Below are 288358 nucleotides of genomic sequence, written 5' to 3'. Positions count from 1 at the left end.
GCTAGCACGAGGCAAGCGCAGGTCCCAGATCCAGAGCCAGCTCCTGGCTCTGTCACTTAGCAACGACTTAGCAACTGTGGATGAGTTACTTTGCTTCTCCAGGCTCTTCCTCTGTAAACAGGGAGCCTGGTTCCTGACTTGGGGTCCCTGGGAGAACACTCAGGTGTGTGTGGTGGCAGCACAGTGCGTGTGGACACACGAGTATCCCCTTTCTTCCTCATTCCAGCCCCTCCTCAACCCACGTGTGTGGTGAGAAGCCTGTGTTGCCTCCCCCGACCATGGTCACAAACACGGGTGGGAGGGTGGCTGTCCCGGCCGAGGCCAGCGAGGAGGAGCTGGTCCTGGAGACCCCACCTTCCTGGGGCCAGGCGAAGGCTGCTCACAGAGCCCCGGACCCTTTGAGAGGAGCAGAAAAGGGTGCTGGCCCCACTGGACAGGTCTCCCCGCACCAGGCTCAGGGGACGGCCACTCACCTCACTTACTGGGGACATTGACACTGATCTCAGCTGCTCTGGACAAAGAGACTCCAGGCATGCATTCTTTCACTCAAAAAGTATTTATTAAGCACTTACATTTTGTGCCTGTCTCCCTGTACCGGGAGGTAGAGTCAGGCAATGCACAGAGAACGTGAGCGACGTCACGGAGGGGAAGGGCTGTGTCACAGCACCTGCTGTGGACTAGACACTGATCTCAGCACCTCACACTTCTCGCTCATCCCCACAGCTGCCCTAGTAGACATTATTAGCCCCATGTCAAGAGATGAGGACACCAAGGTCACACAGCTAGCAGGTGGTGGAGCTGAGATTCTAACATAGGTTTAGAGGTCCTTGCTCTTAGCCACTATGCTGTGCTGCCTCAGGGAACAAAGCGGGATGGGGCAAGGGGGAGGGGGATGAGTAGCAGGAGAGCTGCTATTGCCATCGAATGTCGGGGGCTGTCATGATGCACACATACCCCCCACCTGCGTCCAGGCAAGATGGGGTCAGGGCTGTTCTCTAGGCGGGGCCCACTCTGCCAAGCTGGGCCCCTGGTTCCAGCTCTGGGGATGGGTGGAGGGGCAGGCGGCATGGCGAGGAAATGTCCCCGTCCACAGCTGGTCTTGCCTGGTATTCCAGTGAGGTGTCAGACAGCCTGCTGGAGGACCTCATTGCTGCCCACCTGGTGCTGCCCAACCGCGTGACTGTGCCTGTGAAGAAGGGGCTGGATGTGACCAACCTGCGCTTCCCTCTGCCCTGCGTGAGTACCCAGCACTGGCCACAGAGCCCTGGGCCCAGTGCTGAAGGACAGGTGGGCTGGTGGGGCAGGTGTCCTGTCACTGTGAATGCATTCTCAGACGCTAATCCTTATTTCTGCCCTCTGAGAGCTTCCCTCTTTTATAAGGAGGAGACTGAGGCTTGGGGCAGTTGAATGCCTTGCCAAAGTCACAGAGCTTTATCACTAAATATGTCATGGGGTCACACCATGCTAGTATAAATCGAGACCTTCCACATTCGTTTTTTTTTTTTTTGGAGACAGAATCTTGCTCAGTCGCTCTGGCCAGAGTGCAGCGGCATCATCGTAGCTCACTGCAACTTCAAACTCCTGGGTTCAAGTGATCCTCCTGCTTCAGCCCGCCTAGCAGCTGGGCCTACAGCCATGCACCACTACGCTCAGCTAGTTTTTTATTTTTTGTACAGATGGGATCTTGCTCTTGCTCAGGCTGGTCTCAAACTCCTGAGCGCAAGTGATCCTCCTGCCTTGGCCTCCCAGAGTGCTAGGATTACAGGTGTGAGCCGCCACACCTGGTGAGACCGTCCTCATTCTTTTTAACAGCTGCAAAGTACTCCACTATGTGAATGTACTGAATTTTATTCAGCCAGGTCCCCACTGGTGGACAGTTATGTTGGGTCTTTTGCTGTTACAAATAATAGTATAATGAATCACCTTGCACACATGCCTTTTTATGAATCACCTTGTGCACGTGTCTTTTTATATTTTTGCTAGTATGCCCTTGGTATAGACTGCTAGAAGCTGGATTTCAGGGTCAAAGGGTAAATGCATGTATGTTTACTGGTACTTAAAAAAAAAATTCTAGGAAGGAGGTATACCTTAAACCCCATGAACTATGCTTTTCCTAATTACTGTGCTCTGTTCTTTTTTTTTTTTTTTTTTTTTTTTTTTTTGAGACAGAGTCTCGCTTTGTTGTCCAGGCTAGAGTGAGTGCCGTGGCGTCAGCCTAGCTCACAGCAACCTCAAACTCCTGGGCTCGAGCGATCCTTCTGCCTCAGCCTCCCGAGTAGCTGGGACTACAGGCATGCGCCACCATGCCCGGCTAATTTTTTATATATATATTTCAGTTGGCCAATTGATTTCTTTTCTATTTATAGTAGAGACGGGGTCTCGCTCTTGCTCAGGCTGGTTTTGAACTCCTGACCTTGAGCAATCCGCCCGCCTCGGCCTCCCAAGAGCTAGGATTACAGGCGTGAGCCACAGCGCCCGGCCTGTGCTCTGTTCTTTATAAAAAGAGTTTTTTTGTTTTCCATTTCTTTTTTAACAACCATCCATGTGAGTGTGAGGAAGGGGTCTGCCCTACAGCATAGCGCAGGGTGCAGTGGACTGAGACTGGACCCAGGCCAGCAGCAGGCAGTGCCCACAGGGCATGTAGCCCTGGGTATCAGGAAGACGTGACACCAGGACTCAGTCTACATGCAGTTTACACAGAGGGGGCTGGAGTGAAGGTGGAAACCTCAGGTGGCACGGTTGTTGGCACAGGAGGGGCAAATAGCTGCAGTTGAATAAGCCACTCATGCTGCAGTTTGGAGGCAGGGAGTGTAGGAAGGCCAGGGATGTGGGCAGAGAGCGAGCCCTGGGCCCTGCCATCACTTGCTGTATGGCCTTGGACAGGTCACTGCTATCTCTGGCTTCTGACTCCCTGTCCGGACCATGGAGGGGCAAGATGGGGGTGGCAGTCATTTCTGATGGTTTTTTCTCTGATATTCTGGGTGTTGGGGGCTGGCATGGCCCAGGAAGCAGCTGTGAGTCCTGGGCCTGGGCATTTTCCAGGGGGTGATCAGAGTCCACCTGCTGGAGGCAGAGGAGCTGGCCCAGAAGGACCACTTCCTGGGCCTCCGAGGCAAGTCGGACCCCTACGCCAAGGTGAGCATCGGCCTGCAGCATTTCCGGAGCAGGACCATCTACAGGAACCTGAATCCCACCTGGAATGAGGTGTTTGAGGTGAGGGTCTCCTGGCTGCTCTTGGCAGCCCTCAGTGCCCTCCAGGCTCCACTCTGGGTCATGCTGGGCACAGGCAAGGGAGGGTCTTTCCCTCACACACTATTAGGGCAACACCGGGCCCGGGGAGTGGGCCTTGGAGATGGGCAGGCAGGTCTGTGTAATTTCTGCTTCCCATATGGACCAGGCTTCCAGAGGTGGAGGGGCAGCCCACAGGCAAATGCCTACGTCATTTCCCCACCAGGATTGGCTTTGTTGGATGTTTTCAGATCAAACTAAACCTCAGAGGAGGTTCTGCCCCACCCCTCTCAGGCTTCCCTGCCAGAAGCAAGCACCAGGAGCCTGAAGTTGTTCCTTCCAGTTCAACCACAATCCCTGCTGCTTGAAGGGTGGGATCACAGCCTGTTTAGGTCTTGAAGGCCCCTCAGATTACACCTCCGAGGTGACCCCTCCCAACACATCGTGTGGATGCTTTGTTACATTTTGGGGGGAAGGCAGTGGGAGCAGGGGTGATAAAAGGCAGCTTAGCTTCCTGGTGTTCCAGACCCAGGGGGCCAGGGGAGTGACAGGCAAGTGCTCTGGAAGCCGCTAGCCCCGTGCAGAATGAACAGCAGCTTGTGTCCCCTGAGTATCCACTCTGCCACAGGCTTGCCTGTGTTGTCTCTAATGCTCTCTTCCACACTGCAGGGGAGGGGCATCACTCCCTTCTCATGGGAGGAGTTCTCAAGGTACTGAGAAGGCCAGGAACCTGCCAGGGCTCTGAGCTGGGAACTGGCTCCCCATGGGTCCTGCATAAGGTCAGTTCATCAGTTGTGGTGGCCTACAGGTCAAGACACCTATCTTTCCTTCTAGTTTATGGTGTACGAGGTCCCTGGGCAGGACCTGGAGGTGGACCTGTATGATGAGGATCCTGACAGGGATGACTTCCTGGGCAGGTGAGGAGGAGAGTGGAGCTGGGCTTGGGGGCAGCCTTCCCTCCCTGGAGGCTCCGGGCCAGGCCTTGGGGCACGGGTACCCCTGCTTCCATCATTCAGTGACCTGCAACTCTCTCTGGTCACTCTAACATGGGGACTGTGCCCAGCCACCTGCCTCACTTTTCCACATTCCTGTCACAAACCTTTCTAGATGTCTCTTATGATCAGCCCTGACCTAGGCCCTGGTGAGGTACAGAGAGGGCCTCAAGCTTTGTACACCTGTTTGCTTTCTGCTCTCCTTGTAATGTACCCAGGAGTCCCTGCCTGGAGTAGTGGGCCAGGCTGGTGCCCAGTCCCAAGGAACCCTGGCTGCTCTCTCAGGGGCAGAACCCTCAGGGCTATGGGAGGACTGAAATGGCCAGGTTGGGCTGGCTGGCAAAACCTCAAATTTCTATGTCTTGCAGTCCAGCAGTCCTACCCACAGGAATCTCCTGTAAAATAAACACTAGAACCTGAAATGTTCATTGCAGAAGTTATCTGTAGTACCAAACAATCCCCAGGAAATATAGATATCCAGCCTCAGAGGAAATTGGCTGAATGTTTGAATAAGTTTGCTATTGCTAAACTACAGAATAGTCTGCAGCTTTGAAAAACAAGTAGAATTCGTGCTGTATTAGTGAGGGAGAACAGTTGGGAGTAACCTGTCAATTTGTTTGATCTTTCCAGGAGAGACCCCTCGAGTATGTATTGTTGCATGTGCATGTGGGCATGGAAGCTACACAGCAGCCTTTTAACATTGCTTATTTCAGATTAGGAGGCAGAGAAGGGAGTTTTACCAAAATCTTCAGGAGGCTCCTGTATTGTTTAGCTTGTTTCCACGAGCATATAATTTTAAAAAGTAGAAATAAAACAAAATGAGTGAGGCACAATGTGACAGCCTAAGAAACAGCTCACCAGCAGATGTTGCTTATCATTTTTCATCTTAATGAAAACAGTTGCAGTTTTTGGAATGTTGCAGATGAGAAGTGTGGCTTTATGTAACTGAGTTCTGGTGTGTGTTGTGCTTAGCTGTGCTGACAGTTACATAGGTTTACATTTTCCCTCTGGCTACCAGGCCACCCCTTCTGGTTGGGCTTGGTTCCAGGCAGGTTAGGGGAACACTGTGATGTGGGTGTTACCTGTCTCTATCTCTCTCTCTCTATCTCTCTCTCTCTCTCTCTTTCTCTCTCTCTCTCTCTCACACACACACACACACACACACACACACACACACACACACACACACACACACACGCCAACTATACTTATCCTTTGCAGGGTACCTAGAGCAATTGTGGAAACCAAGGAGCATTTGGGGTTGTTAAAATGACTGTGAAAGGTGATGGCTCTCGCATTTGGAGGGCACAGGACCAGGAGGCTAAATTCCTGCAATGCAGGGACAATTTTGCACAATGAAGATTCATCCCACTCAAAATGCCAGTAGCACTGTCACTGAGAAATCCAGAGGTGATGTGTCTCGCAGCCTCTGCTCCCCAGGCAGCACACCCACTGGAAGCAGCCCTGATCATTAGCTAGTCCTTCCTTCACTTGAGCCAAAATCAGTCTCCCATTGGTTCCATGGGACGAATAAGATCCTCTGTCTTAATGGTCCCACTGATATTTCAACATAGATTCCAGGGTGTGCCTCCCCACCCTCTGCTGCCTGCCTCCTCTGAGCTGAGCTGACCCCTCTCCCTGTGTATTGCAGCCTGCAGATCTGCCTCGGGGATGTCATGACGAACAGAGTGGTGGATGAGGTAGAGTTGGTACCTGCAACCCCGGGGGAGTTTCAGTGTAGCCCCCCTTCCTGTGGACAGCAGGTTGCTTCAGCCCAGCTAGTCCAGTGAAATGGGCCCCCTCTGTGCCGTACGCATGCCCATCCGCCGGGCCAAGAGCTGGTTTGGCACAGATGGCTCCAGGGAACTCCCCAGGGCCTGGGTTGGAAGATGCTCCCCTGAGAAATGCCCATAGCCTAAGGACCCCCAGCAAGGGACAGTCACATCATAGGGGAGGGCAGGCTAGACCTGGGTTTTTCCATCCTAAATTGTAGCACTTCTGCCTTCCTATAACCACATCTGCCAGTCTCCCTGAGCCCAGAGTGTACCCTGTCTGGGCTGGTCCACCTTTTCCCTGAAGCCCTACTATGGCCCTACCAGGTCCCAGGACTGGGCTACCCAAAGAGGGTCAGTAGCATCTCCCCGGCCCTTACCTTGAGCTTTCTACCCCTGCTCTCACCCCACAGTGGTTTGTACTGAATGACACAACCAGCGGGCGGCTACACCTGCGGCTGGAGTGGCTTTCACTGCTCACTGACCAGGAAGCTCTGACCGAGGTGAGTGCAGGGTGTCAAGGACTCCCTAGCAGGAAGGTGGAGAGTCCCATGTGACACAGGCTTGTGTGCAGGTGGAGGCTGAGAGGGAGATGGAGCCCTTGTCCTTTGTCACCTCCTGGAAAGTATGTCACTCAGCCCATCTCCACAGAGCAGAGCTCCTAATCTCTCAGCAAATAGCTCTGAGCACCTCAGCCAACTTCAGGAATGAAGTTAGAGCTCTGCGTCAGTGCTTGTCATCCGAGTTCGTAGAGAAATCCACTCTTGTGTCTAACTTTAATCTGTCATGCTGCAGGAGTATTATTAGCTTCAACAAAAGCTAAATTATGAGAGATCTTACTGCTAGTCTGGAGTGTGAGGGCTGGGGCTGGCTTCCTTCTGCCATGAGTACGTGTCTCCAAAACCAATCTGTCTTTTCTGCTGCTGCATGCACCCAGTGAGGGTCTGTGTCTGTTTGCAGGACCATGGTGGCCTTTCCACTGCCATCCTTGTGGTCTTCTTGGAGAGTGCCTGCAACCTGCCGGTGAGTGGTGACACGTCCTGAGTTGCATACTCACCCGACCTTGTGCCCGTCACGTTCAAATGTCCATGTGTTCCTTCAACTCTATTTTTCTTGTGCTGCAGAGAAACCCTTTTGACTACCTGAATGGCGAATATCGAGCCAAAAAACTCTCCAGGTTTGCCAGGGTGAGTATGACCGAAAACTCCAGTGAGGGCAAATCATGGCTTCTCTTCCCCAGAGTAACTGCAGCTATGCACACACAGCCTGAGGATAACAAGAGGTGTTGATTGTGGAGTCGTTGTGCGAGGCACTGGGCGTGGCAACTGTCTCCCACATTTGTTATCCTCGAGTCCCACATTGACTGTGTGTCATTAATTTTTATTGCCATTTTACAAACAGGACCCAGAAATTAAATGCCTACCTGGGTCACACAGCTAAAGAGAGGAGCAAGAACTTGGCTCTACCCTGTTTCCATAGCCCCAGGGAACAAGAGCCTGTGCCCAGCCAGGCCCAGTGCTGGGCTGTGGTCTTTAACTTAGAACCCCTTCCTGGGGTCAGTCCTGTCCTAGTGCTTGCACAGTAACGACATCCCAGGATGCCTGGGAGCACCAGAGCAGCTTCTCTCAAAGGGAAGCCATTGGCTGACCCAGGTCCTACTGATACTCCGGGGAGTTTGGGGTGGGGCTGTCCCAAGCTGAAACTCATGTGCCACTTTGATTGTTGTGGATTTGCTCCCTCACAGAATAAGGTCAGCAGAGACCCTTCTTCCTATGTCAAGCTATCTATAGGCAAGAAGACACACACGAGTAAGGTAAAATAGCTTGTATGTAGTCCTGGGGAAAGGAAATGGGCCCCAACCCTTTTCAGAGAGAGAGGCAAAAGGAAAGGGAATTAACTTACACCAAATGCCTAGTAGGCCCTTTATTTTATTTAGTCCTCACGATAACCTCACAAAATATTTGTATAGTTCAAGAATCTGAGAATCAGAAATAAATGACTTACCCAAGGGCACATACTACAAAGCAGCAGAACTAGGGTTCAAACCCGTGTCCTTTCTACCACACCGTGAAGCTTCTCCGTCCAGCAGCAGAAATCCTGTTGGCCCCTCCTCCCCTGAGTATGCTCTAAGGCTAGAATAATTTTCAGTCCCATAAAACTTCCTGGCAAAGCACTCGTTGCTTTTGAATGTGGCTGGCCCTAGTGCCTCCTGCTGGCTGTAGTGCGTGTGGGTCTGACACCTGGGCAGATGCAGGACCCGTTCCCAATGGTACCTGGTGGCCAGAGTGAGAGCAGAAGGTGCCGGTATCTGGCTCTGCCCAACCTGACCCTTCAATGATCTCTCCCTCTTCTGTTCCCAGACCTGTCCTCACAGCAAGGACCCTGTATGGAGCCAGGTTTTCTCCTTCTTTGTACAGAATGTGGCAGCTGAGCAGCTCCATCTGAAGGTTTGCCAGAAATTGAGCTCTTGAAACAGAGTTAAGAGGTTTCTAAGCCAGGTGGGATAGGGAGCTTTAAGTATGTCCTAGGGCACAGGTTCTCCTGGCAATATTTAAAGTCAGCCCGCTGTGGGTGGGAGAGGACACTGAGGCTCCACAAGGCCCGTCTCCTTGAGGCTAGTGCTCAAGGTCATTGTGTAGGAGGCTGTGGGAGGACAAACCCTCAAGTCCCTTGGCTTTCCCTACAAAAGGTCTTTACAGTTGCTACATAGCACCCAGAGTGATCTGTGTTGGAATCTACCCAGGACATTAATAATGGTGTACTTAAAAAATTTATTCATTTAATCTTCACAAAGATCTACAGAAGAGAGTTATCTTTTTTATTTTACACGAGTGAAGAGAGGCTAAAACAATGACTTATCCAGGATCTCATGACTAACAAGTGCTGGAGCTCTTTTGGGTCCTGAGCCCTGCCTGGATGTCCCATCATGAAGGAGCACAGCTCATCAGTCCCTAAGGCCTCCATGGCCTGTGCATTTGACAGACTGGCCTCCTACCGATCACAATTGCCTCTACCCTGAGTCACTACCTTCCTCTGACTGAAGGCATTTCCCAGAATAGGACCAGATGCTAATGGAAGCACAGTATATACTTAAGTGAACCCAGTTAGTACTGGTAGTGAGTGGGGCTTGTTATCCTTGTTTTATGACTGTTCCACTACCCAGGTGCTTGATGACGACCAAGAGTGTGCTCTGGGAGTGCTGGAGTTCCCCCTGTGCCGGATCCTCCCCTACACTGACCTCACTCTTGAGCAGCGCTTTCAGCTGGACCACTCAGGCCTGGATAGCCTCATCTCCATGAGGCTGGTGCTTCGGGTAAATCTCTTCTGTTCCCCGGGGGCGGGGGAGTGGAGCTCTGGCTATGGAGCAGGGTGAGCTGCCCCAGCACTAAGCCACCTGCTCTGTCTCTGGAAGATGCCAGGAGATGATTCATGTTTTCCATCAATTTTGAAATATTGTCAGCCATTCTCTCTTCAAATATTCTTCCATTCTTTTTAAATTCCTGTTTCTAGAATTTCTATACTGAACCTTCTCATCTATCCTCCTTGTCTCTTGACCTTACTTTCATATTTCCCATCTCTTTATCTCATAGTGCTACATTCTAATTTCCTCAGAGCTATCTTCCAGCCCACTAATTCTTTGTCTGGCTATGCCTAGTTTGGTGTTTAACCTGTTCATGGTTTTTAATAATGGTGATTTTTCATTTCTAATTTTATCTTTTCCAAATCCATGTGGTCTTTTTTGATAGTATTTTATTATCTCATATTTACATTCTATCTTTAGTCACTTGAAAATAGTTATAATGTATATTAATTCTATTAATCTGAAGATCTTGGGGGTTAAATTTTGATTTTAGTTTTGTCTGTTGATACTTTTTTATGGTGACTCATTTCTGTGTTTATAACTTGGGTTGCAAACATATGTTCAGTGTTCCTTTGTGATCTGGATTGAGGTGGTTCTTTTCCAAAGAGGTCTGCTTTTGCTGCAGCCAGGCACCTTGGGCATTATAAGTCTGAGTCCATTCTTATGTTAATTTCTTAACTTTGGGTTTTCAGACCCCACAGGCCCTATACAAATATGAACTCAAAATTCATATTTGAGGACAGTCCTATAAGGTGCCATATTCTTAGGGAAGACTTTGTTCCCCCCCACCTAGAGTACAGGCTAAGACAAACACATCAATCTGCTGGTGGGTCTCTCAGTCTTACATTGACCCCAGAGCCTCTTTTCCCAACTCCTTGAATTCCAAGGCTGGTAAATGACCCTAGGAAAGCTTAACTTTTATTTTTCAGTTTTCTCTTTTTTAAAAGAATTATCCTTTCTTGTGAATTTGGCTATGCATTTAAAAGGATGTTTGTTTCATTTTATTTGGCATTTCTAACAAGGTTTTTCAGAATATTCAGACTACCATATTTATTGTTGGAAATGGAAGTCCCTAGGAAAGGTCTTGATAATTGACTGAGAGGGAAGGAGAAACACAATGGCTGAGGTTGTGTAAGTGGTGGGCCCAGCCCATAAACCACCTTGTCATCTACTTGCAGTTCCTGCGTGTGGAGGAACGAGAGCTGGGGAGCCCATACACAGGACCTGAAGCCCTAAAGAAAGGCCCTCTGTTCATCAAGAAGGTGGCCACCAACCAGGGTCCCAAAGCCCCACCCCAGGGAGAAGGTCCTGCAGATTTGCTATGTCCCTCAGAACCTGCTTCTGACACCAAGGAAGCATCCAAGAGTACCACAACCACCATCAGTGCTACCACTGCTGCCACCGAGCCCACACCCCAAGAGACAGGCCCAGAGCCCAAAGGCAAGGACAGTGCCAAAGGGCTCTGTGAGCCCATGGGGGAGAAGAAGAGTTCAGCCACCATCTTCCTGACTGTCCCAGGCCCCCACTCTCCAGGGCCCATCAAGTCACCCAGACCCATGAAATGCCCTGCCTCCCCATTCGTATGGCCGCCCAAGAGGCTGGCTCCCAGCATGTCCTCGCTCAACTCCCTGGCCTCTTCCTGCTTTGACCTGACAGATATCAGCCTCAACTTTGAGTATGCACTTCTCTGCTTAATATTTTCTAAAATCACCTGCATGAAAAATACTTCCCTGGATGGAAAAGTAGATATGGACTTTCATTTTTGTGCAAGTTCTAATTTTTCACAAAATTATCTTCATGAGAGGCAGCATGGTATGATAGAACAAAGGACGAGGGGGAGAGCGCCAAACAGTCTGGTTATGGCTCTAGTTATGTACTGGCTGTAAAATAGATGCTGGGCTTTGGTTAAGGTCTCTTCTAGCAGAAACATTTCATAAATTGTGAAGAGTTATACTGGGATGATATAGAAAGCTTAAAATACAGAATTATGTAATAAGTGGTGGTCATTTATGAGGGGGTTTACTGTGGGTTTAGCATGTTATCTAATTTAATTCAATCTTCACAATAACCCTACAAGTTAGAACTTAATATCATAAAAGTTGAACAAATTCACCCAAGGTCCCACAAGGAATCATGATATAAAGGCAGATCCCACTTCAGGGTTCACACTCATCTTACTGTGAAGTAGGATCATTATATGTGAATGCTGGATGGAACTGACTTCCAACTGAAAGGAACCTTACTGAGAATTATTTTATTTATCCACATGGCTCTATGTTCAAGTAGGACATGCTTCTCTGTCTTGGGGGTTGGGGAAGAGGGCCAACACTTGTAATGACAAGAGAGGTGACAAACTCTTTTTTTACAGAAGTGGGGATCTCAGGCAGCAGCGGCTGGGCGAGATTCAGCTCACGGTGCGCTATGTATGTCTGCGGCGCTGCCTCAGCGTGCTAATCAATGGCTGCAGGTAAATGGATTCTAGAGCCAGGACGGTCCTTTGGGAACATCAGCTGACCATAAATCAGAGTAGGGGTACTTGAAGCAATGACCAGGGCATGTAGCCCCACAGTAAATAAGTAGCATGTTGGGAAGAAATGAGATTTGAAGCCTGTACTCAGTGAGTGACAGAGTCTTCAAAGGGATACTTTGGTGGTCATTCTTCAGTGGTGACCAAGAGCCTTGCTCAGACACCACCACCACATAACCTGTCTGGCAGGCTGGTAGCCAGGACATTTTCTTAAGAGGAAATCTCCAACTTGCCTTAAATGGAGAGTACTTGCTCTACCCCAAACTTTATAAAAAAATGCATGTTTTCAAAACCATGCATCTGATATTTTGTCCTCTAAATTCTGCAGACTTTCACATTTTAGTCATCTAGACTACAAAGCATTTTTATCCTCAAGCCCATCTAAAGCTGAATGGCTAGTATAGCTTTCTCCCAATAAGTATTTTCAATATTTGAAAACCAGGGGCCTTTCTTCTTTCAATATCTCCGAAACCAAATCAGAAACCTAACACCATGTACCAGCAATGGAGCTGATCCCTATGTCCGCGTCTACCTGTTGCCAGAAAGGAGGTGGGCATGTCGTAAAAAGACTTCAGTGAAGCGCAAGACCCTGGAACCCCTGTTTGATGAGACGTAAGTGGACCATTGGCCTGCCTAGAGTGCCTCATTCATTCATGTATCTGTCAAGCACCTACCAGTATCTCTGACTTTGTGAAGCTTCTATTTTAAGTGGGAGAAAGGAGTGCCAGGGCAGTTTATCAAAGTGTCTACCCCCATTTACTGCCTGTAGAGGCTGGCTAAAGTGTTCCTAATTATGAAGTGTTCCTACTCTTTCTCTTTAAATGAAGTCTCTTTGGCAGTAAAAGGATTTGAATCTGTGTAGTCAAATATGTTTCTTTTTTGATCTGTTTTAATTCTAGCAGTTAAAAATAAACATTCCTTGAACCTCAGGACCTAAAATTTCCTCTAAAGCTCCAGACTTTTTAGCCTGTCTTCCCTCTTTCAACAAAACATAGATGACAGATGAAACAGCCTCTCCTCCATGTGGCTTTTCCACTCATTTCCTTGTGGACAAGGCTGGTAGACAGACTCTAATCACATTAATTACTTTTGATGGATCCTGTTGGCAAGTCTTATCCCAAATATTTTTATTCTTGATAATCCTCAAGGTACAGAAATCTGAATCTCTGCTTAAGGGTCCTAAGAGAAGACATTTCTAGCAGCATAGAGATTACTATACCTCATAGTTTTGGTTCCCTCTTATCCTAGTCAATAACTACTCATTTTGGGTCCTAAGAACTAGTGTTCCTTCAAGAACTACAGTTTGAGTTTAACAGTATCAAGAAAGGGTGTAGGAGGCTGGGCGAGGTGGCTCACACCTGTAATCCTAGCTCTCTGGGAGGCCAAGGTGGGAGAATCGCTCAAGGTCAGGAGTTTGAAACCACCCTGAGCAAGATTGAGACCCCGTTTCTGCTATAAATAGAAAAAAATTGATTGGCTAACTAAAAATATATATACAGAAATCAGCCGGGCATGGTGGCACATGCCTGTAGTCCCAGCTAGTTGGGAGGCTGGGGCAGGAGGATTGCTTCAGCCCAGGAATTTGAGGTTGCTGTGAGCTAGGCTGACACCATTGTGGCACTCCAGCCAGGGCAACAGAGTGAGACTCTGTCTCAAAAAGAAAAAAAAAAAAAAGAAAGAATGTGGGGAAGAGAGACTTTATTCATTCTACAATTGCTGAATACTTTGTTAGACACCATCCCATATTCTAGAACCACCCAAGTAAGAGATTTAACCCTCACAAAGGGCTCTGACACAATTATAAAAGGATGTCAAAACTGCTTATGTGGGAACACAGGAGGGAAAGGTTTAACATTTGAGACAAACCTGTTAGTAATTCTCCACATTTTAACAGCAAGATAAGCCTACATTATCTCGAAGACAGACTTGGGAACTCCCACCCTAAAAATAAAACTAGAAGGAAGGAATCCAGGGGCCTCTTGTGAGTATATTACAAAGATTTCTCTGCCTTACTCCATAGGAGGTGGCCACATTTTGCATGGAACTCCAGCAAACCTAACTGTTAATTGTCCTGGCCCTTAGGTGGTCAGAAAAAACTGAGAAAAGGAGTTGAAATGGTTCTCTGAGCAGGGTAAGGAAGGGGGGTTAAAAGAGTGGTAGCCAGGGTAAAATCAAGAAAGTAAGATGCAAACTCCAAGCCACAGTAGACTGAGGCACTCCTCAGAGAGCCAAACAGCCTCCTGACACTTCCAGGGTTTGTGAACAATACAGGACAGTTATTATCTGTAAAAATGATGTGTTGAGTGCTTATGAGCCAGCCCTGTTCTAGATACTCTTAGGAGTTTGTATCTTCCATTTTAGTAGGGAAATGAAACACTTTAGATTTTCAACAAAAATGATTGAAATATGTAAATCTCATTTCCTGACTTTTCTTAAAGATTTGAATTTTTTGTTCCCATGGAAGAAGTAAAGAAGAGGTCACTAGATGTTGCAGTGAAAAATAGTAGGCCACTTGGCTCACACAGAAGAAAGGAGTTAGGAAAAGTAAGTACAAGAGAGTCTCTTGGTATTCTGTCCTTCTTGGTATTTTGACTCGAGTTTACTATAGAACATGTCCTTACAGAAATTCTGATGGAATCATTCTAGAACTGCCTTTAGGGAAAAGTCAGCTTCATTGGAATTTTTTGTTTTGTTTTTCATACTCTTGAAATGGAAGAACATAGAAGTATAAATTAATATGGATGAATCCTATTTTAAAAAACCCAAGAACCTATCCAAATCTATAATTCCACAAGTATTTGAACATCCACTGTGGCACTAAGTATTGTTTTGATAAATACAGCATTGTGTGAAGCTTGGATCTCATTAGGTCAAGATTCAGTGATGGGGTTTTACCTAAAGTAGAAGTAGTGGAAATATAATCCCTAGGAATATGCCAAGGAGAGACCAAAAATATGGTATTTGTACAATGCTTGGTAGTTATAATTTAATAAGCACCTTATATGCATCTTTGTAAAGCCCCCTTCTGTGAAGTAGGTGGTATTATCCCCAATTTTACAGATGAGGCAAGTTTCTCTTTCTATAACATTCTTAAATAAACTTGAAAATAAAAATTAAATTACCTAATCCTAAAGTAAAACTACAAACAGCAAATCATGTTTTCCCAGGACACTGAGGTCAGGGTTTGCACTGTTCCTTTGGAGAGGCTCTATGGTGAAAGCCAAAGGAAAAAGAGCCCCTTGACCCAGGCATGGTGGCATGCCTGTAGTCCCTGCTACTTGAGGCTATAGTATGCCATGATCATGCCTGTAAACAACCACTACACTCTACCTTAGGCAACATAGGCTTCATCTCTAAAATTAAAATAAATAAAAGGTGCCCCTGCTCAAAGCTCTGAAAACTAAGGAAGTGCCTTATGATCAGTTTATGCCAATATGTTTCCTTAATGCAGTGTTTTGGAGGGAAACTAATTATTTGTGATTGTTTAGGTACTGATTGACTTATCAAAAGAAGATCTGATTATGGGCTTTTCACAATGGTAAGTGTGCGCTTTCATTTCATCACTGTTAAGCTGCTATTCAAGACATTATCTCAATTGTGCCCATATTCTCTCTCCAAAGTTTTCCTTTTTCATCACCATTTCATCTCCTTTGGTTATCAAGAAGGGAAACAGATTAACAGCTTTACTTTTAAGGCTTTACTGCCTGCAGATCTCACCTAAAAGACCTCTCTGTAAACTCTATATCCTTAACCCTCCCTGGCCAACTTAGAGATGGCTTTTGCTGGTCCTACAGAGGCCCAGACAGGCAGCTTGTCCTATTATCACCATAACACACTCTCATTACTAACATTAAGTCCAAACTCAAACTGTCTTATAGGTATGAGCTGACTCCAGATGGACGGCCCAGAAGCTGATGATGAGTAAACAGCATTATCACCTTTATGTTAAAATGTGTATATATGTATATTTTTAAATCAGAACAGTCATTGGATGAAAATATATACATACATTTTTGTGTGGAATTCAACTGCATGGCTGAATAGTATAAAGAAGAGATAGAGTTATTTAAAAGAACGAACTACTTTTTCTTGATTGGATTCAAATCTGGAAAGAAACGGTGTATTCGTGCCTTTAGTAAGTTATTAAAACCTCAGTGGTGTTTTTTTCACTTTTGGTAATTATATACCATCTGATTTATGACTTGCTACAAGTGTCCTGTCCCTGACAAAGGGGGTAGGAGAGGTCTGTTTCTGGAACAGGTACAAGTACCCCTGGGTAGTAACTAAGGGAGGTCGCTTCTTTTAGGGAAATAAAAAGTGACTCAACCCAAAACTGCCAAGAGCTAACACTGCCAAAGCCCTTCCGGCTGCCACCTGTGGGACTTGTATGCCTGGAGATTGTTCCTGTATTTGACTCGGAGTTATTAATAAAAGGTATTTTCCTAATGGCAACAATATCATAGTGATACACTTAAATACTTTGAGTTAAGGGCCAAAGTCTGGCATTACTTCCACAGGAAAATGCAAGCCAGGTGTATGTCTGAACTCTCATAGCAGAGCACTGGAGAATGCTGAAGAGTGTCACTGCCATGGAGGAAAAGGAGCTTTCTGTATTAGACATGTAAAGTGTATATTTAAACAAGTGCCTCTTTTGCATTTCAAACTTTATAGGACCAAATATACTACTTGTTACCTATGATGTTCTGGAACTGTTAAGGTCATTATCATTTTCTGTCTTACCTGCTCAAGCAACACTCCTTATTATCAGTTTCCTATCCTCACCACTGCCTTTACTGCTGCTTTTCTGAAGAATGGCAACATCCTAAAACAAAGTCTTAGTCATGTTACTCTTACTTACAAATTATCTGATTTCCTATTTTCTGTAAAATCAAAGCCCACTCCTTAATTTGCTTTTTAGACCTGACATAATCTGGTTTCCATTTTTCTGCTACTTTATTCATGTGCAGAATAGTCTAAATACTATGCCCTGCCTACTCACTTCTTAACCACTTTGGTACGGCACTCACCGGCCACGAAATCTTGCCCACAGCTGGCACTCAGAGTCTTCACGATAGTTTGTGCTGTGCATTGACGACGAATCCATTTTACTCTTGTGTGATGAGGAAAGCTTGTTTTACTTTACAGGCAGCTTTAGGAAAATAACTATAACAACTCCTACTAAGGACTTGTTAAAAGGTCACAGATTCGTAGTAACTTATTAGCTGAACATACGCACTGCAACTGCAGAGATAAAAGCTGTAAAAGCAAAAGCTTTTGGCTGTTGACTAAAGTTGATGCTCGGCTGTGTATGTTCATCTGTGACTATCGACTATAGTCGATGCTTGTACTGAAGTGGTTAAAGGCCAATTTCAAACCCATCTGCTCCATTAAGCCAATCCACAGTGAAATGGCCTTTCCCTACCACCTACAGCATTTACTGTCAACATTGTGCATTTTCCATTTTAATAGGTCCCAGCCTTATAACACTAAATTTTAAAAAATATTTATTAGGTGTCTACTAAGGTCACATACTAAACAACTACTTACATTGTGTTTGGTATTTAATGTTTCTGTTTACTTGAATTGTTTTTTACCCTTACCATCCAAGATTGTCCTAAGTACATGGAAAATACATAATAAAATTTTTGTTTGAGGTTTCTATTTTGAATGATAAATTTTCAAAATAAGGTAATTAATCCCTATTCTGTATCCCTCACAGTGACACTGTAATTACTTCCTAAATAGATAAATGACTTGAAAAGGGTAATACACCAGAAAGTATAAGGTAATATATCATATATTACACCCTCACAAGGTGGCAGACAAGTGAAAACCTACCCTTCCCTCCTTCCAAACACACAGTGAACAACATTTTTTAAAAAATATGGCCAATTAAAAACAACACAGGTCAAGTATTCCAGTGATGGTCCAAAGAGGAAAATACAGAGTATAGGAGATGAAGGTGAGTTAAAATGTTGAAGGAAAGGCCGGGCGCTGTGGCTCACGCCTGTAATCCTAGCTCTTGGGAGGCCGAGGCGGGCGGATTGCTCAAGGTCAGGAGTTCAAAACCAGCCTGAGCAAGAGCGAGACCCCGTCTCTACTATAAATAGAAAGAAATTAATTGGCCAACTGATATATATATAAAAAATTAGCCGGGCATGGTGGCGCATGCCTGTAGTCCCAGCTACTCGGGAGGCTGAGGCAGAAGGATCACTCAAGCCCAGGAGTTTGAGGTTGCTGTGAGCTAGGCTGACGCCACGGCACTCACTCTAGCCTGGGACAACAAAGTGAGACTCTGTCTCAAAAAAAAAAAAAAAAAAAAAAAAAAAATGTTGAAGGAAAATGAGAATTTTAGCATACACTAGATAAGAGGCAAGGCACCTAAAAAGTTTTATCTTGCCAGAAAACAGGCCAGGCATGGTGGCTCACGCTTGTAATCTCAGCACTTTTGGAGGATCACTTGAGGCTAGGAGTTTGAGATCAGCCTGGGCAACAGGGTGAGACTCCTAGGAACCCTGGAATCCCTCACTATCTACCTAACAACTTTCAATTAAATAAGTCAGTTGCAGAGAGAGCAGAGAAATAAGATGAAAATAGCAAAGCCTACAAGAAATGTGATCATGTGAAGAGGCCTAACATGTAATTATAGGCATCCCTGAGGGTGAAGAAGAAAATACAAAAAGGTTGGATAAACTATTTGAGACTGGCCAAAATAAACACCAAGGAGGCCCTCCTATGAGCTGTAAGGCAAAAGAAGCAGGTAACCTAAAAAGAAAAACCCATAAGACTAACTGCAGACTTCTCCACTGAGACCTTACAAGACAGAAGAGCCTGAGGCCCCATTCTCACTCTTCTCAAACAGAATAATGCCCATCCTAGAATCTGGTACCCTGCAAAACTAAATCTGATGACTGTATATGGTGATATCTTCCTATTTGCAATGCAGGAGTCCTTCAAGCTTCTTGTACCTGGATATCCAGATTTTTAGCAAGGCCATCTAATCTTTGACAAAGCGGACAAACTTGCACTAGGGAAAAGAATCCTTATTCAATAAATGGTGCTGGGAAAACTGGATAGCCACATGTAAAAGACTAAAACAGGATCCATACCTTTCATTTCTCACAAAAATCAACTCATAGTGGGTAACAGACTTAAACCTAAAGTATGAAACTATAAGAATTGTAGAAGAAAATGTTGGAAAAACTCTTACATCATTAGACATTGGCCTAGGCAAAGAACTAATGAAGAAGAACCCATTATGAAGAAGATCCCAAAGGCAATCACAGCAACAACAAATGTAAATGGGACCATATCAAATTAAAAAGCTTCTGCAAAGCCAGAGAAACTATCACGAGAGCAAACAGACAACCTACAGAATGGGAGAAAATATTCGCATGCTACACATCTGAAAAAGGGCTGGATAACTAGAATCTATATAGAATTCAAGAAAATCAGCAAGAAAAAAATCAAACAACCGTATCAAAAAGTGGGCAAAGGACATGAACAGAAACTTTTCAAAGGAAGACAGAAGAATGGCCAACAAACATATGAAAAAATGCTCAATATCTCTAATCATCAGGGAAATGCAAATCAAAACCACAATGAAATATCACTTATCCCCAGTGAGAATGGCCTTTATCAAAAAATCCCCAAACAATAAATGTTGGCGTGGATGTTGAAATTGGACCACTCATACACTGCTGGTGGGACTGCAAACTAGTACAGCCTCTATGGAAAGTAATATGGAGATACCTCAAAGAGTTACAGTAGAATTGCCATTTGATCCAGCAAACTCATTACTGGCATCTACCCAAAGGAAAAAAAGACACTCTATTAAAGACATCTGCACAAGGATGTTTATAGTAGCACAATTCACAATTGCAAAGATGTGGAAATGACCCAAGTGCACATCAGTACATGAGTGGATTAATAAAATGTGGTATATGTGTACCATGGAGTTCTACTCAGCCACAAAAAGCAATGGTGATCTAGCACCTCTTATATTATCCTGGATGGAGCTGGAGCCCATTCTACTAAGTATCCCAAGAATGGAAAAACAAGCACAACATGTACTCACCATCAAATTGGTATTAACTGATCAACATTTATACTAGTAACATTCACTGGGTGTTGGGCAGGGAGGAGGGGATGGGTATATTCACACCTAATGGGTATGCTGTGCACTGTCTGGGGGATGGACATGCTTGAAGCTCTGACTCGGGTGGGGCAAAGGCAATATATATAACCTGAATATTTGTACACCCGTAATATGCTTAAATAAAAAATAAAAGAAAAATCAACACCCCCTCCCCAAATAGAGGGGTAAAGCATAAAATAACACAATAAATAGAAAATACAAAAGAGGATGGTTAAAAGACATCTAAATGTATTTGTAATCACAACAAACACTACAAAAATCTAGAATATCAAGTCACAAAAGTAAAAAGCACAGCTACATGTGCTGTTTACACAGGTTCACTTCAACATAGAAATGCTAAAAATAAAAAGATGAAAAAGATACACCCACAAATACTTTAGGTTTCTGTTTCTATTAATGATAGCAGACATATGAAGAGAAGGTTGCTTCCTATCACCATTTCTACTCAAACTGTATTGTGGCCCAGGTGGTAAAGCAAAAAACAGGTATATCTAACCAAAACAATTGTTATGTGCAAATGATATGATCATAAGCACAAAATCCAAAATAATCTAAATTGCTAGAATTAACCAGAAAGTTTTTAGCTGAATAAAAAAATGTAAAAAAAATTCAATTGTAGTTCTGTTCTTTCAACAGTTAGAAAATGAAATTTGAAAAAGATGTTATAAATGCATGAAACATCAAATACTATCAACCCATTCAAAAACCGCATACAAAAATTATAAAACTTTAAAAATAAATGTTAGGGTAAATCTAAAACAAATGGAAAGCTATGCCATGTTCAAGGTTGGAAGACCCAACAGATGCCAGTTTTCCCCAAATTGATCTATGTGTTTAATGAAAGCCCACAAAAATCTTCATAGGTTGTGTGTATAACTTGATTCAATATACATGGAAATACAAAGAATGAGAAGCCTTCAGCTGGATAACAAGGTTTATTTTAAAGCTATAACAACTAAGGCAGGGTGGTACTAGTGCAGGGAGAGACAACTCAGCCAAAAAAACCAGAAAAGAGTCTATTAGACCCATTCCCATATATTAAATAGAATATTTAATTTATAGCACTGTGAATGAAGGGAAGGGATAGATTTTCAATAAATGGTGCTGGGACAATTGGCTATCCATGTGAGAAAATATGAAATGGTCCTTTACTCATACCATATTAAAAAATAATCCACTCCAGGTGTATTAGACTAAACATAAATGACAAAACTTATATAGCTTTAAGATAATATAGAGAATAACTTTGCAACTTGTGACTAAGGCAAGATTTCACAAAGAACTATAAAGGAAAAGAGCATACATCTCTACATGAAAATTGGGTTCTCTGTTCAAAATAATAAACTCTAGCCAGATGTAGTAGTATGTACTTGCAGTCCAAGCTACTTGAGAGTCTAAGGTGGGAGGATCACTTGAACCCCCAGGAGTTTGAGGTCAACCTGGGCAATATATAGCAAGACCCCATCTCAAAAAACAAAATGCCACAAACTATAGGAAAATGCAAAGATAGGCCACAGAATGGAAGTAGATACTGGAAACACATATAACTGTCAAATGACTCATGTCTAGAATATATGAGTAATTTTTACAAATGATTAAGAAAAAGATAATAGAAAAATGGACAAAAGACATAAGCACTTCAAAAAGGAAAAACAAATGTCCAATAAAGGAAAAGATGTTTAACTTTATTAGTAATCAGGGAAATAAATATTAAAACCAAAGTAATAGCTCTCTACACTGCACTGGCAAAAAGGATGTGTAAAAGTGGGAACTTTCATATATTGCTGTGGGAGTGAGTATAAATTGGTAAAACCACTTTGGAAAATAGTTTGGCATTAGCCAGGTGTGGTGGATCACACCTGTAATCCTAGCACTCTGGGAGGCTGAGGCGGGAAGATCCTTTGAGCTCAGAGTTTGAGACCAGCATGAGCAAGAGGAAGACCCTGTCTCTACTAAAACTAAAAAGAAATTATCTGGACAACTAAAAAAATATATATAAAAAATTAGCCGGGCATAGTGGCACATGCCTGTAGTCCCAGCTACTTGGGAGGCTGAGGCAGTAGGATTGCTTGAGCCAAGGAGTTTGAGGTTGCTGTGAGCTAGGCTGATGCCATGGCACTCCAGCCCTGGCAACAGAGCGAGACTCTGTCTCAAAAAAAAAAAAAAAAAAAGAGAAAGAAAATAGTTTGGCATTTTTTCCTAAAGTTGAAGATACACATTCTCTATCAAAGTCACCACACTGTACAACTCCAGAGGCTTCACTCACATTGTTATCTACAGAAATGTTTTTTGCCTCAAGTTGTATAGTACACAGCCTGTGTGGCTATACACAGAAGTATTTCCCCTATGAATCAACAATTTTAGTTCTGGATATATACTCAAGAAAAATTGCACACACTGTATGAGGATGCATGCTGTTTCATAGCAGCGCTGTTCACAATAAAAATGAAAACCCAAACAACCCCTAGTAGAACAGACAAATGAATTACGAAATATTCATAGATGGAATACTATTAATATATAGCAATGAAAATAAATGATCTGGAACTAACATACAACAACATGGATGTATAGTACAAACATAATATTGAACAAAAAAATATTGTAAAAAATATATACAATATGATTTCATTTTTATAAAAACAGGCAAAACTAGGCCAGATGCAGTGGCTCACACCTGTAATCCCAGCACTTTGGGATTACAGGTGGGAGCATCACTTGAGGCCAGGAATTTGAGACCAGTTTGGGCAACATAGTGAGACCACATCTCTAAAAAAAATAAAAATAAAACTAACCAGGTGTGGTGGTGCGTGCCTGTAGTGTCAGCTACTCAGGAGGCTGAGGCAGGAGGATCGCTTGAAGCCCAGGAGTTTGAGGCTGCAATGAGCCATGTATGATCACACCACTGCACTCCAGCCTGAGTGACACAGTGAGACCATGTCTCTAAAAAAAGAAAGATTTAAACAACACAATAGCATAATGTATTTATAAGAGAAATTAGACTTTTTAAAGAGCATTATGGAAAATGTATAAAAATTCATTACATCTAAAGTCAAAGAAAGTCTCAATAAATTTCAAAGACTCAGTACCAAAGAGACAAGGTTGTTTGACTACAACACAATAAAATTAGGGGAAAAAATAATATTAATAAAATGACAATCCAAGCCCTAAATATTTTCAGACTTAAAAAATCACACTTCTAAACTTCCCCTTTTAGCCCGGATGGAGTAACAGAAACCAAACTTACCCTACTGCCGATAACAACCAAAGCCAAAATCAAAACAAAAAACACAATACATGAAACAAGAAGTTTCAAGACATTGGATTATCAAGTGTATGTTCATAGAAAGATCTGACATTAATGTTCATAAGTTTTATATATAGTCAAAAATTGGAAATAGGCCAGGCGCGGTGGCTCACACCTGTAATCCCAGCACTCTGGGAGGCTGAGGCGGGTCGACTGCTCGAGGTCAGGAGTTCAAAACCAGCCTGAGCAAGGGCGAGACCCCCATCTCTCCTATAAATAGAAATTAATTGGCCAATTAATATATATAGAAAAAATTAGCTGGGCATGATAGCACATGCCTGTAGTCCCAGTTATTCGGGAGTCTGAGGATTGCTTGAGCCCAGGAGTTTAAGGTTGCTGTGAGCTAGGCTGACGCCATGGCACTCACTCTTGCCTGGCCAACAAAGCAAGGCTCTGTCTCAAAAAAAAAAAAAAAAAAATTGGAAATAACCCAAATTTCCATCAACAGGTAAATGGATAAATTAGGGGTACATTTATAAAATAGAATACTACACAGTAATAAAAAGGAATGAACTCAATACATGCGACATGCAAAAATTTCAAAATAATTATGCTGAAAGATGCAAGACAAAAAAGAGAACATATTACATGATTCTATTTACATAAAATTCTGTAAAATCCCAACTAAACTATAATGAGAGAAAGCAGGTCAACTGTTGCCCAGGGATGGGAGAAGATGGGGAAGGACCAGAGGCAAAGAAAAAACTTTTGGAGTGATGGGTATATATGTCTATTATTTAGATTATGGTGATGGTTTTATAGGTGTTTATGTATATCAGAACTTACCAAATTACATGCCATAAATATGTAGTTTATTATGTCAAGAATATATTAATAAATTTTTTTAAATCAGCCTAATATTTTAAATTATTTAAATATTGCTAAATAAAATAAATAAATAAATATTGCTAAATAATAATTGCAGTACTTTTCTTATATTTTAAATAATTTAAATTGGATAAAAGTAGATAAGGTAGGGAGGACATAAAGCTATTCATATTAGTGGCACTATCCTCAGTGGCCCTTGAGGCACTTCCAAAAAACCAGTAAGGCCTCTAGAGAAGAGTTTGAAAACTTCTATGTTAAGATAAGAGTCAACACAGGCTCTTAAACTAGCTGACAAATTTAGATTAAAATAATTTTTTAATTACATTTCTTCCTTTTAAATTTTGTTAGACTTCCAAACTGTGTCACAGCAATTTCTTGGAATAATTTAATCAATTCAGAGTATTTACATTATAGAATATCCAAGTACTTTTTCTACCCAATCCTGAAGTCATGGTTCTTCCACAAATTGTACGATAGTGTTTAAAAACACAATCACAGGCCAGTGGAGGCAGATGGAACGTAGTTTCTGCTAAAAAATAATCTGTTAAAATCTTTTTTATAGTATGAGGGAAAAAAGGCCTCTATCTTGCTCTTAAAACCAATTTAAAGCACTTTTTAAAATGCAGAAAGGAGGAAAAACAAAACAAACAATACTGATTAGTAAAGAAGTTAGCACAAATTGAATATAAGAAAAGGAAAGAGGCAGCCAAAGGTGAATTTTAATACACTAAGAGTTTACTCCATAAATTCCTTATTGTAAAATTTCAAGAAGCAAGCCATAAATCTGTCTTTGGTTATTCCAACAGCTAAGGAAAAGAGGGAAAATTGTCAGGTTTGTCGTTCACAATGCACATAAGAGTTATTCAGAACACTACTCCCAGGTAGAACCCTCCCGAGAGAGATGTGTTATGGGTGTCATGAAAATACAAGTTGGAAAATGCACATTGATTAGCAGACTTATCTATGTCCTGTATGGGCACTCTTGAACCTGTTCTCTTGTCAGGAGGGGGAGTCGTGGGAGTGCACATCAAAGAGCTCTATGTGCATCACCTATACTGGGGTGGTTTGGAGAGTAATGACTTATTTGATGTTATGGGGGAACTCAATCTCAAAGAAATGGTTGTGAGGGACTGTATCAAATCCATGTTGTTATTATAAAAATATAAACCCCAAATGGTTCTTCAATAACTAATATTTCTCACAAATATTGTGCCTGGTACATAATAGTCATGTAACTTTTTTCAATGAATAAACAAGTGCTCTGGAAAAAAAAATTGGTTGACAAAACAAAGAATTTTAAGTCTAGAAGGAACCTACTATCTTATGTCTGATCCCTACTAAGCCTAAGATCACAACATCAAAGATCTGGATGCTTGTCTATTGCCATTTACTCTCTATTCCACCAAACTGCTTCCTGGAAATGCTTTACAATATTCTATATGCCAACTAACAAGAATGACTGAGAAGTCTTCAAGGTGGCTTTTACTCATGGATATGAGGAAGAACACTGGTCCCTTAAGAAAAATCTGATTGAATATTGAGAATAGAGAACAAGTAGAAGGCAGCAAGTAAAGATTCTTATGTAAAATGCAGCAAGGATGAACCCATCGCCCAAGGAAGGTTCAGCCTAGGAAGAGAATATGACTCATTATTTGTAATTAGTACAAATAAGTCACTGACGACACTTTAGTTTGAAAATTCTTTACAAAATTTTATTTAAGATTTCATGTCCTTATAAAAAAGTGCATTACATCAAGATTGCAAAAAAGACACTTTTTTTATGAGGGACTATTCATCTACTCATCTATTTTACCCCATGATTCATCTCCTACCCTAACATAAATGATAAAACATTTTTCTTTCTTCCTTTTCTTCCTCCTGCTTCAAAAGGGCAATTGCCATGAGGGATATCTAAATAGAATGTGCCAATTAATCCTTGCTAGGAGAGCAGTAGCTTCCTAGTGCCTGGACTTAGCCATTGGCATGCCTTTTGCCCTGAACCAAAGGTCACTAAACCCTAAACTTACTTGCAATCTCTCTCCCTGAGTTCCTCTTTTACTCACAAATTTTACTTTAAAACAACCTTAAATTTTAAGCACTCAAGAATTGCTTAAGAAATGATTAAGGGACCTAAAATTAATTTACTACTTTAACTTAGCAACTATTTTCTCTATAGGAATCTCAAAGTTAGTAAAAATTATATAGATGGAGAATGACCCAATACTAAGAAGAGGATGAATTCTGAGAGCAAATACATTTCATTGCCCTTGTCTCAAAATAAGATCCTACAAAATACAAAATGTTAAGAATACAATTTACACAGTAAAAATGATTTGTATGTTTTCAGTATGAAAGTACTTTTAATTTCTTTACTGCAGGTACAATAGCATCCAAGTCATCAATTTCTGTAACAGAAAAACAAGAATAAAAAAAGAGTAACTTTTTCTAGTGATAAGCTCAGTTGAAATGAGAACCTCAATGCAAAGGCAAACCTCAAACATAAAGGCAACAATACTGGTGCTCTTATGCACATGAAGTGTTTGTCCAATAGTGGTGACAGATTATCACTGATTCGGATACAGATGATTCATAGGACATCTCTTTATAAAAGCTACCACATGCCTACAAGGAGCTTCTGACTCTGGTATTACCTCATTAGCAGTGTACTCTTATTAATAGATCCAACTGGCTACATTTATATGTCAGTGCTCTTTACATCTGTACAACTACATGTGTGTGCCCACATGGTGAAATTCCAGGTAGACACGTCTCTTCTCTGGGTATCCATCTGAGGACTTAGTAATTACTTCTTATAGAACATAGTCTTGTCTCTTGGGAAGATTTCCCATTAGTGGGATCACACTTAAGGTCTACCTTTTAGGATGAGAGGTATCTGCCTCATAAAAGGTGAGAGGCTCCTCAGGGTACAAACATTAAGTGCAATGTAGTATACAGCTTAGCCTGGTCCAGCTTACCAGATAAACCACGTAAAGTTATTCTCTGACAGGTTCTTTCTGAATTTGATTTTATTTTCTAAGACTATCTTATTCCAACCAGCCTTAGTCAGAATTCACTCTCTAAAGCTCTTGGCCACTGATGAAGGGCTGGGGTCTGAAGTAGAGCAGACCCCAGCCCTACTTAAGGTGAGCCCCAATGGCAGGTGTTCTAGATGCCCACTACTTTTTTCTAGATTATTCTGCCAGGGCATTATTCATAAACTCATTTCCTTTACATAAAACATGCTTCCTTAGATTCTAACTCTCTCCATTCTTTATCTGGATTTTGTTTGCTCTCCCTTTTAGCCAAAACACATGACCCATGCTGTCCCACTATTCATTTAGTTCTTTAAGCTCTTGATTTCAGTCAGAATACTTATCTAGAACCACTTACAAAGCATCAAGACATAGGAAAGGAAATGATATAAGCAAACCTACAATGGAGAATTTGATTCATCCCTTACATTGTTGTAAGGTATGAAATTATTCCCTGACCTCCCATTCTGAAATCCTGTTTTCTCACTAAATGAGGAACCTACCTTATAAACAAACCCCACAAAGAAGGACCTTGGCTGATGTAGGAATTTTCTCAGCCAATCATACCACTTATATAGGAATTTTTTTTTTTAATCACAATTATCACTGAAGGCTGTCTACATATCTGGTATTCAGTATATCAGTCTATGTTTAGATGCTTAATGACATCTAGTAATAAAAAAAAAGTCATGTTTGTCAAACATTTAACTTTCCTCATGTTAAATATAATATTTAACCTCAGAATTTCAACTTTGACCAAAATACAGAATTCATCTGCAGGGAAATGGCTTTCTAAAGCAAATTATCTTATATCAACCATGCTGAGTGTCCTAATATCTGAGAAGTTTCTATAGAAGCATTCTGAAATAAGTTTACCAGCACACATATGAAGATGTTTATTAATGTACCAAATATTTATTAATGACAAGAACGTCACTGTTTAATAGCCAACCCAAAGCAAGCAGAATCATTCTACAAAATCAGGCTCTTTAGGATACCAGGCAACATAATTATATAATGTCATGCCTCATCTCAAGTTTAACTACCAAATTATATCTGCACTTGCTACTATCTTTTCAAACATTACAAGCATGCCTAAAGCATGCTCACTGTCTTCCTTGCTTCTTTAGTCCACATAAAAGTAGCCACAAAACTTCCTTTAGGTTCACTACACTATATGTTCTAATCAGGTATTTCTTTCATTTATTCATCCTTTTACTAAGTTTTAATGTACTCATTCCCTTATCTTCCTACCAAGCCTCATCTCCTCTTCTAAATCAAGGAGTCATTCTTTTTTAAAAAAAATTTTTCAGGGGAGTGGGGCAGGTATATACATATATAATGAGTGAGATGTGCACCATCTGGGGGATGGTCATGCTGGAGACTCAGACTTGTGAGGGGAAGGGGGAAAGGGCATTTATTGAGACCTTAAAATCTGTACCCACATAATATGCCGAAATAAAAAAAACTAAAACATAAAAATTTTTTTCAAAGGAGCTATACATAAAAAAAGAATTCTTTTACTGAATCTTATTAAGAAGAAATCTTATTACTGAATCACTTTAAACTTTAAAAATTATTCTTAATAGTAAGGTAACTTAATTTTATAGCCATGTATAATATTACATTTAAAATAGATAGGGTCTTTATTTTGTCTATGATTCCTAAGCAAATTACATTTTTTAAATTTTTTTCCTTTTAGGAGATACTTCTACTAATGAGGCCCTCAGTATGACCAGCAGTATAAGTGTAATACTTCATTTCTTCCTTTCTATAGATATTTACTACTTTATATTACTTATCACCTGAGAAGAAATTTTAAAAACATGGTAGGTAAGTGATAGCTTAAAAAAACAGTGGGGGGGAAAAAAGGAAGGAAAGAAAGAAAAAACCTTCTAAGAGCATAAATTTCTCATTAGGGAATGACAGAGCCAGGGTTAAACTGGGTATGGCCAGAGTAACACCATTTCTCATGATAAGATCCTCAAAGAGAGTCCCTATCTCCTTTAAGGGTCTGTGCTTCTTTTCTGTGGATTAATCCCAACAAACTCTAACTGCAAGTTAGGAATGTGTTTCCAGAACTGTTAGTAGTTAGTATCTATCAAACGCTCTGGGTAAAAAATACTAATCCAGTGAATAAGGAACACCCTTCTCTCAAACCCACTGACATTTTAAAACTCAAAATTTAACCACCACCAACAGAGATCTTACCTAAGATTTCAAGTAGATCATTAGTAAATGTCTGAAATGCTGGGAAAAATTCTTCATGTTCTTCCAATTTGTTGATAATGCTGTTTAAAAAATACACAGTTTACACCTAATTTCCAATTTAGGGTTCTTGCATCTTACTGTAAACAGGTGGTTATGAATATAACATTTTTAAAATGAAAAGAAACTATCTTGCTAATTTAAATATAAATTCAATGGTCATTTACTTCAGTCCTTCCTTTTTTGAGCTCTTTGTTCAATATTGCTTTTCTAAAAAAGGTATCTCATAAATTAGTGTAAAATTTGTTAAACTTATGTAACATTCCTAACATGGCAAGCTTCTCATTTAGCTCAAGCCTTCTTAGAGACACCATGTTTTCACAGCATTCCAAAAATAATTAGCTTTTATACTCAATATCCTATTAAACAGTAAGAACAAGTTTCAGTCAATAAAACTGTGGGAAGGGGAAAACAGAGCAATAGTGAGATATATGTTCCTTTTAAAAGCATCAAATATCAGAAGACTCAAGTGTCAGATTACGCAAGGGTTCTTTTTGGAAAACTTGCAGAACATAAGGAATATGTGGTTTTATATATGTGTTTCCCTTTCTGCACACTGTAGCATAAAACTGGGAGACAGGATGGGGGAAAGTTGCTTTAGGTATAGCTACAATGTCTCAATACTTATTAAAAACCTCAGATTTTATGTTAGAGATGCCTAGTCTTTTTAAAAATACTTAACATTTATCTCCTAAGCAAATAATTAATAAATATACTATTAGTGAATATTCAGTGGTCCATGGTAGTATCCTAAAAATAGGATTTCTTGATACAATTTGAACACCCAGGAAATTGCTAACAAGGTTTGAATTTCTCCATATATAATTTTCCCTGAGAAGAAGCTTATGCTGAAGTATTCATGACCCTCTATGTTTATCTTGAAAATACTCAGCATTTTTCATTCCTAAGGGTGTGAGATTTTAGGTTATCAAGTTATTTAAAAGATGCTAATCGAAATAGGAAAGGTAAATAATTTATGAAGTTTTGAAAGCCTTTAATTTCACTCCTCCAAGTATTCTGGATGATACTTTTTTTTTTTTTAAAGAGATAGGGTCTCACTATGTTGCCCAGGCTGGACTTGAACTGGGGCACAAGTGATCCTCCTGCCTCAGCTCCCAAATAGCTGGGATTACAGGCACACACCACTGGACCCAGCAGTTTCTAGATGATATTTTGTAAACTGTCCAAACAAATACCTTTGGAGGTCTTCAGGTCCTAATACCTGCTTAACCTGCTCATTCACATTCTCATTAATCAGCCTACACAATTTTCCAACTGTGCTTACCAGCACACACAATGAGGATGAACTATCTGCAAAAGAGAAATAAAAAGAAAGGATATTTTAACAGAGAATTTCCAGAATCATTATATCCATGAAATATTTTAGGCTTCAGTGATCCTCACTTGTTTTTACTTAAAAATTTTTTTTACCTACTTTTTGTTAATTTATTAGGAATCATTCTTAAATGGACGCCAAAAAATTAGTGTCATCACCTAATTCTAAGAGTTCTTGGAGGTTTCTCACAGCATTGTTCATTTCTCCAAGCCTTGTATAAACTTCATTCATTCGGGGATAGACTCCATTTAAAGAAGGCACATCAAATAATTTCTGGAAGTGAGAGACAATAGCTTGCAATGTTTGAAAGTTTGGCATATTGTTGTCCTGTTCAAAAGAGAAGGTAAAAAAGAAAAATAGTTGACATTTTAAAATAATCCCAAATCTTTAGTAAAAAAAACTTCAAAAAGAGAAATAGAACTCTAGTAGAACAAATATTAATATCTATTTCAAATTACCAATTTTTTGTCTGTAAAGATTCCAAAGGGAAAAAAATTATCAATTTTTAAGATAAGAATACATTAAAATATAAACATTTATATAAGTACTAAATATTACCTTTTCCTTATTTTCAACTTCTTCCAACATGGTATCTACTATAAATAACAAATCTTCAACTTTGATACCTTCATTTTCGTTCTGCTTCTTTAAATTATGCCAAGGCACCAGTTCTGTAGATAGTATTTTCAAGGACTTATACAAATCCTTTATAACAAAAGGTATTATTGATTAAGTAAAATTTCTATAGTAACAGTAAATAAAACATAATTATCCAGATAGGTTAAAAAATATATCTATATAACTATCATCAGTATTAAAAAAATACTATTACTAATTTAGAACAAGCCTGTTAAAATTAGGTATCTCCAGATAAATGGAAGCCCTACAAAAAAATTACATATTGTTTATTCTGAGTATATGCTAAGTAATTTTTATTATTTTTCTAGATTATTTAATTACTTTGAATCATTTACATATAAAGTTTGTCCTTATTTTTTTTTCTTGAGACAGAGTCTTACTCTGTTGCCCGGGCTAGAGTGCCTGGCATCAGCCTAGCTCACAGCAACCTCAAACTCTTGGGCTCGAGCAATCCTCCTGCCTCAACCTCCCAAGTAGCTGGGACTACACATATGTGCCACCATGCCCGGCTAATTTGTTTTATATATTTTTAGGTGCCCAGCTAATTTCTATTTTTTTTTAAATAGAGACAGGGTCTCGCTCTTGTTCAGGCTGGTCTTGAACTCCTGAGCTCAAAGGATCCTCCCACCTCGACCTCTCAGAGTGCTAGGATTACAGGTGTGAGCTACCATGTCCAGCCTGTCCTTATATTTTGTTTTGAATTTTTTATAACAGCTTTATTGAGATGTAATTCACATACCATAAAATTTACCCTCATTAAATATACAATTCAGTAGTTTTATATTTTCACATAGATTTGCAAACATCACCACTATCTAATTTCAGAATATATCCATCACCCCAAAAAGAAATCCCACTCACGGTTCTTCCCCCTTCTACCCTCCCTGCAGCTCCTGGGGTAACTACTAGCCTACTTTCTGTTTATATGGAGTTGCCTACTGTGGACATTTCACATAAATACAATTATATAATAACTGACATTTTGTGACTGGCTTCTTTTACTTAGCATAATGTTTGAGATTCATCCATGTTGTAATATGTATCTCCAGGCAGGTTTTTTTGTTTGTTTGTGTTTTAAAGAGACTACGTCTGCTATGTTGCCCAGGTTGACCTCAAACTCCTGGGCTCAAGTGATCCTCCCACCTCAGCCTCTTGAGTAGCTGGAACTATAGGTACCTGCTACCTGACTCCAGGCAGGTTTTTAATGTGAAAGGATCCCTAAATTAATTCTACTTTATCTTCTTAACACCCTACTTAGTTTTTTTGGCCTAGACATGTTGCTCCATTTTAAGCTGTGCATGAGGGGCAAGGCTAATAAAAATTTAGAGCTCTAGGCCGGGCGCGGTGGCTCACGCCTGTAATCCTAGCTCTCTGGGAGGCCGAGGCGGGCGGATTGCTCGAGGTCAGGAGTTCAAAACCAGCCTGAGCAAGAGCGAGACCCCGTCTCTACTATAAATAGAAAGAAACTAATTGGCCAACTAATATATATAGAAAAAATTAGCCGGGCATGGTGGCACATGCCTGTAGTCCCAGCTACTTGGGAGGCTGAGACAGAAGGATCGCTTGAGCCCAGGAGATTGAGGTTGCTGTGAGCTAGGCTGACGCCATGGCACTCACTCTAGCCTGAGCAACAAAGCGAGACTCTGTCTCAAAAAAAAAAAAAAAAAAAATTTAGAGCTCTAAAACTGATCAATCAAATATTTACTAAGCATCTACTACAGGTTAAACATCTCTAATCTGAAAATCTGAAATGCTCCAAAATCTGAAACTCTGAACATTGATATGACACTCAAAAGAAATGCCCATTGGAGCATTTTGGATTTTCCAGTTAGGGATGCTTAACCAGTATATATTCTGCAAATATCTCCAAATCTGAAATAATCCAAAATTGAAACACTTCTGGTCCCAAGCATTTTGGGTAAAGGATATTCAACCTGTACATGCATGGCACAGTGCTTGCCCTTTAGAACAGTGCCATCCAAAAGAAATATAATGTGAGCCTTGGCAATTTTTAGTTGTCTAGTAGCCAAAATATGGAATGTAAAAACAAACAGGTGATATTATCTTTAATATATTTTATTTAACCCAATATATATCCAAAATATTATCATTTTAATATATAATCAATATTTTAATTTTTTCCGTAGTAAGTCTTCTAAAGCAGCAGCCCCCAACCTTTCTGGCACCAGGGGCCAGTTTCATGGAAGACAATTTTTCCACAGACTGGGGATTGGTGGGTGGCGTGCAGAGCTCGGGTCCATTTCCTAACAAGCTACAGACTGGTTATAGGCTGTGGCCTGGGGATTGGGGACTGCAAGTTGTAAAGCCAATATTTTACACTTACAGCACAACTCAATTGGGACAAGCCACATTTCAAGTGATTAATAGCCACATGTAGCTATTGGCTACTATATTGGACAGCACAGCTCTAGAATACTGAAAGAAGTATAAGAATTCCCTCCTTTTTCTAACTATTTATGTTAGTCCTCCACTTATTTAACACTCCCCAATTAAGGCCCACAACTCACATATTGCTATCTTTAACCTTTCATTTGGTAGGAAGGCAGTTACCTCTTTTAGCAATGCATGACAAATGAATGTTTTACAATCAGGGCCACTAGAATTTGAACAAAAGTCAGCAAATAGCAGCATAATGACACTTTTATTAACCAATGCTCCATCAACAAGGCACATTTATAAAGAAGTGGTCTATGGTTAAAGGCACACCCAGTCTTTTAAGTTTTTGCTTGAGAATAAAAGAGTATTTATTACAAAGCTAAGAAGAAAAGATGATCTGGTCTCCTCAGCAGTGTGATATAGTCCATCCCATAAACTGTGCAAAATATAAGAGGTTCTCCTAAGTTCTTCATACCCAGTTGTGGGGATGTAGAAGTACTACCATGGGCCTGCCCACCTTGTATGTCTGGCCTCTGGAGCACTGAGAAATGGGAAAGCAACAGTGCACAACAGTGTACTGGGTGGGTTGGGAAAAGATACAGCATCTATAGCTCACCTTTCTTGGAAAGGCAGGAAGGAAAAGAGAGAAGGAAGGAGGCAGCTAATTGGCTCCATGCCTTTCCCAACCTCCCTTTTTTTTCAATTTTTTTTATTATAGTAAAATACACATACTTAAAATTTACTCTCTTAACCATTTTTCAGTGTAGTTCAATGTTATTAAATATGTTCAAAATGTTGTACAACCATTACCACCATCTATATCTGCATAACTCTTTCCATCTTATAAAACTGAAGCTCTGTACCCATTAAATAACCCCTTCTCTCCTCCCACCAGCAACCACCATACTTTGCCTCTATGATTTAGACTACTCTAAGTAACTCATATAAGTGGAATCGTATGGTATTTGTCTTTTCATAACTGATTTATTTTTTAGCATCATGTCTCCTCATAATGTGCATCCATGCTGTATGGGGTCAGAATTTCCTTCTTTTCATGGCTGAATAGTATTCCATTATATGTTTATACTACATTTTGCTTATCCATTAATCCCTCAAACTTACCCTTTTAAGCCAAATCTAACCTGAGGGGGGGAAAATGATCTGGGAAGATGGTTGTCTCAAACTTAGAGGCTGCTACCTTATAAAAAACTTTAATATGAGGCCTCAAAGAATCTCATGTAGTTTCTTAATTTGGACCCTAAAACTATAGTATAAATATCTGAAGCACCACCCCAAATACATGAGTTACTTCAGTGGCAGAAGTAACTAATTTGAAATAAATTATTCTTGGGTGTCCTCAGAAAATTCTAATTGTTCTAGAAAGCTAATTCCTTGCCTCCTTCTACTTGGAAAACTAAATACAGCAGCAAGAACTCAGTACCACTGCAAAGCCCTTCTTGGGGGCTATAATCAGAGTGATCTTTCCTTCTCCAGACGCTAGAACACAAGTTATCTGCATCATTCTCTTGGAACTTATCATGTGATCTATTTTTATGGCATTCAATCTTCTAATGATATCATGAATGATCCTTTAAATTTTATTACATATTTTAAAATATATTTTGTCTCTCCGATTAGTCTGGATCCTGTATTTACCTTTTCTGATACTTCATAATGTTTTGAACATAGTAAATCAATAAATATCCATTAACTTGATTCTTCCCTTTGCCTTCCTCCTCTTCTAGTCTTTTCCATTCTGTTGGGAAAGCTAGAGCTTTTTCTAGTCCATCTCTTCTAAGGAGGAGGAAAGTGGAGTTAGCACTATTCCCTCCCACTGGGAGAACCCCCTGACAGGCCATGATTGGGGAAATGCCATGATTTATTTCACCCTTTTCTGAGATATAGACTGGAGGAACTCAGGCCTATAGAGTAGGTATATTAATCCAGCACTGTCAGTCAAAATGTTTATGTATTATACAGCTCTGTATCTGCAAATCTGCATATAGATTTGCTGTCTGAGCCCTACTTAAAAAGAGAAGTAGAAATTAAGCTGAATACAAAAATTTTTCATCAGTTACAGGTATGTTTTCATTAAAAGTTTTTAAAAATTTAACATTACCACCCCCCCCATTTTGTCTTAGAATATATTATCCTGCTTCATTCTTTTTAACAAATATTAATTGGGCATTCATTATCTATCAAGAGGATCCTTGGGGACATATCAGAGAAAAATAAGACAAAACTCTGTCTTCATTGAGCTTACACATTTTTTCATTTTTTTTTTTTTTGAGACAGAGTCTCCTGCTCTGTTGCCTGGGCTGGAGTGCCGTGGCATCAGCCTAGCTCACAGCAACCTCAAACTCCTGGGCTCAAGCAATCCTTCTGCCTCAGCCTCCTGAGTAGCTGGGACTACAGGCATGCGCCACCATGCCCAGCTAATTTTTTATTTATGTTTTTAGTTATCCAGCTAATTTCTTTCTATTTTTTTAGTAGAGATGGGGGTCTCACTCTTGCTCAGGCTGGTCTCGAACTCAAATTATCTGCCCGCCTTGGTCTCTCAGAGTGCTAGGATTATAGGCGTGAGCCACAACACTCAGCCAGAGCTTACACATTTTTAACAAAGATCTTCTGCATCATTTCCATTTCATGTAATAAGGCTTCTGTTGACAAATACTATTATTGAATCACCTTCATTAACAAAGGTAGTGCTGTGTATGACATCAGTCACTGGAAAATCTAAAGTTTAAAGGGCACAGAAATTAAATACTATACTGTCTTTGGCAATTTACCTTTCAGTAAACTAGTCAAAAACAAAAACAAAAAAACCCCTGAAAAAACCAGGAACTATGCAATAAGGAATACACAATAACTCTACAGAGGGAACAAATTTTAATCTTCCATGGACAGATAGGATAGGTAAGAATAGGGATGGCTGCTAGCTGACTATTTACCAGCTCCAGAGAATAGACAGACATGGAGATAAGCTCAGTTCCAAGAGAAGGAAAATGATTTTAAATATGAATAGATAGAAAATATACCCAATTATAATGAAATAAAGGATAAGACATGTGAAGAGGAATAAGGGCCATGAAAATCTGTACCATGAAAACACCAACAGGAAGGAGATGAATATAGAACAGGGAAGGGCCTAGATGTACAAAGTGCATCCACTGTAGATTTTCAATGAAGGAATGGGCCTAAAAAATTTCTTGCTTGGTAGAACTTCAGAGGAGATCAAGTTTACAGTAATGACAACATCAAATAGTACTTAAAATAGGTAAGTAGGAAGATTCTAGTTTTAGATAAGCTAATAAGCTTTTTCAGGTTTACAGTTAACAAAAACAAAAAAATTAAGCCAAATCCTACTAATAAAACCAACAGAGTCCAATAGATGTCCAAAGCATATAAATAACAGTCAACCCCTTACCTTTAGGGATGTCAGTTGATCTGCCCACATTTCTATTATAGGAACAAGATGCTCAAATCCACAATCTTGAACAAAATCTTTATTAAAATTTTGGGCTCCTCCTTTGCTCTGTTTATAAATTATTACTGGAGCTCTTGGATTGTGAATAATTGAATTGATGCTACACAGCACCTTTAATAAAAAGACATGTATTTAATCAAAATGTTTATCGTACTCCTACCAAGTGATATATGTTAAGGGAATGCTTTATATATCAGGCTAACATCATTTTCAGAGTTAATAATTTTACATATTAAGATCTTCTTAATACCTAAAATTAACACTTAATTTTTTGCTAATAAGCTCAGTTCTGAGAGAAGGATTTCAAATCTGAAGAGATAGAAAATATACCCATTTCATTAACGTGGTTAAACATGTAAGTTCTACTAAAAACTTTTGCAGAAAAACTAAAATGAATTAGACTTGAAAATAGTTTTGAATGACCTATTATAATGCACATGGAGAAGAATAATCACCTAGACAGCCTTAGCTACAGTCTCCACATTTCCCTATTTCTGCCTCCTCATTTGTAAGCTAAATATGATGTTAAAAGAGGCTTTTCCTGTTGTTCATAGCTTTAGTTGAAGTTCAAAGTGAGGACAATGATAAAGTCCCACACATTTTAAAGAGAAGTCCTAGACACATCATGCAGGTCTCAGTAAGAGATGATGAAACTCCTTTTACATAGTAACCAGCCTAGAAAGTGTTAGAGATTCTGAGACAGGACTCATCAGGAAGAGTGTCATTTAAAGCAACGTATAGAACTAGTGAGTAGAAAATGCTGTTTTTTTTCTTTTCTCCCCATAGAAAGCTACAACAAACAGGTCGTCTGAGAATTTGACTTCTAATGTTTATTTATAAACAGCTTTTTGTTGCTGTTTTAGTTTAGGAGAGTGTATTTTAATGTCTCACCTCTATTATATTTAAACTCATCCATGAATACCATTCTAATGGAAAAAATAATTAATTCTCCTCCACTAAATTATTAATGAGATCCTCCTTTTTTCCCTGCCTCACACCAAAGGTAAGGAAGGTGGCAGGGGAACTCCTGAAAGAGATCAGGGAGCTAAATACTACCTGAGTTTCAGAAGATCATAGGCCGATCTCCAAGAGTAGTGAATCAAGTGGGATTAAATGTACATCTAGCAGTTTGCGTCTTTGTAGCATATTATTTGCAAAAAATGGCCACAATTATTTCTTCCTTATATATCCGTGCCTTTTTGGTATTGATACTGAGGTTCTCCCATCAAGAAGTGCAGTCTATTTTCAAACCCTTGGATCTGAGCTGGTCTTGGGCCTTGCTTTGGCACACAGAATGCTCTGGAAGGAACATCATCCCAGTTCACAGCCTAGGTCTCAAGAGGCCTTGATCATGTTTGCTTTGTTTGCACTCTGCTGCTACCACATGGCTGAGTCCAGGCAGGACTGGTAGATAATGATAGACATGTGGCCAGTCATCCCCATCACCGTGAGCCAATATCCATGGAACTAACAGAAGCAATGCCACGTAACTGACTTGTATCTCATAGTTGATACATGTGGGAGCCCAGCCAATATCAAAAGAACTGCCCAGTTGTCCAAGCACAATATTAAAGGGTTATTATTTTAAGTCACTAAGTTTTATGATAGGTTACACAGCAAAAATGAGCTGATATTTATAAGCATAAAGATGGAATAGAGCAATGAGAGGGGGCAGCAACAAGAGAAGCCTGCCTTTTTACATTGTGTAGTATGGTAAAAATATACCATGTGGCCAAGTGGAAACTTTTTGCTTTCATGAAAAATAACTGCATACGACTGGAGGACCTCAGGGAAATATCACTTTAGGACAGAAGGAAAGGATTCATAAAAGGTCAGCTGAAAAATACACTACCCACAAAATGAAGGGTACATTGCCAAGGTCCCTAGCTGGTGGGAAAGGAATAACTAAACACATTTATACAAGTATGCCATGAAAGAGAAACAGAGGCAGTATTCATCAGCTACAAAAAGGGCAACAGTGCTAAAACATACCAGCACCAGTCAAAAAAGATTCTACCCTCTCTGTATCCTTACCATCTACCTGTCACTGCCAATTCTGGAGAAGCCAAATGCAGCAGAGGACTAGGAGAGAAAGTTGAGCAAAGAGAATAAACCAATCATACCTCTTTGCCATACTGCTTGTCTGCAGAAGTACAGGTCAGACATGAGATGGAGTAGACATAAGGTAAAAGCTTTGAAGTAGATGACTGACATTTTGATTAAGATTTGAAAGGACTTTTCTTCCAACTTTTCATAATGAAAATTTTCAAACACAAAAATTAAAGGTGTTTGTGTGTACACATGTGTGTGTATCTGTCTATGTATCTGTATTACTGTATTGGGGTCCTCCAGAGAAACAGAACAGGATATATATACACACATATAACCCATTTTATATATATGAAGAGATTTATGGTAAGAAATTAGCTCATGCAATTATGGAGGTTGACAAGTCCAAGATCTGTAATCAGTAATCGAAGACCCAGGAAAGCTGATGTGTAGTTACAATCTGAATGTGGGCAGGCCAAAACCCTAGAAATGTTTCAGTTTGAGTCTGAAGGCAGGAAAAAACTGATGTCCGAGATGAAAGGCAGTCAGGCAAGAGGAGTTCCCTCTTACTCAGCTTTTTGTTCTATTCAGGCCTTCATCTGATTTAGATGAGGCAGCCTACTCACATTAGGGAGAACAATCTGCTTTACTCAGGCTACCAATTCAAATGTTAATCTTATCTGAGAATATCCTCCCAGACATACTCACAATAATGTTTAACCAAATGTCTGGGCAACCTGTGGCCCACTCAAGTTGACACAAAATTAATCATCACAAACACCATATAATCAAAATCACTACCTAGATTCAACAATTGTTAACATTTTGCCATATTTGTTCACTCTATGTTTTTATCTGAACCATTTGAAGAAAATGCAGACATCATAACTCTTCACCTTCAAATAATAAGCATGCATCTCTTAAAAGAAGGCATATTTTATAAAATCATAACACCATTATCATACCTAAGAAAATTAACAATAATCCCTTAATATCATTGATGCCTAGACTGAATGTTAAATATCTTAATATATATAATATTTGACCATAACCCTCCCCCCAAGAGTGATGAGTTCTACCTTTTATATTATCCAAGGAGAGGAAAGGGAGACTCCAAACAGCATGTTTAAAAAGAGAATAAAATAATTTCCTATTTACCACCATCAAGTCCAGCCTATTTAATAAATAGTACTACAAGTATAAAGATAAGATAGCATTTTCATCTTAAATTTTTGTCCCTGGTCATAATTCAAATTACAACAAATAGGTCTCCTAATAATGACTTCAGATGTTCATTTAGAAGCTTTTTTGTTTAGTTCAAGATAAGTGCATTTCATTGTTTCACTTCTATATTTAAACGCATCATTTTAATGGAAAAATTCCCTTCCACTGAATTATTACTGATAGCAGAGCCATATTCTTCTTACAACTTAACTACTGTCTGACGATTTGCAGCATAAGATATATTAATGATGAGGAAACCATAAAATGACTTAAACAATTCCTGGAGAGATGAGAATTGAAAAAAGTAATGTATTTCCTACATTATTCAGAGAGTTTACAGATACTGATAAACTCTTCATATTAGGGTTTTTGTTATTTGTTTTTTTACCACTCAGACTGTGTCCTCTCCTCTTACTCCCCACAAAAAGAGAGAACAATCATCAATGGCAAATGGCAATAGCAGAGAAGCAAAACCAAAAGCGGGCTTCATGCTCAGGAGACAATGCTGCACCACCTCCTCGTGGTTTCCAGTGCTCTACACATTCAGAGAAACTTCTCTAGTAACAAACTATAGAAATGATCCCTGAAAGTATAGTCTTTCTTGATATTAATTTAAAAAAACATTTTTAAGGGTTATCATTAGAACAGAAAGAATTAAGATGATGAACTTCCTAACCACCTGAGGATTAAAAAAAGGACAAAGAAGCTTTGACCAACCTAGCAAATGTCAGGAAAAGTAAATACAACCAAAGAAAAAAGAACAAGAAACTATGTAAATGGAAAGCAGAAAGATGTCAGGTATAAAAGCAGAAATATCAGTTTGTCTCAATGTTCATGAAAGATTTAATTTCCCTTTTAGAGGTCAAAGCCTCTCAAATTGAGTCTAAGAAATAAAATGACCTGAAAGAAATCCAGCTATGTACTGGAACAAGAGAGATCTAAAACAAAACAGTTTTCAGAAAGGTGCCTGAATCCCATTCACACAGCAATAAAAATTACAAAACACCTAGGAAATAATCCTAACAAGAAATATGCAAGAGCTAAGTTTAAAAATATAGAAACTTTATTGAGGGCTATAAAATACGACCCAAATAAAATTAGAAACATATTTCTGAACGGGATGATTCAAAACTATAAAGGTGTCATTCTCCAAATATTAATCCATAAAGCCAATCCAATTTCAGTTCATCTCAATAAGACATATTAATTTGAAAATTTTTTCATCCAAAAGAATAAATGTGCTAAAAATATAGCCAAGAAAAATTTTAAAAAGAACAATGACAGAGAGTTGCCCCAAAGGGTATCAAAACCTACTATAAAACCATAGAAATTAATATAGAAATAGAGAAATGGAAAGATTAGAGAATCTACAAACAAATCTATGCATATAAAGCAATATAATCTATGATAAAAGCATAATTTCAGTAGAGAAAAAAGTGTTCTATTCAGTTTCTGAAAACCCAAATGAAAATCCATGTACAAGCATAAATAAATGAAGCAAGGATGGAGGGGGATTGTGATTTAATGAAGAGCACATATCCATATCTGACAGGAGAATGGTATAATTCTGCTCTGATAATGACCATGTATGAATTTATTGCCAGAACTTCTGGCTTTTTAAGAGAAGCTAGAAATAAGAACTTAAAATAAAATCCCCTTAATATAAGAATAATTGATAAATAATTTAAAATTTAAAAATCCCATGTGGGCCCAATAAACTATGAGTGAAAACCTGGTTCCATCACTAAATCACCAGGCTTAACTGCTCATCTAGATAATAAATGTTCTATAAAACCAGTAAGGTTTCCTGGGGACAGGCAAAGGAGAAAAAAAAAAAAAAAAAAAAAACCAGTAAGGTTAGATTCCCTATATCTTACCACACAGAAAATTAAATTTCCAACGAACTAAATATCTGAACAAAAACAAAACCCTATAAGGACCCTAAGAAAACAGATTTATATAATAATAATGGCAATAAAAACAATAAAAAGGGAAATGGCTTAAAGGGAGAGAGTAGGGAAAAGGATTATAAAATATTTTAAAAATCATAGCAGCTTTTTACTATCCTGCTTTCGAACTAGGCCAGAATCTCTTTTAAAAGGTAAGACAAATTCTAAGTTGAGCTACCTACAATGTTTTTAGTCAAACAGGTATGTTAATGGCAAGACAAGACAAAGTGAGTATACACAAATACAGGATACAAGTATTCCTTACCAAGTGATAACTTATTATACAGCAACTGAAACCAAGATTCATTATAAACACCAATCTTTTTAAGATTCAATACCTGAAAGTATCTCTGGTCAATTAGGGCCTGTTGCTGGCTATATTTGCTGGGCTCATCTCTTTTCTCTGTGTCCTCGGCTCTTTTATCACTAATAAGGTCCTGTAATCTAAAGGAGGGAAAAAAAAAAAAAAATCAAGATAATACAAAATGCCTTCCTAGACACTGGATTAAGATGACAAACTAAGCCAATGATCCAGCTACCCTTCCGACAGCCTTAAGTCATTTTACTTATATATGTGTACACATGTGTGTACATATACACACACATATGTATATATAAAGTTACAAAAATTTTAAGTTATATTGTCACTGGAAAACAAGAAGGTCTTCTCAACAGACTACATATTAGAAAGAATCTCTAAAAGCAAAAGGCATCAGACTGAATAAGAAAAGTTCTAAATATCCACAACACCCACAAAAGACAGCATAGGAAAGAACTACAGCAAAGGATGGAAGCAACTTCCATTCCAAGGTTCTACAAACTTAGAGGCTATAGGTAAATGGAACAAGAAACACGGGCAGGCAATTGGTTTGGGTATTGTAGCAGGAACAGCTATACAGTTTAGTCTATCTCTTTATACTTCCACTTGTGCCAAAAAATAGGCAACAGTGATGCACGGACTAGTCAAAAGGGCATGAAGACCCATGATATCACTGTCCCACGCAGCTGCTATAACTCTGGGAAAAGTATAATTTTTGCCCAGAAACCTACGTATGAGTTTATCAACAAAGCAGCAAACCCTTGCCGCTCTCCAGATGTCTCCAAAGACAGGCTATAGTAGATATTTCTTCTCCTACCTTACCATGCCTTTGAAAAATAGTATCATAGTCGCCACTTATCTGTGATTTCACTTTTTGTGGTTTTAGCTACCTCAGGTCAACTGTGGTCCAAGAATATTAAATGGAAAACTCCAGAAATAAGTGATTCATAAGTTTTAAATTGCATGCTATTCTGAGGACTGTGATAAAATCTCACACTGTCCTGGCTCCATCTCACCCAGAACATGATTCATTTCTTTGTATCCATGCTGTAAACATTATCAGCCCCTGAGTCACTTAGTAGCAATCTCAGTCATCAGATTGACTATTGGGGTATAGCAATGCTTGTATTCAAGTAACCCTTATTTTACTTAATAATGGCCCTAAATCATAACAGTAGTGACGCTGGCAATTTGGATATGTCAAAGAGAAGCCACAAAGTGCTTCCTTTAAGTGAAAAGGTAAAAGTTCTTGACTTAAGAAAAAAATTGAATGTTGAGGTTGCTAAGGTCTACAGCAAGAATGAATCTTTTGTTCATGAAATTGTGAGAAGGAAAAATAAATTCATGCTAGTTTTGCTGTCACATCTCGAACTGCAAAAGTTACAGCCACACTGTGATGTGTGCTTAGAAGGAAAAGGCATTATATTCGTGGGTAGAAGACACAAACGGATACATGTTTCGATTGATGGTAACTGGGTTCAGTACTATCCAAGGTTTCAGGCATCCATGAGGGATCTTGGAACATACCCCTCACAGATACTACTACAGTCTCTTAAACCCACTTCAAATTAGCCCTCTTCAATTTGAGTATGCCACCATTTTCCTGCTAGGATCTCAATCCATTAAACTGACTCTACAACTCATTAATGATGAGCTCTGACCTGCTAGTTGTAAAATAAAATAGTAAAATTCTATCATATCATTTGCCTGTTGGAAAATAATCAATGATTTCCCACTGCTTTGTAAACTAAATCTAATCCCCCTGGGCTAGCATTTAAAACTCTTCAGCTGTGGGCAGAGTCAGAAAACTGGCTCTGGTTTAATCCTTGCCACTCGTTCTGTGATTCAAAACTTGTCCGATAACTATTCCAAGTCTCAGCTTTTTATTAGTAAAGTGTGGGATCACCAGGTCATTTTGAGCATCATATGAGATTTTGTACGTGCAAATTGTTCTGCATACAGTATAATAAACAAGTCTTTGTCTAAAAAGCATAAGTTAAATAATCAAGAAAGATTAAAGAATCGTTCTGTTTCAAAAAAAAAAAAAAAACTCTTCATGCTGGCCCAACATCTTCCTGACCTCCCTTCTTATGTGATCTTACTACTCCCCTACACTTACCTCTTCTAGTCACATGTATTATCCTTGATCACCACTCAATTGCTACTCTCTGCTCTATGGTAGGTATATGCCCAAGCCAAATTAAAAAACAGAATTAGGCCGGGCGCTGTGGCTCACGCCTGTAATCCTAGCTCTTGGGAGGCCGAGGCGGGCGGATTGCTCAAGGTCAGGAGTTCAAAACCAGCCTGAGCAAGAGCGAGACCCCGTCTCTACTATAAATAGAAAGAAATTAATTGGCCAACTGATATATATATATAAAAATTAGCCGGGCATGGTGGCGCATGCCTGTAGTCCCAGCTACTCGGGAGGCTGAGGCAGAAGGATCACTCAAGCCCAGGAGATTGAGGTTGCTGTGAGCTAGGCTGACGCCACGGCACTCACTCTAGCCTGGACAACAAAGTGAGACTCTGTCTCAAAAAAAAAAAACAAAAAAAAAAAACCAGAATTAGCTCTAGGTAAGTTGTCAACCTCCTTCCTCTAGTAGATACAAAGACCTTACAATTCACTTTCCACCTATTTACCATAGTCACATACTTCATAGTTGTACATAAAGGCAGTACCATGAGCAGATTATTATATCTAGAACACAAAAGGACACAGAGAAGCTAATGTGACCTCTAGAGGGAATATAAGTAAACTGATATATCTGAATTAAAATGTTAACTTTTTACTCAGGTGGTAATATTCAACTTATCAATCATTTGCAAATCTGATTAATAAATTTTACACTATGGATCCACAACATTTTAGCTTTAAATATATAACTGCATGTACTAATTACAGGCACTCTGGGAAATGAAATGTGATTTCAATAGCAACAAAGAAATTAAAGTACCTAGGAATATACTTAACCAAGGACATAAAAGACCTCTACAGGGAGAACTATGAAACAGAGGAAGGAAATAGCAGAGGATGTAAACAGATGGAAATCCATACCATGCTCGTGGATCAGCAGACTCAATATCATCAAAATGTCTATACTACCCAAACTGATCTACAGATTCAATGCAATACCTATTAAAATCCCATCAGCATTCTTCACAGATATAGAAAAAAAAATTTTACGCTTCGTATGGAACCAAAGAAGACCCCGAATATCAAGAGCAATTCTAGGCAACAAAAACAAAATGGGAGGCATTAATATGCCAGATATCAAACTATACTACAAAGCTGTAGTAATTAAATCAATATGGTATTGGCACAAAAATAGGAATATTGACCAGTGGAACAGATCTGAGAATCCTGATATAAAACCATCCTCATATAGCCATCTAATCTTTGACAAAGCAGACAAAAACATACGCTGGGGAAAAGAATCCCTCTTCAATAAATGGTGCTGGGAAAACTGGATAGCCACCTGTAGAAGGCTAAAACAGGACCCACACCTTTCACCTCTCACAAAAACCAACTCACGCTGGATAACAGACTTAAACCTAAGGTATGAAACTATTAGAACTCTAGAGGAAAAAGCTGGAAACACTCTCCTAGACATCGGCCTGGGCAAAGAGTTTATGAAGAAGTCCCCAAAGGCAATCACAGCAGCAACAAAAATAAATAAATGGGACATGATCAAACTACAAAGCTTCTGCACAGCCAAAGAAATAGTCATGAAAGTAAACAGACAACCTACAGAATGGGAGAAAATTTTTGCATCCTATGCATCCGATAAGGGACTGATAACTAGAATATACTTAGAACTCACGAAAATCAGGAAGAAAAAATCAAATAACCCCATTAAAAAGTGGGCAAAGGACTTGAACAGAAACTTTTCTAAAGAAGACAGAAGAATGGCCAACAAACATATGAAAAAATACTCAACATCTCTAATCACCAGGGAAATGCAAATCAAAACCACAATGAGATATCACTTAACCCCAGTGAGAATGGCCTTTATCAAAAAATCTCCAAACAATAAATGCTGGCGTGGTTGCGGAGAGAGAGGAACACTCCTACACTGCTGGTGGGACTGCAAACTAGTTCAACCTCTGTGGAAAGCAATATGGAGATACCTTAAAGCGATACAAGTGAATCTACCATTTGATCCAGCAATCCCATTGCTGGGCATCTACCCAAATGATCCAATGACACTCTACAAAAAAGACACCTGCACTCGAATGTTTATAGCAGCACAATTCATAATTGCAAGGCTGTGGAAACAGCTCGAGTGCCCATCAATCCAAGAATGAATTAATAAAATGTGGTATATGTATACCATGGAGTACTATTCAGCTCTAAGAAACAATGGTGATATAGCACATCTTATATTTTCCTGGTTAGAACTGGAACCCATACTACTAAGTGAAGTATCCCAAGAATGGAGAAACAAGCACCAGATATATTCTCCAGCAAACTGGTATTAACTGAGTAGCACCTAAGTGGACACATAGGTACTACAGTAATAGGGTATTGGGCAGGTGGGAGGGAGGAGGGGGCGGGTATATACATACATAATGAGTGAGATGTGCACCATCTGGGGGATGGTCATGATGGAGACTCAGACTTTTGGGGGGAGGGGGGAAATGGGCATTTATTGAAACCTTAAAATCTGTACCCCCATAATATGCCGAAAAAAAAAAAAATGTGATTCTATCAACCCAATGAACTATACCCTGATTTAATGATGACAATAACTAAAACTTATTGGGAACCCGATAACTAATATTTACCGAGAGCCTTTCTTTATGCAGGAATTCTTCTAAGCACTTTACATGTATTAACTTATTTAATCCCATTGTATTCTAGGTTTATAGAGGATTAGTAAAAGGTGGTAACTCATGGGAAACTGACCTTTAGTTCACTTAGTCTCGCAATAAATATCTGCCATAACATACTAGATTTTCCTGGGTCTCACAAGAATGTAACCATTTTGTTTTATTACCCACCATCCCCTCACTTTTTTTCCCTTTCTGTATGCCCTATTCACCTTAACACATTAACTACTGTGAGAGTTGTATTTAACTCACTCTAGTTTTAACCCCAGTGGTTAAAACTGGGTTTTAACCACTCTAGTTTAACAATAAGAACATCAACCCTTACTTGTTGATGTTCTTATTGTTACAATTAATATTGACAATTCTAAAAACGTGGATTAAATGAAGAGTCAATAAATTTTGTTTTTATATTTGTTTACCTTTAAATTACACTGCACATTTTTATTCTATTTTCATAATAAACCACTGTAGCCCCAAGGAAAAGTTTCTGACTTTTTTTGCGGGGCAATGTGTTAAATACTGAAATTTGCAAATTCCTCTTCAGAGAAACAGCCACAGATTTGTTTGTGGTTTGTGTTTTTCCTGGGTATGTCCTCAATTTTGGCTTAATAATCCGCCATTGTTTGAGATCTTTTTCAGTCACTTATTTTGGGTTGTCATTAGCCAAACTGATGCAAAACACATAAGTGTATCAATGTAAGACTCTCAAAGTTGTATCCTTATTTGAATCCTTTTCTCTACATTCCTAGGATTTTTAAGATGGTCAGTGATGAAAAGAAGGGTTCACTTCAACCTAGCCCCAGTGTCAAACTGTGAAGGCAACTGTTTCTCTAGGTAAAGAATCCAGCTCCTTGACAAAATCTTATGTGCTGTCTTTCAGGGCCAGCCACAGGTAATTAACAAAGGCTTCGCCTGGCAGGCCTGGGGCAGTGGGGGGAGTTGCCCTCCTCACACCAGACTCACTCCCCTCCCTCCCAGGCCAGCCATGAGCATTTCTGCATTCCTAGGCCAGGCATCTCCATTGGGGCCTCTTTACTGTGAAGCCTTGACTGAGGCATTTGTCAGGTGCCTCTGCCAAGATCTCCTTTTTGGTAGAGGGGCCTTAACTACAATACTTTTCTGCACTCTGACTCAATACTTTTCCACTCCTAGCCTTCCCTCCTCCCCATAAAACAGTAGGAATCTTTTGTGCAGGGCTCCTAGGCAGTGAGGATGGTTCCCCTATCTGGGTGCATATCAGACAGTTCCTCACCTGGAGCCATTCTATAGAGAAAAATGGAACATTGAGGAGTCAGCCCTTTTCTTTTTGGCCTCTTGGTTATGCTATCACAGTAAATGAAGAATAGTTTGATTGTTAATTTCAATTTGGCTCATTGGCCTAACTGACCACTTTCGCATCTGTCAGCTCAACACAGAGTAGCAATATTCTGATTTTGTTTTCCCCCAGAAAAAGATAAAGACTATTGAAAATTTAAATGGAATTAGAATAGTACCTTTGGTTATCTTATACTGGCAGACCCATTTGATCACTTCTTAATGTAATTTTATAATAAACCTGTTTGTGATACTAACTCAAGAAGAGTACATGTTCTCCTGTGTTAAATTATTAGCCCCATTTGATACTGAAGGTTTTGTTAGTTTAAGGGTAACTAAAAATCTTTAAAAACAATAAACAAAACTGATTTTCTTTGGTTCTAAGAGGAATAGAGGCTTCTCCCCTCTTCCTTTTCCTTATAGCACTTCTTTTGCAAAACTTGAAACTATAAATCCTTTCTTCTATCTTTTTAAGACATACATACATCCTTTCAAGAGCTAAATAAGCCTCGTGCAAGTTTTGCATCCCAGCAAGTCTTTTTTGAGGGCCTTGGAACTATTACTCAAAGCTCAGCACTTGTCCTCATGGCTACATCAGAAGAACGAGAACAAGTGGCTTGAGGAGAAGGAAAGAGACGTTTATTACTTTGCCAGCAAAGGAGGACAATCAATGGAGACTCCTGTCTAAAATACCATCATCTTTATAATAAACAGAAATACAGAGCTTTTAAAGGATAGTTTCTCAGCTTCAGGCAATTACTGTTCAACTACAGTTGATGATTCTGATTGTCCCATCTCTGCTGAAGAAAATCTCTGTTGGTTGGGCTAGAGTGCCATGGCATCAGCCCAGCTCACAGCAACCTCAAATTCCTGGGCTCAGGCAATCCTCCTGCCTCAACCTTCCAAGTAGCTGGGACTAGAGGCATTCACCACCATGCCCAGCTAATTTTTTTCTATTTTTTAGTAGATTCTCTTGCAATTCCTCTATTATTTCCAAAGATAATTTTCTATTTAAAATCTTTGTCCCTTATTATATCTGGTAACTAAACTACCTTTTTCTCACTTAAGATGAATATACAGCAAAATCCAACATAGTGGAAACTGCTTTTAAATTGTGGAACCAGAAATACCCCTTTTCAATGTCATTTCCCCCATCAGCCTCGTAATTCCAAGCCAAGGTCACTATGAGGTAGCATGAGATAAGCTGGCAAGTAATAAAAATAAATAATAAAATACAAAACCCTAATAAAAGCAGTAACTTTGGTAAAGTATATTACTTGATGTTTTTCTTAAGGGCCTTTTCCAGTTTCTTCACCTGTTGTTTATAAAGTCTTAATTCATGTTGTGTGGGCCTGTAGAAATAAAATCATGTTGAATGCATTCAATTTATCGAATACAAGTATTTAGTAATAAACAAAAGAGAATACATGTTTTCTTGTCGCAAATATGCTTATTAAAATTCTTAAAACATTTCATGACTGCTAATGAGGTGTTTACTAGCCATTTAATATTCTTCTACTGTGTAGTTCCTTATTCGAAACCTTTTACTTACCTTTTGTCAGTCTATTACTTATTTTTATACCGAAGTATTTCAAATATACAAACTAAAATATAGAACACTACAACAAATCTCGATGTATCCAACCACCAAGCTTTATCAAAGTTGAATATTAACAGATTTGTTTCAAGTCTATTTTAACTAAAACATTCTATTAATACTTATACTTTAAAAACTCCATGTGTCCCTTGTTAATGTCATTCCTCTCCTTTCTATACCATAGGGAACCATTACCCTGAATTCATTGTTCATTATTCCCATGTATGTTTTAAAATTTTTACTACATATTTATATAACCGTACATTTACATATGTATTGTACATTTCAAAATCACCAACAGTAAATTTCAAATGTCTTCACCACAGAAAACAAGTATGTGAGGTGATAGATATGTTAATTAGCCTGATTTAATTATTTCATATTGTAGTCTAAATCATAACTGTGCCCTATAAATAACTATTATGTGTCAATTTGCAATTAAGAATTTAAAATTTAAAAAACAGGCCGGGCATGATGGCTCACACCTGTAATCCTAGCACTCTGGGAGGCCAAGGTGGGCAGATCGCTCAAGGTCAGGAGTTCGAAACCAGCCTGAGCAAGAGTGAGATCCCATCTCTATTAAAAATTAGAAAGAAATTAATTGGCCAATTAATATATATATATATATAAAATTAGTCAGGCACGATGGTACATGCCTGTAGTCCCAGTTATTCACGAGGCTGAGACAGAAGGATCGCCTGAGCCCAGGAGTTTGAGGTTGCTGTGAGCTAGGCTGATGCCACGGCCCTCTAACTGGGGCAACAGAGTGAGACTCTATCTCAAAAAAAAAAAAAAAAAAGTTATGCTGAGTGAAAGGAGTCAAAAAAAGAGTAAATATCATTCAGCTCCATTTATATAAAGTGTAGAAAACACACACTATATATAATGACAGAAAGCAGATCAGTGGTTGCCAGAAGCAAAGGCAAGAGGGACGGGACAGGAGGAAGAAATTACAAAATGGGGTAAGTAAGAGAAAACTTTCAGGGTGATTATCTTGACTGTGACTATTAGGGTGATTTTCTCCACTGTAATTGTTTCACAGGTATATACACATGTCAAAACTTATCAAATTGTGCACTTTAAATATGTACAGTGTATTGTACAATTATAATTCAATAAAGCTATTTTTTAAAACAACTGAATCTACTCAAAGTTGTTACCCAGTTTTATCTTCTTCAATGGTGGACTCCTATTTTCTCATTTCCCTTGCCAACTCATGTGCTTGTGTTCTTTCCATGACTTATCATGAGAGACAACTAACATGAGTACAAGAGTGTGAGGTACCCAGGATTAGTTTTAGAGTAAAAGGGCTAGAATGGTTCATTTAATATTCTAAATTCCAGTATGTTTTCCTTTTCAAAGAATAAAGAAAAATTACTTAAGTTTCTCTCACCTGGTTTCCAAATCTTTTTGGAGCTTCAGTTTTTCACTTAAAAGTGCATCAATCTTAGCATTTGATTCCTTCAGTTGATTCTGTAATGACTGTAACACATTTCACAGAAAAATAATTAACTTTCCTGGGAGATTATTTTACTTCATTAAAAAACATTTATTAGTGATGCAGCCCCCATACCATTAGAAGGCCTTTATAAGTTGGTGAGGCATCCAGATTTCTGTAGTCTTTTTCTTCTTCTGACTGACTTTCATCTTCTTTATATTGCCTATGAACATATACATGCAGTATATGTCTTATGAAAAAGCTATCTTCAAAGAAAAAAACCTAACAAAAATTAAACCAATCTAATGAGGGTTTAATAATCTAAACATGAATTAAAATTAATCCAAATTTCCTACTTGTTCTCATAGAGAATGGTATTAGACCACTACTACCTAATATTATTAGTACATATAGTGTCTAAAGACATAGACCAAAAGTTACAACTCATATTCAGTTTGGACTATGTAAGATATTTTTTAAAACACTGAATTGTGAACATTAAACGTCTGATTTCATTTATAAATCCAACCTTCTGACTTCTCTTGAAAAGTCAGTTGATCTAGACACACTGGGCTCACATTCCTGCACAGCATCAACTGGCTAGAGCTCTGTAGTAACTGCCCTCTTTAAGACAGATGGGCACAACTCTCCAATTGCCTGTAGTCCCCCACCAACCTGCTTCATCATTTCCACTGTTTTCCTCACTCTGCAAGAGTAAGAGTTTACAACCTGTCAAGTCATGAAATTCTCCATTTTCCTTCTTATTCTTACATACTGTCATGGTTAATTTTATGTGTCAAATTGGCTAGGATACAGTACCCAGCTATTTGGTCAAACACCAAGTCTAGATGTTGCTATAAAGTATTTTTAAGTATGATTAACATTTAAATCAATAGGCTAAGTAAAGCAGATTACTTGTCATAATGTGGGTGGGCCTTATGCAATCAGCTGAAGGCCTCAACAGCAAACACTAAGATCCCCTGAGGAATTCTGCCTCTAGACTGCCTTCAGCTTTAAGACTGAAAACATCAACTCTTCCTTGGGTCTCCATACTGCCAGCCTGCTCCCAAATTTTGAATTTTCCAGTCCCATAATTATGAGTTAATTCCTTAAATCTCTATATACATAGATGTCCTTTTGGTTTTGTTTCTCTTGAGAAAGCTTATTATTAACAATACAGATAACTACAATCCCACCAACCTGTTTTTCTGTATTTAAGGAAGCAGTACCTTCCTTCTTTCTGAGGCAACTGATGTCTCCTTGTTCGTTTACAGCCTACTCTTGCCTAGCACTTTAAATGACTGCTCTCCATAGGTTACCCACCTTACTGATGAACATACCAACAAATCCCTTGAACTCCAGGCAGATTGGCTTAACTAATTACTGTCATTAAAAAAAAAAGTCTTAAACACTTTTTTGTTTTGAGAGACAGGGTCTCGCTACATTGCCCAAGCTGGCCTTGAACTCCTGGGCTCAAGCGATCCTCCCACTACAACCTCCCAAGTAGGTGGGATTATAGAAATGTGCCACTGCACCCAGCAAGTCTCACACTTTTATATCTACATACGTTCTGCTCATAGTATCCAAGTAGTCTAAGATGGCTTTATTATTGTTTTCTTTTGTGCCTTTCCAAATTTTGCCTTTTAGGCTCAAGCGCAATTTACATCTGCTTTATAAAGACTTCCCTGGTCACTCCATCCAAAACTGACTTGCTCCTGCTAAATTCCTATAGTACTTACGGCCTTACTAATTTTTAGTAATTACTCAATTATAACACTATGGTGTTGTTGTTTTTTTAATTTTATTTTTATTGACACTGTTTTTTAGTGTTTAAGTCTCATATTATTTTTCTTAATTATTGTGTTTATATTTTATCAACCTTATTAGACTAACTCCTGAAAGGTTAAGGACCATGTCCAAAATGTCCTATCTCCATAGAACCTATCTAGCACCATGTCTACCATCTACAACAGTTTTATTTGGAAGTCTGAAGGTCCCTGAAGTTACTTGATATAAAGCTGCTATATGAATAGATGAAGGAGCTGTTTTTATTATTAAAAAGCATTTTCTTTTCTTCCTTTCCTTCCTCCTTCCTTTTCCCTTCCACTCCCCACCATTTTTTTTTTTTTTTTTGAGTCCCCAAAGTACTAGAAGGAATAAGCAACCAGCACAACTCTGCCACTAGTCTTTCCAAATTTATGGAGTCATTGTCCTTGGGGTAAGAATACTAGCACACATGCTTCCTGAAAGCAGGGAATTTATCTGTTTTGTTTATTACAGAATCCTAACTACCTGAAACAGAACATGGCACAAAATAGGGGCCCAAATAAAATATTTATTGAAAGAACTATTCCATCTACAACTAATAAGAAAGTAGCTATGCTTTAGTGACCTCATATTAAAGCATTTTAGATTATATGTGCTTCATATATTAATCAACATAAAAATTATCAATGAGATTACAATATTTTTTAATACTCTATCCTTATTTCTTTATTCCGAGGTGAGAAGTGTGTTTTAATCCATATATATCCTTGAGTTTTCACTGACATTTTATCTTCATTTCATAAATCTGCATGCTAATTTGGGTGCACTTTGGTAGGCAACAGATCTAATTCTGTGCACTTTGTGGATATATTAGCTATTAATATTCAGTGGCTAGACATCAGAACAAATTATAATCCTTCAACAAAAAAAAAAGGAAATACCCTTTCTGCTGTGACCAATACTTTGGTGATTATTAAATATACATATTTTAATATAAATAAGACATTTTAACGTAAGTAGTAAAATACAGTCAAGATCTTTATAAAAAAGACCTTTCTAGTGACATACTAGGTAGATTTTCATAACTCAGTTTCAAAAGGCTATAAAAACTTTTAATATAATTATTAAATAATAACTTTTTTTTTTCTCTTGTTCTTGTTCTGTTGAGTCTTGTTCTGTTGCCAGGGCTAGAGTGCCGTGGCGTCAGCCTGGATCACAACAACTTCAAACTCCTGGGCTCAAGCAATCCTCCTGCCTCAGCCTCTTGAGTAGCTGGGACTACAGGTATGTTCTACCAGCCCAGCTAATTTTTTTCTATTTCTACTAGAAACAGGGTCTCGTTCTTGCTCAGGGCTCAAGCTAGTCTTGAATTCCTAAGCTCAAGAGATCCTCCTGCCTCAGCCTCCTGGAGTGCTACGATTTCAGGCAGGAGCCACTGTACCTGGCATATAATAACTTTAAAAATTATAATATAGGATTCTTTATACCTTTGTGTATGGATTTTTTTAATTTTACATTCATAGTAATCAATCAAGCAAAGCAACCTAGAAAACAGAATATATTGAATTATTTTCAAAATGAGGTATTAGAGCATATATTAGTATCTCTACATAATTTCAAATTACAGTGATAAAAATAAGTACAGAATAAGTAAAGAATAAGTACAGAATAAGTAAATAATAAGTACAGAATAAGTAAAGAATAAGTACAGTTATTTGGCAGGCTTAAAAAAATTTAAGTGATTCTTACCAGAAGCAATTATTATACACTAAGTCATATATTTTATATATTAATTTCAAAGTATAGATTTTTAACTAACCATAAACATTGTATCTCAACATATTAAATGTATATTGTCCTGTCCTAACAGTTCTACCTCTAGCAATATCTCCCATAGAAATATCTGCCAAAGAATGCAACTCAATAAGATAAGACTGTTATTTATAAGAGTGAAAAACCAGAAACAATTTAACTGTCCTTAAACAGGGGAAAGTTAATTAAATAACAGTACATCAATACTTTGGGAAAATAATGGAGCATTAGAAGAAACAATGTAAATTTATGTCCTAATAAAGACTGATGAAGGAAAAAATTAACGTTGCATACCCAAATGTCTATCATGCTACTTTTGTAAAACAAAGTTGTATATGAATTTGTATGTGTACTGAAAAAGAACTCTACAGGTTCTTAACTGGGGAATAATATTGTAACCTAGGGAGCATGTGAAGGGCAGTGTTGGTTGTCTCATTGACTGGTCAGGGAGGGGGCAGAATGCTATAAGTTCAATGAATATGACAATACTACAGGGTGAAAAACTGTCCCACTCAAAATGCCAACAGCACCACTGTTGAGAAACAGGACACACACCAAACTGTTAAGAGAGGTTATCTCTGTGATGAAGGAAACAGAGGGCAAGCAGGTAACATTTTACTTTATATACTTTTACGCTGTTTGAATTTTTATAAGCATGTATTACTTTTAAAATTTAAAAAACCAAGAGAAAAATAAAATATACCATACTTTTTTTTACATGTTATTCTTTTTAAAGAAACAATTTATACTGTTACCCTCCTATCTTGGGAAACTATTAAGTATGAAATGTTTGATTTCCTTACGTACTAAGTTTGATAGTTGATATCTCTGACATTTCCATTTGGACACTTCTTGTTTTATATTTATTTATTTATTTATTTTTGAGACAGAGTCTCATTCCGTTGCTGGAGCTAGAGTGCCATGGCTTCAGCCTAGCTCACAGCAACCTCAGACTCCTGGGCTCAAGCAATCCTCCTGCCTCAGCCTCCTGAGTAGCTGGGACTACAAGCATGCGCCACCATGCCTGGCTAATTTTTTTTACATGTTTATATATATGTTTCTATATATTTCTATTTTTAGTAGAGACGGGGTCTCCCTCTTGCTCAGGTTGGTTTCAAACTCCTGACCTTGAGCGATCCTCCCACCTGGGTCTCCCAGAGTGCTAGGATTTCAGGTGTGATCCACCATGCCCAGCCTATTTTTATTGAGAAGGTACATCCTCAGTCTTGCAAACACATGTTTTGGCTTGTGATTATCTTTCAAAAAATTTTTAGAGCAATTTTTGCAAAACCAGGGATAAGTAAAAAATTTGTGTTATTTTTATTTTATTTATTTATTTTTTTTCTTGAGACAGAGTCTTGCTTTGTTGCCCAGGCTAGAGTGAGTGCCATGGCATCAGCCTAGCTCACAGCAACCTCAAACTTCTGGGCTCAAGCAATCCTTCTGCCTCAGCCTCCCAAGTAGCTGGGACTACAGGCATGTTCCACCATGCCCAGCTAATTTTTTCTATATATATTAGTTGGCCAATTAATTTGTTTCTATTTATGGCAGAGACGGGGTCTCGCTCTTGCTCAGGGTGGTTTCGAACTCCTGACCTCGAGCAATCTGCCTGCCTCGGCCTCCTAGAGTGCTAGGATTACAGGGGTGAGCCACCGCACCCGGCCTTGTGTTATTTTTAAATATGGGTTCCACCATGGAACCAATGCAGTGCAGATAGCTCAAAATATCAACCAAGTGTTTGGGAAGGATGTGGCTAATGAATGCATGGCATATCAATGGTCTGAGAAGTTCCTTCTGGTGATTTTAATCTTGAAAAATAAGCCATGTGGGCAACCTGAGTGAATCCATCTCAACCTACACATGAATTAGCAGCAAAGTTTGACGTTACTATTCCAACAATATTGGACCATTTGAAATAAATTGGCAAGGTCAAGAAGCTGGATAGATGGGTTCTGCATGAACTAAACAAGCATAAGAAGAGAAATCGTCTCGAAGCTTGCCTTTCTTTGCTGTCATGACATAAAGGTAAGTCATTTCTACATTGAATTGTTATGTGTGATGAAAAATGGATTCTTTTTGACAATCACAAGCATTCAGCACAATGGTTGGATAAAGATGAAGTGCCAAAACATAGTGTAAAACCGAATATTCCACAAAAAAAACTAATGGTGTCTGTTTGGTGGTCCGGTGCTGGTATTATCCACTACAGCTTCATGAACCCTGGTCAATCAATTACAGCAGATGTCTACTGCAACCAATTGGATGAAATGATGAGGATACTTGCGATTAAGCAGCCAAGACTGGTCAATAGAGACAGGTAAATCCTTTTGCAAGACAACGCTTGACCACATGTTGCACAAACGCCACTTAAACTACAGAAGCTGGCCTTGGAAACTCTCTGTCATCTACCATATTCACCAGACCATGCACCAAATGACTACCACTTCTTCCAGGTTTTGGCCCACTTTTTGCAAGGAAAAATATTCAATTCTCAACAAGCTGCGCGGAAAACGCCTTCTACAATTTCATTGCCACTTGCTCTCCAGGATTCTTTGCTGCTGACATAAACAAACTACCATTAAGATGGCAAAACTGTGTCGATATGATAGTTTAGGCTTATACTTTAATTCTACTGCTTCTTGTTTGAGATATAATAACCTACACTTTTGATTTGAAATCAGATATTTCATATTTAATGACCTAATATTACCAACTCATCCCCTTTCTCAGACCTACTTCAGCCAATTGTGCTTTTATAATATCGTAACTTTCTGGATTACTCTTTCCTTTTCTTCAGCCTTTCCCCATCCCAACATACACTGACTTTCACATTATCCTGCAAATATGCTTTAATTTTCTTTGTATCCTACACAAACCCTCTCACCACCTATTTCTGCTACCATTTTATTTCTAGTCTTTTCCTGCATGGCAAACTTCATTCATTCTGATTATTACCAACTACCTTCAATAAACTTTTAGGGAGGACTTACTATATGTCAAATGCTGGGAATTCTGACCAAATAAGATAGCAGGAAGGTAAACTTATAAAACAATAAGGAGGCCGGGCGCTGTGGCTCACGCCTGTAATCCTAGCTCTTGGGAGGCCGAGGCGGGCGGATTGCTCAAGGTCAGGAGTTCAAAACCAGCCTGAGCGAGACCCCGTCTCTACTATAAATAGAAAGAAATTAATTGGCCAACTGATATATATATATAAAAAAAATTAGCCGGGCATGGTGGCGCATGCCTGTAGTCCCAGCTACCCGGGAGGCTGAGGCAGAAGGATCACTCGAGCCCAGGAGTTTGAGGTTGCTGTGAGCTAGGCTGACGCCACGGCACTCACTCTAGCCCGGGCAACAAAGCGAGACTCTGTCTCAAAAAAAAAAAAAAAAAAAAAAAAAACAAAAAAAACAATAAGGAAGCACATAAGACTTCCAACCACCCTCTCCTTGAAATAGTCGTTCCTTGGTTATCACAATACCCCAAAACAACTCTTTTGCCTATTCTTTCTCTGTATGAAATTTGGAAGTTCTTGTGGAGTTTGGTCCTTCTAACAGGCCTGGTATCTCTACACGGCTGACAAAAGGCACCTAAGTGTAGGTATAAAAATGAACTCATCATGTTCTTTCCCCATTCCTTCAAACTGAGCCTAAAAATTAGCTATCTTTGACTCCTCCCATCCTTTCAACATTTACAGCCACCAATCAGTTTGGACAATTCCTATTCATCTCTACAGCATCTCTCCCTTTCTTTTGATCCTAGGTCAGGCCTTCATTAGTCCTTACCTAGACTATCATAACCAATTACTAAGTTGTCTTTCTGTCTCTGGGTTTAATTTCCTTGCTCAGAAATCCTGGGGGTGTTTTTCCTGCTACATGGCAAGTAGAACCCAAACTCTGCAGCCAGAAATTTAAGTCTCTCAAAGTTCCAGCACACCTTCCACATTATCTCTCCTAAGACTCTTCCCATCATCTCATGTACCTTATTATGTTCCAGACCTTCCAGACTACTTGCCATTCCCAAATACATTCACTTTTCCTGATACCATATTCCTCTGAGACATCCTTTCTCTTACCTCTGCCTATTAAAATTCTACAGTTCCTAACAATCTAGCTGAAAAGTTACCTCCTTCATTAAGACCCCCAATCTTTCACTTATTTCTCCTTACGTAACACCAAGTATCCTATCTGCTCCACCATTAGAGTACATACCACTATCTATCTTATATTTTATTTACCTGAGTATGTGTCTATCTACCTGACTAGATTACTTACTACTATCAGGTCATTGAATGCAGGACCACAGCTTTACTCGTGTGTGCATGCTCTCAGCCCAGTAACTGTGTAACTTTTGACAAGTTGTAGTAGCTACAACTCATGTATTTCTAATAGGGTTAATTCACAATTTTTATTTCAGCATCTCAAACTGAAATTCTGCTTTATTAAAAATCAAATAGAATGGATAAACTTTGGTCCACTGCAAAAATTCATACCTGAATTACCTTGACTTCATCTGAAACACAGCAAGTTCTCTTAATATTTACCTTACACTCTCTCACTCACTCATATTGGTTGTTGTTTTCTTCATTCACCCGTTTCTCTCACTACACTCTTCTCATTGTAACTGTCTTTCACTGCTTCTCTCCTCTGTTCTTCCTTGCCTCTATTTTTCTTTCCTTGCTTCCCTCTTCTATTTATTCACACCTATCTCTATATTTTTTATGTTATTATGAATTAATGTGTTTGTCTTCACCTTTCCTTCAAAAGGATGAAAATCATATACATGTACATGTGCATTATGTTATCTCTTAAATAATTATCAAAACAATTTATAGTTTTAACTTTTTACTTCATATCTTACCTCATTTATTTTTATAGTAAAATAGAAATAATTAGTAAAGATTCCTAATCCTACTAGAGTAAACACATAAAACTTTAAAATGCAATTAGTTTATACTGCTAAGTGAACAAAAAACAAGGTGTGACCTTTTATACATGAAGGGGAATATGAAGATAATAACCATACTGTCTGTATTGCTAAACATAACATTAAACATTTAAAATCAGTTACTTATGGGGGAGGTAAACACAACTTCTCTGAATATAAAGAATTATAGTTTTGACTTTGAAATTATGTAATTATGAATTCAATTCCATACTAAAAAATAAATTTAAAAAAGCAACCCCTAAAAATTGAAATTGAAACAAATAAATCTAACCATTTCTTAATTTGGTGACATAAACACAGAGAAAATAATTATTTCAAGGTATTTCAGAAAACCACATTTTGACTGCATCCGTAATGGAATATATGAACATCAAAGAGAATGGCAAAGAAATTTAAATTTCATTCAGTACACTTATTGTTAGAAATTCTGGTATTATTCTTTTGAAATTATTTTTATGTATTATAGGATAAGCCAAATAAGTAAATATGATATTTTTCTTTGGAATAATAATTTTTTAGTGTTACATTTTAAAAGTTACAAAAGTAATAAAGAGTTTAAGTAAAAATATTATGTTAACTTAAGATAAAAAAAAATCAATAATTTGTTTTTCCCCAGAAATATATAGTTCCTAGTTCTTTCCAGTGAAAAGTCCTAAAATCAATAAAAACAAAATAAAAAAAAAAAAAACTACAACACTCATACAGTGGTCTCTAAATACCATTATTCACTACAAGGAATCAGAGCTCTTTTGAGAAATGTTATAATTAATTTTGAATTATGAGTTAATTTTAAATGTTTAGTATTATTTTTAGCAAATGTCTGATTCTGTTCTTCAAAAGAGCTCTAACACAAAGAGAACGTACAGGATAAACAGGGGGGAAAAAGCAGAAGAAGAGAGAGTTTATAAGGGTATAACCACCCCAAGATAAAATAAGTTAAAAAAAGATGAATCTAACTATATATCAATTTATGTAATAAATATTACTGTCTATCCAAGATGGTATGAGGAACTCTTTTGCAGAGATAAGCAAACACTCTGTTTTGAGTGACAATACGCTCTTCATCCTCCTTTTTTAATCTATAGATATGCTTTTGCAAAGAAGCAATACATTCTTGTTGCTCCATTCGTTTTTTCTTGTAATGCTGGCATTTTGCCTGTAAGAAATTTTTTAAAACATAATTATGATAAGTACATCTAGGACATGCTGTCCTAATGATACTATACATAAAGGCATTTTTATAGTTTCTATTGAGCTGTTTCATTCAAGAACTTCAGTATTGTGGTTGTTTTTAAATGGGTGTAAGCTCCAAGAACTTTAGTATGTCACAACCCTTAAAATATAATAAGTAAAATAGCTGTAAATTGGGTAAACCATAGTTTGTAATTCCATGAATTCAAAATTTCTTAATAAGGAACTCAATAATATCCATAATATTGATGTATTTTATGTTTAGGTTTAGATGAAAATAATAATCAAGAAGGAACCAATATTAAGGATGTTAAAATGAACTAGGAGGCTGGGTGCAGTACCTCATGCCTGTAATCCTTGCACTCTGAGAGCTGAGGCAGGCGGATTGTTTGAGCTCAGGAGTTCAAGACCAGCCTGAGCAAAAGCAAGAACCCATCTCCACTAAAAAAATAGAGATAAATTAATTGGCTAACTAAAAATATATAGAAAAAACTAGCCATGTGTGGTGGCACATGCCTGTAGTCCCAGCTACTTGGGAGGCTGAGGCAGAAGGATCGTTTCAGCCCAGGAGTTTGAGGTTGCTGTGAACTAGGCTGACACCACTGCAATCTAGCCCGGGCAACAGGGTGAAACTCTGTCTCAAAAAAAAAAAAAAAAAATGAACTAGGAATTAAAATTAAGGTTCTTAAGTGATCGATGATAATTCAGGATCACAAATGGTATAGTCAATTTAGGCATTCATGCAATGAGGGAGACTCAGAGTAAGTCCATAACCGGGAAGTTATCATCAAGAAATAATCAGGCAGCAGGGGGTAGGGAGAAGAGGGGAGAGACAAAAACCTACCTAACAGGTACAATAAACACTATTTGGGTGATGGGCACACTTATAGCTGTGACTCCAGCATTACAAAAGCAATCCATGTAACCAAAAACATTTGTACCCCTTAATATTTTGAAATTTAAAGTATATAGTCTCATTCATTCTACCCAATTTAAATGCATTCCAAAATGAATTAAAAAAAAAAAAAAAGAAAAAGCAATAACCAGGGAGAGTGATGTCACCAAAACAACAGAGTAGAAGCAATCTGGCTTCGCTTCCTTCCATAGAAAACTAAAAACAAAAATCCAGTGCCAAAATTATTGCCAACAATATCCCAGAACACAAATCTGAGGATTACAAATCCCTGGGGCCACAGAAAAGTGAAAAAACTCTGAGCAGAGTTTTTAAGAAATCAAACTTCTGTATCTGCAATGCCCTTCCCCTAACCAGCAAGGCACTGCATAGGGAGAATTTTCCCTGCGGTTCATGGTTTCTATACTGGAAAAAGTGAGATCAAGGTGGACAGCAGGCTACCAAACGATCCTGGGTTCCCTTGCAGGAAAACTGTTCCTGCCTCAGCATACAGCACACAGCAATGCAAGTGCCCATAGGCAGAAAAACCCCTGAGGGCAGCCAGAGACAAAGGGTAGAAGTGGAAATAGCAACCCCAGCCTGCAAAACTTTGCTCTTTATCTCAGCCAAAGATGTTAAATCAGAGGCACTGTTCAACAGCACCACACTGAAAAAAGCATGCTCCACAGGCCCCCTGGGCAAGAACCCCTAGCCAGCCTTTCCACGCAGTCAGGGTATCTCTTTTGAGACTTCCCCTTAGGGGACAGGCAGCTCTCTGAACATTTGTGAGAGCTGAGGCAAACCTGGGGCTTAAGCTGACACCTAGTGTAAAAAAGGAGGCAGTGACCTAGCATAAAGCATATTCGACAGGTAAATTGCAAAGAACCTTCAAGCAAACATATCCAAGAAAAAACAAAACAAACCAGACAGTGAAGATGGAAATAAATAAATCCTTCAATACAAAAACATAGGCGCACAAGAAACAATAGCAACCAGGGAACCAAAACCTTCCCAAATATACAAAGCAAGGAGCCAGTGACGGATCCTAACAAGATGGTGACATGTGAGAGCTCAGATCAAGAATTCAAAATAGCAGGATCATAAAAATTTTTGTTTATTTGTTTGTTTGTAGAGACAGGATCTTACCATGTTGTCCAGACCACTTGCAAACTCCTGGCCTCAAGTGATCCTCCCCCCTTGGCCTTCCAAAGTGCTGGGATTACGGGTGTGAGACACTGTGCACTACCCAAATTAGCAGATTTAAGGAAACTCAAACTGTAGGTTCTCTGCAATTTAAATAAGCTGACAATATAGGTACTTGATTTTAGGATATTATTAATTATATAGTTATGATTTTTACCCAGAACCTAGAAAAAGAGAAGCAAAAACAAACAAACAAAAACACAAAGTAGCAAAAAGAAGAAAATAAGGGTAAAGACAGAAAACAGTGGAATTTAAAACAGGAAAAGAATACAGGGAAACCTACTGCCAAGGGAATTCAAGATGGCAGATGAGAACAACTGCCAGCCAGAGTGTCTCTGCAAAAGAGACAGATTTTAGAAGAAAATGAAAAAAAATAAACAAACATAGATCAGACAGACAAGAGTATAAGGAAAGGTGCCTGAAACTACAGGAGACTCCACAGGAAGAAGTTGCAGAGAAGAACTGGAAGAAGAGAGGCTTGGAGACCAGCGACAACGGTAGGTGGAGCAGTTAACTTTCCCTCACTTGCATCTCAGACTGCTTGTGGGCTCCTGAGTGGTTGGAGAGATCTGCCAACACCAGTCCAGAGATGCCGCCACCAGTGAGCAGTGAGCCTCTCCCAGCTCCCTCCAGGAACCTCCCTATGCACAGACCAGAGCCGATCAACAGGCGCCATATTACTTCATTCTCCCTTTCCCCTTTCGTACCTGTGGGTACCCAGACAGACAATTTAGCCATCACAGGGAGGCATCTCCAAGGAATGGGACCTTTCCTTTTGGGGTCCTACAGCAGACTGAGAAGCATTCAGACTGTGAGCTCCCCACCCACCAGCCCTTCCAGGTGCTGCTAGCCTGGTGACTCCAGGAGAATGGGGCAAATCCCGAGGCAGAGAGACATCGATCTAGCTTGGGCACCCTGTGGGTGACTTGAGACCAGCACTCTTCTCCCTAGAAGGGTCAGGGATTGATCTTCAGGGCCCAGGCCTGCTGACCAGATCCCATACACCCAGGTCTCGATTGCATTACCCCAGGGCACAGAAGGGATATTTGTGAACAAGCCTACTGAGATGTGTGTGCATTCAGGGGCAGATCAGTGTGCTTGAGGGGCAACTCTCCTCCCACGGGAAGGCCATGTGCCCAGCCCAGGCTGTGATCCTGTGTAGGGAACCTCCCCAGGCCTGCATCATAACCAGGGGAGATCCACTGGTTTGAGGTCCTACCTGCTGGCAGAGGCTCAGGAGAAACTGTGGAATAGGTGATGATGGAAAAGAGCAAGGCCTGCTCCAGACTGCAGGTCTCAGCCACATTCGACACACAGACTTTTCGGCTGAATGAGGCTTTTTCAGCCCCTCCTTGGCAGCTCTGCCCAGAAGCACAGAACATATCTTTGCCCCTGCTGACACCATCTGTGTAACTTGAGAGCAGGCTCACCAAACCAAGCTCTGCCCAGATTCACTCTAGGACCTGCCTATACTGAGGATAGAGAATAAGGACACACCTGAAAGTACCAGGGCCCTACCCACCACCTGAGGCACGAGAATGCATCTCCAGAGGAACAAGAGCTGGTTACAGGATCCAGAAACAACACTGCAACCTGCTCCTCCCAGCAAGCCCACCTACTGACAGGGAGGTCATTCTGCACACTCTTTTACTGCATGTAATGACTCATCATAAAGGGTGTGGTCAAATCTCACCCACAAATACCATCTACTGGATCAGAGACTAAACAAGGCAAGTCATTATCCAAATGAAAATCAAAAGGCAAGAAGCAACAACTGATCCAGATGAGAAGAAATCAGCAAAAGAACTCTGGAAGTATGAAGAACTAAATGGAAAACACACACCTAAAGAGGAACACCAGCTCTCTAGCAACAGACATTAATCAAATTCAGAACACTAAAATGATAGAAGAATTTCTAACATGTATTGTAAGAAAACTCAATGATATGCAAGAAAAAATGGATAACTAACACAAAGAAACCACAAAAAAAATCCAGAATTTGAAAGAAAAATTCACTAATTGAAATATTAAAGAAAAATCAAACCAAACTCCTGGAAATGAAGAATTTATTCGGGGAATGACAAAACACAGTAGAAAGCCTCAAGAACAGGGTAGATCTACAAACAGAAGAAAGAATCTCAGGGATTGAAGATAACACCTTCCGATTAAATAAGTCAGTCACAGAGACAGAGCAGAGAAATAAGAGAAAAGAGCAGTCCGGGTGTGGTGGCTCACGCCTGTAATCCTAGCACTCTGGGAAGCCGAAGCTGGCGGATTGCTCAAGGTCAGGAGTTCAAAACCAGCCTGAGCAAGAGCGAGACCCCGTCTCTACTATAAATAGAAATTAATTGGCTAACTAATATATATAGAAAAAATTAGCCGGGCATGGTGGCACATGCCTGTAGTCCCAGCTACTTGGGAGGCTGAGGCAGAAGGACTGCTTGAGCCCAGGAGTTTGAGGTTGCTGCGAGCTAGGCTGATGCCATGGCACTCACTCTAGCCTGGGCAACAAAGCGAGACTCTGTCTCAAAAAAAAAAAAAAAAAAAAAAAAAAAGAGAGAGAGAAAAGAGCAAAGCCTGTAAGAAATGTGGGATTATGTGAAGAAGCCTAACGTGACAGTTATGAGCAACCCTGAGGGTGAAGAAGAAAATATGAAGAGTTGGATAAGCTATTTGAAGATACATTAGAAGAAAATTTCCCAGACCTTGCTAAAAATCTAGATATCCAAGTATAACAAGCTCAAAGGACCCCTGGGACATTCATTGCAAACAAGAAGACACCACGACTTGCAGTCATTGGACTGACCAAAATATCCACTAAAGAGGCCCTTCTATGAGCTGAAGGCAAGAGAAACAAGTAACATACAACAGAAAGCCCACCTGAACAATGCCAGGCTTCTCAACTGAAACCTTACAAGCAAGAAGAGACTGGGGCCCCATTCTCACTCTTCTCAAACAGAATAATGCCCACCCTAGAATCTGGTACCCTATAAAACTAAGTTTTGCATACGAAGGAGAAATAAAGACATTCTCAGATAAGCAAAGACTGATGGAATTCACCAAGACAAGAGCAGCCCTTCAAGAAGTACTCAAAACAGTGTTAGACACGGATTAGTACAATAAACATTCATGAATGTAAAATCACTCAAAAGCTAAAGATCAAAGGCCAGATACGACAATGGCTCAAGAGAGAAAACAAAGCAACAAAGTTCAACCCAACAGGATGAACAGAAATTTGCCCCAACTATCAGTTCTCTCAATAAATGTGAATGGCTTCAATTGCCCACTAAAGAGACATAGGCTGGCCAAATGGATAAACGCACAGAAGCCAATTATCTGCTGTCTTCAGGAAACACATTTAACCTGCAAAGATTCAATCAGACTCAAGGTGAAGGGGCGGAAATCAATATTTCAAGCAAATAGAAGCCAAAAGAAGGCTGGTGTGGCAGTTTTGATGTCACATAACTTAGTCTTTAAATCAACAAAAGTAATGAAAGACAAACAGGGTCACTATATAATGGTAAAGGGTACAGTTCAACAAGACATAACAATTTTAAATATGTATGCACCCAAAATAGGTGCATCCAGATTCATAAAGAAAATTCTACTTGATCTAAACAAAATGATAAACAGCAACACCATAATAGCTGGAGACTTCAACATCCCTTTGATAGCACAGGACAGATCCGCCAAACAGAAAATTAACAAAGAAATAATGCACCTAAACAGAACTCTAGAACAAATGGACCTGACCGACATTTACGGAGCATTCTACCCAAAAACCACTGAATATTCTTCTCATCCATTCATGGGACATTCTCTAAAATTGGCCATATTCTAGGTCACAAAGTAAGTCTCAAACAATTTAAAATAATAGAAATTATACCATGCATCTTCTCAGATCACAGTGGAATAAAATTAGAAATCAACCCCAACAGAAACTCTCATCTCTACACAAAGTTGTGGAAAATAAAATATCTTCTGCTAAACCATTATTTCATAAATGAGGAAATCAAGAGGGAAATCAAAAGATTCTTTGAAATAAATATCTGCTGGCTTTGGGTTTACAAAAAATAAAAAAAAATAAAATAAAAAAAAAATAAAAAAAAGAAATAAATGGCAAAGGAGACACAAGTTATCAAAGTCTGTGGGACACAGCCAAAGCAGTCCTGAGAGGAAAGTTTATTTCCATAAATATCTATATCCAAAACACAGAAAGACCACAAATAGAAAACCTAATGAATTGACTCAAAGAGCTGGAAAAAGATGAACAGACCAATCCCAAACTCAGCAGAAGAAGTGCAAGTAATAAGATCAAATCAGAACTTAATGAAATTGACAATAAAACTACAGAAGGCCGGGCGCTGTGGCTCACGCCTGTAATCCTAGCTCTTGGGAGGCCGAGGCGGGCGGATTGCTCAAGGTCAGGAGTTCAAAACCAGCCTGAGCAAGAGCGAGACCCCGTCTCTACTATAAATAGAAAGAAATTAATTGGCCAACTGATATATATATATATAAAATTAGCCGGGCATGGTGGCGCATGCCTGTAGTCCCAGCTACTCGGGAGGCTGAGGCAGGAGGATCGCTTGAGCCCAGGAGTTTGAGGTTGCTGTGAGCTAGGCTGACGCCACGGCACTCACTCTAGCCTGGACAACAAAGTGAGACTCTGTCTCAAAAAAAAAAAAAAAAAAACTACAGAAGATTAATAAAACAAAAAGTTGGTTCTCTGAAAAAATAAAACTGACACGGCTTTGGCTAGACTAACGAAAAGCAGAAAGGAGAAGTCCTTAATAAGCTCTATCAGGAATGAAAAAAGAGAAATTACAACTGATGCCACAGAGATACAAGATATCATCTATGAATACTGCAAAAACCTTTATGCACACAAAATGGAAAATCTGAAGGAAATGGACAAATTTTTAGAAACACACAGCCTCCCTAGGCTCAACCAGGAAGAAACAGAATTCATGAACAAACCAATATCAAGTACTGAAATTGAAACAGCAACAAAAAAAACCTTACTAAAGAGAAAATTCTCAGACCAGATGGTTTCACATCCAAATTTTACCAGACCTACAAAGAAGAACTGGTGCCTATCCTGCAGAAATATTCCACAACATCGAGAAGGATGGAATCCTGGCCCAACACATTTTACAAAGCCAACATAACGATGATACTAAAACCAGGAAAAGATGCAACAAAAAAAGAAAACTACAGACCAATATCCCTTATGAATACAGATGCAAAAATTCTCAAAATCCTAGGAAACTGAATTCAGGTGCTTATCAAAAAAACAATCCATCACAACCAAGTGGGCTTCATCCCAGAGATGCAGGAATGGTTCAACATATGCAAATCTATAAATGTAATTCACCACATAAATAGAAGCAAAAACAAAGGCTATACGATCCTCTCAATAGATGCAGAAAAATCATTTAACAAAATTCAACACCCTTTTATGATAAGAACACTTAATAAAATAGGCATAGATGGGGCTTACCTAAAAATGATACAAGTCACATATGACAAACCCACAGCCAACATCATCCTGAGTGGGGAAATTGAAAGCATTCCCACTTAGAACTGCAACCAGACAAGGTTGTCCACTATCTTCACTTCTATTCAACATAGTGCTAGAAGTCCTTGCTACAGCAATTAGATAAGAGAGAGGAATTAAGGGTGTCCAAATGGGGAAAGAGATCAAACTCTCTTTGCTGATGATATGATATTATATCTAGAAAACCCTAAGGATTCAACCAAGAGACTCCTTGAATTGATAAATGAATTCAGTAAAGTCTCAGGATACAAAATCAATATACAAAAATCAAAGGCATTGGTGTACACCAATAACAGTAAAACCGAGAACCAAATCAAAGACTCAATACCCTTCACAATAGCAACAAAGAAAATAAAGTACCTAGGAATATATTTAACTAAGGAAGTAAAAGACCTCTACAGGGATAACTATGAAACATTGAGGAAGGAAATAGCAGAGGATGTAAACATGTGGAAAACCATACCATGCTCGTGGGTTGGCAGAATCAACATTGTTAAATTGTCTATATTACTCAAGGTGATCTACAGATTCAATGCAATCCCTATTAAAATACCAACACCATTTTTTGAAGATATAGAAAAAATAATTTTATGCTTTGTATGGAACCAGAGAATACTCTGTATAACAAAAGCCATCCTAGGCAAAAAAATAAAATAAAATGGGAGGCATCAATTTACCAGATTTCAAACTATACTACATTGCTATAGTAATTAAAACAGTATATTACTGGCACAAGAACATGGAAATAGAGCTTTGGAACAGAATTAAGAACCCAAATATAAAACCAGCCCTCATATAGCCACCCAATCTTTGACAAAGCAGACAAAAACGTACACGGGGGAAAGAATCCTTATTCAATAAATGGGAAAACTAGATAGTCACATGTAGAAGACTGAAAAAGGATCCACACCTTTCATCTCTCACAAAAATCAACTCACACTGGGTAATAGACTTAAATCTAAGCTGTGAAACTATTAGAATTCTAGAGGAAAACACTAGAAATACTCTTCTAGACATTGGCCTAGACAAAGAATTTAAGAAGACCCCAAAGGTAATCACAGCAACAACAAAAATAAATAAACGGGACCTGAACAAATTAAAAAGCTTCAGCACAGCCAAAGAAACTGTCACTAGAGCAAACAGCCAATCTACAGAATGGGTTGCGCCTGTAATCCTAGCACTCTGGGAGGCTGAGGCGGGCGGATTGCTCGAGGTCAGGAGTTCAAAACCAGCCTGAGCAAGAGCGAGACCCCGTCTCTACTATAAATAGAAATTAATTGGCCAACTAATATATATAGAAAAAATTAGCTGGGCATGGTGGCACATGCCTGTAGTCCCAGCTACTTGGGAGGCTGAGGTAGGAGGATCGCTTGAGCCCAGGAGTTTGAGGTTGCTGTGAGCTAGGCTGACCGGCCACGGCACTCACTCTAGCCTGGGCAACAAAGTGAGACTGTCTTAAAAAAAAAAAAAAAAAAAAGACAGAATAATGGCCAACAAACATATGAAAAAATGCTCTACATCTCTAATCATCAGGGAAATGCAAATCAAAACTGCAATGAGATATCACCTATTTCCAGTGAGAATGGCCTTTATCAAAAAGTCCCAAAATAATAAATTTTGGCGTGGATATGGAGAGACAGGAACATTCCTATACTGCTGGTGGGACTGCAAACTAGTGCAACCTCTGTGGAAAGCAATATGGAGATACCTTAAAGAGATACAAGTAGATCTACCATTTGATCCAGCAATCCCAGCAAAAACCATACAGGACAGGAGAGAGTAGGATGACACATTCAAAGTGCTGAAACAAAAAAACAACCCAAACTTGCCAATTGAAAATACTGTACCCAGCAAAGCTATCCTTCAAACATGAAGGGGAAATAAAGTCTTTCAGACAAACAAAAGCTGAAGGAATTTATCACCACTAGACTTGTCTTACAATAAATGCTAAAGGGAGTTCTTCAATCTGAAATAAAGGACACTTCATGCAAAACAAAATTAAAAAACCACAACACATTTGAATGTATAAAACCCAGTGCTAAAATTAAGTGCACAAACCCAGAATAATTGAATACCATAACTGTATTGTGCAATCCACTCATAACTCTAGTATAAAGCCCAAAAGACAGATCTATCACAAATTATAACAGCTACAGCAATCTGCTAAGAGACAGGCAATATAAAAAGATGTAAATTGAGATGAGTTAAAATGTGTGTGGGGGGTGGAGTTAAATTACAGCATTTTTTAAGCTTTTCCTTTATTTCTATTCTTTTCTTTGTGATCAAAAATAAGCTTTTGTCTGTTTAAAATAACTTGTCATATCTACAAGATGTTTTTTGTAAGCCTCATGGTATCCACAAAACAAAAACTTATAACTGATACACTAAAAAACAAAAAACAATGAATTAAAACACTTAACCAAAAAGGAAGAAAATCACTTAACAACAAAGGAAAACAGTAAGAAAGGAAGAAAAGCAAGAAAGGAGTTACAAATCAACCAAAAACAATTATCAAAATGGCAGTAGTAAGTCCTTACCTAACAATACTAACATTATATGTAAACGATCTAAATTCTCTACTTAAAAGACAGAGTGGCTGAACGGAAAAAGAAAAAAATAAACAATACCCAACTATATGCTGCTTACAAGAAACTTATTTCACCTATAAAGTCACATAGAGACTGAAAAGTAAAGAGGTAGAAAAAGATATTCCATGCAAATGGAAACCAAAAAGGAGCAGGAGTAGCTTTAACAGATAAAATGGACTACAAGTCAAAGACTATAAAAGGAAACAAAGAAAGTCACTATATAATGATGAAGGGGTCAATTTTGCAAGATTATATAATAACTATAAATATAATCACTCAACACTGAAACATTTACAAATATATCAAACATTAATAGATATAAAGGGAGACACAGACTGCAATAAATTAATAGCAGTGGACTTCAGAATTCTACTCTCAGCAATGGACATATCATCCCAAAAGAAAATCAGCAAAGAAACATTCAGAGTTAAACTACACAATTGACCTAATGGACCTAACATTTATAGAACATTTCACCCAACTGCTGCAGAATACACATTCTTCTTATCAGCACATGAAACATTCTCCAGCAGAGACCATATCTTAGCCACAAAACAAGTCTCAAATTCAAAAGAGTCAAAATCATATCAAGTATCTTTTCTCACCACAATGGAATAAAACTAGAAATCAGTAACATGAAAAATCTTGTAAACCACATAAACACATGGAAATTAAACATGCTCCTGAATGATCAATAGGTCAATAAAGAAGCTGAGAAAGAAATTTTAAAATTTCTTGAAACAAATGAAAATGGAAATGCAACATACCAAAATCTATGGGATACAGAAAAAGCATACTAAGGGAGAATTTATAGCAAAAAACACCTACATCAAAAAAGTAGTACCAACACTTCAAATAAATGACCTACCTCAAACAATTAGAAAAGAACAAATCAAACCCAAAATCAGTGGAAGGAAACAAACTAAAAAGAGCAAAATAAAATTGAGACAAAAAAATATTTTTAAAGTAATGAATAAAGAAAAGATAAACATTTTTTTGAAATTTTTGAAAAGATAAAAAATTGACAGAAAAGATAAAAATTTTTGAAAAGATAAAAGGTAAGATTTTGAAAAGATAAAAAATTGACAGCTCTTTAGCTAGACTGAAAATAGAGAAGACCCAAATAAAATAAACCAGAAATGAAAAAGGAAACAGCTGATACTACAAAAATACAACGAACCAGTAGAGACTATTATAAACAACTCTACACAAATAAGTTGGAAAATCTAGAAGAAATGGATGAATTCCTGTACAAATACAAATACCAAGACAGAGCCATAAAGAAATGGAAAACCTGAACAGACCAATAGTGAGAAATGAGACTGAAGCAGTAATAAAGTCTCCCATCAGAGAAAAAACCAGGACCTGATGGGTTTGCCTTTGAATTCTACCAAACATTTAAAGAGGAACTAATACCAATTCTACTCAAACTATTTCAAAAAATTGAAGGTCAGAGAATATTTCCTAGATATAGACCAGCTGATGTCATATAACACCAAACCATCATAATCTCTTAAATTGGATTAAGATGATCCCAGGGTACTGGGATCAAATCAACCTTATCAATGAACCCTCAAGCATCTGTTCTTTGAAGTGCCTAATACCCTAGTAAATTTGTAAGTTTCTAATAATTTAATTTTGTTATTATATACCAACCTCTCTGAAAAGAAAAACTGTTATCTTCCCCTGAAAAAGAACACTGGTCTACTCTGCTCTTAACACCCTCTCTAAGCCAAAAACCCACTACAGCACCTTTATAGTTCCTGATGGCTGCTTTCTCATATCAATAAGTCAATGAGCTGAAGGGCTTCAGATTTCCACATGCCCTATTATCTAAGAGCAAAGGTCAAACCACTGTATATAGAATCATTTTCAAAATTCCCTTCCTTTTAGACAGGTTTTATAAATGTACTATTGATGAAGAAAGCAACCTAACAAAGCCAAGCTAAAATTATAGCATTCTAATCACAGAGGATTTTGTTGACTGAGTAAAACACAGATTTGGCCATCAAATGATGATAGTGTCTTCTCTGAAACTATGATACCAGCAGCTCCAACTGTGCCTGCTTCAAGTTGGCAGCATAAATGAGGGCAGAGCACCAAATGTTCCTGTCCTCAGACTAGAGCTCTATAGTATCTCTAGTTGATCCTCTCTGACTCCCTGGAATTTGTACTAACTAATCTAATCCTTCCAACACTGCCAGCATATACTGAGGGGACTTCCAGATCCTACCTAATGAATACTGGTCTTTTTTAGGCAGCCTGAACTCGTATGGGCAATAAGTACATATAGAGTTGTGTCAGCAAAACTCACTAAAATAAAGACTTAATATTTATAATAAAATGTAAATATCAGAAATATCTCATACCACTAAACACTGGTTATCAGCACAAAAGATTTCCTTTAGTCACAATAAACATCTAAGTTTTAATATAAGGGTTTTTTTCAATGAGGTAAGAAGGAAATAGAATATTCTGGAAACCAAGAGAAGAAAGTTTCAAGAAGTCAGTAGCAGTAGGTCAAGTAAGGTAAGAACTACTAAATTAAGCAACATGGAAGTCACCTGGGACTATAATGAGCTATTTTAGTACTAACCATCATCTAAGAAAATACATAACTCAGTACCTGTAAAGCTTTCTGCTCCTTTTGAAGATCCTTTATTCTATTCTGTTGTTGGCAAACTCTATTTAGGGATTCATCCTCCAATTCACCAATTTTGGATTTCACACTCTCCATAATTTGTTCCAAGTCATTAGCTCGTTGTTCCTGATCTGCTGCTCGGCTTTTTTCTAGCTGAAGTTCATTTCTAATTTAATAGACACACAAATTCTTCCCTTGGTATTAAAAATAAATCAAATGGCCAAACATACCCATCTAACAACGTACTTTCTAAAATTTCTTTGCATTCTTAAATTTTCTATTTTATCTTTTTTCTTTTTTTTTTTTTTTTTAATTTTTTGAGACAGAGTCTCACTCTGTTGCCCAGGCTAGAGTGCCATGGCGTTAGCCTAGCTCACAGCAACCTCAAACTCCTGGGCTCAAGCAATCCTATTGCCTCAGCCTCCTGAGTAGCTGGGACTACAGGCATGCACCACCATGCCTGGCTAATTTTTTCTATATATTTTCAGTTGGCCAATTAATTTCTTCCTATTTATAGTAGAGATGGGGTCTTGCTCTTAATCAGGCTGGTCTCGAACTCCTGAGCTCAAGCAATTCTCCCACCTCGGCCTCCCAGAGTGCTAGGATTACAGGCGTGAGCTACCACATTCAGCCAAATTTTCTATTTTATAAAGGTTGTGTATCCATTATCTGAAATGCTTGAGACCAGAAGTGCCTCGGATTTCAAATTTTAGAGTATTTGCATCATGCTTACCAGTTAAGCATTCCAAATCTAAAAATTGAAAATGTGAAACACTCCAGTGACTATTTCCTTTGAGCATCATGTTGGAGCTCAAAAAAATTTGAATTTTGGAACATTCTAGATTTGGGATGCTCAACCTATAACAGAAACTAATAGAAGAAATATAGGGTACCATTAAACATCTAGGCTACACTATTACCAAAAGATTTACATATTAAAATTTTATTTACCTATGAAAATATTTTTAAACTTTTCTATTTAATCAAAATGAAAACTTAAAATTTGAGATTCTTTTCAAGGCAGTTATTTTTAGAATGCATACAAACAATTCAAAAGAAACTTTTCCCATTTTCTTACTTAAGCTGCTGATTACTTTCTACAAGCTCCTGTATCATCGTCTGTTGACGTGACGTTTCTTCCACCAACATTTTCAAATTCTGTCTCATCGTTTGTGATGACTGTTTGTCAAAAATGATTAGATCTACAGTTTAAAAAAATTTAATACAGATAGTAAAAATAAAGGTAAAATAATTTGAAGATAAAAAATTTTAAAAGGAAAAAGAAGCTTTTTACCTTAAGGAGCAAGAAAAAGATCTAATTACCTTTAAGATCTGTCCTTTTGACTAAGGACAAAGGTTTTAAGCCATGCGTCGTCAACATCATATTTATGCTTTCCCATTCTGCTTCCTCTTGCTACAATTACAAGAAGTGAAAAAAAGATCAACTTTAAGACATAAAGTGAAGAAATACCATCTTATATATCATTTCCTGTGTTTTCAGAATAGAACCTTTTTTCCAAAAGGTTTTTTAAATTTTTATATATATATAATTAAGACAAATTTGATTTTTCTAGCAAAATGAGTAATAGACCATAAGTATGTAAATAAACATATGTTGCATTATATAGAGTACTTATGTGGGCCTTAATGGACAAATTATAACAAAACACACCACCACCACCTTATAATTTTAGTGAACCAAATAGATCACAGGTTTTAGATCTAATTAAACTAGACCAGGCCCTGCCAAGAAAAATCAGCTGCAAACTAAGTTATATTAATCAAACAGTAAATAAAAAGTGAGTCACTCAGAAACAATGTCACTTTCATAATTACTAGAGTAACAAAAAAATCAAAACATACCTGACTAGTTGGAGCCAATATTTTAGATAATTCTTTGTATAATGGACAAAGTCTAAATATAAAAAGGAGCCTGTCCATTTGGATAACTGCTCTAGTAGGATCAGCCTGAAGGACACTCTCAAGTCTTATATCCTTAATTCTAAATATGTATTTACATCCTAAACCTGCAAATAGAACCCTAACTCTCTAGATTTAGTGAATAAAAACATAATGGGAATAAGAAACAGGAAAAAAGAACAGAAAATAAAAATTAGAATAGAGATTATTTTTAAAATAACATTTAGATCCATGACATTAACAATTTTAAATCCATTTTTAATGTAAGCGCAATGATCAGTTTTAAAATCACTGTGTGAAGTGCTTTGGATATTTTTTAACTGTTTAAATCATATTTGTGAAAAGGTTACCTGAGTGAATTTTCAATGTTTAAATGCTTAAAAAATATAATTTGTGTAATAAGTTTATTAGTAGTATAGTATATAATAGTTTAAAGATCAATAATTTAAACAATAGACAAAGTACAAATGAAAGTATTACTCTCCATGTCCAAATGTCACTCAAACATTAAAGAATTTATCAACACAAAAAACAACCTTGATGATTCTTTTTTTTTTTTGGAGACAGAGTCTTGCTCTGCTACCTGGCAGAGGCATCATCATAGCTCACTGCAACCTCAAATTCCTGGGCTCAAGTGATCCCCCTGCCTCAGCTTCCCAAGAAGCTGGGACTACCGGTGTGTACCACCACACCCAGCTAACTTTTCTATTTTTGGTAGAGACAGGGTCTCACTCTTGCTCACCTGATGATTCTCTGATAGCACTATGACTCACAGCCAAATAAATCTTTGACTCTGACTTTTTCCTCCTTTTATTTTTTTCTGTACTTCTCCTCCCTCTCATAACTTTCCCCTCATTTACCTTGGGGTGGGGAACCTGTGGCCTTGAAGCCACACGTGGCCCTCCAGACCCCTAAGTGTGGCCCTTCAACTGGATCCAAACTTTACAGAGAAATCCCTTTATTAAAAAGGTTTGCTCTGTAAAATTTAGATTCAGTCAAAATTACATAGAAGAATTCACTAAAGTGGATATCTACTGCGATTCATAAAAATAAAGTGGTCTGGGCCGGGCGCGGTGGCTCACACTTGTAATCCTAGCACTCTGGGAGGCCGAGGCGGGCGGATTGCTCGAGGTCAGGAGTTCAAAACCAGCCTGAGCGAGACCCCGTCTCTACTATAAAAATAGAAAGAAATTAATTGGCCAACTAATATATATATATATATATATATGAAATTAGCCGGGCATGGTGGCTCGTGCCTGTAGTCCCAGCAACTCGGGAGGCTGAGGCAGTAGGATTGCTTGAGCCCAGGAGTTTGAGGTTGCTGTGAGCTAGGCTGACGCCACGGCACTCACTCTAGCCTGGGCAAGAAAGCAAGACTCTGTCTCAAAAAAATAAATAAATAAAAAAAAAAAATAAAGTGGTCTGTATATAATAGGGTCACATATTCTGAATGATCAAATTATACATATTATTCTCTGATACCTCTTATATTTTAAGAGAAAGAATAAAGTAACTATTTACAGATTCTGAAAATAGTTGGGAAGGGCATTTTCCAAATTATGTGCTGCATACCACTAGTCTAATGAAATGTTCATCAATCTAGCTTATTAAATAAGTAGGAAATGTTGTATACTAAATTCTCCTTTTGGAGACTGATAACATTGTGAAGTCTCAGAGTGATGAAACCATTTAATACTCTTTAACCCAGCCACTGCCCAAAATTATCTCACCAAAGAATCCTTCCAAAATTAGATTTTTCCACTTGTAGATGTAGCATTCTTTGGCTCATACTTTGAGAAACATCAGCTTAAAATATTTCAAGTTTACCTGTTTTTCAGTTATGAGTCTGTTTGATGACTGACCGGACGTCTGGGCTTTAGGGGCTGCTGGAAACATAGTTTCTTTTGTAGAATCAAAAGTAGTAGAGATTGGCAATAAAAAAAAATTTGAGTCACCTAAATAAAAAAAGTACAATAGGAGTTAAAGGAAATTACATTTAAAAGAACCCACTACTCTTGCAGGGCACTTTAGGCCATTCCTGTGTCACAACTTTATGACATACTAGACAGCTGATTATAAGAATCATTTGAATAAACCCTATAATATTCTCCTCTGCAAATAAAATATTCTGGGGTTTTGTACACACACACCCCCACACACACTGAGAGAAAGAATTATTTTTCTTAACTATATGAGTTATGTAACACTAATAAACTGTTACCTTTTGAAAACTGCTTCCCAAAAATCTAAAACAACTGCCTGCCTGACAGTTACAGGCAAATCCAATAATTCACTGGACTCCAAGGATGAATGGAGTGCTACTTTCTTGGGTGGTCTTTATGTCTAGGTAGATAAGAAGCTAGCAACAAAGAACGCTGTTTGGCACCAAAAAAAAGTTTATATTTGATCTACTCTATCATCATTTGCTCTTTTTGTCTAAGATACTGCCATTATATAAGAAAAAAATTTCCTTGGTTTCTTTGATGTATAAATATAATTCTTCCTTTCTAGAAGCAAAATCACACACATTCATTAGGGTTGTGGAATTTTAGAGATTGAGGAGACCTTGGAAACGGTGTAATCCAAAATCTCTAGCTGTTCACAGCTGGCAGGAAAGGGAGTAGGGAGAGTTATACCTATCCATCAGGTACTATAACCATCTAAGGAGCACAGAGGAAAAATGACCTTCCCAGGATTGAGGAGAAATAGGACTCCTGGATGCCAATTCAGTGTTCCATCTAAAGTACCCTTCTGCCCTCATGTATCTGCTTCAGATAGTGAAATCCATCGGAATAATTTACTTGTCACCAATAATTCATTTCTAGCTAAATCTAATAATGTTACAAATTCTCAAATTCTGCCATTTCTACTGTCTGACCTCCCCTTCAAACACTGGTCTCTTTCAACAACTCTATCACCTGCTGCATTAAACTCACCAGTCTTTATTTTATATAAAGTTCCTTTTTGAAAATATCAGCCAACTTCAGCTGCTACCAACTTTTAGCTGGTTTTTTTTTTTAACTTTATATTAGAGAAATTTTCAAAAATACACAAAAGTAGAGAAACAGTTTAATGAACCATGTATTCATCAACCCAGCTTCAATGGTTACCAATATTCTTTCATTCTTATTTTTCCCTTGCCCACATATATTTTAGCATACATCTCTAACACATACAGACTTTTTAAAAATGACCTCAATATCATTATCATAACCAACAAAATGAACAGTAATGCCTTAATATCACTTAATTTCTAGTCCATGTTCAATTTTCTTCCACATGTCTTAAAAAATGTCCTCTTATGATTTTTTTTCAAATCAAGGTCCCTATATAGTACTTGGTTGATAGCATGTTAAGTCTCTTCTAATCTATAACTGTCCCACTCCTTTTTTTTTCTTTTACATGCTATTTATTGAAGAAACAGGCCTTCTGTCTTGTAGAATTACCCATATTTTGGATTTGGTTTATTATATCCTTATTATTTAACATATTTTTCAATCCCCTATATTTCTTATAAACTGGTTATACCTAAAGGCTTAAAAAGTGAGGTTCAGTATTCTCTGGCAAGAATACTTCAAAGGTGATGCTGTGTTCTGCCTACTAAATCACTATCGAGAATCAGTCAGAGATTTAAAGTGGCAAGAATATACCGTGATAGTCAAACATAAGGGTGGCAGATATCAATGTAGAATCCTTCAATAAATGTGGAGCCATAGAGCTCTCACAATCTCCCTAACTGCTACACTGTATGATATGGACAAACTCACTGACATCTTTGAGCCTTATTTCTTCATTTGTAAATGAGAGAAAATAGTAATACTTATACCTAATAGGTTGAATTCAGGCAGATAAAATGTAGAAAGTATTTAGAACAAGTGCCTGGTACATAGGAACTTGTAGATAAATGGCAGTTATTACATATAAGTACTATGAACAAAAAGGATCTTACCTAGTCCTTTATTTTATATCTTAGACATTTTCTCCAAATTATTTAGCTATTTGATACAAGTTTTTTTGACATAAATATGTCTCAGATAAGACTAAATTAAACAAGATTAAAACAATCTACTTTTTTTGGTAGAACTGTGGTTATTAGAGGCTGGGAAGGATAGGGGAAAGGAGGATAGGAGAGGTTGGTTAACAGACACAAAATTATAGCTAGATAGGAGGAATAGTTCTAATGCTCTATAGCACTATAGGTGAATATAGTTAACAATATTTTACGGTTCATTTTTTAAAAACTAGAAGAGAGTATTTTGAAGAAATAATGTTTGAGATAATGGATCCACTATAATAATTACCCTGATTTGATCATTACATTTTATACATGGATCGAGATATCACTTTGTATCCTATAAATATGTACAATTATTATGTGTCAACTAAAAATAAAAGGAAAAAACTTTTTGGTAATGGTAGACCAGTCCAAACTCAGCCTCTAAAGACAATAAAGAAAGCTTAATAAAGTACATTTTTTAAAAAATCCTTCTGACAAGCATTAGGAAATGAACAAGATAAGGAGGAATTACCAAGCCAAAAGAGAAAAACATGAGAAGATGAGAACCCACTTTCTCTGAAGGCATTTGCCAGTGCCAAAGAAAGAGCTCTGAAAATGAGCACTAAAGATCAAAGCCACTCTATCTGCAACCTGGAAGGGTTACACCCTCAGGACAAGGGTGAACCAAGGAGTCAACTACCTCTCCCATGGATCTGAAATCAAGCTTCCCCTCTTCTGTATTGTTTTAGTACCTAAAGAAAGTCCCAGATTAATGGTGCCTCCAAGCACCTGGCAAAAACAAATGAAATCCTCTCTGAAGAAAAGTATCATATTATACCCTCAAAAATGTTTCAATTACAACATCCAGCAAACTGTCAAAGATAACTAAGGCATACAGGAAATAAGATACAAGGAGAACATAAAGAACAGTAAAAGAAAAACCCTACAAAGAAAGACTTCTGATATTATAATTATTAGACACAGACTATAAAACATAATAACCTAGCACAGTCATAGCATTGTAAAAAAAAAAATAAAAAAAAGTAAAAAAAAAAAAAAAAAAACATAATAACCTATGCTTATAATGTTCAAAGACATAAAAACCCAAGCTTGAGATTTTGGGCAGAGAACCATAACTGAAAAAGTGACAAAATAGATTTGAAAAAAAATAAAAAATCTAGGAACAACAACAACAAAAAATCACAATAACTAAAATTGAAATCTCAAAGCACAGGCTTAACAGATCAGAAAAGCAGAAGAGAAAAATTTATGAACTAGAAAGCAAGTTAAAAGAGACTATCTAGCCAGGTGCAGTGGCTCACGCCTATAATCCTAGGACTCAGGAAGGCCAAGGTGGGCAGATAGTTTGAGCTCAGTAGTTCGAGACCAGCCTCAGCAAGAGCAAGACCCCGTCTCTACAAAAATAAAAAAAATAATAAAAAACAGGAAGAAACTACCTGGATAACTAAAAATATATAGAAAAAATTACTGGGCATGGTGGCACATGACTATAGTCCAGCTAACTGGGAGGCTGAGGCAGGAGAATCACTTGAGCCCAGGAATTTGAGGTTGCTGTGAGCTACGCTGACACCACGGCACTCTAGCAGGGGCAACAGAGTGAGACTCTGCCTCAAAAAAAAAAAAAAAAAAAAAAAAAAAGACTATCTACCTTTTTAGTTCTTTATGCTGCATTCAGGAAAATATAGAAGAAATACTCCTCCAAACAGAGAATACATTGATGAAATATAACACATCCATAATTGGTACCCAGGAACAGAGAAAAGAATGAAGCAGAAGCAATATTTGAAGACTTAATGGCTGAGAAAATTTAAGAATCATTACAAGATATAAATCTACACATTCTAGAAGGCAAACATACTTGAAACATGATAAATTAAAAAAAATGTATCTAGATGCATTGTATTAAAATACAGAAAAAGACACGGAGAAAATCTTAAAAATAATCAGAGGAAAAAAGATCATCTTCAAAGGAGTTACAGTTAGAACATCAGCTAACTTCTTAGCACTAATGATGGAAAACTTACAGTGGACTAATATCTTCAATATGCTAAAAGAAAATAATTGCCTATCTAAAATTCTAAATCCAGTGACAACATCCATTAATAATAAAGGCAAAAGTAAGATATTTTAAAACATACAACACAAATCTCAGAGTTCTTCACCAAATCTGTTCTATAAAAAATTCTAAAGAAGATGCTTCATGTAGAAGGAACAATTATCTGATAGAAAGGAGATATAAAAAAAAATAAAGAGCAAAGAAATGGGTAAGTGTACATGCAGACAAACTACATAAAATGATGATGAGATTTGGCTGGGTACAGTGGTTCATGCCTACAATCCCAGCGCTTTGGGAGGCTAAAGCGGGTGGACTGCTAGAGCCTAGGAGTTTGAGACTAGCATGGGTAACATGGGGAGATCCAGTCTCTACAAAAAATAAATAAGTAAATTGGCCAGGCATGGTGGTACATGCCTGTAGTCCTAGCTACTTTGCAAGGCTGAAATAGGAGGATCATTTGAGCCCAGGAGTCCCAAGTTACAGTGAGATAACACTGCACCACTGCCCTCTAGCCTGTGTGACAAAAAGAGACCCATCTCTAAAAATATATATGTGGATATATTTAAAATAATAATGATGAGATCTTCTGACTTTAAAACATATAATTAAAATGCATAATAAGAAAAATATAGGGGGGAGGGAAGGCATGAGCAATATATGTAACTTTAACATTTATACCCCTATAATATGCTGAAATAAAAAGAAAGAAAAATATATTAGCTGGAAGTAGGATAAATAGTGTAATAATGTTCTAAGTTTATCTACAATCCAGGAGGAGGGTGGCAGAGGTACCTGCTAACATCAGGCTTTTGTATTAATAAGTTAGGGATGCTTGAGAACTTCTAGAATAACCACTAAAAAATATTAATACAGCAGAGTTATATAATTTTCTAACTAGTAAAAGGGAAAAACCATAATGATGTATAAAAATGAACATAAAAGCAGAGAAAAATAAACGGAGCAAAGTTGAGACAAAGAGAAAGCACATAGTACTAGGTAATATGGTAGATTTAAATCTGTATCGGTAATTATATTCAATGTAATGGTTCCAGTTAAAAGAGAAAGACTGAAAGATTGTCGAGCTGGATTTTTTTTTTTTTTTTTTTGAGACAGAATCTTGCTCTGTTGCCCGGGCTAGAGCGTTGTGATGTCAGCCTAGCTAACAGCAACCTCAAACTCCTTGGCTTAAGCAATCCTGCCTCAGCCTCTCGAGTAGCTGGGACTACAGGCAGACGCCACCATGCCCGGCTAATTTTTTCTATATATATTTTTAGTTGTCCAGATAATTACTTCCTATTTTTAGTAGAGATGGGGTCTTGCTCTTGCTCAAGCTGGTCTCGAACTCCTGATCTCGAGGCCTCCCTGATGCTAGGATTATAGGCGTGAGCCACCAAGCCCGGCCTCGGTGGGTTTTTTTTTTTTTAACCAAGCTATATGCTGTTTAAAAAAGACACCTAAATTATTAAAAAGCCATATAAAATATAAACATATAAAACAGTTAAAAGAATAAAGAAAGGATTTATTTAAAGCATCCTGGGAAGATGGCATGGTCATGGCAGTTTTTTAATCTCTGAATCTCACATAAAAACAGAACTAACTAGATAACAAACCCCAAACCCAAAAACAATAGAGTTGGCCTTCCATAGCCACAGGGGATTGGTTTCAGGATTCCTGCAAATACCAAAATCTGTGGATGCTCAAGTCCCTTATATAAAATGGTATATAGTACAGTCAACCCTCCTCATCTGTGGGTTTCAATTTGCAGTTAATTGAATCTGTGGGTGTGAAACTGGCAGAGACAAGGACAATATTTACATCAAAAGTTAGTGACTAGTTATACCCACAAACACTGCTATAAAAGGTAAGGATAAACCACCAACAGCCACAAGAACTGCATACCAACATCTGTGTAGGAAGAAAAAAATGCTGGAGGTATATCTCACAGTTCTGAGGATAAGAGAACTCCCAGGTTCATTGGTATTCACTAATAATCATTACTGCACTAATATGAAACAGCAGGTGAAATTGTAAGGAGTTTGCCCTCTCTTGCCACAAAAAGGATTGAGGATGCTGGAACTCTGTGAACACTCACATGCTACAGTTCCATGACAAGGCCCATGATGAGAAGAAATTTCTGGGAATGGAATCAAAATTGAGCAAGACAGGGACAAGAGAGAAGGGAGGACCTAAGCAAGAAAGATAATAGAAGCAAGAACTCTCAGAAACAAACTGCAGTATTTTCAAACACTACACAAAATAACAGGAGAGGGAAGTCTGAGACGTTAGAAAAGCTTTCTTGACTTTCTTGACCTTTAAACCATTATAAAAATTCAGAAAAAAAAACTAATTTCACATAAAAATGAGCAAAGAAAAGCACTAATCCCATCAAAAGTTAATATTTAAAAAAAAAGAATATCCCTACAGACAAGAAAAACATACCAGAAAGATATACCTATAAAACAGATCAAAACTATAAACCACTATTTTATTTTACTTTTTTTAAACAAGGAGGGAAGGAAGAAGGAAGGAAAGGAAGTTCTTTTTTTTCAGCATCTCACTCTGTTGCCCGGGCTACAGTGCCATGGCATCATCCTACCTCACAACAACCTCAAACTCCTGGACTCAAGCGATCCTCCTGCCTCAGCCTCCTAAGTAGCTGGGACTACAGGCGCTCTCCACCATGCCCAGCTAATTTTTTCTTTCTGTTTTTAGTTGCCCAGCTAATTTTTTCTATTTTTAGCAGAGACAGGGTCTCATTCTTGCTCAGGCTAGTCTCTAACTCCTGATCTCAAGTAATTCTCCTGCCTCAGCCTCCCAGAGTGCTAGGATTACAGGTATGAGCCAATGGACCTGTCCTAAACCACTATTTTAAAACAAGCTAAAATACATGGAAAAGTCTATAAGACATGTAAGACACCATAAGTAATAATAAGTAGTAATAAGTAAATAAGTAGTAATAAGAAAAACTTGGAAATGAACTGATATAACCCAGAAATTAGTAATTTTTTAAAAATTATTATTTTAGAAATGAAGATTAAAGAAGGAAAATGAACACTACAGATAATGCTTAAGAGAAATAGAGGTTAAAAGCAAAATAACTTTAAAAATTAAAAAGAAATGAAGAAAGGGCAAGAAAGAAAATGATAAATATCAAAGATAGGCAGAGAAGCTCAAATATACAGATAATAGTAGTAACTGAAAAAGAAAACTAAAGCAATAGAACCATTAATAAAACTATTCAAGAAAACTCTCCTGATTTTAAAATTCATATCACACTGCAAAGAACTTAGAATACCCAAAACAACATTGAAAAAAAAAATTTAGAGAACTAACGTTATACGATTTCAAGATTTACAAAGCTACGGAAATCAAGACAATATGGCATTGGTGTCGAGATAGACAAATCGATTAATGAAACCGAATAGAGTCCAGAAATAGATCCATATTTATATGGACAAATGATTTTCACCTTCCTAAGAAATCAAATAATTAGCTTCAGGTAAACAAAATGCCTACAGGCACCTCAGTTGCCTTCAAAGCTGTGAAGGCAATTCAGGAGCAAACAGATAGTCTTTGCAATAAATGATGCTAGAACAACTGGATATCAATATGCCGACAACAACAAAAGAAAGACTTTCAGCCATACTTCACACCATATACAAAAAAACTAAGTTAAAATGAGCAATATACATAAATCTAAAACCTAAAATGTCTAGGAAAACACAGGAGAAAACTTTTATGATCTTCAGTTAGGCAAAGATTTCTTAGATATGACACCAAAAGTATGATCCACAAAAGAATAAAGTGGGCTTCATAAAAATAACTTCTGCTTTTTGAGTAATACTGTTAAGAAAATGAAAAAAACCATAGCTAGGAGAAAATTATTGGGGATCATAAAGGGCACATATTCAGAATATATAAAAAACTTGCAAAACATAAGAAAGCAAACAACACAACTTAAAAATGGGCAAAAAAATTGAATAGACATTTCACCAAAGAAGACATACAGATGGCAAATAAGCACATAAAAAGATGCTAAATATCACTAGTCAGGAGAGAAATGCAAATTAAAACCTACAATGTGACACCACTATGTACCTATTTGATGGGCAAGACTGGCTATACCAAGTGCTTTCAAGGATATGAAGGAACTGGAACTCTCAAACACTACTAATGGAAATTTAAAATAGTACAATCACTTGACAAAACTGGCTGTTGCTTGAAAGGTTAAACAAACACCTACATAAGACCCAGTCATTCCACTCTTAGGAATTTACCTAAGAAATAAAAACATTATGTCCACACAGACTTGTACACAGATGTTCAAAGCTTTATTTATAATAGCCAGAAACTGAAAAAAATTCAAATGTCAGTAGGTGAAGGGATATACAAACTATGGTATACACATAGAATGTAATACCTCTCAGCAAAAAGGTATAAACTATTGATACATCCAACATGGATGAATCTCAATGGTTATAGAAAGCACATCAGTGGTTGTTGGGGGAATGGGAGGCTGGAGAGGGAACAAGGAAATTTTGAGGGATGTTGGATATATTGACAATCTTGTGGTGATGGTTTCACAGATGTATATGTCAAAACTTATCAAATTTTACACTTTAGGTATATGCAGATATATCAAATATTAGGTTATTAAGTATGGAACATCCGATTTTCTTAAGTACTAAGTTTGACAGTTGATATCTGACATTTCACTTTGACACTTGTTTTTTTGTTTGTTTTTATTGTGAAGGTACATCCTCATTCTTTCACACACACATTTTGGCTTGTGATTATGTTTCAATTTTTTTAGGGCAATTTTTGCGAAAACATGGATAAGTCAAAAATGCGTTTTGATTTTGAATATGAGTTCTCTCGCAGAACCAATGTAGCGCAGACTGTTCGAAATATCAACGAAGTGTTTGGGAAAGATGTGGCTAATGAACACATGGTATGTACGTAGCTGGTTGGTTCTGATTATAATCTTGAAAATGAGCCATGTGGGTGGCCTGAGACCAAGGTAGACAATGATGAGCTGAAAGCTATTATAGTGGAAGTGAATCCATCTCAACCTACACATGAATTAGCAGTAAGGTTTGACATTACCATTCCAACAATATTGGACCATTTGAAACAAATGGGCAAGGTAAAGCATGCAGATGGATACTGCATGAATTAAATGAGCACAAGAAGAGAAATCATCTCAAAACTTGCCTTTGTTGTCATGACATAAAGACGAACATTTCTACACTGAATTGTTAAATGTGATGAAAAATGGATTCTTTCTGACAATTGCAAGCGTGATGACTGGATAAAGATGAAGTGCTGAAACACAGTCTGAAACCAAATATTCACCAAAAAAATCTAATGCTGTTTGGTGGTCCAGTGCTGGTACTATCCACTATGGTGTTATGAACCCTGGTCAAGCGATGACAGATGTCTACTGCAACCAGTTGGATGAAATGATGAGGATACCTGCAATTAAGCAGCTGATATTGGTCAACAGAGACAGGCCAGTCCCCTTGCAAGACCACATGTTACAAAAAACAATGCTGCTCACTCTACAGAAGCTGGACTTGGAAACTCTCTGTCATCCACTGTATTCACCAGACCTTGCACCAAATGACTACCACTTCTTCCAGGCTTTGGACCACTTCTTGCAAGGAAAAATATTCAGTTCTTAAGAAGGTATAGAAAAATGCCTTTCATGATTTCCTTGCCACTGGCTCTCTAGGCTTCTTTGCTGCTGGCATAGGTGAGCTAATGTTAAGAAGGCAAAACTGTGTCAATAGTTTAGGCACATACTTTCATTAATTGTAGTGTTTCTTATTTGAGATATAAAAAACTAAACTTTTAATTCAAAATTGAATATTTTATATTTAATGACCTAATATATCTCAAAAATGCTGTTTAAAAACTAAAGTTTTCCTGAAATTAAAAAAAAAAAAAGACATGAAATTACATACGGAAAGAACATATCAAGTGCCTGAGAATACTGGCCCAGAACAATCAACATCAAGACACATTCTAATAAAATCATTGGACTTTAATGAAAAAGAAAATATTCTTTGGTCATCTAGGAAAAAAAAACCCCACATGATTTGTAAGTGGAAGAAGAATTAGATTATCATCTGACTTTGATACCAATGCTTTATGCCAGAAGAAAAAGGAGTAATGTATTAATATTTAAGAAACTCCAGGAGAAGAAGTGTGAGTCAAAGAGTGTCTATCAGCAAAACTGACTTTCAAGAATAAAAAGCACAAACTTTTATCAACATGCAAGAACTAAGAACATATTCCTTCCTTAGGAATCAAATAAAGAATTAGCTTCAGGTAACCAAAATGCCTAGAGGGACCTTAACAAAAACACTGCTGGTCAAAATTAAATATACCTGTAGAACTAAGAATGAATGAAAGCTATGAGGGAGAAAAAAGAACATGAAACGGCTATATGTTCTGACAATGTAGTTAGCATACAATCCTTTAAAAAGGTTAGGAGACCGGACTCAGTGGCTCATGCCTACAATTCTAACACTTTGGAAGGCTGAGGAGGGAAGATGACTTAAGGCCAGGAGTTTGAGACTAGCCTGAAGAACATAGCAAGACTCTATCTATACAAAAATAAATAAATAAATAAATGAATTAGCCAGACATGGTGGTGTACACCTGTAGTCCCTGCTGCTCAGGAGGTTGAGGCAGGAGGATTGCTTGAGCCCAGGAGTTTGAGGTTGCAGTGAGCTATTATAATGCCACCACATTCCAGACCAGGTAACAGAGGGAGACACTGCCTAAAAAAAAAAAAAATCCAAAAATACGAAACCTTTTGAACATTGACATAATGCCACAAATACAAAATTCCACATCTGATCTCATGACAGGTCACAGTCAAAACTTTGTTTTATGCACAAAATTATTAAAAACATTGTATAAAATTATCTTCAGGCTATGTGTATATGAAACAGATAAATTGTGTGTTTAGACTTGGGTCCCATCCCAAGATAATTATAATTATGCATATGCATAAGCAGTGATTAGAGCTATCTGTGTTATTTTAAGTAGTTACTTAACCTCTCTGAGCTTTAGTTTCCTTACTGAGTTCAAAATACCTATAGGATTATCAGGAAGTCAAAAGGGAATATATATGATGCACCTAGTATAGTATTCAATAAATCATCTTCATGGCCTTCCAACATCTAGAGTCATCTGATGCATTAGACATACCTCAGGCATAGCATATTACTCGTGCACTTTACACGTGGTCATTCAAGTTGATTTCAATGAAATGATCACTCAATGAGTCTCCTGTCCCACATTCGATCTTCATCTAGGTTTCAAAAAGATAAACAAATCAAAATCTTGAAATGTTCTACCTGAGTAAGAATAGTCTTGTGTTAGTCCCTGAGCAGGCACCTGTGGTACTGGTTATCGCTGAAAGAAAGCAGAAGCAACTAAAGTAATTGCTAATGGCCTCCATGGCTCACCATCAAATATATCCTCCCTTCTCTTCTTTCCCCTTATCTTTCCTCTCCCGTTTTGTTGAAACGTTTAGCTGGGTATCCAAATCTAACAACATCTCTCATCAATTCTAGCTTCAAAGATAGGATATTCTCATTTGCTAGGGCACTAAGATGAAGCAGTTTCAAATTACCACTGATCACAAAAGCAATCGCAGGAAGAAAAAACTACTACTCATTTGCACCTGTGATCAAGCCCTCCTTTTCAGAGGTCCTTTCTGTGAAATGTGCCAACAGTCTACAACAGCATTTTCCTGGACTACAGGCTGTGACAGGACACAGGAACTTTGAAAATCACAGGAAAGACCAAATGCTTCCTAGGGCTAACACAGAAGCTATATAGCTTTAATTAGTATCACAACGCAGGCACTTAACAGTAAAACTGTGGGAGTAGGGGTTGGTGGGTAGGAGTTGGTTTGTACACGGCATAGAAAGCCAAGCAGAGAAAAGCAAAATCACAATTGTATCTTCTGGCACTCTGCAGATTTCCCAAGAGTCTTTTTTTTTTTTTTTTGAGACAGAGTCTCACTTTGTTGCCCAGGCTAGAGTGAGTGCCGTGGCGTCAGCCTGGCTCACAGCAACCTCAAACTCCTGGGCTCAGCGATCCTACTTGCCTCAGCCTCCCAAGTAGCTGGGACTACAGGCACGCACCACCATGCCCAGCTAATTTTTTTGTATATATATTTTTTAGTTGGTCAATTAATTTATTTCTATTTTTGGTAGAGACGGGGTCTCGCTCAGGCTGGTTTCGAACTCCTGACCTTGAGCAATCCGCCCGCCTCAGCCTCCCAAAGTGCTAGGATTACAGGCGTGAGCCACCGCGCCCGGCCATCCCAAAAGTCTTTTAATCAAATTGCCCTTTATAGGTCTGAAGCCCCCATAATATGCACCCCGTAATTAAACTTCAAGTATTTTTAATTACTATTGGGGGACAAGCTGGAAATAAACTATGCCCAGTAACTATTCTTTCTCAAGTGAGTCACACCAAAAGCTAAGCTTTCTCAAAAAGCATATATTTCAAAGTACTGTAATAAATGAACATGTACTGCTTTCCAAGTCTCTATTCGTTATTAAAGCAAAAGCTCTATTCTAAAAATATGCAACTTGTTATTTAATGTTCCTAAGAAAGAACTGAATCTACCACAAATAAGAAAAGCTTTATACTTACTGCCTCCTTTAGCCCTCACAAGAACTACCAGCTTTATTAAACAAAGAAACTGAGGCCCTGAGCAGTTAAATGAGAAGCCAACTAGCACAAAGGCTGGGGAGCCCAACCAGGTCTGTCCGACCCCCAGACGCTTACACAGGATTTTTAATTAGCGCGAACCTGCCCCTGTGAACGCTGACAAAAATCAGTCTGACCCTTCCCAGCGCCCAGGTGAGGCCAAGTCCGGGAGGTGCCCCAGGAAGGGGCTCTAGCCAATGACCCAGCGAGCCCCGAGCGCCACTCACCTTCCTCAGACGCCGCCGCCCACTAGCAGCCTGCCCAGCCTGGCACAGCTCTGCTCCGGCCCCGCCTCCGCGACCGTTACAGCAGCTGCGGGAGGTTGGCCAATCGAGCCCGAGCGCGTCGAGGGCCGACCCCTGCTCTGCCTCCAAATGTCCCGAGCGATTCTCTCCGGCTGCACGGGGAGGCTGGGAGCGCCGCCCCCCCCCGCGCCCTCTGGTTGGCTCCCCTTCTGGGGGCGGGGCTTCGCACGAACGCCGGCGTGAGTGCGCTTGCTGGTCATAGGCGCGCTCTGCCCTCCTAGATGCTGTGTCGCTTGCTGGGAGTCTCATTTACCTTGAAAACATCAGAAATACATATTTGTGGCCGTACGTGAAAATAACCATCGACTGCCCTCAATACAGCCCCCTCCTCCAGCATGACTGAGATCTTGCTGGGGGACCAGTCAGCATGTTCTGGAAGTTCCAGACCTGGCTGAGGGCTACGGAGGCTGGCATTTTAGAAGACCCCAAAAATGTGTGTTGATGACATTTCACCCTTCCATTCAGCATTTTCACAACTACTGTCAGGCCCAACATCGGACTCCAGAAATGCAAAAGATGGCTGACTGAAGATGCTCAAAGTCTAGTTAGATAGGTATACGCTCTGAACTTGATTCAGTGTGATAGGTGTGATCAGAGGAGGATGCACACGGCGCAGAAGGAAAAGCAGGATTACTCAGGCTTGTCATTCAAGGCCTGTGGGGCGCAACCCTGCACATTTGAGTCACTTGGGGAGCTCTGAAAGCTTTTGATGGGTACAAGTTTGTAAAGCTCCCCAGGTGATTCCAATGTGTAGCCAAGATGGAAGGCCGCAAAGCACTCTAGGTTCCCTGTCTAGATAACTTAAGAATGATTCTAAACTATAAATAATTTCAGCAATACAGGGAGGAAATGTATTTAGAGAATATTCTTTGTGCAAATTCAATAAGGTAATGACTCCAAAGCACTTCAGTATACTGCCTAGTTAACAAATGCTCAGTAAACCTTCTATTTTAAAATTTCTGTTCTAATTAAACCTGTGCCCCTTGGGTAGAGTTCATATCTGCCTCTCCCCCAATACCACAGGCATAACACCCAAAGCATTAACAAATATAATGGAACTTACCAAAGGCTTCCTGAGGAATCTGAGGAGCGTGTTGCATCATTAGAGAGGCAGAGAGAGAAAGGCTTTAGGAGATGTGCTAAGGTGCTGGGACTTTAACTAGGAGGGGATGGGAAACCATTAGCAGATTTTCAAAAGGAGTATAAAATGCAAATACTTTTGCTTTGGCATCTTCAAGCTTAATTTTCTTGCACCCTGATACAAAGGTTAGAAAAATAGTTCCACAGTCTACAAATATGATCACTGCTCTTTTTTTTCTACAAAAGGAAATCAACTCAATCTTCTATTTCTCAGCTTAATACATTTGAAATCTAAAACTAGGATATCTTCCCACCATTTTCAAAAAACTTACAAGGGGTTAAGTGATCCAAATATTCCTGAAGGAAAATCCACCTTTCACACATTTGACAGGAAGGCCTGGAGTCTGAGCTACTATCCCCATTGCATCTCATAGCCACATGGTGTCGCTGTTGACAACCTGTCTTTTCCAATTGGTCAAACGATGCAGGTCTGGTGGAAGCAGGTCCCACAATGGCCAACAGGGATCTCCCAAGGAGGGCATGAGCCAAGGTGTCTCTCAGGAAAAGATCCAATAGCATAGCTCTTGGCCCTCGATATATTCAGATCCATACTCAGCCTTCTTCCATGCAGCTGGGCGACTGTGAGTTTCCTTTCTGTGCCTGCCCCATGCAAACATGTCCCCAACTCCACCCCCATCTCCTTCCCTTCCCATACCTAGGTATTCACACTAACAATGGTTGGCAAATATTCATTTCCAACTCTCAAAACACAGCCTCAGTGCTTGCCTTTTTCTGGACAATAGGGTGACTTTCCCACTCTTCTGAGTGTGGCTGGAGGCCAAGTATTTTTGGGTCAATTATTTTGGTTTATTATGGATTATTTTGGTTGCAAATAATATAAAACCTGAGTCAAACCGTCTTCTTAAACAATAAGTTGATTATCTCACATAAGAGAAAGCCCATAGGCAGGGTAGACTTTGAGATTGGGTAATTCAGTGGTTCAACAAGTTACCAAGAACCTGGTTGCTATTACTCTCTGCTTTGCTGTAAACACAGTAGACTTCAAATTCATACTAAAGTGATTTTCCAGATGCCTACCAGGAGAAAAAGGGACCACATCCTTTCTCCTCTCCTAAAACTTTCTGAGTTTTGTTTGTTTTTGTTTTGTTTTTGTAGAGACAGAGTCTCCCTATGTTGCCCAGGCTGGTCTCAGGCAATCCTCCTGCCTCCATCTCCTAAAGTGCTGAGATTATAGGAATGAGCCACCACACCTGGCCCCTTCTGGTTTTTTGAGCCAATTAGGTCACACAGGTACACACTCTGCCTCCAAATTAGTAACCGCCTGGGAAAAGGACAGACAACTTAAGCCTGGGTTCCAGAAGGGAAAAGGTGTTACCACAATTGGAACTGGCAGTAAGGTCCATGTTCCTTGAGTCACATGAGTTGCAAGGTGGAGGCATGGCTACTTGAATAAAACTGGAATCCTGTAAGAGGGAAGAGGAAAATGGATGCTAGATGGATGATCACCAGTACCCTTCACAAACTGCAAAGTACAAGAAGATTGATTATTTTCTATTTCTTAATAATAAAGTCTCCCACCCATCAGCTCCTGGATTTTCTGTGTGGTGAGTGGAGAGGAGGCGGCTCTATCATACTGCCCTCCAAAGGAATTCCCTGCTATGGACTACAAAAGCCTTTCTAGCACCTCTTTGCTAGAAAAGGAAAAGACTGCATATAAATTTAGTCTTTAGCTTAGAACTCTGCTACATTAGTCTCAAAAGTTTTCTATGGGCTTCATCCATCACCAGAATTCTAATAGTTCTAAACATTCAATTTTTATTTATTCATTTATAAAAATGTATTATGCACCTATTGTAGACCAGGGATTGAACTAGATGCTGAGTTTACAGTCATGAACAAACCAGACATAGTTCCTGCCTTTGTGGAGCTTATACACTAGTCAGGAAAATAATATGAAACAAACACAAATAAGTATATAATTATGCTAAGTGTTATGAAAGAAGAGAAGGGGGTAGGAGGGATGGAGGAGGCCTCTCTGAGGAAGTAACATTTAAGCTGAGAACCAAAGCATGTCTTCATTTCAATTTTCTGCTTTCCTCTGTGCTTTGACCTTCCATGATAAATTACAGTCTTCATTAGCAGTTAAAACAGATCTTTTAATTTCTCAAGTTCTAAACTGACTCTCAAATTTTCTCCTGGGTATCAGATTTCTCCCTGAAACAAAGAGTATACCAAACATAAATGGTATTTCATGATGAATTATTGAAGATTCTTCAACTCACAAGTCTTTTGGATTTAGAATCCTTTGTTACACTAACACATTTGTTTTTGCCTCCTCCACAAGAATTTGAACTCCTGGGGGCATGAACCACGTCTTACTAAACTTTATTTAGCACCTAGCAGAGTCCCTTAGCAAACAGTAGGTGTTCAACCCAGTGTTGACTTCTATTATTAAATATGAGTCAGATTTATACAGGGATCATTCACCTTCAGTAGCCATTTTCCTATATAAAGGACAATACACAAACGGCTCAGGCAAATATATTAAGGACAAATGCTCAAGAATCTATACAGAATAACAATAATTATATTAATTGAGCACTTAGAATGTGTCAGGCTCTGTGCTAAGCACTTTCATTTTCTAACTTGTTGAATTCTCACAACAACCTTAATGTAAATACTATTATCTCTATTTTACAAATGAGCAAATAGAAGCCCCAGCAAAAACAATTAAAAAATGACTTGCCAAGGTCACATACTAGTATGTGGCAGATCCAGGATCTGAACCCAGGCATTCAGGCTCCAAAGCCTATGTCATTAACCACTTGACAATACCACTTCTTGTGATGGGCATCTGCTCTACCATCAGATTGGTGCATGGATTTATTACAATTTGCAATCATTTCAACCGTCTATTAGTTATCTATTGATGTATAACAAATTATCCCAAGACATAATAGCTTAAAATAAATATTTATTATCTCAAAATTTCTGTGGGTGAGGAATACAGAGGGGATTAGCAGGATGTCTGGACAAGATCTTTCACAGAATTGCAGTCAACCTGTTGGCCCAGGCTACAGTCATGTCAAGGTTCAACTGGGGCTAAAGGATTCACATCCAAACGCACTCCAGTCTCAATTCATTCCTCTTCAAGTGGGCCTCTCCCTGGGCTCTCTTAGTGTCCTTACAACATGGCAGCTTCCCACAGAGTACACAGCCCAAGAGAGTATGCAAACACCTAAGAAAAAAACTGCAGTCTTTTTCATAACCTAATCTCAGAATTTATATATCATTACTTCTGTTGTATACTATTGGTCACACAAACCAACCCTGGTAAAACGTGGGAGAAGACAACACAAGGATGTGAATACCAGGAAATGGGGGTCATTGGGCCTATTTTGGAGAATGGCTACCACAGTCTGCTCATTTTTTGTGACTGCTTCCTCCACTAGAATGTAAACTTCACGAGTGGGGAGAAAGGATCAGTGCTGTTCACTGTTGTATTTCCTGCCATAGCACCTGTCATATAATAGATGGTCAATAAATGTTCAGTAAATATTAATATAATGATTAAAATGATATGAATTTCAAAGAATGAGCTCCCTATAATCCTCTCCTACTTTCAAATTCCTAGTTGCCATTCATGGTCCCATTTAAATATTTTTTTTTCAGAGACAGGGTCTTGCCTCATTGCCCAGGCTGGACTCAAGTGATTCTCTGGCCTCAGCCTCCTGAGTAGCTGAGACTACAGATGCAGACCAGCATGCCTGGCTATTTAATTAATTTTTAAAAACAAGAACACTTACTCATGTGTATAAAGTTATAGAATGTGGATTTTATACACACACCAAACTCATGGGAATGCTGATCTTTAGGGAAGAGAAGACAGTAATAGTACTGAGGTTTTCTTCTAGAGACAGGGTCTTACTCTGTCACCCAGGCTGCAGTGTAGTGCTCGATCATAGCTCACTGCAGCCTTGAACTCCTGGGCTCAAAGGCCCCCGCCCCCCCCCAAGTGGTGAGACTACAGGCATGCGCCACCACACCCAGCTAGTTTTTTTTTATGTTTTGTAGAGACAATGTCTTGCTATGTTGCCCAGGCTGGTCTTGAACTCCTGGCCTCAAGCAGTCGTCCCAAAGTGCTGGAATTACAGGTATGAGCTACCATGACAGGCATTCTATGAAAATTTTTTACTGAACCAATATTTAATAATGGTCAATTCTGGGAGGCAGGAATGTGTATATTATTCTCTGTATTTTTCTATAGTTTTAAAATTTCTCAAAATAAACAAGACAAAACAATTTTAAAGTCTTGACCAATTGTGACATGTGCCTATACTGCCTTCCTTTGGCTCTTTGCTCTAATTAGGGCTGTATCTATATATTCCACTTTCCAGATAATTCAGACCGAAACCGATTTTCTCCTGAAATTGTCCAAGATTTTCTGGTTTGAAGTTGTATGTAATCTCCTTGGTTTGGTGTTTCATTTTTCTGTGTTTGTGTAGCTAGAGCCACAACCTCCTTGTATTGAGGCCTAAGCAGCAGCAGCCTGGCCAACAGCAGGAGACTATGGTTACTGGCACTGGTTCTGGCACACTACCATCTGAGGTTAGCCCAGCAGCCAGAATCTTGGGCCTGGGCTTGTTTCTAAAGTTTTGTTATTATTTGTTCTATAACTACTATTCCACCCTGGTCTGTTTCTAAAGTATTGATGTCTCTTCCTTGAACACATAACCAATGGGTCATCCTGGACCAACACTGGAAAAGGACATAGAAAATTTTAAATCTGTAGGTATCAAATGTATGTAACTTTTTCCTTTTATTTTGGTTTCCATTCATACTGTTTAAAAAGCGAGTTCAGAAAAATCAGTCAATCAATTAAGAATTCCCTTTTCAAAAGGAGACCCACTGAAAATATGGACTATTGTGAATGAAAGGGTTTTTAGCTGCTCTCTTAAAATAAATCATTGGTGTCTATGGGCGAGTTGGTGAGAGGCAATGTATGAGGTTAGAACAGCATCTCGGTACTTTCTGGGAAACAAGGAAACAACTTGAGAGAAAGAACAAAGTCAAAAGCAGGATCAGCCTGAGCAAGTACATTGTGTAACCAAGTTCAATATCTTTTTTTTTTTTTTTTTTGAGACAGAGTCTTGCTTTGTTGCCCAGGCTAGAGTGAGTGCCGTGGCATCAGCCTAGCTCACAGCAACCTCAAACTCCTGGGCTCTAGCAATCCTGCTGCCTCAGCCTCCCGAGTAGCTGGGACTACAGGCATGCACCACCATGCCCGGCTAATTTTTTCTATTTATATTAGTTGGCCAATTAATTTCTTTCTATTTATAGTAGAGACGGGGTCTCACTCTTGCTCAGGGTGGTTTTGAACTCCTGACATCGAGCAATCCGCCCGCCTCAGCCTCCCAGAGTGCTAGGATTACAGGCGTGAGCAACCACGCCCGGCCCCAAGTTCAATATCTTTACTGTATTTTGTTCAGACTTTCTTTCCATAATGGTCCTGTCAGGTAACAAGTAACTATTCCTACCTCGGGTGTCCTGGGCCTGTGGAATGGGTAGGTATAAAAAGCAGCCCAAATTGGTATTGTTCTTCAATTCCATACATCCCAGAAACTATACCGAGAGGAAACAGTGGCACAGAACAAGCCAGCTGAGGAATCACGCACTGCCTTGCCTATTCTGGGTACAGACTTAGGTGTTCTTCATGAATAGGCCAAACCCCATTGTACTCTGGGACTTCTGAGTAGAGGGGTTCTCTAGTCCTCTAAGAGTAGGCCCAGATTCTTCTTCAAGCACAATTAATATTTTTCCAATGTTAATGAACTTTTCAAATCCCACAGACCAGGCTCCATATCTTGGCCCTACAACTTCTGAAGGGCTTTGGGTCTCTTTATAAAATGGAGTAAATATAACTGGGTGGCTGTGAGAACTAGTGGAAATGGCATATAAGACACATAGCAAGCACTTAGCAAATCATAGCTTACTGGTCTTGTAAAAGATGTTAAGTTTTATAAGAAAATATGATCCTTCTTTAAACAATATCTTGAGCTGCTCCCCAGATTTCCTGGTCCTAGTCCAACAACTGAGGATTGTTTCTCAGAATAACTAAGGACTAGGGAAAAGTAATCAGCTAGCCTTGTCCCTTCTCTGGGAATTTCCACTCTGGGGCCTTTTACCTGTCCCCCTTGATTCATTCTTTCAACAGTCATTTATTGCAAACTCTCTGTTCAAGACACTGCTGCAAAAGAAAATACAGAGATGAAAGTCTTTGTTTTCAGGGAGTTTTCAATACAGGGTAGCAAACAAGAAGTCAGCGCTTACTAAATAGAATCCCTGTAACATAATTTGTTTAAGAATCAGTCTTTATTACTTTGCAGACAAGTTAACCTAATGAATAGGTTGTTCCCTATTGTCTCTTAACTCCACCTTTCCCACATACTTGCTAGAGCACCTAGAAATGTCACCTACTCTACCAACCACAAAGGCAAACCAATCCTTATATTAACACCAAGCTGCAGGAAGAAATTACACAATGGGCCTCAGGTGTCCCTGTATCCCAATCTGAGTCTGTTTAAGCTGCAATAATAACAAAATACCTTAGACTGGGTAATTTAAAACAACAGAAATGGGCCGGTGGTGGCTCACGCTTGTAATCCTAGCACTCTGGGAGGCCGAGGTGGGCGGATTGCTCAAGGTCAGGAGTTCAAAACCAGCCTGAGCAAGACCCCCCCCCCCCCCCCCCCCGTCTCTACTATAAAAAAAAATAGAAAGAAATTAATTGGCCAACTAATATATATATATATTAGCCGGGCATGGTGGCTCATGCCTGCAGTCCCAGCTACTCGGGAGGCTGAGGCAGGAGGATCGCTTGAGCCCAGGAGTTTGAGGTTGCTGTGAGCTAGGCTGACGCCGAGGCACTCACTCTAGCCTAGGCAAGAAAGCGAGACTCTGTCTCAAAAAAAACCAAAAAAAAAACAACAAAAAAAAAACAGAAATGTACTGCTCACAGTTTTGGAGGCTGGGAAGTCCAAGATCAACAAGCCAGCAGATTCAGAGTCTGGTGAGAGCTTAGTCTCTGCTTCAGAGATGGTGCCTTCTTGGTGTATCCTCACATTGGCAGAAGGGTGAAACATGGCAAGCCTGTTTTATAAGAGCACTAATCCCATTCATGAGGACAAAACTCTCATGACCTAATCACCCCCTAAAGGCCCACCACTTAATACTGTTGCATTGGGGGTTAGGTTTCAACATATGAATTTGGGGGCCACACCAGGACTCAAACCATAGCAGCCCCCAAATCTGCTGGCCTTCAAAATCTCTTCAACATCCCTTCACATGTGTCTATTTTATTGCTAGGCCTACGCTAAACAGGGACCACTAACTGCCTTCCTCAGATGGCCCACTCAACAAATTTTCTCACTCTCTGCAGGTGGAAATCAATGCCACCTAAAACACTACCCAGGCCTGCTCTTCATTCATTCCTTCAACAAATTATTTATCAGAGCTACTGTGGGCCTACACTGTGCAGATGTGGGAAATAGAAGATTCAGAGCCAAGGCCCCTGCATTGGTAGATCTCAGTCTATAATTGCTACATATTGAGCAAAAACTACAGAAATAACCGCCCTGAAAGAAGCTAGGAAGAATTCCAGGTGCTGCAAGTCTTAACAGCCAGGATAGTTTTCCTTAAAAAATTTTATTTGAAGAACAATCACAACAATAAAATGGAAGTTAACTAAGGGAAGATGTGAGGAGGAGTGTCTAGGCAGAAGGAAGCGTATTTGCAGAGGCCTTGGGTGAGGAGCTTGCAGCTCTTAAGGATCTAAATGAAGCCAAGCAGACAGAGGCTGCTAGATCATACATGGGGCTTCATGCCCACCTAAAGGACTTTGGGTGTTTAACGGAGTAATGAGACTCCAAAAAAGATATTTTAAGGAGCGAATGCCAGGTTCAGGTTTCCCTTCCCCATGGTTCCAGGTACAGGGGCTGTTTTCGCCCACCAGGCTATCCCCAGCGTCCAGCCGGCACTCGGCTGGCTCTTACCAGCATTTGCCGGCGGGATGTTGGGTGCAGTGCGGGACTTGGGGATGTTCCGGTGGGGGCTGAGGAGGGCCCGTGCGGAGACCGCGAAGCCCTCGGCTGAGGCAGCGGGCGGGGGTTGGGCCTGTGGTGCGGAGAGCGGGTGGCCGCCTGCGCCAGGCGCCCCGGGGGACCCGCAGCGCGATAAACAGTCGGCGCGTCTGGTACTCGCGCCTGCAGCGCTTTCGGCTTCCGCACCGCTTGCGCCTGTTTCTTGGTGAAGGGAGCAAGGCCACGCGGTCTACGAAGCCGAGTCGGAACCAACCGGTTGCTAGGTGCGGCCGCCCCCAGAGCCTCCCGCGGCACCAGGTGAGACAGCAGCCTCCTGGGCGCCGGCCCCGGCCCCCCGCTCGGCACCCGGAAGCCCCTGCGCACGGCCCCCGGCGGCCCCGCGTCCTCGGCCCGCAGCTGCTCGGACGGCGGCCATCTCCCGGCGGCGGCGGGCAGCGTCTACGCAGTCGGTGAGATCCCGCCGGTGAGGCGCGGGGCCTTCGCGGGGTGAGTTCCGGACAGTCCCTGTCGGCCCCGCCGGTTATCCGAGGCCTAGGGGCGGTATTCCGCGCCCCGCCAACTGCGAGCAGGGGCGGAGGTGCCGCGAGGCAGGGGCGAGGGCGTCGCTGCCCGGCCAGGCCCTGCGACCGCCTGCACCGGCCTCTAGTCTGTTCACAAACTGTAATCTGTCGGAAACTTGGAACAGAATGGCACAAGGGAGAAAGCAAATCAGCCCTACCCCTGCTCTCCAAGACAAGCCAGGTTAACATTAAGATGTATTTCCTTCCAGTTCATTTTTCCCTGTAAGCGTGAGCAGAATTTGTTTTTGCAGAACCTGGATCATGAAATGCTGCAATTTGGCCTCTTTCTCTTAATAATACACCACGTGCATTTTATCCATGGCTTTAAATGTTTTTCTACGTCCTTTTTATTGGCTGCACTACACTATGCATTCCTGTGTGCCAGGTTGACTACCACATCCATCCCCAGCACCTGGCTTGGGCTTTGACTGGATTGTGATTTACTTAATGGAGTCACTCCCTGATGGTGAGCATACAGGTGGTTTACAGTTTTTAATTATTAAAAAGATAATTAGTTGAGCACATTTCCATCTGGTTTTTTTAATATGATTATTTGTTTAAAATGAATCTTTCATAAGGCTTATGGTATAGATTGTGAAATGGCCCTCTGAATAGTTATTTTTGTCCCTCCTGTAAGTAGTAGCATTTGGGAATACCTGGCTGAAGAAGCTTCCGACTGACTCTGCTGGAGGCCCAGTGTTTCACAAGAGGTCTGACATACAGACCTCTTGTGGTCTACACCTGCTGAACAAGTGACCTGCTTTATTGGCTGGTCTTACCTGGAGCTTTTGCAGAAAAGGGAACTTTGAGCAGCTTAGTTAATACTATTACTAATTTTTCAACTGACTTAGGTTGGATAAATCACTGCAGTCCCCATTGTGCTCTGAAATATGGGTGCAAGATTGCTAGGGAAGGGATTTTAAAAGATTATGCTGGTGGGTAAGTCATGAGATACTCAAAAAGCCTTCTTTCAAGACATGCTTTGAAGACATTGCTTTCAGTGCTTGACATCATCTACATCAGTGAAAATAAATGGAATTTGTTTTTCATTTACACTTAAAAATCTCCATGCAAAAATCGGGGGAAATTGTGGTTTTGTTTTGTTTTTTGTATTTGCCGTTTTCCAATTTGGTCACATAATCTTGAAAATTAAATATAAGCATCAGTTTAAAAACAACAAAAGATTAATTCCTTTCTCCCAAGTTTTAAACTAAAGACTTCATTTCTGCCTGTTTGGCAGGGCTAAGACCTTACCTGTGTGGGCCCATTCTGTCCTGTGCTGCTTCCCATTACAAGGACACTCCTCCCATTGTTGTGTTATAATCATCTTTTGGGCTCTCCAGACTCCCCTACTCTGAGCTTAGTGTCCAGTTCAATGCCTGACACCAATAACTATTGCTGTACTGGATGAATTTAGGAAATGACATGTGTTTATTAAATTGAATACATAACTTAGAGATCTATGTGACAGATATATCTCATTCAAATGAGTCAAGTAGAAGTTGGACACAGGGACATTTGTGATCATCTCTTGGTTACAGATGTAACTGATTTCCAAGAAACCCTACAGGCAGAGTACCTAGTTCTTTTTTTTTCTTTCTTTTTTCTTTTTTTTTTTTTGAGACAAGAGTCTCACTCTGTTGCCCAGGCTAGAGTGCCATGGCATCAGTCTAGCTCACAGCAACCTCAAACTCCTGGGCTCAAGCAATCCTTCTGCCTCCGCCTCCCGAGTAGCTGGGGTTACAGGCATGCGCCACCATGCCTGGCTAATTTTTTCTATCTATTTTTAGATGGCCAATTATTTTCTTTCTATTATTAGTAGAGACGGGGTCTTACTCTTGCTCAGGCTGGTTTTGAACTTCTGACCTTGCGCAATCTGCCCGCCTCGGCCTCCCATCTTTTTTCTTTTTTAAAACAACTTTATTGAGATATAACTCACCATATTGTTCATGCATTTACAGTGTACAATTCATTTTTTATAAACTACCTTATTTTTTCAGTTGTAAAATATATACAACATAAATTTGCCATATTAACCATTTTTAAGTGTACAGTTTAGTGGCAGTAATTCACAGTGTTGTGCAACCATCATCACTATGGATTTACAAAACTTTTTCGGCACCTTAAACCAGAAACGCCATAACCATCAATCAATAACTCTCTGCTATGGTTTGGATGCTTGTCCCCACCAAATCTCATGTTGAAATTTGTTCATGGGAGTGGCTTCCTCATGAATACCTTAGTGTCTTCCCTTGGAGGAGAGTGATGAGTGGGTTCTCACTCTTTTAGTTCGCAGGAGAGCTGGTTGCTGAAAAGAACGTTGTACCTCCCCCTTCTCTCACCATGTGATCTGTACATAGCTGGCTTCCCTTCACCTTCTGCCATGAGTGGAAGGAGCCTGAGACCCTCAACAGATACAGATGCCCAATCTTGAACTTCCCTAGACATCAGATAGTGAGCCAAATAAAGCTTTTTTCTTTATAAATTACCCAGCTTCAGATATTCCTTTATAGCAATACAAAACCAACTAACATTCTTTTGTCCCCTTGCCCCAGTCTTTGGTAACCTCTTATCTATTTTCTGTCTCTATGAATTTGGCTATTCTAGATATTTTATAGAAATGGAATCATATGATATCTGTTCTTTTTTGTCTGGCTTATTTCACTTAGCATAATGTTCTCAGAGTTTATCCATGTTATAACATATATCAGAATCTCATTCCTCTTTTTTGCTGAATAATATTCCACATTTTATTTATCCATTCTTATGTTGATGGATACTTGGGTTGTCTTCCCCTTTGGGCTATTGGAATAATGCTACAATGCTACAAGTGTCTGCTTAAGTCCCTGCTTTCAGTACATTTGAATACAGTATATATCTAGGGGTGGAATTGCCAGGTCTTAAAGTAATTCTACATTTAGGTTTTTGAGGAGCTGCTATATTTTCCATGGCAGCTACACCACTTTATATTCCCACAAGCAATGTGTAAGGGTTCCAGTTTCTCCACATCCTCCTTACGAACATTCATTATTTTCCATTTATTTGAGTATAGCCATTTAAGTAGGTGTGAAGTATCTCATTGTGGTTTCGATTTGTGTTTTTCTCGTGATTAATGTTGTTTAGCATCTTTTGGTGTGCTTATTGACCATTTGTAGACCATTTGTTCTTGGAGCAATGTCCATTCAAGTTTTTTGACCATTTTTAATTAGGTTGTTTGTGGTTCATGTTGTTGAGTTGTAGGAGTTCTTTATATATTCTGAATATGAAACCTTTATCATGTATATGATTTACAAATATTTTCTCATTCTAGAGGTTGTCTTTTCACTTTCTTGATAATGTCTTTTAATGCACAAAAGGTTTAAATTTTCATAAAACCCAAACTTCATAAAGTTCTTTTGTTGCTCTTCTTTTGGTGTCATATCTGAGAATCCATTGCTGAATCTGAGGTCATCAAGATTTACTCCTATATTTTCTTCTAAGAGTTTTGTGGTTTTAGCTCTTATATTTAGATCATTGTTCCATATTGAAATAACTTTTGTGTTAATATGTGGTGTGTGGTAAGGGTCCAACTTCATTCTCTTGCATATGGAAATCCAGTTTTCCCCATATTATCTGTTGAAGAGACTGTTCTTTCACCATTGAATAGAGTTGGCACCCTTGTCAAAAAACAATTTGCCATAGATGTATGGGTTTATTTCTGAACTCTTAGTTCTATCCCATTAGTCTATTTCTATCCTTTTACCAGTACCATATTGTTTTGATTACTGTAGCTTTGGTAGGTTTTGAAATTAGGAAGGACACATTGTTTTTATGTTCACTGAGCACTAATTGAAATGAATAAATTGTTTAAGGACAGAGGCATATTCTTTAAATTGTTGACAGCCCATAGTATAGTGTCTCTTGATAGTGGGCTCAAATAAATGCTTGTTGAATGGAAAATCTGAAGTCTGGACATTTATCATAAGAAAACTTTTGTTGTGAAGGTACATTTTCCCTTGAGAAAATACATAGAGCTTAACTGCTGCAAATCATACAAAACCACAGAGAATTTTGAAAACATGTGCAGATACTCTTTGACTTACAATGAGGTTTTGTCCCAATAAACCTGTCACAAATTGAAAATAATGTAAGCCAAAAATGTATTTAATACACATAACCTAATACATCATAGTTTAGCCTTGCCTACCTTAAACATGCTCAGAACACTTATCCCACAGTTGGGATAAATTATCTAACACAAAGCCTGTATTATAATAAAGTGTTTAATAGCTCATGTAATTTATTGAATCCTGTACTGAAAGTGAAAAACAATGGCTGTGGGGTACTTGAAATATGGTTGCTAGTGAACATGTATCTCTTTTGCAACACCTTAAAGTCGGAAATTTTAAGTTGAACCATTGTAAGTCAAACCACTGTAAGTTGGGGACGGTCTGTGTTTGACTTTGGAGTGCTTTCAGGACACTTAGTGGACATTTAACTGTTTGTTGGATGAATAGATGATGTTTGCTCAGGCTGCTATTACTTTATATAGACCATTCAGAGAAGTTCACCGGTTATGGAGGAAGTAAGTTAGCTTTATTTTGAGGATATTCTTAAAATGAAAAATCAGTAAATGGGCCAAAATATTGTAAAGTCTGTTCAAATAAATGTTGATTTCTGTGCTTTAGTGTCTGTTTAGATTGTAGAGTAAGTATTCTTATTCATATTCACTTTGTTTCCAACCTCTAGCTTAAATCTCAGTTTTATTTTGTTTCCCTAAAAAACTCACCAGTGGGCATATTTTTATGTGCATTAGGTGAACTAACTAGTGATTTTTAACTTTTTTCCCTGATATGAATAGCCAAAAAACCCCCACAAACAAAAAAGCAGATGCCAGTCTGTTGATCAGTTGCATTTATGGCTATTAAGAGTGTTTTCTGCATGTGCTCCCCTACTTCTGAGACAGGAAATCAATTTCAATTAAATTTTTTTCCTTTTAATGAGATGGAGTCTTGCTACATTGCCCAGACTGGTCTTGAATGCCAGTGCTCAAGTAGTCCTCCCTCCTCAGGCTCCTCAGTAGCTGGGTCTGCAGACTTGTGCCCCTGCACCTGGCTTCAATTTCCATTAAATTCTAAAGTGCTGAGACTGGAATGGAATATGTAAAGTAACAGAGGTCACAAGATTAATGAAATTTCTAGGATAAGAGACTAGCACAAAAGCAGGAGGCTGAGTTAATTTTGAGCAAAATCTTAAATATTAGATGGGATTTATTGATGGGGATCTTTGTGGTGGGATCATGTGGAAATTTTTCTTTACTCTATGTCATTATTGGGGCCCTCCCAGCCTTCTTAGAAAGTTGGACAGGGCCGGGCGCGGTGGCTCACGCCTGTAATCCTAGCACTCTGGGAGGCTGAGGCAGGCGGATTGCTTGAGGTCAGGAGTTCGAAACCAGCCTGAGCAAGAGCAAGACCCCATCTCTACTATAAATAGAAAGAAATTAATTGGCCAACTAATATATATAGAAAAAATTAGCCGGGCATGGTGGCGCATGCCTGTAGTCCCAGCTACTCGGGAGGCTGAGGCAGGAGGATCGCTTGAGCCCAGGAGTTTGAGGTTGCTGTGAGCTAGGCTAACGCCATGGCACTCACTCTAGCCTGGGCAACAGAGTGAGACTCTGTCTCAAAAAAAAAAACAACAATTTTTCATTCTCTAATAATTGATAGTATACACAATATTTAGGGGAGAATTACAAACAATGGCAAGACTAAGTGCTGAAGCAATGATCTGACAAATTTGAAGCAATCCGATTCTACTTATAAAACTGTATATATAAAAAAAAATTTTTTTTTTGAGACAGAGTCTCACTTTGTTGCCCAGGTTAAAGTGAGTGCCATGGCATCAGCCTAGCTCACAGCAACCTCAAACTCCTCTGCGCTCAAGCGATCCTCCTGCCTCAGCCTCCCTCCCGAGTAGCTGGGACTACAGGCATGCGCCACCATGCCCAGCTAATTTTTTCTATATATATTAGTTGACCAATTAATTTCTTTTTTTATTTATAGTAGAGACGGGGTCTCGCTCTTGCTCAGGCTGGTTTCTAACTCCTGACCTTGAGCAGTCTGCCCATCTCGGCCTCCCAGAGTGCTAGGATTACAGGCGTGAGTCACCACAGGGGCATATATATCAAAATTGATGCTGCTGCTTAAAAGAGAAATTCAAAACTCAATATAAAATTGTTAATCTCTTTGTTTTTATATAGACCTGCTTAAATAATACAAAATTATTAGTGCTGCTTTAATACAGAATTAGTATTTCAATTTTTCTTGTCTGTGCTATTATTTTAAGCAAAAAACCAAAAAAAATTTTATATTAATAATAATTATAAAATCTTTTCATAATTATTTGTGGAAACATTAGTAGTATATTTAGCTTATACAGGCTGCAATGCTTCAAATTTTGTATCATTTTCAAAGGCAGAGATTAACTAGAAAAGATGTTTTCTACACAAGGATTAAAATGAGCACTATCTTATGACAGCCATAACCAAAATATGAGAAAATCATACAATTTTCAGCACTGATAAAAGAAAAACCTAAAACAATGAGATCACCTAGTCTATCTGGCTTCTGTTCCTCATTGTGGAAAAATCAAGGTGAAAGACACCCTTCCAAATGCCATTCCCCACTGCCACTCCTGGGTTCTTACTGTCTTTTTTTTTTTTGAGACAGAGTCTCACTTTGTTGCCCAGGCTAGAGTGAGTGCCGTGGCGTCAGCCTAGCTCACAGCAACCTCAAACTCCTGGGCTCAAGCAATCCTGCTGCTTCAGCCTCCCGAGTAGCTGGGACTACAGGCATGCGCCACCATGCCTGGCTAATTTTTTCTATATATATTAGTTGGCCAATTAATTTCTTTCTATTTATAGTAGAGACGGGGTCTCGCTCTTGCTCAGGCTGGTTTTGAACTCCTGACCTCGAGCAATCCACCCGCCTCGGCCTCCCAGAGTGCTAGGATTACAGACGTGAGCCACCGCGCCGGTCGAAAAATTGCTATTTTTAGGTAGTCTATAAATGGTTGTTGAATTTATGAATGATTGTTGATCGTTTAGAGAAAAAATTTCTTAGCATGACCTTGATTTCTAACCTCCCTTCCAATTTGTTGTGTTGCCTTTTATACTTCTATATGAAAAAGTATTATAATTAAGGTGAAACCATGCCATAACTTAGTATGATTTAGTAATATTTGAAATTTATTATAATAGAAAACAGGGCAATTCTTTCAGATTTGAATGCTGCATTACTGAACTTTCTAGAGTCTCTGAAAGTTGCAGAGCAAAATTTGAATGATATCCCTAAATCCACTCTAACTTACAAAGGATGCCTTATCAAAGTTTATATTATGCTGTTTGGCTTATTATATTGCTATATTTTCTTTTTGTTTTCATGGTTGCAAGGTACCCAACAGTTTTGTAGATTTTTTTTAGAACATGAATTCTTTATTTATTTATTTATTTATTTTTTTTTTTTGAGACAGAGTCTCACTTTGTTGTCCAGGCTAGAGTGAGTGCCGTGGCGTCAGCCTAGCTCACAGCAACCTCAAACTCCTGGGCTCAAGCGATCCTACTGCCTCGGCCTCCCGAGTAGCTGGGACTACAGGCATGCGCCACCATGCCCGGCTAATTTTTTATATACATATCAGTTGGCCAATTAATTTCTTTCTATTTATAGTAGAGACGGGGTCTCGCTCTTGCTCAGGCTGGTTTTGAACTCCTGACCTTGAACAATCCGCCCGCCTCGGCCTCCCAGAGAGCTAGGATTACAGGCGTGAGCCACCGCGCCCGGCCTCTTTATTTATTTTTTTATTTGAGCATATTATGGGGGTATAAGTGTTAGGGTTACTTATATTGCCCATGCCCCCCTCCCTTCTCGAGTCTCAAGAGCTTCAAGCATGTCCATTCCCCAAACGTTGCACATCTTACTCATTGTGGTTGTACATACCCCTTCCTTCCTCCCCCCTAGAAGATTTTTAAGATTAGAAAAATTCACAAAATGTGTACAGTGCTAATAAAAAAAGGATTTATTGTAGATACAAACCTTTTCCTCGTTTTCATTCTAGAATTCTTAGCTTTTCTTGCCCATTGGATTGCTCTTATGGGTGCAGATCTCTTCTTTACCATATTTTTAACAATCTGTGGCTTCTGGCTGTTTCCAGCAATAGAGGGTTGGCAGTCTCCTCTTTTTAACAAGGAGAGAGCACCCTTAAGCATCTATAGCGATAAGGTACTTATTAAGGAGAGGGCTAACCCGAAGTAGATCTTGGGACCAAAAAGTAGTTGCATTTATGATAGTTTGGCAGGCGCTCAATTGTTAATCCCCAGTCATCAAATGTGGAGGGTTTCCTCTACATGTGAGTGTGTGTGTGATTTTAGTAAAACTTAATTAGCACTACAGCCCAGTTACTGTTTAGTTCATTGCAGAGTACCAGGCTCTGATTCTGGCTTGGACCCTGCTAGTGACCTAAGCAAATCAGCATATCCTTGGCTGCTTTCTGCAAACTCACGGTTCTTTGAAGTTATCTAAAACAAACACAAGATTTAAAATTATATTCTACCAGCTGTGTGTGATGGCTCACACCTGTAATCCTAGCCCTCTGGGAGGCAGAGGAGGGTGGATTGCTCGATGTCAGGAGTTCGAAACCAGTCTGAGGGAGACCCTGTCTCTGCTAAAAATAGAAAGAAACTAATTGACCAACTAAATATATATACACAAAAAATTAGCCGGGCATGGTGGCGCATGCCTGTAGTCTCAACTACTCAGGAGGCTGAGGCAGGAGGATCACTTGAGCCCAGGAGATTGAGGTTGCTGTGAGCTAGGCTGACTCCACGGCACTCACTGTAGCCCAGGCAACAAAGTGAGACTTCTGTCTCAAAAAAAAAAAAAAAAAAAAAAATTATATTCTACCCTAATGTAGCCTTATAAAATTTAATATAAAGATTGCACTTCAAATTAGTTACTACCCTGTAACATTTGATGTTCCCAGAAGATGCCATGATGTTTATCTTGGAGTTTTATGTATTCCCTGACCCACTGCCTCATACCCTTGGGGCTGGTTATGCTTCCATTTGAGAAGCTCGGGACCCAGAGGATCTATTTGGTCTCTTGCAGCTATCATATGCTATAATATTTTAAATAAACTAGAGTTTATTCTTTAGTTTTAAGAAGTTATACTTTTAAGAAATTTTAAGGCTGGGCATGGTGGCTCACACCTGTAATCCTAGCACTCTGGGAGGCTGAGGTGGGCGGTTTGCTCAAGGTCAGGGGTTCGAAACCAGCCTCAGCAAGAGGGAGACCCCAACTCTACTAAAAATAGAAAGAAATTAATTGGTCAACTAAAAATATATAGAAAAAATTAGCCAGGCATGGTGGCGCACGCCTGTAGTCCCAGGTACTTGGGAGGCGGAGGCAGAAGGATCACTTGAGCCCAGGAGTTTGAGGTTGCTTTGAGCTAGGCTGATGCCAAGGCACTCTAGCTCAGGCAACAGAGTGAGACTCTGTCTCAAAAAAAAAAAAGAAAGACAATTTAAATCTATAACAGGGAAAAATATGATTGACTGATTTGCATGATTTAACTTCTTTCGCTAAAAATTAAAGATTGCAATTCTATTGTATGTAAAAGCTGTTTCATCAGAAACTACATGCAATTTAAGAAATGCATTGCAAAGTTAGAAAAATCCCTTGTAGATGTCATCTTTGTTGCTTTCAATCTTTCTTTGCTGCAATTCTGCTTTCTTCTTTCCTGGCTGCTAATTGGATTAAAGACTCTTTTGCCAACCATGGCATCTGGAGATGACAGTCCTATCTTTGAAGATGATGAAAGGTAAATGTCTTGCATTGCAATAAAACTAGTCTTCGAAATATTCAAGATTATTGTGATTATTTAGAAGAATTATTTATCCAAGCTACTGTGTTAAGAACACATTTTGTAAAATTGCAGAATGCATGGTTCTACCTTTTTATGATTTAGAGTAAGTATAGTAAATACCTGGCATGGAATGGAAGTGGCCACCAGTAACATGCCATTCTTTTCTATAGAACCTTGATGCAAGGTCTCCTCTCAGCACAGAGGTCTTGGCAACCACTTCAAAATGATATAAAATCCATTTACCATCTCTAGTTTGCAGCATACAAAGGTGATAAGAGTGAACAAAGAGGAAGATGTAGTTAAGACAACAGGCTTTATAGCCAGAGTCCTAGCTTTAAATCCTACCTCTGCCACTTAATGTCATTGTCACCTTAGGCAAACCCTTAGCCTTTCTGAGCCTCATCTGTAAAATAAGGATACTAATAGTACTCATCTCCTGGTGATTCTGAGTTAATATATTTAAAGCTCTTATAACAGTGACTGGCACACAGTAAGTACTTAATAGCTATTAGCTGTGATCATTATTACTGTAATAAATGTTAACTTTTCTCAAAGCTAAAAAGATATATCAATATCAAAATATTATATATATTATATACAGTATATGTCTTTCACATAGGATATATACTTTATAAAAATATTAATATCAAAAATATATGTTTAAATCATGCCAGAGATTTTTTTTTTTTTTGAGACAGAGTCTCACTCTATTGCCCTGGCTATAGTGCCGTGGCATCAGCCTAGCTCACAGCAACCTCAAACTCCTAGGCTCAAGCAATCCTCCTGCCTCAGCCTCCTGAGCAGCTGGGACTACAGGCATGTGCCACCCTGCCTGGCTAATTTTTTTTATTCTTGGTAGAGAAGGGGTCTCGCTTTTGCTCAGGCTGGTCTGGAACTCCTGAGCTCAAACAGTCCACCCCCCTCGGCCTCCCAGAGTGCTAGGATTACAGGTGTGAGCCACTGCACCCAGTCCCATGCCAGAGATTTGTGACAAACCAGAATCGTTAATTTTTTAAATAAGATTTCCAGTAGTAATGCCAAGAATTACTGTTTTTCATAATATTTTTAAATTATTTTTCTTCCTGTTATTGGGCATTTCTTCCACAACTGCTTTTTTCTCAGTCTTAATATAATAAATTAGAACCCATTTTTATTAAAACAAATGCCTAGTCATTAGTTTAAGTTTGGAAGATCTGAAGAATTCTTATTTTGGAGTGATTAGACCTGAAAAAGAAAAAATTAAATCCTTCACTTTTAAAACACTGTAATTTTAATACTATAGGAGAAGAGTAGAGACTTTTTACTGACCTTTCCATGTACTGTACTGCAGCCTAGCCAAGAATACTATCCAGGACAAACTAAAGGATTCTTAATCCTATTAATATCAAGGTTACTTTTTTTAGAATTAATCGGACTATATACCCATATATAGTAGTTGTATCTTAAAAGAAGAGTGAATAAGAGGGAGAAAATGTTACATGTACTGTGAGTAGGATTTCTTAGGTAATATCACTTTAATATTTTGAAATTTTAGAAGTTTCAATCTGATATTTTCATCCTGGAAGGATTAATTGGTTATTTTATTACTATTTTTTCTCCATTTTAATTGCTTTATTTTATTCCTTTAGCCCTCCTTACAGCCTGGAAAAAATGACAGATCTCGTAGCCGTTTGGGATGTTGCTTTAAGTGACGGTGTCCACAAGATTGAATTTGAACATGGAACCACATCAGGCAAACGAGTAGTATATGTGGATGGGAAGGTAGGAAAAAAAATATGTTACTTATAAAATATGGTATACAGAGAAACTTGATTTTGTTAATGTAGCTTCTTCATATGTAAATCCAAGGCTTTTTTTCTTATAGTGGTTATCTTTATGTTTTTGTACAAAGCAATAATACTAATAATACTTATAGAATTCATAGACTATCACATCTGCTATTTAAACTTAAAATGCCTTTATTTTATAAAACCTTGTCATCATGAACAAATAAAATTGCATCTAAATAGCACTACCTTTGTTCACTTTAATTACATTATTTCTAAAATTAAAAGTTAATTTTCTTCCATTTGTGTGTTTTTAAACTTTTATATTTTGTAACTTAGGAAGAGATAAGAAAAGAATGGATGTTCAAGTTAGTGGGCAAAGAAACCTTCTGCGTTGGAGCTGCAAAGACAAAAGCAACCATAAATATAGATGCTGTCAGTGGTTTTGCTTATGAATATACTCTGGAAATTAATGGGAAAAGTCTCAAGAAGTATATGGAGAACAGATCAAAAACCACCAATACTTGGGTATTACACTTGAATGGTGAGGACTTTAGAGTTGTTTTGGGTAAGTTAGTGCTGTTTTTGCAGAATTTATTGTTTTGTGTTTTTTTTTTATGATAGCTGTTTACTTAGTTCCTCTAACTATCCAGACTTTTATGGAACTTTGAAAAGGAGAAGGAGTGTAAGTGTAGGTGTATTTCTAATGTGCTCAGTGGGATTGAAGTATTCATTTAACCCGCCATTTTATATATGATATCTTAGAACAGGTTTTATAGTGATGTATTTGAAGATTATAAACTTAGGTTAAAAAAAGGGTAACATTGATATAGATATTTGTTATTATTTGGCATTTCCCTTTATAAGTATATTTTAAAGACAGGTAGAAATTTAGGCTTCATCAGAGAGTACATTTTCTGTAGGTAGTAATAGGTATAGGACTGCATCAGATGAAGATGGTCAAAGTACAGATAAAATAGATTTTTTTTAAAGTAACTTTTTCTCTCTTCTGGTTACTTCTAGTATTTCCTGCATCTCATATCACTAAGCTAAGACTGTTTAGGTCATCTCATTAATTCATTGATTCATTTCTTTAGATAATATTTATAGGATAAATATTATATAACATTTAATAAATATTGATTTTAGTATTTAATATTAAATCATTATAATATAGAAAACAAAGTATATTAAAACCTTAATATTTTAAATATTAATATTTAATATTACACAATAATAAATGAACAAAATGTTGGTTAACATACCAAGCATTAAGCATTCATAGATGAAGAGACCTTGTCCATGCCTTTAAAGAGTCCACAGTCTAGTTGGATGCTAGCAAATACCTTTTTTTAAGAATGAAAAATATTTATCAAGTAATAAATGCACATAGGTTAAAAAAAAGAAACCAAAAACTCCTGAGTAGCTTATTTATTGAAGAAATTGAATTGATTTGTCTTGAAGAGTTTCCTATGGTCTAGATTTTGCTGATTGCATGCCTCTGATGTTCCTCTGTCTTCTATATTTCCTGTAAATTGATAGTTGAGTCTGAAGAATCAGTCAAATTTAGGTTTAATTTTTTTTGGCAAGACCACCTTATAGTTTACTGTATCAGGAAACACATGATGCTTATTTGTTACACTTTTTTTTTTTTTTTTTTTTTTGAGACAGAGTCTCACTTTGTTGCCCAGGCTAGAGTGAATGCCGTGGCGTCAGCCTAGCTCACAGCAACCTCAATCTCCTGGGCTCAAGCAATCCTTCTGCCTCAGCCTCCCAAGTAGCTGGGACTACACGCATGTGCCACCATGCCTGGCTAATTTTTTCTATAGATATTAGTTGGCTAATTAATTTCTTTCTATTTATAGTAGAGACAGGGTCTCGTTCTTGCTCAGGCTGGTTTTGAACTCCTGACCTTGAGCAATCCACCCACCTCGGCCTCCCAGATTACAGGTGTGAGCCACCGCGCCCGGCCTGTTATACTTTTTTTGATGTTGGCAACCATTATTCCTCAGTGCCTAGATCTATTAATTCATTAGTGGTTGACAAGTAGTGATATTCTGATTCTATCATTCCTTGTTTGTTAGCTAAAATGCTTCTATAAATAGAAACTTCTGTTGTCAGACTACAGTTGCTGCAAAAAAAAAAAAGAATAATAAGAAGAAAAGAAACTTCTGGCTGGACATGGACACAACGGTTCACACCTGTAATCCTAGCACTCTTGGAGGCTAGGGTGGGAGAATCGCTTCACGTCAGGAGTCGGACACCAGCTTGAGCAAGAGCAAGACCCCATCTCTTCAAAAAAATATTAATAGAAAAATTAGGTTGGCGTGGTGGTGTGTGTCTGGAGTCCCAGCTACTAGAAAGGCTGAGGCAGGAGGATCACTGAAGTCCAGGAATTTGAGGTTGAGTGATCTCTGATGACACAGCTGCATTCTAGCCAGGGTGACAGAGCAAGACTCTGTCTCAAAAAAAAAAAAGAAAGAAAGAAACTTCCTGTCATCTACTATTTGGTTACACAGTGGTACATTTTGTATAGGAAATGCAGAATAACTGCTAATTTTTCATTTCATTCACCAGCTTTCAAAATATTGAATTGTTTCCTTTTCTTCCTCTAAAGGTAATCATTTAGTGTTTTTTTAAATTATTATTAACGCATGGATTTAAAGAATTTGATGTGTTTCAATACAATGCATTTATTCTTATTGGTGCTCAAATTGTCTCATTTTTGATTAGTGAGGGGCTTTTTAGATTGGCTCCTGAGTCCTTTTGACACACCCTCCATAGACTTTGGTGGCTTCCCTGCTATTTGGTATAACAGGATGTTCCAGGCTCATTTGGAACATTTTCTGCTCAGACCTGGAATCATAATTTCTCTAAGAAGCCCTGGTTTCTCTTAGAGATAAATGGTATTTCAAGAGCATCATCTGGACATGCACTTAGAATGCTCATTTATTATTTCGAAGATTTCAATGGACAGGGTGAAAAAATTATACACACAAATGCATAGATAGATAGGTAAAGGGAGAAAGAGAATTTTTTTTAGATAAAATATCTTATGCATTTATACTGATAATTGTAATTCAAGTTGAGGAATGTAAGGTTTTTACTTAACCTTATGTAACAGCCATCTATATTATGTGACAAGTTTCAAATAACATTATATAGCTTTGTGAATTTTATATTGAGAATTCAGAACCAAATCAGAAAAAGCTTTTAATAACAAAACATCATGATTTACTGAGGCCATATTATATGCCAGATACTATACTAGGCACTTTGCATAAATTATTCCTAACCCTTATAACAGCATGTAAGAAAAGACTGTCATCTTCATTTACCTCTGAGGAAATGAAGGCTCAGAATGGTGGTAACTTGCCAGAGGGTACTGCTAGTAAATAGTGAAGCTTGCATCTAACATGTTTTTTCACCACCCAAAAAATGTGAGGCATATGAGGGGACTAAAGCTAGAGTTGATTAGCTTTCTTAGGTCTGATAGTCACCACACCACTGAACGCTATGGGAGGAAAATAAAGACAGCTGGAGGAAAGATAATATGATGAACTTCATGTTGGGAGGAAGTTCTCTTTCTGTTCTGAAAACTTTCACTTCTTTGAAAGTGTGTATAGAACATACCTGCTCAGAACTCACCTGTGGGGTTCTTGGCTACTAGTCATGTGGGCTGAGGGAATCTGTAGGCAGGGAGAGGAGATGCTCCAGGATGAACATGCTGCAGGACCTCCCAAGAGTCATTGAATCTACTTCTGAATCGTAATAGATTTGACATTTTATCAGATAGATATGTTCTTTAATTAACAATTTCTAATCTATTGCTGTTAGAGGCAATGCTGAATTACTAGCTTCATTCACATGCCTGTCAAAATACAGTGTACATATTGTTTTAGTACAAATTCCTAGAAGTGGGAAAGTAGTATTTCTGATTCAAAGAATAATTGCATTTGTCATTGTAATAGATTTCTGCCCGGCTGGTCTCCATGGTACTTTTACCATTTTGTATTCCCACTAGCTATTTCCCCCCAAGTTCACCAGCAAAGCATATTGCCAGACTTTTGGATATTTTGACATTCTGCTAGATGAAGATGGCATTTCAGGGTTGCTTTTATCTGCCTTTTTCAAAATTGAGTGAGATTGAGCACCTTAAATTTGAGGTCCTTTGGTATTTCTTTTCTGATGATGCCAGTTCACATCGATTGCCCCCATTTTCTTTTGAGTTTTTGGTCTTTTTCTCTTTGATTTCTGGGAGTCTTTTTATTAATAAGATTAGTCTTTTGTGCTATGAGTTTCAAATATTTGTTTCCCAGTTTGTCACTTATTGTATGACTTTGCCTAAGTGTGTACGTGGTTTTTTTCAATCATGCAGAAGTTTTTTTTTTTTTTTTTACTATTACTTAGTCAAATGTAATCCATTTTTCTTTTATGGCTTCTGGATTAGCAGTGTTCTTCAGAGGCGGGCCAATAAGCTATTATAGAATATGCACATGTGCAGTAAGTGTACTAAATAAAATGCCCATTTTCACCACCATGGTGGTTTATCTTAGCACTGTGTGCTCTGTTCACATGTTGAGACAAGCTGGGTTTCCCTGCAGCTGAGACTGTAGATGCTTCCCACTCAGGCTGCCACTGGAGTGACCGACCCCCACCCATATCTCCTGGGCCTCTCTGCCTTTCTCTTCTTTCCCTCTAGCCCATCTAAAGGCTTTTCTCCACTCTCTAAGTGAGGCTCCCATCTCAAAGCGTAGGGAGAAATGAATCCACTTTAGAGCATGCTTCTGGAGCAATGGCCTGCCAGAGTCAGACCCCTGACTGGCACCTCAGACCTGACCCCAGGACTCAGCATGCACACACAAGTCGTATTTCTTTCTCTTCTTTACAATACCCAAAGCTCATCTTCTGGCTTCTTGATGAGTGCAGGCTTCTCTCCTGCTATTCCCCAGGACACTGACATTCATAAGGGGCTCTGGGGACTCACCCACCCTGAGGTGAGCTATGGCAAGTAAACTGATGCATAAATGTGTTGTGGCAGCGCTTAGTATCATATTGTTCGATATTGTTCCGTCCACCAGTTATACTTATTTTTTTCCATATGATCAAATAATTTTTCTCAAATGTGAAACCATTATAAAAAGGAATAGATGTTATCATGCTACCCACTAAGAAACTGAAGGCTAAATTTCTAAATCTGACATACTGTATAGCCTGTATAAACCCTATGGCAGCTTTTTTGGTGGATTGTGCCATCATCCAGTTGGATCAGTGTGGGAGGCAGAGTGAATCATCTGGTCACTTATATTAAAGGACATTTTTGTGTGGGAAGGTCCCTCCTCACATTCATTTATATGCATCCTGCTTTAAAGATTGTCCTTCAGTATTTATTTTGCTTAACAGGACTTTATCAATTTGTATTGGGACCATAAAACATCTTATAAGATTGTTTTGTTTCATTGTGGTTTGTGAACAAAAATAAATACAGTTGCATCAAATTTTAGGAGAGTTTCAAAGCCAAGCAAGAAAAAGTATTGAGTTTTGGCATATTGATGGAGTTTCGGAAACCCAGAAACTTTTCTTAAAATAATAGACATGTAAAGTACTTTTAAGTGATAGAATTATAACTTTTAAATTTTTGTTACTTTTACAGAAAAAGACACTATGGATGTATGGTGCAATGGTAAAAAAATGGAGACAGCAGTAAGTTGACCTTTTGATTACTCTCAGTGCCATGGGTATAAGTTACCATTGAAATGCTGCATTTCCTAATTACAGAGATTTTATAATTAACCAAGGTCTGCTTCATAAAAACAAAAAATAGATTAAGTACTCCTGACTCCAAATTCCGAAAACCTTTCCCAGACAGTGCGTAGAGCAGTGAGAGTTTGGAGACAGCATATGTTCTGAGCCGGCACCAACCTCACACTCTACCTTTCCTCTCCTGGACCACGCTCTATCCTAGAAAGAGTCCCCACATTGAAAAATTCTTCCCCAGCTGGGCACCTGTAGTCCTGGTTGCTCAGGCAACTGAGGACAGAGGATTCCTTGAGTTCAGGAGTTCAAGACTAGCCTGGGCAACATAGCAAGTTCTCTTCTCTTGAGGAAAGGAAAAAAATTCTTCCCCCAAAGGATGTCATCCTCATGTGTTTATCCATGCTGAGTGGTGCTTTATATACTGCTGCTTCCTCAACTTGCATGCACAGAAATCACCTTGGATATTCTAACATTTCCCTAAGTGCTGCCAATGCTGCTGGTCCACAGATCACACTTTGAGTAGGAATGCTTTATTCTGTACATGCAAAGCAGACAACACTTTCTTTTTTTTTTTTTTCTTTTCTGAGACAGAGTCTTGCTCTGTCATCCTAGGTAGAGTGCAGTGTTGTTACCATAGCTCACCGCAACCTCAAACTCCTGTGCTCAAGTCATCTTCCTGCCTCAGCCTCCCACTACAGGCACATGCCACCATGCCCAGTTAAAGTTTTCTATTTTTAGTACAGACAGGGTCTTGCACTTGCCGAGGCTGGTCTGGTCTCAAACTCCTGAGCTCAAGTGATCCTCCTGCCTTGGCCTCCCAGAGTGCTAGGATTACAGGTGTTAGACACTGGGCTCGGCCTAGATAACATTTTTCTAAAAGCAAGATTTAAAAAAAAAAATAGTACATGGCCAGGCACAGTGGCTCAGGCCTGTAATCCTTGCACTCTGGGAGGCCGAGGCAGGAAGGTCAAGACCAGCCTGAGCAAGAGCGAGACCCTGTCTCTACTAAATATAGAAAAAATTAGCATGGCTAGGTGGCATGCGCCTGTATTCGCAGCTGCTTGGGAGGCTGTGGCAGCCTAGACCAGCAGTGCCAAGGCAGGAAAAAAGAGGTTACCCGACTAACTGTGGGCAGGAACATTGAAATCCTCATCTAGACTCCAGTACGTTCGGCTTGTTATCAGGTGCTTGTGTTGCTGTGGATGGGATGACTATAGGAAGGAATTTCAAGCTGGAATTCAGTAGTAGTCAGCACAGGGGAGCGTGAGTCTAGGAGCTGAAATCACTAGGTGCACATTCTCATGTGTCTTGGGACCTGCTGGCCAAACAGGAAGTACTCGACCTGGTATCCATCTTTCATGCTGGCTCAGATGCGAACACCAGGGCTAGAGATAATGAGAAGCTGTCTTCTCTCATCACATTTGAGCTTGGTGCATGTTGTAGTTGCTGCCATTGTGTCATTTTTTTAATTATTATTGGTGTAGGACAATAAGGAGAGTTGTTTGGAGAAAAGGAGGTCTGGGATGAATTTATTCACTGACCTCCTAGAACCTTCTTGGTGTTATAACTATTTCTGAGGAGGTGGCAAAGCCAGAACTCAAAGGTTACAAGATTAATGCTTTGCTGTTTCTTAGTCCTGGGAAATTTAACCTGGGTTCACTCAAAATTGATCCTCAGTGCTTGAGCTATTCTCTGGGTTAAATGTACTGATACAGACTTCATTTTTGCAGAGAGGCTTAGAGAGATCTCTTCAGTATTTTATGGCTTCCTTTGGAAAAGCTTCAATTATCATTAATATGGGTCAGGTACCTACTATGTGCCTGACACCACACCTGCTGGTCTTTCCTATTCTTTCCTACCCTGGAATTCTCTAGATGGAGAGTTAGCACTTTTGAATTACATTTCCTCCTGCCCTCAAGGGTGTGCATGTAAAGAGAATGTCATTTTATAGTATTAAGAATGCGGATGTAAATAAGTAAATGAGGTGAAAATAGATGTTGGTACTTTGAGACAGGAGTCTGCCAACCTCCTCATTTGCTGGCAAATTAATAAACTTACTTTCCTTCTCCTCAAAAAAAAAAAAAGGTAATGGACATCCACAGTGTCTTTTTTTTAGTAATTGACAGGAAACCACAAGTGTTTGGAAAATACCTCTTTATAACCCAAGTGCCTCCTTGTTGTAACTACAGCCCAGGGCAATTTGGGCAGCTCTGTCTCTGGGCAGCCTTCCCCAATACTGTACACACCTGCAACAAACTGGTCTTGCTGCCTGTGAGTTACAGCTGATTTTCTCCTTTTTCTTTTACTCTCAGAGCATCGTGACCAAAATTATGTATTTGTCCAATTGCCAAGAAGCTGCTTAGAGGGATTGTATTACCTAACCCTTGTCCTGATCTCCAAAGTCTTTTTTCAAGGCTCAGTATAAAAAGGGTGAAAAGAACACACCATATTCAGGGACATGCTTGTGGTAGTATTCAGCACACCTCCGATAGAGACACTCCTCAGAGCTAGGAAAGAGCTGCTCTCCCTGATGCATCCTGTACTTTCTTTGGTTAGATGTTAACTATGGGACTGTGGTCTGTCTGCCTGCTTTGGCTGCCAAGTTTTAAGTGTGATTGTGGTTTCTTTGCTTTCTAGCATAATTCATTTTTATCCTCTAAGCCTCTTCCTTCCTTCCCTCTACTATTTGGCTCTTAACTTTTTATTCTAGATCAGTGCTGTTCAGTAGAAATAGAATATGAGCCCAAGCAGCACAATTCACAATTGCTATGATGTGGAAGCAACCCAAGTGCCCATCAACACCCGAGTGGATTAATAAAATGCGGTATTTATATACCATGGAGTTCTACTCAGCCACAAAAAACAATGGTGATCTAGCACCTCTTGTATTATCCTGGATAGAGCTGGAACCCATTCTACTAAGTGAAGTATCCCAAGAATGGAAAAACAAGCACCACATGTACTCACCATCAAATTGGTATTAACTGATCAACATTTATGTGCACACACAGTAGTAACATTCATCAGGTGTCTGGCAGGTGGAAAGGGGAGGAAGGGATGGGTATATCCACACCTAATAGGTGTGGTGCGCATCGTTTGGGGGATGGACACACTTGAAGCTCTGACTCGGTTGGGGCAAAGGCAATATATGTAACCTAAACATTTGTACCCCTGTAATATGCTGAAATAAAAAATAAATATAATAACAAATATATAATATGAGCCTCATATGTAACTTCTCTGGTAACCACATTTAAAAATTTTTAAGGTGAAGTAAATTTTAATAGTATATTTAATTTAAATCAGTATATCACAAATAATATCATTTAACATGTAATCAATATAAAAAGTTATTTTAGTGAGTTATTTTACATTTTTTGTTTCATACTAAGTCTTCCAAATCCAGTATATATTTTACACTTAAACAGCATATGTCATTTCAGATGAGTTACATTAAGCACTCAATAGCCACATGTGGCCAGTGGCTACCATTCTGGACAGAGCAGGTCTAGATTTAATGGTGTTCGGTTTTAGGATATCTGTGTATTTTATTGTAAACCACCTTATATCCTGAGGAATCATATTTTCAGAGTGGTTAAGAACACTCTATTCCTTACTGAATGGGGCCTTCAGCAAATTCTCTGTTCCTCAATTTCCTCATCTATAAAATGAGGATAATAATAGTACTTCTATCAGGTTACTGTGTGAAGATGCAATTAAATAATGCACATAAACTGTTCTTGGTATATTGTAAATAACTAATAAAGGTTTGTCATGTTTATTTTTATTTTTGAAAACATAGTGTATGTTATGTTACACCACATAGCCATGAGGTGTATGTTTTTTCCCCTGAAACTTGAGATCCTTAAGGATTGTAGGGGTTATAAAAAAGAAACTTTCAGTTCATAACAGAGATGTAAAAACAGCTAAATATAAGTCTTAGACTTTTTTGCAAAGCTTAACATTTAATTAATATGTTATTTCATTATACTTCCAGTTCTTATAGATGGTCTTAATGCTATAGACAAAGAGAAATGTTTCTAGAACACTAATTTCTTCTTTTGTTGGTCCAGGGTGAATTTGTAGATGACGGGACTGAAACTCACTTCAGTATCGGGAGCCATGAGTGTTATATAAAGGCTGTCAGTAGTGGGAAGAGGAAAGAAGGGATTATTCATACTCTCATTGTGGATGACAGAGAAATCCCGGAGATTCTTCAATGACTTCATGTTAATGAATTTTAATCTTGGGAAGTAAAGATCGTAACTTTTTAATTACTGTGGTAATTAAATGTGTTCGGTATGTACTTATCAGTACATTTAGTCTACAATGTTTTTGTTTTTTAGTTACTTAAAACTGTAACATTCCAAGGGTCAGGAAAAAAAACAAATTATGTACAACTGTAAAATTACAGTTTATTTTGTAAATAATGTAAAATGTTTTAAAACCAAATGGAAAATGAGATATGGACCAAAATCACTAACATTTTCCAACAGTAAATTTTACTATAATAAACACTGTAAAATGAAATTGGTGCTTCTTGATTTGTGTTTCTAAAAATGAATAAGTCTTCATATATCTTTAACCTATGCAGATATGTTGTCTCTGTTTAGCTTAAAGCAGTTGGCACATAATGATGGCACATAATTCGTTTAACTGAAGAAAAATAGAAACATTTTCTATTTGGAAACATATAAAGGAAATGTCAAATAGTGTCACAAGAATTTTTCTTAAAATGTGTTTCTGAATATGTAGTTGTTTTGTTTAACACAGGGAGGACAAAAAACAAGAGGAAAAGAAGCAAACTTGTTTACACCAGATTGTATCAGGTGCATCCTTAGTGCTTAAATAGTCACAGTTGAATACCCATGTCTGAAAGTAGCACCAGTGTCAGTGCTTTTGTGACGGAATCAGGCCCATCCAGGCATGCTCACAAAGACCAGCCAAGTCAGTACATTAAGTCCTTGAGTATTGTTTGTACTCTTCTTCTTTGAAAGTCTTTCAAGGTAGGATATAGTTTAATAGTATAGCCTTGAATATGGGCTGTTTATATTCATTATCACATGCTGATCCTCCGTGTGAGGGGTAATTCTCCATTTTCTAGACTTGCTCTCCGCAATATGGTCACCATTAGTCACATGGCTATTTAATTAAAACTAAATACAATTAAAAATTCTGTTCCTCAGTCACGCTAGCCACATTTCAAGGGCTCAGCAGTCATAAGTGGCTAGTGGCTAGTGGCTACCATATTGGACAGTGCAGATCTAGAACGTGCCCTGGTCTAGACAGACTGCCTCAGGTTTAGTGAGTGGCTCAGTAGTGGCATAGACAGGATTTAAATCCAGATTTTTCTGAAACTAAGACCCATGCCCTTTACTACTATCTCACTACTATTAAACATATTTTCAAGAGATTTAGGGTAAAACAGAGGCAGAACCAGGTTCTAACACCAGGAAAGAGAAACTAAGGAGCAGGAAAGCAGTGAGGGAAGATGGCTCGGACAGGCCTGGCCCAGACAGACAACATGCTTGGTGGCAGAGCATAATAAAAAGCCTTTGACTACTTGCTTCTTTTAACATCTTTTTACTTTGAAGTCTTCACAACTGGCAGCTCAGCATAGTACCTTTACAAAAACATGTATAAATTTTTTTTTACCAAAACCACCCCCTTGCTTTTCCCACTCCACCACCCAGTTTTGTTTCCCTGCCACTGAAAGCCCAGGAAATGAACTAAGGGACTCTCTGAGGCTTATTAAACTCACATTTGTTTGGGAGTTGTGGCCTGCTTTCATGTTTCTTGAATAAGGGGTTTCTTATAATAATCATATTTTATCTAGTACAAAAAATATTTTGTACCATGTCCAAAAGTGAAGCAATTATTTTTACACATTATGTTTAGAACTATTAAAAGTAAAAACCTGTGACTTTCAGTGGGTATCATGTACCTCAGCAACATTTGGGGGGTACATTTTGATTTAGTCTTTATTTTCTAAATCTTGGGAATATAGATTTAGACTATAGCCTTTGACTTGGTGAATCCATGTTTTGATTTTTTAAAATTCAAAGCAGGCCGGGCGTGGTGACTCACACCTGTAAACCTAGCACTCTGGGAGGCCGAGGCGGGCGGATCGTTCTGGATCAGGAGTTCGAAACCAGCCTGAGCAAGACCCTTTCTCTACCAAAAATAGAAAGAAATTAATCGACCAACTAAAAATATATATACAAAAAATTAGCTGGGCATGGTGGCGCATGCCTGTAGTCCCAGCTATTCAGGAGGCTGAGGCAGTAGGATTGCTTGAGCCCAGGAGTTTGAGGTTGCTGTGAGCTAGGCTGACGCCACGGTACTCACTCTAGCCTGGGCAACAAAGTGAGACTCTATCTCAAAAAAATTAAAAAAATAAAATAAAATAAAATTCAAAGCAGCATGATAATGTGAAAAGAGTACAACCCAGGCCTGAAGTTTGATACAGCAAGTTAAGTTCTTCAGCTTCAGTTTCCCAATCCTAAAAACTGAGGCTGTTGCTTTTGTTGTATTAGTTGTCAATCACTAAAGCATTATCAATGCAATTTATGCACTTCGGTATGAGCGTCAGCTATAGTCAATAGCCACGGATGAACGTGCACAGCTGAGCATCGGCAGCCGTGATATGGAGGCGCACAGCCGAGCATCGACTTTAGTGTTAATAACAAAACTTCTACAACAGTACTCCGAATCAAGGCAATACAACCCTTGTACTGCATCAGAAATCTCATGCGTTTTAGAGAAAGACATTTTCCAGCACCTTACAATAGTGATTTAAAAAAAGGGAAAATCCACTAAGAAGATGTATGTGCTCAAAAAATAATAAAAGGCGTAGTACTAGATACTATCGTAAACAATGTAATGTTGGCCTATGTGTATCCCCATGCTTCGAAATTTATAATACCAAAGAATAAAATTTATCGTAATATTCAAAAACTTGCCTTATTTATGATATGAATGAAATAAAACTAATTTTGAATTGACTTTTCTAATTTTTCATTTATCAAAATAAAATTGTGAACATTTAAAAATAACATAATAAAAACATACGTATATGTTACCTATTCTGATTTACATTACAAGTAAAGCTGCCTGTAAAGTAAAACAAGCTTTCAATTCTTTCAAGCTTTCCTTACCACACAAGAGCAAAACGGATTCGTCATCAATGCACAGCACAAACTATCGTGCGGACTATGACTGCCAGCTGTGGGCAAGGTTTCTGACAGTTCGACTACACTGTGCCTTGAGTAAAACCTTTTTGATTTGAATCTATTTGGGATTCTTTAAGCTTCCTGTTTCTGGATAGCTATACTTCTCACAAGTTGGGAGTTTTCAGCTATTATTTCATTAAATAGCTTTTCTATGCCTTTGCTCAATTCTTCTCCTCCTGAAACTCCCAAAATTTGAATATCTGTTCATCTTATGCTGTCCCCATATGTCTCACAGGCTTTATCTATTTTTCTTTCTAATATCTGACTGGGTTAATTCAAAACACTTGTCTTCTAGTTCAGAAGTTCTTTTTTCTGCTTGATTTAGCCTTATTGTTGAAGCTCTTGATTGTATTTTTTATTTCATTCACTTAATTCTTCAGTTCTAAGATTTCTCCTTGGTTCCTTTTTTATGATGTCTATTGTCTTGTTGAATTTGTAATTCAGATCATGAATTGTATTACTGATAGCTTTGTATTGTTTATCTGTGTTTTCTTGTATTTCACTGAGTTTCCTTAAGATCATTATTTTGAATTCCTTCTCAGGCATTGCATAATTTCCTTTCTGGGTATCTGTTATAAGATAATTATTATGTTTCTTTTGAAGTATCATGTTTTCTTGCCTTTTTTGTTTCTAGTCTCCTTGATATATACATATCTGGAAAAACAGTCACTTCTTCCAATTTTATGGATTGGCTTTCATAGGGACTTTTTCTTGTTGGTGAGTCTGTAATGTTGATTGGGTATGGTACTGGGGCTTTGTTTGTGGGTAGGCACAGTAGTGTAGTCTCCATATGATTTCTTCAGCTGTTACTAACATCAGTAGTCTGTGAGTTCCTCAGCAGCCTAGGCGGCAGTTGCTAGTGGCGGCTGTGTTGGGGTTTTGCTAGTGACACTTTCACCAGATGAACCAGTTCTTGGGCACCAGTAGTGGCAGTGGTGATCTGGGAAGGCCAGTACTTGGGCCCTTGGGTGGCATAAGTGGGTGCTGGTGGTGGTCGGCCCAGGAACATTGGTCCTTGGGCCTCCAGGCAGCATGCTCAGGCACCAGCAGTGGCAGGGTTGGGTGGGTCCTGGGGCTCCTGGACAGCACATATAGCACTAGTGGTGGAAGTAGCGGCAGCAGGTGAACAGTTGAGCTCCTGGGTAGTGCACATAGGCACCAGTAGTGTTGCCAATGAGCTGGGTGGGTCAGTCCATAGGCTTCTGGTTGGCATGTGTAGGTGCTGTGGATGGCAGATGCAAGTGGGATAGGCTTGTCCTCAGGCCCACAGATAGTGCATATGGGCCCTGGTGGCAGCATTGGACCTCAGGCACCCAGATGGCATGTGTAAGAGAAATAGTCCTCAAGCCCTTTCAAGGCATGTTCAGGTATGTGGCAGCCCTGATGCTGGAGAAGGCAGGGTTGCTATTAGTGACAGTGGTCCCAGGCAGTTGACTCTAGAGTGCATGCTCCAACTCCCTTTGTGCTGGGGCCAGTCTCTCCTCCAGGGTGTACAACACTTCATAGGCTAGAGGGCTGAGGAACTGGCTGCCTCACTGGGTCCAGCTGGCACTGCAATGCGGGGCCCTGAGGGTGGATGTGAGAGCATGTTACTGGAGCTCTAGGAATGTGAAGATGTAGGAGCTTTGGGGCTACAGGGCAGGATGTAGTCTGGTAGAGGGAACTGGGCTCTCAAAATGATGCCATGCTACAGCTGCAAGGGTCTTGTGGGGTGAGATCCACTATGAATTCCCTTGCTGGAACAATGCAGTCATGTGAATTCCAGGCAGTTCTCTCTACTAGGCTCAGGGCCTGTTACAGCTGAGGAGCTCTCCTATGGCTAGGATTATAGGCATCTGTAGTGGGAATGTGGGCCACTGGGGATTTATTTCTTACCTCTTCCCAGCGATGGGGAGTTCCTATTGGCTCTGAGCCAATCCCAACTGGGTTGGGTGCTTCTTTGCTTTATTCTCCTTTTGTGCCTCAGAGGTTCCCTGTCACTTCCATGTTGAATTCTAGTATTCTCTCTTAAGATCCTCTATTTGATATATGGTAATGAACTCACTCTTTTGGTCCTTCTTTGTGGAAGAGATGAGTACCAGGTGCCTCTGGTTGCCATCTTTATGACATCTTCCCTGAAACAACCTAATAGAGATCTTAAAAGAAACTTACAGGCCAATCTTAGTGATTAAAAAAAAAGATGGAATCAAACCAATTTCTCATGGAAAGAACAAATTTAAATGACAAAAAAATAAAATATAATAAAATTTAAAATTTTAATAAAAAATTAAAATGATGCAAAAATCCCAAATAAATATTGGTAAATCAAATCCAGAAATATATTTGAAAAAATATATCCCAATCAATTTGGTTTCATTCCAAGAATGCAAATTTGATTAATATTTGAACATCAATATAACTCATCAAATGACAAAAACCTTAAGATTATCTCACTAAAATGCAGAAAAAACATGACAAATTTCAGCATTCATCATTTTCTTAAAAAGTCCCTTAACAAATTGGAAATCTAAGTGAGCTATCTTAATCTAATAAAAAATAAATACAAATAAATCTATAGCAAAAACCATACTTAATATTGAAAACTTTCCCTCTGAAATCAGCGAAAGGCTGAATTCAACTTTTTATTCAACCCTTTACTAGAATTTGTAACCATTGAAGAAGGGCAAGAGGAAAAAATAAAATGTGGAAAAGAATAAAAGAAGAAATAAAGCTATAGTTATTTGTAGATGGTATATGCAAAATCAAAATAATTTATATAAATAAAATGTTAGGATTAATATTAAAAGTTTAGTAAATCTGAAAAATATACACACCAAATGTATTTTTATGGATCTTTGTTCTGGAAGTTTATTAAAACACAAGTTGTTGGCCAGGCATACTGACCCATGCCTGTAATACCAACACTTTGGGAGGCTAAGGCAGGAGGATCACATGAGCCTAAAAGTTTTTTTTTTTTGTTTTTTTTTTGAGACAGAGTCTCGCTTTGTTTTCCAGGCTAGAGTGAGTGCCGTGGCGTCAGCCTAGCTCACAGCAACCTCAAACTCCTGGGCTCAAGCGATCCTCCTGCCTCAGCCTCCCGAGTAGCTGGGACTACAGGCATGCGCCACCATGCCCGGCTAATTTTTTTATATATATATATCAGTTGGCCAATTAATTTCTTTCTATTTATAGTAGAGACGGGGTCTCGCTCTTGCTCAGGCTGGTTTTGAACTCCTGACCTTGAGCAATCCACCCGCCTCGGCCTCCCAAGAGCTAGGATTACAGGCGTGAGCCACAGCGCCCGGCCGAGCCTAAAAGTTTGAGGTTGCAGTGAACTATGATGATGCCACTGCACTCTAGCCCAGGAGACAAAGCAAGACTGTCTCAAAAAAAAAAAAAAAAAAATTGTTGGGCTCTACCTGGTCTCTGATTCAGTAAGTCTGGCGTGGGGCTCAAGAATTTGCATTTCTAATCAGCTCCCAGGTGATGCTGATGCTCCCCCAGCAGGGGACTGTACTTTAAGAACTTTTGCTATAGATTAAGAACAATGAAATTTACAATAAAGTCACTTACCCAGGAATCTAACAAAACATGTATAAGATGTACACTTAGACAATTATAAATCATTGTGGATATGATTTAAAGAGAATCTAAATAAACAGATACTCCATTTTCATAGGTTGGAAGAGTTAATATTCTGAAGATGTCAATTTGCCTCAACAATCTACAATTTAATGCAACCCATTCAAAATTTCCATAGGCTTCTGTTAGGATGTGGGGACTCATGAGGAGCTCACAGTGTGGGTTGAGAAAGATTTCTCACACAAAGATTAGGATATAAAGAAGTAAAATTTTATTTACTTTCCTGAGAAGGAGGGAGGGAGAGAAGGAAGGAGGGAAGGAGGGAAGGAAGGAGGGGAAGGAGGGAAGGAAGGAGGGAAGGAGGGAAGGAAGGGAGGGAGGGAGGGAGGGAGGGAGAAAAGGAATGGTCAGGGCACACAGAGGAAAGAAGTAAGGGCCAGGCAGTAAAGCCAAGTGGCTTGTTGCTTTTAAAGGGTAAAAATGGTTTTGGGTTTTTTTTTTTTTCCTTGTTACAGCCTGATAACAGAAGCAGCTGTGGAGCTATGTTTGCTTTTTTCCATTTTTTCTTCTCTGCAGCTGACTTTATCAGAATCCTTGGAATCTGTTTCTGGCAGGAACTGAGGCAGAGAAAGCTGGACTGGGGAGATCGTACTCATACTGTCTGCTTAGGGCTCTTCAAGGCTATAAAACAAACTCAGAGATAATGAGTTAGGCCATAGGTGTTTAATCAAACAAAACAAAGGGGGCAGTTGTGCTGTGAGTTTTTCTCTTCAAAGCAACAATCATGTGCTGAGTTTATTTCTCTTACTTTCTGTTTAATAGTTTTTGGGTTTTTTTTGAGACAGAGTCTCACTTTGTTACCCAGGCTAGAGTGAGTGCCGTGGCGTCAGCCTAGCTCACAGCAACCTCAAACTCCTGGGCTCAAGTGATCCTCCTGCCTCTGCCTCCCAAGTAGCTGGGACTACAGGCATGTGCCACCATGCCCGGCTAATTTTTTGTATATATATTTTTAGTTGGTCAATTAATTTCTTTCTATTTTTTAGTAGAGACGGGGTCTCGCTCAGGGTGGTTTCGAACTCCTGACCTTGAGCAATCCGCCCGCCTCAGCCTCCCGGAGTGCTAGGATTACAGGCGTGAGCCACCACGCCCAGCTTGTTTAATAGTTTATTTTCCTCTGTTAGGTTATTAGGAAGGCCACCTTTCAGATTTTATTGTGGAACTTAACAAGCAGATTCCAAAATGTATATTGTGGCACTGATGTGAGTAAAGAGCATGGATACTTAAGACAGACTCTCGGGTTTGAATACTGGCTCCATCACCTACTTTGTGACTGTGGACTTAACCCTTTTGTGCCTCTGTTTTTTCATCTCTATCACAGATGACTTATAAGGATTAAATATATATATATATTAATACATAAATATACAGTTTAAATGAGTGCATAGCACACAAATGCTATATATGAGTTTGATAAATAAACAAAATGAAATTAAATAAAAATAGAGGAAATCTACTAGACATGCAGAAGCAGACCCATGCATATATGATATTTAGTTTATAACAAAGGTGGGTCTGTAGATTATTTTTCCAATAAAAGATATTGGGACAGGGGTGGGAGAGAAGAAAAGAAAAAAGAAAAACGGAAATAGAAAAAGAACAAAAAAGGGAAAAGAAAAAAAAACCCAAAAAAGATATTGGGACATATGGAACAAAAACCAAATTTGACTCCAACTTTCCACTACATATAAAAAGCAATTCTAGGTATAGATTTAACCACTTCGGTACGGCGCTTACTGGACGCAAAACCTTGCCCATAGCCGGCACTCATAGTCCGCATGATAGTTTGTGCTGTGCATTGATGACAAATCTGTTTTGCTCGTGTGATGAGGAAAGCTTGAAAGCACTGAAAGCTTGTTTTACTTTACAGGCAGCTTTACTTGTAATGTAAATCAGAACAGGTAACATATATATATATATATATACATGTTTTTATTACGTTCTTTTTAAATGTTCACAATTTTATTTTGATAAATGAAAAATTAGAAAAGTCATATCATGGTTGTCAGCTTAAGTCGACGCTTGGCTGTGCACATTCATCTGTACCTGTCGACTACAGTAGACGCTCATACGGAAGTGGTTAAATGATATAGGCCAGACAATAAAGTGTTTAGAGGATAATCCAAGAGAGTACCTTCAAAACTTTGGGGTAGGAAAAAGATCTTTTTCTTTTCTTTCTTTTTTTTTCCTAAAAAGATCTCCTAAACATTTGCACAAAGGGTAACCATAAAGGAAAAGAATGATAAACTTTGACTACATTAAAATTAAGATCTTGTGTTATTAGAAGAAACCATTGAGAGAAGGAAAGTCACAGAGTCGGAAAAGACTTTCAACACATATGATAAACAGAAGGTTGTATCCAAAATATATCTATAGAACTTCACGAAACAAAAACAAAAATCAAAATAGAAAAGCAACCGAAAAGCCCCTAAAAGCCAAAATGACAGGTAACCCAAAAAAGAAATGTGCAAAGGATTAAACCAGGCACTGCAAAGGAGAAAATCCAAATAGCCAATAACAAATAGGAAAAAAGCACCTTAATCTTATTACTAATTAGGCAAATGCAAATGAATTCACTCTATACACCAGAATGGCTAAAAAAAAATTTTTTTTTGAGACACAGACTCGCTTGTTGCCCAGGCTATAGTGAGTGCTGTGGCGTCAGCCTAGCTCACTGCAACCTCAAACTCCTGGGCTCAAGTAATCCTTCTGCCTCAGCCTCCCGAGTAGCTGGGACTACAGGCATGCGCCACTATGCCCAGGTAATTTTATATATATATATATATTAGTTGGCCAATTAATTTCTTTCTATTTATAGTAGAGACGGGGTCTTGCTCTTGCTCAGACTGGTTTTGAACTCCTGACCTCCAGCAATCCGCCTGCCTCGACCTCCCAGAGTGCTAGGATTATAGGCGTGAGCCACCACGCCCGGCCAGCTAAAATGTTTTAAATGTTGGTTAATTGGGTATTGGTGAGAATGTGGAGCAACATGAATTCTGATATATTACTGGAGAGGGAATAAATTGGTACAACCACTTATTTTAGCATTACCTAGTCAATATAAAGACATGCATAATCCTATAACTTATCGATTCTAAGTATATACATCCAAAGAAATATGTTCAAAAGCGAACCAGAGATAAATTATAATTACCATAATAGCATCATTATTTGTAACAGCCTCAAACTGGAAACAATCTGTATGCACCCTAACAGTAGAAAGGACAAATTATGGTATATGCATAAAATAGAATACTACTACACAATAATAACAAATGAACTACAACTACCTGATACTACACGGTGACATGTATTAATAGGAAACATAATGTTGAGTGAAAGAAGCCTGACCCCAAAAGCAGACAGTATATCTCTAAAAGAAAGAAAGAAATGATAGCCATAAAAGAAGAGAAAGTGATTACCTTGGCAGATAGGGAGGAAATTCTGATTAGGAGGGAAACTTACAAGGCATCTGAGGTGCTAGCAATGTTCTTTCTTGATGTTTGTGGTGGTTACATTGGGTGTTTGCTTTATAATATGTTAATGTTACTCATATATTGTTAGTGATTTATTCACTTTTCTCAATGTACTATTTCTCACAATAAAACAGGTAGAAAATATACTCCATAAATATATATAACTATTATGTACCTATAATTAAACATTTTTTAAAAATTTAAAAAGGTAGAAGAGAGGAAGATAGGAAAGGTCTCAAAGGCTAATGGCTAAAATTTCTGAGTTGTTGAACCTGGAGGAAGAGGCAGGCAGGTGGAAAGAAACAATTGTCAACTCTATCAATGCCCATGAATCCTGCTTATTCTCACCTCCAGGCTTTATATTATATATGCTGTACCTTTCTGCCTAGTCAGCTCTTTCCATCACACTGCTCCTAGCTATCTGTCCTTGAAGACTCCACTCAGAAACCTTCCTCTCCAAGAAACCCAGCTCCTGCTTGCTCGCTCTTTTCTAAGAGCTGTCCATCCCAAATAATTAGGGTCACATAGCACGGTGCCTCTCTGCTCTCTACCCCATGGACCAATCTTTCACCCTCTGCAGACAAGTGCCCCTTACATTACAGACTGCCTACCTGGCTGAGGTCTGGTGCTGAGAGAGCTGTAGGATGGACAAGGCAGAAGTGAGAATGCACTGGAAGAGACAAGGATTGAGCTCTGGATGTGGGTTCCCTTCTCCGAGTTCCTCCCCTCAGTGGCCTTGGAGATGGGTAAGCAGAAAAGCAAGTGAGTTTGTTTGAGTTGGGACTCAATACATGTTCCTCTCCCTAGTTTTAACCCGGGCTCTCCCCATCCCAAAGGAGTGAGGCAGGTATTATTCATCCCATTTTATAAACTTGGAAACTCAGACCCTAAGAAATAAATACTAATAACTCACAAAAGGGTCACAAAGGCAGAGTTGGATTATAAATATTGTGCTCTGTAGTCCAGGGTCTGCCTATATACAAATGAGCACTTGAGAATTATTTCTTCAACAAAGTCATTCTCTGTCTCCCCATACCCAGGTAGACACAGGACATGCCATCCTCAAATAGGGAAATTTAGTTTCCAAAATCTTGTTTTGGGGGAATGTGGGAGAAGACCAAAAGACAGAAAGCAAAGTGTTTGGGGGTTAGATTCCCTTGTTGGGCAGAGCATTCAAGGCAGCCGGGCACGGTAGCTCACACCTGTAATCCTAGCACTCTGGGAGGCCGAGGTGGGCAGATTGCTGGAGGTCAGGAGTTCAAAACCAGCCTGAACAAGAGTGAGACCCTGTCTCTATTTAAAAAAAAAATAGAAAGAAATTGGCCAACTAAAAGTATATAGAAAAAATTAACCAGGCATGGTGGCATATGCCTGTAGTCCCAGCTACTCGAGAGACTGAGGCAGAAGGACTGCTTGAGCCCAGGAGTTTGAGGTTGCTGTGGCTAGGCTGACACCACGACACTCTAGCCCGGGCAACAGAGTGAGACTCTGTCTCCAAAAAAAAGAGTCAAGGCACGGGTAATCAGTCCTCATGCAAGAAGCTGTTTCTGCAGCACTAAGTCCAAATTCAACATGGAGGGTGGCTATCCTTCTGCCTTCTACCTCCTCCTCTCTAGCTTAGCCAGATGTTGGGTGTACCTGCTAGGAATGCTCAGCAGCTACTGAACCACACTGTCCTGGCTATCTTGGGGTGGGGGTAGGGGCCCCTAGCAGGGGTAGGGGAGAAGGGGTCAAGAACCATCCTAGGTTCAGGCCCAGCACTGTTTGGAGACACATATGAAGGTTCATTTCCCTTTCTTGCTCTTGAAGACATCCACATTCACTGATTTGGCATATTTATTTATCAAGGCCGTCCTTTGTGCTGAAGAGATCCTTCTGCAAAGAGTGGTGCCCACTTCTTCCTGGCTATGTTCACCATTCTCTAAACCAATGATCTGCAGCCTGCTTTATGTAATGGTGGACTGCTACTAGATAAAGATCCCTGAAAACATGTCCTTCCAGAGTTCTCTTCCTGGAATTCTCACTGAGTTTACACCAGTCCTGGGAATGGGGAGTTCAGAGGCCAACCCTTATCCCCAATTGTTACTTCCAAGAAACTGGACTGCTCTGAGCATCTGCCCCATGGAAGAAAGCTCCAAAGTGGCTGCTGTCTGGCTTTGGCTTGGATGCCAAGTAACTAAAGAGGTATTCTCCCACACTTCAGGGTACTCCCAAAGGCATGGAAAACCTGATGAGGGCACCCTCACACTTCAGGATCCCATCTAAGCCCAAGAGGCCCCCCACACTGTGAACGATAAGTGCTAAGAAGCAAGGAGAGAAGTCAGGAAAGAGGTTATAAGTCTCAGGCTACTCCTGCAGTTGGTCTGTCTACTGACTTGGCCATTTCTTAAAGTCCCAATGCCAAGTTCCAAAGGCCCGTGATACCCATAAAGACAAGGCCCACACATTCTAAGAACAGCTGAAACCAGCTCACCCATTTATTTGACTGAGAACATTTTAAGAAGGACAACAGAATTAAACAATCTTTAATAAAATTCCTATAGAAAACCCACTCACAGGGCAAATACAGTTCTCTTTCCCATATCATCAAGGATTGAGAGCTCCCAAAATTCTTTGGAGAATAAGCAGTAGTTTTGCTGGATGTTGCCAGTACTCAGAAAGAGCATCCATTTACACATTCAAACCAGTAGTTCCTATTGCACATATTAACATTATTTGCCACCTAGCACCCTAAATATATGGTACCTAAACAAATAAATTAAAGATTTCCATGTGGCATGAAATCATTTCAATTTGAACTAATAGCCTTGAGAAATCACATTATTACAAGTTTTAATAAATACAGTAAGGACAGCTGGCATTTTATTAAAATACTGAATTTTAGGTCTGGAGTTTATTCCATAAATAGATTCTTTTTCATTTACTTGCTTTCTTGGATACATCTGCTCAAGTATTATTCTCTATGAAGTGAATTCTTTCATAGATACCATATAAAAACTGCATTAATATGTGCCTCATTATAGAAGCAGCTGGAAGAACTGGATCACACAGTTAACTAACTGAAAAGTAACTTAGGAAAAAGCTCTGCTTTTTGTAAAACTTTAAAACACAGGCTGAACAATACCAAAGAAATATCTTTTTATATAGAACTCCCACTAGAAATTTTATAAATATATATGCAGCATATTTATATATATTATATTTGCCTCACAAGATTTTCAGCAAGTGTGGTTGGAATGATGCTATCATGGAGATAAATATTAACAAAAGAATTAATGAGTTTCTGCAGGTTTATAAGATTTCTTTTGAAAAATAATCATAAGTTCAAATTATATTATAATTTCTAGTTTATACAATTTAAAAGGGAAGAAAGAGACTTTTCTTTTAGGTCACATTTGGAAAGAAAGAACAGCCACCAGTCCCCAGGTGTGGATAAGTTATTGGCTGAGTGATAACACTTGATCACAACACTGAAAAGAAGTATTTACACCTTTCTGGAAAGTACCAAACACTAAAAAACAAACAAACCAAAAAACAATCCCTAGTAGCATTCCATAGCGTGCAAAGTCAGCAGGAAATGATTATCCATAATGTTGACAGTTTTCATGATGAGTCTTGGAAGCATTCAAAAAGCAGAGGGTAGTCATCAGGGATTTTTCAGATTAGATTCTGTGGGAGGCCTTGTTCTTAATTTAACTCTGAGTTCCAGAATTTCATTCCCTTTATAACATCTCCGGCAGGGTCATGTTCAATTTAGTGCAAGTACAAAATGAAAACGAAATGAAATCAACAAACACATTAGGAGTAAAGTTAAGATCTGTAGTCTTTCCGAACTGTGTGGGCCATCCAGTTCACTTTAGTAGTCCAGCTTTCCCTGAGAGCCTCATCAAATTTTTGCTTAAATTGTTTGAGTGCTTCTTCTTCACTCTTCCCTAAGGCAAGAGAGTCCTAAAACAGAAGAGGAAAAAATGTGGTTTTATATATCTTCAGAAGAGATGTGTAAACATCAAAGTCTGCAGGAGGCTGGCCTGGCTGTGCCTCCCCAGCTACCACCAGGCACAGCATGCTCATGTTCTTATTTAAATGTCATTTGCATCAGGGAGAAGAACATCAAGGTAGTACAACCTTTGCCAAAGGGTTTTTGAAGATGAAAAGAATTTATAATTACTGCAAGACCCTCACTCAGCTGCTTGCTACCACCACCCATGTCCAGTAAGATGACTCAGACCCACTAACACCCTGGCAAATGAAAGGCAGGTTGCTGAAAATCAAGGTGCCAAAGAGCTGCTAATTCACGGTCTTCCAGTGTGTGGGTAAGAAGTCCACTGGCCCATACCAGTCTTCTTTATGTGCCCCTTCTACTGATGAGAAATCTGAGTTACAGGCTCCTCTTTCAAAATTGCTTCTTCACATAAACTTTCCAGGTTCTTTTCCTTCTGGCTAAGAACCATGTCAGAGGAAATGATTTTGTTCCACTCCCTGCAGACATTTGAATGAAATATGCAGCTATAACTGAGCTCCATGCCCACAAAGTCCAATATGGAAAAGAGGTTTGTACCTTAAGATACTGTATATCCTTGACCGATGTGAGCTCCGGAAGCCCTGCAGTCAACATCAGTGCAAAGAGAGTGATGAAGAGATTCCCATGCCGTCGTAAAATCAGATATGCATCCTCACAACACTGGCGGAACCTTTGGTTGATGAAGCAAACCACATGAGCACAGTGTTAGAGAGGAGAAAGCACATTTCATAAAGGAAAATAAGAAGATGTATCTAGACTTTCTATCAGTGCTAGAAAATTTCTACCAAACTAAAGGTTCATTTCTGATTTTTACTTTTGGGAAAATTGTCCCAGGACTAAAGTTTACCTAAAATAATCAGGCTCTCTAAAATGGCATACATCTTTTTCAAAAACAAAACTAAATAGAAATTCTATGACAAAAGGCATACACTTAATCTGGGCTTTTTAATTGAATGAGACACAAGAACTGATGATTAAACCAGTGATAATTACAATCCATGAGGATTTCTGAATGTACTTCTGGGGTCTATATCTGTGCAGTCTGACTCCAGAGACTAACTAATGTCCCCCCGAATCAGTGTCACTGCGTTTGCATTGCTCCTCCTGGTTATCTTGCCTTCCCTCTTTCTCCTCTTAAAGAGGAACATCCAATCCTGCACCCTTATTTTGCCAAAGAGAAAACTGAACCCAGGGCAGTATATTCTGCAGAAACCTAGGCAGAACTGGAAAAAATAATAGCAATCATTTGTTAAGCATATATTAGTAGCATGTGTTGGTTACACTTTTTGGTTCTCCATTTTAAGATGAAACAAAGGCAAGAAGACAAATAATGTGTTTGGGAACATGTAAGTAGTGAGTGATAGTCTGCCCTGAACTCCAGTTCCCTCACTGTACTTCATACAGAATGACAGCAAAATGTCTGTGTTCTCAGCACATTACTATGAAATGTCTGAATATTTTCCAAGAACTTTCTGAAACAGGTAAAAGGTAGTATACTGCTGGAATAAAATACTATAACATTTCAAATTTCTAGCATTCTCTATTTTTCCTTCCTGAGCATTTCTCAACCAGCTCTGAACAAGGATCTGACAGCTAAATTCCCCCCAAATGTTTCCTGCTATAAGACTGAATATCCCCCAGATCCAAAAACACTTCAGCTAGGAAATGCTGGTCAAGCTGGTACGATGAGAAAGTGTCAGACATACTTAGCCTTGACATAAGGGCAATACTTACCGGCCAAACTTTTCTGTGTTTCCTGTTTTTCCTTGCTGAATGACGTGAATGAAATCATATGTAAGAATAAAAGGCACTCGCTCCCTTTTAATGCCAAATTTAGATTTGAAATTTCCAAGAATATGTCCAAAGTCAATGTGGAAGAGCTGGAACACAAATGAGATTTAATTTTCCTCATGTTTCTCGTGAGGTCCAAATCGAAGATCTCCAAAGTCCTAAATCCTCATGTATTATAGGCGTTCTCAAATTATGGACCGTGGGCCACATGTGGGTGGTTTTGCCCGTTTGTTTTTTTACTTCAAAATAAGATATGTGCAGTGTGCATAGGAATTTGTTCATGGTTTTTTTTAAACTATAGTCTGGCCCTCCAACAGTCTGAGGGACAGTGAACTGGCCCCCTGTTTAAAAAGTTTGAGGATCCCTGCATTACACCCACCCTCGTCTGAGCCATTTTCCTGTTCGGAGCCCACTGAGCCACTTATGAAAAGAGTATTTCCAACATTGTTAGTTTTTTTTATACTTGATAATAACCCTGATATACCCAGTGGGAAAGGAGAATCTTCAAAAAGAAAGATACATCCAAATAATAAACATGTCTGATTTTTAAAAAGTCAAATAGTTCTATAAAACTTAACCAAAAAAGAGTACATCCTTGCCCTACTAGCTCCCTTACCTTCAGTGCTACTGCTTAAAGATAACTTCTCCTTACTCTTTAATGTGTTTTTCCTGGTGTCTGCGTCCATTTTTCTAAATATTTTTTTTTTTTGAGACAGAGTCTCACTTTGTTGTCCAGGCTAGAGTGAGTGCCATGGCGTCAGCCTAGCTCACAGCAACCTCAAACTCCTGGACTCAAGCGATCCTCCTGCCTCAGCCTCCCAAGTAGCTGGGACTACAGGCATGTACCACCATGCACGGCTAATTTTTTACATATATATATCAGTTGGCCAATTAATTTCTTTCTATTTATAGTAGAGACAGGGTCTCGCTCTTGCTCAGGCTGGTTTTGAACTCCTGACCTTGAGCAATCCGCCCGCCTCGGCCTCCCAAGAGCTAGGATTACAGGCGTGAGCCACCGCGCCCGGCCTAAATATTTTTATATTATGTTTATACTTCATTTTACTTCCTAATTTTAGATTACTATTCGTATTATAAAAGGTTAAAGATTTGATACTCTTGTGCTAAAATAATGCTATCTAATGTGGCACATTATAATTTCTAGGTCAGTCAAAATTCAGTGTTTATACTGTTCAGATTATACATTTCAAAGCTAAGCAATGTGGTAGTAGTATACTGTGACTACATTTCCTTTTTTATTCATCTTTTTTTCCTTGAGAAAACTGCTTTTACTTATTTATTTAGCTTGGCATTCTATCATTAATTCTTCCTTAAAAATCTACAAATCATTTTCAAAACTGTTTTCCAGACAGTCAGACTATCTATTGGTTTCTATCTTAGCTGGTTGTTCTCTAGTCTTGCCACAGAGCCATCATGCTGGGCTTTCCGTATACTCCTCTCCCATCTCCAGCCCATGTCCTGAGTCCCACATCACATTCTCTTGTGTCGAGACCAGGGTTCTCATCACCAGCACCACTGATATTTTAGGCTGTATAATTTTTTATTATGAAGTTCCATCCCATATAGAGTAGGGTGTTTAGCAGCATCCTGGCCTCTACCCACTAGATAACCCTACCCCCTAGTTATGACAACTAAATATGTCCTCACACATTGACAAATAGGACCTTAGGGGGAAAAAATCACCCCAGTTGAGAACTACTAGTTTACTCTTGTTCTGGTAGATACCCTTATTCTGCAGCCTTCTGAGGAAAGATATAGAGGAGGTACAGCTTTTGAGACCTAGCATATTTGACAATGTCTTTATTCTATTCTAGCCTTCACACTTGATTGATAGCTTGGTTATAAAATTCTAGGTTAGAAGTCATTTTCCCTCAAAACTATGAAGGCTAACTTTCACTGTCTCATTGTTTCCAATGTAGCTGAGAAGCCAAGTCATTTGGATTCCTAAACACTTGTATGGGACCTGCTGTGTCTCTGGCAAGGCTTTAAGACCTTCTCTTAATGCCTGATGCACTGAAATTTCATGGTGAAGAATCTTAGTACAGGTGTTGTTCTTCGTCCATTATAAGGGAACTTTTGTGCACTCTGACTAGATATTCATGAAACTGGTTCTGGGAAATGTTTTTATATTATTTGCTTAGTAAGTTCCTTGTCTTCCTCTTCTCCTTCTTTCTGGAGTTCCTATTATGCTGATGGCATAGTTTCCTGGGATGAGTCTCTATCATTTCTGGATTTTTTTCTATGTAACATATTTTTTTGGAGATATTAAGGCATGGTGGTTTTTAAAAAAAGAATATGAGCCAAATTGCCAGGGTTTAAATCCTGGTATGTTCACTCTTTGTTGCCTGAATTTCCTTATCTATAAAATGGAGGTAATACTACCACTTACTCTGTGAAGTTGTCATGAGGATCAAGGACATTAATGTATATAAAGCACTTACAACTCTGCCTGCCACAGATGTTTTACACAATTTCTATTTTAACTTTTTGTTTGCTTCTAATTTCTAAGACCTTTTACTATTTTCTGGTTTTAAAAAAAATGGAATCTTATTATTGCTTCATAGAAATTAATACAATGCCTTCTTTTTTTTCTTTCTTTCTTTTTTTTTTTTTTTTTTTTTTGAGACAGAGTCTCACTTTGTTGCCCAGGCTAGAGTGAGTGCCGTGGCGTCAGCCTAGCTCACAGCAACCTCAAACTCCTGGGCTCAAGCAATCCTTCTGCCTCAGCCTCCCGAGTAGCTGGGACTACAGGCATGTGCCACCATGCCCGGCTGATTTTTTCTATATATATTAGTTGGCCAATTAATTTATTTCTATTTATAGTAGAGACGGGGTCTCGCTCTTGCTCAGGCTGGTTTTGAACTCCTGACCTCCAGCAATCCGCCCCCCTCGGCCTCCCATAGTGCTAGGATTACAGGCGTGAGCCACCACGCCCGGCCCTTTTTTTTCATTTTAATTTTTAAAAACATCTACCTGTTTACTGCAGTCACTTGTTCTCCCAGAGTCCTTCCCCCCACCATCCCATTTTGCTTGTTTGGGCTCTCTCTGTCTTTCATGGTAAAGGCTTCCCTCAAATGTCTACTAACCCAGTAGAGAGCAGAATGGTGGTTAGCAAAGTCCCACCTAGAGCCAGAGTTCACACCATAGCCAAAGATTTTCAATCTGGTATGCTTCTAGTGGCAGGGAATACCTAGGGTGGCTAAGCTGAAAAATTATAGAAGATATCTCATCCGTCTTTGTTTAACATAAAAAATTTACAAATAACATAAGTCATGAAAAATGAGAAAATTTTCACTTGAAAACTAAATCCTTCTTCATAAATAAACTGGCCTAACTTCCCTAGCTACCCTAAAATGCTATTATTAACACAACTTTTCTTCCTACTTCCAAATATTAGGTTTGATGGTCTAAAAGGGAAAATGGCTTAAGTGGAGTTCACCTCAACATTTTCTTAGCATTGGTTGTTAATACATCCAGGACATCATCTACTCCTTTTGTTAGCAGCACATGTATCCCAAATACAATTTTTTTATTTTATTATTTTTTGGGACAGGGTCTCACGCTGTCATTCAGGCTAGAGTGCAGTGACACCATCATAACTCACTGTAACCTCAAACTCCTGGGCTCAAGCAATCCCCCTGCCTCAACCTCCTAAGCAGCTGGGACTATAGGCGTATGCCAGTATGCCTGGCTAATTTTTCCATTTTAGTAGAGACAGGGTCTTTTTTTTTTCCTTGGTTTTTTTTTTTATTGTTGTTGTTGAGACAGTCTCCCTCAATTGCCCTGGACAGAGTACAGTGATGTCATTGTAGTTCACTACAACTTCCAATTCCTGGGCTGTAAGTGATCTTTTTGCCTTAGCCTCCTGGGTTGCTGGGACTATAGGTGTGTGCCATAATGCCCAGTTGGGTTTTGTTGTTTTATGTAATTATTTTTTTCTTTTTAGTAAAGACAGGGTCTCACTCTTGCTCAGGCTGGCATCCAACTCCTAAGCTCAAGCAATCCTCCCACCTCTGCCTCCCAGAGTGCTAGGATTATAGGCACGAGCCACTGTGCCTGGCCAGAGACAGGGTCTTGTTCTTGCACAGGCTGGTCTTGAACTTCTAACCTCAAGCAATCCTCCCACCTCAGCCTTCCAAAGTGCTAGGATTTTATAGGCATGAGCCATCATACCTGGCCCCAAATACAATTTCTTATATTGAAAGAATAGGCCAGTTTTGAATAACTACAATAATTTTTTCAAAAATTTTTCAACATTTAAATAAATGCTTACCATCTAACTTTAATCAAATAAACAAATGAATGCGTATAGCAGATGGTATATGAAATAAGGGTTGGTGAGAAATTGAAGGAAAGACAAAGACATGACTCCAAGAACCACTAAAGAATCTGCCTGAGTTTCACAGGAAATTATGCTGTACCTAGGTAACAGCATCACTGAGGCCCTTGGCAGACCCTGTGGAGCAGCTCACCTGGCCAGTTTTTTTGACCATGATGTTATCACTATGTCTGTCACCAATTCCAAGGACATAAGAAGCTACACAGTAGCCAGCACAGGACAGGGTAAACTCTTCAATGGCTCGGTCCAGGTCATCCCTGAAAAAGATTAAAAAAATAGAAGCAACAAAGGTTTTTAGCCTCCAAATGTGTGGGATAAAACCAAAACCACAACTCTGTTTCCTTTTTAACTGTGAGGACAACTACAACACAGAGCTACAAAAACCATATGAGAGAACATGGTAGATCAGCCAAGAGAAGTGAGAGTGGTCATCGCAGGAGTAGGTCAGAGAAGAATCAGGCTAGCTTCAAAGACATTAGACAACTGGGCCTCAGCCATTCAAATTCCTATGTCCTGGGAGTGAGGTTTCAATGGGGACAGGCATCAACTCATGTGCATAGTAGTAGAAAAGACCATGGTTTTACTGGATCATTCTGGGAACATTTCTGTTAGTTTTGACCTAAAACTAGAATTTCATGTTTAAGCATTAAGTATTGAGGTTCCAACCATTTAAGTCACTGACTTCAATTAGAAGTGAGTAATACAGACTCATTGGAGACTGAGATTGGCCTTAACCACTTCAGTACAGCGCTCACTGGCCACGAAACCTTGTCCACAGCCGGCACTCATAGTCCACACGATAGTTTGTGCTATGCATTGACAACGAATCTGTTTTGCTCTTGTGTGGTGAGGAAAGCTTGAAAGCACTGAAAGCTTGTTTTACTTTACAGGCAGCTTTACTTGTAATGTAAATCAAAATAGGTAACACATACATATATGTTTTTATTACATTCTTTTTAAATGTTCACAATTTTATTTTGATAAATGAAAAATTAGAAAAGTCAATTCAAAATTATAGACTAAAGTCGATGCTCGGCCGTGCACCTTCATATCATGGTTGTTGGCTACAGTTGATGCTCGGCCATGCACGTTCATCTGTGGCTATCGACTATAGTCAACCCTTGTACAGAATTGGTTAAGAAAAATTTTGGAAACTAACACTCACATAGAAATCCTTGGATCTTACCAATGATAAAATTTGAGTCTGACTTTGAAGTCATTAGCCAAAAATACTTGCAGAGCATTTCCCTCTCACTGTGAAATTCTATTATTTCCTACATATTAGTACTTTTCCAACTCCATAACCCTAAATAACACAATTTCAAGTATTATTTTTTTTAGTTTGGAGAGATCACAATCTATAAACTCATTTACTTCTATCATAAAATGACTCTATACTTAAGTCCATAATGCACATAATTACAGATGTTGACACACTTAAAAACAATATGTAACCTTCAAAATACTTAAATTCTTAGATTGCAATTTTACTATAGAACTCTAAAATTTGATTCAGGTAAAGTAGAATTCAATGTTAACCATCTGTAAGGAGGGCCTACATATCATTTTGTTATAACCTGAAATGAAACAATAACAAACAACACTAGTATTTCCTCTAAGACATTGATGATTTCTATTGGGAGAATGGTTACAATATTTGTTTGGCTTTTTGTACAGAAGAAAAATGATAATTAAAAAGAATAAACTAACCCAGAATTATATTCTTTAAGCCAATTCAGAAGAGCATCTTTGTTGAAGGCTGCTGCAGCAGCCACATTGCTACTGTTCAGCTGAATGTCAGCAATTGTTTCAGAGGTGCTCACAACTTCAATGAGGCCAGAGCGATCTCCTGTTGCTAAACAGCCATAAGGCAACATCCTGAAAGGAAAAAATGGGCATGAAAAACCATATTACAATGTCCAAAGGCAGAAGATTAAAAAAAAAGGTCTTATTTTCCTGAAAATGAAACATCTGGTAAGATTTTACCTTTGATTTTTAAAAAAAGTTTGATTATTGATATACTTGCCATTCCTATATTTTTATCATATAGAAAAATGCAAGTTCTACCTTCTGTTAGGGAGTAAGTATCTCAGCTAACAGATGGAGTAATTTACCAGAATTCCAATGTGCCAGCTAAATATATAATTTGTTAACTATTAATAGTTATTCTGGTGAAACACTGTATTTGCTTGTGTAGATGGACAGAAGCTCATCACATACAAGTCCTTCATTTTTACTCTAAATTTGGGGAAGGGAACATCCCTTTATGGAATTCCTAGTAAGTGTCATGTGCCAGGCTACACAATTTATATATTATCTTGATCAAGGGCAACTCTGTTCTTCCAGTTGTTTAAGCCCACAACCTTATCTTTGGCTCTTTTCTTTTTCTTATGTTCAACATTGAATTCAACATTGAATACCTTCAAAATGTTTCCAGAGTCTAAGCACTTCTCTACCCCATGATTCCTCTGCTAACACCCTAGTCTAAGTCACCATCAACCCTTACCTCAGTTATTCAAGTTTCCTAACCAATCATCCTGCTTTCATATCATAGTGTGTTCAAAATACAACAGCAACATGACCCATTTAAAATGTACTCATATCACTTCCCACATCAAAATTTCTGCAGTTGCTTCCCACTTTAGAGTAAATGACAATATGCTTGCCATAGCTTACAAGGCCTTCTTCAATCTGGTCCCCCTTCATCTCGCCTACTACCATTGCCTACTTTGTTCCTACTACACTGGCCTCCTTTATTGTTCCTCAAATGTATCAGGCATATACTGTCTCACTCCTTTACATGTGTTGTTTTCTCTGCCTGGAACATTCTTTCCCAAGACATCTACATGGCTTACTCTCTCACTTCTTCGAAGTCTTTGCTGAAATGTTACCATCTCAGTGAGAACTTCCTGGATCATCCTATTTACAGATACAACACTATCTCTGACACAATACTGACTATCCCTTCCCTGCTTTATTTTCCTATATAGACCTCAACACTATCCCATGTCCTATACATGTGATTTATTTGTCTGTCTCCACCATTAGGATGTATGTTCCATCAGGCAGGGATAGTTTGCTCACCACTGTATTCTCAGTGCCTGAGAATGTACCTGGTACAAAGTAGGAGCTCAATAAATATTTTTGAATCGATAAACAAATTGAATAACAAAATCTCTATAAGGGGCTGGGCGCAGTGGCTCATGCCTGTAATCCTAGCATTCTGGGAGGCCAAGGTGGGAGGATCACTTGAAGTCAGGAGTTTGAGACCAGCCTGAGCAAGAGTGAGACCCCATCTCTATTAAAAATAAAAAACATTAGCTGGGCATGTGGCATGTGCCTGTAATCCCAGCTACTTGGGAGGTTGAGGCAGGAGTATCACTGGAGCCCAGGACTTTGAGGTTGCTGTCAGCTAGGCTGATGCGATGGCATTCTAGCCTAGGTGACCGAGTGAGACTTTGTCTCAAAAAAAAGAAAAAAAAATCTCCATAAGTTCCCAATTTTACAAATAAGTAATATAAGTAACTTGTCCAAAGTCACACAGTTAATTAAACAAAATATCCCAAACTTAAAACTGGGTCTTGTGTGGCTCTAAATTTATCTTTTTAACCTAACATAGTCTCTAGCATATGCTGCTTCTTGTATAAATGAAAATAGATAGGGAAGCTGATGTAAATAAAGGACTGCTGCATGTTTTACAGTTCACAGTGATTTGAGTAAAAAGTTAAACCAGAGCACCAACATGACATCAACAGGTCTACACGCTGACTTCTCATTTCCTGTGTTGAAATCTTATCTTCTCAGTTGGATTATAAACTCCTTGGAGACATCAACTTTAACTGAATATGTAGAAAAGGCTAGTAGTCAGAAAAGGTTGAGAAATTATATTCTCACTAGCTAAACATAAGAGTGGCTAATAATACAGTCTGGAAAATAGATTATCAATTAAAATAATTTTTGCAAAATTTATAGGTGGCATTTTGCTTTGATTTGTACTTGTTGGATCCCTAATGAAGAAAAATTTTCTGAGATCTCTTGTGGCCACTTTTACAAAAAATTTCTTTTGTCACTTAGCTCTTCATATCCTTTGCCTATTCATTAGGGTTTTAAATATTTCCCTTAGTGATTTATGTAAACTCTTTACATATTATCTTTTTCTTGTTTTGGTTGAAAATATTTTCTAAAAATCATGAGAACAACTCCAAAATGAAATGAGATGCCTTGGAAGGTTCAAATATAGGTCAGATAACTATAGAAAATGCAATCGATGGAATTCACAGATTCAATAAATATTTGAGTATAGCTAAACATGGTGTTAGATGCTGGTGATTCAGAAATGAGGGGGGGAAAAGCAGTTCCTGCTCTAACTGAGCTTAGAAAGCACAAATGCACAATGTGCACATGTTCTCTGTATGAGGGAGAAGTGCCAGGAGAACATAGCAGGAAATAAATCATCACATAAAAGGAAGGACAGCAGGACTAGAAGAGAATGCCAGGCAAGAACAAGGTGAGGAGAAGATACAGTAAGTGTTGGAAAGACCATGCAGGTCCCTGTAGACTATGTAAGGACTCTGTCATCCTCCTAAAAGTGCTGAGAAAGCCTCTGAAGGACTTTATGAAAGACAAAGAGAAAAAGAGAGAGAAAGAATGTCTGTGTGTGAGCGTGTGTTACAGGAAAGAAGGAGAATACGAGTGTGTTAGTGTGTGTAACAATCAGATAAAGAGGAGAGTTCTCTTAAATAGTTTCTAAAATTCCTTCCAAAGAAAAATTCAATTATTTTATGCCTCCTGAAGCACTTTTCCAGTTCTAGCAAAGTAAGGTTGGGAGCAGAATTGTCCAACTATAATCTGGCAGAGTGATATACCAATAGATTGCTTTACACCTGCATTATTTATTTTTCCTTTTAAAAATGTACCTCTCAATAAGAAAGACAGCTACAGAGCATTAATGTTTTCACTGACACCCCTTATTCTTATCATGACACAACACATGTAAAGCAAACACTGCCAGGTTAAAGTGCATTTTCTCACTTTCCTGCATCTCCTCCCACCCCACTTGCAGCCAAACTGGGCACAGGTCCAACAATTTCCTCTTCAAAAGCAGGCAATGATGAAAGCATTCAGTGCCTAGAGGATGGAACGTTCACAATGGGAAGGAAAAAACATCCTTGTCAGAGAGACAGTTTGACAGAAGTCAAGCTGGGGACAAATTCTTGGAACCCTGATCAACTTATCTAGGCCCCCTTTGCACTCAACTCTATGCTTCTTATAAAGGACAAGACGACAATTTCAGAATGTTTACCTTTCTTTCTCAAACCCAAGTAGCAACTTGTCACCTTTTTTATTAAAACAAGAATTAGAAAATGAAATAAATTCTACAACGGTGGTAATGGTAGCCCCATATTCTTACTCTAAATGGGTATGTGCCAAATTATCTCTGGTTTCCATTCTGACACACTGACCCAAGTCTGAGTAGTGTCTTAACCCATTGCCTCCAAAGAAGAAAAGTATAAATCCTTTGCCTAATACTTATATTACTTCCAAATCCTTCCTTTGCTCCTCCAAGACTGCTGATACAGTATCATTAAATAACTTTTACATAGGTATCTTAAAAGGAAGTAAACTCCATTAGTGTGACTCAGATGTGAAGTCTTAATGAAGATAACTGTCAAAAAACTATTTTATGTGTATTCATGGGGGGCTGAGAGGAAGACAAGTAGAGGACTGGCCAATTTACCAAGGGCCAGGCAGATTTACATGTAGACAACCTACCAGATATGCCTATTAGTTGTTGACCAAAGGTCAGGCCTAACATACTGATGGCCTACAAATGAGCTAATTTGGCATGAAAGACATAAATGAGTATTTTGAAACATCAGAGAAAAAAAGAAAATGAGCAATATGTATTATCATTCATCCAAACATGGATGACACTGTTAAAAGTATTAAAACAGTAATGTACAGAAGGTACCTAAAAATTTGGGATTGATCTTTAAAAAGTGTGAGCTACATGACCCACTTTAACCTAAACAGATGGCTGTAAGAAAAACAAAGAAAATAGGAACATTGCAGGACATGTATTTATAGAAACAGTAAAAAAGTTTTGGTGAGAAAAAGGTATTGGTCTGAAAATGAACTCAAATTAAAGTCCTGCATTTTTAAAAAAAACATGAGGTCAGAGTACAAAAAGTCAGCACAGATCCCTCTGGATAGACAAGTTCCCTTTTCTTGTCAGACACACAATGTTTCCAAGCAGACAGATATCATGTTTATTTCTAGCACTCCCATATGTGGCTGCCTCCCATTGTCTGAGGTCACAGTGAACTTCATTTGATGCTAAATGTGCTTTACATTTAGATAAAATAAATAAGAACTAAAAGAACAGGCTTTGATGGGGTTTTTAATTAGGCTAATAAAACTAAGAAAGCTAGGACAAAGTCTTTAGCTCAGCCTTTCATAAGTAAACAAGGCTCATCATATGGCCTTGAATCTGCTATTAGCAAAGGAGACCACTGTGTAGCTTATGTGCCAACTTTGGAAAGAATAAATGAGTTATTAAGCTGAAGCTTGACGTTTCCCTCCTTTTTTGCAGAATCAATCAAGTAAAAACATTCTCTTAGGGGTTTACTTTACATAGGAGTCAATATACTTTTGTTGGAATGGGCCAGATAGTGAACATTTTAGGAACTGCAGACTAAGGTCACTACTCAACGCTGTAGTTGCAGCACAAATACAGCCATAGACAATATGTAAACAAATGGCTGTGTGCCAATAAAATTTTATTTACAAAAACAGGTGGCCCAGACCCAACTGGGTTTATGGTTCTCATGCAGAGGCTTTCTTACAACGATCCATATTCCTCTTATCTATTCAGTATTCCTTATGCATGGTTAAACAAAAAACTTGTGACCTATTAAAAGCTATTTTTACACAGCTCTATCAGAAATTACTCCTAATTTAAAGGAAAGAAAATCTGTCATGTATGGTAGCTACAGTGTCCTTTCTAGATGAATTATGATCTCTTTCCCTTATTCCATTTCTATCTACAGTCTCATTAAAGAAAAAACACATACAGCAAATTGCTCTTTCTACCTTTACAGCACTGGAAAAGTATATGATCTAAAAACAGATAACTTTTCTTTTTAAAAAAATGAAAAATTATGTATTTTGGGTACCATTATACTATGATAGACAAAGAGTTACTAGACAAGTGTTACCACAATTTTTTTTTCTCACTTACAGTGGTAAAATAATATAAAGACATTAACTTTAGAGTCTTACAGTCCTGGATTTATTGCTATTATAGCTCTGCCATTCAAAATTTTTGTAATCTTTGTTTAAAATCTCTGGCACTTTAATTTTCTCATGTGTTAAAAAGGAATAATATAACCTCATAGAGCTGTAAAGCTTGTATGACATTACATATGTGAAAAACCTAGGACAATGCCTGGTTCAATCAATAAATAGCAACTATTTAAAGTTTATTTTAAAACAAAATATATTTAAATAATGAACAAACATAATTAAAACTTGAACAATTTGTCAGAAAATACTTATAATCTTGCAGGAATAAAGCAAATCACAATTATAACCATTTTCAGCAACCTTACAGGCTAAGTAGCTATAAATAATAAATCACAGAAAATAACAAAGTCAAAAGGTTTAATAGTTATGGTTAAAAAAGAAAGAAAATGAGACCTGTGGGTTTTAGAAATACAGACACTACTCAGTGTAGTGGTTCAGAAAATTACTGACTTGGCTGACATTTAATGTCCACCAAAAAAAAAGAGTAATGGTCTTGGGTTCATAAGGCAGGCAGGCTCTGGCTGAGTATCCTACAAAAATGTGAGACTCTGGGAGGCCTGGAACTTGAAAATATCTATTCACCAGTCAGATAATGTGGCATAAAAGTTTCCCACCCACCCTGGGAACTGGGTAGGTGAGGAAAAAGAAATTTCACGTTAGTGCAAAAATTCCAGCCTTCCCACAATCTCTTGTGGGATCCAAATATAAACTATCTATGAGGTGTGAGGGCCTAAAGGCAAAGAGTTAACATAAAAATGGGTCGATTGTGTGTACAGACCTTTGGCAAAGGCACAAACAAAATACAAACTTATTTTTTAAAGATATTTTCACAATCCGGGGAGTAAAGCACCTTTACAGGAAATCCAATATCCATTAATATTCGTTAATAATGAAGTCAAAACCAAATATTATTAACTATATAAGGAAATAAATGAGATTAAGTAGATAAGTGAAAAAGTGACATCCCAAGAACTAAAATAGAACAAAATGAAAGAGATTTTAAAATGATGAAAGAGGCCAAGCACAGTGGCTCACACCTGTAATCCTAGCACTCTGGGAGGCCGAGGCGGGCCGATTGTTCGAGGTCAGGAGTTCGAAACCAGCCTGAGCAGGAGCAAGACCCTGTCTCTGCTATAAATAGAAAGAAATTAATTGGCTAACTTATATATACAGACAAATATTAGCCGGGCATGGTGGCGCATGCCTGTAGTTCCAGCTACTCGGGAGGCTGAGGCAGTAGGATTGTTAGAGGCCAGGAGTTTGAGGTTGCTGTGAGCTAGGCTGACGCCACGGCACTCACTGTAGCCTGGGCAACAAAGCGAGACTCTGTCTCAAAAAAAATAAATAAATAAAAAATAAAATAAAACAATGAAAGAGATGAAAGGGAATAGAAAGTGTAAGAGGAAAAAAATACGATACACTGAATGTATAGGAGATTAGACACTGCTGAAGAGATAATTAGCAAACTGAAAAACAGAATAGGAAACTACTCGGAATGTCACATAAACATATAAAAAGGTAGAAAATATGAAAGATAAGTTAAGAGATACACAGTCAAGAACGGTAACGTCTAACAACATACATTCACTGGAGTTGCAGAAAAAGAGAATGAGAGTGAGAGAATTACAATATTGAAGACAATGTCCAAATTCTGTAGAAACTGAAATATGTGACTTCTTTGATTGACAAGGCACAATGAGAACGAAGGAAAAAAATAAATAAAAAGAAATCCATGCACAGATTGTAGTAAAACTGCAGACACCAAAGGCGAACAGAAAACTTTTGATGCAATAAGGTGGAAAAAAGGCAGATTACTCATAAAGAATCAATAATTAGATTAACAGTAGACTTAAAAAGAAGGCCAGAAGACAATGGAATAATATCTTCAAGGTTTCTGAGGAAAGCAGTCTATTTACATTTTCAAATTCAATAACCATGTTATATTAGCAAAAATGGGGGGTAAGGTCCTCTCAGTAACTAGTCTTCCATAAAAGCAATAAGAACACTGGCAAAAATTGTGACAATGAACTACTTTAGAACTCTATAAATACAACAAAGGCTTGTAGCAATCCAGGAAGTATTTACTAAAAAAAGCTAAATATGTTGTATTTTACCATGGCCTCGTTCAATCCCCACTTCCCAGTTATGTGTCTGCCTTAACAACCAACAGCCTATAATCACGTGAACAAAAGCAGCTTGACAGCTAGTAGAGAAAAAAAAATGGGTTGGAGCTCTTCCAAAACCCTATTTCCACAAAATTGTCATTCTTTGACCTCTCTGGTGGTTCCCAGGAAGATCTCACTCACAATACTGTGTTTATTTTACCTGACTAAAGACCTCACCTAATGTGAACTGCCTTTTTCATGGGGCTATTTCTCAAAAATAATAAGAGGCATTTGTTTAACATTGCAGGTATCTTAGGGGGAAAATAACAGTTGGGGCAAATAATAAGCTAACTGAAAAGTTTAAAAAGAAAAGGGGAATTGAGATATTCATACAGAGCATTGAAAAGCTCTAATATTGGTAGGAATCTAGAAGGCCACATGCGAAGATGCTATTGGGTAAATCTCCACGTCTGTGCACATGCACAGGAAAGAATGTAGAAGGTCCCAGTTCTCTCAATGCTGAATAACTGTGAGGCTTTATGCAAGCAGGAAGTTAGGACTAAGGCATAGTTCTAAATGACCTGGCTGAATGTTGAAGGTGTGACCCAACAAGTAGATAGAGTCCTTCAGCAAAGACAGGAAAATTATGGATTACAAGCATTTAAGAAAATCTCTGTTCAATCATTAGCTGACCAATAAATTAACCAAGTAGAGACATCACGAACCACATAGGAGAAAGAATAAAAATTTTACATAATTAGCTCAGAAAAGTCACTAAAATAAACAGCAACAACAACAAATTCTGAAGGGCTCAGAGATCTGATTTTCAGAGTTGCCAAATTACTTAAAGTGAACAGTTTCTGACAAAAAAATGTGAGACATACAGAGAAACAAGAAAGTATGGCTCATACACAGGAAAAATGTACTCAATAGAAACTGTCCTTGAGGAAACTCAAATTTTGAACTTGTCAAAGATTTTAAATAATTTTCAATAATTAAAATAAAAAATTCACTAGAGAGGCACAACAGCAGATTTGAGCAGCCATAAGAAAGAATTGGCAAGCTTGAAGATAGGTCAATTATACAGTTAGAAAAACAAAAGAAGGAATAATGAAAAACATGAACAGATCCTCAGGGACCTGTAAAATACCACCAAACTTACCAAAAAATGCATAATGGCAGTCAGAGAAGGAGACAAGAGAAAGAGGCAGACCGGGTGCCGTGGCTCACGCCTGTAATCCTAGCTCTCTGGGAGGCCGAGGCGGGCAGATTGGTCGAGGTCAGTTCTAAATTAGCCTGAGCAAGAGCAAGACCCTATCTCTACTATAAATAGAAAGAAATTAATTGGCCAACTAATATATATAGATAATATTAGCCGGGCATGGTGGCACATGCCTGTAGTCCCAGCTACTTGGGAGGCTGAGGCAGTAGGATTGCTTGAGTCCAGGAGTTTGAGGTTGCTGTGAGCGAGGCTGACGCCATGGCACTCTCTCTAGCCCGGGCAACAAAGTGAGACTCTGTCTCAAAAAAAAAAAAAAAAAAGGAGAAAGAGGCAGAAAAACATTTGAAAAAGTGATGGCTAAAAACTTTGCAAATGTGATGAAAAACAACTTACATATTCAGGAAGTTCAATGGATTCAAAGTAGTATAAACTTCAACAGAAGTAGGCATATTATAATCAAACTGTCAAGAGTTAAAAATAAATAGACTCTTGAAAGGAACAAGAGAGATATAACTCATCACTTATAAGAATCCTAAATAAGATTAACAGCTGATTTCTCATTAGAAGCCATAGAAGCCACAAGGCAGTGGGATCACACATTGGAAATGCTGAATGAAAGACTATCATCCAAGAATTCAATAACCAGCAAAACTCTTATTAAAAAACAAAGGAGAAATTAAGACATTTCCAGATAAATTTAAACAGAGAAAGAACAAAAGCTGGAGGACTCTTCCTGATTTCAAAGATTACAAAGTCATAGTAATCAAGACTATGTATAGGAACAGACATGTAAATTAAAGGAACAGAATTTAGAGTTCAGAAAAAAATTGTTACATTTACAATCAACTGATTTTTGACTAGGATGCCAAGACAATTCAATGAAGAAAGAATAATCTTTCAACAAACCGCACTGAAACAACTATATATTCTAATGGAAAAAAATGAAGTTGGAGTCCTATCACACACACTAGTAAAAAAAATACTAAAAATATATCGATGACTTAAATGTAAGGGTTAAAATGTAAACTTTTAGAAGAAAACAGGTGTAAATCTTCATGCCACTTAATTATGCAATGGTTTCTCAGACCTAACACCAAAAGCACAAGCAGGTGGGTGTAGTGGCTCATGCCTCTAATTGTAGCACTTTAGGAAGCTGAGGCAGGAGGATCACTTGGGCCGAGGAGTTTGAAACCAGCCTGGGCAATATCCCTGCTTCTATGCAGAGTGGTGGAGCATGTCTATAGTCCTAGTTACTGGAGAGTTTGAGACAGGAGGATCCCCTGAGCCCAGAGTTTCAGGCTGCAGTGAGCTATGGTTGTGCCACTGCACTCCAGCTTGAGTAACAGAGCAAGATCCTGTCTAAAACAAACAAAACAAAAAAACCCAAAACACACACACACACAAACAAATAGCTTGGATATGAGAAGGATCTGGCTGCGACATCTATCACCCCGCTGACTGCTAGGGTTGATTTGGCTTAGCTGGCTGGCTAGGCAGATGTCCCCCTCCTCACTCACTGCTCCATGTGTGCTCCTCCTAAAGCTGTGCACCTGGTTGAAGAGGATGACCTTCCCAGATAAAAGAGGACCATTCTCTGGTCGAGGGTATACTAGTAGCTGCACTCCCCTGCTAGAACCTCCAAACAAGCACTCAAAGGCACAAGCAAACAAAGGAAAAGTAGATAAACTGACATAATCAGAAGTATATCGAGAAAGTTAAGAGAAACTGACAGAATGGAAATGTTTCCAAATAATTTATCTAAGAAGGGTCCAGTATCCAAAACAAAGAGAACACTTATAACTCAACAATAAAAAGACAACCCAGGGCCTGGAATAGTGGCTTATGTCTATAATGCTAGCACTCTAGGAGGCCAAGGCGGGAGGCTTGCTTTAAGCTCAAGAGTTTGACACCAGCCTGAGCAACAGTAAGAGCAAAACCTCGTCTCATTAAAAGAAAAAAAAAAAGACAACCCAATTCACAAATGAACAAAGAATCTAAATAGACCTTTCTCCAAAGAAGATAGACAAATGACCAACAAGCACATGAAAAGCTACTCAATATCATTAGACATTGAGGAAATGCAAATTCAACTCACAATGACATATAACCTCAGATCTACTAGGCTGGGTATAATGAAACATATAGACAATGCATAGTATTGGCAAGAATGTAGAGAAACTGGAAACTTTGTACAATGCTAGTTGGAATGGAAAATGAAGCAGCCACTTTGGAAACAGTTTTGGTTGTTCCTCAAAAAGTTAAACACAGAATTACCATATGACCCAACAATTCCAATCCTAGTTATATAACAAAAGAATTAAAAACATGAGTCTATTTAAAATTTGTCAACAAATCATAGCAGCATTTTAATAATGGCAACATAGTGAAACAACAAAATATTCATTCATTAACTGACATATGGATAAAATTTGGTACATCTTTACAAAAGAATATTATTTGGCAATAAAAAATGAAATACTGACAATTGTTATAATATGAATAAACTTTGAAAACATTATGCTTAGTGAAAGAAGCCAGTCACAAAGGACTATATACTATATGTTTCTATTATTATGAAATGACCAAAAAAGTTACATCTATAGAGATAGAAAGTTAATTGGTGGTTGCCTAGAGTTGGAGGGGTTGGACAGTGACAGCTAAGGAGTGCAGAGTTTTTTAGTTGTTCATAAAAATATTCTAAAATTGATTATGGTGATGGGTATACAACTCTATGAATATGCATACAGCCACTGAATTGCATACTTTAAAGGCAAATTTTATGGCCTGATGATTATATTGTATCCAATAAAAATAAAGAAAAATGAACCTCTATACCCAGCTAAAATCTTACTCTGGATTTGGAAATAAAACAAATTCATTTCCAAACAAAACCTGGAGTAAGAGACTACACTGCAAAAAAATAATGGTGAATAAATAAATTTTTTAAATTGTAGATAAAAAATTATAGTAAAAATATAAAGTAATAAATAACTAATATGGGGAATTATTAAATATCAGTTAAAATATTATATAGGTGGTAGAATTTAAATATCCTAAAGTACCAGCAGTTCAAGAAGATGGCTAAGTTACAGATTAACTTTAGATTTTGTTAAGTATGCAATTTAAACTTTTAAGAATATTCACAAAAATAAATAATATAGTATAAAAAGATTCCATACAAAGGGAAAAAATAATTTTTAAAACCACTATCAATTCAACAGAAGGAAATAAATGAGAAAAAGAAGTACAAGAACAAGGATGTAGACCTGGCAAGGTGGCCCATGCTTGTAATCATAGTACTCTGGGAGGTTTAGGAAGGAGGATTGCTTGAGTCCAGGAGTTCAAGACCAGCCTGAGCAAAAGCAAGACTCTATCTCTCTAAAAAAAAAAAAAAAAAAGAAAAAGAAAAAGAAAAAAAAGAAAATAGAAAAATTAGCCAGATGTGGTGGTCCTAACTACTTGGGAGGCTGAGGTAGAATTGCTTGAGCCCAGGAATTTGAGGTTATAGTGAGCTAAGATGACATCACTGTACCCTAGCCCAGACAGCAGAGGGAGACATTGTCTCAAAAACAAAAGAATAAGGGTGTAAATACAAAATAGAAAATTAGGTAGTAGAAATAAAGTCCTAATATACAGTAATCACCATAAAACAAACTTAATTAAAATTTCCTAATAAAATACTTTCAGACTAAATTCATCCTCACCAAAAAAACCTCCAACTATATGCTGTTTATAGGAGACACACATAATATAATGAAAATAAAAGATACAATAGCAAATACTAATCCAAAGAAAGCTGGTATACCAACGTAAATTTCAGACAAAACAGACTCTAAAAGAAAATCTCCTAGGAATTAAGAAGGCTGTTTCTTAATGATAAAGGGGGGAATAGAAGCTAAAAGAAACTGAAATTTGTATGCATTTATACATACATAAACATTTTGTTTATACAAAATAAACAAAAATTGAGAAAATAGCAAGCAGACATTGACAAATGTCAATAATAATGCGAGACCTTAAACATACCTCTGAAGTGACAAATAGGTAAAAATTTAATAAGAATATAGATTTGAACATAATAACATATCTGATATAATAGAAAAACTTATAATCTTACAGACAATAATTACAGCATCTAAACTTTTTCTTTCTTTTTTTTTTCTTTAAGACAGAGTCTCAGTCTGTCACCCCGGCTAGAGTGAGTAGCATCATGATAGCTCACTGCAACTTCGAACCCCTAGGCTTAAATGATCCTCCTGCCTCAGCCTCTCAAGGTGCTGGGACTACAAGTACATGCCACTTTTTCTATTTTTTGTAGAGATCGGATCTCACTCTTGCTCAGGCTGGTCTCAAACTTCTGAGCCCAAGCCATCCTCCTGCCTTGGCCTCCAAGAGTGCTGGATTATAGGTGTGAACCACTGCACCCAGCCTAGAACTTTTTCAATTACATATGTGATATTTAGAAAATTGGATATATATTTTTATTTTTTTAAATTTTGTTTGAAGGTATATATTTTTAAACCATAAATAAATTCTTAAGAAATGTAAGATTTTGATGTTATACAGAACCTGACAACAACACAGTAAAAGTAGAAATCATAGACAGCAAAAAAAGTATGCATTTGGAAGTTAAAGTAATATTAAATAGCTAAGCAGTCAATGAAATAAAAGTGGAAGTCATGAAATATTTAAATTTGAACTATATACAGTTTGATAAATTATAAAAGTACATAAGTATATTCATTTTGAAATTTAAAGAGTTCATCCAAAAATGAGAACAGAACATAAAAGTAAAACGAAGAACACCAAAAAGTAATAATTGATAAAACAGAAAAAAGAATCAACAAAATTAGAAGCCCATTCCTTTAAAATATTAATCATGAAGCAAAGTTCTAATAATCTAGGACAAAAAAAGTACATGTAAAACAATTTTACAGATGAAAAAGGAGAAAATTAAATATAGCACAGATTTTAAAATTACAAGAGGATGTCATAAAAATGTATGGTAATACATTTGAAAACACTGATGAAGTGGACTATTTTGGGCCTCAAAAGTGATTCAAGAGAATAAAAAATCTGAAGAGGCCAATAACCATTAAGGAAAATCAGTAGTCCAAAAACCTAGACCCCAAAAATATCTCCACAGGGACTAGATAGTTTTAAAGTGTGTAAAATTTAAAAGAATACATAATCTCTATCTTACACAAACTTTTCCAGAAACAGAAAAGGAGAAGAAAGCACATGAACTTTCAAAATTTGTAAAATAAAATATAAGAGATTATCTCTGAGATAATTAGATAGGGAAGGATTTTTTTAAAACAATATAACAAAAAACACAAACCGTAGAAGAAGCTAGGCAATTTATAACAGAGTGAAAATGCCAAACTTATAAGGACTGAAAAGTAGTCTTCACTGCTAATATAGCAATCTCACTGCTAACAAAATAAATGAAAGTTTAAATCCTATATCATATTACATCCATTAGATTCACAAATAATTAACAAGTCTGATTGGCAAAGAGGTACAGAAAATGAAACTTTCAGATATTTCTGAGAAGAAACAACACTGGTACAACCATTTTGGAAGGTAGTTTGGCAATGATGGTAAAGTTGAAAGTGTACCAGCTGTATGACCCAGCAATTCCATTTCTGCCCATATACACTAAAGAATGAATGCTTCTATATGTCAATACAGATAATTTGGAAGGGTGTAACAAGTAGGTATTATTTATTTGTTTTTCTTTTCATTGTACTGGGAAAAAAAGAAGAATACAAATAGCTACTAATCGGAGAATGGATAAATTTTTTTATTTATTCACTGGATTAGTATATAGCAGTGAAAACAATAAATTAGAAATTCACATATTTATCTTGGTAAATCTCATAAAAATGTTGAGAGAAAAAATTAACTACAAAAAGTTGTATGTGGTTTGATAGCACTTAAAACTCAAAATGTACAATGGATATATAATATATAAAGTACAAAATAAAAATACTCCAGCTTTAGTACAGTAGTTATTTCTGAGCTGTGAGAAAGAAGAATGGGATAAAAAATTCATTAACTGTACCTGCATGTTTAATGCCTTTTTAAAAAAGTAAATAAGTAACTTTGTTTTTTAATAAAGTTAACATGTTTCCTTAATTGCTCAATATATATTTATTAAAATCAAGTGTAAAAACATGAAAATCGTTAAAAATTATTCTATACTTTGAAATAGTCCATGATTTAAAAAAAATTTTATATATATACATATTTATATATGTTATATATAAAAATTAAGAATTAGGTAAAAGATGAAGTTAATCATCATTTATTAGCATAGGAAAAAATTTAAAAATTGTATGGACCTGTACTACAGAATGAAATATCCTTAATTGTTTTCCCCTTGATTAAAAAAGGAGTACATGCCGCTTGTAGAAACTAGAGAAACAGATACATAAAGTGTGTGTGGTTGTGGGGGGGGACGGGTCACATATAATTAATTATAATACTCAGAAATAATATCTATAAAAACTCTATAAGGCCAGGCGCGGTGGCTCACGCCTGTAATCCTAGCACTCTGGGAGGCCGAGGCGGGTGGATCGCTCGAGGTCAGGAGTTCATAACCAGCCTGAGCAAGAGCGAGATCTCGTCTCTACTATAAATAGAAAGAAATTAATTGGCCAACTAATATAAATAGAAAAAATTAGGTGGGCATGGTGGCACATGCCTGTAGTCCCAGCTACTCGGGAGGCTGAGGCAGGAGGATCGCTTGAGCCCAGGAGTTTGAGGTTGCTGTGAGCTAGGCTGACGCCACGGCACTCACTCTAGCCTGGGCAACAAAGTGAGACTCTGTCTCCAAAAAAAAAAAAAAACCTCTATAAAATTACTTTTTGCATCTCACTTTTATTTAACATTTGAAGATAAGCACTTTCTCCAAATCAGAGCAATTTTTTATGAATGATATTTTAAAATAACTGAAACATTTGGTCATATGGAAAGGCTAGTAATTTTTTGAAGTTATTATTCTGCTGTTGAGCAAATGTTCAAAAGGGTGGTCGATCTTTTTAATTGTAATTAAAAGAAGGAAAAATATCTTTGTGTATAAATCTGTCTACATTTTCAATTTTAAAGTAAATTCTAAAAATATTGGATAAAAAGTGTAAATAAACTTCATACAGAAATGCTTATTGATAAATGGTATGATATAATTTATAATGGTATGTGAAAATACCTATGTTTTTGTTGCTTCGGCAGTGCTCTAGACTGGATTATCACTTAAGAAAATCTTTGTTTGGATATAAATGGTATCTTATGGGCTTGTAAGTTGTACACTTAATTAGAATTAACAAAATTCACATAATAGTTTATTTTATGTATTTTATGAAATGCCTTTCCATACTTTTTCCCTGAATGTTTCTATGAGCTCTTTAAATATTTACCCCTGTTCTGTTCATTGTAAATATAATTCCCAGTCTGAAGCTTGACTTTGTTTCCTTTTTCTTTCACCACACTCTAAATCTCTTCTGCTATCTACCCCTACTGATGGTGGCAAGCTAAAAACCTGAGAGCCCACCTAAATAAACACTTTCCTCTCTTTTCCCTTTGTGAGCAGAGGAATGAATATCCCTATGCTAAGTATAAAGAGGCACATGGCTTTCTCCGGCCTCCTCAATCCATGACCCACACAGTAATACATCCTCCTCTAAGAGCACCTTCTAAACCACAGGATGGAATGTGTTTCGTGCTGTCTGTCCAGGCCTATGAAAATTCAGACCTATTCCCTCTTTTGAAAATTTCAGTCATGTGTATAGTTTTAAACCTAATGAGGTTTAAATAAGATAAAATATTTGAAAGTACATCTAAAGTGCTATATAAATGTCATTATGAAGAACAATTAATAATAGCAGGAAGGAAGGGATAAAAAAATTCTAGAAATTTTGCTGTGGGAGGAATACAACCCAGACAGACAAACAAACAAATAAATAAATTCACTAGAAAACTCACCGAAGATCCAGACCAGCTTCTTTCCATAGTAAATCCATCAAGCGCAACATTTGGAGTGTCAACATGTCCTGTCGTAAATCTAAAGGAAAAAAAATTACTTCATTATAAGTAATAAAAATTACTTCATTAACTCAAGGTAAACTAGCCAGAATTAACTAAAACCATTAACAAATACTATGTTACCTCTTTTCCAAAATATTAATGTTTACCATATTTACTACATCAAATATTAGGCTCATAGGTTAGCATGTCCCTAGAACATTATTTCAGAAATTAAGTTAAAAAAATGTTTAAAATTGTTTAGCAGGTATAAGCTACTGTGCTAATTTGTATGGATGCTATAATACTGTTTGTATTACATATTGCATGTGTACTACATTACACTTAATTTTTCCTGCTTGTTTGCTTTTTAGAACAGAGAAGGTTCTTACTTATCACATAAGTAACTACATCCTGGTTCCACAAAACTGTAATGGTTGGATTTATTTATTATCATGTCCAAGGGTATTTTCAAGGAACACAGTATGTGAAAGTAGTGACATCTATCTCATAATGAGATTTCTATGATAAAGTGGGATTAAATGTCTAGCAAAACACTATCAGTTCTTTATAAAGAAGACATAAGCACATAATATGTTAAGCACATTTACTTATGTGATCTCACTTGTTTCCTTTTATTAAATAATCCTGATATACAGATACTATAATAATATTCATGGATATGAAAAACGTGAAAGCTCATTATTTTCTGTGCCTTGCTTATAGTCATACAACTAACAAGTCATAACTTGGTTGGTGTGATTACTTCAGAGGCACTTCCTACATAAAATTTGGGTCAGTCATATATTTTTATCAAAATGCAAAACTATGGCACCAAAAATCAATATTGCTATCACTGAAACAGGATGTATGAATACGTTATTGAAAATATTCTCTTGTATTTCACAAGCTTTTTATCAAAGGAGCAGACTGATGTATTTTGTAGGGGTAAAAAAGGAAGGTTTATTAAAACAGTGTACATAAATGAAATGTAAATGTCATTTTCTAAGAGGGAAAAGGGGGATTTAGGACATGTTGAATTTAATCTTATGACCACTGACAGTTACTTCTTGGCTTCCATCTGTTACACATTTACACATCACCTTTTTTTTTAACCCAGGCATTACAAGGACATACACATCATCTTTTAGATAAAGCAAAACAAATGAAAATTTTTAAGGAATCTGGTGCTATAAAAAAACTCAGTGCTTACCATCACCATTTTTAAAAATCACTCCAACTGAATCCTCACCAAATACCTTGTTGTTGTATACCAGCCACAAAGGCTTCATTTTAGAATCCATGTATTTGCACTTTTCCACACTGAAATCAAACAAGGGGAAAATTAGCCCACTTCGATATAACAATATGCAAAACTATGATTTTACCCTGATATGGGTAAAATCAGGCTTGGGAAAACCCTTCACCTATTCTTTTCAGGTCTGCAGAAGTCAGAGCTAGAATATTTCCTCTTGGTAGAAATGCAAAAATGAGGACAGCCTTAGTTGGCAAGTACTAATGCCAAATAGGCTGGATTCAAATACAAGGTCTGCCCTTTTCACACCTCCAACTTAACATTCCTCTTCTTATTTCCTTAACTTTATTTTATTACACTTAGTAAAAAACTGGAACCTATCATGGATTAAATTTAAGAATATTATGAGATCATTCTTGATTTCTTAAAGAGGGATCAATTTTGAATACTTATGCTATACTGAATATACATTGCATTTTTCCATTATTACTTTTGAAGGAAATAAGTAAGAAATATATTTCCAAATTCCTTCAAGATCTCATTTGAAAGAGGAAAGTCAATTAATAAATACTTTGTTTTCCAACATTTTGCTTATATAGGATTTTTGACTCTTAGAAACCAGTAATATAGAAAATAAATTTAATTACATATAATTGAAAGGAAATTAACGTGCAATAACTTTCACTAACCCTACAAGTAAATTTAGCTCACAGGATATATTAAAATAAGCATACTTTCTGGGGGCTTTTAAGATTTTCCTTCCTTATTATATTCCACATCCTGGGGTTGAGAACCGGCCTTACTGCTTCTCTAAGGTATTGATGCAGAATTCCTTTCTGTATTGCTATTATCACAGGAGGCTCACTGAGCAAAGGACAGATGGTCACTTACTAGAGTTCTGAGAGGATGACACATGGGTTCAGAGGTGACTGCAGGTCAGAAAGGGCTTCCCGGTAAGCACTCTGTTTTAAACAGGTATGCATGGCCTCCTTCCCTTTGGCTCTGTTTAGCTTCACTGCGTTCAGTTTGATTAAACTATTTAAAGTTTTTAACTTATTGAGTGCTTCAACCTGAAAAATAAGTTTCCCCACCCCCAAAATTAATTTAGGATTAAAAATAACATAATGTAATATCATATGATCACATTAATCAATAATACCTGCCATAACACATACATATTAAACAAACACACACATAACAACCAGCTGAAGTAAAAACATTGTTTGGCTTATGATAAGCACTTTACCTACAACAGAATAAACATCCTATTTTTAATTTTGTTACTTAAGGCACTGTTTTCAAACTTTCTTTAAACCTTTTCTTAAAATCATGTAAGTTCGAGAAAAGTAAACAGACATAGATTATAGGTATTTAAGAAGATAAGCATAAAACTTAAACTACTTAACAATTCTGCAGTTTACTGAGTAAAGGAATTTGAAACACCACTAATCTGAACCACGTAGGCCTCCGTCACAGTATAAGAGGAAAATCCATGTGGAAGTAACCCTGAGGTTTCTGATATTCAACCTTAGTATCTACTTGTCATCATTCTTATAAGACATATCAGTATAGTCCATTAATAGGACAGCTACAATGGATTACTGTGTAATAAAGTGTGAATATAGACACATAATTTGTAGTCCAAATCTAAATTACTCATTTTTGTAATGAGGTAACTAGCTATCAAAACGTATGCAAATAAAAAAATACACAAGTATTAATATTACAAGGTGGATTGACATTGGCCAATTAAATCAAAACCATTGTTGTCAACTTTACTAATAACTGAGTCTTTTAATGTCATACTATGTAAAATTCATAAGAATCAGCCTCAGCCAACCATAAATCAGAAGGAGCATTTTATTTAATGAATATTTCATTAAAACTGGAAACAAATGTTAAAAACAGAATTAAATACACATATTGTATATAAGAAACATAATGTATACTGTAGTTTGAAATTCCATGAACAGATTTATTTTAAATCATATTTCCACTTTTGAACTCTGCTCCTATGCAAGGAAACTACTAAGACTATGTAGAGAGGTGAATTCAAGCATGCAGTCTCTACAGATAGGCTGAGACCTTATTCATAGGAAATTAGGAAGGTTCTATGAAGCTTGGTGATAAAATTGAGATGGGTAAAACTTGCCAAGTTAGCCATCTGTCAAAACCACAGACACTCCACTGCTCAGCAATTTCAGGAGCTGCACAAACACTGGTGACAAGGGAAACAGATGAAAAGTGGGCTATGCAAATAGGAACTTTTTGGAAATACTACAAATCTGAATTTCTTCCATGTCTGTATAGTTGGAAATTTTCATGTTCCATCTCTAATAGTGTTGATATCCATTTCCTGGAAAGGAGTCCTGAATACCTCATGGCCATAAGTAAAATACTTTAAGTGTTTCTACACCTTGTCAAAAAAAAAAAAAAAAAGTAAGAATAATTTGTTCCCATTTTGTACATCCTTTTGTTGTTATAAAAGTCAAGCTGAGCCTCCAAGAAAATATGCAGTGAGGGATACAGAGGTCTTATGATGGGTCAAATAAGTAGGGACTCAAGTAAGGTCTTATAGGCTTTGGTAGAAAATTTGGATTTTATTCTCAGTGCAGTGAAAAATTATTCTGGGAATTTTAGAGAGGAAATAATGTAATGCAATCTATATTTTTTAAAGGTCACTTTATCTGCTGTGTAGAGAATGTGGAGGGAGATGCAAGAATGGAAACCACAGGCACAATTTAGGAGGTTAATGACAAAGTCCAGGTGAGAGACAATAATGGTTTATACTAGGACGGTAGCCACGAACACAAGGGATATGGGCAGGTGTGAGACATAAAGTGATTGATCCCAAGTTGTTGTGAAGAATAAATGGCTCATAATAAGTGATGAATAAATGTTAGCTATTACTACCATCATTAATGAGCTTTCCACAGGGAAAGGATCAGAGACAGTTGTTTTAACATCATGAAAAATCCTAAATATGAAAAACATCTGGCTGGGGACGGTCGGTGGCTCACGCCTATAATCCTAGCATTCTGGAAGGCCGAGGTAGGAGGATGGCTTGAGCTCAGGAGTTCCAGACCAGCCTCAGCAAGAGTGAGACCCAGTCTCTACTAAAAATAGAAACAATTAGCCAACTGTGGTGGCACATGCCTTATAGTCTCAGCTACTTGGGAGGCTGAGGCAGGAGGATCACTTGAGCTCAGGAGTCTGACATTGCTGTGAGCTAGGCTGACACCACAGCACTCTAGCCTGGATGACAGAGATTCTGTCTCAAAAAAACAAAAACAAAAAACATCTAATGGATGCCCATGAGAGTTCCTCTGGCAATGCAAATGGGAACTACTCTAGGGATCTGATATAAAAGTAGAGTGGGACACCAGAGGGGTATAGGAGTGAATGGAAAATCAAGGGTGCGGAAACAATCCCATTCAACAATTACTTAGCTATATAAAAATCAGGCTTATCTCCAAAACAAAATACAGAAATAAATTGGATACGGAGATTGTGGCTATCAGCAATAACTCCCAATTCTGAAATGCTTTGTTTAATAAGACAGATTCATAGGACTCTTAAATGATTTACAATTTATTTTAGCTCTAAAAATACATTTATACTGAGAAAATGACATTGTTACCTATTTTACAAATTGGAGCTCTGTGTAAGTTTTGATAACAATGAAAGAGAAAGAGAGAAATAGATAAAAAGAGAGAGATTCTGCTAAAAAAGGTTTGAAAACTCTTAGCATAATACAAAGAACTTTAGCTTTATAGCTGGAAAGACTTAGGTTTGAAACTTAATCCTGTCTAACAGGTATGTCTTCAGGCAAGTTACTTAATCTCTTAATCTCTTGGATCCTCAGTTTCTCCTGTCAAATGCAGACAGTAATGGTAATTACTTTGGCACATCATTAGAAGAGTAAAATAAGGTACCATACTTAAAACATTCAGTATGGTTCCTAACATATGGTCAGCACTTAATAATTTTCCTATATTATCAGTAGTAACTCAGGATTGCAGGGGAATATCAAAATTTCAGGCATGCATATATATTATACTATGAACCCAGTTTGTGGGTTCTGAATTCCAGAAACTGTAACATCTATGAACTTAGGTCTCAAATATCTCAAAATAGTATTTCTGATTCATATATGTGGCAGAGTATAAAAATCATAAATACTATACTAACTGGAAAGAGTAATTCAGGAACACGAAAAAATTGGGCCTAAGAATTTCATGGCCCTTTCCGAGGCTGTCCCAGGAGCAGGAGCTGTCCTATCCCTCCGCTTACCCTTTGCATTGCAACCAATAAAGGCAGCTTCTACCATAATAAAAAAAAAAAAATTCATGACCATTGTCACCATCATACTCATAATTAAACAGTCTAAACAGGATATTCTTTCTTTTGAGACAAAGTCTCGCTCTGTTGCCTGTGCTAGAGTGCCGTGGCATCAGCCTAGCTCACAGCAACCTCAAACTCCTAGGCTCAAGCAATCCTTCTGCCTCATCCTCCCGAGTAGCTGGGACTACAGGCATGTGCCAGCATGTCCAGCTAAATTTTTTCTATATATTTTTAGTTGGCCAATTAATTTATTTCTATTTATAGTAGAGATGGGGTTTCGCTTCTGCTCAGGCTGGTTTCGAACTCCTGACCTCGAGCAGTCCGCCCTCCTCAGCCTCCCAGAGTGCTAGGATTACAGGCGTGAGCCACCACGCATGGCCTGATGTTCATTCCTTAACTTAAATTTTAATAAAAGAATGTATTCATCAGGTTCAATTACTGAAACTTATATAATACAACGTGGTAGGAGAAATAGCATTTGATAAAACACCATGTACAAAATTGAACACAAAGATTAAAACAAGCTGATACCTGCTTAGAAAGCACTTTCATGTGCCCCACGCTTCCCCGGCAATATGCTTCAAGGATGACACCAAATTGTATTGAGATGGCAGGAATGTGTACTTCTGACCTGCAGAAAGTTAACAGTATCCAAATGGTTTGTTTAATAAACACTTCAGATCACCAAATAAAAATACTGACTTATTCTAAAAAGAAATAAATTTATGATGCCAATGAAAGAAAAGAATAGGTCATCTCATGCATAATTATGAGATGGTCAACTTTCTAATTTATTAAATTTCAGAGTTCAAAAAGTTATAAGATTTTATAATTAGTTCATTCTGCGCATCTTACTTGATTTGTTTTTTGGAGAGGAAAAGTAGTCTTACCAATTTAGAGACAATTAGATTAAAACAGAGATCTATGAAATTTGATTGGCATTATACAATTGACTAATGCCTCAGCTTCTATTCAAATATTTTCTCACTTAAAGAATGTTTTACATATTTGAAAAAGTAAGTCATATTTATTTTGTCGTTCCCTGACAGGTTTAATAATAAGACTGAAATGAGCATTAGTTAATACTCTGAAGTCTAGATTGAAAAAAACAAAAAAGGTCTGAGTACAGAGTCAGAAATGAGAAATTTACAATTTCCTTAGGAAAAAAAAGATTGACTTTAGTTGTCTTTCCTGATTTTACTCCTATACTATCTTGGTGAAATAAGTTTTGTGCATTTTTGAAAATTACCTAGTTAATAAAGAACTAAATACAATGGCTATCATTATACTAAAACTTTAACTTCACTCAATAACACCAGTGATGATGATACCATACATAACTTCTGAAAGGAATAAATAAGTCTGTATTTAGTCTGACTGACAAGTAGCAACACATTATTAGTTTTAGCTAAAAATCAAGCAAGCAGTCATGCAGGGACACTTATCTGATCTGCTCTGCCAAACCATGAAAATCAAGAGTTTGGGTATGAAGAAATAAGAGAAGGCACCAAAATAGTGTAAAATTTATAATGGTTCAGAAACAATTAAGGCAGCTGGTAAATGTCTCTTATTTATGCTGATTTATAGTTACTAAAGCACATGGTGGGCTCAAATTGAAATGTAAAATACTTACCTAAGATGCCAAAATAGAAACTGTCCTATCCTCCGATTAGCAAGTGCTCTTTCTAATAGGAATCTAGAGAGGGCACAATCAAGAAAAGGCTCATATTTTAAAACTTGCACCAGTTGTAAAAGATATTGAGATAGTTCTTCATCACTGAAAGAAACAAAAGACAGAGTAACTTAATAACCTGTGCCAGAAAAAGATACCCTCCTATCAAACTATCATATACTAACTTATTGAAACAGGATGCTTCTATTGGGCCACACTTGTTACATGCTTTGGGCCGGGCTTGTTACATGCTTGCATTCAGTGTACCACTATTACAATGTCACAACAAAAGCTTAAGATTTCATATGGGGGAGGGGGCAGTGAAGAGGATCAAAGAACAGATACATGGGACATTTTAATCAAATGAATTAGATTGTTACAATTAATGACTGTATTTACACTCAGTCCAGAGTTGCCAAAATAATTAGGTATATTTTTTTTTTTTTTTTTTTTTTTTTTGAGACAGAGTCTCACTTTGTTGCCCAGGCTAGAGTGAGTGCCATGGCGTCAGCCTAGCTCACAGCAACCTCAAACTCCTGGGCTCGAGTGATCCTTCTGCCTCAGCCTCCCGAGTAGCTGGGACTACAGGCATGTGCCACTATGCCCGGCTAATTTTTTATATATATATATCAGTTGGCCAATTAATTTCTTTCTGTTTATAGTAGAGACGGGGTCTCGCTCTTGCTCAGGCTGGTTTTGTACTCCTGACCTTGAGCAATCCGCCCGCCTCGGCCTCCCAAGAGCTAGGATTACAGGCGTGAGCCACCGCGCCCGGCCATAATTAGGTATATTAATACTAATTTCTGATCATGCTGAAAAACTTAAGTACTTAGTCAAGCAATCATTTTGAAAATAAAAATTTCAGCAGTACTTAAGCAATATTATTTTCCTTTGCTATCATTAGGGGTAAATAAGTCCTTCTTCCAGATAATCAGTGCACTCTTATTTTCTTAACTTCAAATAGTTTCAAGTATAAGGAAATGAATACATGTGTAACTGGGGATTAATTCACTGAATTAATATAGAAGACAATATTGTAATTAACTGGGCTGAATTAATTAAGGTTAGTGGTTCTCTACTGTGTGTCTATCTCCAAACCATTCACCTGTAAACACACCTCTATCAGAGGCAATTCCAAAAGTATAGAGTATGAATTCCAACTGCTCCACTTACTGACTATAGAGTATTGGACAACAAATTGTGAAGGAATTAGTCTAAGGCAGAGCTAAGACTGAAACCTACAGCACTATATACCAAAAACAAAAACTCATATAACCAGAAAATGTGGCATAGGAAAACCCATCAGAATTAGCTACAAGGAAAATGGAGATTACAGCAATCTATATAGAGTGATCAATGCATTTAAGAAAGACATTTTGCCGGGCGTGGTGACTCATGCCTATAATCCTAGCACTCTGGGAGGCCAAGGCAGGTGGATTGTTTGAGCTCAGGAGTTCGAGACTAGCCTGAGCAAGAGTGAGCCCCCATTTCTACTAAAAAAAAACAGAAAGAAATTAGCTGGACAACTAAAAATATATACAAAAAATTAGCCGGGCATAGTGGCGCATGTCTGTAGTCCCAGCTACTTGGGAGGCTAAAGCAGAAGGGTCGCTTGAGCCCAGGAGTTTGAGGTTTCTGTGAGCTAGGCTGATGCCACGGCACTCTAGTCTGGGCAACAGAGTAAGACTCTGTCTCCAAAAACACACACACACACACACACACACACACACACTTGGCTCAGGCCATGGGGAACCAGGTGGCCCCTCTCCATGAAGTCCCCAATACAAACTTAGGGAAATGGTGGAGCAACTGGAAACTTCATTTTTCAGAAATACCTAACCACAATCTTAATTAGGTTCACTATAAAATGAATGCCCATTAAAAACCATAAATCATATAAAAAAAACAAAGTATAGAAATAGAAGGAGGCTTCCTCTTCTCTCACACTTGGAATTGAACTCTGCAGAAATAATCACTATTGAAGAGTTTGTGTAATTTCTTTTAGATAGCACACAGTTTAAAAATAAACAATTTTAAAAAGAAGGAAAAAGGATCATAGTATCCATACTATTCCAAGAACTTTTATTTTTCAAATAACTGGACAGTACATAAGCCTCATTTTTTGAGGCTAAAAAGAAAATGGAAAAATCTCGTGTGAGACTGTCATTTCTTCAGTGAATCCTACAAGTTCTCTCAAATGTACTGCCCAAAGAGGACTGTATAAACATGTTCACTGCAGCATTAAATATAATAGGAAAATTTAGAAAAAACTTAAGTGTTCCTTAATAGGGGAATGAATTAAATAAGATATACCCTATGACAGACTATTCTACAGAGAGGAATAAACTACATTGATACATAATGTGAGTGACCGCAAAAACCTAATGTTGAATTTTTAAAAAGCAAGATATACACCAATATATATAAGACATGTATGTAAGTTTAAAATATATAATATTATTCTACATCCACATTTTTATAGATATAAATATATGCTAATATAATAAAACAAAAAACATGGTATAGAATGTTATATACCAAATTCATGATAACAGTTGCCTCTGGGATGGTAATCAAGACTGGGTAAGGAAACTATGAGGCCTTCAACTTTAACTGTAATGTATTTAGCTTTAAAACATTTTTTCAAAAGCCCGTTATAAAATATTAGCATTTCTTAATTCTAGGTGGTGGATAGACCATGTATGAAGAAAAAAGGTAATACAGCAGGCTTAGCTGCTACCCTTTGAAAAGCCTGCTTACAGGTAGGTCTGTGGCTCATATCTGGGAATTTAAGATTTCAGACAGGTTCCCACCACCTCCTAATTGGTAACAGTGGCTCATTGCACCTAAACTGTTTGTGCAAACAATACATGGTTCATGCTGCATGTCTACTTTCCTTCTGTGAGTCTAGAAATTTGGTATTAATAATACATGCTAGGCAAGGGATGCTTATGTGACTAGGCACTAATAAACACCTGGCCACCAAGTCTCTAAAGAGCTTCCCTGGAAGATACATATTATCATATCTCACTGCTGGTGGAATTGTTTTCAGTGTAACTCCACTGGGAAAGAACCCTTAGAAGTTTATGCTTAGTCTCCTCCAGAATTCACCCCATAAACCTTTTTCCTTTTCCAATTTTGCTACACTAAATTATATCTGTATGACTATATTCTGAGTCCTATGAGTCCTCCCAGTGAATCATCAAACCTGAGGGTGATCTCAGGGACCTCCATAACCAGCATGCTTTTGTTTTTTTATAGTATAGAGTAAATGTTGGGGCTAGGGGGTGGAGAGTGGGAAGAGGGAACATGAGCAAATGCTTTGAACACTGAATAATTCTTAGCCTTTTCCTTTCTTATGAGACATTCAAAGAGACACCCACTTCCCTACCCACCCTCAAGTTATTCCTTGCCCCAAAGAAAGCCACCTGTAGGAGATACCTCATCTGTTGCAGGCAGCCCACAGCATATTCCCGCACGTACTGGTCTGGATAGTTGAAATCCAGAAGTTCTAGGGCTTCCCGGGGTGGCAGTTTAGGCCAAATCTGAAGCAGCGCCTGAAGCTGTTTAAAAATTGAAACTGGTTCAGAAATACTGAGGAACAAAAGTTATCTATTTTCCCTTCACACAAAGGAGCATAGAAATGGATCAAAAGAAAGGAGAAGCATACTTTCAATTACTGATGCATCAAAAATCCATTCCTATGATTATAAACTAATAATGATTCTCTTTATTGTTGAAATATTACATAGAAAAGTTTAAAAAGCTACTTAGTACTTATCCAAAAATAGAGTGATATACTGAATATATGCATTCTAGAATCATTAGCCATTAAATAATTTTTTAAAGGTGAAAGAAGAAAAACATTAAATGTTCAAGAAACACTTGAAGGTAAAATTTAAGGTACAAATATAAACTGCAAGGCTCAAGCTAATGACAGGCAAGGTACATTTAAGAAATTCATTAATAACAAAATTAACATAAAGGAGCTGACTTTTAGCTCTTAATTTGTTAAGAGTACCTTTTACTTAACAGAACTTCTTACTGATCATAATATGTTTATACTCCTCAAATCATAATAAACATAAGTAACCCATAAGAAATACACAGTTCCTAGTTCTTCATTTTCTATGAACAAGATAAATGTTTCCAGCCTCCTATTTACAGGTGCCACTGAGAAATGACCTGGACACAGCAACAAAGAATCCTTCAGGGAAGAGCTAGAACTGAAAATAAAGAGAGGGTTGGGATAGAAATGGCTATATCTTTGGAAACCTGTAATTCCAGAGAACCCAAAAGTCTAGAGAGGTCTCCTATCTGCCTCCCAGACAAGCAATGTGAGACTGAGACCCACTGAGCACACTCTGACAGTCCCTTTGTCCTTATGGTTTTTTTTTTTTTTTTTTTTTTGAGACAGAGTCTCGCTTTGTTGTCCAGGCTAGAGTGAGTGCCGTGGCGTCAGCCTAGCTCACAGCAACCTCAAACTCCTGGGCTCCAGTGATCCTTCTGCCTCAGCCTCCCGAGTAGCTGGGACTACAGGCATGTGCCACCATGCCCGGCTAATTTTTTATATATATATCAGTTGGCCAATTAATTTCTTTCTATTTATAGTAGAGACGGGGTCTCGCTCTTGCTCAGGCTGGTTTTGAACTCCTGACCTTGAGCAATCCGCCCGCCTCGGCCTCCCAAGAGCTAGGATTACAGGCGTGAGCCACAGCGCCCGGCCGTCCTTATGGTTTTTAATGGGTTTTATTTTTTATTTTTTTTTTTTTTTTGAGACAGGGTCTTGCTCTGTCACCTGTGCTACAGTGGAGTGGTGTCATCATAGATCACTGCAACCTCAAACACCTGGGCTCAAGCAATCCTCCTGCCTCAGACTTTGGAGTAGTTGGGACTACAGGCATGCTTTACCACACTCCACAAATTTTTCTATTTTTTGTAGAGACAGGGGTTTGCTATGCTTAGGCTGCTCCTGGCCTCAAGTGATCCTCTGGCCTCGGCCTCCCAAAGTGCTAGGATTAAAGGTGTGAGCCACTGTGCTCAGCCCTTTATGGTTTTGATATGTTTATAGCATAGATTCTTATAGTGGATGGTAATTAGGGAGAAAATTGGTATGAGTGACAGGGAAAAAACTGTTTGACTTGTGGCCCTCCCAAAGCTCAACCCTATCTAATAAAATATTACTTAGTATTTAATTTCTCTTATTAGGTTTTCTTGGGTATCATATAAGTACCACTGGCATTGATTTCATGGAAAATACATAAAATGTATGCCAGATCAGTGCTACAAAACTACGGAGAATAATAGATGGCAGTGATTAGAGGACTTTCTTTCAACTCACTGCTCCACCTCAAAGACATATTGTAAGAAGTGGTCTGTGGGTACTTATTGGCTGTCTTGTGGATGTTGCTTATTTTTGATCCTCAGAGCTTTTAGGTTTTAAGAATTAAATAAAAATAGTTTATAGTTTTTATTAACTTCTACAAGTTATTCAACCCATCAGTAATTATGGTAAGTTCCCCCCACCCAAAATTCAACAATATCTAAATAAATATCTAGCCACTAAGTTAAAAGGCAAAAGGTAAAGTTAAGTTCACTTCCTGGCTAAGATGCAAGGAGTAAAAAAAAAAAGAAAAAAGAAAAAGTTAAGTTCACTAAAGATAATTTTTGGTGAGAAATGGTGGCTTATGTCTATAGTCCCAGCTACTTCAGAGTCAGAGGCAGGAGGACTGCTTGAGCCAAGGACTTCGAAGCTGCAGTGAGCTATGACTGTACCACTCTACTCTAGCCTGGGCAACAGAGCAAGATACCTGTCTCTTTAAAACAAACAAACAAAAAATATAATTTTAAAGATATTAACTTATTTTTTTCAATTATTTTACACTTGTGGGGAAAATAACACTTTTGAATGATTTTTTAAAAATTTGATTATATTACTATTATCAGCATGTATTTACATAAGTTGCTAACTTACATATGTGAATTGTAAGTTACATTAATAATTATTCAGCAAATACAGTAAACTCGCGGTAATTTTTAAATTATAACTTGAAACTTAAATTTTTATTTGGCTATCCTTAACCCTGCATTGAATAAAAAACGTTCTATATGTATTTTTTCATGTATAAAGCACAGATAAACAGACAGTACATGAACAGACATACGTTATATCTGTGGTATCAAAATCTCATGGGGATAGGGATATTAAGGGGAGGAGGTCTATAAAGACTCCTAAGGGGTATAATAATGAAAACACTGGTTTAAAGATATAAAGCACCTACCTTACCCCCACTTTTTCTCACTGATGGGACCCCCTCCTTGCTTTGCCCAAGGCCCTAATGGACAGCAGTCTTCATTATAGACAGAGGAGTTGGGGAGGGACCATTTGCTGAGGTTCTGAAACAGCAGTAATAAAAAACTCCTAGCATCCCCAGTTAACACTTGGAATACACTGCCCCACACACAATACTGAAAAGGACAGATAACATTCTGTAATACTAGAGCAGTCAGCTATGTTACGGGTTAAAAACAACCCCATCATTGGAAAGTAATTACTTTTGGTAAGATCATTTATAATTGTTAAAAATTAAATTATACAAGCATAAAATTAAATAATTACCAAATTCATCACATTAGTATGGGGAAAGCTATGGAAGCATATAGGGAAGGGAATGCAGATTTGGCCATATAAATAGAGAAAGCAGTGCTAATTACCTGCTTGTTGCAATGGTTATTGAAGCCCCTTCTGCATTATGACAACAGTATGTTTTCCTGTGAATTAATGGGAGGCTATCCTACAGCTTGTCTGCCTAATGCAGAAACAAAGCACAAACCTTGCACCACGCATCCAGCTTTCCAATTCTCAAGGTATTAGAGTTATCAAGAAAACAGTTTATATTCTTTTATACCAGTTCAACATAACTGGCAATGTGATAGTATTGAAGGGAGAAACCAAAACTCATTATTTTTATTCCATTAATTTTTTTTCTATCTACTAAAAATGGGCACTAGATTGTAAAATCCATGCTTTCCTAGACTTGCTTCCACACAGTAAAATGTAATTTAATAGCTGAGGACTAAATTACACAATTACATTTTTCCTCTAGCAAAATGGGGAGGATCTTAAACTAGATCTGAAAATAATACTTTAAATTCCCTCTTGGAAATGAGACAAGCAGGCTAAATTCCTGAATGTAGAAATTTCTGTCTCTAGGGTTCAAATAAAGAAATATTAAGCATAAACTGGTTCATTTCATTTTCTGACTATTGACATAAAAACCTCTGCATAAAACATCTTTTAAGAGTACAGAAAAAACTTTTTCTGTTGTGATTCCAATAAATAATATATTATACATTTATTACTTATGTACCTAGCACTGGACACTATCCATGAGAAATAGGCAAATGTGCTAAGTAAAAAAATGCTTAGTTCTTATTTTCCACCATTACTGGAGGTTCACAAAAAAACTAACCTTGGATTTAGATAATAAATAGGTGGTTAGAAGACAACAACTATTCCAGAATAATTAAACCTACCTGAACAACATAAAATAGTTCCTTTCCAAAGTAAGTTAATATTCATTTGATATAATGTGGAAACAGTTTAATCAAGGCACATACAATAATGTAATTACACTACATGAATCCAAAGATCTTTAGACACTAGAAGTAAATGCAAAAGAAATGCTTTCTACACTTAACTTGAGAAGTAAAATAAAACCAAAGATTGTTAAAATGCATATCATTAAAATAAACACACCTTTCTTCACTAAATTTATAAAGTCATTCTAGATTTACTAAGACCAAAAAACTAGAGACATCAATTGAATTCAAATAAGTAAGGTGATCAAATCTGGTTATTATGATAGGCCAACTTTATTAGTTTTTATTAAAAAACCACTTCAAGGCCAGGCACGGTGGCTCACGTCTATAATCCTAGCACTCTGGGAGGCTGAGGCGGGTGGATCGCTCAAGGTCAGGAGTTTGAAACCAGCCTGAGTGAGACCCTTCCTCTACTAAAAATAGAAAGAAGATAATTGACCAACTAAAAATATATATACAAAAAATTAGCCGGGCGTGGTGGCGCATAGCTGTAGTCCCAGCTGCTCGGGAGGCTGAGGTAGTAGGATTGCTTGAGCCCAGGAGATTGAGGTTGCTGTGAGCTAGGCTGATGCCACAGCACTCTAGCCTGGGCAACAAAGGAAGACTCTGTCTCAAAAAAAAAAAAAAACAAAAAAAAAAAACACTTCAAAGGTCTTCCTATTAAGCACTGGTGGCCATTTGAATTCAGTAAATGCCAGTGCTTTTTGATAGGGTATTGAAATTTAAACCAAGGAGCTAAAATTTAGTGGTATTTTTGAAGAAAAATGTTTTTCCTTCCTCTATTGTGCCAAAAAGCATGCACTCATCAATACTGCCCAACTGAAATGAATGTTAAAAGTGATTGGAATGGTATATGATCTAAAATGTTAACTTCTACAACAGACGTAATTCTCAAACAAAAGATAATTACTTCAGAATAATCACTGCAAAGGATCTTATGATTAAAAACTTTAGAGTAAACTGATGAAGCTAGTAAAAGGTACCCAGGACCTATTGAGTAGTCCCTTTAATAGATGATTGTCCCAAGACCAAGGTTTCAATTGTCTTTAGTGAAAGGTATGGCAACCCTTTCCAGAATCTGGGATTTTTAAATCTTAAAAGTTTCTGGTTTATTAGTCAGAGTATGTAAGAGTTTAATACCTCAAAATTTCAGGACAGGCACAGTGGCTCATCCCCATAATCCCAGCACTTTGGGTGGCCAAGCCAGAAAGATTGCTTGAGGCCAGGAGTTTGAATCAAATCAAAAACAAAAACAAAAAATAAAAACACCTCAAAATTTCACCTGCAGAAAATTATCCTATCTATAAAAATATATCTATGAGGAAAGAACACTTTATATGAACTCAACAAAGTAACATATATATAACCAAAAAGAGTTACAGAAATAATCTTTTGTTACCTGAGCAACATCCTCAAGTTTATTCCACTTGATTGACAGCAGTAACTTTGGCAGTGACTGTGGGAAATTCTCTCTGCAATCTTGTCGCAAAGTCCAAATAAGATCCATTTCATTCTCACACAGTTGAGACAAGGGATCCCTGTCCAAGATTTCCTTCAGTACAGCAAGAAATTTCTTTCCACCTCGACTCTAAGAAAATACTCATTATAAAATATAACTGTGCAAACAGCATTCGCAAGCATTCTGCAAATTTAGAGACAATAAATTTACATATAATCTATGAGCTTTAACATGGCAGATAAAAAAATATAATTGCTGAAAAAAATTAGTAAAGGTGGATACTTTATAAAAGTTTTTATTGTTGAATATTCAATCTGTAAGCTAAGGAATAAGGAAAGAGTTACTCTCGAAAAAGTTCTTAAAAAGGAAAAAGAATAGTTTTCAAAAATCTAAATACTTGAAATGTATAACACTAGGTGGCGGTGTTGCTTTTTGCATTAAAAACCAAGTAATTTATCTGAACTGATTTTTTTTAATTTTCCAATTTCTATAAACAAACAAACCACTACCCAAACATACCAGGTTAAAAATAAAAAAGTAACAGGCATCTTCTTGGATCATGCCTTGAATCAAAGGCATAAAATCTCCTTATAGTAAGAAATAGATGTTGGCTAAAACTAAGCATGGGAAAAATAAAATTATGTCAATTTTATTTCCCAATCTCTGTAAGAATATACTAAAATAAGGCCGGGCGCTGTGGCTCACGCCTGTAATCCTAGCTCTTGGGAGGCCGAGGCGGGCGGATTGCTCAAGGTCAGGAGTTCAAAACCAGCCTGAGCAAGAGCGAGACCCCGTCTCTACTATAAATAGAAAGAAATTAATTGGCCAACTGATATATATATATAAAATTAGCCGGGCATGGTGGCGCATGCCTGTAGTCCCAGCTACCCGGGAGGCTGAGGCAGAAGGATCACTCGAGCCCAGGAGTTTGAGGTTGCTGTGAGCTAGGACGCCACGGCACTCACTCTAGCCTGGGCAACAAAGCGAGACTCTGTCTCAAAAAAAAAAACAAAAAAAAAAAAAAAAAAAGAATATACTAAAATAACAAAGATAGCCCATGCTGCTTTCTGGATTCAGTCTCTCTAAATTTCATTAACATTAAAAGAAAGAGGTGGCCAGGTATGGTCTCACACCTCTAATTTTAGCAGTTTGGGAGGTAAAAGCAGGAGGACTGCTTAAGGCCAGGAGTTCAAGGCCAGCCTGAGCAACATAGGGAGATCCTGTCTGTGCAAAAACTATAAAGAAAAAGAAGTTAGCTGAATGTAGTGGCACACACCTGTAACCTATAGTCCCAACTACTTGGGAGGCTGAAGCAGGTAGATCCCTTGGGCCCAGGAGGAATTTGAGGTTGCAATGACCTATGATAATGCCACTGCACTCCAGCCCCTGGAACAGAGCAAGTGCCTGTCTAAAAATAGGTGTGTTTCCCCCCAAAATTAATACTGCTTTAGTCAAAACACATTTTCCCTAAAAACTCTTTCCAAAATTAGTTGAAAAGATCTTGTAAAGATTTATACTCTATGAATTATATTATTTTAATTTACATCAAAATATAAACATAAAAATAAATATAATTGTCATGTTACTTATTTTCTAAAGCAATGCAATTCAAAATAGTATATACACCTATATAAAAAAGAATGAGTAATACTAAGTTTAATTTTATTAAGTAAGGGCACTGACTTTTGGACATTGTCCTTCAGGGGAGGCACATTACTAAGAAGAAAACAAACCAAAGACAGAACACCATCAAAGCACTGTAACAACCACTTAAGCTGAAGGTTTACTTTAAGAGTAAATACTTTGCTATAATACAAAGAAAAATTAAGTTAATATTAGTACTTTTTTATTCACCTAATTCAGTATGAAATTCAGCAATACCAAATGCATGTTAAGTTCAAATATTCTGAAGAAGATAGAAGGAGACTGAAATATCTATTCTTTCTACATTGTTAGGATCTGTAACTATAAGCAGCACCACTCCCAAGTCCTCAGTGTACCCAATTGTAATGGAGATTTAAATATTTAGTTTCTTGTTGTTAGAAGGCAATAGTGACATAGTGCATGAAAATGCTTAGGAAACTGAATACTTTGAGTTTTTCTAGCAAAATATTTCTCCCAATTTGACCAAAGTGGAGGGGCAGCTGCAGTAGAACAGCTGGAAATTTTATCTAAGAAGTGGAAAGAAGGTAGTTCACCAGTATCTTACAGATTGGGTAGAAAGACACTAAGCTGAAGAACAAGTACCAATTGGCCAATAAACAGTTTTGGGGGGGTTTATTTTGTTTTTTGGGAGACAGAGTGTTGCTTGGTTGCACAGGCTAGAATGCCATGATGTCAGCCTAGTTCACAGCAACCTCAAACTTCTGGGCTCAAATGATCTTCCTGTCTCAGCTTCCTGAGTAACTGCATCTACAGGTGTGTGTGTATGCTACCACGCCCAGCTAATTTTTTCTATTTTTAGTTGCCTGGCTAATTTTGTTTTCTATTTTTTAGTAGAGATGGGTCTCGCTCTTGCTCAGGCTGGTCTCCATCTCCTGAGCTCAAGCGATCCTCCCACCTCGGCCACCCTAGCATGCTAGGCTTACAGGCATAAGCCAACTTGCCTAGCCTAAACAGTTATGTCTTTCTGAATTCAGCCTTCCTGTAATAACCCTTAACACTTTATACTTAAAATCCTTCATTTGATCTGCCATTGTTTATAGAATAAAATTCAAGCTAGTCTCAGAGCATACAACGACATCTACGACCTGGTCTCAACAGGCTTTTCCAGTGATCCTTCAGATTGTTCTAAATCTCACAATTTATACTCTAATAATTCCAAACTGCTTGCTGTATCCTCTATGGCAGACTGAGGTGACACTCATAAGCATTTTTCTGTCTTTTGTTGTTGTTGTTAGAGATGAGGACTAGATTTGTTACCCAGGCTGCAGAGCAGTGACACAAACATAGCTCATTGCAGCTTCAAACTCCTGGGTTCAAACGATCCTTCTGCCTTAGCCACCTGAGCAGCTGGGACTATGGGTGCACACCACCAAGCTGGGCTAATTTTTTTTTTTTAATTTCTTAGAAAGATAGGGTCTTGCTATGTTGCCCCAGCTAACCTTGAAATCCAGACCTCAAGCAATCCTCCCAGGCTTGGCCTCCCCAAGTTCTGGGATTACAGACATGAACCACCAGCACCCAGCTGCATTTTTCATAATATATTGTTAATTCTATTTTTTTTGTTCTCACATGATAAACTTATCTCAACAAAAATCGTATCTTCCTCCCATTTGTATCCCTAGCACAAAGCACTCAACACATAAACACTAAATTTTAAAAATGAAAACAAATTTCTTATTAAACTACTTATAATGAAATTCTGAATCAAGCTATATCTCCTATTATAATAAATAACAAATACAATTCAATAACTAAACAAAACAGACTAGGTAATAATTCACAAACTCTCTATACTAGAAATCTTTGGGAAGAGTTTAAAAGTTATACCTAGAATAAAGGTCCCTGAAAAATACAAACGAGCTAATCATTAGAATAAGCTCAGTCTTTTTCTTTCTTTCGTTACCCCAACCAGGGTACATTGGCAGAATTATATTATAGCTCACTACAGCCCTGAACTCCTGGGCTCAAGCAATCCTCCTGCATCAGCCTTCTCAGTACCTGGGACTACAGGTGTGTGTCACCATGCCTGGCTAAATTGTTATTTCCTGTAGAGATGGGATCTTGTTATGTTGCCCAGGCTGGTCTCAAACTCCTGGCCTCAAGCAATCTTCCCACCTGGGCCTCACAAAATGCTGGGATTACAGGTGTGAGCCACTGTGCCCAGCCAGCTTGAGCCTAGTCTTATGACTAGACTAGCACCTAGGTCAACTAGAAAAAAAAAAATGGCAAGTAAGCAAAAAGACACACAGATAGATGCACATACACATGTGTGTTCCACATGTTTTGCCTAAAACTTTTACTTTATTCTAGTCATTAAGGATGATCAATATATGATGTCTTTCAAGTATCTTAAAATATTAGTTACCTGGGACTACTTAATATAAAAGTTGGCAAGACAGGAAAATTACCAGACCCTGGAGAACTAAGTCAAAGGAAAATATGTTATATGCCTTCATGGCCATTGAGATGTGCTGGAGAGTGGAATAGTCTCTATTTCATCTTCTTTGTTTAGGAATTATCATACAGGGTCAAACTCATGGAACCTCTTGCTCAGTATCTATCTCTGGCAATTACACCAAGGAATATATGATTATCTTCTCAAATATCAACTTTACAGGTTAGGGTTATAAACCAAACACCCTTACTTCCTTTAGCACTCCATATGCATTTACCTTCCATTATAATAGAAAAAGTTTTAAAAAATGTGTTATACCTTTCTTCTTACTATATATATAATAACGGTTTTATATTCAGAAACTCAACCTAAAAAGGGTATCTAGCTGGGTTTCATTAAAAAATGTCATCATTAGAATTTGAAAATGAAATTCTTAGCCAAACCTGTTACTGCAAACAACACAGACTATAAATTGTTCATGTGGAAGAAAGACAAATTGCTATTTTGTTCAAAATTACAAAAAGCTAGCCTACCTCGTATAATTTAGTGGATCCAAATTAGACCTCTACAGATTGCTGTAAGTAAATATCCCGAATAACCTAGGAATAAGCTAAAAGGGGAGAGCAGTGGAATAGCTGTATTAACTGTACTGCAACTGGTCACTGTGGTATAAAAAGCACAACATTGAATAATGCCAAGGTAAAAACTAGGAGAAGCACTTGGCAAAAAGCATAAGAAAACACTGAATCTTAGATTCTTTTATAAAATAAAAAAAAAATCAGTAATGAAAAATTACGTTGTACAGTATAATGGGAGAACTTACATATGTATTCAAATGCTTATACTAAAGTAAGATAATAAAAGTAGTGGAAAGCAATGAAAAATAATACCCATATTCTTCACTTTTTATGTTTAGATTTTTAAAAACTACAAACATATATACTGTAACATAATAGTGATTACTGATCAATAAAACAAAATAAACACCTTGTTATAAACATACGGAGGCCCAGTGTGGTGGCTCACGCCTGTAATCCTAGCACTCTGGGAGGCTGAGGCAGGATTGCTCAAGTTCAGGTGTTTGAAAACAGCCTGAGCAAGAGTGAGACCCCATCTCTTCTAAAAATAGAAATTAACTGGCCAACTAAAAATACATAGAAAAAAAAAATTGGCCTGGCATGGTGGCGCATGCCTGTAATCCCAGCTACTTGGGAAGGTGAGGCAGAAGGATTACTTGAGCCCAGGAGTTAGAGGTTGCTGTGAGCTAGGCTGACACCACAGCACTCTAGCCCAGGCAACAGAGTGAGACTCTGTCTCAAAAAATAAAATAAAATAAAATAAAATAAAATAAAATAAAATAAAATAAAATAAAATAAAGCATAGATGGCAGAAATATATATACTATGAACAAAGTCAACCAAGTAATCTATTTTGTAATATCTGAGTAGAAACAAGGGCAACAGTGTGTGTGGCACAGACTAACGGGTCCCTCGGTATCTGTTCTCCACTTCTTCCTTTAGCACTAGAATCTCTTGCTTTTAGCCAAGCACATGACTGCCCAGCTAAGGACTGTATTTTCCAGGTGCACCTGTAGTTAGCTATGGCCAATAAGATCTGTCCCATAAGATGTAGCAGAAATGATACACGCTAATGATATTCTCAAAAAGAATGAATTGTAGCCTCTAGTCTTGCTTTTCCTCATCCTGCTGGCTGGAATGTAGTAAAATAGGAAGCTGGAGCAATAAACCACGAAATAGAAACTATATCTTAAACATGGCAGAGTACCAAGATAAAAGAAACCTGGGTCCCTTGCACTGTGATGCTTGTGCTTATTACACTTGCTTTGTTACATGAAAGAAACACAGCCTCCTCATTCAACTGAATAATACTAAGATATAATTTTATTCTATGAGGTACAATAACCTCCCTTATAGACTAGCTGCTGAATCTAGACTTGTATCAGAAAAGGAGTTACCCACTGAACACAAATCACCCACAAACTGGGCTGCCATTATCAAAACACTAGTTATGTGTGTACTTACCAACACTCACAGATTGTTCTTGCATATGGGTTACGGTCTTCTGTGAATTCGTTACCTTAAGTGAGATGAAGGTACCTAATAACGTGCGCAACTCTATAAAAAAGGACCATTTAAAAATCTTGATACTTACTGACACATTAGCACTATCACTGCTTGCAATCTCAGCTGCCTTTTCAATAATCTGTTTAAAAAAAATTTTTTTAATTAAATTTGGCTCTCGTATTTGTAGAATTTTAAGTATAAATGAATACAATTGTATTTAAACTACAAAGGCCTACATATGATCTGGCATTTCTATGCTTTATAAAGTAAACACGAATTTTAAAAGCAAAATGGTGCTTCCCAAGGGCTTCAAACTCTTGACAACAGGAAAACGATGGTAAAACTGTAAGAGACTGAGACTCATAGGGAACTGGGATTGTCTGTAGATAAAATAAGTAGTAGCATGTATATGTGTGTGTGTGTGTGTGTGTGTGTGTGTGTGTGTGTGTGTATATATATGTCAACCTTCTTTCGAAATATAAATGAATTCCAGTTAAGAAAATGCAAATATATGTAGGAATTACGAAATATAGAATGAGCTTTTGTCATTATTTTTTTCTCAACAGATATCAAAAGCAAAAGTAATGACAAAGGAAAGTCTAAAAATACTTTCTAAATTCAAAGTTTTCTTTCTAAGAAAAGTTTTCTTTCAAAGTTTTACTTTCTAAGTTCAAAGGGGGCCCTCATTTTTACTAAGAGCCCACTCATCCAGTGGGAAGATTAATGAGAAAAGAACCAGAAGATCCATGTCCTGTTACTGAGCTATATGACGTTAAGTAAATAATTTATCTGTATTCTCATGTTTAAAATGTGATAATTCCCATCCTACTCCATAGGGTTGTTGTTAAAATGAGATTATAGATATTGAAATTAAGCAGTAACAAAAAAGTTGTCTTGAAAAGAAAAATGTAGGCTAGGTGCGATGGCCTGAACCTATGATCCCAGCACTTTAAGAGGCCAAGTAGGGAGGATCACCAAGTAGGGATTATGCCACTGCACTCCAGCAGTGGGTGACAGAGCAAGATCCTGTGTCTTTAAAAAAAAAAAGTATGCAAATGATTATACCAACAAGCATTAAGTTAAATTAAAAACACTAGACTTGGGGAAACTTTCTCTTTTTACATTTGTATCACTTATTTTATAATAACCAAATACAAGTAATTATACCAGTTATAGATTTGACAATTAAAGGAAAACCAATAAGTATAAAACATTTTACATACTTTATTTGTTTTTGACTTGGGATCTTACTATATTGCGCAGGATGCACTCAAACTCCTGGGCTCAAGTGATCCTACTGCCTCCCAAGTAGCTGGGACTGCAGGTGCATGTCACTGTACCAAGCTTATACATATTTAATGACTAAAAGCTCTATCCCAAATTGATCTTCTTTAAGACAGACTCTCCAAGGGATTAGAAAGTTAGAAAGTCAAAAGTTTAATGACCAGTGGCAGATGACTGGAGCAATGGTGAAATAAAACTTCTCTTAAAATATTGGATTTAAAATACCCATATTTGCATAGGATGCTATATTTAGAAAAATGCTTCATAAATTATTTCATTTTGATCCAAAAGAAACTATAACTAATTGTTAAAAATACACTATAACTGAACCTAATAATAGTCATAACTAGGACTATTAAATGTATCACAAGTAGCTATGCCTTATGAATAAATTATCTTAGGAATAACTAAAGCTATCAAGTATTAGCTAAATGTATTAGATGAGTAAAAAAGGTAGCCTTATCTATTCAATGAATACTAAAATATATACGGTTCTTACCATATTTGGGATTTCTACTATAACAAGAACAAAATTTAATTTGGGTGTAAATTACTGGTCTAAAAAACATTTTTTTTTTCACATCTGCTTAGTTTTTTATTAAGTATAAAGGCCCAGTTAATCAACTCATTAGATTGGTCAAGGCAAGACACTTGAACTACATAACAGGATTTAAAAAGCAATTGGTTTTTTTAGTAGTTCTCTGGTAATCATACACACACACACACACAGATTTGTAGAGTACTGTGAATATAGGATTTCCCCCATAATCTTGTATAATGCACTGTTCACAATCTGCAATATTTTGAAAACTATATAAATAGGACATGGCCAAATTAGAGATATCTGATAAACTGTTATAAAGTATTTGGGAACTTCAGCTATATTCCCAAAAAGATTAATTTGAAACTATAAAAAATAAAAATTCATATAAAAGCACAACAGATTTTAAAAAACATTTTAAAAGAACTTGAGGTTAAAAGCCACTTCTTAGAAAGAATTCAAATTAAAATTAAAATGAAGCAAGAAACACTGAGTTACATAAATTTAATTTGCATATTTTAAAAACTCTCCTCTATATGGGTCTGGTAGAGTTTAACATAAAAATGCAACTGAGTTTAGAGGTAGAGTAATTTAAATATTATTTAGTATAATCTCAGTCTTTACAGACAGCTTGTTCTCAAATGGATTAAGAAAATTAAAGAAATTTCTGTTTATGTTCTCAGAATTCGCTGAAAGATTTCCTCATAAAAATCGGCCCCAATCATACCTGAAGCAAAGACACCAAACCTGAATATAAAACATATTGACAGCTCAGCTCTCTTAGCATGTAAATTATCACAGCCCTATTTTTAGCCCCTACCAGATAATCTCTCTATCCCAAGATATGCAGTTTTATACTATGGAAATGTATTTAGAAATGGAAGTCCTTGATATACTTTATACAAAATAACTACCTTAGGAAATCCTACTAATAGTAATAGTCATCAAAAATCACCTGCTCTTTGAATATCAACTCTAACACAGCAGTTTTACCTTCAATCCCTGAACCAACATGCTGGGCATGTTTCACTGAACATTTCATATGTTCACTGTTATATATGGATACATTAATAGCCCCTTTTAAGTTGAAAAAGACCTCAGAACATTTATGCTTTCCTCATTTTATAAATGAGGAACCTGAACTCCAGATATGCCATGTTTTACTTGGTCAGTGGTAAAGCCAGAACTCATAAAGTTAGAGGATTCCCTGCTCCATGGTTTTTCCACTGAACCAAGCTGTCAACGTGCAGGAAGTTGTGAAACAGAAACAAACATATAAAGCTTGAACTCTAAACATATAGAGCCAATTAAATTATTTCATGCATAGTAACCCTTTAAATAATTAGCTTACCTTATCGAAGGGAGGATAATAATAAGGTTGTTTTTTATTCTCTGGAAATTTAATATGCAAAGCTGTTGCATTTTCAGTATATGGATTTGTTTGTACAGTTCCCATTGGATTCAACATTTCTTCAAGTTCATCTAAAACATGCAAATAATTTTGATCTTTAAGAAAATGTCTTTGAAACTAAATTTTTTAAAAAATTGTAATGGATTTCCTCTTATGAAAATTACTTAAAAAGTGTGTCAACTAAGAAAGTTTGGAAGAAAATTATATTAGTAAGCCTCTAATATTCTGTTAATGCTTGGAACAAAATTTCAGGGTAAGTTTGCATACATCTTTTTTTTTCTTTTGAGACAGAGTCTCGCTTTGTTGCCCAGGCTAGAGTGAGTGCCGTGGCGTCAGCCTAGCTCACAGCAACCTCAAACTCCTGGGCCCAAGCGATACTACTGCCTCAGCCTCCCGAGTAGCTGGGACTACAGGCACACGCCACCATGCCCGGCTAATTTTTTCTATATATATTAGTTGGCCAATTAATTTCTTTCTATTTATAGTAGGATCGGGTCTTGCCCTTGCTCAGGCTGGTTTCGAACTCCTGACCTTGAGCGATCCGCCTGCCTCAGCCTCCCAGAGTGCTAGGATTACAGGCGTGAGCCACCATGCCCGGCCTACATACCTCTTTAAAATGAGAAGTTAACAAAAACGAATGGCTACCTCTTTCTTCAAATTTGATAATTATTCTCAATCTTAAAAAAAACTTAACTGAAACTGTTCTTCCTCCATCAAAATTAGATGGCCCACAGGAATTATCATTTCATTACTGTATATGGACTTCTTAATCACATGCTATCTGGTTTACATGGTCAACACAATACCCAAATTGCTATTTTGAGAGTCATCAATGACATTCTTCTTAGCCAATCTAATGTTAATGCTCCTTTATTATCCTGTAACTGCTGACACAAATACTTTCTGTAATAGTCTCTGTAATATTCTAATCAAGTGGTACTCATTTTACTTCACCAACTGCCTCGTTCTTCGAGGTACTCCTTTCTCTCTTTCTCCACCACCCTAAATATGGTCCATTCACAAAATTGTGCATGGGCTCTAAGAATTTCAATGTAGTGAGAAAACCCATGAGTTTGTATTATGTAACTTTCCAATTTCACAGATAAGTAAACTCAAGATGAGGGGACAGAATTAGGAGTACAACCTAAGATCAACCCTCTCCAAAGTAATTTTTCTTATACTAATTTTAGCACATTTGTTCTCTCTGTACTTTCTAAGGAAAGAAAGTTAAGGTCCATTCTGTCTAGACCAAATTTCAATAAAGTATGCACATTAGAATTATCTCCCAAAGCTAGAAAATCTTTACAAGGTTCAGCTCCTTAATCTTTTGCTCATATCGTTCAATATTTTCTCATCTCATAGGTTCAATTTTCACTTGGAGGCAATTCTTATAATTTATACACCTCCAGAGTGTATTTCTCAGCAAATTACAATTCCATACTTGTGCTCTCTAGTAGCATTATATTAATACTTGTATGTCCTATCAAATGCAACCTATTTGAAGTCAAATAGAGCATTTTAAGTATTTATCAGCCCCTCAACTCCAAACATAAGGTAACCTTTTTCAAAAGTGATCACAAAAAGGGGACTCTTAAATACTACAAATAGAGAGTACAAACTGGTACAATCTCTATTAAAGAGCAATTAGTTATTACCTATAAAAAATACAAATTTATTTACTCTTTAACTCGATAAACCCACTTCTGGGAATTTACCTTAGATATATATATACCTGCATATAAACAGAGTTATTCATTATAGGACTGTCTGCACTACCAAAAGATAACTCTGCTTCGAGGGGAGGGGAGGGGAGGGGAGGGATACCAAATTGCTTGGTATTTCTGGAGAACATGTGTGAGTTACGATTTTCAAGAAAGTATAGTGTTGAAATGCATCTTTCACTCTATTGTGAAAATATAGTTCCTCATAAGAAACGTGTCAAATACACACAGCTCTCCTGTATTTGGGGGAAAACATGATTAGTGAAAATTATTAGAGGTATATGTACAAGAAGGTGGAGAATATAAAATACATACAAAAACAGTAGAATGTGAGTTTATAAACATTTTCAGCAACTGACTATACAAAAATAATTTCAAATAACAACTGCTAATATGTGAACATTTTCAAATGTCTGTTGCTTACAAAATAATTAGAAAATTCAAAAAAGTACACTACTTTACTAGATACATTAACAAACTATGAAGACAGAAGAAAAGAGAGAGAAAGGAAACTACTACTATAAAGTTTATAATAAAAATTCCAACATTTGGGAAAGTAGTATGGAATAATAGAAAGAGTTGAGCAGTGTTTCATTTAAATCCTAGGTTTGGGCCGGGCGCTGTGGCTCACGCCTGTAATCCTAGCTCTTGGGAGGCCGAGGCGGGCGGATTGCTCAAGGTCAGGAGTTCAAAACCAGCCTGAGCAAGAGCGAGACCCCGTCTCTACTATAAAATAGAAAGAAATTAATTGGCCAACTGATATATATAAAAAAATTAGCCGGGCATGGTGGCGCATGCCTGTAGTCCCAGCTACTCGGGAGGCTGAGGCAGGAGGATCGCTTGAGCCCAGGAGTTTGAGGTTGCTGTGAGCTAGGCTGACGCCACGGCACTCACTCTAGCCTGGACAACAAAGTGAGACTCTGTCTCAAAAAAAAAAAAAAAATAAATAAATAAATAAATAAATCCTAGGTTTGAACCAATTATGTAAGATTGACTACCTTATTTTCTGTGAGCTTCACTTTCTTCAACTCTAAAAATGGGAATAAAACCATCTATCTCATTTAAAGTGGGTACTTTGAGTCATATATGAGGAACACAGACATATGGAAGGTGCTCCTCTTACCTCAAATTTCAGTAAGCCAATAAAAAAAAATAAGTGTTTTTACCATTTCTCCCAATCTAGTGTATGTTCCTTTTTCTAGTCAAGAGAATTAGTACAAGTAGGAGCAATAAAGGTTTTTATAAATAAGACACACTGTTCCTTAAGAGAAGTTCTCAAAAAAAAACTATATAAATAAAATATTTAAAGCAAGACACATTCAATGAAATAAGAAATATATGTGGAAACAGGTTTCGACCGCTATATACCTTAGCAGCACCCTGACTCAAGGAAGTTTAGACTATTTCATCCCTCAGTATGGAAATGAATGATAAGAATGAAAAATGGAGCTGCTCGCTGCGAAACTTAAAAGTCTCAGGAGCAGATCAGACACTCTGTAATGCACTAAATGAACATTTTGTTAGTAATATTGGAATTATCTTATTATTAGCACAACTGTGGTACATTATTTGTGTGAAGTACTAACTTGTTAAAGTAACCATTTAAAATATAGACCAATCTTTTAAACCAAAAAAAGAAATATAGTCAAAAAATCACTTCATGAATACATTAGAATAATTTATGTAAATATGTTTTAGAATGCATAACAAAGACATAAAATGATGGTTTATTTATTAAATCAAAGGAATGGTGAGCCATAAAGAAACTTTAATTAGTCCACGTGCCAAAAGTTAGTTACTTTTTAACACTAAGGATAAGGATGTAAATCTTACCAGGAAATGAAGACCAGCTGTGCAATATTAGGTCTCCAGATCTCAATTGTCCTTTAAAGTCAAAAACCATTGTATTTACCCATGCTACGGGATAATGCTGTTGAAAAAAGATATCACTGCATAAATATGCTAAGAATAAACTTTAAGGTATAAATATGTTCATGCCCTTTGTTTAATTATTAGTTCTAGAAAGTTCTAAATGATTTCCAAAATAATCACGCAAAATGAGAATTAAATGTACATGAAAAAATGCTCAACATCTTTATAATGGTTAAGAAAAACCTTAAAAGCCAATTAATGTCCCACAATAAAATAGTACATCCAAAAAATGAAATATTTACTATACAGTCTTCAAAAATGAGGAATTTTTAATGATTCAAGAAAAAAATATGTTCTGTCCTTGCATTTGAGACAAAAAAAAAAAATTAAAAAAAATAAAAAAAAAAATTAAAAAAAAAGAAAAAAATATGTGACATAATATCAGGACACATGTTTATTTTATTCTATTTAGTTTTTAGAGACAGGTTTTCACTTTGTCGCCCACGCTGGAGTACAGCAGCACAATCATAGCTCACTATAATCTTGAACTCCTGGGCTCAAGTGATCCTCCTGCCGCAGCCTCCCAAGTAGCTAGGACTACAGGAGCATGACATTGTGCCTGGCTAATTTTTTTTCTTTTTATGAGGCTCTCACTATGCTGCCCTGGCTGGTCTCAAACTCCTGGTCTCAAGCAATCCTCCCCTGAAGCCTGACCCTTTAACTTGCATAAATCTTAATGTAGGAGGAGGCAAGTCTCTAAGCATTATAGAATGTATTTATATCTCTTAAAAGGAGACACTAAGCTGGTAGGACTTTTATGTACACATTTAAACAGATTAATTTGGCCACAGCGTATCAAAAAATCTTATAAATAATCAAACACTTTAAGAACTCCATATCAGAGGAGGAAAAAAGCACAAAGGAACTAAGCCTTCTATGAAACTTATTTTTAGAAGAATGTATGATAACCAGAGGAAATGCTTACATTCCCATGTTAAGAATAAAAGAACACAAAAATTCATATATAATAAAAGAACGCTAATTTGTATAGATAAATACAGTAAGTAGGTCTTAAAAACATAAAAATTCATGTTCCCACCCCCCAAAAAACTTTTCAAAAAGAAAAAAGTAAAAACATTTGACTACAAAATATAAAATGGAAGATGAGAATAGAAAAACAGGCCCATCATTCTATATCCATAATTTCAAAATCCAAAAAGCTCTGAAAACTAAAGGCTTGTTGATAACTCATGTGACAACAAAACATGGTGAGAGATAACATGAAGTAATAAGTCTCTGTCACATTTAGTATAAATATCTATATATTTCATTCCAAATACTAACATGTTTGATCACACATTTATGCCCTAGACTCCATAAGGTGTGTTAAGTGATATGCTATTAATGATCTTTATAAAATGCACAAAATTCTGTATTATTGAATGTTTCTAGCTCCTGGAATTGCACTTAAGGGACTGTAGTACTCAATTATTTCAAACAGTCTTAAAATTATTCCATTATATAAAACAATTTTAAATAAACTGGTATATTATTACCACTTTTCCAGCTTTCCGGATGGTCTGATATTTAGAGGGATTAATAGTTTTAGTTGATTTCTTCGTTTTTACTTTATCCAAAACTGCATAAACAGCAAAACATAATCGTGCCATTCTTGGCAAGTCACAAGTATTAATATCAAATTCCAGTGGTTCATTCCAAATGTGATCATTTTTCCCTGATATCTCTGAGCTTACGATGGTTTTACATAAGAGCTCGGTACCATGAAAAAGACCAGCCCTGACATGAACCTGTAATGAAAGAGACAAAACAAATACAAAATCACAGTATTTACGATGTATGTATTATATCACTGAAACATCTCTATCATAGAGAATAAAGAAGCAGCACACCAACTATTAGAAAGCCTATTTGTCCACAGAACCACCAGACTGTAACTAATCAGTATATTGTTCACTAAAGTACAGTTAATTTAACCTACTTTTTACTTACTAAGTTCCTTTAAGGAACTAGCTAAAAAAGAAATTTAGGCAGTCCTATTTATATAGCTATAAAAAAATAAAAATACCTAGGAGTAAGTTTAACCCAAGGAGATGAAAGACCTCTACAAGGTAAACTACAAAGAAATTGAAGAGGATACAAACAAGTGGAAAAAGATCCCATGCCCATGGATCAGAAGAATCAATATTAAAATGACTTTACTATCCAAACCAATCTCAAATTCGATGCAATCCGTATCAAAATACCAATGCCATCCTTCACAGAATTAGGAAAAAAAAATCCTGAAATTTATACGGAACCAAAAAAGACTCCTAATAGCCAAAGCAATCCCAAGCAGTAACAAAGCTGGAGGCATCATATAATACCAGACTTAAAAATATACCACAAATTTGTAGTAGCCAAAACAGCAGAGTAATGGCATAAAAACAGAAACATAGACCAATGGAACAAACAGAGAATCCAGAAATTGACATATCTGCAGCCAACTGATTTTTGACATAGGCACCAAGAATCTACACTAGGCAGTCTCTTCAATAAATGGTGCTGGGAAAACTGTATATTCATGTGCAAAGGAATGAAAATAGATCTCCACATCCCAACCTATACAAAAATCAACTCAAAATTGATCAAAGAACTAAATGTAAGGCCCTATATAACTACTATAAAACAGGGAAATGCTTTAGGCCATTAGTCTGGGAAAGGATTTTATGAATAAGGCCTCAAAAGCATAGGCAACAAAAGCTTACGTGAACAAAGGGTATTAAATCAAACTAAAACGCTTCTGCATAACAAAGGAAACAATCAACAGAGTGAAAAGACAACTTACAGAATGTAAGAAAATATTTGCAAGCTATTCATCCAACAGGGAATTAATATCCAGAATGTACAAGAAACCCAAACATCAACAACAAACAATTTTAAAAATTGGCAAGTGATCTGAACAGACATTTCTCAAAAGATGACATATACGTTGCCAAGAAATACATGAAAAATGCTCAACATCACTAATCATCACGGAAACGAAAACCAAAACCACAGTGAGGAATCATGGCATCCCAGTTAGGATGGCTATTGTCATAAAGAACAAAAATAACAAACGATCCAGTGACACTCTACAAAAAAGACACCTGCACTCGAATGTTTATAGCAGCACAATTCATAATTGCAAGGCTGTGGAAACAGCCCAAGTGCCCATCAATCAAAGAATGGATTAATAAAATGTGGTATATGTACACCATGGAGTACTATTCAGCTCTAAGAAACAATGGTGATATAGCACACCTTATATTTTCCTGGTTAGAGCTGGAACCCATACTACTAAGTGAAGTATCCCAAGAATGGAAAAACAAGCACCAGATATATTCTCCAGCAAACTGGTATTAACTGAGTAGCACCTATGTAGACACCTTTTATGAAGCGACACCTTCTGAAGCACATAGGTGCTACAGTAATAGGGTATTGGGCAGGTGGGAGGGGGGAGGGGGGCGGGTATATACATACATAGTGAGTGAGAGGTGCACCATCTGGGGGATGGTCATGATGGAGACTCAGACTTTTGGGGGGAGGGGGGGAATGGGCATTTATTGAAACCTTAAAATCTGTACCCCCATAATATGCCAAAATAAAAAAAAAAAAAAAAAAATAACAAACGCTGATGAGGATATGGAAAAAAGGGAACTCTTAGACACTAATTGTGAGAATGTAAACTAATTCAGCCACTACAGAGAACAGTATGGAGGTTCCTCAAAAAAATACAAAAAGAACCACCATATGACCCAGTAATCCCACTATAGGGCATTTATCTGAAGGAAAGGAAATTATTGTATCAAAAATACAACTGCACCCCCATGTTTACTGCAGTACTATTTACAAGAGCCAAGATAAGGAATCAATCTAGGTGTCCAACAACAGATGGACAGATAAAGAAAATGTGGTGTATGTATACAATGGGATACTATTTAGCCGTAAAAAAGAATGTCATTAGGGGCAACACAGATGGAATTGGAGAATATTATGGTAAGTGAAATAAGCCAGGAACAGAAAGTTAAACACTGCATGTCTTCACTTATATGTGGAAACTTTAAAAAAAAAAAAAGCTGATCTCTTTTTAAGTAATATGTACTTACAACACAGGACACTTAAAGGGAAAGGTTGGGAAGGGGGGATAGAGAGAGATTTGTTAAAGGACAGAAACTTATGGCTAGATAGGAGGAGTAAGATATAGTGTTCTAGCAATGATCCCCAATCTTTTTGGCAGCAGGGACCAGTTTCATGGAAGACAATTTTTCCATGGATGCAGCGGGTGGAGGAGTGTTGGAATGATTCAAGCGCATTACATTTATTGTGCAGTCAAACCTTTCTGCTAATGATAATCTGTATTTGCAGCCGCTCCCCAGTGCCATCACTGCCTCAGCTCCACCTCAGATCATCAGGCAACAGATTCTCACAAAGAGCACACAACCTAGATCCCTCACATGCACAGTTTACAATAGGGTTTGTACTCCTGTGAGAATATAATGTCCCTGCTGATCTGACAAGAGGTAGAGCTTGTGCAGTGATGCAAGCAATGGGGAGCAGCTGTAAATACAGATGAAATTTAGCTGGTTTGTGCCACTTCCCTCATGCTGCTCACCTCCTGCCATGCAGCTCAGTTCCTAACAGCCACAGACCAATATAGGTCTGGTACAGGTCCATGGCCCAGGGGTTGGGGACTGCAGTTCTATAGCACTATAGGATGAATTAAGTTAACAACAATATATAGTTTCAAATAGCTAGAAGGAAGATGTTGAATGTTCCCAACACAAAGACAATAAATGTTTGAGATGATTGATATGCTAATTACCCTGATCTGATCACTATACATTATAACACATTATAACACAACATAACACAACATCATGATGTATCCCTTAGATTTGTATAATTATTATGTATCAATGTTACTATGTGTCAATGTTAAAGAAAAAAAAGGAGGAAAAAAAGACGTTCCTATCACTCAGGAAATTGCAAGAGTTTTAAGAGCTCTGAGCCAGGAACCAAGGGCAGAGCTCAAATGTATATTACTTTATTATGTCACAATTTGTAAAGAGGTTGGTCTGGCTTATGAGAGGAATACTGTGTGAACTTCAGAGATGGTTATGTTAAAATATATTCATTCATTCATTGCACAAATATTTATTTAGTGTTCCAGGTACCGAAATAAGATAAAAAGATTAAAATATTGTTTTTTCAAGTTATATATATTTTAATAGACTGGGGGTTCTAAGACCCCTATAACAACACTATGAGATATCAAGATGTATGACTAATAACATATGATGCAGGATATGACTAGGTTTGTTCTTCTCTGGGTTTGTCCTGATTAGGGAATACTAGGCTGCTTAAATTTGTATGTTTCCATCTTTTGCCAGCTTTGCAAAGTTTCCTGTGATTATTTCCTTAAATAGTTTTTCTAAATTGTACTCTTTCTCTTCTCTTTCTAAAAATCAGATTAAAGTATGTTAGACCTTCTAGTATTGCCCCACCGGTTCCTGAGGCTCTACAGAACTTTTCCACTAATAATTTTTCTCTCTGCTGGTCAAATTGGAAAATATCTATTGATTAATCTTTAAGTTGACTGGTCCTTTCCTTTCTCATCACTATGCTGCTATTGAGACTGTTCAGATAGCCAAGCATGGTGGCATGAGCCTGTAGTCCTAGCTACTCGGGAGACTAAGGCTAGGCTGATGTCTAGCCAGGCAAGAGAGTGAGATTGTGGAGAGAGAGAGAGAGAGAGAGAGAGAGAGAGAGAGAGAGAGAGAGAGAGAGAGAGAGAGAGAGACAGAGAGACAGAGAGAGAGAGACAGACAGAGAGAGAGAGAGACAGAGAGAGAGAGAGACAGAGAGAGACACTATTCAGAGAATTTTAAAATTTCTGTTATTATATTTTTCAGTTGTAAATTTTCTATCTGATATCTCCTTACAGCTTCTATTACTTGGCTGAGATTTTCTCCATTTCCATTCTCATTGTATTTGCCCTTAGTTGTTAGAGCAGTTTTATAACTGCTTTAATGTCTGTAAGATAATGCCAACATCTGTGTCATCTTGGCACTAAATCTACTGACTATCACTGTCCATACCACTTGAGATTTCCCTCATTCTTTATATGCCAAGTAATTTTGAATTATATTCCAGATATTTTGACTGTTACGTTATGAGACAATGGGCCTTGTTTATATCCTAAAAAGAATGTTGACAGTTTCGTTTTAGGGAACAATGGTTAGGTTTAAGTTGCAAGTTTCAATGAGACTTCTGTGAACTGTTGTTCCAATACCAGTTAAGTTTTCAAATCCTTTGCTGGGCTATTTGCATCTGTCCTATGTATGCACTACACATTAACCAGTCTGAGACTTGGGGGGGGGGGTTATGCCATAGTTCAGCTGTTAAGGGTAGAACCTCATATGTACAGCTCAGGAATAAGCTTATAAGTACAAATAACTGAGAAGTTGTTTTCCCAATTTTCTCGTACTCTTCATTCTTCCAAGTATTCTTTGGTAGCCTAGGGCTCCCCTTTACTTCACCCACCCAGAAAGCTGGTGCTTTATTCACTTGTACTTCCTGCAACTTATGCCAAACACTGGAATGACAGAGAGAATAAAGTCAATGAGGATGGACTTCATTCTCCTGGAGCTCCAACTCCTCTAACTGGAGAAGAAAATTTAACTCTCTGAATTTTATGCTCCTGCAACTGCCCCTGCTACCACTGTTGCTGCTACAAGCGACAGAACTGCTTACAGACTAGGGCAAATGAGAACAGAGACAAGAAAAGGAAATAAGCGAGGGAAAAAAGAGTGAAATTTGTATTCTCTCAGACATATTTAGAAGACCCCTCTCCTTCTAGAGCTATAAATAGAGGACTTCTCCTTAGGATCTCTCTGTCTGAACCAGCCATCTTCTAGATTTTAGGCAACACAGAGTTCAGGACTCTACTAAATATTAAGATGTATACATGAAAGATGAAATACCATAAGCTAGGGAAAGACTGACCAGGAAGCCATGTGCTACAGAATTCCAAGCACTGTCACAGAGCTGAAAGACATTGAATTGCCTGCTAGGTAGATACCTGAATCATCACTGAACATCTGAGATTTCCATTACAGACTTCCTATGGAGTCATGTGCCCTATATGATCTCTGGGACTATAAATATGACAGATTAGACTTCAGTGATTAGGTTATACTATGTGATATAGTTGGTTTTAAGGAGGGCAGATAATCCTCAGTGAGCCTTACCTATTTGGTAAACTCTTAAAAGGGACCGGACTCTTCTTGGGCAAGAGATTCAAAGCATGAGAAGATTAAATGTTTCAGAAAGCCTTCAATTCCAGATTTTAAAGATAGAGAGGGCCACAGGGCAAGGATCTGAGAGAAGCCTCTGCCAACAGCCATCAAGGAAATGGAGAACTTAGTCCTACAACTGCAATGAAAAGAATGTGGCCAACAATTTGAATCAGGTTGGAAGCAGATTCTTCCCCAGAATCTTCAGAAAAGAATGCAGCCCTTTCTGAAATCCAGGTGAAAGTAACACCTGGATGCTAGCCTTGTTAAGACCACAAGCAAAGAACCTAAGAACTACATGCCTGGCAAAACTAATACATAAGTGTTGTTTTAAGCTGCTACATTTGTGGTAACTTGATACATAGCAATAGAAAACTAATGTAAGGGGCTAACATGAACGTTATGCCAATAAAATTAACAACTTAAAACAATTATCTGAAAGACAAAAATTACCAAAATGGACACAAAAGAAACAGAAAATCTGACTAACTATATATCTCCTGAAAAAAATTAAATTTCAAACTACCAGTCTCTACAAAAAATAGAAAAGTTAGTGGGGCATGGTGGCATATGCCTGTGGTCCTAGCTATTTGGGAGGCAGAGGCAGGAGACCCGCTTGAGCCCAGAAGGGGGAACTACAGGCATGAGCTACTGTGAGCTGCCCTTGGTGTAATTAACATTTAAATCAGTAGACAAGGTAAAGGAGATTACCTTCCCTAATGTCAGCTGGAAATGAAGGAAAATGCTTGAGAAAAATAGAGCAGATGTAAAGGTTTCTTTATTCTTCTGGAAAAATTAAATAATAAAGGGCTATAGAGAAATATCAACTACAAGAAAATTAAAGAACTGATAAATTATCTATAGAAGAAAAACATGATGGCCTGAAATTTAAAAGAACAAGTAATTCTTATTGGGAATTACCGGGAATTGTTGGGAAAAGTGTAGGAATTCCCATTTGTTACTATGTAAATTATACATTTATACATACAAATCACTGAACAAAACTATATATATGTATATAATATATATAGTATATTCCCAAATGACTAGAGGGTAGATCTGACTATATGTGATTTTTGCGTTTAAGAATGAAATCCCCAAGGAACTCTACTGAATATTTACTAATCCAGAGGACTGTCCAAGATATATTTTTTCTTTTTTTTTTTAATTTTTTTATTTATATTTTTTTCTTTCTCTTGCCCACAGTTCAGCTGAGCTATCTCCTGTATGTCCAAGATATATTATAAAGTGAATAAATCAGGTTATAGAATAATATGTAAAGTACTATCCCTTTTTTCTTTAACAAACCAATCAAGAAATAAAAGAAATAAACACAACAAAAACCCCTTTGATCCCCAAACCATGTTTATATATATTTGTATAAACATGAAGGACACTCACAATGCTTGTTGAGCTTGAATCCCTTATGATGGTAAGGAGATAGGAAGAAAAGACCTTTTTTCTTAATCATGTTTGCACTTTTTCACTTGCAATAATTTTAACATGCAATAATCATGTTATATTTTACATTTGTAAAAAATTAATAAGGAGAGTTTAAATTAAAAGAAAAAAACAGAATTATCACTAATTGGTGATAAACATACTGATTAAAAAGAAAAATCTAGCTGAGAATGTAAGAGCAAAGTCCTTATTTAATGACAGCTACCCAAACAATCTTTTCTTTAACTGTATATATTTAACATATGCAACATGTTTTAATATATATACATAATAAAGCAATTACTACAAATAAATTCACATATCCTTAGGCCAGGCATGGTGGCTCCCGGCTGCCTATAATCCTAGCACTCTGGGAGGCAGAGGTGGGCGGATTGCTCAAGGTCAGGAGTTGGAAACCAGCCTGAGCAAGAGCGAGACCTCGTCTCTACTATAAAATAGAAAGAAAATTAATTGGCCAACTAACATATATAGAAAAAATTAGCCGGGCATGGTGGCACATCCCTATAGTCTCAGGTACTCGGGAGGCCGAGGCAGTAGAGTTGCTTGAGCCCAGGAATTTGAGGTTGCTGTGAGCTAGGCTGATGCCACGGAACTCACTCTAGCCTGAGCAACAAAGCGAGACTCTGTCTCAAAAAAAAAAAAAAAAATTCACATATCCTTCATCACATATCATCGTTATCTTTCTTGCCTTTTTTTTTTTTTTTGGTAACAGTATCTGAAATCTACTCTTTTAGCAAATTTTCTGTATATAATACCATATTATTAACTATAGACCTCATGTTGTACATTAGATCTGTAGACTTATTCATCCAAGATAGTTGTATCTTTGTACCTTTTGACTTCTATGTCTCCATTTCCCCCACCTCCTGACCACTGGTAACCACCTTTCTACTCTCCCCCAAAATCTTTAATGTCCATGTACAAAAGCAAGCCACTGGTAATTTTTGGTAAGGAGCTTCTAAATATATCCACATTCCAACAAACATTTCAAATTACTGAATCTTTCTTGGATCACAAAACTATTCACTTAATTTCCTACCCAGCAAAATAGGGAAAATGCATGCTTTATACCTTGAGACAAAATGCCTTGTTAGGTCTTTATTTAATTGTATAGGATTGAACAATAAATCCCCATGTGTTAACAACTTGTGGTCCATAATGTAGTCATCTATCTTCTTTCAAGAAATGGCATTATATTTTCTCTGTGCTTAGCAAGTTTAAAGAAGGAAAAAAAAAAAAAAAACAAGACAAAGAGGAGGAGGCTGAGTGCAGCTCTCAGCAAGGATGAGAGAGGAGAATAAGATTGCATCGAAACATGTGATCTATAGTTTTGGCTTAAATTTCTCTTGCTGAATTCAAAATAATTTCTTCTACATAAAACACGTCAATCTTTCCAGTAGATCTCTAATTATTCAAAGAATAATTTAAAACAAAAATTCTCAAAGTTTTATAATAAACTGCCATATTCTATCCCATGTTATCTATCAATACGGATAAAATTAATCTCCAATGTGAATTATTGAGCACATCAGCAAGTTATTCAAATAATGGAGCACACAGCAACTTCAAATCTTAGCGAGCACTCACTTTTACAGTTTCTTCTGTATTAAGTTTATTTCCTTTAACCAAGACAATCTGGAAAGGGTTGTTATTTTCCCAAACATGCTGTAAAAGAATGAAATAAATACAAAATATTTTAATGAAAGGAATGAATATTCTATGCTAACAATGAAATTATCTTAGTTCTCATGTCTATTGACAAAATTATGAAACTAGAGTTCTGAACAATTGAAAGTCACATATATTAAAATTAATCAGTACCTGATAACAAGAATCTATCTAGAACTTTAAAAAATCAGCAAGAAAAAAAATCAAACAATCCCATCAATAAATGGGCAATGGAAATGAACAGAAATTTTTCAAAAGAAGACAGAATAATAGACAGAATAATAATAATAATAGAGCAAACATATAAAAAATGCTCAAGATGTCTAATCATTAGAGAAATGTAAATCAAAACCACAATGAGATATTATCATCTAACCCCAGTGAGATTGGCCTCTATCAAAAAAATTCTAAAACAACAAATGCTGGCGAGGATGCGGAGAGACAGGAACACTCTTACACTGTTGGTGCAACTGCAAATTAGTGCAACTTCTATGGATAAGAATTTGGAGATACCTCAAAGAGCTAAAAATAAAAATACCATTCAATCCAGCAATAGCACTATTAGGCATCTACCCAAAAGAGCAAAAGACATTCTATAATAAAGACATCTGCACCCGAATGTTTATGGCACCACAATTTACGACTGCAAGGAAGTGGAAACAACCTAAGTGCCCGTCAATTCATAAGTGGATTATTAAAATTTGGTATATGTATACAATGGAATATTACTCAATTATAAGAAACGACAGTGATCTAGCACCTCTTATATTTTCTGGACTGAGCTTAAGCCCATTATCCGAAGTGATGTAACACAAGATTGGAAAAATAGGCTCCACTTGCACTTGCCATCAAACTGATACTGACAGATTAACACTATGGTGCTCACATGGTAGTAATATTCTCCAGGGATGGGGGATTGAGGGGGTAAACACAACTATAGGACACGGTGAGCATTGGAGGGGGAAGGGCATGCCTCTAACCCCTACTAGGGAGAGGTAATGATATAAAATGTAACCAAAATGTTTATACTCTCATAATACCCTGAAATAAATATATATATATATATATATATATATATACTAACACATCAAAAAAACCCCCAAAACAAAACAAAATTAATCATTATAACCTCTAGTAGTTTATTTCCATGGCAAAACATAGGCACTATTCCACTACTGCTAAGAGATATCACTAAAAGAAAAAGCAGCAATAAATAACATTAAAAGCCTTGTAAAAATTAAGAGTTGACCATTTACATTAATACAGAGGTAACATCAAGGCGCAGTTAAACATACAATTTGTAAAGATTGAGGAAATGACTAAAAAATGTTAAACGTTCAAATGAAGACAAACTTAGCATTTGCTTTATATAAATATATTACATTCTGGAAAAAATAGTGCCTTTCATTTATGTTTAATACTAAAAGAATTCAATATTGAGAAGACAGGCATATTATAACAAAACCACCACCACAGCTAAGCTGATACAAATAAATGATACTGGCAATTCAACTATTTCTGCGTATCTAACTTTTCTACTAGAGTATCTCAAATTGCTCATTGAAATCCTATGTTTAAAGCCTAATCTCTAATTTGATGGCATTTTTCTTTGGCACCAAAGGAACACCAAAAATATAAATGGCACATTTACATTTGTTTTTACCTTAAGTAAGGAAAAAGAATAGTAGCTTTTTTAGCTACTATTTTAAAATAAACAGTGATGGATTTTTGGTAAGTATGCATTGGGTTTTATAGCAGAAGTGAGCAAAGGAAACATGTATGAGACTGAAACATACTACCTAACAAAAATCACATGCCTTTATGGGTTACCAAAGGTTCACAAATGAAGCTTACAGAAATAATTCGCGTTTTCTTTGGTGGTAAAGGAAGAGGAAGGTTAGATGACTTTCTATTTATGGCAGCTTCTATGGCAATCATTTCTTGTTCATACATTTTCTTGATCTTGCAGCATTCCACAAGTATAAAGTGGGGAAGGGTCCTGTTCATTACACAATTCCGGATATACTACAGTGGCAAGAAAGAGGAAGCTATAAATTTTCATGCAAACATTTAAATCTACAGAATAAAATTAAGCTGAACAACACTATAACAAATGTGCTGTGAAAGTATAGCTTAAACAACTAAATATCAAGAATATGAGAATTTAAAATCACAATACAAAAACTAGTTACCATTAATTCAACACCTAAGTACCTAAAAACTAAGCTAAATAGACATGTCACTCTGTCGTCCTGGATAGAGTGCATTGGCATCATCATAGCTCACTGGAACTTCAAACTCCTGGGCTCAAGTGATCCTCCTGCCTCAGCCTTTCAAGTAGCTGGGACCACAGGTACGTGCCATGACACCTGGTTTATTTTTCTATTTTTAATAGAGACAGGATCTTGCTCTTGCTGGTCTTAAACTCCTGAGCTCAAGCAATCCTCCTGTCTTGGCTTCCCAGAGTGCTAGGATCACAGGCATTAGCCACTTCACTCAGCCTAGACAGACATGTTTCATGAGTTATAGTTAACTTTCATAACACTCTACAAGAAAGATTATCCCCTCATTTAACAAATTAAAGAAACGAAACTCAAAAGAGTTAAATTATACATCCAGTATCTGAAAAGACCTGGATTTAAATCTACTTTTCTGACAGCAAAGTCATACTTTAGCCAATCAGCCAGAAAAGGTGAATATGTGGTTCACATGTGTCAGATTCACATATTTCTTCAGCTCCCAGAGGTGGCCCCTTTATAGGACAGAGCTCTAAGCAAGTGTTAGCAACCATCTCCCCAACAAAAACCTACTGGCCATCCCAGTATAATGTTCTGCTTTATTTCCATGAAACCAGGATGACTGTCTAGAAGCATATAAGAAAAGGGGTGATTATTCATATTCACTAGAGATTCCTAACAAACTGAATAGGAATCCAATGTATTTCTCAGAAGAATAAATTTCCTATATAGATCCAAAGTGTGATTCAATGTACTGTAATTCAATTCAAAACTATTAAAAATAAATTTTTCAAATAAAAAAAATGTCCAGATTGGCCTCACAGTGGGAGTTACACGATATTATAAATATAACCACTCAAAAATTTTTCACTGTGAAAGATCCATTTCCCTCACATTCCTTTGCCTACATTATATATTTTCTCTCTTTGTTGTATTTCTTTGTATTAATAACAAATGGTGGCCGGGCGCAATGGCTCACGCCTGTAATCCTAGCACTTTGGGAGGCCGAGGCGGGCGGATTGCTCAAGGTCAGGAGTTCAAAACCAGCCTGAGCAAGAGCGAGACCCCCTCTCTATTAAAAATAGAAAGAAATTAATTGGCCAACTAAAAATATATATAGAAAAAATTAGCCGGGCATGGTGGCGCATGCCTGTAGTCCCAGCTACTTGGGAGGTTGAGGCAGGAGGATTGCCTGAGCCCAGGAGTTTGAGGTTGCTGTGAGCTAGGCTGATGCCACGGCACTCTAGCCCAGGCAACAGAGTGAGACTCAGTCTCAAAAAAAATAGATAAATAACAAATGGTAACTGCCAGTAAAATATACAGTTCTCTTACTAAGGTAAAAAAAAATGTTAAATTACAAAAGGAGGCTACTTGAATGATGGCAGAATATGAAAAGAAGTCAGTACTTCCATGTTGCCCACAATACACTTTTCACCTTCCTTTTTATGGGCTAGAGTTCAATTGCTTACTATCAGAATATCACAGGCTCCCAAAGCTGTGCATACAAGTTGTAACTGCTCCTAGGCCTTCTATCTACTAAGCCACAAAAATTAAGGGCCATATCAGAAACTGAAAAGAGGTATAAAATCCCATTATATTACACCTGCTAGTAAGTCACAGCTCCTTATTCTCAGACATCATTTTATATTTGACATGCATGTATCCCCCGATTTAAAAAAAAAACGTTAGAACAATAACATCAAAAAAACAGGATTTTCCTAAAATCCTGTTACTACTGACCAGTAATTTGGCACTTATCCTAATATTCCTTATATAATGACCACTTTTTAGTCTCTAAATATAATCTCAACAAAAATAGCTTCAAAGTTCTTTGAAGGCAAAGCCAGGGACCTATCATTTAAACTAATCCTTTGTGGGGAAAGAGCTGTTGCACTATACATATATTTAAACTCCACTTCATTCCAAAAATAATCTGAGGCAATTCAGTGTCATGCATAAAGCACATACTCAAAAAATTCACAATTAAATGAAAATAAATAAGTATCTCAAAGACTAAGAAAGGCTTTTGAGAGTAGTCAGACCTAATGGCTTACAAAATTCCTATCATACATGTAAATAACAAAAAAGGGGCAAGGGAAATTATACACATAACTATTAAAGGCTGAAGTTGAAAAGTTTTCTAATTCACAATGAAAATTTAAAATATTACTTTATGTAACTAACTGATAACTACATATAAATATTTATACAATTCAGTGAATGACCATTTAGTCAACTTTTTTAATATTTTACTTTCCCTAGAAAATTTCATATTTAAACCATATATTTATTTAACAAAATAGTAGGCAGCTGTAACAAATTGTGGTAAGAATTCATGCTACAGGAAAATAATTATAACATTAACTGAAACACTCAACAAAAAAGTAGAAGGCAAACACACATATAGACACACATATTTGTGTGTATAATCATTATGCTAAAAATATGTATAACTGCAAAAAGAAATGACAAAAATATGCCAAAATATTAACAATGATTATTTCAGAGTAAGTATGATTATAGATATTTACTATTAAATTCTGTATAATTTTCTGTAGGTTCCAAATGTTCCACCATGGGCATGCCTTTTTTTAATGAGAAATAAAAAATGCATACCCATATAATTTTCTAGTAAATTGATAGTTAATACACATACCTGGAACTGAATTAGTGGATGATCGCCAAATACATATTCAACTCTTCCACTGACTTGCAATACATAATCATAGGGGCTAGCTTCATCTTCCTTTCCATGAATAGTCAAACGTTTTTGTATTGCCAATTCATTTACTTTGATAGGATTCATGTTAGGAGATACTTGAAAGCTAAATACATCCTAAAAGGGGAAAGGGGGCAGAAGAAAACACCAACGTTTATATTTGTGCTGAAAAATCACTCTTATGATGATTATGTAATAATATGTACAAATGTACATAATATTAACATATGTACATCCCTTTACATCTTATATTCCAGAACATTTTTCTATATTCTGTGTCCATATAAAATTCGTTAAAATTTCTGACAATTTTAAAGTCATCTTACTGTATTTATAGTGCCATTATCTCCTAGAGGTAAGATTAATATTTAATTAATGTTACCATCAGATAGTATATCACATGTATTTTCCAGTGAACAGCTTTCTTTAAAAAGTTACAAAACCTATAGCTATTCAAATTTAGTCTACATTTTTTTTTTTTTTTTTTTTTTTTTTTTTTGAGACAGAGTCTCGCTTTGTTGTCCAGGCTAGAGTGAGTGCCGTGGCATCAGCCTGGCTCACAGCAACCTCAAACTCCTGGGCTCGAGCAATCCTGCTGCCTCAGCCTCCCGAGTAGCTGGGACTACAGGCATGCGCCACCATGCCCGGCTAATTTTTTTTTTATATATATATATCAGTTGGCCAATTAATTTCTTTCTATTTATAGTAGAGACGGGGTCTCGCTCTTGCTCAGGCTGGTTTTGAACTCCTGACCTTGAGCAATCCGCCCGCCTCGGCCTCCCAAGAGCTAGGATTACAGGCGTGAGCCACCGCGCCCAGCCTACATTTTTAAGAAATATTATTTTTTGACTAGTAAAAAGAGATTCATCCTTTTTACCAATGAAACCATAATTAAATGAATTGTGCCCAATTTTACAGACATGAAAATGGGAATATATAGAAATTTTAATCAATAAAAAAATGAAGATATAGTTGAGATAGAACATTACCAAATCTGTTTATCATAAAACCCAATGTGGTACAGATAACACCTGAATCCTCTCATAATCTACAGCAAGATAATTTCCCACCATATGATCATATTCCAAAGATATAAGAAACTCACTATCAGGCAAAGCAGCCAACTGCTACTCTGGGCAACTGATTGCTAGAAAATTCTATATACAGACTTGACATCAATTTTGCAAATTTTCCATTAAATAAATTTAAACTACTTCCCCTTTCCACAAAGTCCCTTAAATTCAAACTTTTTGAACCTTAAGTTAGTATTCACATCTATTTTGTCCATTATTTTTACTTATTCTTCTGTATTTACTGTATGAGTTGGTGCCTGCTATAGACAATGTCTGTGTCTCCTCCAAATTCAAATGTAAAAACTTAATACTCAATGGCATTTGGAAGTAGGGAGTTTGGGATGTGATCAGGTCATAAAGGCAGAGCCCCTCACGAATGGGACTGGTTCCTTTATATGAGATTCCAGAGAGCTCCCTTCCATCTTCTGCCACATAACAATACAGCAAGAACATATTCATCTACCTACCAGGAAGCAGACCCTCATCAGACATGGAATCTGTTGGCAGCCTAATCTTAGATTTCTGAGTTTCTAGAACTGTGAGTAATAAATTTCTATTGTTTGTAAGCCACCTGATCTATAGTATTCTGTTACAGCAGCACAAACAGATTCAATGCCATATGCACTAAAGCATACCAGCTAGAATGCTAGGAATCATTTTGAGAAGTCCCATTACTCCCCTTTCCTTCTCCATCTCACTTCCCAATAAGATACTAATGATCTCATATCCTAATGGTTTCCAATCCATTACCTTCACTCCATTCCCTGTGCAACTATGATTCCTAGAATTAACAATAATGTATCTGTGAAGTGACCGCTGAGACCATTGTTCTATAAAATTCAGATACAATAGGTCTATGATTATGTTTATCTTGCTTCTTAAAAACCATGTCATAAGCCTGGCTGATACTATGTGGTCATCTAAAATTTCTGAAGCTTTTCACAAATTCCTGGCTAGCTTTCCCCCTACCAATCCCCAAAAATCATTTTTTATCCCAAATGGACATCTTATCACATTTCATCTCATTTTTAGTTTAGTGTACCTCACATGCCATTTTATTATTTTATTTTATTATTTTATTTTGAGACAGAGTCTCACTTTGTTGCCCAGGCTAGAGTGAGTGCCCTGGCATCAGCCTAGCTCACAGCAACTTCAAACTCCTGGGCTCAAGCAACTCTATTGCCTCAGCCTCCCGGGTAGCTGGGACTAGAGGCATGTGCCACCATGCCCGGCTAATTTTTTCTCTGTATATTAATTGGCCAATTAATTTATTTCTATTTATAGTAGAGATGGGGTCTCGCTCTTGTTCAGGCTGGTGTCAAACTCCTGACCTTGAGCGATCTACCCGCCTCATCCTCCCAGAGTGCTAGGATTACAGGCGTGAGCTACCGCGCCCGGCCCCTCACATGCTACTTTGCATGGACCAGTGCTAGCCATAAGCTGCTGATGGTGAAAAGTCCAAATGGGAATTTTATAGAAGTGGGAGGGGGAAAGGGAGAATGCATATATAATGGAGTATGTTGCCAGCAGTTTTATTCTGAGATTATGAAATTCTTCTTTTTTGGTAGAAAAGTATTCATTAATTTATGAAAAACTATGGGCAAAAAATGATGGTTTGGGATTTTTTTTTCAAATGTCCTTACTTAGTTAAATAAAAACCTATAAATTCTATGTGATTTCACAAATTTTTTTTAAATAACTTAATTTTACTGGTCTATACAATCAAAAGTCTAGGTAAAACCAGAAATACCTGGATAAACTCCTGGCTCTACCACTGACCACAAAACACTAAACTACTCTTCTAGGCTGGGCAAGGTCACTCATTCCTGTAATCCCAGCACTCTGGGAGGCCAAAGTGGGAGGTTCACTTGAGCCCAGGAGTTTGAGACCAGCCTGGGCAACATAGCAAGACCCCATCTCTACAAAAAAAAATTTTTTTTAATTAGTATAGTGGAGCACTCCTGGACACCTAGCTACTGGGTAAGCTGAGGTAGAAAGATCATTCGAGCCCAGGAGTTCAAGGCTGCAGAGTGCTATGATGTAGCCAATGCACTCTAGCCTGGGTGACAGAGCAAGACCTCATCTCTAAAAATATAATAAACCTGACTTCCTTTCAGTTTCTTCACTGTAAAATGGGGGGAAAGAAAACAACACTCTCTAGGGTTGGTGTGGAGAATATATGAAATGGATCCTGGCACAGTATAAGTGCTCAATACAGAAGAGTTTCTGTTAATGGTGGCTGTCATTGCTCTGGATATCACAGTAATTCAAGAACAAAACATCCTTGAATTCCTACCTTAATCTAAGGCCAGACACTAGATGACAGAATGACCATACTTGATACAAAGGTGGTAGCATAATATAGTTTGTGTAATTGCTGTGGGCATTTAAAAATGAATTAGCTATATGTACACTCTACTATAATGTTTAATTCCTAATCACCACTTAATTCATATATTCACAGATGCAAATATAAGAATATGGAAAAAAAAGAGAGATCATTTTGGTTAGGCTTTTCATTTTCTACACATTAAAAAAAAATTACATGAGAAAAAGAATTTGCAATGAAGAACACTACCTAGACCAACAGTTGGCAGGCAAACATTTTCTATAAAAGACCAGGCTTTGAGCCGGGCGTGGTGGCTCACGCCTGTAATCCTAGCACTCTGGGAGGCTGAGGCGGGCGGATTGCTCAAGGTCAGGAGTTTGAAACCAGCCTGAGCAAGAGCGAGACCCCGTCTCTACTATAAATAGAAAGAAATTAATTGGCCAACTAATATATATATATAAAAATTAGCCGGGCATGGTGGCGCATGCCTGTAGTCCCAGCTACTCGGGAGGCTGAGGCAGGAGGATTGCTTGAGCCCAGGAGTTTGAGGTTGCTGTGAGCTAGGCTGACACCACGGCACTCACTCTAGCCTGGGCAACAAAGCGAGACTCTGTCTCAAAAAAAAAAAAAAAAAAAAAAGACCAGGCTTTGCTGAAAACATACAATTCTATGTTGCATATTCTTTTTTTTTGCTTATTTTTGTAAACATTCCTTTACAATTCTTTAAGGTTTTTTTTACACGCCTTTAAAAATGTAAAAACCAGGCCTGGCATGGTGGCTCACAACTATAATCCTAGCACTCTGGGAGGCCGAGGCGGGCAGATTGCTCAAGGTCAGGAGTTGGAAACCAGTCTGAGCAAGAGCGAGACCGCATCTCCACTATAAATAGAAATAAATTAATTGGCCAACTAATATATAGAGAAAAAATTAGCTGGGCATGGTGGCGCATGCCTGTAGTCCCAGCTACTCGGAAGGCTCAGGGAGAAGGATTGCTTGAGCCCAGGAGTTTGAGGTTGCTGTGAGCTAGGCTGACGCCAGGGCACTCACTCTAGCCTGGGCAACAAAGTGAGACTCTGTCTCAAAAAAAAAAAAAAAAGTAAAAACCAATTAAACAGTACTGTTTGCCAGCCCTATTCTAAACCATTCCATTGCCTTAAGAAATCATTTATGTATAAATGGTGTCACTTTAGACTGTTATACATAATTCTAAATATCTTTCCATCTTAAATCTTTTTAAAACTGTGCTTTATAATAGTGTTTGCTAGGCAAGCAAAAAACACTTCTAAGAATGGAGTTTCATTCAGGTAAAAGTAAGAGATTTAGCACAAAATATAATCCTACCTGACAGTTTTCAAAATGAACAGCTACAATGAGCTTTCCTCCATAAAGTTTATCTTCTAAGTTTTCAAAGATGGATGGTTCATGTTCTGGTGGGTATGTTTGTTTTAGCCAGTCCATCCAAGACAATCCAACAAGTGACTGAATCTTTTCTTCACTGAATGTGCGCATTTTCCTCCGAAATTCATTCACTTCAGGATCCTTCAAGGCATCAAATTCGTGCAGACCTAAACACATTTTCAAAGACATCATTTTCTGAAACTAACAATAATAAAAGAGAATACAAAATATATTTAACAAAACTTGGATTGTTTGGTGTTTATCAAGCAGACAAAACTTGGGAAGAAAATATCATAAAAGATATAAAAAATAACCCAGATAAAATATTAAATCTCATGTAGAAAAGACAAACATAGAATTGAATTTCTAATGAATATAAACTCAAAACCTCATAAAGATATGCAGTTTGATTATGAGTTTTACAAGATAATCACTGAAACTCACAATACATGTTTTTAAAACATGTATAAAAGATCCACAGTTTTTATTTAACCAAGTAAAGCACATTTAAAATATCTGAGAAAGGCTAAGAATCTGAAAACTACTCCAATATTGTAACCTAAAACTGAAGTTATTATTCAACTTAAAATGTGGTAACCTATGGGGATGGCTATGCATACATGATTGTAGAGGGTATAGGGGAAAATCTTACATCTTTCTTTCACTTTTGATATGAACCTAAAACTGCTCTAAAAGATAAAATCTATTAAGAAAAACTTGGTAAACAAATTTTATGGATTGAGTTTTCCATTTGTTGTGATTTTTCAATGTTTATAGTAGTAATGTATTATATTAGTCAAAAATCCCATAAACATAAAATTATTCTTTGTTGTACAGTTGACCCTTTAACAGCACAGGGGTCAGGGGCACTGACCCTCACACAGTCAAAATGTGCATATAACTTTTCATTCCCCAAACACTTAACTACTAATAGCCTACTGTTAACCAGAAGCCTTACCAATAATACCGTCAATTAACACATATTTTCTGCTTTACATGTATTATATACTATGTTCTCCAAATAAAGTAAGCCAAATAGAATATTAAGGAAATCATGAGTAAGAGAAAATATATTTACTATTCATTAAGTAAAAGTGGATCATCACAAAGGTCTTCATCCTAGTCTTGTTGAAGAAGAGGTAGAGAAGGAGTTGGTCTTACTGTGTCAGGGGCGGCAGAAGCAAGAAGAGATGGTGGTGGAAAGGGAGGCAGGAGAGGCAAGTATACTTGATGTAAACTTACGGAAATATATTATAATTTCTGCCTTTTTTGCTTTTTCATTTGTGTAAAAATGTTTCTATATGCTTGCTACCAATCCTTTTTCCACCATTTGCTTTAGTTTCAGTGCCCATATCATAGAAGGGTCCATGATGTAACAGAAGTCAAAAGAGGTCATTTCCATCAAGTCATTTTCTGTTAATTCCTCTGGTGTGGTGTCTATTAGGTCTTTAATTCCTCCAAGATCCATATCTTGAAACCCTTTACTTCCTACTTTTTTTTTGGGGGGGGCCATATCTACAATCCCTTCCATGATTTCCTTGATTGGCTCTGTACCATAAATCCTGTTAAGTCATGCACACCTGGACAGTTTTCTCTAGCAAGAATTTATTTTGGGGGGCTTGATGGATTTCACAGCTTTTTCTATAATAAGGATGGCCATCTCCAATGATGTAATCCTTCTAGACTTTCATGATGTTCAGGGTTCTCTTCCAGAGTGTTGACAATCCTTTCCATAGAGTACCATGTGTAATGAATGAGCCTTAAAGGTCCTTATGATTCCCTGATCCAGAGTTTGAATTAAAGATACTATGTTTGGGGGCAAGTACACAACTTTGATGCCCTTGGTGTTGAACTCATGGGGTATGGGGTAGCCAGGGGCATTGTCCAATATCAAAAGAACTTTAAAAGGCAGACCCTTGTTGGCAAGGTACTTCCTGACTTCAGGGACAAAGCATCAATGGGACCAACCAGAAAAAGGGTTCTCATTGTCCGGGGCTACTTGTTGTACAACCAAAAGACTGGCAGCTGGTATTTAGCTTTTCCCTTCAAGGCTTGATGGTTAGCAGATTTATAGATAAGGTCAGTCCTAATCATAAACCAGATTGCATTTGCATAAAACAGGAGATGTAGCTTCTGCTGACCAAGAGGCAGCAGATGAGCTCCCTGGTGCCATTCAGAAAATTGGAGAAAGGATATCTGCCTGAATGGGTTTTAAATGCAGACAAAAGTACCCTATTATGGAAAAAATACCAAAAGGACAATTATTAGTAAGGAAGAGAAGCAAGCACCAGGATTTAAGGTAGGAAGGGATAGACTTGATACTGTTTTATGCAAATGCAGACTGGTTTGTAATTAGGACTGACCTTATCTATAAATCTGCTAACCATCAAGCCTTGAAGAGAAAAGCTAAATACCATCTATCTAACCATCAAGCCTTAAAGAGAAAAGCTAAATACCATCTATCCCTTCCTACCTTAAATCCTGGTGCTTGCTTCTCTTCCTTGTCTGCATTTAAAACCCATTCAGGCAGATATCCATTTTTTTAGCCAAATCTCTTTGGAAAATTATCAAACCATCCTTGCTAACATTAAATTCTCCAGCTTTTGATCTTTCATCTGCCTTTTGCTTTAAGTTGTCATACAATGACTTCACTTTGTCTGAAATCATATTAGAATCCAAAGGTGTGCCTTTCTTACAGAAATATTGTAGCCCCAAAAGCTGCATTATCAATATGAGATAAAAAGGTATTTCACCAAAAAAATGCAAAAGTTTTCATACCTGCTAGCACAGATGCAGCAATAGCTTCATAAATTTCCTTTTCTTTTTTCACAATGGTCCGTATACCGGATTCATTTAAAATGAAATTGAAATGGTGGGCAACCACAGCTGTAGACCTCAAGCTACAGTACATATCAAGCAATCCAACTTAATTTTTTTTTTTTAAGAGATGGGGTCTGGGTATGTAGCCCAGGCTGGAGTGCAGTCTCCATTCACAAGCACAATCATGGCATATTAGCACCTCAAACTCCTGGGCTCAAGACATCCTCACGCTACTGAGTAGCTGGGATCCATGCCACTACACCAAATGGCAATTCAACTTTTCCTTATAGTGCCATGACTTTTCTCTGCTTCTTAGAAACACTTCCAGCATCACAAGTGTCACTTTGTATGGGTCCCATGGTGTCATTTAAGGTTGACAGTATTGCATTAAACATTATCATGTTACTCCCTTACTTAAATTCTTTCACTAGCTTCCCACTTAGAAGTAAATCTCTACTTTTTACAAGGCCTGGGTAGTTCTGCATGCTCTGAAGCTGGTTGTCTCTCTAGTTTTCCCTACTTTTCCACCTGTCCCCTTAAACTACCATAATCAATTTCTTTTATTCTTTGAATAGGCCATTCTTCACACATCCATTCCTTCTACCTTTTCCTTATTCCAACCTCCTTCACCTGCCAAATTCCTAATCAGCAATGAAGGCTCAGTTTAGCTGTATATCCTCTGAAAGGCCATCCCTGACTCACAAAAGTGGATATAAGGTGACCTTCAGTTTTATTTTCTTTTTAATCAACAAATAATAATTGTGGCCGAGCATGGTGGCTCATGCCTGTAATCCTAGCTCTCTGGGAGGCTGAGGCGGGCGGATTGCTCGAGGTCAGGAGTTCAAAACCAGCCTGAGCAAGAGTGAGACCCCATCTCTACTATAAACAGAAAGAAATTAATTGGCCAACTAATATATATATAAAAAAAAATTAGCCGGGCATGGTGGTGCATGCCTGTAGTCCCAGCTACTTGGGAGGCTGAGGCAGAAGGATTGCTTGAGCCAGGAGATTGAGGTTGCTGTGAGCTAGGCTGACGCCATGGCACTCACTCTAGCCTAGGCAAAAAAGCGAGACTCTGTCTCAAAAAAAAAAAAAAAAAAAAGACTACCAGAATAACAAATAATAATTGTATATATTTAAGGCGTACAATGTGATGCTTCAATACATGTATATATGGTGGAATGATCAAGTAAAGCTAATTAGCATATCTATCACCTCAAATATTTATAATTTTTGTGGTAAGAACATTTAAAAATCCTCTTTTAGCTATTTTGAAATATACAATATTAACTAATTGTTAATTAGTTATGCAATAGAACACCAGAACTTACTCCCAACTGAAACTTTGTACCCACTGACCAATTTCTCTCCTTTCCTAGTCCACCACCACATCATGACCCATTGCTCTGCCTCTGGCAACCACCATTCTACTCTCTACTTCTTTAAGTTTGACTATTTTAGTTTCCACATATAAGTAAGATCATACAGTATCTGAAGATGAACTTCCTTGACTTAGCATAGCAGTTCATACATTGCACTGATGTTTACTGATCCATATTTCCCACTGGACTGTTAGTTCCAAGCAAGGACCACATCACTCAAGGTCATTGTTATGTATAATTTCTAATATAAACATTCAACATAATTACTTTGAATTGCAATCGTTATTGTTCTGGTAATATTTTTTAATGTTATAAATAAGGGACTGTTCATATAACTGTTGGAATTACCTGAAAATACAGATTTCCTTAATTCATCCCAGAGTCACTGAATCCTAATCTCTGAGAATCTTCGTTTTCAAGAAATTTACATAGCCTGAATTTGGGAATCTTAAAAATAGAAACTTTGCCATAAATTTAAAAAACTTAGGGTACGTCGGCCGGGCGCGGTGGCTCATGACTGTAATCCTAGCACTCTGGGAGGCCGAGGCAGGCAGATTGCTCGAGGTCAGGAGTTCAAAACCAGCCTGAGCAAGAGCGAGACCCCGTCTCCACTATAAATAGAAAGAAATTAATTGGCCAACTAATATATATAGAAAAAATTAGCCGGGCATGTTGGCAGATGCCTGTAGTCCCAGCTACTCGGGAGGCTGAGGCAGCAGGATCGCTTGAGCCCAGGAGTTTGAGGTTGCTGTGAGCTAGGCTGACGCTATGGCACTCACTCTAGCCTGGGCAACAAAGTGAGACTTTGTCTCAAAAAAAAAAAACAAAAAAAAAAAAACTTAGGCTAAGTAATTTAATATTAAACCTAGTTAATTTCCTACATGCTTTCTTGTAAGAGGATAGCAAAGCTTAAGTTTTCATTAAGACTACTATATACTTTACAGTCTAATATAATTTTTATATTTAAAAAGTATTAAATAGACAATTTATTCATACTAAAAATACTGTTAAAATCCTACAGACTATATATGCTCCTCACTTAAGATACGTCACAGGTTTTGATAAGTCACAGGAAATAAGGGAGTTTTCAAATATTTTTCTCATGATGCTGACAAAATCCTCTCATTGAAATTATTTTACTTGGTGTTTAAAGAAACTAATGCAGGGGTGGCATGTATCTTCACTATAGAGAATAACCAGAACCCAAATTTCAGCTATATAAATAATTATTTGGAATAAACATAGAAAATAAAACGATCAGGCACATCATCTTTCAGGAAAAGGTATTTTTAGCCTGTTCAGAGCAGTTATGTTTCTAAAGGTTTTACTGTTTTCTTTGGAGAGAGGAGGTAGTAACCTAGTTCCTAAAGTTAAACTGAAATCATTGTTTATTGTTTGCTCAGAAGGCATTACCTCACCAAGCCCTGGTTGTAGCAGTCATCATAGATAAATCAACAACTGCAAAAATTAACTTGACTTGTCAAGTATTAAAAGTGAAATTTTATTCAAAAATACTCAACTTACTCAACTTCCTAAATAAATGCTAACATTTAAATTTATGCATATGATCATAATGTCAGCTTTCCTAGACATGCTGCAAAGTATAATTTATAAACAGTTAAAAACATATAAACTACTTAATTTACATAATAAAACATTCCTTATATCTTCACCATTCAAATTGTAGGGCAGATTACATTTTAAAATTTTATACAATAAGCCTTATGATATCGCATGATATATGACACATTATTTATAGAAAGAAAAATTCAACTCTAACATATATCAGACCCCTGTGCTGTGGCAGGGTAAAGGTATGGCTGCTAGATTAAAAATAGCATGCTCAATTCAATTTGAATTTTAAATAAACAAAGAATATTTTAGAAACATAAGCATAGCATATCCTATGTAATATTTGGCTCTCCTACATTTTCACTTGCTAAATCTGGCAAGTGTAGGTAGAGGTAATGGAAGCTAATGAATCATGTCTTAGAGATCAAGACGAGAAGAAAGAGTAGTAATTGAAGTTTTGAAAAAGTGGTAAATCTCAAAGAGATACCAATGCCCTAAAGAAATTTGGCTCACTCTGCGGTACTTTTTGGATTATCAAATAGTTTAGCTTCCCTAAACAACCAATGTAGTTTTCTGGTCTGCTTCCTTCCAACAGCATAAAAATACACAAAAACTATGTATTATTGTCCATAAAATAAAAAACAAATGAACAAAGAAAAGTTCTTGAAAGACATACAATGTATCTGAAAGAAACACATCAAAATGTTATCAGTGGGGCCCGGCCCCGTGGCTCATGCCTGTAATCCTAGCACTCTGGGAGGCCGAGTCGGGTGGATTGCTCAAGGTCAGGAGTTTGAAACCAGTCGAAGCAAGACCCCATCTCTACTAAAAAAAAAACAGAAAGAAACTAACTGACCAACTAAAAGTAGTTGGTCAATTAAACAAAAAATTAGCCGGGCATGGTGGTGCATGCCTGTGGTCCCAGATACTTGGGAGGCTGAGGCAGCAGGATCGCTTGAGCCCAAGAGTTTGAGGTTGCTATGAGTTAGGCTGATGCCACGGCACTCACTCTAGCCTGGGCAACAAAATGAGACTCTGTCTAAAAATAAAAGAAGAAACTGAGGATATGTTTCTGAGTAAAGGGCCTCTCAAACTATCTCAGGTAAAGGAAAACTTTTTTATTTCCAATCTATCAAAGACCAATACTTTTATAAAATAAAAATAAATCCTTAGAAAAGAAAAAGACATCCAAGATGTAAGCCCTTGGATCCTGTGGCAATATCATTGCTAGAGGAGTTTCTAAATATTTATTCTCCATTTCTATACTTACCTTTTCTCAAACTGGCAAGAATTTACAGATCAGCATTGGTCCATGGACCACACTTTGAAAAACGATGTCTTACAAAATACTTGATACATATTTATACATAAAACAATAGGCATATTAAGAATTCATACTAAGAATTTTTTAAATTACCTTTTCCTATAAGGACTCCAATTTTTGAGTCTAATTTTTCTCCTGGGTCACAGCTTCTTGTCACTAATTTTAGAACTGGAAGAAAAGGTCTGACATCACAGAGTCTTCGTGTTTCATCTTCAAGCTCCTCATATACAGCAGTTTGATTCACACATGCAAACATATAAGAGTCAATTTCCATAAGGAGGTTAAACAGTGGGTAATTGTGAACTTGCTTCCATAACATCTGCAGGAAAAAAATAATAAGACATTTTCTGGAATGGAAACACTAGCTCAAGTATACAAAGACGTATGTACAAGGATGCTTACTGCAGCACTGTTTGTAAAAATCTAAAAACTATGCTGCATGCAGTGGCTCAAATCTGTAATCCTAGCACTCTGGGAGGACAAGGCAGGAAGATCACTGCGCCTTGGCCTCCCTGAGCAAGAGCAAGACCCCATCTCTACTAAAAGCAGAAAAACTTAGCCAGGTATGGTGATACATGCATGTAGTCCCAGTTACTTGGGAGGCTGAGGTAGGAGGATCACTTGAGCCTAGGAGTTGGAGGTTGCAGTGAGCTATGATGACGCCCCTGTATTCTAGCCTGGGTGACAAAGCATGACTTTCTCTCAAAAACAAAACAAAACAAAATAAAAAACTATATATAAACCAAATATTGACCAATAAGGGAAAAATTATAGAATATTAAGAAATATGAAAATAAATAACAGAAATACATTCTGACATGGATAGATATCCAAGATGCATTAAAGGGTTTTTTTTTTAAGTAGCAAGTTACAAGAAAGTATATATAGTATTATCCCACATTTGTAAAGTAATATAATGGCATAGGGCATGAAAAATACATTATAAACAACAAATCAGGCCTGACAACAGAACTGAGAGGAGAGGATTAGACTCTAGGGTGCTTGCATGGGCAACCAGATATTTGCATGATTCCTTCCTGATTTTACTTTTAATATATACACCCAAAAGAGCCAATATAAACGTTCCTCATGCCTACAGCTAGCGTGTTACCTCATAGTTGCTGAAGTATTTCTTCATTAGGCCTTTAACATAATTTATTAGTAAAATAATTTTGGCATTGTTTCTCATGAGTGATACTATTTTGAACTCACACAAATAAACTTGTAGTACTAATTAAGATCCCAGATGAGATTAGTTAGAATTGTTCTTATTTTGGCTCTATTATTGAAATATACAAAGGTAATCGTAGTTCCCTGTTTTCTAATTTGTGAAAAAAATGGTAATATCCTAATCTACCCCTGAAAAATTTAAAAATTAAGATAATGTCTATTACATTCTTTGAATACTTACAAAAGAATACATATAACATAAAATTGGTGGTGTCATTTAATGCTTAAAAGGATGTTGTCAGCAATTGTTTTTAACTGTCTAGATTTATATCTTATATTATGCATTACATCTGTAGAAATTGTTTTGTTCTCCCTCATTTGCACATTTGCACTTTCTTTTAAATGGTTGTTAATTATACATAGATGGTTAAAAGATAATTATTATATTACAGCTTAAATGCAATATAATCTCTTTTCTAATGTACTGCCTAATATACCAGGAAATGCCTCAAAAACAGAATTTCAGGGCCGGGCGCTGTGGCTCACGCCTGTAATCCTAGCTCTTGGGAGGCCGAGGCGGGCGGATTGCTCAAGGTCAGGAGTTCAAAACCAGCCTGAGCAAGAGCGAGACCCCGTCTCTACTATAAATAGAAAGAAATTAATTGGCCAACTGATATATATATATAAAAAATTAGCTGGGCATGGTGGCGCATGCCTGTAGTCCCAGCTACTCGGGAGGCTGAGGCAGAAGGATCACTCAAGCCCAGGAGTTTGAGGTTGCTGTGAGCTAGGCTGACACCATGGCACTCACTCTAGCCTGGACAACAAAGTGAGACTCTGTCTCAAAAAAAAAACAAAAAAACAAAAAAAAACAGAATTTCAGCTTATAGTTGACTTATCAGAAACCTGAATATAGGAAACTTTAATATCAGAAACTTGAACATTGTATGTGAGAAGCAACCATAGCAGTGTTTAACATTTTTATTGGACAAACAGTAATACTGTGGGATGTCTGTTTGGAAATTCCATTGTTTAATAATGAAAATGTGATAATAAGACAATATTATAAGTACCTGACCAGAATGAGACTAAGGCAGAAGATAGTAGGTGTCCTCTAAAATTAGGCCACCTAAGTTATAATAGATAACCTTAGTTAATCAAGAGAATGATAGAATACTTTATTAGGATATAATGTGAAGTGATGTTTTTGATAATACAGAATTTCTTGAAATAGTTTTAAAACTGATAATAAAAGAAGGAAACTGAACTCAAAAAAACAACAAATAAAAAGCAAATTATCAGCCAGGCACAGTGGCTCACGCCTGTAATCCTACCGCTCTGGGAGGCTGAGGCGGGAGGATTGCTTGAGCTCAGGAGTTAGAGACCAGCCTGAGCAAGACTGAGACCCCATCTTTACTAAAAATAGAAAAAATTAGTCAGTCAACTAAAAATGAAACAAAAATTTAGCCGGGCATGGTGGCCCATGCCTATAGTCTCAGCTACTCGGGAGGCTAAGGCAGGAGGATTGCTTAAGTCTAGGAGTTTGGGGTTGATGTGAGCTAGGCTGAGGCCACGGCACTCACTCTAGCCCGGGCAACAAACCAAGATTATGTCTCAAAAAATAAATAAATGAAAGTAAATTATCTATGAAGAGTAAGAGTCAACAAGAACTTTAATATTTAACATTCCTGTAAACATAAATAACTTCTAATAAAAAAAAAGTTTAATTTAAAGTATGTACCCTCACCCCCATACAAAATTTAAATTATTTTTGTCCTGCATTCTTTTCTATTCTTCAGGAATATCCTTACTAACATTACCCTATACAGACAAGCACAATCTCTCATCATCTCCTCCCATGTCTCTTGGATGAGTTATGTTAGAGGTTAGGGTTAGAGGGATTATATGTTTTGACAACAGTCAATACAAAGGGCTGGAGATAACAGATCTGGAGTAAAAACTGTGGTCAATCCTCAGATCAGTTACATAAAACAAACAGGATAAAGTACAGGCAACAACAAAAAAACAGGTGAACTGAACTTCACCAAAATTAAAAACTTCTTTCTGTTCACGTTATCAGAAGAATAAAAAGGCAACCCAGAGTAGCTGCAACACTAGAAAGATGGTGGAGCAGGAGGAAAGAAAAAAATCCCTTTGATTCCAGAAAATCTGGAAGAGGATGGCTTACCAAGCCCTCAAAGCCACCCAGGCAAAGCAGGCACTTTTGGCAAAGAAGGAGCAGAGGAAAGGAAAAGGGCCCAGGTTTAAGCAACTGGAATCGTTTCTATGTGATTCCTGGCAGCAGCAATGAGACAGGGTGCATCTCAGACAACTAGAAATGAAACCTCATGCCTTGGAATTGCTAGAACATTCCTTGGTCTTTGTTGTATGCGTCCAAAGGATTAATGGAATGAGTTCACTGGTGCAAAAGACCATCGCGAGATTTTGCTTAAAGAAAATTTTCAGTGGTGTCTTTGTTAGAGTCACCCCTCAGAGCTTAAAATGCTGCACATAGTGGAACCTTAAATGATCTGGGGATTTCCAAATCTGTAATCTGTCTGGGAACTCATCTAGAAATGTGGACACGCCCAGGTCAAGAATAAGACCATCCCTCTGACAGATAACACAGTGATCAAAGAGCACCTGGGGAGGTTTCGTGGCATTTGCTTGGAAGACCTCATTCACGAAACTGCCTTCCCAGAGAAGTAATTCCAGGAGATCTCATGGTTCTTGCATCCTTTCCAACTCTCAGTGGCCTACTGTGCTACCAAGAATAAAGTGGGCTTCCTCAAGGAGATGGGCTCACCTGGATATCAGGGTGAACGCATCATCCGTCAGCTGAACTAGACTCAGAATATCTGAAAGCATAGTGCATTGGAAGCATGTGTTTTGGGGTTTTGGAATTATCAAGTATCTTCAGAGAAGATTATTTTTTGCTCTATCTCCAAAAACGAATGGAAGGGTCAGAAAAGACAGTAAGTTATGTTCGTGGCAGGAACCTCTCATCACAGTCCAGTTCCAAGGAACAATTCCAGTGTTTTCCACTTTGGCTGTTGCCACCTCTGAAATCAGCACGTGCCATGAAGAAAGGAGTCCTGCTTTGTCAGATCTTCTATCCTGAGGTTAAACACTGAATGAATGACTCAAGCATGTGTATAAGGATCCCTAAGACTCCTGCAAGAGCAGTTCAAGCCCAAGTGCATACTTGAATCTGGGCATTCCCAGGGCTTTCCTTTGAAAAGACTTGAAATACAACTAGGAAGGAGAATGAAAAACAAGTGCTCAGTTATCTCTTTGAATCCATGTTCCAAGTTTTCAGTTGATGGCTTTGAGAGCTCTCAGACTTGGCTGGCTCTAAGTGTATCTGGTGGCTTTTGTATCCTAGCCTGCTGCTGGTTTAGTCCCTTTCCCTAGCTCAGGATTTGTGAACGAAGGACTACTTTGACAGATATATGCATATACTCAAAATTTTGCTTAACAATTTTAGGGTGTTCATAGACTCTTCTCCCCATGGACCTTTGTACTTCATGTGAGGGAGTCCTGCTTTTCCCAGGATTGGTCACCTAAGACCTGATCTTGCTAGTCTCTGGTTCCACTGTCTTGTGGAAGACCAAAGCTAACCAAAATAGCTTTCCCCTTCACAATGGCAGATTGTATTGCCCCTTGCACCATCAAGTCTAGGAAAAGCCCACCATTCCTCTTTCTCCCCTCCAGGGTTCAGGATGGAATTTCCTGGTTTCTGATGATCATCTTTCTCCTTAAAACCAAGATCAGGAAGGAATGAACCATTTTCTTGGTTTGGCATGGATGAACTTAGTGCTATTCAGCTTTTTAGGCACCTGGCAGGCAGCTTAATTGACCTTTCTCTTGCATATTCTGGACTCCAGAAGTATTGCCCTTTGTCCTGCGGGTACTGTCGTAGACCAGCAATAGGCTTTCTGAGGATGTTAACCTTAAAGAAGTCAGTCTGATACTGCTTGTGTTTTTTCATCAGTGTCTACTTCTAAGCAGGCCTTCACTTGGTTGCCTCAGCTTGCCATCTGAGCAATTGGTGAGTATGTGCCAGGCCTAGGTTAAATTTGGAAATATGCTTGATCATTGTGTTCCTGGTCCTTTCAGGTCAGCTTTGCTGCCAATTTTGGCTCATCGGGCCCTCAAACATAGCTGTAAAATTGAGTTAGAGGTATAACAGTGCCTTAAAATGTGCCAGGTTATGAGGTAATTAATTAGGTTGGTTGGCTCCAGAGTTAACCTCCCAGCAATAGATGTTAGAGATGTTACTCTTATATTTTAAAGCGTTGTGAAATCAGATTACTTTAAAATGATGTATCACAGGCCGGGCGCTGTGGCTCACGCCTGTAATCCTAGCTCTTGGGAGGCCGAGGCAGGCGGATTGCTCAAGGTCAGGAGTTCAAAACCAGCCTGAGCAAGAGCGAGACCCCGTCTCTACTATAAATAGAAAGAAATTAATTGGCCAACTGATATATATATATATTAAAAAAAAAAAAAATTAGCCGGGCATGGTGGCGCATGCCTGTAGTCCCAGCTACCCGGGAGGCTGAGGCAGAAGGATCACTCGAGCCCAGGAGTTTGAGGTTGCTGTGAGCTAGGCTGACGCCACGGCACTCACTCTAGCCTGGGCAACAAAGCGAGACTCTGTCTCAAAAAAAAAAAAAAAAAAGATGTATCACAGACTCATGGGAAAAAAGCAGTTGTGAGTATGGAAGCACAGGGCTTAAATCCCAGCTGTCTTATACTAAATATGGGAACAGTGTTTCCATTCTTGCCTGTGAAATGGAGCTAATATCCTCTAGTATGTCTGCCTCATGTGGCAGTTAAAAGGATTGAACCAAATAATCGTTTGTAATTTATAATTCTGTATAAATAAAAGGTTATCACACACAAAAAAGGCAACCCAAAAATATTTGAAAATCATATATCTGATAAGAGATTAATATTCAGGGCTAGGCCCAAGGGCTCACGCCTATAATCCCAGGACTTTGAGAGGCTGAGGAGGAACACTGCTTCAGGCCAGGAATTTGAAATCAACCTGAGCAAATAATAAGCTCCATCTCTACAAAAACAAATGTTTAATAAATATAAATAAATAAAACATTAATATTCAGAATACATAAAGAACTCCTAAAACTCAACAATAAAAAACAACAAAATTCAAAAATTAGCAAAAGTATAGAAAAGATAATTCTCCAAAAAACAAAACACATACAAATGGCCAATAAGCACATGAAAAGATACTCAACATCATTTATCATTAGGGAGGGAAACACATGTAAAAACCACAAGATACCACTTTACACCCATTAGAATGGCTATTATCAAAAATAAAATAAAATAAAATACCACCACCCAGAAAATAGCAAGTGTTAGCCAGTATGTAGAGAAACTGAAAACCTTGTACACTGCTGGTGTGAATATTAAATAGGGTAGTTACTATGGAAAACACTGTGGAGGTTCCTCAGAAGTTAGAACCGAATTACCATATGATCCAACAATCCCACTTCTAGGTATAATTCCAAAAGGAGTGAATGCAGGGATTCAGTTATTTGTACACCAATGTTCAGAATGGCACAATCCACAATAGCCAAAAGTTGGAAACAACTCAATTGTCCATCAACAGATGAATGGATAAACAAAATATGGTATATAGATAAAATGGAATATTATTCAGGCTAAAGAAGAGTGAAACTAGGATGTATGCTACAATATGGATGAACTTTAAAAATATTATGCTAAGTGAAATAAGCCACACACAAAAGCATAACTATTTATTGCATCATTCCATTTAAAGTACCAAGACTAGGCAAACTCACAGAGACAGAAACTAGAATAGAGATTACCAGGGACTGGAGTATGAGGAAGTTATTATGGGTACAGAGTTTCTACTTGGGATGATAAAAAATGCCGAAATGGATAGTGGTGATGGTTGCAAAGCATTGTGACTGTACACCTAAAAATGTCTAAATAGTAAATTTTATGTTCTGTATAATTTATAATAAAAAAAAGAGGGTATCTGTGGTTAATCCAGTGTGAGAAATAGCCATAGGCATCCACATTAGTCACTGGGGACTATAAAAATAGGTGCACTCTGAATCTATGTAGTGCCTAAATCAATTCTGTATTTTCTTTTTACTTCAGGAAACATACAGTTTTAGAATTTCCATGTCTCCCTGATAAAGAAGCTTGGAAAATAATTAAAGCACTTATTCAAAGGAAAGAGCTTTAAAAAGTTTATCATAAATAGGTTTTCTTAAAAATGTTATAACCCATGATATTCACATTGGGTTCAGCTATTTGAAAAAAAATTTTTTTTTTTTTTTTAAGACAGAGTCTCACTTTGTTGCCCAGGCTAGAGTGAGTGCCGTGGCATCAGCCTAGCTCACAGCAACCTCAAACTCCTGGGCTTAAACAATCCTTCTGCCTCAGCCTTCCAAGTAGCTGGGACTACAGGCATGCGCCACCATGCCCAGCTAATTTTTTCTATATATATTAGTTGGCCAATTGATTTCTTTCTATTTATAGTAGAAACGGGGTCGCTCTTGATCAGGCTGGTTTCGAACTCCTGACTTTGAGCAATCCGCCCGCCTCAGCTTCCCAGAGTGCTAGGATTACAGGCGTGTGCCACCGTGCCGCCCAGCCACTATTTGAAAAATATTAAAGAAAAAGTTTAGAAAAACAATGTTTTGTATATGTTGGTCTTTACAACTCAATGGTACTTGCCAATTTACTTGAAAAACTAATCCAACAATAGGCAAGTCTTATTTTGTTAAAAATTTTGCTTCATCACTAGGGATGAAAAGCCTACTGAAGAGCAGAAACTCTTTCCTCCCCCAGAGTCACCATAAAAAGGGGAAGGAGGGAAGGAAGGAAAAGGAGATAAGAGAAAACCAACCACAAATCATAGTTTTTAAAAGTGTAGGCTGGGTGCTATAGCTCACTCCTATAATCCTAGCATTTTCAGAGGCTGAGGGAGGAGGATGGCTTGAGGCCAGGAGTTCAAGACCAGCCTGAGCAAGAGCAAGACCTCTTCTCTACAAAAACCACAGAAAAAGTAGCCCAGCTGGGTGTGATAGCTCACGCCTATAGTCCCAGCCACTTGAAAGGCTAAGACAGGAAAATCACTTGAGCCCAGGAGCTTGAGGTTGCAGTGAGTTATGATGGCGTGACTACACTCTATCTAGCCCAGGAGACAGAGCAAGACCCTGTCTCAAAATAAGTAACTAAATAAAAATAAAAAGTATAATAAGCTCAAGACAGTAATTCCAAAGATTTGAACTCAAAGGAAATTTTCTTGACAGTTTTAATAACCTGAACATTTCAAAGTAGCTAACATAAGCCAATTTTTCTTAATTCAGCTATCCCATATAAATTAAAAACAAAAGTGAAAGTGAGAACTAGCATGCTTAGTAGGTCCAGAAAAGACAAGGTATGTGTCACAAACATTAAAATATAGTAATCTAGGCCAGGTGTGGTGGCTCATGCCTATAAGCCTAGCACCCTGGGAGGCTGGGGCAGGAGGACTGCTTGAGGTCAGGAGTTCAACACCAGCCTGAGTAAGAGGGAAAGCCCATCTGTACAAAATATAAAAAATTAGCCAGGCATGGCGGTACATGCCTGTAGTCCCAGCTACTCGGGAGGCTGAGGCAGGAAGATCACTTGAGCCCAGGAGTTTGAGGTTGCAGTGAGCTACAATGGCACCACTGTACTCTGTACTCTACCCAGGGTGACAGAGCAAGACTCTGTCCTCCAAAAGAAAAGTAGCAATCTAAAAGTTAAATTTCCCTGAAATGTACCACATGATTTACATTAATTAACAACTTTTTCTATGCTAGAATGCCATTTTTTCCCTAAGTGACATAGTAAGTTAAATACATAGAAATTATACCTATTACATACCTGCTTAATATAAGAGATGGTAGCTTCCCGAGGTACCTCCAATTGGATGTAAATCCCAGTAGGCAAAAGGAAATCCACAGGTATGGAGCCATCAGATGCTATCTGTGAATCCACTGCCCAGATGTCAAGGATGTCTGCCATAGCAGGAGGCATTATGAAACTGAAGCACATTCATAACCATGGGGCCCTAGAAATCAGTACATAAAATGCAGCAAAACAGCCATTAGCCAGATTTTATACTAAAATATGATAACGCCCACCCATCCATAATTAGCCCTTAGATTTCAGACAATATAGCAAATAATATAACAGGAAGCCAATTAAATAATGTATTTTAAAACACAAGAGTTAAGTTACCAGATATAAATTAAATAAAGATACTTTTGGTTATCACTACACAAATTTTAATTTTATATATACATATATATAATATTTTATATATACCCATACACACACACACATGTTCGCCACATTCATTCAAATTCAAGATAAAGTCTATGACATCTGAAACGAACTGCAAGTCTAAGGATTACAAAGTCCTAGGACCTAAGAAATTCAGTTAACCACCACTCAACAAGAGATTTTCTTCAGGGTTTATTTAAAAAGAATTAGCTTCTTAGGCTGAGCATTTCTCTGCAAAATCCAATGGCAATAAAGAGGGTTCTCTCTCAATAAGAATAATTTTCTATCAATCTCACAACCCACCACCTAAGCATTAAAAAGACCAAATCCCTCAACACAAATGGCAATGCCCCTTATGCTATGTCTCTGGTCTATTTTTCTTTGCTTGTCCCATCACTCCACAGCCCAGTACCCCATGCCACAAATACCTTTTATCTTCCAGCTGCTAGACTTACGTTCACATGATAAATAAACTCCTCATATCAACCTCTATCCCAACAAATGCACCTTTCCAACTCTGCCATTTAATTCTCTTCTACTCCTTAAGGGCTTTCTTCAAAAAGGCACAACAATGATAGTTGGAAAAACATGGGCCCTTAAGTTAAATAAACCAAGGTTCAAACCTCAATTACTGAAAGAATGAAAATGTCATGTCAAATGAGACAGGAGCCAACCTGAATCACTTTTGAGCATCAAAAACAATAATGGTTTCCATTGATTAAATCATATCAAATATATAAAATTGTAAGAGTTAATTAATAATGATACCAAAAAATAAATCTGGGCCGGGCATGGTGGCTCACACCTGTAATCCTAGCACTCTGAGAGGCTGAAGCAGGAGGATCTTTCAAGTATTTAATATTTTTTTATATTACAGTTAGGACATTTATATGAGTTTATTTTCAAGTTAGGTATATATTTAAAGATATATCAGTTGAATATAAGTTAAATATTTTTTTCAGATTATTAAAATATTTATAGAATGTAAATATAGGATTGAAAACCATTCTAGAGAGTATTTAGCTTTATTAAAGTGCATGAAAATTTTGAGAATTGGTCTATTAAAAGTGGTTTTTATTAAAGTGAATGTTTTATTAAAGTACAATCTGTATGTTTGGCTACAATTATATACTATATGTCCACCTAGAGTGTTTACAAAGTCTGACAACCACTCTAACTCAATTATTAGTAAATTATTAATATAATTAATAAATAACATCCTTAAGTTGCCAGAATTTTTGAGATATGATTCCAGAGTTCATGCTTTTATAGTTTCATATTCTTGTATTACTGTTGTTATTCATTGAGTGATTTGGTTTCAGTTGTGAGAGGCTCACCAAAAATTGACATTGAAGAAACCAGGGGTGTGTACAGGTTTATCATGGTTGTGATTTTGTGACTCATGACTGATATTTCATATATACTTCTTTTTTTTTTTTTGAGACAGAGTCTCGCTTTGTTGCCCAGGCTAGAGTGAGTGCCATGGCATCAGCCTAGCTCACAGCAACCTCAAACTCCTAGGCTCAAGCAATCCTTCTGCCTCAGCCTCCCGAGTAGCTGGGTGGCTCACGCCTGTAATCCTAGCTCTCTGGGAGGCTGAGGCGGGTGGATCGTTTGAGTTCAGGAGTTCGAAACCAACCTGAGCAAGAGCAAGACCCTGTCTCTACTATAAATAGAAAGAAATTAATTGGCCAACTAATATACATAGAAAAAATTAGCCGGTTCAATGGCAGTGACTGTTAAAAAAAAAAAAAAAAAAAAAAAAGAAAAAATTAGCCGGGCATGGTGGCGCATGCCTGTAGTCCCAGCTACTTGGGAGGCTGAGGCAGGAGGATCGCCTGAGCCCAGGAGTTTGAGGTTGCTTTGAGCTAGGCTGATGCATGGCACTCACTCTAGCCTGGGCAACAAAGCGAGACTCTGTCTCAAAAAAAAAGTATATATGAAATATCAGTCATGAGTCACAAAATCACAACCATGATAAACCTGTACACACCCCTGGTTTCTTCAATGTCAATTTTTGCTGAGCCTCTCACAACTGAAACCAAATCACTCAATGAATAACAACAGTAATACAAGAACATGAAACTATAAAAGCATGAACTCTGGAATCATATCTCAAAAATTCTGGCAACTTAAGGATGTTATTTATTAATTATATTAATAATTTACTAATAATTGAGTTAGAGTGGTTGTCAGACTTTGTAAACACTCTAGGTGGACATATAGTATATAATTGTAGCCAAACATACAGATTGTACTTTAATAAAACATTCACTTTAATAAAAACCACTTTTAATAGACCAATTCTCAAAATTTTCAGGCACTTTAAGCTAAATACTCTCTAGAATGGTTTTCAATCCTATATTTATATTCTATAAATATTTTAATAATCTGAAAAAAATATTTAACTTATATTAAACTGATATATCTTTACATATATACCTAACTTGAAAATAAACTCATATAAATGTCCTAACTGTAATATAAAAAAATATTAAATAATATATATCTCAGTATGTAAATGCTTAGACATGACCATACCACTACTTAATGAAGTAGTCAGAGGTTTCCATCCATTCATAGGATCACCATGGCTAGGATAACTACAAGTGTAGATTGATCCAGGTGTGTTGTATTGACAATCAAATGCCACAAATACTACTGACACTTAGTGTTATCATTTTCCCAAAATAAAAAACTCAATACATTAAAATCATACAAAACATGTTTTGTATTACATTGACATGGAACACAGAGTTCAGCTCTACGCTCAGATAATAATGGACAGACTTTTTCACCTACATGAGTATCTGGAAGGAAATTAAAAAATCATGCTTCTATGAGACATTTCTTCTTTGTGTGTACAAGACTATCCCGTGCATTGCAGGATATCTGATTATCCATGACAAAATAGTAGCAGTTCCCTCAATCACTACGTCAACAACCAGAAAAAAATCAGCCCCCACAAATTTCGAAAGCATCTTATAGGGAGCTTAGCATTGTTCACTTTCAGAACCACTGCTCTAAGACAATTCCTACTATTTCTCAAAGTATTACTATTAATAGTAATGAGGTCTCCATAATTTATTCAGATCTAATTGCAGCCTGTATTTAAAATAGTAATGAACATAACACAGTATACATTTCTACTTGCCAATCAATTGCTGTGTCTCCTATTTGGCTATAGTGTCTTCAGCTAATTCTTGAAGGGTATAAGAGCTCTAAGTCAAGAAAACTTAGCCTCTTAACTGATCAGAGAAGTATATTAAGTCCAGTATAACCAGCTCTTAGTTTTCAAGACCTTTAGTAAAAAATTTACTGATGGGATGGTCAAACGAAAACCACGGGATGATTTATAGCTCTTCAGAGTTTCATGGACAACCTTTTAAGGTAGGTATTGACGGAAGAGGCATACTCGCAAACTGTGCTCTGCTGTAATTAAAATAATGTCCTTTGTTAGACCTAAAATTGTGACATGGGTTGCTAAACAAGTGGAAGTAAAAAACCAACTGGTAACAGATAAATTTTTTATAGAGTTATTTTGAAGAAAATAAAATTATTGCTACTAAATTAACAATAAAGTATATTCTGGGCTGGCTGCAGTGGCTCACGCCTGTAATCCCAGCTCTTTGGGAGGCCAAGGTGGGAGGAGGATTCCTTGAGGCCAGGAATTTGAGACCAGCCTGGTCAATCCTCTTTATAAAAAATAAAATCAGGCCGGGCTCGGTGGCTCACGCCTGTAATCCTAGCACTCTGGGAGGCTGAGGCGGGCGTATTGCTCGAGGTCAGGAGTTCAAACCAGCCTGAGCAAGAGCAAGACCCCATCTCTACTATAAATAGAAAGAAATTAATTGGCCAACTAATATATAGAGAAAAAATTAGCCAGGCATGGTGGCGCATGCCTGTAGTCCCAGCTACTCTGGAGGCTGAGGCAGCAGGATCGGTTGAGCCCAGGAGTTTGAGGTTGCTGTGAGCTAGGCTGATGCCATGGCACTCACTCTACCCTGGGCAACAAAGCGAGACTCTGTCACAAAACAAAACAAAACAAAATAAACCAGGCATGGTGGCACATACCTGTAATCCTAGCTACTCAGGAGGCTGAGGAGGAGGATCACTTGAGCCAGGAAGTTCAAGGTTACAGTGAACTGTTACCACACCACTGCACTCCAACCTGGGTGACAGAGTGAGACCCTGTCGATAAGGAAAACACACACACACACACACACATATACTGTGGTTCCTATTTCCCTTAGTCATCCTTTTTATAGAAACCACTACACACAAAATTCCAGAATGAGAGAGAAGTGACTCAGTTTCAAGTTGGGAGGTGTCTTAGGACCCTACCCATTTCAAAGATAAGAAAACTAAAGCTCAGAAAGATTATAAATTATCTGGGAAGACACAGAGACAGAACCAGTACCAAATGTAAGAATTTTTTCCCTAAGCAATTAGTAGATTTTTTCCTTTTGTTTCTCTTTTACTTTCTTTTTTAAAGTACATGTCCTTTACAGGGTTACTATCCTCAGTCTTATTCTTTTGTTTGAGCATCAAAGCAAAAGATCAAAGGCTAAGGACAAGCAGAGTTTTTAAGCAATGAAAACAACTTTTCAAGGAAGCTATCAGAGGGCACAGGAACTTCAGCAGTGACAATTAGTTCAACTAAACCCTTAAACTATAATTACAACCCATATCCTGTCAATTGTTCACTGGCAGAAAAAGGAAAGAGTTTAAAGGTTCTCAGCTTCCCCAGCAATGTGCCAGCAGAACCACTGGGTTTTCATTTCTTTAAGTCAAATGATAAACAGAAGAGAACATAAATTTGTTCAATTAAAAACTACTTTGGAAAATCATGGGAAATTTTTTAAAAGAGCTGTAGGGGAAAATTTTTAAAAGTTAAATGCAATAGAAATTACCTAATATTTCTTTCCTATTACATGATATAGTTAGAAATGGTCACAAAAAAATAAAACATTAACAGGGGAAGGGACCTTGCATTTAGGATGACAACTACATTTGCTATAGCAACCTTTAGGTTTCTGTCAGAGGCAACTTAAGTGATGGAATCTTGATGCATCTGGGCTTTGGTCTCTACTCCACACATTGCTCAAAAACAACAAATTAGCCTTAATTTTGATTTGTTTATAGTGAAGTATGCATTATCCTAGCATTTAAAAGCTGAACTGTGTAGAATTTTATTTTCTAAAGATAATTATTTTGTCTGAATCATTATAACTCTATGTAAGAGATATCTCTAAAGTAATTTCAAATTATTAATGACTGCCAAAACATTATATACTTTATTTATATTGAAATAACATTTAAATGTGTCCTCTAAATTCAAAGAGAGGCATTCTAAATTGCTTTTACAAAACATGTGCAAATAGGCACTGGGCCTTGAAAAATTTTATACCTGCTAACCCTGTAATTCAAATTCACTAATATTCCTAGGATGCAAAAACTTGAATATAGAAAAAGTTTAAAGTGTTAAACTTAAATAATAAGTGACAGAAAACAAGAGTCACACTAAATTGAGGTTTATTAAGCCAAGACTTTGAGGACACACCTGGTAAAAGCACAGCCCACAAGGTATCTGTTGTGAACTAGGTTCTCCACAGAAGAGTTTGAGAACTTTTCATTTAAAGGAAAAAAGGTACACAGAAAAAAGGGGAGGAGTGAAGGAGGTGAGCAGTGAGGTAATAGATGGTATTCCTGCGAAGTTCTATTCCCTACTCTAAATCTACATAAGATAAAATGAAAATTCAAAAAAGCAGGTAGAGGAAATAGTTAATGTTGAGATCTTCTCAGGTGGGTAGGAGAGTGATCATCTCTCTTGATTGGTTTGGATCTGTGGAGATTAACTGGTAATGACATTTAAGAGTTTATTTAGGCTATAATCCTAGGTTGTAGCCTAAGGTTATAATGGGCATGCACTCATTTTATAGGGGCTGTATATTCTGAAGGGTTTTCTTTTTTAAGGGCTGAAGGAAATAAGAAATATTTTACACCACATTCAATCTTTGACATATTTTGAGATGGCTGCAGGAAAACAGGAATAATGCGGCAAGTCTGTCTAGGTGGAGAGGCTGGAGGATAAATTTGTATCTGTGGAGATTCTCATTAAATGCAGGTAGGCCCTGCCAATTTGATCAGGGACAGGCTTGTAGAGAGTTTAACACCCTAAAAGGTCTGAATAAAAACATTTCCCTGAGGGCTGACATCCTGAGGCTTATCTGCACAAGACCAGCCAGGCTTCCTTTCTCCCTTCCATACCCAGTTCACCACCACCACCACAAACAAAAAATCCTGTTTAGTCATTTCTAAGCCTCTTAATTTCTTAAAAGAGGACCCCTCATCCTCATTGTGGTGAGGATAGCAGTGCTTGTGTGCTTCAGTTCTCCCTTTTGGTAAAATGGATTTAGCCACGTCCTGAGATCATTTCTCCTTTACACATGTAAAAAGCAAAATATACAAACATGAAAAAATTTCAAATAACCTAACTGACCAAACAGTAAGGAATAGTTAAACTGATATATCCATGTGATACAGTATTTAAACTGAAGCTTATTGTGCATGATGTTTATGAATGACATGAAAAAGAAGAAAATATAAAACAGTATAATTACAGTTGAAAAGAAAAAAACACACATAAACCTAAGGCACAGAAATTAATGGACGGAGAGACACTAATATAGTTCAAAAGTAACTATAAATAAACATTTCTTTTTTCAATGTTTCTTTAATGAAGACATACAGTTTATAAACTCTTATGAAAGTTCTATTATTCAGGACACTTTGAATGAGTCCAAAAGGACTCAGGTTAGAGCTTGGCTATCTATTTTTAATGTCTGTACCTTAATATTTCTAAACTACAGATTTACATACTTAATATTTACTCTAACTCTATAAAGGGGACATATTTATTAATACTCAGCATACCTCTATAAGACAAAAGTTTTTCATTATAAGCCAGGTTTATTTCAATAGCCATGAATGCAGTACAGTTTTTAAAAACCACAACACATATACTTAATACATCAAAATGACTTCTGTGACTACCCTAGACCCAAACAAAATTAACCATTGTCTTGCTTAAGGAATTTCTCCCTCCTCCCCACCCCCCTAAAGAGATAGGGTCTTGCTCTATCCTCCAGCTGGAATACAGTGGCAAGACCACTACAACCTAGAACTCCTGGGCTCCAGGGATCCTCCTGTCTCAGCCTCCCCAGTAGCTGGGACGACAAGCACGCACCACTGTACTTGGCTCTTTACTCTGTTCTAATTATAAATGGTTAAAATTCAGTCTAACTTTATAAAAAGTCTTTAAGTATTTAATTTTTCATTCTATTATTACCTCTTTTTAATCTGGTATAAGGCTCATCAATATTGGACCAGATCTACAGAGATTTCATTTTTTAAAATACTATGAAGTTTTTTTGATAATATGGTTTCAGCTACATATTTTGTAGAGCTAGTTGTTATACCGGTTGGACTGTATGACTTTGGATAAATTACTTAATCTCTCTGAGCTCCAGTTTCTTAATGAAAAAAGAATACGAATGAAGAATATGAAAAAAAAAGATGTATTATCCACCTTGCAGAGTTAGTGTAAGGATTAAATAGTACATACAGAAAAGCACCTTGCATAGCATCTGAAATTTAAAAAGCACTCAACAAATAAGGACTAACATTAGTTTACCTGAGGAAATTAATATTAATAAGACCTCTTCCTTCCAAAAGAGTCATGACTCTTATTCACAGCATACAACCACCAGCTCTGATTTAAGAGTGAAAGGTAATTAGAGCAGTGTTTCTTAAAAGGTATTCTCCAATGACCTATCAGGTGGTTTGCTCAGGTGAACTTCCCCAAATTAAATAGTTTCAACAGAAATCCCACAAAATAGTTCTGTGCTACCAGAGCTACATTGTTTAATTTCTCAATTAAAGTGATGCTGTGGGAAATAGCAAATGTATTTTTACTTTATTTCTGCTATAGAGTTTACTTTTGTTAAATTTATTTTTACTGTTACTATTGCCTTACATCATTCAGTTATGGCTCAAAAGAAGTTCAAAGAAGGGACCAAAATTAGAGAAGCATAATTCACAATTACATTCCTTGTTGCAAAAACAAATACAATTTACACAACTGCTAAAAAGTTTCCAAAACCTAAGATAAAGCTAATAGCAATGCTCAGAAAGAGAATAAGTTACTACAAAATTCCTTTATCAAATTATAATACTGAACACTGCATAATATAAATGGCATGTGACAAAGCAATTCCTATCACTTGTGTATATATTAGTAGAAATGTGGCTTTCTGGGGTGCCCATCATATAATACCTATCTGAGAGAGAACTGCTCAGTGACTTTTCGTTCTTTACACGAATGAAAAGTCACGCAACAGGACTAAAGATTTTCCATTTAGTTTGTTACTCAAAAGTAGCACCAATATGAACTGCATATGAAATCTAGGTTGTCAACACACACTTCTGTCAGTCTGTACTTGCAGTCAATGTAGTCAACAGTGATCTAAACAATCCTCTATTGAGGATTTTATGTCATAGGTGTAAACATTTGACTATGTTTTATTTCGGTTGTGCCTGAGTATTTACATAATTGAAATGCATATTTTAATCACAAATGATCTTCCTTTAGATTATAGTTAGAACAATATATTTTATTGTATGTGTAGGTGGATTACACTATCTATAAGTTTCATTTCAATATAGTCAAGCAAGTATTTAAAAAAACATGCTACTAAAAAGGGATTTGAATCCAACAGGGTTTAGAATCACTGGTATAAACTTCTTTCAGATTATTTATACATACTGCCAAACTTCCTAGAAAGGATCTTTTTTTTTTTTTTTTTGAGACAGAGTCTCACTTTGTTGCCCAGGCTAGAGTGCCATGGCATCAGCCTAGCTCACAGCAACCTCAAACTCCTGGGCTCAGGCAATCCTTCTGCCTCAGCCTCACAAGTAGCTGGGACTACAGGCATGCGCCACCATGCCCAGATAATTTTTTCTATATATATTAGTTGGCCAGTTAATTTCTTTCTATTTATAGTAGAGACGGGGTCTTGCTCTTGCTCAGGCTGGTTTCGAACTCCTGACCTCGAGCAATCCGCCCACCTCGGCCTCCCAGAGTGCTAGGATTACAGGCGTAGAAAGGAGCTTTCTAAGAAAGGTCGTACCAATTTGTTCCCACTACTGTATTCATTAATAGAATTGTATTAGAGCTGTTTAATCTTGTTAAATCATCAAAAGGCAAAAAGTTCTTGTGATTTAATTTGAATTACTGATTACTTATAAAACTTTTTCATATTTACTAAAATCTGTATTTCTACTTAACTGCTATTCATTGCCAGCTTTGGAGTATCAGTGTTTCTCATTGCTAATTAGTAAGGTATCTTTCTCTATTAGGGATTTTATGTGATAGAGATTTAGGCCTCTCCAAAATTACCTGAATCAAGACTAACCCCAGGGGCCTATGATTTCTCTATGGTCTGAGGATACCAACACAGTTCATCTACAAAGAGATTCCTAGATGTTTTTCACTGTCGATTATATCTTGAACATCACCCAGAGCAGCAGAATCTCAGCAGTAGCATATATGCTTTGTGACAGGTACAGAAATGCAGTGAATCTCAAAATCCCTGGGAACATCTGACCATATATAGGGTGTTCTCTAAGTCATACTTTTTACCCTAGTATTTTTCCTGCTCCTTCCATGAATCTCACTGACTGAATAACAAATAAACCACATAAATTAGCATTGCTTACTTAAAAAGCATTAGAAATTTTATTTATTTATTTTATTTTTTTGAGACAGAGTCTCACTCTGTTGCCGGGGCTAGAGTACTGTGGTATCAGCCTAGCTCACAACCTCCAACTCCTGGGCTCAAGCAACCCTTTTTGCCTCAGCCTCCAGAGTAGCTGGGACTACAGGCATGCGCCACCATGCCTGGCTAATTTTTTGTATTTATTTTTAGTTGGCCAATTAATTTCTTTCTATTTTTAGTAGAGACAAGGTCTCGCTCTTGCTCAGGCTGGTCTCAAACTTCTGAGCTCAAACAATCCTCCCGCCTCGGCCTCCCAGAGTGCTAGGATTACAGGCATGAGCCATCACGCTTGGTCAAGAATTTTAAATAATTCACTTTCTCAACAACTTTTTGAAAATTGTTATTTTCAGATAAAAGTATAAAGAGAAATTTAGACATATAATCCATAAAAAACATTGGCACTACCACAAGGAGGAGGATCATTATTGCATTATTGGTATTATTTCATCAGCCTATAAAAGCTAATGAAAAAAAAACGTTTGTTTTTTTGAGACAGAGTCTCGCTCTGTTGTCCTTGGTAGAGCACGGGGTGTCCTCATAGTTCACTGTAACCTCAAACTTCTAGACTCAAATGATCCTCCTGCCTCAGCCTCCCCGGTACTTTGGACTACAGGCACGTGCAATGACACTCAGCTAATTTTTCTATTTTTAGTAGAGACAGGGTCTCGCTCTTGCTCAGGCTGGTCTCTCACTCCTGAGTTCAAGGGATCCTTGTGCCTCAGCTTCCAAGCATGCTAGGTTCGAGCCACAATGCCAGGCAGAGAAAATTCTAATTCAGTAGATTCTCGGGTCTAAAGAATATTAAGAATTCTCCCACAAAGGGCATAAAAAATAAAAGTCTCCCAGCACTTTGGGAGGTTAAGGAAGGAGGATCACTTGAGGCCAGGAGTTCTAGACTAGCCTGGGCAACATAGTGAGACCCCCATCTCTATAAAAAAAAATTAGCCTGGCATAGTGTCCCATGCCTGCAGTACCAGCTGCTCAGGAAGCTGAGGTAAGATCACTTAAGCCCAGGAGTTCAAAGCTGCAATGAGCTATGACTGCATCACTGTACTCCAGCCTGGGTGACAAAGAAGACTCTGTATCTAAAAAATAAAATTATTTAAATAGTCTTGCTTCAATTGGTATTAACAGATCAACACCTAGGTGGACATATAGGAATAACATTTATCGGGTGTCAGGCAGGTGGGAGGGGGGAAGAAGGGATGGGTATATACAAACACAATGAGTGAGATGTGCAATGTCTGGGGGATGGACACACTTGAGGCTCTGACTTGAGAGGGAGGGGAGGCATGGGCAATATACATAACCTTAACACTTGTACCCCCATAATATGCTAAAATAAAAATAAATAGTCTTGCTTCAAATATTTAGTTTTTTACTAAGTAATGCTAATAAATCTTTTCAGAATTCTAGTTTTCAGTCTTATTCTTTTCTAATCTAAATGTTCAATCATGCATACTCTAACATCAACAAGTGATAAATTACTCCAAATGATATGTTATTTCCAAAAAACATATATTTCATCCCATTGTCTTCTCCTCTCACCATTCCCTTCCTAAAGCCCAGATGACTAGGACTTAGGACAACGGAAGGTCACTAATTGTTAAGCCTATTTCAATCAATGGTTGACAATAATCATGTTTTAGGGTAAAAATGATTATTTCTCTAAATAGCTAAAATTAATAGGACAACGACTTACTACCAATATTTAGTAGATAATATAGAGACCTTCTTGACAGCCAGACAGAGTGACTCATGCCTGTAATCCCAGCATTTTGGGAGGCCTAGGCAGGAGGATCACTTGAGGCCAGGACTTGGAGACCAGCCTGGGCACCCGTCTCTATAAAAAAATCTAAAAATTTGCCATGCATAATGGCATGCACCTGTAGTCCTAGCTACTTGGCAGGCTGAGTGAGGTGGGAGGATTGTTTGAGCACAGAAATTCAAGGCTGCAGTGAGCTATGATGGCACCAGTGCACTCCAGCTTAGGCAACAGAAGATACTATCTCAAAAATAATAATATATATGTTTACACACACAACTATTATGTACTTATAATAATTTAAAATAAAAATTTTTTAAATATATACATATACAGAGAGAGAAAGAGAGAGACTTCCTTTAGCCTTTGCAGATAAAGCTAAGGGAATTTCCCCTAGATAATAGGAAAGTACTTTCTATTTTTAAACTTTTGCTTTGTTTTGTTTTTGAGCTAGCACCTTGCTCTGCTGCCCAGGTTAGGGTATTGCAATATGATTGCAGCTCACTGCAACCTCAAAGTCCTAGGCACAAGTGATCACCCTGCCTCACCCCCCTGAGTAGCTCAAACTATAGATGCATGCCACCACACCCACCTAATTTTTCATATTTTTTGTAGAGACAGGTCTTCCTATGTTAACAGCTCAGGTTGGTCTCGGACTCCTGGCTTCAAACAACCCTCCCGCCCCAGGCCTGCCGCAAAGTGCTAGAATTACAGGTCTGAGACACCTTGCTTTAACTTTAAACATTTTTGTTTAAAAAAATACATAAACAAAAATTACCCAACATGTCCCTACACAGTTCAGTGAATTACTGGAAAGCAAACACCTATTGCAAAGCAAATCACTGTCCAGATCAAGAAATAGAACACTGCCAGCATCTCAGGAGACCACTTGGATGTCCCTCATAGATAGCAACCTCCTCCCTCTCCCCAACCTCCCACCTCCAATCTGACTTATTTGGTAAGCTCTTTTTTGTTTTTTAATCATTGTCGGTAACAGTACAGGAGTGAAGCAAATATCCAAATAATTCCAGCTAATTGGATACGTTTTTACACCTATCATCCAAATACATAATTTAGACAAAAGTCCCATTGTCTGGATGACTGCTTCTGTGTCTCACACCAGTGATGATGGGTCCCACTGACAAACTGGGGTATGTGCTTTTTGAACGTCAACAAATTTTCCTCCCAGAAATGGTATCCAATCAATACTGGTTCTTGTTTACAACTAACATCATGACAATCAGGAATGACTGTTTGTGTAGCAAAGGATACCCACATGTAACTGCAGTGAGAGTGAGTCATGAGCCAAATTGTAAAAGTGTGCGGTGTTGCTGGTGAGTAACTAACCAACAGCCCTCACATCTAGGAACTGAACCAGTGCCAGAAAGCCATCTGGATGGCAAACAGTAACACGAGAAGAATTTTAAATAGCTTACAGCTGTAGAAAAAGCACTACTCAAGGCTCTGAACCTTTTAGATATTTCTGTCTGCTGTCATACTGAAAATAAGTTTTAATACATAAAAATTAAAAGAGCATCCTATAAAGGCTGGTATTTCCCCCAAGCCATTTCAGGATTACTCCTTTGCATACTGATTTAAGTTTGATATGTGTAAGTATTTATCATATGTTTTAAACCTTTTCCTTGGAGACCAATTTTCCTCCTAAGCTATCCAGCCATGAATGACGAAATGCTTCTGTGTGTAGCTTTCATTTCTCTCTTACTACTGACAGTAAAGAAGAGAAGGAGAGCTAAAAAAAAAATTGAAGAGGTATCTGTCCTTGGTGTCATGTCTTCTTTCACTGCTTATTCTCTCTAGAGGACACAGTAAGCTAGGAGAGGCAGGCTGACATATTATCTTAGTGTTAGGCCTCAATCAAGTAGAAGAGAGGGAACTGCAGAGGGACAAAGAAGGAGAAATTGTTGGACTTCAATTTAATGAATATTTAGTAAGCACTCATTCTGTTTAAGATACCATATCACACACTTGATTGAGGGACGAAGGGAATACAAAAATAAAACATGGAGCAGTCTGCATCCCAGCCTATACCACAGTACTTAGGTCTGCTGAGAGAGACAAATGGAAGGCATGTCTGTTCTATTTTGTTCAGATGGTGTTCATTCTTTTACTACTGAGGGGAATGGTACACAGGGAAAGACAGCAAAGGCTTACCATGACTGGTGCAGTGTTTTCTACCTCAACTTCCCAGAGCCTTAACCATAGAGAAGGGTGGAATATTAGGAGAGGAAACTACTTGCCTGAATTTTATAAGGGTGTGGGATGGCAGTGTGTGAGGATCAGGATACCACACCTATAAAGTTGAGGCAGCACCACAGTATCGCTGTTATGAAACTCCCTCATTGCATCACTGCCCCAGTCTACAACCTGTGCACATGGAATGAGTACTGAAAGTTACATGGTTTGGAAGATAACAATTAATCATGTCACTATGTCTAAGAGCCCAAAAAATCTGAAATATTTTTCTGTTTATGCTTTAAATTCAGCTTTTGGATATCATACTATATTTAATTTATAACATTACTCTATAATTAATATTTAGTTTCAAAAAACTCAAATATAGCATTCTTTTAAATACAGATTAATTTTTTTACACAACATACACCCTACACACACACACACCACATGCACACATACCACACAACACTTCTCACCAAATACACCCTCACCACACACACACCCAAGTACAGATTAATTTTTGACTCTCCTCTTAATTCTTAGTACACCATTTCAAATGATGCTTTGTTTGGGAGTAGGGTTTTCATTTTACTAATTTATACCACCCACATTGCTTACTTTCACAAATGAGTTTTTGACTAAGAACAAAAAGCTGGAAACTGACATTAGTATCCATTTCATCATTATTAAAATGCCAAAATAATTTATTATAAAATATATCTCCTGATTGAATGTAGCTACTAAAACAAACCTACATTTGTTCTCGATTTTTTTTAAGTAACAGTGACTATTACAGGTCCATTTGACTTTACTTTTCAATACTAAAACTGACACTATCTGGAAATTGTGGAAATACTCTCAAGGAATTAAAATGTATTGGATAAAACATTAGCAATGAAAGGATGCTTTAAGAATCTAAACAATCTAACAGAGTATTGAAAACTAGCTCAAAAAGACATGCAATTATATGATAAAGAGCTCTGTTGTCATGACCTGCGGTGATTTTAAAACATGGTCCCAAAATTCTTTTACATTCCTCCCAGAGAGCTGAGGAGCATTTTCCCTTCCTCTCCTTGAATCCAGCCTCTATGACAGCTTGACCAATTGAATACAGCGAGGTAATGCTCTACCAATTTCCACACCCAGGTTTAAGGAGTTACAGCTTCCATTTGCTATTTCTTAAGACACCTTGTGAAATGTGTCTTGTGAGATGCTCACTCTTAGAAGGTAGCCACCATGCAGTAAGCTCAAGACTCCTTGGGGAGGCCATGAAGAGGTGTTTTGACCAACCCAGCTGACAGCCAACACCAAGAGCCAGATTTTTGAGTGAAGAAGCCTTCCATAACTCCATCCCTCAGAATTCAAGTTTCTCCACCTAGGCCAAAGAAAAGTTGACCCTGCTGTGCCCCATCCAAACTCCTGACCACAGAGCTAGGGCAAAACAAGATGGATGTTTCATACCACTATATTTTGGGATGGTTTGTTACAGCAAAAGATAAGTGCAGCAGATCTATTAGACTGACATCAAATATGCAACTACTTCAGCCAGGAGTTAATTCATTGTCTCTTAAAAACACATATATAGATACAGATATATAGATACATACACACACCCATGCTTCTTTATGTACATAATATATAATAATTCTTTATATATAAATCTATAAACAAGATATTTCTTATAAGAAATATTTTCTTCTAATATACATATAGCTTCAGTATTTCATCAGCAAACCAGTTTATTTCTGAAATCAGAGTCAAAATTCTACTGAAATTTAAACGGAATTGAGAACTTATAAAACTAAAATTATAATTATTGTTTTGTAGGAATTAAAAAACTAAAATTAAATTGCTTTAACCTTTAATCTTGCTATCATTTTGAAAGAAAAAGGCAGTATAGATTAAATGAGTTTTTAAAATTATGTCTTCATATAAAAATGAAACCTTCATTACCCAACTTTGGTCTATATCAAATTTCACTTACAAAAGCCATCAAGACAATTTCTTTGAATTCATAACTGCTAACACCATACAAAATTATAAATAAATTGATGCCAATTTTTTTTTTTTTGAGACAGGCTCTCACTTTGTTGCCCAGGCTGGAGTGAGTTCCGTGGCGTCAGCCTAGCAAACTTCTGGGCTCTGAGGTTGCTGTGAGCTAGGCTGATACCATGGCACTCACTCTAGCCTGGGCAACAAAGTGAGACTCTGTCTCAAAAAAAAAACTCCTAGGCTCAAGCAATCCTCCTGCCTCAGCCTTCCGAGTAGCTGGGACTACAGGCATGCACCACCATGCCTGGCTAATTTTTTCTATATATATTAGTTGGTCAATTAATTTCTTTCTATTTATAGTAGAGACTGGGTCTCACTCTTGCTCAGGCTGGTCTCGAACTCCTGACCTTGAGCAATACGCCCGCCTCAGCCTCCCAGAGTGCTAGGATTACAGGCGTGAGCCACTGCGCCCGACCCAATGCCAACTTTCTTAATTAGATGCTTTTAAATATATTTAAAGTTCTTATATTTTCCAAAGAAAATGTAGAATATTTAAACAAGTTCTTCATTAAATATTCTAAAAGCAACTAATACCATAGTAACACATTTGCCTACAACTTGGTACTGACACATAACCTCAGAATTATTTCATCTCACATAAGAAGCTTCCATTTGCTGCTGTAAGACCACGAGGCAGTTTGTACCCAGAACTTGAGTAAAGCTACAGAGCAGACAATGTTTAAAACTACTTTTAGCCCCTTATATTCCCTCAAAACTGAAGTGAACCAAGGTAAATAAGAAAAACAACAGAAATACTGTGTGCCTTTTAACTTTCATCACTAAGGAAGAAGAGTACGTGTGTTATAAATCTTCCCAGTATAGATCTTATACCTTAGAAACTGAGACCTACAAAAATAAGATGAGTATACAAAGGTCACTACCACAGAGACTGCTTTTCTCTCTTTTTTTTTTTTTTTTTTTTTTTTGAGACACTCTTGCTCTGCCAAACCCTTGGTAGAGTGCAGTGGCATGATCATATCTCACTGCAACATCAAACTCCTGGGCTCAAGCAATCCTCCTACTTCAGCCTCCCGAGTAGCTGGGACTACAGGTGTGTGCTACCATGCCTGGCTAATTTTTTCTGTTTTTAGTAGAGATGGGGTCTAGCTCTTGCTCAGGCTGGTCTTGGAACTCCCGACCTCAAGCAATCCTTCCACGTTGGCCTCCCAGAGTGCTAGGATTACAGGCATGAGCCACCAACCCCGGCAAGACTGCTTTTCTTTTTCCACTTATGGTATTGTGGCTGGGCATTTGGCAGACTACACATTCCCATTTTCTGTGTAGTTAGAAGTAGCCATGTGATAAGTTCTCTCCAGTGAAATGTTGAGTGGAAAAGACCTGGGCCACTTCAGGTCAAGGCTTTTAAGAAAGTTGGTGTGCTACTTATACATCCTATTTCCTCCTCCCACTCTCAGTATTTCACTTCCATACCTATGGGAGGACAGGTGATTACTCTGTTACACCACTGGTCATAGAAGATAACAGTCACAAGATGGAAGAAACCACTTGGAAGAGAACCACCCACCAAAGAGGACCATCTACCTTAACTGTTCCATGAGTGAGAAATAAATGTCTATTGTGTTTGAACTATTATTCATTTGAATTCTGTTACAGAAATTTGGGCTTGACTATTATATTTAGTTAAATACATAGTCTAGGTAGCTGCAAGGCCATGATCAAAACCCACACATCCTCGCTCAGAAAAGGTCAGCCCACCATCACTGCGTTTTCCTTACCACCCTTCTCATCCAAAAAGAATTGTGAAGAGAAGTGGGGGGTAAAACTGATGACACTACCATTATGGCACAAGCAGATTATTCACTTCTACTGAAACTCAACAGCTTTCATCCTTATTCATCACTTGGCCCAATGTATTTTAGAATTCCCTGGTAGAAATTAACACATTTATAGCTCTTTCTCCTCTTACCATTTTCCGACTAGATTATATTTTCACATAAAATTGTAGAGGCACAAAGTATATAAATTTGAGGCAGGTAAAGCCAAGATGGTGATATTTTAACAGACTTGAAGGAAGAGAAGAAATTAACTAGGCCACAAAGAAAAAAACATATGCAAAGACCTGAGAAGCCTTAAGCATTCGATGAATTCAAAGAAGACATTAAGAATATAGGCCAGGCACAGTGGCTCACGCCTGTCACTCTGGGAGGCCGAGGCGGGCGGATTGCTCGAGGTCAGGAGTTCGAAACCAGCCTGAGCAAGAGCAAGACCCTGTCTCTACCATAAATAGAAAGAAATTAATTGGCTAACTGATATGTATATATATAAAATTAGCCGGGCATGGTGGCACATGTCTGTAGTCCCAGCTACTTGAAAGGCTGAGGCAGTAGGATTCCTTGAGCCCAGGAGTTTGAGGTTGCTGTGAGCTAGGCTGATGCCACGGCACTCACTCTAGCCTGGGCAACAAAGTGAGACTCTGTCTCAAAAAAATAAATAAATAAATAAAGAATATAAAGAGGCAGAGAACAAAGGCTGAATTGTAATAGAGAGTCTGGCTGGATCCAGATCCTCCTAGGTGATAATACGGTGATGCTCCTGATGCAAAAAAACAAGAAGAGACCTGATGAAAAGTGGTTAAGTAGATGAAAAAAAAAGAAAAACCAACCAAATAGGCCTGGTGCACTGGGCACTGTAGCTCACGCCTACAATCCCAACACTATGGCTATGATCATGCCACCTGCACTCCAGCCTATATAACAGAGCAAGACCCTATCACAAATAAATAAGCAAACAGATAAATAACAAACAATTTTTATAAATTACAATGTGAAAATGAATATATAAAGAACATAAACCCAACAGTAAAATGGGCAAAATACTTAAACAGATATTTCCCAGAAGCCTAAATAACCCACAAACACATGGAGGAAAATGTTCAATCTCAGTAGTCATCGAGGAAATGTAAATTAAAATCACAATGAGATGCCATTTCACAGATCACTTCTGGTGGGAGAAAAAAGTGATTTAACCTCTTCCAAAACAGTTTGGCATCAAAAATTCCATTATGAGGTATAATATTCTAGGAAAACTCTTATTTGAGGATATGACATGTACATGAATGTTTAGGGTGGAATTTTTCATAATAACCAAAAGCTAGGCGCAAGCCAAAATGTACATTCATAAAACAGATCAATAATTATACTGATGTCATGGTGAATTGTAAGGGAAAAATAAAAATAAATAAATAGATAATTATACTGAATATTTTACAGTAGAAACAATTAACAAAATGTAGCTACATACTATTAATATTAATGAACCTTACAAACAATATTGAGAAACAAAAAAATATATACAATATGATTAGATTTACTGAAGTATAACAAAGTTAAATATTGTTTAGAGATACAAACACAGGTGGCAAAGTTATTTTCTAAAAAAGAAAATAACACAAAATTTAGCAAAGTGTTTCTTGGAGATAGGGAGGAAGATATGATAAAGGAAGATAGGTAAGACTGGCCTGGCTGTTACACACATAAGTTTTATTTATTTATTTATTTATTTACTTTTTTAAAAATTATAAATGCAAGTTTTCACTGTTCTTCTGTATATTCCTAAATTTCATACTATTTAAAAAATGAACTAATAGCAATAACATATGTAAAGCCCTAGGGCAGCACCTGACATGAAGCACACATTTGTTTTTTGTTTTTCTTGAGACAGAGTTTCACTCTGTTGCCCTGGCTAGAGTGCCGTGGCATCAGCCTAGTTCACAGCAACCTCAAACTCCTGGGCTCAAGCAATCCTCCTGCCTAAGCCTCCAGAGTAGCTGGGACTACAGGCACATGCCACCATGCTATTTTCAGTTGTTTGGCTAATTTCTTTCTATTTATAGTAAAGATGGGGGTCTCGCTCTTGCTCAGGCTGGTCTTGAACTCCTGAGCTCAAGTAATCCTCCCACCTCAGCCTCCCAGAGTGCTAGGATTACAGGCGTGAGCCACCGTGCCCGGCCTTGAATAACACATTTGATGGGAACCCATTCCCCATTCCATTTAGCCTATAATCTCAGTGTTGGTGGTAACCAAACCCAAGCTCCAGATTTCTGTCACTTGCAGCTGCTCCTCTTCTAGCACCGTTCAAACCTAAGAAGTCTGACCATCCTCATTTCCCCACCACTTAAGGATTTTGCCTCTATCTCCAGATTCTAGAAGGAAAGAGACATTAGCAGCTACAGCAAGGATCTGTGATCTTGCTAAACTCTGTTCATACACCCTTGATGATATCTATATAGTAAGTTCCTAAATGACAGGAACTGGCTCTAGCCTAGGTGGTAGAGGGAGACTCCGTCTCAAAAAGAATCTTTAAACCCGCCTTTAAATCCACACAGTGCCTGATACACAACAGGCCCTCAGTAACAATTTGCTAAGTGATGGATAAATAAACACATTATAGAGCTAAGCTACCAGTAGGAAGATTAAAGTTTAAAATCAGAGGCCAGGAGTTCGAGAACAGCCTGAGCAACACAGCAGACCCCATCTCTACAAAAAATAGAAAAATCAGCTGGGCATGGTGGCATGCTCCTATAGTCTCAGCTACTCAGGAGGCTGCAGCAAGAAGATTGCCTGAACCCAGGTATTTGAGGTTGCCATGAACTACGATGATACCACTGTACTGTACCCTGGGCAATAGAGTGAGACTCTGTCTCAAAAAAAAAAAAAAAAAAGAAGATTAAAATCAGGCTGGTGCTCATTTATTTTTCCCAGGCCCCTTCACAGTTTTAAAGAAACAAGTCTCTCTTGGGTGTGCACGAGCAAGCAAAAAGACGGCTTCAAGGACTTCTTTAAAATCTTTTCTCACAAAAATGACAGATTTGTAGTCATGAGCTATATATAATAACCTCCACTCATTAATAATCCTTAAAACTTTGAGTAAAATATTTAGATCCTGTACTTGCTTCAGCAGCACCTATATTAAAATTGGAACAATATTAAAATTGGCACAATACAGAGATTAGCATGGTCCTGGTGCAAGGATCACATGAAAATTCATGAAGCATTCCATATTTTTAAAAAAGAAAAAGAAAATTTGGCTGGGCATAGTGGCTCACACCTATAATCCTAGTACTCTAGAAGGCTGAGGCAGGACGATCATTTGAGGTCAGGAGTTCAAGATCAGCCTGATCATAAGCAAGACCTCGTCTATATAAAAACCAGAAAATTAGCCAGGTGTGGTGGCATGCTTGCATGGTCCCAACTATTCCAGAGGTTGAAGCAAGAAGATTGCTTGAGCCCAGGAGTTTGAGATTGCAGTGACCTATGATAAATGCACCACTGTACTCTAGCTGGGACGACAGAGCAAGACCCTGTCTCAAACAAACAAATAAATAAATAGAATATGTGGATCCTTTTTGAAAATAATATAAGTGTTTTTCTAATTAAAATTTAAGTATTATAAATTTCATAAAATTACACTTAAAATGTACTCTATGTATTAATGCATAAAATTAGTAACCCTCCACATAAACAAAACTATATTTAACAACATATGTGACTATTTAACATGCGCTTATATTAAAAAACTGTAGTGACATCAACAAGGCAGTCATTTATACTGCCCTTTATGTATTACATCCTCTATCATGTGGCAGTCAAAAGGCTGAGATGCTTGTAGCAAAGAAAACAGTTTTGAAAGGTCATGCAATGCAGACAGCCAGAATTTCTTTCACAATTATCCTTATTGTTATGAACTAAAATAAAATCTTAAGCCCCCACAGCTGACTGAATGGACCTCTCTTAGCCAAACGGACCCCAGAAATACCCTAATGCTGAGTAACTGGCCCTGAGAAGTGGGGTCAACAGGCCTTCTCATGCCCCCCTCCCTCCCTGGAGATATCCTTTGTAATTCATTAACAAGCTTAAACCACACCTGTAGATCATCAATTTACTTAACAGATTGCTTTAGTCAGGGTATATGTCCCTTGGCTAGTCTCTGATTAACAGACTTCACCATCTTAAAACATTACAAACCTTTAGACAAAGCTTCATTTCTTTAACCAATTACAAATCAAAGAATCTTTAAGGTCCAGGCAGGTGGCTCACACCTGTAATCCAGAGGCTGAGGTGGGAGGATCGCTTGAGATCAAGAGTTCAAGATCAGGCCTGTAATCCTAGCACTCTGGGAGGCCAAGGCGGGCGGATCACTCAAGGTCAGGAGTAAGAAACCAGCCTGAGCAAGAGCAAGACCCCGTCTCTACTAAAAAATAGAAAGAAATTAATTGGCAAACTAAAAATATATAGAAAAAATTAGCTGGGCATGGTGGCACTTGCCTGTGCCAAGCTACTCAGGAGGCTGAGGGAGGAGGACTGCTTGAGCCCAGGAGTTAGAGGTTGCTGTGAGCTAGGCTGACACCACAGCACTCTAGCCTGGGCAACAGAGTGAGACTCTGTCTCAAAAAACAAAACAAACAAACAAAAAAAAAGAATTCAAGATCAGCCTTAGCAAGAGGCAGACCCCCCGTCTCTACTAAAAATAGAAAGAAATTAGCTGGACCTGGTGGCACAGGAATGTAGTCCCAGCTACTCAGGATCTGAGGCAGGAGGATCACTTAAACCCAAGAGTTTGAGGCTGCTGTGAGCTAGGCTCATGTCATGGCACTCTAGCCCAGGTGATAGTGGGAGACTCTGTCTCAGAAAGAATCTTTAAACCCACCTGTAATCTATAATGTCCCCCTTGAGATGTCCTACCTTTTACAGGACCAACCAATGCCTTCCATGTATTGACTTATGACTTTACATGTTATTCCGGTCTCCCTGAAATGTATTAATATAAAACCAAACCATAGCCCAACCATCCTGAGATCACTCGTTCAAGACTTCTTGGGCATGGCTCTCTGGGCCATGGTTACACATGTTTTTAAGTTACTTACAGAGTTTGGGTTCTTTTCCGTTAACACTGTCTATGGCAAACTATATGACAATCTGACCAGTTATTTTCTGAGTAAAAGCAAAAAGTACATCACGTTACAAAGGACCAGAAACAGTAGGCACTCAACAATACCATCTTTCTGAATGGTTTTCCTAACTGCATAATCATCCATACATATCAGCAAAAAAGAACACTAATGCAAAGAACTAGAGGAAGTGGAACTAGAGAAAACTAGAAAGCCAAGTTTAAACATGTCACTGTTTATTTACAGTATTCATGTAACATAAGAAGCTTCAAAAGTAAACCTTTTTAAGCTTACCAATGCACAGGAAGAAAGAAAAAAAAAAGAAAGAGTAAACCTTTGTTGGCAAGGAACATCCAGGAAAAAAAAAAAAACCTTTTCAAGTTAAAACACACCATTTACCAAGGAAAAAGCTTAATTATAACAATATTGAAGACAATAAGATCATCCTTCAAAATTTCCATATCTTAATGACAACTGCAAACAAGATGGAAAGCTTCAAAAACCTTTCCTTAGCAGCTGTAATCCTATCACTTCTTTTTCCTTTAATAGCTTTTATTGGTCTATTATCCATATGATGAGGCAATACATTTTCCAGTTACACAGGCAGTGAAGCAGTCAACACCAACATGAAAATTTCCTCAGCTCCTTATAAAATTTGCAAACTTAAAGTTAATAAGTGTATTCTTTAAAAAAAAAAAAAAAGCCAATCTAGCTCATTTAATTATCTTGTCCTATCCTAGAAGATAAAAATTCATGTCTACTATTCAAAACACACAGCTTTCTCCTGAGCCAGGTGAAGCTACTTCGTCCCTCAACCCAAGCCAAGTTACACAGACACAATACCTTAAGTTTATGGCAAAGCATACTTTTTAAGATTTCTGTTTCAGAGGGGCGTAGTGGCTTACACCTGTAATCCTAGCACTCTGGGAGGCTGAAGCAGGAAGATCTCTTGAGGTCAGGAGTTCAAGACCAACCCGAACAAGAGCAAGACCCCATCTCTACTAAAAATAGAAAAAATTAGCCAGCTGTGGTGGTGCACACCTGTAATCATAGCTACTCAGGAGGCTAAGGCAGGAGAATCTCAAGTCCAGGAATTTGAGGTTGCTGTGAGCTAGACTGCTGCCAAAGCACTCTACCAAGGGTGACAGAGCAAGACTCTGTCTCAATCAATCAATATTTTTTTTTTTTTTTTTTTTTTGAGACAGAGTCTCGCTTTGTTGCCCAGGCTAGAGTGAGTGCCGTGGCGTCAGCCTAGCTCACAGCAACCTCAAACTCCTGGGCTCGAGTGATCCTTCTGCCTCAGCCTCCCGAGTAGCTGGGACTACAGGCATGCGCCACTATGCCCGGCTAATTTTTTTTTTATATATATATATCAGTTGGCCAATTAATTTCTTTCTATTTATAGTAGAGACGGGGTCTCGCTCTTGCTCAGGCTGGTTTTGAACTCCTGACCTTGAGCAATCCGCCCGCCTCGGCCTCCCAAGAGCTAGGATTACAGGCGTGAGCCACAGCGCCCGGCCAATCAATATTTTTTTAAAAAAGATCTCTTCTTAAGGCCCCAGAATTTTGTCCTGTGAGAATGTCTAAAATGTAACTAGAAGACAACTTTCTTTACCAGTTCTGATCTTGTAGCAGAGAATAACAATTTGTATTGCTTGTAAAACTACTGTAAAACAGTCTATGATGAACATTTTTTTTTTTTTTAAGACAGAGTCACACTGTGTTGCCTGGCCAGAGTGCCGTGGCATCAGCCTAGCTCACAGCAACCTCAAACTCCTGGGCTCAAGTGATCCTCCTGCCTCAGCCTCCCAAGTAGCTGGGACTACAGGCATGTGCCACCATGCCAGGCTAATTTTTTAGATACATATTTTTAGTTTGCCAATTAATTTCTTTCTATTTTTGTTTTTGTTTTAGTAGAGATGGGGTCTCACTCTTGCTCAGGCTGGTTTCGAACTCCTGACCTTGAGCTATCCGCCCACCTCGGCCTCCCAGCGTGCCAGGATGATTAAAGGCATGAGCCACCATGCCCCAGTGATAAACATTCTTTTAAGGGACTATAACATTCCACTGCTCAAAACCACAGATATACCATTAAACCAAATCCAGGCAAGGCTGTGGAGAAATTGGAACTCTTGTTTATTGCTGGAAGAAATATAAAACGGTACAGCCACTGTGGAAGATAGTATGATTATTCCTCAAATTAAATAATATGATCCAACGATCCCACTTCTGGGTATATACCCAAAAGAATTGAAAGCAGGGATTCAAACAGATTTGAACACCAGTGTTCACAGCAGCATTGTTCACAATACCCAAAAGGTGAAAACACCACAAGTGTCACCATCAACAAATGAATGGATAAACAAAATGTGGTATGTACATGCAATAGAATATCATTCAGCCTTTAAAAGGAATGAAATTCTGATATATGCTATAACATAGATGCACCTTAAAAACATTATGCCAAGTGAAGTATGTTAGAAACAAAAGGACAAATATTGTACAATTCCACTTATACAAGGCTCCTAGAGTAGAAAAGTCAAATTCATAGAGACAGAAAATAGAATAGTGGTTATTGGTCAGGCGCTGTGATCCTAGCACTCTGGGAGGCCGAGGCGGGAGGACTGCTTGAGCTCAGGAGTTCGAGATCAGCCTGAGCAAGAGCAAGACCCCATCTCTACTAAAAATAGAAAGAAATTAATTGGCCAACTAAAAATATATAGAAAAAATTAGCTGGACATTATGGCGCATGCCTGTAGTCCCAGCTGCTCGGGAGGCTGAGGCAGAAGGATCGCTAGAGCCCAGGAGTTTGAGGTTGCTGTGAGCTAGACTGATGCCACAGCATTCTAGCCCTGGCAACAGAGTGAGACTCTGTCTTGGAAAAAAAAAAAAAATAGTGGTTATCCGGGACTAGAGAGAAGGGGCAATGGGAAGTTATTATTTAATGGGTATAGAGTTTTGGTCTGGGATGATGAAAAAATTCTAGAGATGAATAGTGTTAATGTATTTAATGCCCCTGAATTGTACACTTAAAAATGGTTAAAATGGTAAACTTCAAATTATGTTTATTTTACCACAATTTTTTAAAAAACTCAAATCCAAAAAAACTCATTCATCAAGAACTATAGGCCCTCTGTGCCTCCAACTCATCTTTCTCTACTCTTCCTACCTCCTTCTGCTATTCAAAATCTGTTTTATTGTATACCCTCTTCTCTTATCACCTTCAGATACTTCAAACACCTGATGTTATGGTTCTTTTTTTTTTTTTTTGAGACAGAGTCTCGCTTTGTTGCCCAGGCTAGAGTGAGTGCCGTGGCGTCAGCCTAGCTCACAGCAACCTCAAACTCCTGGGCTCGAGTGATCCTTCTGCCTCAGCCTCCCGGGTAGCTGGGACTACAGGCATGCGCCACCATGCCCAGCTAATTTTTTTTTTTCTATATATATCAGTTGGCCAATTAATTTCTTTCTATTTATAGTAGAGACGGGGTCTCGCTCTTGCTCAGGCTGGTTTTGAACTCCTGACCTTGAGCAATCCACCCGCCTCGGCCTCCCAAGAGCTAGGATTACAGGCGTGAGCCACAGCGCCCGGCCTATGTTATGGTTCTTTAGCCACAAGTTACACCTCTCAGCCATATTCTTGCCTTTCACTCCCCCCATATCCTCATTCCTGGATCTTCATCCTCATCATCACACAGAAAAAAACCCAAAGGCCTGACCATGATCTACAACTTGACTTGAGCCTCTACCACCTTCACAATACCGATGTCAGCTCCTACTACCTCCTTCCGTCACTCCATTCCAGCCACACTGGCCCTCTTACTGTTCCTAGAACACAATAAGCACAGTCCAGCCTCAGAGCCTTGTATTTAAGTTTCTTTGGTCCAGAATGTTCCACCTGCCCTATCCAAAATATCTACATGGCCTACTCCCTCCCCTACTTCATTTAGAGTTGTCAGCTCAAATGTTACCTAATCAGAGAGCTTTCTTAACTACACCTTATAAAATAATAAACTTAACCTTCCCATCAATGTCTGTCTACTTTCCCTAATATATTTCTGTATCTTTCTTTTTGAGACAGAGCCTTGCTCTGTCGCCTGGGCTAGAATGCTATGGCATCAGCCTAGCTCACAGCAATCCTCCTGCCTCAGCTTCCCGAGTAGCTAGGACAACAGATGCATGCCTCCATATCCAGCTAATTGTTTCTATTTATAGTAGAGACAGGGTCTCACTCTTGCTCAGGCTGGTTTCGAACTCCTCACCTGAGCAATCCTGCCAAGTGTTAGGATTACAGGCGTGAGCCACCTCACCCTGCCTTATTTCTGTATCTTAATGACAACTACAAACAAAGTGCAAACCCTAAAAATAGCACTCATCACCACCTGACATATCATCCAGTCAGCCCTCCTTATCTGTGGGTTCCATATCTATGGATCCAACCAACTGCGATGAAAAAAATATTTAGTACAAAAATATTTTGTACTAAACACCTACTGACTTTTTTCTTGTCATTATTCCCTACATAATACATTAATTATTTACATAGAATTTACATTGTATTAGGTTATTATAAGTAATCTAGAAATGATTTAAAGTATATGAGAAGCTATGCACAGATAGTATGCAAATACTATGACATCTTATATCAGGGACTTGAGCATCCCTGGACTTTGGTAGGTATCCTCAGGGATCTTGGAACCAATTCTCCACAGATACAAAGGACAACCGCATATCTTTCCCACCCTCGTTAGAATATTAACTCCATGAGAAAAGTGCATCTGTTTATGTACTGAATCTACCAAGAGTGATGGCTCACCCCTGCAATCTTAGCATTTTGGGACGCCAACGCGGCAGGATCGCTTCATTTCAGGAATTTGAGACCAACCTAAGCAACACAGGAGATCCCATCTCCACAAAAAATAGAAAAAATTAGATTGGCATGTTGGTGTGAGCCTGTAGTCCCAGCTACTTGAAAGGCTGAGGCAGGAGGATCATTTAAACCCAGGAGTTTGAGGTTGTAGCAAGCTTTCATTAGGCCACTGCCCTCAGGCCCAGGCAACAAAGCAAGACCCTTTCTCCAAAACAAAAAAAATTTACTGAATAAACCATGGCTTCCAGTCCCTCCATGCATCCTCTTGATCAAGCCTGTATCCCACAGATAGTGTCAAATTTCTCATTTCCACCTAAAACATTATGCTACCTAAATTCATACTATCTGCAATGTCATGATAACTCATCTCAAACTGGACCTTTAGTATTGCTCAGTAATCCTTTCTGCTCTATTCTGGATTCACATTGAGTTTTTCCACCATCATCTCTGGCCTGGTGAATTACAATAGTCTCTTAAGTGACCTTCCTGCTTCTATTCTGCACCTACAATCCATCTTCAATAAAGCAGTCAGAGGAATCTCTAAAGTATATATCACATCATAACACTTTTATGATTGAAACATCTGAAGACTTCCAGTCTAAACTCTTTACCATGGCCACAAGGCCCTAACTGGCCTGATCCTGCCTACTTCTTTAACCTTATTTAATGACACTATGGTCTTCATCCACCCGGTTGCAGACACACATGAATTCTTTCCATTCCTCATTTCCATTCCATAGCTCACTCCCACCTGGAGGTTTTCACTTAGCTTGATCTTCAAGTGGCTAGATTCTTGTCTTTCACATTTTACCCTAATGTCACCTCTTCAGAAGTAGCTAACCAGTTACTCTACCAACTCTCTTAATTCTTTTCATAGCACATTATAATTTGGGATTCTTCTTGTTCACTTCAATGATTAGCTCCATGAGAACACTGATCTTGTCTATAAAGAATAGCACAATGCAGATGTTCAATAAATATTTTGTGAATTTGGTAGTTACCCTACAATGTTTTTCCTAAATGTTTTCTTATTCCAGGATCCCGACCTCACCACTGATGAACTACATTCCTAATAGATAACCTCAATCCCTTTTCTTAAAAAAGTAGGACGGTTTTCTTCCTCTTTGCCTAAAACTTTCTTGATTCACCCTCTCTTCCATCTCTGGTTTCTAAGCAGAAAGGTAGCTAGTCTTAAGAGTTAAGCCTCCTGGCCGGGCACGGTGGCTCACGCCTGTAATCCTAGCTCTCTGGGAGGCCAAAGAGGGCGGATAGCTCAAGGTCAGGAGTTTGAAACCAGCCTGAGCAAGAGCGAGATCCCTTCTCTACTAAAAATAGAAAGAAATTAATTGGCCAACTAATATATATAGAAAAAAAATTAGCCGGGCATGGTGGCACATGCCTGTAGTCCCAGCTACTTGGGAGGCTGAGGCAGTAGGATTGCTTGAGCCCAGGAGTCTGAGGTTGCTGTGAGCTAGCTAGGCTGACGCCATGGCACTCACTCTAGCCTGGGCAACAAAGCGAGACGCTGTCTCAAAAAAAAAAAAGAGTTAAGCCTCTGTCCATGTTGTTGATCTTAAATATTTTTAACTCCTCAGGACAAAAAAATTAATTATTCTCTTTAATATTTAAGCTACTCTAATAGATCATTCCCTTTTACCTAAAATATTCTACTTGCTAATTGCTAAAATATCTAGCAAGCAAGATAAACAAATCCAGGCAGGGAATATGTCCATCCCGTTAACAGTATAAGTAGGTAGGAAAGATCACGTTATTTTTTGTCCATACCAGTAAACTTGAGAATAAAAGAGGGCATTAAAAATAGCGGCTGGGGCCAGGTGTGGTGGCTCACACCTGTAATCCTAGCACTCAGGGAGGCCAAGGCAGGCGGATTGCTAGAGGTCAGGAGCTGGAGACCAGCCTGAGCAAGAGCAAGACCCCATCTCTACTAAAAATAGGAAGAAATTAATTGGCCAACTAAAAATATATATAAAAAATTAGCCAGGCATGGTGGCACATACCTGTAGACCCAGCTACTCGGGAGGCTGAGGCAGGAGGATTGCTTGAGCCCAGGAGTTTGAGGTTGCTGTGAGCTAGGTTGATGCCACGGCACTCTAGCCCAAGCAAGAGTGAGACTCTGTCTCAATAAAAAAAAAAAAAAAAAAAACAATAGCTGGGGGCAGGGTGCAGTGGCTCACGCCTATAATCCTAACACTCTGGGAGGCTGAGGCAGGCTTGAGGTCAGGAATTCAAGACCAGTCTGAGCAGTAGTGAGACCCATCTCTACTAAAAATAGAAAGAAATTAATTGGTCAACTAAAAATATATAGAAAAAATTAGCCAGGCATGGTGGCGCAAGCCTGTAGTCCCAGCTACTCAGGAGGTTGAGGCAGAAGGATTGCTTGAGGCCAGGAGTTTGAGGTTGCTGTGAGTTAGGCTGATGCCATGGCACTCTAGCCCAGGCAACAGAGTGAAATTCTGTCTCATAAATAAATAAATAAAATTTTTTGGAAAAGCTTAAAAAAAATAGAAAGAAATGAGACAGACAAAAATAGAAAAAATCAGCTGGGCATCATGGCGCACACCTGTAGTCCCAGCTACTCAGGAGGCTGAGGCAGGAGGACCACTTGAGCCCAGGAGTTTGAGGTTGCTGTGAGCTAGGCTGACAACATGGCACTCTAGCCTGGGCAACAGAGCAAGACTCTGTCTCAAAATAAATAAATAAACAAACAAACAAACAAATAAATAAATAAAAGCTGGGCATTAATCGATCTACAAGAGTCTTTGAACCAGGATATATGGTCACCCTAACTATAACTCCAGTGCTTAAGGAAATGATGACTACCTTCTAAGTACCTTTTACATATTGGTTTAAAATGAATTAAGACCTAAAATAAGGCTGGGCACGGTACCTCACGCCTGTAATCCTAGCTCTTTAGGAGCCCGAGGCGGGTGGATCACTCAAGATCAGGAGTTCGAAATCAGCCTGAGCAAGAGCAAGACCCCGTCTCTACTAAAAATAGAAAGAAATTAATTGGCCAACTAATATATATAGAAAAAATTAGCCGGGCATGGTGGCGTATGCCTGTAGTCCCAGCTACTCGGGAAGCTGAGACAGTAGGATCTCTTGAGCCCAGGAGTTTGATGTTGCTATGAGCTAGGCTGACGCCACGGCACTCTAGCCCGGGCAACACAGTGAGATTCTGTCTCAAAAATTCAGATGTTATCACCTACTCTTCACTCCATTGCGAGGTGATTTTCAGCCATAAACATCCTCCTAAAATGGCCTCTGCTTGAATGATCAATGACCTCCTAACTGCCAAATCTGAAAAAAGTTTCTTTAGTTTCAATTAACCTCTCTAAAACCTTTTAACACCCCTAACCCTATTCTCTCCATGTAGTGCTTTCTTAAATCTATGGTAAACATAATCTTAAATATCAGACTCTCTTAAAACAAGGCCTAGGATTCCCTCACCCCACTCCCACGCTCCATCTCACAGATTAACTGAAATATTTTGAATCTAACCAATATTCACATTTTCCTTCTATAACATATTTAACTTCTGGAAAAATAACACAAGTGATTAAAAATACAAAATTGGATACTTACCTCAAAATGATAGCCCCCATTTCAGTCTTTTAGGAAAACAGATGGCATTACTTATTTTTTAAAAGTGATGTTTTCGTGGAAGACCTTTTCAGATTAGATGATACACTACAAAAAAGACATAAATATTAATCTAAAGGGGCTAAATTAAAATAAGTCAGGCCAGGCACAGTGGCTCATGCCTGTAATCCTAGCACTCTGGGAGGCCAAGGCAGGAGGATTGCTTGAGCTCAGGAGTTTGAGACCAGTCTGAGCAAGAGCAAGACCTTGTCTCTACTAAAAAATAGAAAAATGGGCCAGGTGTGGTGGTACGTGCCTGTAATCCCAGATACTCGGGAGGCTGAGGCAGGAGAATGGATTGAGCCCAGGAGTGTGAGGTTGCTGTGGGCTAGGCTGATGATGCCACAGCACTCTAGTTGAGACATCAGAGCAAGACTACGTCACAAAAATAAAAGAGGTCAGATAGATTTTATGATATATATATTAAATTGCTTATAACTACACATTTTAATATACAGATTGAAGATCTAATGAGGCTGAAGACCTTTCATACGTTTACTAATTATCTGTGTTTCTTTACTCTCAGATTTTGGCCATTTTCTTATTGGGTAGTCTTTTTCTTTTTAATTAATAGTCTTTATATATTCAGAACCAGGACTGCCTGAATAATTTGTAGGTCCCAGAGCAAAATAAAGGCCTTTTAGGCCGCATGCGATGGCTCACGCCTGTAATCCTAGCACTCTCAGAGGCAAGGCAGGAGGATCACTCAAGGTCAGGAGTTAAAAACCAGCCTGAGCAAGAGCGAGACCCTGTCTCTACCAAAAAAATAGAAAGAAATTAATTGGCCAACTAAAAATACATGGAAAAAATTAGCCAGTCGTGGTAGCGCATGCCTGTAATCCCAGACTCGGGAGACTGAGACAGACTGCTGGGATTGCTTGAGCCCAGGAGTTTGAGGTTGCTGTAAGCTAGGCTGACACCACAGCACTCTAGCCCAGGCAACAGAGTGAGACTGTCTCAAAATAAAAAAAAGTACAGTCATCACCTGGCACGGTGGATCACTCCTATGATCCCAGCACTTTGGGAAGCTAAGGAGGGAGAATCGCTTGAGACCAGGAGTTCAAGATCCATCTGGGCCATACAGTGAGATCACATTTCTACAGATAAATTTAAAAATTAACTGGACATGGTGACGCATGCCTATAGTCCTAGCTACTTAGGAGGCTGAGACAGGAGGATCACTTGAGCATATGAGTTCAAGTCTACAGGGAGCTACGATCACACCACTGAACTCCAGCCTGGGCAACAGAGCAAAACCCTGTCTCTTAAAAAAAAAAAAAAAAGTACATTCATCAAAGTATGCAGCTGGAAAAGAGTGCAAACTAATCTTTGTGGGCAATCATAAAACTACTGAGCCAATGTACAATCAAAGAAAAAGTCAATGCAGCAAGATGAAATGAAGATTCTAGTAGGCTCATGGCCCAATTTAAATCTTAATGCTGGGAGAACTCACAAGTAAAACTTATTACTTATGAATAAAGTATTGGGCCAGAATGTACAGGAAATAAAGGCAAAAGGCACACTGTATAGAAGTGGAGATGAATATACTAACACAAAAAACTATTAATATTAAACAACTGAGCATAAATCAAGATGGGAACTCTTATTTAGTGATTCAATTTGACCAGAGAATAAAATCATGGAGGTCCTGACTTCACAGATCCCCATTACTCACTGCTGCCAGCCTACACACAGCCATCCAGCCATCTCCCTGGAATTCTCTTGCTCAAAACCTGATTGAGGCCGGGCGCTGTGGCTCACGCCTGTAATCCTAGCTCTTGGGAGGCCGAGGCGGGCGGATTGCTCAAGGTCAGGAGTTCAAAACCAGCCTGAGCAAGAGCGAGACCCCGTCTCTACTATAAATAGAAAGAAATTAATTGGCCAACTGATATATATATAAAAAAAAAATTAGCCGGGCATGGTGGCGCATGCCTGTAGTCCCAGCTACTCGGGAGGCTGAGGCAGAAGGATCACTCAAGCCCAGGAGTTTGAGGTTGCTGTGAGCTAGGCTGACGCCATGGCACTCACTCTAGCCTGGACAACAAAGCGAGACTCTGTCTCAAAAAAAAAAAAAAAAAAAAAAAAAAAAACCTGATTGATATACTCCTGTCTAAAATCTAACCCTTCTGCCTGGAAGTCAAGCAGAAACAAAGAACTAGCACCATCAAGTTCTAGCTCCAATTCATCCAATCACTGTGTAACTTTAGCAAAGTTCCCTTAATTTCCATTGTCTTATTTGTAAAACAAGATGGTTAAATTATATTATCTTTAACGTCTATTTCAGCTATAAATTCTACTTGGTCAAGCAACTCTGTATCTCACAATTCATCAGCTCTTGTTCTAGTCAAACAATTCTCCAAGCTCCTTTCCTCAGCCTACAAGATCCTGCATGACCTCAACGTCTCTTTTTGGCTAATCGTACATAACCCTTATCCTACACATCTCTCCCCCTCACTCCCTCCTCTCAGGCTCTGCAGCCTCGGCTTCCCAAAGTGCTAGGATTACAGGTGTGAGCCAGCCACTGCACTCAGCCGCTTGCCATCTTTTAAAAGCTCCCCAAGTGATTCTAACATGCAGCCAGAACTGAGATCCATTTTTTCAGACAGAAATTAAAATAAACAAAAACAAAACAAACAAAAAACAGATTTTCACCTACATGAAATAAGATTTGACAGTCCTGCAGGACACAAAACAAATCTCTGCTTTACAGGACTGTCCCACATATTACTAAAGCTAGCATGACTGGCCTCTACATGCTGAATGTCAGTACATCCCCCCGTTACTATAACGACCAAAACTGTCCCCTGCTCTCATTTCTGAAATGGCCCCTCAGTCCCAATCCCAGATTGAGATCCACTGACCAAGCTAATTCAACCTGCACATCTCAATTCAAATATCACCTCTTCTGCGAAATCTTCCCTGAACCTCCAGACCAAATCAGGATTTCCTGTTATAATACTATTATATTTACTACTACTCATTTATATGAATAAATGTAATAATAATGGTGGTATTCTACACAAAGTTTAACCATATCTTTGTTTTTTGTTTTAATCTTATTTATGTGGTGAAATGATTCTATATCAGAACATAAAAACTCTCCTCATTCTGTTCTACGGCATTCAATCACATGAACATACTACTTTTTTGAAAGTTATTCCCCAACTGATAAATATTTAAGTTACTTCAAGAATTTTGCTATTATAATCAATAATGCAACAAATAACCTTGCCCATATATCATTTGCACGCCTGTGAGTTTAACTATAAGATAATGCCTACAAGGCCGGGCGCAGTGGCTCACGTCTGTAATCCTAGCACTCTGGGAGGCCGAGGCGGGAGGATTGCTCGAGGTCAGGAGTTCAAGACCAGCCTGAGCAAGAGCGAGACCCCATCTCTACTATAAATAGAAAGAAATTAATTGGCCAACTAATATATATAGAAAAAACTAGCCGGGCATGGTGGCGCATGCCTGTAGTCCCAGCTACTTGGGAGGCTGAGGCAGGAGGATTGCTTGAGCCCAGGAGTTTGAGGTTGCTGTGAGCGAGGCTGACACCATGGCACTCACTCTAGCCTGGGCAACAAAGCGAGACTCTGTCTCAAAAAAAAAAAAAGATAATGCCTACAAAAAGAATTAATAGTTGAGCACAGGGGCATGCAACTGTCTGAACTATTCAGGAAGCTGAGGCAGAAGCATCACTTTAGCCCATAAGCTCATGGCCAGCCTGAGCTGGCCCCATCTCCAAAAGAATAAATAAATAGATAGATAGATAAATAAAAGGGAATAAACTATCAGATTTCAAAAAGAAGAAGAATTAATGGGCCAAAGAGTCTGTACATTCATAATATTAATAGATATTGCTAAACTGCTCTCCTTAGAGCTTATCAATTTATACCTTTAGTAGCAGTGTATGAAAATGTTTTTCCCAATCCTGGCCAAAAGTATTAAAATATTTTATCTTTGCCAAGCTGGTGGGTGAAAGTTACTGTCATTTTAAATAATTTGGATTTCGGCCTAACGAGGTAGCTCACACCTATAATCCAAACACTTCAGGAGGCAAAGGCAGGAGGATCACTTGAGGCCAGAGACCAGCCTGGGCAACACAGCAAGACCCCATCTCTACAAAAAATTAAAAAGTCAGGCCGGGCGTGGTGGCTCACGCCTATAATCTTAGCACTCTGGGAGGCCGAGGCGGGTGGATTGCTTGAGGTCAGGAGTTCGAAACCAGCCTGAGTAAGAGCGAGACCCCCATCTCTATTATAAATAGAAAGAAATTAATTGGCCAACTAACATATATAGAAAAAATTAGCCGGGCATGGTGGCGCATGCCTGTAGTCCCAGCTACTTGGGAAGCTGAGGCAGAAGGATTGCTTGAGCTCAGGAGTTTGAGGTTGCTGTGAGCTAGGTTGACGCTACGGCACTCACTCTAACCTGGGCAACAAAGTGAGACTCTGTCTCAAAAAAAAAAAATCAGCCAGACATGGTGGCATGTACTGGTAGTCCCCACCACTCAGGAAACTAAGGTAGAAGGATCACTTGAACCCAGAAGTTGGAGGCTTCAGTGAGCTTTGCCTGGGAGACAGAGCATACCTCATCTCTAAAAGTAAATAAATAAATAAAGCTGATTCCTCTTGAGAACAATTTCACTATGTAAATCCACCACAAAGTGCCATGTTTAAAAATTACATTATAAAGCAAATATTACTGACACTGTCATTAATATACAAAGACTTCAGAAAGGACTGGATGCCTTAAAAAATATTTTCCTTTACAGAAATCAGATCCCATCCTTAGCATACAACTAGATGGTCAAGTGGCAAACTGCTCTAGTTTATTAAATAGTTCATTTTCCAAATAGATATTTCAGGGGCTTTAAATCTCCATGCTTAGTAATGAATAAATAATATATACAATTTTATAACAACAGTCCTCATCTACAGAAACCACTGCTTTAAAAATGAATTCAAAATTATTGCTTAGGCCGGGCACAGTGACTCACGCCTATAATCTTAGCACTCTGGGAGGCCAAGGCAGGAGGATTGCCAAGGTCAGGAGTTTGAAACCAGTCTGAGCAAGAGCAAGACCCCATCTCTACTAAAAAAATAGAAAGAAATTAGCTGGACAACTAAAAATATATAGAGAAAAAAGTTAGCCAGGCATGGTGGCACGTGCCTTTAGTCCCAGCTACTCGGGAGGCTGAAGCAGGAGGATCACTTGAGCCCAGGAGTTTGAGGTTGCTGTGAGCTAGGCTGACACCACAGCACTCTAGCTGGGGCAACAGAGACTCTATCTCAAAAAAAAAAAAGGTAGACAAGCATGAGTACTGAGCCACAGTGTACAAACTATGAAGACATCATACACTCCCTATAGGCAGAATAAGGACCTAAAACCAGAAGCTCCTCAGTTAGAAAAAATATTAATAATGGAAGGGGGGGTTGTACAGTAAGAGTTAAGACAACTAATGAGTTCCAAAGAAAATATGAAATTTCTGCAGCCATCAAAAGAACAAAAATTTTAAGAAATAAAGAATAAAAATAATTCCTATTGATCTCAAACTTGTCTGAAACAGCAATCATCTATTCCTGCAAATATTTCTTTAGTCTCAAATCACAGCGCAAAAAATAAGTATGTTAAGAGAATTCCAGCTGGTTTTCCCCAGGAACTCCCCCTTAAAATTACCTACAGAATGAATCTTAATTAAGGGGAATGAAATCTATATAGCACATAAATACAGGACCCAACTGTTGAAAATATGTAACTACATAGACACATTTTAACTACCAAATTACATTTTTGTTCAGATAACATAATGGCAGCAACTTGTAATGGTTCATAAAGCTAGAAGAAAATACTGATTTTAATAGTATCTAAATACAAGATATACACTAAATAAATAATTTTATTTTTTTATTTTTTTTGAGACAAGGTCTCACTCTGTTGCCCTAAGTAGAGTGCCCTGGTGTTAGTCAAGTTCACAGCAACCTCCAACTCCTGGGCTCAAGCGATCCTCCAGCCTCAGCCTCCCAGGTAACTGGGACTACAAGTGCCCCCAGGTCACCAGGTTAGTTTTTCTATTTTTAGTAGAGATGGGGAGGGAGGGTCTGGCTCTTGCTCAGGCTGGTCTCCACCTCCTGAACTCAAAGGATCCTCCCGAGTTGGCCTCTCAGAGTGCTAGGATTACAGGTGTGAGCCACCATGCCTGGCCAAGAATAAACAATCTTAAATAATCATATTTCAACAATTTATAGAAATTTTTTTTCTTTTATTTTATTTATTTATTTATTTTTTGCCATGAGGGCAGCATCTGAATTTAAGTATTTCATAGAAATTAATCACCATTTAACTATGTGCAAGTAACTTGTCAGAGGTAGTAGTGGACTTGCTACTAAAACTGAGCATCTCCCAGGCAACAAATCGAGACTCTAGCTCAAAAAATAAATAAATAATAAATAAATTTTTTAAAAAAATTTTAATTAATAAATTGAGCATATCTCAATATTTCAAATGGCAGGTCTTCAGGTTATTTAATTACCACAACTAACAATAGGTTAAAATATTAAAGAAACAATAAACTTCAAGTTGGATTAAATTTATAATTCTGATAACCTGAAACACTAAAAAATTAAATCACAAAAGTACAATCATTTAAGCTAGTAAAGTGCAAATGTATTAAAATGGAGTTTGATCTCTTGTTGACAGTTATCTCAAATTCCTTCCAGTGGCTCAGCAGGTAAGGAATTCATGGAATTCAAGTCTTCAAGGTCTAGCAAACACTGTGGTTAAATCACCTAGTCAACATCAAATTATTTGCTGGTTGATTAACTAACTCCTTAGACTCCTTCCATCTTTTCTCTACTTCCCAAAGGCCACTACTTCTAAATGGTAGGAGAAGGAGATGGATGTGAAATCAGTAAATATTATAAATTAGTTATTAGAAATGCAGGGAAAAACTGTGGTCAGGAATGTGGTTAAACTGTAGTTTAAAATAAAGCTTCTGGATTATCCATGGATTTCTTTTAATCCACATAATCCTCGTGGTGCAGGCATGGATAATCTGGATCGCATTTCCCCTTAAGGGCAAATCAGCATTTGCCTGCTGGTCTCCCAAGTGGCTTGAGTATTAAAGGACCACAAACTACAGGGCCAGGGATGGCCCTCCTAGGTTTGCACTAGGGAGGATTCTGAGTTGCAGACCTGGCTCTAGCAATACCACAACACAGGAGATTGTCCAGATTAACATTTTTAATTTTAGCTCTTAGTTAAAGGGTCAAACTCATGGGATCTACTAAATATTCAAGGAGCTACTGTAAGGAAATAAGGATGTGTACGCTCTTGAGGAGGAGAGGGAAACCAAAAGAAAGACCCTAGAGCCAGAACTCCAGAGAAGCCAGGGGAAGAATGTGTGAATTTTCTGAAGAAGTGATGGAATTTGTAGATTATTAACTGCTTAAGGGTGGAAGTTAATAGGATAATCGGTAGCTACATTTCCAATACACCTTAGCTGTACATACATATCCTCCCCTCAGTCCCTAGGAAAGCTGAGTACCTAAAACAACTGTGATTGCTGAAATAAAATGGACATGCTAGCAGAAAGTAACAGAAACCAGGGAGAAAAGCTGGGATTTCAGAACATAATCCTTGACAAAATTAACCTCTGGTTTACCCTTTGCTAGCCATAGAGTATATGGGAACTCTGAGTTTACCAAAGAGAGATGAGAGGATGAGATGTCGTCTATATATGACTTTTTTTTTTTTGAGACAGAGTCTCACTTTGTTGCCCAGGCTAGAGTGAGTGCCGTGGCGTCAGCCTAGCTCATAGCAACCTCAAACTCCTGGGCTCAAGCAATCCTCCTCCCTCAGCCTCCCAAGTAGCTGAGACTACAGGCACGTGCCACCATGCCCGGCTAATTTTTTCTATATGTATTAGTTGGCCAATTAATTTCTTTCTATTTATAGTAGAGACGGGGTCTCGCTCTTGCTCAGGCTGGTTTCAAACTCCTGACCTCGAGCGATCTGCCCACCTCGGCCTCCCAGAGAGCTAGGATTACAGGCATGAGCCACTGCACCTGGCCTATATATGATTTTATTACAGACTCAGCCCCTAAATTTCTTAGTTACTTTATGAAATTTCCCTAGCTTGACAGGTTCCAAAAGTTATGACAATTTTTTAAAACTCTAAAGCTTTTATAACATTCCTCTAACAACAAAGTCAATTACTTTATCCCATGCAAATCCATTATGCTGAAGATTGGCACTCTCTCATTTATATTTCTAAAAGGAAGCCAACAATTAGGTTGATCAATTATTTATTCACTCCAGTTCTGACATATTCTGTCCATGAGAAATTTTCTCTTAAAAAAAAAATAGGTCAGGCAAGGAGACTCATGCCTGTAATCCTAGCACTCTGGGAGGCCAAGGCAGGATTGCTTGAGCTCAGGAGTTTGAGACCAGCCTGAGCAAGAATGAGATCCCGTCTCTACTAAAAACAGAAAAAACTAGAATGGTGTCATGGTGTATGCCAGTAGTTCCAGCTACTTAGGAGGCCAAAGCAAAAGGACAGTTTGACCCCTGGAGTTTGAGGTTGCAGTGAGCTAAGATGACCCCACTGCATTCTACCTGGGGCAGAAGAGCAAGACTCTGTCTCATTAAAAAAAAGAGAGAGAGAGAAAGAAAGGTCTGAATTAGAGAAAGGCAATCTAAATTATTAGAGCAAATGTTAACAAAAATACTGTACACACCCCAAACATAGATCTAATCCATTTTATTTTCCTTCTTTCAACTAGAAGTTTATGACTCAGAATTGTTTAACCTGGAGATGACAACTTAATTTGAGAACAAATTAAAAAGGAAGTATACCAGTTTACAGATATTCTAAAGGGTAAAGCTGGACCCAATGGCTAGAAGATCCAAGAAGACACAGCTTGATTATGAGAGCAGAAAGGTTACTTCGGGAAAGGCAAATTTCTTCTTCTTTTTTTTCTTTTTAATTTCAGAATATTATAGGGGTACAATTGTTAAGGTTACATACATTGCCCTTGTCTCCCCTTCCCCCTCGAGGCAGAGCTTCAAACGTGTCCATCTTCCAGACAGTGCGCATCACACTATGTATGTATATACCCATCCCTTCCTCCCACCTCCCCCCTGCCCCACACCGGACAAATGTTTGTTTTTCTTTTTTTTCCTTAACATTTTGGTTACATTTTATATCTTTGCCTCTCCCCAGGAAGGGTTAGAGGTATGCACTTCCCCACCACAATGTTCACCCCATCCCACAGATGTGGGACTACCCCTCCAACCCCCGAAACCCTGCTGAACACCACCACCCTGAGCACCACAGTGTTAATCAATCAGTACCAATTTGATGGTGAATATATATGGAGCCCATTATTCTGATCTTGTGGCACCTCACTTTGGATAATGGGGTTAAACTCAACCAAGGATAATATAAGCGGTGCTAGCTCGCTGTCGTTTCTCAGAATTGAGTAATATTCCATTGTAAACATATGCCAAATTTTAATAATCCACTCATGAATTGATGGACACTTGGGTTGTTTCCACGTCCTTGCTATAGTGAATTGGCAAATTTCTTCTCACATGAGATATTCTGGCAGACATTGGACTACCACAGGCTCATAGGCACTACTTAGAAAAACAGCCCACATAAACCAGGCAATAAAGAGAGAGCAGAAGGAAAAAATCCAAGAGTCAAAATTTGGGGGTGGGAGCAAAATGTAAGAGAAGGGAGGAAAGAAAAAGGAAATGAGAAGTTGTCTCATCCAAGCTTGAAAATCTGATATTCTCCCTTATTTGTCTTCTCTTCTCCTGAATGTTCAGTCAATATTATTCTTCTAGTCTAGGATTTCCTCCTCCAATGTATTTTTTTCTATATTTTCTACTTTGACAATGTAATTGTACATTTTTTATTTTTCCATATTCTTCCTTGTTCATAGACCTCCTGGATAGTTTTCAGGGCTACAGACTTGGTCTTGGTCTCAGGCAGGAAGGGGTAAAAATCCCGAATTATTTGTCTCATTAATACAACATGGCAAAGCTCTCAAATAAGCAGTTAATAGAAACCAAATGATGGAGATTTATCTAAGATATTAGATATGGTAATTCCAAATCAAAAGATTCAGAGGATACATACACACACATAAACTCTCACAACACACACATTCTCTCACACATGCATGCACAATGGGAGCATCTCAGATTCAAAAAATAAACTGTCGCTCACACCTGTAATTCCAGCACTTTGGTAGGCAGAGGCAGGAGGATTGATTGAAGCCAGGAGTTCGAGACCAGCCTGAGCAACATGAGACCCTGTCTCAAAAAAAAAAAAAAAAATTTTGTTTTTAAATTAACCGAGCATGAAGGCATGCATCTATAATCCCAGCTACTAAGGTTAAAGCTTCGGTGGGAAGATTACTTGAGGCCAGGAGTTCAAGGCGGTAGCAAGCTATGATTGTGCCTGTGAACAGCCACTGTACTCCAGCTTGGGCAAGTTGCAAAATGCTGTTTCTAAAACACATTTTTTAAATTAAAAAAATAAAAGCAAGATAATTAGCTGATCTGCAGGTAAAGTTTGGATTTACTTCTTAATCTAGCGAAAAGCCACTGGAACAGAAGGATGAGTAAAAATCACTCTGCTTTGTGAAAAATGGAATAAGACCAGAGATAAGGACACCAGTGAGGAAGCTACTATCCAGAAAGAACTAAGGTAGTGGTAATAAAAATGAAATGAGGCTGGACATGGCGACTCACGCCTATAATCCTAGCACTCTGGGAGGCCAAGGTGGGAGGATTGCTTGAGCTCAGGAGTTTGAAACCAGCCTGAGCAAGAGCGAGACCCTGTCTCTACAAAAAATAGAAAAATTAGCCAGGTGTGGTGGCACTTGCCTGTAGTTCCAGCTACTTGGGAGGCTGAGGCAGGAGGATCACTTGAGCCCAGGAGTTTGAGGTTGCTGTGAGCTAGGCTGATGCCATGGCACTGTAGCCTGGGCAAGAGAGTGAGACTCTGTCTCAAAAAAAAAAAAAAAAAAAAAAAAAAAAATGAGGTGAGATTTGTTCATTACCTTGATTGTGATGATGATGGTTTCATGATAGTATACATTTTTCAAAACTTATAAAATTGTATACTTAAAATATGTGATGTCATGTCAATTTACCTCAATAAAGTTTTTTAATATAAAAAAATGAAGTGAAATAAATGTATTTGAAATATATTTTAGAGGTAAAACTGACAGGGTTTGCTAAAGGACTAGCTGGGTGTACAATAGGGGCGGAGTGAGGCAAAGGAATGAATTAAGCATGACCATTAGATTTTTCACTCAAGCAGGATGCTTGAGTGGTGCTCTTATGAAATGAAGACTGCGAGAGAAGTAACAGGTTGAGGAATGTAAATCAAGAGCTCCATCTGAACATGATGTCTATAAACAAATGAAGTGAAGATGTCACATAGGCAGGTAGAAATTTGAAGTTCAGGACTAGAGTAAAAATCTGAGAGTCAACAGCATATCTATATATTTAAAACACAGAACAAATTGAGGTCACTCAGAATGAGTATAGGTATACAAAGGAAGGACAAGCTGGAAGTCCTGGACCATTAAAATATTTTTAATTCAAGAACAGAAGGAAGAGTCAACAAAAAACACAGAGAGAGAATGAAGAGGAGGAAAGCCATAAAACTAATATCCTAGAAGATTCCTTCTATATAATGTGATTCTCTAGTCCACCACTAACACCACTCCACCACTCCAAGCCTAACACACAAGCACCCAAATTCTATTTAAAAAAAAAAAAAAAAAAAACTGAGGCCAGGAAAGACTGGGTAATACCTCTATAGCCTCAGCTATTTTGACCCAGGTGGAGGCCTACAACCAACATATGACTTATGACTCCTAGCCTTTTCACAGTGGCTAGCAAAGGTTCTACTGCTGAGTTCAACAGTCTAAGCTAAACAACAAGGAAGACCTCAAGGAAGAACATAATGACTACAAGGTTCATTTTTTTCCCCATGTAGTTTGTTGACACTCACAAAGCAAGTTGGAGCAAAAGCCTTCACGAATGAGTCTCTAAGAAAAGCAGGAAAGATAGACAAGAGGTGCAGAACAGCAGTACATCAAAACCCAACTTGATCTCCACTTCTGAAAAACACCCTGAAGGTAGTCAGAGTGTGAAAATGGTATTAAACTAAAATGTTTGTTTCTTCAATCACTTTGGCTTTGATGAATACAATTCTAGTTTTAAACCTTAAGATATTAACTTTCTTCCATACTTGCATTCTGAAACTAGGTTGAGATTGTTATCCTCACCACTCTTTCCTATGCTACATTATTAGGACTTAGAACAGTTCTGCTTCTACGGTAAAACCTTACAATGTAGCATAAAAATCCCCACATGATTAATGAACTGCTGACAACTCTGACTCGTTGGAGATGATTTGATTAGGAATCATATTTCCAAACATCCATTCAATGCTTCAAAATAAGCACTCATCTAATTTAATTATGATGACTTCACCAGACACTAACACTGCCCACAATGTTTATAAAAGCACTTGTCACACCCTCCGGATGTAGCAATGCAGAAAAAGGAGTCTGTTTCCATACTCTTCGTGTGTTTATACTCTGTAACAAGTGACGGAGTTCAAGTGTCACTTAAGATTAAACAGCAAAGCACTTCAAGTTTATGTGTCCCACCATCTTCCACCCTAAGTGAATACCTAATTTGCTCGGTTTCATTACAGCAGTAATTCCCACTCGGTACCTGAGACAGGTTTCCAAGTCAGCCCTTGCTAGAAAGAGACTACAAGATTCCAGAAAGAGACCACAGAATTCTATTTTGGCCGCTTGAAGACAACATGCTCCAATATTAAGCAACTCCGGTAGAGGTTACTGCAACACCAGAGCATTTCGGAAATAATGTGCCCCCAAACGCACACCCGCCCGCCAACTAGGAATTAGAAATAGCTAACAAGAGATGCTGCTAGACCAGGACTGCTCCTAATAGCTACCATTTACCCGAGCACTCGCTGTTGGGTTATGCCTACCCTCACAACAACCGCACGATTTACGTATTATTATTCCCATTTAACAAATCAGAGTACTTTGGCCCAATAACTAGTCAGTGACGGCGTTGCGATTCGAAACTACGTCCACAACCCAACAGCCCCGGATCCTCGCCCCTGAAATACAATTCTGCGCAAAAAGGCACCTGAGGTCCTGGAAGCTCCGGAGGTGTCCGCATAGACGCGGGGTGCGAAGACGCCTTCTCTCCACAGAGGCGCCCCTCGGGAGCCCGACCGAAAGCACTCGCGGCCCGGGACGCCCGGCCGCATCTCCGCCTTGCGGAGGTGGGGGGGCGCCACTCACCTAGGAGAGCCCCAGGCGGGCCGCAGCCTAGGGAGGCGCCCCCGCCGGTCGGCGGGCGGGTGTCCTCCAAGCCGGCAGGAAGCGCGACGCGGCCGCTCGAGTAGCCAGCGCCGCAGGCAGTTGCCGGCAAGAGCGCACCGCCAGCCCGCGTGGGGGCACCTCAGCCCGCCGCGGCGATCCCGCCACCCCTCAGCCGCGCCGCATCCGGGTCCCCTGCCGCCGCACTCACCTGCCCGGCGCTCCGCCGCCACCGCCGGCTACCGCTCCGGGTGCGCGGTCAGCAGCCCAGGCCGCCACAACCGCCCGGCTCCAGCGCTCCCATCCTCGCCACTCTCAGTCACCTCTCGCCTACCCCGCGCAGCGCTACACCCGCCCGCCGCCCACTGCCATGGCCCGCTCCGCCGCACCGACAGACGGAGCACGCGCGCTCAGCCGCCTTCCCCGCGCCCGCGCGTGCGCGCGCCCGCGCGTCCCAGGCCGGCCTCCCAGCAGCCCCCGGCCCGCCCTGCGCGGCGCTCGGGCCAATCCGGATCCCCGCGGCCGGGGCGGCCGGACTGACAGGGCAGTGAGGGAGGCCGCACCGCCGCCTAGTCCTCTCCGGCTGCCACCCGGCTCTGGCACTGCTGCGCTGCTGTTCCTGCCTCCTTGCGGCTCCCAGAAGACTAGGGAATCCCCAGCAAGTCGCCTTCAGGAGAGAGCCATTACCTGCCCCGGCCTTCGTAGCCTCCTCACGAGGCCGGTTTCTTGCCGGCCTTCCCTTCCCAGTCCTTCTTCCCAGTTCCGTGCTGCGACATGGAACTGACTCCTCGGTTCTTGGGCGCAGCACTTTGCTTAACCCTCTCCCCCGCCCCTCCCCGTCTGTCACACCCGTTCTGGGGACCGGGCACTAGGTCGGCTGCCCTCAGTTCCTACCCTACGAATGGCCATTTAAAGAGAAAAGTCCAGCCTTTCAAGCCCAATATTCTTTTTCTCTGTGTTCATTTTTAAGATAACAGTTAACATTTGCCTGCCGAGCCTTACACCTTACCCAAACCTTTTTGCCTACCTACAGAAGACATCCTGTTGTCTTTGACCTCAACCAGGAAATTTCATAGTGCTCTTCTTAGTGGGACACTTGGATTGTACTTACTGAAAACCAAAATTTTAACTCATTGTAAAGCCATTATATTGTAAGTTAATATTACTACAATAGCTTAGGCAAATGGTTGAGTAGTCTGGAATAGAATCTAGAAATAGAATCCAATATGGAAAGGTGGAAAATCAATTCAGTGATAAAAGAATAGTTTATTTGATAAATGATTGTAGTTTTAATTGACTCTTCATTTATAATAAAGCAAGAACCACACCACATTTAAAAATAAAATTCAGAAGAACTAAAGACATAAAAATTTACAAAACAAAAACTTAAAGGAGGCCAGGTGAGGTGGGCTCAGGCCTATAATCCTAGCACTCTGGGAGCCCAAGGAGGATCGCTCAAGGTCAGGAGTTCGAAACCAGCCTGAGCAAGAGCAAGACCCATCTCTACTAAAAATAGAAAGAAATTAATTGGCCAACTAAAATTTTATAGAAAAAATTAGCTGGGCATGGTAGTCCATGCCTGTAGTCCCAGCTACTAGGGAGACTGAGGCAGGAGGATCACTTGAGCCCAGGGGTTTGAGGTTGCTGTGAGCTAGGCTGACGCCATGGCACTCTAGCCAGGGCAACAAAGTGAGACTCTGTCTCAAAAAAAAAAACACGTAAAGGAAATTTCTTAAAGGTTAGCAATATGACTTTAGTCAGGCAGAAACTTTAAGCTAGACAGGAAGCTTTAAAGAAAAATAAAAACATTAAAGAAAAATAAAAGAATCATTAAAGAAAAATAAAAACATTTGTCTACATAAATATTTTGAAGTTTTTGCATGACATCACAATGACAAATTTTGAAAAAAAAACAGTGGATGGAATAAAACTCAGAAAAATATGGCAAATACATTGAATCTCTAACACAAAAGAGTTTCTGTAAAGGGATTTTTTAAAAAATCAAATAGCTCAATGTTTTAAAACTATGGGTGAAACATACAAACAGGCGATTAATGGAAGAAAAAAATCCAAATGATAGATTTAAAAGATGGCTAATTTCACTAATAGTCATGGAAAAGCAAATTAAAACAATAATCCATTTTTCACTTATCAGATTGGCAAACATTAACTAGAGTAGTCAATGATACATGGGGAAGGGGGGGGAAACCTTTGTACATCTCCAATGAGAGTGTCAATTGCCGCGAACATTCTAGGAGTAACAGAAATATCTGTCAAAATTTAACAAATATAAACATACCAGAAAATCCACTAACTCTGCCCTGTAGAAAAACTAAAGAAAATACCAGTTACAAGGCTATACAAAAGGATGGTGGAGTATGAGTGCAGACCCCCCCAAAAGATATGTCCATCTGGAGCCTGTGAATGTGACATTATTTAGAAAAAGAATCTTTCCAGGCCAGGCACAGTGGCTCACACCTGTAATCCTAGCACTCTGGGAGGCCGAGGCGGGTGGATCCTTTGAGCTCAGGAGTTCAAGACCAGCCCGAGCAAGAGTGAGACCCCCGTCTCTACTAAAAAATAGAAAGAAATTAGCTGGACAACTAAAAATATATATAGAAAAAATTAGTCGGGCATGGTGGCACATGCCTGTAGTCCCAGCTACTTGGGAGGCTGAGGCAGAAGGATTGCTTGAACCTAGGAATTTGAGGTTGCTGTGAGCTAGGCTGATGCCATGGCACTCTAGCCAGGGGAACAGAGTGAGACTCTGTCTCAAAACAAGAAAAAAGAAAAAGGAAAAGGACCTTTGCAGATGTAATTAAGGATCTTGAAATGAGATCATCCTGGATTTAAGATGGGCTCAAACAACAAGGACACCAATAACAGGTGTCCTTATAAGAAAAAGCAAAGGGAGATTTGACACACAGAGACGCAGAGGATGGTGATAGGAAGAGGGCAGGGGTTGGAGTGATACATCTAGAGCCAAAGAACACCAAAGATTGCTGCCAATCACCAGAAGCTGAGAGAAGGGCGTGGAACAGATTCCCCTAGAGCCTTTAAAGAAACCAACACTGGGGCTGGGCGTGGTGGCTCACGCCTGTAATCCTAGCACTCTGGGAGGCTGAGGCAGGCGGATTGCTCAAGGTCAGGAGTTCGAAACCAGCCTGAGCGAGATCCCGTCTCTACCAAAAATAGAAAGAAATTAATTGACCAACTAAAAATATATATACAAAAAATTAGCCGGGCATGGTGGTGCATGCCTGTAGTCCCAGCTACTCGGGAGGCTGAGGCAGTAGGATCGCTGAGCCCCGGAGATTGAGGTTGCTGTGAGCCAGGCTGACGCCACAGCACTCACTCTAGCCTGGGCAACAAAGTGAGACTCTGTCTCAAAAAAAAAAAAAAAAAGAAACCAACACTGGATACCTTGATTTCAGACATATGGATCGAGAACTGTGAGAGACAAAATTTCTGCTGTTTTCAGCCACAAAGTTTGTAATAATTTGTTAAGGCAGCCACAGGAAACTGATATAGATGCTTATTGTGGTATTGTTTGTAGTGCAAAACAAACACAAACTGGAAACAACCTGATTGTCAATAGATAATGGAATCCATGATTCAATTGTACGGTATTCATACTGTGGAATATTATGCAATGATGATAATAAATTAGATCTATTAGTATTGACCTAGAGGATGTCCACTATATATTGCTAAAGTGGATAACATTAGCAGTTAATTGCAGAGTAATGGAAGGGTGGTATGATCCTGTTAGTATATGTGTTAATATATGTTCATGAGATCATAGAGAAAGGAGTGGAAGAATTTACCCTAGGCTTATCATACTGGACACCTCAGAGGGCTAAAAAGAGGAGGAGCTGAATGGGAGGGAGAGTTATCTTTTTCTTTATATGTCTTTGAATTGTCTTATTATTACCAGTATATGTATATTTGATTCTTTTTAATATAATAGATAGAATTTTAAAGGTAAAAATCAATTTGTGACTGTTTTTTAAACCATGGCTAAAGTTATTAACATAAAGGGACGGTTGTAAACGTTCAGTTTTAAAACATTCAAACATTCTCCATGACCTCCACTTCCCCACCACTGAGTTCTGAGATATACATTCAATATATGATCTCTTGGTATTATTTCCCCTATTTTTCTTCTTTCCGAATATTTCCAAATATGTTCTAGACTCACAGATTTTTTTTAATTTTAATTTTTAGAATTTTAGTGCTTTCTTTTCATTGTATAACCAATATATCCACATAGCTTTAAATCCAAAATGTGTAACCAAATATGAAGTAAGAGTCTCTCCATCAGCTATACAGCTCACAGACAACCAGTGTTGTCAGTTTCTTGACCATTCTTCCAGAAATATCATATGCATATACAAGCAAATACAGATGTTTCTCCACTTTTTTACACAAATGGAAATGTTTGATTCATATCTACTTTTTTCACATATATCTCAGCTTGTTTCATAAAAGAATACAGAGTTCCTATATTCTTTTAAAACTTTGACTGGTGCATAGAATACATAGAAAAAACTGCACACATCATAAATTTTCACAAACTGAATACACTCATATAACCAATTCCCAGATCGATAGAGAACATGACAAACATCACAGAAACACTTACAATCCCTTCCAGTCACTGCCCTGCCTCCAAGGCTAACCACTATTCCAGCTTCTAACACCAAAGATGCCTTTTTCCTGTTTCTGAACTTTAAGTGGATTCATACAGTGTGTGCTCCTTTTGTGTCTGGCTTCTTTTGTTCTACAATTTCTCTGCGTTGTTTGTGATATTCACATACTACTGCATGTAACAGTACTTTGTACTCGTTGCTATGTAGTATTTCTTCATGTCTGTATTCTGTTTTATGACTGCATAGTGCTCCATTTTAAAGATATTATAATTTATTTATCTGGTCCCTTATTGATGGATATTTAAACTGTTTCCAATCTTTCCTTTATTTATTTATTTATTTAGAGACAGAGTCTTGCTCTGTTGTCTGGGCTAGAGTGCCCTGGCGTCAGCCTAGCTCACAGCAACCTCACACTCCTGAGCTCAAGTGATCCTTACGCCTTAGCCTCCCAGAGTGCTAGGATTACAGACGTGATGAGCCACCATGCCGGGCCCTGTTTCTAATCTTTTGATATGTAAACAATGCTGCATTTAAAAAACCGTGAATTTATGTTATTTTGTGCATATTCAAGTACAACTACAGAATAAATTCCTAGAAGTAGAACTACTGGGTCAAACAGTGTAAGTATTTGTAATTTGAAAGGATATTGCCAAATCATCTCTGATATGGTTTGTACCCTTTACACTCCCCCCAATAGGGTATTTGAGTGCTTATTTTCTTAGAATTTTAGAGTTTAGAGCTTGGAGGCTTAGAAATCACATCTTACAGACCACTCATTTTACACAGAGAGCAACCAAAGCCCTTAAAGGTAAAAGACTTGCACAGGCCTGTAGGATAAGTTAGTTATCATCCCCAAATTCTGAAAGAGGAGGCCTGGATGCTGGCCTCACATATCAGAGAAAGGCAACAAAGCCTCAGACTTCCTGTTCTGCCCATACTGTTGGCATGCTGCCTCTCTCCCCCCACCCTCCCACCCACACTTCTCCAATTGCCTTTGCACAAATAGGCCCAGCCACACACACCAGGGGGAACCAATCTTGGGAGGAAGAGGACGGAAAAGGAAAGGCAGACAGAGGGCACAGGGGAAGGGGGGAGGGTAAATAGCAGCCACTTGAAGAAAGACAAACTCTGGAATAGAAAAGAAAAATTGGGGAGCAGACAAGGGGGCAGTGATATCAGAAGGAGAAGATGGGGCTAAAACCTTTTTCGGATTTCTGCATTTTATCCAGGAAAGAAAATTTCACAAATTCCTGATTACCAGTAATATCACTTATAAATACAGAATGCTGGCATACCCTTACAGAGGCTATTTGGGATAAAATTATCCAGCCTCCTCATATCTGTATCTTTTATCTCCTGGCTCCCCAGGACTAAAATTAATGTCTGACAAATAGCAGATACTTAAAAATATTTTTTTTTTTGGTTTCTTAATAAACTAAGGTACAACGGGATAAAAATATTTTTGAATTAATTTTATAGCTGAAGAAACTGAGGCCCAGAGAGTTTAAGGGGCTTGCTCATGGTCACAGAGACAGCTGGTAACCAGATTTTTCAGACTCCTATTAATAATTTTGCTATGCTGAAGTGCCTGCCAGTTGCCCCTCATGACCCACTGAAACGGCCTCACCATGCATCTTGGGTTCCCAAGCCTTGGTTATGCCAACATTCCCAAAGAAGTGGGAAATTCTCTAGGAATACTGAGAAGCTAATCCTGGACTACTAATAAGGATAGAACCTTGACAGATTTGTGAAAAGAATCAAGGAACATTTTTGTAGGCACTGGAGGAAAGGTTTATCCCGTCTAGGGATATCTTTTCTGCCTCCCTCCCTCAGGAACATTGACTTTGGAGCTGAATGCCTGGGAGGATTAAAGTTCAGCTTTTTAAATATTCCCTATCCCCCATGTCCTCACAAACACAATCCAAGCCACACCTGCCTTATTATCTTCGCCAAGCTTTCTCCCAGGTCTCAGCTTCAATTTCACTTCCTGTGACTACTGGCTTCCCCATGCTCCTTTAGGGACCAGTGCTCTACTATGAGATTCTCACTTCACTGTTGAGAAATCACTGGTTTTTCTGCTTGTTTCCCGGTGAGCTGCAAGCAACTTGTAGGCTGGAATATGCATTTGTTCCTCTATATATCACCACCAGGTCCAAGCACAATCCTGAGGACACTTTTTTTCTTAATTTTGAGGACTTTTTTAGTAGAGATGGGGGAGTCTTGCTTTATTGCCTAGGTTAGTCTTGAACTCCTGGTCTCAAGCAATGCTCCCTCCTCAGCCTCCCAGAGTACTAGGATTCAGGCATGAGCCACAATACCCAGTCTAAACATGAGTTGGTTTAATTGAAGGCTTTCTTTCTTTGTTATTTTAAGATATGACATCTCTCTATGTTGCCCATGCTGGATTCAAACTCCTGGGCTCAAGCAGTCCTCCTGCTTCAGCATCCCAAGTAGCTGGAACTGTAGGCACATGACACCCTATCTAGCAAGGCTTTCTTTTAAAGAACCAATTTCTCTGATCTACATTTTTTTGTTGTAGTTGAGACAGAGTGTCACTCTGTTGTCCAGGGTAAAGTGCAGTGGCATCATCATAGCTCATGGCAACCTCAAACTCCTGGGCTCCAGGGATCCTCCTGCCTCAGCCTCCCCAGTAGCTGGATGATAGGCATGTGCCATGACACCCAGCTAATTTTTCTGTTTTTAGTAGAGATGGGGTCACACTCTTGCTCAGGCTTGCCTCAAACTCCTGAGCTCAAGCGATCCTTCTGCCTCGGCCTTCTAGAGTGCTAGGATCATAGGCATGAGCCACAGTGCCCAGTCTGGTCTACATACATTTTTATCAATGATTTTTAGGTAAGTGTCCAGAGTTCAGAAACACCAATGCATAGCTTGCAGGACTGCAGGCTGTAGTAAATAGGGCATTCTGAAAAAAAAGGAGAATGTCAGGCATTAGGACAAGAAAACCAGGCACTGTATTCTCCTACAATGCAAACTAAGAGATATATAAGATATTGGAGGAAAATTTAATAAAACATATACCATATACACAAATATATAATATATATTTTTATATATATACAAGAGAGAGTAGAGAGAGATTTTGGTTGAATTATGTGATATTATACAACTTTAAAAAGAATGAGGCATTTCTATAAAAACTGGTTTAGAACAATCTCCAAAATATTGTTTAATGAAATAAGCAAGAGACAGAATAGTAAAGTATGCTACCACTTAAATATACATAGATAATCACCAGAAAGACACAAGAAACTAACAGTGGTTGCCTGGAAGAAGGAGAACTAGAGGCTGGGAAAAGGCTGGAAAGGAGAACTAACTTTTATGGTTATTCTCTTCTATGCTATTTGAAAAAAAATTTTTTTTTATGTTGCCCAAGTTGGTTCCCAATTCCTGGGCTCAAGTGATCCTCTTGCCTCAAGCTCCCAAATAGCTGGGACTGCAGGCACACACCACCACCTCGGTGCTATTCCAAAGTTTTATCATGCCCACTATTACACACACACACAAGGACTGTAATTTAGTGAGAGATATGACTGTCATTGAGGAAGGAGAGGCAAAAAACAAGAGAGGAAGAGGTGGAGCCAAGAGAAGAGGGATCTAGTGTGGCAGTGAGGGCACTTGAAGGACAGGAAATAGACTTAGGTACCAGCCATGCAAATTGGGAAGGCCTTTCACTCTTTGTTTGTGGGGATTTTTTGTTTTGGTTTTGGTTTTTTTTTTAGTCACTCTGTTGCGCAGGCAGGTGTTATGGCTTTAGTCTAGCTCACAGCAATCTTAAATTCCTGGGCTCAAGCTACTTTCCTGCCTCAGCCTCCTGAGTAGCTGAGTCTACAGGAGTGCACCACCATGCCCAGCTAATTTTTTCTAGTTTTAGTAGAGATGGGGTCTCACTCTTGCTCAGGCTGATCTCAAACTCCTGACCTCAAGTGATCCTCCCACTTGGCCTCCCAGAGGGCTTAGGATTACAGGCCTGAGCCACCACACCTGGCCTACACTATATCTTAAGTACAATTAGTCTTCAATCTTTTTTTTTTTTGTTTTTTTTTTTTGCGCTTCTGGTGCTGAGCATAAGTCTTCAATCTTAATAACCTGTGACTCTAAAATAGTATCATTCACTAATGAAATACAAATTTAATCCTAGCATTCTGGGAAGCCAAGGCGGGAGGACTGCTTGAGCCTAGGAGTTTGAGACCAGCCTGAGCAAGAGCTAAATCCTGTCTCTACTAAATAAAAAAAGAAAAAAAAAAAGAAAGAAATACAAGTTGAATGTTGAAAAAATAATAAATCAGACACTTTTAAAACCAATTAGGTTTGGTATGTGGAGTTAGCTAGATCAAAGATTGTAGCCCTGGTTCCCAAGGGGTTTCGGTGTGACTCTGCCTTGTGGAATGTCAGCTATTTATCAACAAAGGCACTGCCCTGTTTGTTGTTGTGGACAGGCCACGCTAGACTACAATTTAACCTGTTTTTATATTTAAGGAAGATAATGTAATTAAATTAGCATTTTACATAACCTGCTATCTTGAACAGCTTGAATCAAAAATTTCTGGCCTACCAAAAGTCAGAGATAGAAATGTTCAAACTCTAATGCCAGTGGCCAGTCTGCAGTTTCACCTGAATCACTCATAACTAAATTGTCAGCAGAGAGCTTGTGTCCATCTCCTTGGCAGCTCACAATGCCTTATATTGGCAAAACAAAGCCCTAACTTCAAAGGGAATTACTTTAGTTAAAAAATGTCCTCCATCACAGACTTTTTCCTTTAAAAAAACAGTAAACCAAAGAGTTGACTGACTTTAACTGCTGCTCCTCCTTAATCAAGTCTTTAAATAGGTGCTGACATGCATAAGAAAAAAAAAATCTTTAAAATGTAGGTAGATAAGGCAATTTGGCTTTTTGCATCTGTTGTGATAGTTAAATCTAACAGAGCTCACAGGTCTAGAGCAGTCTTGAAATACCTATGCAAATGATTGGGGAAGCTTGCAGGTACAGGATAGTCCTCAAAAACAAAAACGTGGATTGCTCAATCTGAAAGGGTGGGGACCTGAGTGAAATGTGAAATGACTTCCCTAGTCTTCAGTTCCTTAGATTGATCAAGAGGCAGATAAATTTTGTTTTCTCTTACACAATCATGACTTACACACACTTAGGGTTCAGGGATGTTCCTTACAGGCTAAACTTTCAGAATGAAATCAGCAACTATATGTTAATTGTTTCCGTCATAACTACGAAGAAAAATTCATACAAGTTAGTATTCTCAAATTTCAATAATATACAGGCCAGGCGCGGTGGCTCATGCCTGTAATCCTAGCACTCTGAGAGGCCGAGACAGGCAGATAGCTCTAGGTCAGAAGTTCAATACCAGCCTGAGCAAGAGTGAGACCCATCTCTACTATAAATAGAAAGAAATTAATTGGCCAACTAATATATATGTAGAAAAAATTAGCCGGGCATGGTGGTGCATGCCTGTAGTCCCAGTTACTCGCTTGAGCCCAGGAGTTTGAGGTTGCTGTGAGCTAGGCTGACGCCACAGCACTCACTCTAGCCTGGGCAACAAAGTGAGACTCTGTCTCAAAAATAAATAAGTAAGTAAATAAATAAATAATATACATATTCTTTGAAGGGTAAAACACATTTCCTGTGGCTAGGTACAGTGGAATATTCCTCTAATCCCAGCACTTTGGATGGCCTATGCTAGAGGATCGCTTGTGGCCAAGAGTTTGAGACCAGCCTGGGCAACATAGCAAGATGCTATCTCTAAAAACAAAACAAAAATTAAAAAAAAAATAGCTGGGCATGCTGGCACAGATCTGTAGTCTTAGCTACTCAGGAGACTAAGGCAGGAGGATCTCTTGAGCCCAGAAGTTCGAGGCTACAGTGAGCTATGATCCTGTCACTGCCCTCTAGCCTGGGCAACAGAAGGAGATTTTGTCTCAAAAAACAAAACAAAACAAAAGTTCCCTGACTTTTGAGAATGTTCACTTTTTCATTCGCTCAGCAACAGTTCCAGGCACTGGGATAGGTGACAAAGATATGGGGGTGAACAAAACAACACAATGCCTGCAGCTTATGCTGCAGAGCAAGAAACAGTCATTAATTAAGTCATCACATGATTATCTGCAAATTACAGCTAAGTGCCACAAAGTGGGGGCACCTTATGTTGTAAAAGCAAATAATAATGAAGGGATTTGACTTAGAGGGGAAAGCAAAGGTTTCCCTAAGAAAGGGACAACTAGCTTCAGTCTGAAGGAAGAATAGTCTTTAACCAGGCAAAGAGTGGAGCAAAAAGTGTTGTTTGTAATCAAACAGAACAGCCTAGGCAAGTGTCCTGTGGCAGGAAGGAACATGTTCATCTAAAAGCACAAAAAAGGCCAGCGTGGCTAGAGTATAGAAAGCATAGCATGAGACCCTTAGGTAGACATTACCACCACTAATATTTCCAGTTCTCTCCCCCTCTGGAGCACTTTGGAGGATTGTACTTCCCTGCTTCCTTGAAGTTAGGTAGAATATTTAACGTTGAGTGGAACCATGAGTCTTGCGTTGGCTAATAATATGTAAGCCAGGCACAGTGGCTCACACCTGTAATCCTAGCACTTTGGGAGACTGAGCGGGGAGGATCACATAAGGAATTCAAGACCAGCCTGAGCAAGAGCAAGACCCCATCTCTACAAGTAATAGGAACATTAGCCCGGCACCATGGCATGCACCTATAGTCCCAGCTACTTGGGAGGCTGGGCCAGAAGGATCACTTGAGCCCAGGAGTTTGAGGTGGCAGTGAGCTATGATATGACAAAGGCGCCACTGTACTCTAACCCAGGTGACAGAATGAGACCCTGTCTCAAAAAAAAAAAAAAAAAAAAAAAAAAAAGGTAAGCAGAAGTGGAGAGAAAGCTGTTATCTCTCAGTGGAAGCATTTAAGTGTTTAAGTGTCTCACGCCTGTAATCCTAGCACTCTGGGAGGCTGAGGCAGGAGGATCCTTTGAGCTTAGGAGTTCAGACCAGCCTGAGCAAGGGCGAGACCCCCTCTCTACTAAAAAAATAAAAATAAATTAGCCGGACAACTAAAAATATATAGAAAAAATTAGCCGGGCATGGTGGCATATGTCTGTAGTCCCAGCTACTCAGGAGGCTGAGGCAGTAGGATTGTTTGAGCCCAAGAGTTTGAGGTTGCTGTGAGCTGGGCTGAAGCCATGGCATTCTAGCCTGGGTAACAGAGTGAGACTCTGCCTCAAAAAAAAAAAAAAAAAAAGAGAGAGAGATGTGTTTCCTCAAGCCCTCTCTTTCCCACATGCTGATATAAAGGTGCCACAAGAAAGGGGTGGTTTGGATCACTGAGCCAACACGTGAAGGACAGCTGCCTTGGAGAGCTGCCAGGACAAAAGACTGCATGAAATAAGCCTTTGCCATATTAAACCACTGAGATTTAGGAGATGTTTGCAACTGTAGCAAAACTAGCCTATCTCTACCTATATAGACCTAAATTAGAGAAACTCCATAAAGGAAACACATAAACTAAGGGTGATAATCTAAAATACTTCCAAATTTAAACAGAAAGAACTTCTTTCATCTCTAATTATTAATCTCATCTGCATTCACTGACATTACTCATTCATAAAGTTCAATATCTAGTTTTTCAAAACTGGGTCTAATTTGCAGCATTGTTCTCTTTTTTTTTGGTAATAAGGTAGGGTCTTATACCGTGGCCAGAGCAAGGTGGCTCATGCCTGTAATCCTAGCACTCTGAGAGCTGAGGCCGGAGGATCCCTTGAGGTCAGGAGTTCAAGACCAGCCTGAGCAAGAGTGAGGCCCCATCTCCACTAAAAATAGAAAAAGTTAGCCAGGCATGGTGGTATGTGCCTGTAGTCCCAGCTACTCAGGAGGTTGAGGCAGGAGGCTCACTTAAGCCCAGGAATTTGAGGTTGCTGTGAGCTAGGCTAATACCATGGCTCTCTAGCCTGGGCAACAGAGTAAGACTCAGTCTCAAAAAGAAAAAAGAAAAGAAAAGACTAGATTGAGTGCTTCTCTACTATCTGTCAACACCAAGCTAAGTACTTCAATTTATTCATTTAATCTTCCTAATAGCATAAAAAGTACATACCATTATTATATGCATTTTTCAGATGAGGAAACTGATGCTCAGAGGGGTTAACAACTTAGTCAAGGTTGTAGAGCTTGAATGTGGTGTATCTGAAATTGAAACCCAAATCTGCCTGACCCCTTAATAAATGGGCCTACCTCTTACAGAACTGTTCATATCCCTGAGATTGAAAACTCCATCAGACTGAATGCCTTCAAGACAAGGATGATGTCTTCTTTATCTCTGCATGCTCAACACAGGATCTGCCACCTAGATAATCCTCAGTGCATATTTTCTGATGTAACAAATGACTGATTTAAAAATATAACAGTGGCCAGGTGCAGTGGCTCACATCTGTAATTGTAGCACTCTGGGATGCCGAGGCGGGAGGATTGCTTGAGCTCAGAAGTTCGAGACCAGCCTGAATCAGGGAGAGACCCTGTCTCTACTATAAATAGAAAGAAATTAGCCAAACAACTAAAAAATAGAACAAATTAGCCAGGCACAGTGGTGCATACCTGTAGTCCCAGCTATCTAGGAGGCTGAGGCAGGAGGATCGCTTGAGCTCAGGCATTTGAGATTGCTGTGAGCTAGGCTGACACCATAGCACTCTAGCCCAGGCAATAGAGTGAGACTCTGTCTCAAAAAAAAAAAAAAAAAAAATCAGTGATGTTATCACTGATAAGCTACCTTAGCCTCTAGGGCTTATATTTTGACTATTTGTTTATATACTTGTCTCTTCTAACAGGTGTTAAACCACTGAAGACAGGGTGTAGATTAGTGTTTATTTTTATACCTCCCACAGTTGACACATGGCCTTGCCCTGAGTGAGCCTTCAGCAAATGTGTATCAGGTCCCTTCACCTAAATCCACGTAGCCAGCAAATGCTAAAACAGGGATTCAAATCCCATCTTTCAGGGCAATAGTCCTTATTCCTTTCACATCATGCTGCCCCCTACCCTCACTCCAACATTTTAGTTAATTCAGTGTTTACTAGAAATATGCAATTCATGGCCTAGCAAAAGAATTTTTTTTAATTTGTATCCAACTTTGAAAACCATTAAGTCATCTGTTATTTAAAAGAAAAAAAAAGAGAGAGAGAAAACACACCTGACTGCACATATAATTAAATGGCCTTGAGGATGTAATACAAGCCAACCAAAGCACAGAAATCCAGAGTTCACCCTGCAACAGCATCCTGAAATTGTGTCTGCACTTCCACTCTGGTTCTTTGAATGAGCTTCCCAGGTGTTATTTTCCAGTGATAACATGACTCAATATCTGGAGCTCTGGGTAGCTTTGAACTGGACAGATACTATCTTAACCACACTTCTGCCCAGACAAAACTTAATGCAGGGTTTCTTAAATATTTTTTGACCCAGCCCCTTGTAAGAAATGCATTTTATTTGCAACCAAGAATATGGGGTGTGTATGTATTTATAATACTAAGTGGTGAAATAATTTAATGAAATAAAACCCTTATGTGTGATGCACTCTGATGTTGTCTAATTTATTTCTATTCTTTATTCTACTTCACATTTTAAAAATTCTATTATAAGCTACGAAGTTAATTTCACCACCCATTGAGTCCTGCAATTTGAAAAAACATATGCCTAATACATATGCAGAAGCTGCTACCATAGGATTTTGAGCTCCTTTGAGTACAGAAACACATACATGTTTTTTTTTTTAAGAAATTTTTAAAATGCTGAACGCTTCACGAATTTGTGTATCATCCTTGTGCAGGGGCCATGCTAATCTCTGTATTGTTTCCAATTTTAGTACGTGTGCCGCTGAAGCAAGCACTTTTTTTTTTTGAGACAGGGTCTAGCTTTGTCACCTGGGCTAGCGTGTAGTGGTGTCATCATTGCTCACTGCAACCTCAAACTCCTGGGCTCAAGCCATCCTGCCTCAGCGTCCTGAGTAGCTGCGGCTACACTACAGGAAGGCACCACAATGCCTGCCCAATTTTTAAATTTTTTGTGGAGTCAGGGTCTGGCTATATTTCCCAGGCTGGTCTCAAGCTCCTGGCCCCAAGCAGTTCTCCTGCCTCAGCTTCCCAAAGTGCTGGGATTATAGGCATGAGCCACCACAGGAACACACACATCTTATTTACCTGCATCATTAGCGCCTATCGCCTCTTGTTTTCTGAATAAATGAGGGAGTGAATACATGCATGAGTAAACTATGAGCTGGGAGTGCAAGACTAAAATTGGGATCCTTGCTCTGGTGAAATTTACAGCCTAGGGATAGAGTTTCAACCCATATTAAATTAATTTTATTTTATTTATTTATTAATTATTTTTGAGACAGTCTCGCTGTGTTACCCGGGCTAGAGTGCCATGGTGTCAGCCTAGCTCACAGCAACCTCAATCTTCTGGGCTCAAGCAATCCTTCTGCCTCAAGTAGCTGGGACTATAGGCATGTGCCACCATGTCTGGCTAAGTTTTTCTATATATATTTTTAGTTGTCCAGCTAATTTCTTTCTATTTTTTTTAGTAGAGGTGGGGTCTTGCTCTTGCTCAGGCTGGTCTTGAACTCCTGACCTCAAATGATCCTCCCGCCTTGGCCTCCCAGAGTGCTAGGATTACAGGCATGAGCCACCATACCCGGCCTAAATTAAATTTAAAATTAAATAAAAAACTATTTTAAATTACAAAATTGCTTTAAGAGTGACAGTCAGATAGATGTAACTTAATGTATGGGGTCAGGGGAAGTCTTGGAGTAACTGACATTTGGCTAAAACCCAAAGACCAAGTAGGAGGTAGCCACATAAGAGAGGCCAGAGAGTAGGGCGAGAAATTATAG

General features: G+C 38.2%; 4 protein-coding genes, 3 non-coding genes and 1 pseudogene across 21 annotated transcripts in view; 4 read left to right on the top strand and 4 right to left on the bottom strand.

The window, feature by feature from the left end:
* ESYT3 (extended synaptotagmin 3) overlaps positions 1 to 15861 on the top strand; it is a 44424-nt gene extending 28563 nt beyond the window's left edge. The window contains exons 8-23 of the mRNA XM_012749119.3: positions 1116 to 1236; positions 3043 to 3213; positions 4063 to 4145; positions 5872 to 5920; positions 6406 to 6495; positions 6953 to 7015; positions 7117 to 7179; positions 7737 to 7805; positions 8353 to 8439; positions 9156 to 9305; positions 10532 to 11028; positions 11722 to 11820; positions 12361 to 12492; positions 14319 to 14424; positions 15369 to 15418; positions 15759 to 15861. Coding sequence (XP_012604573.2) covers positions 1116 to 1236; positions 3043 to 3213; positions 4063 to 4145; positions 5872 to 5920; positions 6406 to 6495; positions 6953 to 7015; positions 7117 to 7179; positions 7737 to 7805; positions 8353 to 8439; positions 9156 to 9305; positions 10532 to 11028; positions 11722 to 11820; positions 12361 to 12492; positions 14319 to 14424; positions 15369 to 15418; positions 15759 to 15795 — 1867 coding nt within the window. The 3' untranslated portion in view covers positions 15796 to 15861. The remainder of the gene's footprint in view (positions 1 to 1115; positions 1237 to 3042; positions 3214 to 4062; positions 4146 to 5871; positions 5921 to 6405; positions 6496 to 6952; positions 7016 to 7116; positions 7180 to 7736; positions 7806 to 8352; positions 8440 to 9155; positions 9306 to 10531; positions 11029 to 11721; positions 11821 to 12360; positions 12493 to 14318; positions 14425 to 15368; positions 15419 to 15758) is intronic.
* Positions 6490 to 91754, bottom strand: CEP70 (centrosomal protein 70). Of its 3 annotated transcripts, none has more exons than XM_012749125.3 (18): positions 91608 to 91754; positions 89863 to 89965; positions 78395 to 78522; positions 75971 to 76061; positions 75726 to 75849; positions 74633 to 74813; positions 61562 to 61731; positions 55307 to 55363; positions 52188 to 52275; positions 52008 to 52096; positions 50295 to 50369; positions 42893 to 42998; positions 37273 to 37443; positions 31368 to 31514; positions 30968 to 31136; positions 30670 to 30784; positions 29417 to 29496; positions 6490 to 7258 (listed from the first exon to the last, which is right to left on the bottom strand). In XM_012749125.3, the coding sequence occupies exons 3-18, from the start codon at positions 78461 to 78463 to the stop codon at positions 7131 to 7133; spliced, it is 1860 nt and encodes a 619-aa protein (XP_012604579.1). In that variant the 5' UTR covers positions 78464 to 78522; positions 89863 to 89965; positions 91608 to 91754; the 3' UTR covers positions 6490 to 7130. The 3 variants fall into 3 exon arrangements, with proteins under 3 accessions (XP_012604579.1, XP_075861301.1, XP_012604580.1); XM_012749126.3 differs by lacking the exon at positions 6490 to 7258 and adding an exon at positions 24220 to 26578; XM_076005186.1 differs by lacking the exons at positions 52188 to 52275; positions 55307 to 55363; positions 61562 to 61731.
* On the bottom strand, positions 40992 to 41204 carry LOC142874868 (small nucleolar RNA U3). Its single transcript, XR_012922450.1, has one exon. It is a non-coding gene; the product is annotated as a small nucleolar RNA U3 (small nucleolar RNA).
* A 9344-nt stretch (positions 91755 to 101098) lies between the features above and the next one.
* FAIM (Fas apoptotic inhibitory molecule) lies at positions 101099 to 123395 on the top strand. Of its 5 annotated transcripts, XM_012749128.3 has the most exons (6): positions 101329 to 101371; positions 111239 to 111297; positions 112971 to 113103; positions 113448 to 113676; positions 118762 to 118811; positions 122939 to 123395. In XM_012749128.3, the coding sequence occupies exons 2-6, from the start codon at positions 111254 to 111256 to the stop codon at positions 123086 to 123088; spliced, it is 606 nt and encodes a 201-aa protein (XP_012604582.1). In that variant the 5' UTR covers positions 101329 to 101371; positions 111239 to 111253; the 3' UTR covers positions 123089 to 123395. The 5 variants fall into 5 exon arrangements, with proteins under 5 accessions (XP_012604586.1, XP_075861284.1, XP_012604585.1 ...); XM_012749132.3 differs by lacking the exons at positions 101329 to 101371; positions 111239 to 111297 and adding an exon at positions 101099 to 101182; XM_076005169.1 differs by lacking the exon at positions 111239 to 111297 and having other exon boundaries at positions 101214 to 101348.
* An 8911-nt stretch (positions 123396 to 132306) lies between these two features.
* On the bottom strand, positions 132307 to 273725 carry PIK3CB (phosphatidylinositol-4,5-bisphosphate 3-kinase catalytic subunit beta). Of its 9 annotated transcripts, none has more exons than XM_076005130.1 (25): positions 273493 to 273725; positions 269654 to 269737; positions 259358 to 259462; positions 227724 to 227910; positions 218733 to 218958; positions 211485 to 211708; positions 206679 to 206858; positions 203640 to 203810; positions 201705 to 201782; positions 192879 to 193130; positions 191284 to 191380; positions 187670 to 187800; positions 184582 to 184632; positions 178290 to 178478; positions 172730 to 172851; positions 169250 to 169393; positions 168148 to 168247; positions 164164 to 164342; positions 163231 to 163340; positions 161979 to 162057; positions 145071 to 145238; positions 143494 to 143617; positions 138947 to 139092; positions 137750 to 137882; positions 132307 to 137139 (listed from the first exon to the last, which is right to left on the bottom strand). In XM_076005130.1, the coding sequence occupies exons 4-25, from the start codon at positions 227892 to 227894 to the stop codon at positions 137002 to 137004; spliced, it is 3213 nt and encodes a 1070-aa protein (XP_075861245.1). In that variant the 5' UTR covers positions 227895 to 227910; positions 259358 to 259462; positions 269654 to 269737; positions 273493 to 273725; the 3' UTR covers positions 132307 to 137001. The 9 variants fall into 9 exon arrangements, with proteins under 9 accessions (XP_075861245.1, XP_075861242.1, XP_075861254.1 ...); XM_076005127.1 differs by lacking the exon at positions 273493 to 273725 and adding an exon at positions 273017 to 273255; XM_076005139.1 differs by lacking the exons at positions 259358 to 259462; positions 273493 to 273725 and adding an exon at positions 273017 to 273255.
* On the top strand, positions 221917 to 222656 carry LOC105862662 (large ribosomal subunit protein uL30-like 1 pseudogene; annotated as a pseudogene).
* LOC142875135 (U6 spliceosomal RNA) lies at positions 248900 to 249002 on the top strand. Its single transcript, XR_012922626.1, has one exon. It is a non-coding gene; the product is annotated as a U6 spliceosomal RNA (small nuclear RNA).
* A 13526-nt stretch (positions 273726 to 287251) lies between the features above and the next one.
* LOC142874949 (U6 spliceosomal RNA) lies at positions 287252 to 287356 on the bottom strand. The gene has a single exon (XR_012922535.1). It is a non-coding gene; the product is annotated as a U6 spliceosomal RNA (small nuclear RNA).
* Positions 287357 to 288358: the final 1002 nt, after the last annotated feature.

This window comes from Microcebus murinus, chromosome 1, assembly GCF_040939455.1.
Source record: "Microcebus murinus isolate Inina chromosome 1, M.murinus_Inina_mat1.0, whole genome shotgun sequence".
NCBI lineage: Eukaryota > Metazoa > Chordata > Mammalia > Primates > Cheirogaleidae > Microcebus > Microcebus murinus.
Note: the sequence above shows the minus strand (reverse complement) of the source record. Positions and strands in the feature narration are given on the sequence as shown.

What these genes read in the sequence shown, in the direction of transcription:
- CEP70 (XM_012749125.3), bottom strand. Translation starts at nt 78,463, where the DNA reads ATGTTTCCAGCAGCCCCTAAAGCCCAGACGTCCGGTCAGTCATCAAAC. An exon ending in GAAAGTAATCAGCAGCTTAA is followed by an intron (nt 74,814 to 75,725) that starts GTAAGAAAATGG and finishes CTATTAAATTAG; the next exon opens with AAATGAACTTCAGCTAGAAA. An exon ending in CCAAGAACTCTTAGAATTAG is followed by an intron (nt 30,785 to 30,967) that starts GTGATGACACTA and finishes TCTCTTTTGCAG; the next exon opens with ATAGTTCATCCTCATTGTGT.
- FAIM (XM_012749128.3), top strand. Translation starts at nt 111,254, where the DNA reads ATGGCATCTGGAGATGACAGTCCTATCTTTGAAGATGATGAAAG. An exon ending in ATCTTTGAAGATGATGAAAG is followed by an intron (nt 111,298 to 112,970) that starts GTAAATGTCTTG and finishes TTATTCCTTTAG; the next exon opens with CCCTCCTTACAGCCTGGAAA. An exon ending in GTAAAAAAATGGAGACAGCA is followed by an intron (nt 118,812 to 122,938) that starts GTAAGTTGACCT and finishes TTGTTGGTCCAG; the next exon opens with GGTGAATTTGTAGATGACGG.
- PIK3CB (XM_076005130.1), bottom strand. Translation starts at nt 227,894, where the DNA reads ATGTGCTTCAGTTTCATAATGCCTCCTGCTATGGCAGACATCCTTGAC. An exon ending in CCATCTCTTATATTAAGCAG is followed by an intron (nt 218,959 to 227,723) that starts GTATGTAATAGG and finishes TTTTTCCTGCAG; the next exon opens with ATGTTATGGAAGCAAGTTCA. An exon ending in GGCTGCCTGCAACAGATGAG is followed by an intron (nt 169,394 to 172,729) that starts GTATCTCCTACA and finishes TGTTTCTTTCAG; the next exon opens with TGATGAAGAACTATCTCAAT.